The following is a 282,877-nucleotide window of genomic DNA, read 5'->3' as shown; positions in this document are numbered from 1 at the left end:
TGTAATTTTATTGACAGGTTAGGCAATAAGTGACCTCTGATTGTCACGGGTAAGAGGGCACAGTGAGTGTCAAACAGAATCTACTGTTCCAACAGCCAGACTGCTGCAGGGAACGGATGGGGAAAAACAGAGCTCACTGCAGCATCAAATCGACGTGGACTCATGTATATAAACATATTTGCTGATTATTTACAAAATAAATAAAAAATAAAGTGCTACAGGCAAACCAAACATGAAAAGGCTGCATCAATAACAAATATAACTGTAAAAAAAAAAAAAACAAGTTGTTAAGATTAATGCCAAAAGTGAAAATGAAAACATTAAGGGGGGGGGGTGTGTCTTCTCAATCTGCACTGCATAGATTAGCACTCTCATCCAGCCCCCTGCAAGCCTTACTTCAGGCATAAGCTAATTTTGTGTATTAAAGGAAATGATCAGTCTTACCACGAAGGGGGTAGGCACGTAAGTGGAGAACAGGAAGACCGGGACGTTTCTGGAAAGCAGAACTGCAGCAGCCAGCCTTGCGAGTCTGGTGAGCAGAGAGGACAGGAAGGGGAACCATGAGCCTGAGTGGCCGACCACAGATCAGGACCTCTCCTCCTTACCAAGCGGTTTTGTCGGCATACGGCAAGGTCACACGGGTCTGATACTCACAGACTCAACGTCACCACCAGGTTATTTTCTATTTCAATTCCATTTGGCAAAACCAACGGGGCCGATACCAGTGACACCGCACGTGAAGAGTATATATACACTGTACATCGCTACTCTGTACTATCACTTTCCATTTTATTATTCTGTTGCACAAAAGAAACTAAAACCATGTTCAGCACAAATACACCTTTACGAGGAACATTTTACTCTTAAATAATTAAATGTATACTCAATACAATGTTTTGAGTATACATTTTTACTTTACTTCAAAAAAGTTAATTCGAGGTAAAAGTGTGAATAAGATTATGATGCAAGGTTTTGACTGTGCGTAGCTGTTTTGACTTCTCCTGCCCTTCAGAATGTGTACAGAATGTGTCGGGTGCAGACCACACAAACCAGATTAGTGCTCAGCATTCCTTTCCTCACTGTAACTGAGAAACCGAGAAAGTTAGATAAAATATTATCAGAACGTTTGGAAGAATTTCATTCATCTTAACAGCACAAATTCAGCCATTTTAAATGCACCACACAGATCCACATTTAACTTATTCTATTTATATGTTACAGTTATTAAGTGCTGCTCAGGCAACATCTTACAGAGTAGTGAGAGTGAGAGTTTGCTTTGATACGGTTAAGCACAGTGGCAAAAGTGCAAGCGCAGTTTTGCATGCAATGGGAGCATTCTAAGCCCTCGGGTTTAGTGACCTGCAAAGGATTGTTTTAATCCATAAAATTAGATTTGTATCTAAGAATCACCATGTGAAGCTCATTGCTTGGTCTTTTGCATTTGTAGTGACGGGGTCAGGAGAGGTCGGTCAGAATTTGTGCTCATGAAGCCACTCCTCCATTAGAGAGGAGGCAAAAAAAGATGCTTGTATTGCTTCGCCCGCTGTGAAAGAGGCAAGCTGCAGTGCTGGATGAGGAGGAGGAGGAGGAGGGTGCTGTACCTCTCACTGCTGCAGTTGCTGGCCTCCTGGCCTCGAGTGTCGTAGCCAATCACAACCCCCCTCCTCCGCAGGTCAGGGAAGCTCTTCTCCAGGTACCTGTGCATCCCCTGGGGGCCACAGGAGACACGCGGTCACAAACTCGCCAACCGCCCACCAGAAAAAACAAAACTCAACAGATTCACCCGCAGAATTCATCATCCATTACACAAACTCAGTTCGCACCACACCAGGTACACCAGGGTATACCCGTCAGAACAAATTCAGAGCACTGTGCCAGGTACAGGCTGCAGAGGGCCCTGCGTTTCTGAAGCTCTGTTGCTACTTTTCCTTAAAATTTCTGTCCGTTAAGTGACACAGAGGAATAGAGCTGAGGGTAGCAGAAGGAAAGCCTGGAGTAAACTCCAGCTGGAGAACAAACAGTTATAACATTAGGAACAAAGAGTAATAATGTTTATTAATGTTTCATTAACTTGCTCCCTCGGCTTCTCCTGAGAAACTGAACCACGCTCAGATGTGCTGGATGGGTAAAGAATTTGGAGGATTTATTTTCTAGTGTGTAAAAAACCTAATAGCATTATTCTTGAGCTGCAAAAAAAAAAGAGAAAAGTTGCTTAGAAAAAACACGTGACGAATGTGGCACACAAACCTATTTGTTCCTCAGCCTTTTCCGTCCTTCAGCATACTTACACAAATAAGCGTGTGTAAGTGTGCCACACACCACCCTCTCCTCCTACCACACACACTGTATGGCACCAGAAGGAGCGCATTTTTATTAATATTAGAAGACCAAGCTTATTTCAGTGTTCAATCGGAGTTTGAAGGCCACAGCCGCCTTATCCTGGCAGGGCAGGAATTGAGGACTGTGAAACACACAGCTTTTGCTTGGCTCAAAACTCTCCAGCAGTTTACACTGGCGTGACACCGGTTCAGTAACAGTGGGTTTTCGCTTCACCTATGCTCTTGATCACCTAACTGGGCCAGTTTAACACATTTCGAAGGTTTTCAGCTGCTGAGGATAGAAAAGGAAACCGGAAACTTGCTGGATTCCGACCCTGGAGGACTGTACTAATGCAGCTATGAGCTATAAATCCAAACAAGGAAAAAAAAAGGGGGCTTCTAAGTGCTGCAGTGCATCTGCAGCAGAGCAGCGGGGCCAAAAATCCATCAGTCCCACAGGACAGCTCCTGAATTCGAGATGTACTGCAGTGCCACTCTGCCCTGGCTCAGAAACTGGCCGCTCACTGTAGCACAAGCCTGAGACCAGCAGCAATCTCCAGAACCTGAAGAAACCACATCAAGAACTATTATGTAACATATTATGTAGCTGTATCAAGATGCACAGAAGACCACATATACAAAAATGCGAACGATCTTTTTGAGATCAGCTTGTTTCTTCACAGCCTGGAAATACTGTTACTCAGCAGCAACAACAGGAAGACATCTGGCTCCGATAGAAAAAGTGGATCTGCCCACACAAAACCTGCTGTGTTTTTTTTCCTGTAATCCGTTTCTCCCTTTCATGTTCAGGAGCAGACAGGATATTGTTCGGAATTCAGCCCGACTCCCCAGGAACAGTACGTTGCCACGGCAACCTGACGGGTGCCAGACAGTCACGTGCAGACACCACCTGAGAGCTGGTTCGTTTAGAAATGAAAACCCACCGATTTCCGGGGGGGATTGGATGATTTTGCACATCGTCGTCTTCTCTTTCCTTGCTCGCTTGCGCATTTTCTTTATTTCTTCAGTCAGCCGAAATTCAGCCGACAGGGTTTACTTTCTAGCTTGTGACGATAACAATATTTCACATGACTCATCTTAGAGGAGGCTTTGTGTGACTCAGCAAGAGGAGTTCAAAACAAACAGTTTTATAATCTTCCACCAGGGAAGAAAGGAAACCAGTCATCTGCGCAACTTGCAGCCATGTACTATACAACCGCGAAGCCACAAAAGCTTCAGGATGAGGTTCCAAAGTCAAGAAGTGATGGCAGGGTCTCGCCTGCTGGAGACACGAGTTTGTGATTCCAGGGTGAGTCAAAGTGTCCATCTGGTGCAGGTTTAAGTACTGAATACCTCATGCCTGAAAACATAAATGCAGTAATCTGAAGACCCTGTGAGTCCCACACCTTTAGAGTCACCCGTGGAACTGACCTGTGTGGACTTGGTGACACTGACCTGGACTGGGTGACACACGGACACACTGACCTCTGTGGACGGGATGCCTCTCTCTGACACACAGACACACCCCCCTGTGCGGACCGGGTGACACACGGACACACTGACCTGTGTGGACTGGATGACCGTGAGGTCGTTGATGAGGGCGAAGCCGGCGCCCATGGGCGCGCGCAGTCCGGCCGTCCCGAACGTCATCCTGGAGCACAGGCGTTCCCGCAGCTCCTGCCTCTTCCCCTCCCTGGCCAGGCTCTCGATCTGAGCCCTCGTCTGCGGGTTCTGAAGGGGACAGCAAGAGGAACGCCCGTCAGCCCAGAATCACAGCATCGAGACATGGGTTTTCCAATGGAACACCATCCAGAACAGGGCAAGAAAATGTCAATCCATCAATCAGTCTTCACCCGTGTCCTGTTCATATACTGTGCACATTTAGACACCTACTGGATAATGGGTGCAATCCACCCATCCATTCTCCAACTGCATCCGGCAGGGTTCATTCAGGGTTGCAAGGGAGTCAGAGCCTATCCTGGCAAGCAACAGGCACAGAACGCCAGTCCATCTCAGGACAGACACGCGCACACACTTGCACTTGCCAAAAAGCCAATTAACCCACCAGTATGTCTTTGGACAGTGGGAAGATACCAGAGCACCCAGACAGTCATCCTGCGATATTAAATTCCTTTTACAGCCAAACATCTGAACTTTTTTTCTGCTCAAACAAAACAATGGCAAACAATCATCAAATCAGAAGAAGTTATACATCTCATATACCACTGCACACTTTTCTTACAGATGAAAGGTAAGAGTAGCATCAGAAATGCAATGGCAGGAGAGCTAGAACAATCTACAGTACATACTATACAAAAACAATGGGAAACATCTGAGAAAGATTAACATCTCTCTAATTTCAGACACTTACCCTCTTCAGTAGAAAGCCCTGACGGAGTGAAGTTAACTTGGAGATACACTGCTATTAGTGCTTAATAATAAAGAGTAAACTATACCCCCTAACAGGCTCTTGAATTCAATTACACATGAAAAGCGGCAGGGGACTGTCACTTCACCGACTCCTTGTGAACAGAGCGCTCCCCGCGGACTTTCCTGGGCTGGTGACACAGGATGAGGCCATATACAGGAAGCCATTCATACAGACAACACCTGACACCATGAGTGCCTTCAGTCTACTGCACAAAAGTACCGAGGGTCAGCATGTTTTGCACCTGAACCCTAACAGTAGACCTATGAGATGAGAAGATATTCTGTCTTCTGTGCCTTCACAGGCAAGATTATTTTAGCTGCAGTTGCAGTGTGCACTTCCCACCCACAGCTGGGATTCAATCAGCCACACAGCACTTATTCCCAAAGGCCAGCCGCCTACCGAAGAATAATTCAAGAATGCTGCAGTCTCAGGAGATTACTAGAACAGTCTCACATCTTCTCCGAGACCTGTCAGTTATAAACTATTAACAATACAACGTTAATGTAAAAATAGATATGCCGCATAGCACATCAGTCGCTACAGAATCTAAACGGGATCCATAACCATGCTCTTCAGATGGAAGTACAGTTCAGGCACATCCAAATTCCATACGGTGGGAAAAAAAAAAGGTGACATTGAGCATAACAATAATAAAGTCTACAATAAGACACTGGCACCTCAAGAGCTGTCCGAGTGTGGGCCTGCACGGACCTGGCTTGCTGGGGAGCACTAAGACGGAGCATGTTGAAGAAAGTCTGCTAGTTTCCCGATTAAAGATAACAGAAGCCTTTACTGTAAAAACTGCATTGAGCCGAACACGCAATTCAGTTCTCTCCTGCTCAGGACGTTCTCTCAATCAAAACACAAGACTGATAAAGGGAAAGAATCTGATTTAAAAAAAATGAGTTTTCTTTTTTTTTGCATGAGATGATGGACATGGAAACATTAAAATGCAAAGCCTGTGAAACTGAAGAGACGACTGTGGAGAGATATTCATCTGGACACAAAAGTAAAATGCTAGGCATTTGGTAACGCCCTCTTAAGCAAAAACTCCATTTTAGACTGCAAAGCCATTCTCTGGAAGATAGCAGAGCTGCAGCAAGTTAAAATTCTTACTTTACTGTTACTCTGCAGGATGATGATGTGTCCTCAGTGCCTCGCGGGTAAGGCCATTATGCGACTCTTCCAGTAAATAGAGAGGCTTTAGTAGCCTGCTGATAAGCACAGTGATTTAACAACATCCCAGATGGGACAGAAGCCCATAACAAAGAATCACTTTGGCTTCTGTGTTTGCAGGTGGGCTCTTGCTTCATCCTTCGGCACCCTTGATTATGATGGAAAGGACTGTGGGAAGCACAAATGGGGATTGAGAAAACCACTTCAAATGCAGTCACAGCCAGACCCCTACATGCTCCACTTTAAGCTGCATACAGTATGTCCATTAACGAGGATATGCAGAGCTTTTTGTTGGAAGGCTCTCTGTCATTTAAATGAAAGGTACTTCATTTTGTATTTATCCCTGAAGGACCATACATTTAAACAAATGCATTTTTAGAGCCCTGCGTTGCAGGAGGAAATTAACAACACATTTACCCTCCTTTAAGTAGCATTAATCTAGAAAAAAAATCTCACATTAGAAATAGCAGAAAAATCTAGCATTCCTAGCATGCAGCCTAGCTTCCACAACACCAGGACAGAGCAACCTAGAGAAAGGGGCAGAACTGTGGTATGGCGGAGACAGGGATTTTCTGATGGGGTTTTTTGTGGCCTCATCTCTAGTGATTCAGGTGGTGCTATCAAAGTCATTCTAAAGGCACTTGAGAGCCCAGCCTTGGGACTCTGAGACTGCCAGTCTGTGTCTTTAAGTCCTCGTATGATAAACGGTTTTGACATTTAGATACAAAAGGTCAGCAAGTGCCCCAGCCAAAACACCGGGGCACTCCTGAAACGTACTGCCAGAGAAGGCTGTCTGGAGAGGGAAAGATGAAACGGTGGTGTCTGCTATGTGGTGGGATCATGGGATTTCTTGAATGCCACAAGTCCACCAGCACTGAGTCTGGCAAAAGCCTGTTCTACAAGGCATATTGGTGTTACCATAACAAAGACTACTAAAAATAAAAAGCCTCACAAATTAAGATAAGATAAGGCAACCAGGAGATTTGGCTTTTCACTGGTGTATAAGACTGAGCACCTCAACACCATACTGACACAAAGAGAGCGTTCTCCTCCTTTTCCTAACCAAAGAAAAGTCCGTTATCACGCTTATTGTGAAGGGATAATGGTTATGCTAATGTAATTTACAGCAGTAGTACAGTATTAACTCACTGTGAAATCAGTGTGGTGTTCTTACTGAGGAGATTGTGCCATAGTCATTTTTACAGCAGACAAGAACATGGTTGCATATTTAATGTGACTGCCTTGGAAAGAGTGTATTAAGCTACCTCACCCCAGTTAGCATTCAGCAGCAACCAGCCATCTGGTCACTGGGCCGACAGATGATGGCAGCCAAGACGTACAGGTCTACTGCAGATGGCAGAGCGACTCTAGCCCGAGCTCACAGAGCAGCACACCTTCTAATAAACATCAGTTTAACTAATAATAATAATAATAATAAAAAACGTTATTTTATATAGCACCTTTAAAGGTGGCTTCTCAAAGCGCTTTACAGGATGACAATAACAATAAATAAGAAGACTACAACAATAAATAAGAAGATTTCACAAGATAGGACACAATTATAATTACAACAATAACAACAGAGGAGACCGTGGAAGGTGGTATTAAGAAGGGCAGAGGGGTGAAGAATGGAACCAGTTAAGTAAAGGCTTTTCTGAAGAAGAAGGTTTTGAGTCTGGATTTGAAGGAGTTTAGAGAAGGTGACTCTCTGATATCCTTGGGCAAAGAGCTCCAGAGCTTGGGGGCATAGCAGGAGAAGGCCCTGTTGCCCATACAATATAGACGGGCTTGGAGGACAGTAAGGAGGGCAGAATTTGAAGAGCGGAGGTTGCGAGGTGGGGAGTAGGGCGATAAAAGTTCAGACAGGTATTGAGGTGCCAAGCCATGTAAAGCCTTATAGGTGAGCATGAGAATTGTAAAGTCTACGCGGAATTTGACCGGAAGCCAGTGCAAGGACTCCAAGATAGGAGTTATGTGAACACTCGCACTAGACCTGGTCAGGATTCTGGCTGCTGAACTACTCTGAGAATGTGTGCCGTTCAGTTGGTGCGGCTTCGTATCAAATAAAAAGCCACTCCCCAGCCTTCACAAGTGACTCACATTCACCTGCAGACCTGAATCAATTTAATACTGTACCACTTTGAAAAGCACTACTTCCCCAGCACCCATACTTAGTGACATGGAGACATTTCGCTTAGCATGGATGAAGCAATGTCATTAGAATAAGCCTTGTTTACATTTTAGAAAAAAAAACACTATTTAAAATGGAACAGCACTTCTGTGTGAAGTCACATGTTGGCACGGAATCTTAACAAGTCTGCAGTAGGCCCTGTGCCACTCCATAGAAACAGTGCAGGCGAGCTGCTGTGCTGAAATGCACTGTACTCAAAGCATATTACTTCTCCTGCTTGTAACAAAACGTTATAAAAAAACATTTTTTAAAAACAATCTTAAAAAAGTGCTTCATACAAGACGTCTATTTCATAGCCTATAAATCTAGATCTTATTTGCAGAAGTATAAGGGCTGAGATAAACATGTCGTTAGCAGACAAGCTTCAATGATTATAGTTCATCTTGTCAGCTTAGACCTTGCTCTTCAAGGAGACCTGGGATGGAGTTTGATTGCAGTTTCATTTGTTATACTTTTAAAGTGTCATGTCTGCTTTCAGCTTTTTCCTTTGAAACAGAAGAGATTTGTTCCGATCCATAAAACACGTGGACCAAACTTTTAAATGCTTCCCAGGGAAGGACACCCAAGTCTTTTCAAAGGGCATGGTAACAATATCTGTAAAACACAAAGCCCTGCCATCCCTGAGGGATCCAAGAGATTTGCTGAAGTGCAGCTCGCACCTGGTGACACACAGTTGCTATTGTGTGCCAGCAGATCAGGTGAGATCAGCTTGCAAACTGAATTATGTTGGAACATGAGAGAGAACAGACTATGCAAATCCAGAATGGAATGTACCCTGACACCAGAGGTCACACCCTTTCTCTTACGAACAGTGCCCTGGGATCCCCAATCGACTAGCAGTGTGCACGTTGATTTTGGTTTAAGGATCACACCTCCTCCAGCACAGCAATCCCTGTCACTATACTGGTTGGGGAATGATCAGCCGGAGGAAAGAGCTCTACTTACTGTCCAAACAGCACAGATTACAGCAGCAAATCTCTCTCCCTGCCTTACTTAGATCCGTGATCTGACAAGATCGAGACAGTCGGCGTCTCAGATTCTCATCGATCAGACTGATGGAACTTAAGCAACACGCAGTAAGGGGGAAACCAGAAAACTGTTAATATACGTGATAGGATCCTAACCAAGTAAATAGTAAACAGCGCCACGTGATCACGTTTGTGTGTGTTGGGGGGGGGGGGGGGACATTTACTGTAAGTGTAAATCTGTATAAGGTGACAGCGCTTGAGATGAGGAAGTGAATTCACAGAGACAGCCAAATGCGCTGCGCTGAACTGTACGACGCGAGCGAAACCGTTAAGGAATCAGGTCTTCCTGTAAGCAACGTACATAGCAAAAAAAAATAATAATACAATGTATTAAGATTTACAATTTAAGATGAAGCGGCCATTTCTGAGCGCCAACGCCTCTCCAAACGACAGGGTTAAGCGTGAACTCGCCCGGGAGCCGGAGAGAGCACAGCGGCGACGCCCTCGGCATTTAACCCTGAAGGGCACCCACCTGGTCCCAGGTCATCCACTGGACCACCGCCTTGTCCAGCTGCGGGTCTCCGGTATCGGGACACAGCAGGTTAGCGTTGAGATCGCCTCCGTACTCTCCCATCGCTTCTCCCGATCTCCCCAGGTGATACAGTTCCTCCAGCTTGTCACCTTCGCCTGGCATGTACGGTACAGCACAGCAACCCCGTTAAACACGAAAAGCAGAAACCAAACCAAAAAACGGGAGAGGTAACTCTCTCGCTGCTAGGAGCCAAGTAGGTCAATTAAACGTGAGCCGATCAAAGCGAGAGTCGTCGCTGGTATGGAAATAACCCGGCATAACGGGATCCAGGTTACCTGCACTTACGCACTACCGGCGATCACTGACACATCGCTGGCATGCCGGGGGACCGAGCCCAGACGCAGCACAGACGCATTTCGTTTTGCACGGCTACTGTGTTACCTACCGAAAATGACAGTTAATTGTTACTACCGCACATGCCTCGGCGGAAAAAAAAACGCCAACACAAGGCGCTATTTAACTGACCGAGACACTGCTTTAGAGCAGCCTGTGACGCATTTTGCTTTCATGGACTTGAAAACAATCCACGCTTTAAACTTCGGTGTGAATTCCTGGCTCCCTACTACACCAACAGCCCCAGCGCTCCCACCTTTGTAGCGACTGCGCTCTGCCCGCAGTCTCCGGACGGCTTTTAAGCGCACCGTTTGCAGCGCGGGGCGGGTTGGGAATTGTAGTTCTCTCGGCGGCCGTTGTAATGCAAACTGAGCTGAAGAGAAGGGGAAAACTACAATCACCCCCACAATGCCCCACAACCGAACCGAACTTTCCTTAGCAACAAGAGTTCAGGAGTTGAGTAATAATAAATAATAAGAGATTCATTCGTTTTAGTAAAAATTTTGGTTACCAGTCCAATATCTCCAGACAAAAAGGCATGTAAATTTACAGTAATGGAAATTTGTTTTATTGATTTAAAGCTCTAATCTAACCTCTGAATATCACACAGACTTTTAAATTTTAAATCAATCATACATTATACTCGGATAAATCCCATGGATTTTTCCCTAACGTATGTGAAGTTTCCTTTCGTCTTCTACGTCCTAAAGCTTTGAAATGCAAAATTTATAAATCCATATAAATAAATCCAATGTTGCCGATAAAATGAAAAGACATGACAACTCAAATTTTACCACAAAACAGAATGGTCAGAAATACAAATTCCACGTGTTAAACAAAAAGCAGCAAGAGTTTTATTTTTACGGTGTCTTCTTCTTCACATTAACATTACAAACAGTGAAATACAGAGGCTACAGTACATTCATTAAAAAAATATAATTTTTCATCACCAGATGGCAGTACAGTATCTATATTCTAAAGTGATGTGTACTGAATGGAAAATGACAAAACAGAATCTGTGATTGATTATTTCAATGCTTTAAAATAAATAGAACATTAAGTGAAACCATTATATAAGCAAATAATTTCAATTTTGAAAACAGCCCGATTAAAAAAAGATTGACAAGACTGGAGTTAATTTTAGCGGGTAAAAATCTTGTCAAAATATAAGAATAAACTGAGATGTTCTCATTCTAGACTTTATGCCCTGAAATGTTTTAAACATTTTATGAAGGTGTGCATTGTGATATGAAAGAAGAAAACAGACAGTGCACACTCTTATACGTGTATTTTTTCACTTGGATGGCTTTTATGATCTCTTATGTTTTCCAGGGACAGAATGCAGTTGAACTCTTCTGCAAAGGCATCTAGAAAAGGCTGAATAGTCTCTGCTACTGTAACATCTCTTTTCAGTTCTCTGCTTAACGAGGTGACTCCTTTACCCACAATCCCACAGGGTACAATGTGCTCAAACCAGCTCATCTCAGTGTTGCAGTTCAGAGCCAAGCCATGAGAGGTGATGTATCTCCCACAATGGATGCCTGAAAAACATTTTGCCATTAGAGATGACAGAGCACATAACACATCGTTTTCACCACCAACACTTTATCGAAGAAGCATCTTGACCTCATAACTGGGTACTTCTGGTTAGGTTTCTCATTATCCCTCAACTCCTTCACTTATGATCTGACTCTGCTTGAAAAAGTAAGGGCTGAATTGATGCCCCTACTCATTTAAAAAAAAACAAGATCTAAGTCTGTCCTGCACACTAGCAGCTAATGCATGCATTCCCCTCACACTGCAACTGGAGTCGAGAAGGAAGGGCCGGAATTACCTATGGCACAAATCTTGTTGTCCCCCACCCACACGCCCGTGTCCGGAGACGTGGAGGCCGCGATCCCCAACTTCCCGCACAGACCGATGACCGTCCTTTCCAGCTGGCACACGTACCAGCGGACACTCTTCCGGAAGCAGCCCAGGTGGAGGATGGGGTAGCACACCAGCTGGCCGGGCCCGTGGAAGGTTATGAGCCCGCCCCGGTCCGTGCGGAAGAAGTCGGCTCCGTGGCCCTTCAGCCGCCACTCCTCCTGCGCGGGGTAGGGGCCCTGCCTGATGCCAGTGGTGTAGACCGGGGGGTGCTCGCACAGCAGGAGGGTGTTCGGCGGGGGGCCGGTGGACTGAGACAGGGCGTCCAGATGCTGGCGGACATGCTGTCGCTGCATCTCTAAGCCAAGCCCGTAGGGAATGCGGCCCAAGTTCACCACGCGGACGGCAGCTCTCCGCAGAGCCATGACTCGCGCTGGGACGTGTAGTTTTAACTCTGCATCTGGGCTGGCGGAGCGCTGTGAACAGTGCAGCAAAGCGTGGAACAAAGACTCACGTTCAAGGCTTGTTCCGAAGTTTCTAACGAACCTTTAAAATTAATATTTTTTTAATTGTCCCTTATTGTACCAGCAAACCTCAACATCCCCTGCGTACCATTAGGCCTCAGTCCGACGAGGAAAGCCTTGTGTGTACATGTCTTCGCCCTTGGTTGTTAAAGCCACGCTTTGGTCTCGCGTCATAGAAGTGTTCATGCGAGCACCACTCAATCCTGTTCACCGTGGCAACCCAATGGTACCAGACGATAAGCAAAAACAAAGCTGCCCCCAGACTGTTGACAAACACCCACAAGCCTTCAGCGTCACTCATAACCCGGACCTACAAAAGAAAGCATAATTTCAGCAGGTCAAAACACAAAAACACGCCGCTGTTTTCATAATACCATAACTCACACAAAGAAAAGGCTATAAGACAAAGACTCCAAATTTCATTACACAACTACATCTACATTAGATCGAATCGAATTTTATATCATTATAAAAAAAAAGTTCCAGTGTGTGATTTTATGCAAAGCACTGTCATTTGATAAAGTACATGGTATTTAATTTTAATAACCCTGACGACAGACCGGGAAAAGCAAGGTCTCAACCCCTGAGTTGGTAGAGATTGTTTATGGTTACTGTACCAGATCGGGCCTCGAAACCCGAGAAACTTATTTTCCTACTGGAAGTTGTTTTTTTTTTCTCTCCTCTTCGTCCACACAGTTAACAACATAGAAAACAGCTGACCGTTGAGAAGTAGGTTATATTCAATAAAAAAGTGATTAATCACAAGTGAAATATCAAGGCCCGTGTTATTACTTCGGCTCAGAATAAAACTTATGATGAACTATATTTATAAACATCACACACGCTGAGGTGTGTGTATAAATTGTCTTCTAAAGTAAAATTATATTATTTACACAAGACAAATCTAAGGCAAATTTGTTTTTAAAAACCGACAGCACAAGTAGACATTTAAAATATCAACTTAACAAAAAAAACCATGAATAAATTTAGATGAGTTAAATCAAAAAGAAACTTACCTACAGTATTTTTGCTCGGACAGACTTATCCGTCCTATGGATGCCGCCATACTCTGACAGCTGATCCTCTGAAATTATTAACTTTATTGACAAAACACAGTGTTTTGACACTACTGCTGCACAGCGGCAGGGGGTGGCGCTGTTGTGGTGACGTCAATGTAACTGGTCTTGTCCTGCTTATTTCAAGTTTTAGAAACATAGTATACATTAGTAGCTGTTTATTTCTAATTAAAAGTTTTTTAAGCTTTCGGGCTTTCCATGCAATTGTTTTGCCTGCATCGACACACGGTAGATCTGGGGGAATAGTTTAATCATATTTATTATATTTATTTATAATATTAATATCAATAAATTAAAGATTCAGAAAATCAGGAAAACGTTCAGAAAACGTAAAGGCTATTTTCTGTGTCAAATGGCCTAAGGCCAATGATCTCAAGTCTGCTAATCTCACTCTTAATCCGTTTACAGAAAGAGCCGTGTGAGAGTGGCGCTGTGGACCAGACACAGTGAGAGGTACCATGTGTTTGTCATCGGGTGAAACTTATTTTCTCCACATAGAGTCTTCTGTTCTCTAGAAACCAGTGTCCCATGACACTGTATAAGGACATGCTGCCAAGAACGCGCTTAGGAATGAAGGCCTTGTTCCTACCCCAAACCTAATTAGGAATGGCCTACAGTTATCACTCTTTCCATTAAACTACTGTACCTTTTGAAGGTTGCCCGTGGTTAACATAAATACTGACTTCTAACAAATTCGATTTACTCCTCCTTCCCTAGTACGTAACTTTTCTAAGGAGCTATAAAAGTTCTCAAACATTTTAGGACTTGTAGCAAAGCACTGAAGTGTCATCAAAAGCAGGCAGCCATGAACTGTCAGCGCTTGGTCCTTTTGGTGGTACTGGCATTTCTAACCATGACGCGTGAGTTCTTCTAACTATCGCTTATTGTGTTATTTGGGTTTTATATAAGAAAACTTTGGCGGAAGGAGAGAACTGTTGTCTGTAGCATTGATGATTGCAGCACAATATGTTAAGCATTTTCATGGCTTGAAAAGATCACAGGCTCAGCAGAAATGTTAAAAATATTGTAGTGCCGTGAAAATGTCCATGATCTGACTAGATTACTTACTGGATACGCTGCTATTCATTTCTTCCTTATAAAGTTCCCATTCAACCCCCACATGAAGTTTTGAAAGGTTTGAACACAAGCTAAACATTGACAATATATTGAGTGTTGTACCTGTAGTTACAGTACTATGTTAAATTTTGTTTTAAGACAAACGAATCTGAATCTTAAAAAACAATCTAATCCTCTTTTTCACCAGATGGGGCTGAGGTGGGATCCAGCTTTCCTTGGGGGTGCTCAAATTACAGCGGGGTCTGTCGTACTGCATGTCTGCCTCAGGAGTTACCCTTCGGACCTCTGGGCTGTGACAAAGGATTTGTGTGAGTGCAGGCGGCTCTTGTTGCGTTTCTTCATCTACAGCCACATGCGATAAACAGACCTGGCTTCAACGTGCTTGGACCCTCCAAAAATAATAGCTTTTAAAACAGGTTCTCCTCTCTTTAGCAAAAAGCAGCTCACCACTAAATTCTGTTCCTTCCAATCAAGTATATTTTAGCACAAGATCTCAGAAATGCTCTTTATGAAAAAGAGATGGCGCAAAATGAAGTATTCCAGTGTCTTAATGTGTTCGAATATCAAGTTTTGTGAACGGTGTTACTAATTGCGCCCCGTTCTCAGAGTACATGCCAGTTGTCATAGCCCTTACCTCTCTGGTATTGAATCAATGGACAAAACAATGTCAGAAGAGACCAGAACCCCCGTTTCAGTTCCAACCATGATCAAGTGCTGCTTAAAGTAGTTGTTGTACTTAGTGCTGTATTTTTTTTTTCAATTCAGATGCTGTGTGTCTCATATCTTCTGAGGACCAGAAGCTTCCATTTTCCAGCTGGCTTCTTATCGCTCAGGATTTCCAAAGTGAATCTTTAAATATTGAACATGGCTGTGTTCCTGCTTTGTTTTCAAGTCATTCACGATACTAGCAGTATTTCAAAAGATCCGGTGCAGATATTCCATTTTCCCATGTGTCTCATCCTGTCATTACCAGAGCATTTTCTTCCCCATGTTTTTCCTGTAACCAATACTGTAAAGTTGGGGGGCACCTCTGTTTACATGTTAGGACAATAGTAGTAATATACTGTCTCAGTGAAGCTTCTTGCTTGGAACATATGCAATGTTTGTTCATTACAAATCCCAACATAAAGAAAATAATGTCTAACATAGGTCAGACAAGATTTATTTGTTCATTTTCCAATGTACTTGTCTCTTTCTAAAGAAGGAAATCGCAGAGATCTGAATAAGTCATTTATTTTTGTGAGACATACGGTAACTTATACACCTTTACATATACCTTCGTAAAAGGGCCCAGTGCTTTAGACCATAAAGCTTGTAGTATTTATGTTTTTTAAAATACCATCTGAGCTGGGTTTGTGTGATTGCATTTATTAAAATGGCCACTTTCCATTTAGTAAATACTTAATGCTACAATAAAAATAATTTCCCTTTTTTTCTCTTTATTTGTCTCTCAAATTTCTTTCTCCACAATTGTGTAAAATTCCGTATACATTCACATTTATGTAAATGAATGGTTATTTTTTTGATGATTGAGTTATGCCACCATCAGGCCTCAGGTAATTCATTTGTTCACATTCAGTTTCTGCTTTGTTCATGCTTCAATCTGAAGAAATGTTTGGTAATGTGTAACAAATTGCTTAATTTTTTAACATTCTGGTCTGAAAAAAAAACTAGAATGGAAAAAGTATTGATATTAATAGAACTCTATGCTACATACTGTATATGCAAAATAATAATATTATTAATAATAATCATCATCTCAGTCCTTAATTACTTTTCTCTAAGAGGACTAGTAAAACCTGCTTTACATAATAAATAATATGTTAAAAGTTTTAGAGGTAATTAGAATGTTTCAGAAACTATTTGAGTGAAGAACTGCAGGCATCAACGTGAGAGCTGCACAGCTGAACTTGCAGAGGTCGTTGTCACACTGAAAAGTACAAGGAAACCGCGAAAGTTTCGACAGTGAAACCGGGTTAAAACGAAGAAGAAAAAGAAAATGCGTGTGGAAGATAAAAGGGGGGATACAGAGACGAAAAAGCAGGCAATGGATTTAATGGAAAGCTGCGATTCTCGGTAAAATGGAGTTCGCGGCAAGGCGAAGTGGGAAAGGTAATTTTGACCCAGGCGGGCCCCCGTATAGAAAGTTGTTTACCGTTTCTAAGGGAACGACCTCTTCACCTTTGAACTCCAGTCTCGCATGGGGACGCGATGAGGAAAAACAGAGCTTGAGAGTCTTTCCCGCCTGAAACAGGGAGCTCGGCTCGGCAGAGTAGGGGTGGTGCGAATACGACCCGGACAGACGACGGAGTGGGCGCTATGGATGACCTCTACTTAGACAACATTGATGAATTTATCCATGATCAAAACAAAATCGTGAGTACGGGTTTGTTAAGTGGATTCATTTTCCGCGCTCCCTTCAGAGCCTGAAGGTCGCTGTTCGTGCATTTTGCTAAACTGCCCACGATTCGCGGTGGTCGGGCGCATCTATCGACATAAATCAGCACCTACATCCTCAAGTTAATGGTAGTCGCTGGCGATGAATGAGGGAGACGTTTCTGTTTTCTACAACACGTAAACAAGCGTTATGCTACATCTACGAACAGCGGCAACGGCGTGAAACGGCCAGCAGGCTTTTCTGCGTTGTGTTACAAAGACGGAAGCGGTCTCCGAGAATTAGGTGCTGGTGTGTTCAGTGTTGGCTGTCGAAAACGGACACGTGGTTAAGCTGAAGTTTCAAACAACACTAACGATAGGGGAAGGACATCTGACATGAGTTTGTCTGAAAGCCTAGCGACCTGCGGCAAATGTCACGTACACCTATGTACCGAAAATACGTCAGACCTCACGGCTGGCATCGGCAGTATTTTGAGTTCAACAGAATAGCATGAGATCTGTAGTCCACTAATTTCAATACCTGAAGGGTGTTCTGTAGAGTTTTATTAATTGAATGCCATTTGTTCTATGTGTTGGTCAGAAATGATCGAGGGAAATGTTTATTGGACTGCACCTCGTCCTGGGCCACCCTTTCATGACTCTAAGCTTGTTAATGAGACTTTCTAAATTCTTGCTTATTTCAGACAGTCCCTCAGCTCTGAGTGAGGCACCCATTCAGATTTCATTAGTGGGTGATTCTTAAATGAATGCATGACAGCTACCTTGTACTGTTACAATATTCTTGACAGTGCTTTTTTCATTCAGGTTACCTACAAATGGCTTTCTCTCACCTTGGGAGTTCATGTCAACCAGGCAAAACAGTAAGTGACATCCCACCCTGTATCACTGTCACAATCTGAATACTTCCCTCCTTTCATTTTTAGTATATTGTGTTTATTCTGCTTGCATTTTGGAGATTGTCAGTGCAATTTGTGTATTCATCACTGAGCAAGTTAGTTTAGCAGGTATAATCAACGGACTGGGTGCATTTTTCTCGTTAGGTAACAACCTCCGCTTTTATAACAAGGTTAAGAAAAGTCATGTAATTATACTTCAGTTTGAAATCAGATGTTAGGGGCTGGAATCTGGTGTAATGCTTTTGTGCAGTGAGTTTTCTGTGGATAACAAATTCACATAAAAGCGCCTTTGCTGTGCTCCAGGTTTTTATGTAACTTATTCTCATAGAAATCCCAGTAATATGCAGCTATTGTATTTGTGTACTAATTCAATGTTCTTCATTTTAGAATGCTTTACCACTACTTAGACCAAAAGAGAAAGGAGAGCTCCGGGTCTCAGCTTCACGCCACTTACCTGGTGTCTGGTAAACTGACGGAGAATGGCAGCACGGTGAGCAGATCAAGGCATGGATTTGAGGAAGAAACACAACCGAGGAGATGATCTGTACAGGCTGCCGCAGGGCTACAGCGCCTCGAACGCCTTTGGTTTCCGTGACACAGCCTCATTCGCCGTACTGACTTTGGAAACACGAGCCTGGTCCTACACGTGTTTAATAAGAAAGTTTGCAAATAAGAGGAGGCTCTTAGTGGCTAATTGATCCTAGCATCTCACGCAGCCATTATTGGGAAGAAGCAGTGGGATGGGCTTTGACAGCGTGGCTCAGGTGCTTCCTGTTCTCCGGACCACAGGGTCAGAGCACATAGTCGCGAAGAGAGGAGTCTTGGTCAGGTTCGGTGGTATAATTCAGCACTAATTGATCTGAGAGGAATCTTTTTTTTTTTATCTTTGTCCTTCAGAATACCTATCAGTCTCTGAAAATTGTGGACTAAAAACTGTTTCTTTGCAGAGTCACAAGGTGGCAGTAGTGAGAGAAGATCAGCTCGAAGGCAAGTTGGAGAAACATTTGGTTTTATTTAACCTGGTTCCAGTTCTGACTCTTAATGTTTGTTACAACCTAGACCGGGTCAAATCTGTGGGGCCTACAAAGAAATCTGAGTTCCCCGCTCTTAAGATTTTATTCAAAAGCAACTGATGTTTCAGGTTAAAATCTCTTTCAGTACAAATGACAGGAATGCGTTTTGGTTTTGCCTGAGCTTTTCTTCCCTGGAGTCTTACAAATGTCCTTTTTTTAATTGACTCTTTACAGCTGTCAAGTCCAAGATGGTAGTGATTGCCAGTGTGCATGTGTACAGCATTCAGAAGGCGGTGCTGAAGGACAGTGGGCCTCTGTTTAACACAGATTACGATGCTGTAAAAGAAAATTTAAAGAATTGCAGCAAGTAAGTCCTGAATAAAGAATTAGAGTCGTGATCATCCTACACTGACAGACTGAAGGAGCTGAAGTTTTGGTTTTAGTCTTCGACAGAGAAGATTGCGGGGGGACCTGCTACATGACCTACATGGTCAAGCCAGTGGATTTCTTCAGAATGGACAGTGAAGAGCAAACCAGAGGGCTCCGAGTGTAGACTATGTGGAAATGCATTTAAAACCAAGAAGAGGAGACGCATCTTTAACCATAGGGTTACGGGGGAAAATAACCCAATCATGTTCTTTTAAGAAGCATGTCAACAGTTAATTTCTGAATACCTAATGCTTCTCTCGTTTGTAACATTTCTTATGTTCTTTATGATTCTAGTTTGACTTTATCTTACTGAAGGGCACAAAACAAGTTATATACTGTAGTGATGATCAGAAAAAGTATAGTGCAGTGTGGAGTGCCGTTGAGGGCTCTGGATTCACAGCTGGAAGATTACGTGTGCCGATGGCAGGTTTGGCTCTGCTGTTGTGCTTCACTCTGATTGTTTCAGTGGGACATCCGTCTTGACAATTGTAAGTTGAACACGGGTCGGACAGCTCACGAAAGTCTTTCTGTCCATTAGGCACAGTGCCATCCGATGTGCTGGTGCGGATCCTTTGTCCTCCGCGGAGATCTTGCGCATGGAGGAGATGGCGCAAGCGATGCCCCCAGCCTCCGAGGCGCAGCAGTCCGCCAGCAAGCCTGCGCTCAACGGGCACAGCACTCATGTGGCAAAACCAGCTGCTCAGCCGCCCAGAGGGATCATGGGAATGTTCAGTGCTAAAAGCACGTCCAAGTCTCAGGAGACGGACAAGGAAGTGAAGACCGAAGTGAAAGAAGATACTGCAGCTGTATGTGCGCTTTTGTTTGTGTGACATTGCAGTGGCTAGATTTAATCATTGTGGGCTATCACACCTTATGAACAATGAAATTAATAAAATTATCCAAATGTTTAGCCAATTTTAGGCCTGTTTGTGTTACAGGATTGCCGTACTACACTTAAATGAGCAAATCTTGTTTTATTGTTGACAGGCAGAGCCATCAAAAAGTAAGCCACCCAGCAAAGCTAGTGCCATGAATAACTTCTTCGGAAAGGCGACCACGAGTGAGTTTTTATTGGAGTGATTTTTTTCCCTTACCCACTAGCTCCATAGTGCCCTCTGTTCACAGGCTGCTGCTTGGCCGTCCTTACGGGGCTTTGTCTTCCCGTGCAGGTAAAGCCAAAACGCCCGCTGAGAAGGAAGTGAAAGTTATAAAGGAGGAAGCCGGCGCACCTGCGTCTTCACCGGCCCAGGAGGAGGAGCGGACTGCGAGTCCTGCTGCCCGGCCCGAGGTGGACATCAAGGAGGAGAAGCCCAGGAGCTCGGAGGCCCGGGGGAAGAGGCTGAAAGAGAGTAAAAGGTTGTGCAGAGAGCTGCGGCCGGGGCGAGTTTGCTGTCTTCAAGTGCTGTTTTCACGCACTTGAGCAGATCAGAATCCTATACCGTTGTGTCTGGGGGGGGGGACCTTGAGCATTGCAGAGTTTAAGCGCGGGATACAGGTTTATCGCACCTGGAAGACAGCTTCGGGGAAAAACAAATCTCCAGTGTTCAGCAGTGCCAGGTCATTAAATCTAGCTGGTCGTAAAAATGTTTTATAAGTGAGGACTTCATTTTTTCTTCTTAAATGCGCGACACTAATCAGTTTTAGGAGAGGCCTCTAGCATTACGACACTTTTCTGTTTCATCCCTTTCTCCCGTAGAACAAGTCCCCTAATATTTGTTTCTTTCACATTTTTTTTGTTTAGCATCCCTTCTAGCTGTAAGACAAAGCGGCTGGAAGTGTCGGACAGCGAGGATGAGAAGTTTGAGAGCCAGAAGAAGAAGAGACGCCGAATAAAGAAACCGCAGCCAGACAGCAGCGACGATGAGGGTAAGAGACGTCTCCCAGAAGCGGGGCTCCTTCACGCAGCTCTCTGAAGGACAGCTCTAGTGTTTATCTCTGCACTGCCACACTCCAGTGCTCCTGCTGGGGGCTCAGCCAGCTTGAAAGGTATTGTGTAAAAGTGCTTCAAACTAAACGCGGATTTCCTATCCTGATCAAATTCGGCATGAATTAAATCATAAGCACAAATGTTGCTCAAGAGATAAACAAGGATACAAATTGAAACTACAGGGTAGTGCTGTTACAGCAGAGGAAATTAGGCATATTGTACACAACTTGAATCCCCATTATCTTCAGCATTAAATACTAGTTGTATTTTCCCAAAATGTTTAGTAGAAATTATTTCTAAAGACAAATATGTAACTTTTTAAGTGTTATTAAAGTATTCAGTATTAATTGTGAGAATTTTATTTTTTATCCCTAAGAGAGGCATTGTAAGGAGCATGTTTTATATGCTTGCTTTTTGTAGAAGTGGAATACCAGCAACAAACATCAGTATTTGTAGGCGCTAATCATAAATCGGGCAGCTGTGTGCCTTCTGTTTGTCAAGTGGAAAATGGTGGAGAAGGCAGCAGGCGGGATGAGGTTTGTCTGTTGTTTCTGTGACAGTGATCCCAGACTCCCCTCCTTCACATCATGTGGCAACACCGTCGCCAAGCCCTGAAGCCCACGTCAAGAAGGAGCCCGACTCCCAGTCTGAGGCAAGCATGCTTTTTAAAAGCTTCCTGCTTTTTCGTTGCTGAATGTTGATCTGTTATGTCTTTGAATCCACTTGTCTTTTTTTTTCCCTGAATTGCATCCACAAGTGTGCAGGTCTTCTGAATCGTAAATGTCATGAGGTCCACATCCTGGGGAGTGAGGGAACAGGATGCTTCTTACTGACTGCAAATTGAACTGTTAGCTTTTCATTTACACGAGGCCCGGTAACCAGCTTGACAATGGTTTTGTGTTCTGCTCCATCTTTAGAGCTAGAAACACACAGGTATTTCGCAGGTGCTTGGCAGTCACACACCTGAAGGTACAGGTAAAAAGAGCCAATGAGCTGGGCAAGACTCATGATGCTCAGCTTCTCCCTCTATACTAAGCAAGGCCTGAATAGACACAGGTTTATCTCTTTGCCCTGTGGCCCGTGTCATGTCTTCCGAATGTTCAGGACCTTAAAGAGTAATGCAGATGTATAATTTGGTCCATCGTGTCTCTCACTAGCCTCCTGCTTTCTGGTGTCCCTGATTTTTGTATCAAGTCAGTCAATCACAATCTGCTTTCTTCTCTCAGTAATATGTAGTCGAATTTCATGGGTCATTTCATCCCTATCGTTTTATATCTAACTGTTTTTGCCTGATCACTTGAAGCCTTTAAAGTCAATGGGCGTCCAGCTACCGTTAGGGCTGTGTTTGTTGGAAGAATTGTAGGAGCAGAATCACATCCCAATAAAGGCATCTGTCTCCACCCCAGGGCACTTCGGGAGTCAGGAGAAGGAAGAGGAGAAGGGTGCTGAAGTCTCGTACCTTTCTGGACGATGAAGGCTGCATGGGTAAGGCAGATTTAAACTGAGAGTGTCGGTGTTAAGGAACTGGGGCCTCGGGCCTGCTCTGTAAATTGGACGTGCCAAATGCATGACTACAGAAACTTCGACAGAAGGAGTATGCTGGAAATTCATGGGCGTTGGCTGACTGCAAGATTGCAATCCTCACTGAGATGCATGTTTTTTCTATTTCGACATAGAGGGCTTTTTTTTCCTCTTTACAAATCTGATCTTGAATCAGGACAGATTTCCCCGATGGTGTATTTGGTTTCCTGCATGTTAGTGCTGTATTTCTTGTCATGAAGACAAATGTTCATGCTTGGCTCCATTGGTATTTGCTGTTTCTTTCCAAACCCACACAAAATCCTGTGAAATGCATTTATCCGCAAACACATCAGCTTTCTTTTCAACATCTTTTGTAAGTTTTCTTAATTCTTTCATTTTTTGGACCTGCACCAAAATTTTTTGAAAAGGCTATCAATTTGTTTGTGGTTTTGTTTGATTTCATTATAGAAGCCACAGCTTCAAGCCACTGTATAAACGCAGAACTAATTAAGAATAGTTCATTTAAGTTTTTTCCCCACTTTCTTATTTTTCAGTGTCATACACTCTTTTATTAAGACATTGATTTATTTTTTTCTCTCCAGAGTTTTTAAAGAGGTAATTAACTTTGAAAATTATGTGGAGTTGTCACAGTTTAAAATGCCATTTATTTTAAACTTGGCCTGTGCCCTGGAAATAGTCAAGAGAATGAACTAATCATGCAGCGCGCAGCTTGTGGCTCCAGGTCATACACGCGCCTCTCTGGTCAGCGTGCTCTTGTCGGCCAGAACCCCATCCTACAGCCACAAGATCAGCAACATTGCGTTCTTTCTATACAGATTTTTTACTCATATTTTGGAATAATTTCAATTTTCATTTCTTGGATCTATCTGTACTTTCACCAGACCCGTTTGCAGTGTTTTTTCGTCCAGTAAACTCCTTACTTACGCTTCGAGCGAAAAGGACTGGAGAATGCTTTTGTTTTTAACTTTTATGCATATGTGGTTTACAAAATCCTCGGGAGTATAGTACATAATGAAGTGTTTCAAATACAGATGCTGGCCTAAATAGCTTAATGTCTGAAGAATGTCATGTAGTTTCCCTAGAGGCTGAGCATCCACAACAGTGTTGTTCATTTCTTCTAGATACCCACAATCCTTTGTGTGTCTTCCTCATTCCCCTGAAGGGGTTGTATGATCGTCAAAGCTGTAAACACCACTGGCCCTGGATCCAACTGGCCTGCCCACTTCTGTCCATTCTGCTCAGTCAGGGTCACCTGTCCAGAATCCCTTCAAAATTGTCACCCATTGAGAGGTTGAGAAGGTCCTGGGCAGGTCAGCTTGAATTTAAGCTGGATGCGCAGGAATTAGTAGGGGTGTCATTGGAAAGTTTCAGCCCTGAATGTCTTAACACTCACTGAACAGTGGTTGCTTTTGTGCTCAGTGCAGATTAATGTCCTTTTATTCTTTCATGACCTCCTTTTCACTGTGTCACTAGCACCAGTGGTTTAATGCGGCTGGACTCTGCTTGTCTTCCAGTGACCGAGAAGGGTTACCAAAGTGAGTCCTGCACGGACAGTGAAGGGGACTCGGGCACGTCCAGTCACAAGCGGCCCGACCCGCCGGCTGCTTTGAAGCCCGCCACTGGGAAGAAAGAGGAGGACCGGAAGAGTCAGAAGAAGACCACAGCCACCGCCAACAAGGGAACTAAACAGGCCTCCATAATGGGGTTCTTCCAGAAGAAGTAACTGGGGGGGCGTGGAGCAGGACACGCCCCAGCTTGCAGGGATTGGTTTTGTACGTTATTCAGTGTCACTGACAGTTGCGACTTGAGGATGCAGTGGAATGCCTGGAGGAAGACATGGAAAGGAAGATGGGCCACACTGAAGTGAAGGACTCAGGGGACTGATCTCGGGTGGCTTTTCTCCTATCACAGCAAGGGGTTGCTCCGTGACAAGAGAGCTAGTCTGCAGTCAGCTAAAAGCTGTCCTAGAATTTGAAAAATGTGACTTTCTTTATCCCGGTTGTGTTTTCGTCACACTCATACTAGTCAAATAGTCTGCTACAGGGTCTGGTACAGTATGAGCCCACACAGATCATAAACAGCAGCTCTGGCAGGCTTTGAAAGCTGCTGGCCCAACTCCCAGGACTGATACGATATTGACGGTGATTATGGTTGTTGTGACATTGTGGGTGAAACTAACTTTCTAGTGCTGGTCAGCTTGTACAGATTCCATTGATGCACACAGTGTTTGCGTCACAGTGAATGCTGCCTTACCCTTAAAAAGGAAAAATGGATTTGAGTTCTAATTATAGAAGAACCCTGGAAATGTTCAGCCAAACTAAACAAGATATGAGCAAGGGCTTGGATTTATAGCAGGGGTTTGTCCGTGACATTGTTCAAATAGACTAAATATTGTTAGATAATAAACAGGTTAAATATCCTGTTCCTCTTCTGCTGTTAAAAGAGTAAATGATTGTTGCTTTTTTTCCTCAGATCAGTCTCATGGGAGTTGGGAATTCATAATTCATGAAGCTAGGAATGACAGATATTCTTTATTTTATACATTTAAAAGCTACCAAAAAATCTTTATGATATTGTTTTCCTACCCTAAAGAACAGTGAAATCCCTCAAACTGACCACTGTGATTCACAATTCTGTTCTGAATTCAGAAATGAACCCTGATATTTTCATATTTTACAGCAGCAGTGTGTGAGGTTATGGTTCTGGTGTTTTAAGGGGACATTTGGAGTCTAAAGAGTGGATTGTTTTCAGATATCAGTACCCAGAAGCAGAACTGATCCTTAGTAAAGTATGCTAAGTCAAAGGTAAAATAGGGTGTATATCCTTTCTATTTTGTTACTAGTGGTTGTGTTACTAAAAAATGGTATTTCTTTTTAACTGTTTTTTCTTGTTTTTAGCTGTGGGACCTTGTTTGAAATTGGAAGAATCTGCTTTACTAGTAAAATAAATGAATTAACTGTGTGTTACTGCTGTATTCAAAACATATTATCTTACCATTACATTCTTCCATTTAAAAATAATGTAGAGACACCTGGTGCGTAAGAGGTTCTAACACCCTCACATGTTTTTGCATAGAGGTGTTGCACCTGTAGATTGTATTAAATTTAAAAACTTCAACCTTTGGTCTGTTGAACGCTTCACTTGTGTTTTAGCTGCTGGATTTTCTCTCTGTTTTTTTTTGGTTTTGTGGATTGCAGGGATATCAATGAAGTATTTTTGGAACTTATGTTAATAGTAGTATTGTAGAGAATGCAGTTGTAGTGTACATGCAGAATCCTTTGCCAGCTGTAATTGCGTGTATCACACAAATAGTTTAGACCACATTTAAGCAGAATTATATGGACTTTTTTTAATACCATGAATAATTTTCTAATGCGGTTGAAGGTCATTTCCATAATGTAGGTCATGAAACGCATAGAACAGTTATTTTGCAGATTTTTCATTGTCTTAAAGGACTCCCTGTACCTTGAAGTCAGAGCTGCTTTATTACAGAGGGGATGGAAAATGTCTTCACTGTAGCTGGGGTTTTTTTTGTATTGCATCGTGGCACAAGAATCATCTCTGTTCACCACATTTTCAGTCACTCACAAACCCCTTTGTTTAAGAGCTCAGGATGTGAGAAATGAAACAAATATCCTCCCCGCAGATTGTTTTTAGGAAGAGGTGTTTATTTGATAAGATTGAATGCTATTTGCCTTTGGAGTTTTTGCATTTCAGCATGACATCATCCCTGGCCCTGGTATGGGGCCTCATCTCTCAGGCTTTGATTTATAAAAACAAAACGTTTTCCTCTTGGCAACAACCAAATGTGGCAGCACAGATCAGAACCAAATGAATTTTCTCTGATCGAGAGCCACTAACCTGAAGTGCCTAGCTTTGTTGCAAGCAAGGCTTTAAAAACACTTTGTTTTGAATTCCTTTACTTGGCATACTACACTGCACCCATTACCCAGCCCTTGTGTTGTAACCCCTTCTTCTGCGTAAGACACCGAAACGAACCACAAGAAATGTGGCTGAGTGAGACTTTGTGCTGATGATACTTTATTTCCATGCACTCTGATAAAACTGTGCTGTCATGAATTATGTGTCTTTCCAAGTAACATATTTCTTACCCTTTGAAAGCTGTTCCAGGGCTTGACACTCTCCCTGGAACTGTCAGGTTGCCAATGTAAGATTAGGCATTTGTAAGGCTAAAATAACATTACGGTTAAGACCGTATTAACATAAATGGGCTTTGCTAATTTAAAATGTGCTTTTCTGGCTGTTCATGATTTTACACGATTTGACATGTGTAAACCCAGCCTGTACCATGGAGTAAGCAGTTGAGAGGTCTCTCGTACATTTCAATGCAGTCAGCATTTAAAGAAAAAAACAAAGATGCCTTTTGAAGTTAGAAAGTTTTGTTGCTGTTTATTGTCTTAGGCTAGAGCGTCATTTGAGTGTTTCAGATTTAATTAGTTGACTGTTGCCAGAATAGGGATCTGTTCTTTCAGTGCAGAAGATTATCACTAGTTCTCTCCTAGATATAAGCTCTTTATTAGTGTTCAGCTGTTTATTATATATTATTACATATAAAACAATTAGAAAATCAAGTTTGAATGTCCATTTGGAAACCATATATCATGACCTGTATGAATTAAAAGGAGCAAAAAAGATAGGTGGAAGGTGGAAATTCCAGAAGATCAAGGTCTAAGTAATAAAGGCTTGTAAGGATTGCTGAGTTTAGAAGTAAGATATGTGAAATGCATTTGAAGCACTGTTAATTATGTCAGTATTTTAACCCTAGCCTCAGCTGAAGTGATGAAAATGTTGTATGCTCTTTTTGTTTTTGAATTATATTTTCAGATTGGCATTTTCACCGTATCCGCAAAAAAGGGTGCACTTCAGAATAAAATACTGAAGTGAAAACACATTTAAGATGAGCAAACTAAGAGGGTGATAGTTAACCAGTGAGCCTACTGTAAAGTTAAGTTATTATAAGACTATTAAAAAGCACACAAAGAAGACTAAAGGTAGACATAGTTGGAGACAGTTTCTCTTGTGTGCCACTTGGTGGCACTAGTGCTTTCTCTCTCGAACCAAGGAATCCCAATACAGGATAAAGAGCTTTTAGTGTATAAGGAAAAATTATCTTGTTTTCAGAATAAGATATATGATTAAAATAAAAAATGCAGTGACTCGGAAAGAATGGGCTCATTATTTCATCTTAAAACAACTTTTAACATGTTGCATGTCAGACAATATATTGTTCGGTTCTTGTAACTCTGCAGTAATACTTAAAGCTGGCCCTGTTAATAAATGTTCGAACTTCGAGTCAGGGAGAAGACAATCAACTCCATCAAATGTTTCCTCAATACTGGCAGATTCTTCAGAACACGAGAAAAAAAACACCTTTGTAAGGCAGAATTACTTGAGATGGAAAGAATCTCCCTTGATTTTGTTCTATGAATGAGTGAACACTGAGGTAAAGAGGGTGAAATGCAGGTTCACCCTCTTTTGTTGTCCTTTTAAGGTTTAAAGCCAAAGTTCAACAGGTATTACCACCTTATTACTAAGGACTCATTGCCTAAAGTACGCTTGATGTAATATTTTATTGACAGTGTGGTTTTGTTCTCGATCCTTTATGACACAGGTGACAAGAGCCAGTTGCACTGACCATCATCGCTGCCTGTTGACCGGGAGAGAGGTTCGTCCCCCCCAGGGACAAACCCCTCTGATCAGGGGCGCTGAGCTTGACAAATGGGTGTTTCCCCATATTGGGCGCCATGGAGTCTCCGAAGGAAGACAGAGTATATCTCACCGCGGTGGAAGAGGACAATGGAAAAGTAATCTGCGCAGTTCAAAGACGTGTTTCTATCTTTATGACTTGGCACCGGGAGCAGAGGCTCAGATAAATGGTTTCCAGCTTCTGCTTCAAAGGTGAGGGCTTGCGGGGGGGCTGCACCAGGCTCTGGGAGCATCTGGACTGGCATCTGTGCGTGTCTTGTGTGTGCGTGAGCTTCTCTTGTCCGTCGCCCTGCCGTGTGGTTGTGTCAAGGGAAGGCTTGGTGTGCGGAGCTCATCTGTGTATGTGATTGGAACTGTGCAGGAATCCCCGACACGGGCAGAGAAATCATAGCCTAAACACCTCCTTGAACCCCCTTTTTAGATTCTGACACTCCGCAACTTTGCAGCCGTTGTGATCGAGGTGAGAGAGAAAACACCTCTTTCCTGGACTCATCACCACTCTGCTGAGATATGAGCAGTCTGGCTCTCGTGCAGAGCTCTGCTGTAGCAGCTCATTTATCCTACTGCTAAATCTAGAGCCGACAATAACTGACTGAGAGAATTAATGCAGCCTTGAAAACTCCTTTGCTTCACGGAGATGTCAGATTACAGGATTCTCATTTTTCCAAAGAATGTCTAAGAAAGTGTTGGAATTTTGTTCAAGAACAGGGGACACCTGAACTGCCCTGGACATTTTTTGCCTCTTGTAGTAAGCATCTAATATGCCTTTCAGCTGAATGTATATGCTACCGTGTATGGTAAATGATAGACTCTAAAAAAAACAATAGCTTTCTGTGATTATTTTAAGCACTCTGGTAATTAGGTAGTATTTCACTGAGACCTCTAACTGAATGTGCATGCTATTTCTCTCTGTAATTACTCTACACTGTCTTTAAGAGGAAAGCAATCAGGAGTACATTAACGGACCCCCAGGAATTTTCAGTTGTAGTTGATTAATTTTTAAGTAATATTTTCATATAATTGTTATTTTTTCATATAATTATTAGCAAGTGGGAGCCAGGAAGCCCAAGTGTGAGTGGTTCCTGTCTCACTGCAGCCCAGCCAAGCCAACTTCCCAACTGGACATCAGACAAGCTCTCTACTTTGGGACATTAGGCACTGTCTGTCTGTGCAGATCCCTCAGTTTATTATTCTAAGTCTCAGTGCTCGCTCTGCTTTCCTACATGTGCAACACAAGTCTTTAGATTCCATCTATGCTCCATGACGCTGTTTCTAATTTCCTGTCGTCCTTTGTGCCAGCTATAGGATAGACTGAAATGGAAAACTGAATGCTTAGGTTCCTGGATTCCAGTATCCAAAATATGTTTTGTGTCATTAATGCACAGCCTGTATTAATTATGGTGCTGTTGTTTCTGTTTACTTATAATGATACCTGTAATTCACAATTAATTGAAGTTTTATATAGTGCTCTTCACAAGGGGATCTCACAGTACTTCAAATCATAAAACAAAGACTGCTGCAGTATAGCAATAAACTGTCAAATGTTTTATACACTGATAAAAGGTCTCTTTATTAACCCGATGTGAATTGGCCTCAGCTGAATCCGTTTCATTTTGTTTGTTTCCAGCCTCCGGTGCAAGGGACTAATGTGTTTTCTGAAGCTTACAAGATACGAACGGCCCGGGTCACTTTACTGCTGAAAGGGCAGCAACATTCCTTGATACTATTCAAGAAAGTGCAAGAGGCTGTGAGGCCAGAGTGACATTTCTGTTCATTTCTGGAACAGATCTCTCAGATGTCCATACCGCAATGAGAGAGGTGGCATAGTGCGTGGACCCTACATTGTCTCCTGTCTCCTAACTATTTCCTTCTGGGAGCTGGCCACAGGAATACACTTGTAATATAAGCTTAAGGCTTTAAAAGCATCCTGAAGGGAATCGGCTCTTTATTTGGCATTTTAGAAGTATTGAAAGATTGAAAAGGATTTGTCTTTGATGGAAGCATTTAAGGAATGTTAGAAGTAGATGTTATTTTTTTTTATTTCAGGGTTAGAAAGGATCAGCACTGACGAGTGCATTTCAAACCACAATAAAAGTCAGATGTACACAGAAACTTGTAAAGTCCAGTTTACATCACAAAGTAGACAACATTTCCAGGTATGTTCAGTGTCATATTCTGTAGCAACAAAACCTCTGGTGTGTTGAAGCGGCCCTGTTACGTTGTAAACAAGCCGGCTTGCGAATACGTCTCTTTTAATCCAATAGAAATATTGCTCTCAACTGCGAAGACTTCAAAACTTCAAAACTTCCCAACTTCATCTGCATGCAAATCACATTGTTAACTTTCTGAAAATATCTACTGCACAACATCGCATTACATTAGTCATCACGGTGACTAGCGACCAGGAAGGGCAGCATTTCGTCACACTTGTTGGGAGCTCTTGCTGTCGCCTGTGGTGAGACCAGGGGTTTGCGACGACATGGCGACTTACAGTACTGTCACAAAGGTCATGATTTTGTGGTTAATTTGAAATTTGTCAACTTTTATCTATACAATCAATGAGTTTATTTTGATTCAGAGATCTAATAGCCAGTCTGAGAAACTGGGACTGTAGCTCCCCTTTAATTAAACAATAGAGTAAACCAAGAGAAGTAAAAATGTACTAGTGTTTGGGTAGTGACGCACAAATCCATATCAAATCTATAATTTCTGTGTATAACCTTTAGAAAAACATGGAACAAAACCCTAGGTTTTATTATGCAACTGCTACTGTGATCTGTTAAATTTCATCGCTTCTGCATCTTAAAGTAGCACTGCAATGGACAGGCAAATCTTCAACAAAATATATTGGATTTCCAGGAAAAATAGAAATTAAGAGGTAACCCTATCGCCCAGAATATATCAACATGTCTGTTCTTTTTGAAAATACATCACCGCTCCAGAAGTCTCATTCCAGACTTGCTTTCTTTTCCATTTTGCGTTTACTTCCATCTCTCTCCGCTCTGTCAAGCGCCCACTTTTAATTAGACCCTACTTGAACAGCTGAGCAGATGTGGAATGTCTTTCTCAGCCCAGGTGGAATAAATCAATAGGCATTTAGAAGAATATATCAGATGAATCCATGTTATTAAATTTAAACTGGTCTGGAGCTTAACAATTATTTTGAAGAGCTCTAAATCCTTTTAATGTGAACTCCTGAGATGTCCAATAAACGGGATCTCGGTTTTTCAAGGTGTTTGCCTTGTCACAGTGCAGTAGTCCTAAAGATTTTTCATTTCTTTACCGTAATGATTGCGGTGTGGACACTTTTTTTCCTTCTCAGCAGCATTAGATACAGAACTGTCGGGAAGAAATAAAAGTGTCCCTTTGTGGAGCAGTTTAACCAAATAGCGTGAAAGTTTTTACTCCCGTGACCTGTCCTTTGCGATCTTGAAATATTTCAGTTCCTGGAAGCTCTTACCCAAAACAAAATTGTGGTAAATGTCATCATTGCTGGGAAAAACCCCACTTAGACATGTGGGCTTTGTTACAGATTTGAACAATAAGAAAATAAAACGACTTCCTTTATTGCCATTTTACATGAATGTTTAAATATTAGGTATTGAAAATATGTTTTATGACACTGCACCATTTAAAAACCATCTCTACGTTATGAATGACTGACTTATCCCTATAGAATGTCAAGTTCAGGAGGGAATATCACGATCTTCTTTTTGATGTTCTCTGTACTCTGCAGTCAACTAACGCAGACACACATTGCTGAAAACACTGCTTTAGACAAACAAAAATTAGTGGGAACAATGGATTGAATATTCCTACCCATTTGTATAAGCAGATGTGTTAGAATGAATTAAAATCCTTGGAGAACATCAACACAAGAAAGTTATATAGACTTCTGTAAACAATAGAATGATCTCAAGTATAATTACAGTGGTTTTGTGTTCTTCTTAAATGACACAAATATTTCAGCGATGTATATTTTTAATGTAAATGTCTGCTCAACACCAGTGGTCTCTTAATGATTATATTTGTTTACTTTTCACTCCATAAGGATATTGAGGTTTTTTTTTGTTTTCTGTTCTAACAAAGATCAAGAAATTCCTGAAGAGCTACTCAAATGTTTTCATGAGAAGCAATGTTAGAAAACGAAAAAAAAAAGAATAATGATATTATTTGTCCCTAAACAACCTCCTGATTAATTACACTGTTTCTTTGAAAAGCCAGTAGAAAGGCTATTGTAAACTTACAAACCCATCCAGTATTTGTATTTTTGTTTAGCATTTTTGCCTTGTGGATTAACTGCAACAAACACCATCAAAGGCTAATAATTTAAACATTCAGTTGTAATTTATTTTTATAATCCTTTTCACCCTCTTTATGATATACTGCTTCAGACTAAATCATCACATATTAATTGAAAGCAGATTTTTACACACACTGTTAGATCTTGAAAATATAATCATATTTGGCTGTAGCAGCAACTTCTATCCAATAAAAAATATGCAAGAGAGAGCTGTTTTTCTGCGGCGAGAATTGTGTCATGAAGCTTGCTCTATTAATATGGTACATTTCATCGTTGTTTTCCATCACTGGTGTATATCTCTCAAACATTATTTTCTATGACAGGGAACCTCTTAAATCGTGACAAAGAGACACGATGTGCGACCTTGTTTTATCTTTCGTCACAGAGAAACAGAGATCACCTGCCCCACATCAAAGTATTTAAATCCAGCAGTCAGAGCACACAGGGGCCCAAATCTGCTGCAGTCCAAGGCAAGAGTTTAGGTCATTCTGATGGGTCAGATGGGGTTCCAGCTGACTTTGACTGTGGGCATTAAGAGCCTGTTCACTGGGGCTCCTCATGCTCAGCAGAAGGATACAGGTGATTTCAGAGAGACGTGGTAGCAGGGACTAATCCACCCCCTGCAGACAAGTGGCAGGTTAGGATCTGGGTCCAATCAGCGCACTTGTTCTCATGAACAGCAGTGAGCATTCACAACCTGGGGGCTCTCCAAAGAGCAGAAGTATAAACCCCAAGTCATCTTTGCTAATGAAATTCAGGAACACACACGATATCAGAACATTTTCTAAGCTGGCTGCAATCAGCTCAGCCCTGTGCTGCGTTATTTGTCATCTGGTCTTGCCTGGTGAATGTAGTGTCCCCTACTGTATTGACGACACATCTTTATTTCTTCTTTAATGATAACGATCTGCAGTGTACCTGGCGAGTCACGATTGCAGCTGAAGACTCCCACACCCAGTACAGAGAGTCCAGGAGTTCCTCACAACAATGATTGTAGCCACACAGGATGTGTAGGCCTATAGACTAGTTCTGTCTTTCGGCTTCAGAAGAAAAACTCGAGAAAGCAGACTACCTGACAGATTCTTAGCGGTTAGAATAAAACTATTCATCCTTGTAATTGTGAGAGGTATTTATGTTACTGAAAAAGCTGCACATACTGCTGTATATGGGAAAGGAACAATAACACAGTGCTATCTATTGATTCTCCCTATTACTGGTTCAGGTTTTTACTTCTGAACTTAAAACAGCAGGGATCAGGAAAAAAGTGGAGTTGTTAATCATGAGAAACCCAGTATTATACATGTACTTTGGCACAGCACTGCTCATGAGCTGAAATGATCAGGGCCAAATTTATTAAGAGGGCTGTAAAAACAAAGCTTCCGAGATGGAGTTGGGAAGTATTTTGATTGACTCAGGGGTTATTTGAACACCTTAATCAACTATGAAAGCAAACACAACTTTCAGACTTAATTACCTTAAAACAATTGGGAACTCTTTGATTCAAAAGGCTGCCTGCTCAATTTTCAATGCTTGACTTCCTCCAATGCTCTGAATCTGTGAGGCACCAAATGGTGTAATAAGTCAGAGGCCTGTCCTTGTTTAACCAGGTCTTTCTGCTCCTGTTATTCAGCAGAAATTACTATGGATATGACAACTTTCAAACACACAATGTGGTTTTAACAGGCCATAGATTCCAACAATTTCTGTTTAAAAAGCGAGAGTATCTTTACATAAAATTAAAACAAACTATTTTTAATCAGCTTCAATCAGTGTCTCAATAACAGAAACCAAAATTGTTTCCTACAGTGTAACAGCCTTCCAAGGTTCACAACAACGTGATCCTCCTATTGGAATAAGCAGCAGATGTTTCTTTTGTTTTATTTAATTCAAGATGCAGAGGGAAGACTTTGGATATGGTGAGATCTCCGTGCCGCATCGTCAGAGCTGCATCTCCACCACAGGCTGCTGAGCACACCCTCTCACAGCCCACCCTTGCCGCTGGAACACCAAAGGCATCGTTTTTGTTCCCCTTCAAAATATAGAGCAGAGATCCAAGATCAGATGTGATTTATAACCACTGACTGCACCCAGCTGCTGGTGCTCCGAGCCAAGAGCGAGCCTTGCAGAAGCAGCCTTCTGTGGTTGAAGGTACTCTTTTTTTTTTTCAGAAAACAGATTCAAATTCACCAATTCTTTTTCAGGACATGCCCACCATTTGGAATCATACCCACCAAACCACCCATGAAGCCATTTAGGCCATGAGCACGGCAGCTACATACAGGAGGTTGGTTGGCTGGGAGACAGACATGTCCCTTAGCGATCTCACCTGAAGTCTGCTGCAGGTGCACAGAAAGGCACAAGTGCTTTGCATGGAGAGCTGCAAGCACAAGTTACGGCTGTTTTGTGTGGATCCAGAGTGGCCTGACTCTTCCCACTGGTGTGCTGCCACTCTGAGGAACCAGAGACACGACTGAGGCTTGAACTCACAATGTGTCGATCAAAGTGAAGTGAGTGCTCACCGCCTGCACCATTCGGCAGCTTTGGGAAATGCAATCTTACCTCCCCAACCTAGGATCACTTTTGTGAATCCCCACAGAAACACGAAACCAGTCACTGGAATACTAGCTAGCCAGTCACTCATATACACACGAATCCCAGCTTCTCCTCCATTTGGTGTTCTTGGCTGCAGAGCAACTGCGAGAAATCTGGACTCAGTCACTTTCCTCCCCGATTAGTGCCGCTCAGACAGAACAAAGTGCCAGAGATGACAACCCAAAGGCCAACGGAAATAATTTGCAGCTCCATTGTGTGACCAATAGTGCCCGCTTGTGTCTGAAAATGTTTTGTCAGGGCTGCAGTGAGACATGTGGACTCTTGTTTGGCGCTGTGTGTGAGGTCAACACAATAACTCATTGTTGCCCGAGGTCGGGGCGGGGGGGGGCAGGAAACCAGGCTGGTTTAGGGGGAACAGATAATAGTCAAGACTCTGGCGTTGACCTAACTCCACATTGTCTACCCAACAGAGCGCAGGTGACTTTCAAGACTTTCTTTGCCAGTTTAAGTGGTGGGCAGCGCTCATGCCAAGCAGGAGGAAAAGTAAGCATAAAGGGGAACATCACTGACAAATGGACCAGCTCTGCTACTGGGAGGCCGGACTGTCGGAATACAGTTGGGACCCTCAGATACATTCTGACTAGTCTTTTTCAGATAGCACCCTTACTTTGTTTAGCATAACTCTTGCTTTTATATTTGATTTAACAAATTTTTTAAAAAGATATAGGCTTCCTTTTTGGACGTATAAACAAACCTTTTCAAATTCAAATGCCACTGATGCTCTGAACTGGAGTAACTAAAGTTTTGCACGCACCCCGAAATCCCATCTGCGAATGGGTAGAATGCAATCCTTCATCTTGGGCTTTCATCTCCTCACATAGCTGAGCAGACATGACCTCAAAGTCGAGCTCAGTGGAAAAAACTCACAATGAAAATTCCGCTTTTGACAAGGGTAAAACATATCTACAGCTCAGATGATATTAATATGATCCCTATCTGGTCTGTTTGTTCTGTTTGATGCAGGAGGGAGGACTTGCAGTTCCTCTGAGTAAACTGGACATGTGGCCAGCAGTACCTTCCCAGCAGTACCTTCAGAGATGGTACTTTTCTGCAGTGTTCAGAAGTCGGACTCCTTAAAACAAAGACAAGCTGTCGACACAGCAGACAAACGAGATCCATTGTTTGTAATAACCTCAGTTATTGCATCTAAAATTCAGAAAGCAGAAGGTGAAGTTTTCCAGTGTTACAGGAGTGTTTAGTTTGCCTTTTTAAAGCGTTTTAGGCTTTTTCAAATGTCTTTCAGCTTCACAGGACTCTTCGGATCTGAGACTTGGCAAACTCTGAACTGAGTCCAACTCCTGACCTACATTTATATAAAATTAACAGTGCCCTTTTGTAAAGCCCATCAAGTTGAAATAACAAAGTGCTGTATTACGTCAACACTCAAATACAAATTATTGGCACCGATGGTGAGAAACTTTAGCAAACAAACAACCTTGGTTGCAACAGCGGCAGCCCTCAAATTTTCGAGAAAACAAGTGCTGTGTTTCTAAGAGCGCTTTCATCTAGGTATTGTGTTACCCTCTGAGAGTACAGTTTTGACTTCTGTGGTCTGGCTCTCCTCTCTGGAGTTCACTCACCCTGACAATGAAAACCTGTGTATTTATAGCAGGAAGCTGCATTTACCCCCGCGTGCTTTCTCTTCTTCTAATCTCGCCATCAAATGCATTAGAAAAACAGTTCACTCTGTTCCCATGATTTATCATTTATGGCTATCATTCTCATTTGCTCTTTCAACACCAAGCCTGGTACAGGTGACATCACCCCCTTGGAACCTGGATCATGCTGAATTATCCAATGGAGGGAGGCCTGGCCTTTTGGCATAGTGTAATTCTCCGCTGTCTAGCGGAATGGTGCCATGTGGCTCTGAAATCAGAAGGGCCTGTGAGTTTCCATGATCAAATGCTGGCGGGGACAAGAGCTCTACTTGTTCAGAATCCAGGACTGGGGGCAGCGTGGAGAAGTAATTGGGACTCTGGAGTCGTTACCATGTGGTTGAGGGTTCAGACCCCATGCAGAAAGTGCCACTCCTGCAGTTTGCTCAGCTGTACAAACAGGCACCAGAGCTGCTGGGGAGCTAACCTGTCCCACCAACCTGAAACAGGTGGGGACCCGAATTAACCACTGGTTCATGAAGGACTCCACCCACTTCTGACTATAATCCATGCAGAAACAGCATATGAATGGTAGGAGTTACAAGTTTAATAAAATGATGAAAAGAAATTGCTTATATTCTTGCAACTTCATTTCAATATTGTAAATAAAAAAGTGTAAAAGGGTCTCTGCTTTAAAACATATTTAATATCAAAATCCGATTAATAGTGCAAACGTACACACAATATTGTACAAACGAAAATCATGTTAACAGGCTCCTTCATTTTACAATGTGTTACTATATATTTACATTAAAGACTATTCTCCTTCCGTGGTGTATACTGCAAGCGTGCACTGATTCATATCTCAATGCTTAAGAAACGATATGAGAGAAGAGAGAATGGACTATAATAACATTATTAATATCTTTATATCTTTCACGTGTTACACTGTGGGGAACTGTAACACGTGTTCTTTCAGATACTGTTTCAAAACAGATGTGGCTCGCCAGGGCAAATTGAACTATTTAAAAATATATATACATATGGGTGTAAAAATTAAGGCCCACCATTTTAATGGGTTCAAATTTGAACACCCCAGCTCGCTGTCTCAGTTTTATTTTACTGATTGATCTAGGTGCTAAGTTACATGAGACTTCAAAATGCATATGAAAAAAAAAGAAATTCTTTAAGGAAAGAAATCAAAAGCAAGGAAATGCCACTTTATTTTGATTTATTTCTGAAGCAGAATCTGTTCCTCTCTGAACAGGAGCTGGAATCTGTAAAGTCCACACCTGGCTGCAAGGCAGAGACTGGGGCTGGCTAGAGAGCAGAGTACACCTCGAAAGGAGTGCCAGGGGTCCCAACTCTTCAGGCAGGTCCCTCTTGACATAAAAGCAGCAAATTAAAAAATAACAAGAAAACATCTGTAGAAATGGCGCCCTTTTTAATTGGTTACAGCTAGAGGAGGGGCTTACAGATGCTGCCGCGTCTCCTGCGATTTCTGCGAAGTGCATGAAGGAGCAGCAGGGTCCTCTCCAAACAGACGTTTTTAAGTTGACTATGCGAGCAGAAGAGCAAGTCCGCCTGGTGTCAGAGATGTTGTGCCTTTAGGAAAGTGACATTGCACACAGGCTGTCTAATTGTTCTGGGTATAAAAACTGAAGAACCTCCCTCATGCCATCATCACAGGTTCTGGTCTCTGGGTTTTCCTTTCTGTGGGCTTCCTGCTCCTTGAACTTCTTCCAGGTCTCTGAATGAACAGTGGGGGGAAATAATCATTTGAGCACCTCACCGATGTCATGCAAGAAACGTCAGGCAAACCCGAACACTTCCACAACAATATGGGGATGATCAAGCATATTCAGACGACCCAGACTCATCCGCTCAAGAGAGTAGCCAAAGAGGTCTGCCACGGACAAATCATCGGTCTCTTGGTAAACCAGTCTGCTGTGCTCTGGGGCAGTGCCCTGGCACTGGTTATTTGGAACCAGACAATCAGAATTTCTTACGAAATTCAATTCCCTTTGTCAGCATTATGCTTTTGTTCTGCCACAGGTGTTTATGTTTTTACCAGACCCGTAGATGAGTCATGTCTTCTGTTTGTTTTTCTAGAATTTCTAAAGAATCTCTCCCTGCTTAACAGGCCTGTGCCACATAGCTGCTTCACTCCACTGCCCACTGGCTCAGCAACTATAAAACTTCTCCTTGTTGGTGAGTAACCCTTTCCTGTACGCTGCAGTGTTCAGGGTCCTCTATTTTACATCTTCATTTAGTTAATTACTGTAAGAATCCGTACCAGATCTTGGCCCTCTCAAAGTTTTTTTTACATCAGTCTTAGCCCTGTCTAGTCTTGTTTAGGGTCCTTTTGGTTTTCTAGATCTCTTTTCGCTTCTTAGTTGCTACAGACTGTGATGGGGAAACATCACATACAGCCCATAGATCAGGCAATTACTTGAGGTAAGAAGCCAAGAGCAGAAATGAGATGAAAACCAGAACCTTCCTGTGGGTTTTGAGGACCGGCCAGTCAGGAATCAGTCACAGCTCTCTTCTGTGCCGATGAGCCTGTCAGTGACGGTCTCAATTTATCCTTCATCATCTGTCTGTTTCTGTTACCAAGTCTTTATAGCACTAGAGGATTCAAAACTGGACTATGGCCAGTGCTCATCGCTTGATTTCGGTTTCACCGAAAGCTTTCATTTCCAAATCTCATAGGAACCAAGCTGAAAAGATAATGATAATTTGCGTTCAGCTTGTCTCATAAAAACTAGCCATCTTTCCATCAGCGGCATCTGGAAGAGATACTTTCCATTTTCACTTCTGAGCAACGCGTACTCACTGATGCGACTGACAGGAGAGTTTAGCGCAGAGTGGAGAAGCAGCATGTACAGTACCTCACTGAACTAACTGGCAAGAGGATTTAACTTACAATGGAGGAAATGTATTACCCATGCTAAAGAAAGCCTGCAGGCACCTGGGAATCACAAAGGTTGCTGTATTTCATTGGACAAGAGAGACCTGGCCACCTAATTCCGGTGGTACCCAGGAGCTCACCTGGACACTGCCATAAGGGGGGAACCCAGAGAGAGCTGGGACTGCTGGCTAGAGACGTGATTCAGACCTGGCCTTGCTCACAGAGCCCTGGCTCACAGAGCCCATGCAGTGCTCAGAGGGAGGGCATTTACTGGGGGAGACAGGTCAGGTGCTGCATCTGCCAAAGCTTTCACAACATGAGAACGGACTGCCTGATTGGAGTTAAAACACACGCCTACCCTCATCAAGCCTGGTCAAAAAGACATAATTCTCTGGATCCTCCATCAGTGTTTCCCTCTGAAGCTCCTCTGTTTCCATAAAATGGAGAGATCCTGGAAGGAGGAATGGAAAGTCACTGATGACTCTTCAGTGCATCCTAAACCAAGGCCAGTGATATCAGCAGACAGTGATTGCAGCACGCAGATCATGAAAGCAGGCAACATGTTTGCTTTTCTGAAAAAAACTACCCAGCCAACTTGCTGAAACTGATTTGGATTGATTAGGAACGTACCAGCTGCTAAATAAGCAAGATGGGGACAAGTGGCCGCCTCATACTTTTTGATGTTCTTAAAAAATGATTTTCACACATTTCTATCCTTGTGAAAGCTTACAACCATAATAGGACATACATGTTGCACACTTTTTCCATGGCTCTAATCTTGACTTTCCTGGGCTTTACCATGACAAATACGACCTTCATGCTTTACCATTGCTCACACCCAGTTTCACGCATCTGTGCTTTCATGTCCTTTCACCCTGGTTTCTCTGGGCTTTGTGTGATACTCTACTCAGTTTTGAACAAATGCAAAGTGCAGAAAGGCAGTTCTCATGAAAGACACCAGTACCATACTTAAGGTGTACTGTCTGTGTGACATGCTCTTCGGCACAAATCCTGGCCTTTTTGCCATCTCCTTCCCAAGCTGTGGGAAAGAATGGGAATGCGACTTTCATCACCATGGCCAAGGGCTTTCCAGTAGCTAGCTGGCATCCATGCACATCTGACATGACAGAGAAAGCAGCCTGTGTGTTTCCCTAATCAGACATTCAGTGGACGCAGAAACCACTCTGTCCCACTTGCGGTGCAATTTCCACTCAGCATGTTTGGATCTACAGCCTGCAGCCTCACCTGACCTCACCACGCCTCCTCATGCAATCTCCACTTGCCTTCTACTGTCTTCCAGACGTGCACCTCAAGCTCGGCAGCTCCTTGTCTTTCAATGGCAATCTTTCGGACAGTACTGTCTGTGCCAGAGCCCACTTTGTAAACCAGAAATTCAGCGCTGTCTTTTCCCGGGGAGCACTGTGTCCTGTTCTGTTCCGTTTTTTGCTCTGCTGTGAGAGAGAGGAAAAATCTTTTTGTTTGTTTGCTAAAACAAAGCAATTCGATATACACTTTATTAACTTATATGTTAACTTGAACTGTATTAATGAAGAACCAAAAAAAAAGCTGCAGAAAACCTGCTGCTCTCCATTCGCTGTGTCTGTGTCCGTGAGGGAAAGCACGGACTGTCCAGGGATTCCCCAGAACGAGCAAGACATGAACCAGGGGACGCCAGTGGACACCACAGGGGTGCGCATTATAAATAGAGAACAGGAGGCACTTATTTACACTAGGGGTGGCGGGTGTCTGGAAGAAGCTACCGATATTCCTAATTGAAATAAACACGTGGGAGCGTGGAACAACTTGTCCGGCCATGTTATTGAAGCTGATACCCTGGCCTCTCTCAGGAAACGTCCCAGGGAGATCCTCCTCTCAGCTGGAGACTAAAACCCAGAAGGCCTCCCCTCACCTCCTGCTCCTGAGGTCTGGCACATCCTACCTGGGCATGTCTTGCAGCACTCGCCCTCAGTCTTCTCGGGGTGCTCGCAGGGATACTCCCTGGGGCAGGTGATGCGCTTACACTCCTGGACGCCGTCCTTGCACGTGCACAGGATGCACTCCAGGACCTTCCCCAGCTCCGGGTGCCACAAGTCCCCGTGAGAGTATGTCTTCCCGTTGTACACGCAAGCTGGGGGCGGGACAGCGGGGAAAACCTGGGTCACGCCGCACCTCTCCATCCAAAAAAAGCGCGTGTGCCGCTCATAAGAGAAACGTGATTTCTGACCGACTGCCTATCCCTGCCTGTGCTCCAGCCTGTGCAGAAGCTGCCCCCACCTCTCTTGTGTTTCCTCTGCAGGAGGATCTTTACGGTGGTGCCTGCAGCTCCTCCGTGCCGGAAGGCCGGGAGATTCAGGGCCCTGGATGAGCTCCTTATGGCCGATGGGGTCTCTCGTCCTGCCACATTTTCCCCTGGATCTCCAGAACACTGGTCTTTCGAGTGCCTCTTCCATTTCGAGGGAGAGACAGGGCAAAAGAGAGGAGATGTTTAAAAAGTTATGTACATTGCGCCAACTGGCATGTTGAACCTCACATATTTTACTTATGGGGCATCCAATTTGGAATAATCGATTGTTTCAGGACCCTACTCTCCAGCAGTGACTCTCCTGCTCCAGAGAGAAGGGGGGTGTGTGCACGTTCCCCCGACACGCCCACCTGCAGGGCCAATCCTTTGAAAGGCTGTGAGCTGCACCATGCCAGGCGGAGAGTTAGCGCTGATCGGAGGCGTGTGCCTTCTCTCAGCGATGTCACTGCAGGCCAGCAGGCAGGGTTTGTGTCTGAGCTGGAAGAACCCCGATTGTTAAAATCCAGTCCTTCCCCAGCAGAGCTCAGCCAATTGAGCAGCACTGCTAAGGTGATCATAGCCAGTACTTGGGAGATGTACCTATTTAAAGGCTTTTTAAAAATTGTGCTTTGATTGTGACTGTGATTGAGATTGTGCTTCTTATTAGACAAGTGCAGCAGTCACATTTTTAAACTTCCTTGGAAATCATCCTGTGTGCCAAGTATGGTACGCAGAGGAGTAATCATTTATTGGCAGAGCAAGAGTTGAGGGAACTATGGCCTGAGCACATTTCTCCCAAACCAAGTGTAACTGTCGATGTCTCTTTGACACACCACAGGGAGAGTCTGCATGGCGCACTGACAGAAACAGCTCACTGTCTGTACATCGCAAAGAAGAGGTGGGAATAGAAACATACAGCTCCTCGGTTTAGCTGCTGTCCACTGTCTTCTGTGGAAGCAGAGTTGATATTCACATCTTAAAAAAATAAGAGAGAAAATTAAAAACAAAACACAGAATATCTCATCTGCTCTGAAATGACTGTTGCCCTAGAGCTGTTAAGGAGGCTGTCTTGAGTTTTTGCCTAAGTGCTCAAAAACTCATTTCCAAAAGCCAGTGTGCAGGCTTGAGAGGGTTTTGGTGCAGTATAGTGGAGACAGCAGCAGGTTTGGCTCAGTGTCGATAAAATCAACTCAGAACTGAGAACACAGGAACCCAGAGCAGAGATTAGCCCTTTGCAATTAGCATCACAAACAAAAGCACCCAGCGACATGACATCAAGACTCAAGTGAAAGATGGATTTTAAGTCAAAAACCTTTGCAGAGTGGACAGCAACTGTCTTGCACAGACACGGGGGACGCACACGAGACCCTTGAACACGTCTTCAAGGCGCAGAAGATGTTCCCATTCTGAAACACACACAGAAAAAAAAAACACAAAGTCTAGGCCAGAGCAGGGGGAGGCAGGGAAAGCGAAGGTGTCTTGTAGGGCTGTGATGACTCTTTCTGTGGCACGTGAGACACGCCGGGTCAAGAGCACGCTCGGATCACATCCTGCCCAGTCAGGAAGGTGCAGAGGTGAGGGGGTGACCGGGGTGCGACTTACAGAGCAGCTGCACGTGACGCACTGATTGGGCAGCCGAGAGGGAAAGAGCTCGTCGTTGGAGAAGGTCTCCCCAGGCTGGTAGAGGATCCCGTTGTACTGGCAGGACTTCCCGAGGGTCCTCAGTCCCGCTGGGCTCCTTGACTCCTCGTCTGCAGCCGGATGGGGGGGGGGAAATACTTAGTTGAGAAGAATACAAGAGGTTACGGACCAGAGGAGACCATCCTGTCCTTCCAGCCTGTGTGCTAGCTCACCGATCCCAGGAGCACATCCAGCTGGCTCTCCAAGGACACCAGGGTATGGGCTTCAACAACACAAGGGTGGGCAGCTTGTTCCATGCCCCCCAAAGATGTATGTAGTTCCGAATATTTTAATTAGAAAAACAGAACAACATGGGATCAAGGCTAGGGGAGGAAACCCATCTAGGCTAAGAAATAAACTATTCCTCTGTGAGTATTTGTGCTCATCACAAGGCCACCACACTATTTGCAAGCCTTCCCGAAAGGAGGTCATGGAAGTACTTTGGGAATATCCCTGGCTTCTCTCTGACCGGCGTTGTGTGTCCGCAGAATATTTAGCAAATGCAAACGCAATAAATTATCCTAACCTGCACATCGAGGACAGCACTGCTGAGAGTCGGTCACCGGATTTTTACATCTTAGGACCGGACACTTGATGGCGTTGCAGTTCACATGGCCTGTCTGAGGAACAGAGCTCTTATGAGACACCCAGACACCCACTGCACACCCTCGGACACCCGTGGGCGCTGGCGAATTAAACAACGCAGAGCGTACATGACAATCACGGCATTTCCTTTAAAAAAAGTCAAGAAAACTAACAGCCCGTTTTACTTGTTGTATAGCAGAACAGCACCACCTCCTGGGAAAAGTAAAAAGCTTTTCAAAAGACTGCTTTAACAATCACTGTATATTTCAGACTCAGGTTTACGACGCGAGAGAATTGTCAATCTTAAAAAAAACAAACAGAAAAGGTTGGTTTCTCTTGTCTCACAGTGTAATCTATAAAGGAAATCGTTGTACTAACTTGCCAATGCAGATTTTATTTTTAAAAAGGGATATTGCCTTTACTCAAGTTAACCGATTTTTCTCCCTCAATGTGACAGGCTAACGTGAATTGGATAACGCTAACAATGCCAGAATCAGCGCCGTGCAGCTGCTGAAGGGATTTACGTTTTCATAGGAAAACTGACCCTCCGCCTCAAGCGGCAGGAGGTACCTGCGGCGGTGCGCTCGGTGCCCCTCCAGACTGACGTGCGGGGAAGAGGAAGACTGTACCTCGGCGCATGTGCATCGCATGCAGAGCACGAATCCGTAAGGCTCCAGATAAGGGTGCCAGCTGTCTCCTGGACTGTATCTCTTTTCTTTAAAAGTGCAAAACGTGCCAGGGACTGCAAAGAAAAACAACACGAAGTGCTCAGAGGGGGGAAGAAAGTCTAGCGTATTGAAACAAAGAGGACGGGGCCGATTCCACGCATTCCTGAAATGGTTGGCAGACGAAGCTTTAATTGCCTTAAAATACGGTTTACACTCTGGATCATTCCTACACGAGGGAGTGCGTCGTAAACAAAGCTTCATGCCAGAGCCTCGGGAACTCCAAGACGCCAGTGTGGTTGTACCAGCCCTCTCTGTCCCTTCACACAAGGCGCAGAAGTATGTCAACGTTATTTCCAATGGGAGTAGAATCCCATGGGAGTAAGCAAAAGGGATTCAAACTTTATAAATGGCCAAGAACGAAACGTTTTCTTTTCTTTACGGTTCGATTTGGGTGGTCGGGTTTCACCAGAAGAGCGAAGAATATGAACAAGACGCGCCGGGCGCACACATGACCCTCTATCAATTTCCCTCAAGTGATCAAGCCCAGGACCGAACCTACCTGATCTAGTCTGAGTCAAACCCCTCCAGGCCACTCATAGCGCATAGACATGAAAGGACATTACGTAAAGGAATCCTTTTAGCTGCCTGCAGAACACGCTATTTATTTTAAATGACAGGTGAATAATCCCTTCCTTTAAAATACTCTTTTCAACAGCCTCAGCCCCATCGTTAGCCGTCGTTATCGAATACGCAGAAGAGCTTGTTTGCAAAAAGTTCTATTTCATTTCAGCACTTTCATTCAGTTTATTACCAGGTACTGTACATTTTACCTGTTCAACCTGTTTATAAATTAGCTGATTAACAACGTGGTATCAATAGCAGCATATTGTATATTTTAGCACTTTGCAAAACGAGAAAGAAAGTTAAAGTCTTGTTTTGTTTTGTCAAATTATATATTAATGCTGGCGAAAAAAATTGCCCGAGCTTTGCGATTTCAAAGAACAAACACAAATAGTAACAGGAAAAAAAACTACTTCTAAGACGTTTCCGTAATACTAACAACAAAAGGAAAATAATTAGTAAAACTCATAAATTCTTCACCACGAGAATGTTTTCAAATTCATACGGAAATGCATCATTAAAATCGATCATCATTAGCTGATATCACTTTTAAATTAACATTAAAAACGCGATAACTTTAGCAGTCCTGAGGTTCTCCAGTTTTAAAGCGTACGCAACGTTTTTTCTTTCAAGTTCTAAACAATACTGCAAAATAATTATTCCTCTTGTATTATTCTGGTTAATTTTACTTACTTTTCCTCGTTCTTATTGCTTCTACATCAAGAATAATGTACAAAGCCAGACTGAAGAAGACGAATAGGTGCTTCATGCCGGAGACGATTTCTTCAAGAAATAAATAAAAATATAAATGTCGCCAGTGACTACAAATATATTTCTGAGGTTGCAACGCGACAGCAAACGACCACAAAACCAATGTGAAACTCCGCATCAAATCATAAATCTAGTCTCCAGATGTGTCGAAGATGCGCGCCTCCTACAGGACACCCTGAACATTTTCTGAAAAATAACTATCCCCCGGGTCTGGGTGGACGAATGTTGCGTGGATTCCCGAAATTTGACAAAACGATGAGTTATTTTATATGTTTGAAATTGCTGTTTTGCACAGTGTTAACGATATATTACCATGTTTCCTCTCACCCGCAATACAGACCCATAGATCGCATGAAAGAAAGGCAAGTGAACACGAAGTGACAGAAATAATTACCAGCGACTACTTAAACCTTTCCTTGTATAAATGGAAAATAACGGTTCTTTTTTTAAACTATATATTTTGTAAAAACATGTAAAATAATAAATGGTGCTTTCGAAGCCTCAACAGGAAGTTCAGCATCACTGCTTGTCTGATTCTTGTTCTTGTTTCACAGTTTTTTCCGTTTTTCACGCCTCTTATTTTTTTTTCTGTGCACGATCTGAGTGTCAGGGACCTATAAGTGGTGAAATTACTCCACTGTAATAACTATCCAAACATCATCATTGTTGAATCGGGTGTGTGAACACATTAATGGCACAGGATACAGAAGTCGTATTTAACCTGACATACAGCCCTGTGGACCGTGAGCTGTGAACGAGCAGGGTGGGTGCAAATTTGCCCCACGGGCAGCCGGCGAAATTCGTTACCCGCTGTACAAAAGTTGTGGTTGTTGGTTTTTGTGTGTGTGTGTATTTATATGCCTGAATTCAACTATGCTACAGAAATGACCAGTTTATATGGCTATGTTGTATGTGTATGTGGGTGTTGCATTTTTGAAAACCCTGGGATACTGCCCCAGACTCCGTGCATGTTTCTGTGAACCCAGTATCCACCCCCTGATTTCTGTTTTTATCACTTTTCCCGGTCAATAAAAGTATCCCCTGCCTGTAATTTCCCAGTCTCAGCGGGATTAATTTCTCCATTGCGCTGGATCCCTCTCTCTCTTGCGCCGCCTGGTGGCCGTGTGTGCGCCTGCTGCCGGCGAGACTGACCCGATCAATCCAAACGTTGTCAAGATGAAGGATTCAATCTTGTCTTAACCTCGGGCTTTAAGGACAAAATGACCGACTGAAATCAATAAAAGAGCGCCGAAACTGCAGAATCGGTGATTAAATCAGTGACAAGGGCTAAGGCTGAAGCTCTGTAGCTCCAACAACTGGTGTTAATTGCTACCCAAAGGAAAATAAAGGCTCCTGCACATTGCCTATTTTTAAAACACATTTTCTGATAAAAAAAAAAACTTACAGACAAGCGGTAGTTGAAACCTATCGGGGTTGCGATAAATAAAAGTAAAACCAGAAGGAGCTCAAGGATGGAAATGAAAGTGCTGCAGGCAGGTCACTGTGTTTCTGTTCACTGGGACTTTAACTGAAGTGTCAGAAAGTTGAAGAAGGTCGGGTCCCCCTTAGATCACGCCCCGACTCTCTCCTCTTGTCGGTTTTGTTTTGAATCACTGAAACAGGGCAGAGGATTGGGGATAATAACGAAATTAAGCAGCCAAGCTTGTAAACAATAAATCAACACACGTGAAGTGAGGGGGGGAAGGGTCTCTGGACTAGCAAATGTTTTCGGAAACAAACTTTCCTATTCAGCAATGTCCCTGTATTTCACTACATAATAAGTATAAGGCTCACACTTCATACAAAATCGCTATCACATAAGCTTCCCTAAATGCAATTCGCTAAGAACGAAAAACGACAACAACCGAAACAAAGCAAAAAAAAATATAACTTCGTTTCTGTTTCCGCAACTTCGCAGTGGAGGGAGAGAAAAAAAATCTGAGTCTTATATTCGCCGTTTTTTGCTGCTTGTGGTTATTTTTCCCTTCCGTACGTTATTCATATTTTATCACCCTACGTCTTCGCCAAAAAGGGCGGGGACTGCTTTCAAAAATTACAAGCAAGGAAAAAAAAACGCTTAAAAAAAAAAGGAAGATGGCGGCGCTGAGGTCCGCCGAGTACGCTAGCACCGGACCGGGGCCGCGGCCGAGGCCGGGGAAGAGGGACCGGAGAGGCAGGGTCCGGCCGGCCGGGGCCGAGGCGGGAGCCGGGGCGCCTCCGCGACAGCTGACGCTGGAGGAAGCGCGGTGCCCGGTCTGCCTGGAGATCCTGCTGCAGCCCGTCACCATGCCGTGCGGGCACTCGGTGTGTCTCCCCTGCTTCAGGCGGACCGTGGAGCTCTCCAGCCTGTGCTGCCCGCTGTGCCGGCTGCGGGTGTCCAGCTGGGCCCGCAGGCAGGCCCGGGAGAAGCGCCTGGTCGACGCCGAGCTGTGGGAGAGGGTCCGGCAGAGCTACCCCGAGAGATGTCGGCGGAGGATGGAGAGCAGTGGGGAGGCGGAGGCCTGCGTTGCAGACGGTAAATGACCCGGGCTTTTTTTTTTTAATTATTGGTCGCGTTGAAATAAGTTTTTGAAGACTGGCGGAAAACCTGCACCCTCCCCCCTCTCGCAGATTTGTATTGATGGGGGGGTCGATTCTGTTCAGCAACTCGCACTGTAACTGATGTTTTCAGTGTCGTTGTGCTGTATGCATAGCAAATCAAACTTTTTAGTGTGCGCATTAAGCCTTTTTTGCTTGTGATTTATCATCGGACATTAACACCCAGCTTAACTTCGCTGGAGATTTGTCTTGTTAGCTTTAGTGTTACATTTACTACTAATAATTGCTTACACTTATATAGCGCTTTTCTGGACACTCCACTCAAAGTGCTTTACAGGTAATGGGGATCCCCTCCACCACCACCAGTGTGCAGCATCCACCTCCGGCGAGTAGTTTAAATCAGTAGAAGCCGCAATATAATTATGTTTTAACTGATATTGTGGGGCTTTAGAAATTGCAATGCTGAAGTTCTCAAGGGGTGGGCGAGGTCAGGGTTACCTTAAGGTACAGGTACTAGATAGTTAAGATGCAACTTGTATAGTGGTCAGGATGTTTGATGGAGAGCTGTTGCCCACAGCTCTGTTCAGATGAATAGTTGCAATGCTGTTTTTGCCCCTTAATCGATAACATTTGACTTTCCGGACTTGAATATGCAAGCACGCTCTATGAAACCCCTCTATGACTTTCATTATTGGATCTACAGAGTTTGTGACATCAGGGCAAATCAAGACTGAAGTGCATCGGTTTTATAACATTAACAAGATAACAAACCACAGAGGGCCATTCGGTTTCTCAATGCAATGGATATTTACCGTTGTACCTGGTGCATTTCCTCCCTAATCTCTAACTAGAATAAGGGTCTCCTACCCAGGTCCCAGAGAGTCCCAATCTTGTTCCCCTATGGGACTACTTAACGAATTGATAATCTATACGAAGTGCTTTAATGGAAGTTTGTGGTGGTAAGTATATTAATAAATACTGCTTGGTGTTTGTGCATATTTCTTCCCATTTTGATTATCGTAGTATAATAATTGTACTCTAATAATTGCATTGAAGGGCTTCAGTTTCTTCTTTTAACAGTCCTGCCGTTGGCTGGTGCGGGGAAGTACACCTGGAGCAGACTCCTTGGTCTGCAGAGCCAAGACCGTTTCACTGCAGCTGTCCTGCCCAGCCGCTTGGGAGCTTATTTTCCAGCTGTAGATGTTTCTGTGTTCAGTCGGACGTGCGAAGTAGGACAGGATCGTTTTAATCTCTGCTCCTGAGATGGAAATGCTGGGATCGAATTTCACGAACAATAATTGTGGATTAAAGAAAAAGCTCATTTCCGGCTCTCCTAAAAGACGACTAATCGTCGGCGTGAGCCGTGTGTAATGACTTCGGAGAGCTGTCCAGACTGTAAACAAGATTCTTTTTTTTTTTAGGTGCTACTGAATGCATTAGCTGTCGAGCCTGTAGTTTTGCTGTAGACCCAGAAAAATCTCGTATTTGGCAGTCATGAATGTTAACAGACCACTTGTGCCTGCTCTGTGTGTTAAAACCAGGTAGGATTTAACGCGACATTGCATGCAGAGATAGTAGCTTGCAAGCAGCGAAGCAGATGAGCAGCTGTGCAGTTCGTGGAGTGTTTGTGGAGGCAGTGCTGGCCTCGGTAGGTGACTTGTCCCAACATGTTAGAGTTTGAAGAGGGAGGAGCTTGGATTCCGGGTTCCAGGCAGGGACACAGGGAGCTCAAGTCGCCCTTTTGAATCTTCAGACAGGGTGCTTGATGCATAAACCTTCAAATTTGGTTGCAGTTACCAAAGTCAGTCACCGAGTACCTCTGTATTTTTTTATCTATATTTGAAGCATGGAAAAAAGCAGTGCATTGTGTCAATCTGATAAAATAAGTCTTTCTTCCCATCTTAATTTGGGGAAAAAATGTACCTATATTTCCACATGTTAGTAAATGAAGATCGAGCGTTTTTTCACAGTTTGCTTGGTCTGTGGTGAAGAGTGTAAGCACCAGTTTTGTCTTTATTTGATTGCAGGGAATCAAATTAAGTGAACACTGAATTTGATTGCAGTGGGTTTTAATAGATTTGAAAAAGAAATGTTTGTGAAACCATTTTGGAATTTGGAGGCTGCATAATTCAACACAAGCCATTTTTTTAAATCGCTATTTAAGACGAAAGACAAGGCTCGGTGTGGTTTTTAACAGCCTTTTTTCTATTTATCCTAGGAATAATATTCTGTAAACCTCGCAAGATACAACAGGAGTACAAAAAACAAATGAAGAACAAGGTGAGGGCACATCGAGGTACCTGTGCTTACTGACCTCACACTTGTCGTCTTTCCTAACGTGCACAAGAGGTATCCTGCGATCGTGTGTGTGGAGGGAGGGATTTGGGGAGTTCAGTCACATGGGCTTTAGGATCATTTCACCATTGTTCCTGGGATTGTGTGCTGGCTTAGCTGGAGGACGAGGAAGGTGCCTCAGTGGAGATGAATCACAAGTCCCTGGAGGAGGACCAGCAGAGGCTGGAAAGCCCGAGGAAGACAAAGAGCTCCTGCAATCCCGATACAGTCTCCACAGTAAGTCCCCAGTCTGCCCCCTTACTTTGTACTGCCTTCCCCGTGTCCTCAGTTTTTTTTCCCCTGTTTCCTTAATAAGAAATTGCAAATAAAAAGATAGTCTTTTGGAATTGTTGCTGGTGGTGGGTCCTAGCATGAAGCAGGTTTACTCTTTTATTGCCTTTATTGCTACTGATTGACTGGATGTTCATTGGATCATTTTGAGGTGACGGGCAGTGTGGAGCACGAGGTGAAAAAGAAAGTACAGTCCCACTGGAAGAAAGATGAATGTGGAACGCTAAAGTGCTTTCAGGAACCTGTGAGTTTTCTTCTGCATGCTGTACTGCTACATGATTAAATATATATATTATCTCCAAATTAGGCTGCTCCCGTAGTTGTTCTTACTTGCAAAGAGATTTGCTAAGCTGCGGTCTGCAGGTGTTACATGTTCTCATGTATGACGTGTCCGCTCTGCAGTTCGCTGTGACCGTGTCAGACTCGGAGGATGAAGAAAAGAAGAAGCTGCGACTGCAGAGGAGGAGAGAGGGTCTGGGGTCCCTGCAGCTCTCCGAGGAGCCTGTAAGTAAGCCCCAGAGTGACCGAGAGAGACAGACCTCTTTCTTGGATTGCTAACAGGCTGATTTAGTATCAGACGGTACAAATCCGCTTGGTTGTCAGTTTAGTTTCACCTGTGAAGACCTGAAATGGAAATATGCTCCTATATGAGATCTCACTTATTTACTTGAATGAGTTTATTTTAGGGTTCGTAAAACATATTTTGTATTTTGGTTATTTTATCATTATTTATTTTTGCTTATCTTTGTACCGTATCCACCCATCAGATTTGGTGGATCTGATCAGAGGATGGGTGCCAGTGGCCACCTTGTATGGTCAGTTTCTCATGCAGCGCTGCTGCCTGAACAGATCCCCTCCTCCTTCAGACGCGGATAATACCAGCAAGTACGACAGTGTCCTGCTTGACTGCAGTCACGTGTTCAATTCAGGTCACTGAATGGTCCTGCTTCACTGGATGTGCCTCCAACCTGCCAGCTGATGTGGCTAAATGGTTGAAACAAGTCCCAGATAATCCCGTCATTATCTCTGCTGGCAGGGAGGCATCCAACAGGTTCGATGCCCACTTGGCCTTAGAGCTTCCTGATGCATTTCCTCTTCTGGCTGATTCCAGGGGCTTTGCTGTGCTCAGGATGCGGTTCTGTGACTTCAGCCTGCTGGTCGCGGCAGTAGTGCCCGTGGCAGATGTTTTCAGTCTGCTTCCGTTCTGCTTGCAAAAGTCCTCCCGGTGTGTCATGGAGTGATTCCAGCAGGCCACTTGCTCGCATTTTGTTTTCCTGGCATCCAGGGATGTATCTGAAGCTTCATGCGATAGTACTTCTTCACTCTGCCTTCCGTTTCCCCCTTGACCTTATTTTTTGTCCTAGCGGGCTGTGGTGTTATCCGACTCTGAGAATGAAGAACCGATGGGGGGCAGGACCAAGCACATGTCTGCATTTAAGAAAACCAGGAACTCGCCAGCGTGTAGCAAAAGGTATCTTTCCCTTTTTTAAAGAGCATTCTGCAGTGTTTGAGAGGTGTGCATTGGTTAGCAGAATCATAGTTTTCAACAAGCACATGTGAAAGTGCCACCCCTCTGATGGCACACCCAAAGATGCATTGTTCCCCTGTGGGCTTCACATTCATGTGTAAAGCACAGAAGTCCATTGAGCTTCACAGCACATGTGCCAGTTCATCGCTGGCTGCAAATGTGTAAATATAATAGCTGTCGTTGTCAAAGAAGTCAAGTTATTTTGAATATTCTTCATGTGCATCCCACCTGTACAGAGCTGAATAAAAGACGTAACGTTTAAGTAGATCCTTGATGGAAACAGTGCGTCTGTTACACAGCTGGGTCCTTGTTTCAGATTTTCATAGCTGGAACCCCACAGTGGAAAATGGACTGTTCAGTGGAGGTACATGTCCACAGTTTCTTTACCAGCAACATGCTTTAAAACTTAAAACGCGTCTCTTTCGAAAGCTGCATGCTCACAGGAGAAAAGCCCTTCAGCTCTTTCTCAGATGACAATCCCTGGCTGTCCCTGAGACTGTCCTTTGCTGAGTAGATACTGTAGACACTGTAACTCTCAGGGTATTTATTGTGCCGTAACTTGTATGCTTCGCAGCCTGGTGTTCTCATACCTTGTTAATGCGAGGGGATGAAGGATTTAAACACTTTTACAAACACTGCCCCCCCAGAGCCTCTTCAAGTGGATCTTTTGAGTCTTGAACCAAATGAAATATTCTGCAGTGTTTGTGTTGTTGATAATGTTTGTATTCTTTGTTAAATACTAGTCTTCTGTCCTGCAGTTGGCGCAGTGTAAATCTGGAAAAAACTGCAATGGTTGTCAATTAACTTCTGAACAAATGCCACCCCCTCCCGGCAGGGTGCAGACGCTTGTGAGGCAGAGGAGCAGGAGCTGCACAGATCCTGAAGAAGGCCAGCTGAAGAGCAGTTGCCTGTCGCACGTTGCTGCTATGGTCAAGGTACTGCTGCTACTGCTTGAGCAGTTATTCTCTACAGTCAACAAAAAGCTTAGCTGTAAGGTACATAAGAGTGTCAGTTTCATCAACAGAGCTGTTTTTATCGAGAAGGGCCTCGCTGAGGCTTCATTTCTCACCAGAGCTCCGTTTTACTTTGCAAATGTTTCAGACTTTCATACTCTTTGTTCATGCATTTTAAAGTATATATATATTTTGCAACAGGTGTAGTCTGCTCTTCCAAATTATTCTTCAGAGGTCCTTCTCTTGTCTTTTATTTTGCAGACGAATGTAACGTACAGTACCAATGCAGGAATCCTGCTGTCCTCCGAAAACAGCTGCTCTTTCTCGGCGCCGATCTTGACTCCCGACAAGAGGCAGAGTGGGCGCTCGGGAGCGGGGCCCCCCGCCCCACTTGCAGGCCCCCCATCCAAACCGGAGAGGTCCATCAGCCCCGAGAGCAACGACAGCATCTCTGAGGAGCTGAACCACTTCAAACCCATCGTCTGCTCGCCCTGCACCCCCCCCAAGAGGCTGCCGGACGGGCGAGTGGTGGAGGCCGCGATTGTCAAGTCCACCCCACGAAACATAAGTCGCAGCCTGCAGAAGCACACCAGCTACGAGGCCAGCCCCACCATCCTCCAGAAGTGGAAGCAAATCGAGATGGACCGCCAGAGCACAAAGGCAGCATCTAAAGGAACTATCACAAGCTCTCCTGCCGAGGAGTTCCCTCTCCGGCAGAGCCCAGAGGGTGTCGCTTGCCAGCCGGCGAGTGCCAAGAAGAAGACCCCATCGGGCCACGCTGCTTTGGCTAAGGAATCGCTGAACAGAAGTCTGCCTGCTGCTGTGCCCCAGGCTGATGGCTCGGGGCACGAGAAGGGGAAGGCCTCAGCGGGCAACAAACGAAGGCTGGTATTTGATCAGCCCGTGGAAGAAGGCGGCGGCAGTGGAAGCCAGCCGGATGACGTGCGCAGCCCCCACGTGGTCCATCCGGCTCGGGGGGATCCGAGCAGCGCCGCGGGTCAGAAGCCCGGCTCACAGGGACGAGGTGCTGATCCGGGGGAGCTGCAGCGTTGTGCGGCGAGCGGCGCCCCGGCGCCCGCGCAGGGGGAGCGGGAGAAGACGGCCGCCGCAGGGAGCGCCGCGTCAACGCCGTGCGGCCAGGAACGGGCGGCCGCGCAAGCCGCGCGCGGCAGGCTCAGTGCCGGGAGCAGGCCCGCCTCTCGGAGGGGCAGGAAACGGAGCCGGAAGACTAAGCACCTAGAAGAGGCTGGAAGGGCCAAGAGGCCGAGGCCGCGCAGCCGCGAGGAGAGCGCCGCCGGGCGCGAGGTGGACCGCTCGTCCAGCGAGCGGCGGCGGCAGGAGGAGGAGGACCACAGGCTTGCCGTGAAGCTGCAGAGGCGCCTCGACATGGAGCGCCGGACAGTGGACAGGGGAAAGGGCACCCCTGACAAGTACCTGCTGCGGTCGTGGTCCGCGGCCGCGGGCGCCCCGGACGGTCTCCGGAGAACGGCACGGATCGGGAAAAGAACGTGAGCACTTTGCCCACAGCTGCTAAGGGTGTCGTTTTTTTATTGTGAATGTTCTGTCGACCTGTTTTTTAATTCGTTGTGTTTTTCGTCACTTGCGTTTCCGACTTCCCCGAGCTCTAGATTTGAACGTTATGGGACAGCATTTTCTCCCCGGTCAACGGTTTTCAAGCTCTGTGGTGCTGCAAGTTATTTACATACAGATGCATGGTTTTCCTGAGGCTGACCCAGCCTAGTGCGTACCCACAGAAACGGTACACGTCGAAACTGTCGAGCTGCCACCAATGCAGACGTTGTTGTGGGAGCTGGGTGTTTTGATTTATTAGGTGCTGCAAAGGTTCAAGATTTTTAATCTTAAGATTCTACATTTATTTCAGCATCTGAGATGCTGAAAAAGGAGTAGATCTTTCCTTCACACAGAAAGTTTTGCAGTCAGTCATTAGGAACTGGGGTTCCGAAGACGTGAAAGATTTTCTTGACTAGAGGATGGCCGTCAGTGGCTTAGAATTTAAAACCGGCAGATAAACAGATCTGAAACCAGCTGCGGTTTATCTTGCAGTAGCCATTGTCTGAAAACCACCTGTACCTGTTTAAAGCAGAAGCTATTGCAACAGAAAATAATCAGACAGGTGAAATATATGCACAATTATTTTGGAGATATTTGCGCCAGCAGCCTTTGAAATTGCATCTCTGTTTCTCTGTATTCATGTTAACACCAGATGAATGTTTTCTCCGGGTTTCAAGGAAACTGATTGGGGTTCTGAATAGCAAATGGGTTTTTGGGTGTTTATGTTAAAATGTATTAAAATTATATTTTCGTAAATTTAAGAATGAGAAATTCCAGAACAATGAATTTTACATTTTTTTACTTTTTAAATATCGTTGTTCTCACCCCCTGTCCGTTCAGATTTAGGTAGTATTTTCATTCTAAAGCTTGAGTTGTCCATCTTTTATTGAGTGTATCCCTGCTTACACACCAGACACTACTGCTATGTTGACACGATGAAATGGCAACTTCAGACAGTTGCTGGAAATTTAAAAAACAATCCCATGGAATTACTCTGATACAAATTATCCATTACTATTTTTTTTGGGGGGGGATAGGTCCCATTGTACACTGATGTTCTGTTTTTAAATTTGCTGCTGCCCGTACGTTCTTGCTATAAATATACATATTATAAAAGTCAGTATTATTAAGGGCTTCATATTTGTTTCCCTCTTTTGTTCTTGGGGGGGGGGGGGGATTGCTGATTGTTTTGTAAATCTGTATTTTAAAAATTAGAATTTTAAAAATTTCTTTTTTTACCATTATCTGCCAAACAAGAGCTTTATAAATGTTACATATGTAAATACATATACTTATGTAAATATAATATATATATATTATTGTTGTTCTAAAGGGTAGAGGAAAAAGCTTTCTGATTAGTGCCAAAAGGCTTGATTCAGCTATTTGCATGTACTGGAGAGAGGCTTTCTTCCTCCCTGGTCCTCGTTATTTTGGTTTCTGTTGGTGATGGCAAACTTGCTTTTTCATCGATGCTGCAGACATGTTCAGGAATTCTCCACTCGTATAGAGGAATTAACCCTCAAAAATTGACAAAAATACAGAAGGTTAACCATGCAGACCTAGATATTGAAGTGCACTAATGTACAACAGCAGACACCATCTGTCATATCTTGTTGGTTTGAGTGTGGTCTCGCATTTTTACTTTTAAGTAAAAATCAGCTTCTGGACACAGATTCGATTTCCCTCAAATTGGCATTTCTATCTCATGGGCACAAAGCACAAACCTAATAAAATTAACCTCCACCGTCAGAAGTCTGTGCCCTTGCCTTCACATAGAAATCAAAATATTTTGTCATTTTGACTTTGAGAGAAGCATTCTTAAACAGTTCTGTTGTCTTCCACTTTTTGTTTTTCACACTAATTATGATTGTGGCCAGGGATTTAAATCTGATTTAGCCTTAATGTTTCTAAACTGACATAGCTTTAACTATGGGCTGCAATGTACATGAGATCTGTGTTTAACCAGCTAAAAATCATCTTGTACACCAGGAATGGTCTTTTTGATCCACCATTGGTGAATATAAAACAATTGATTTGAGGTTTGGTATTATTCACCTAATGTGCTAGAATATCAGAAATATGGTATAATAAGATTTAAATCAAAAGACTACAGTACGAGATACAAATTGTTTTATTCCCTATTCATTTTTGTCACATGTGGCATAAAGTTAGGTGGTATGAGGTTTGCAATGGAAATTCGTACCTTTTTGAAACTGCTTAAACGAATTAACAGCGCAAATTGTCTTAATTCTCCTCCCTTGTCAATATCAAATAAATTTTCCTACACATTCTGGAAAGTGTTTTCTTTGTTTTCAACACTACTGTTAACTTGTCATTATTTTCATTCAGATTTTATGAACAAACATAAAGCTTGCAAATGATAGACTATTTTATTTGTTTATTAGTAAGTTAATCCATGTATCTCATTCTTCTTTTAAGGCACTGGTTTTGAAGAGGTTTTTGACTTAAACAATATGACTGTTTAGCTTGTGCCAGACCCCGACAACACTTCGTGTAATTAAGTGCCTCTGTCATTCCTCTCACTTAATATAAAAATGTTTATGTGGTTGGTTATTCATATTTTTAAAAAGGAGATGTTTTTAACCATTTAAAAAAAAGCTCTCAATCTGTAATTTAGAATTTATGGTGTAGTAAGGTTCTGTCATCAAGAATAAAAATGCATCTTTGGTTCGACAGCTTTGTGCAGCACATGGCCTTTAAAGTGGCATTTTATACTGAAGACACTTTCCTTTCCTTTAAACTTATCTTTATTGCTACCAAAAGTGTCTTATACATTTACTGAAAAGAAAACACAGGGGGGAAAAAACCACCTGATACCACCTCAGAGTGGCTGTATTTCAGGAGGTTTTTCTTGTTTTGCATCCGGAACAGCCTCCAGCTGTGCTCTCTCGATCTGTGCTGCCTGCTCCACTGCTTTGGCCCGGACCATCTGGTATTGCCTCTTCATTTCTCTCAGCAAAATCAAAGCCTCTTCGTATTCCTTCTTGTAGGTGTCTTTATCCTGAAGAACGTTTGCTGTGAACGATACAAGACTATGCTAATCAGATATATCGTTCATACTGACCTCATTAATGCAATAGACTTCTCCTTAAAAAAGAAAAAAAAAAAAGCTCAGAATTCAGTACCTAATGGAATGTCGGTTATAGTTTTCCTGTTCTTTATTTTGGTTAGGAATTCTTCTACTCTCTCCCCTTTCGACTTCCTTGGTTTTGGAGGTGGTAGCTTTCTTAGCTGTCAGGAGAAATGAAAAATGTTACCAAAACCTAATTGTAATTATAAAGCTATCTGTACTCTTCATGCTGTACCATTTATGAGGAGCTGATTGTGTTTTTTAAATTAACAACGTTACAACGTAACAACGCCCGTCTATGATCTCATTCAGAAGTTTGTTGATAAAAGTCAAGGTTCCTCAAAAAAAGGTGACTAGCCTGTTGCAGATTCACAACCCTTTGTGTAGAAATGCCTCCTTTCTTAGAGTTTACCACTTAACTATAGCTGAAGTTTAAGCAAGTCTTTAAAAAAACAATCTTGGTTCGCAAGACATCTGACTGTAACGATGATTGTTACTCAGTCTCACCTTCCTCTCCTTTGGTATGTATGGTTTCTGAACACAGTCAAGTCTAGCTTTGGAATCCCTGTAAACCAGAAGGTGCTTCAGTGCATATTCCAGAGCTCTGACATTCTGCTGTATTCCTGGTTTGAAAGACACAAATGAAAAATACAGTCAACGTGTTCTGTTTTAAATATTTGTATTTTTGGGCTAACATGACTATTTCTTTCATTTTCAGCATGGATGCCATAAAGTTAATAATTTGGGATGGAGTGGGCAGATAACCAGCAAGGAACTAAAAGGACTACTGAGTCTCCCACCGCTGCTATCACTGAATGTGATCGACCAGTCCTTACCCATGGGCTCAGTCATATCGGGATCAGGTTTTGCATCCAGCAGTACTTCATATCCTCGATATCTGTCCGGAACCAACTCTTCTTTCAGGCTTTGTTCTGTCCCGTCAGTTGCTTCTTTCTCTTCCACTCTGACGTGCCATCTAGATTCTGGCAAATCGTTCACCTGCAAAGAAAGAACACCTCTGGTTTGTGGTGTGTTCTCTGCAGCTCTGGATTTTAAAAGCCTGCTGTAAGACCAGCTCACATTTCCGGTGTCAGAGGTGCGACAGAAGTTCCCATATTCTTGCATGCCTAAATTATATGAGTGGCATGACTTCACCTAAGATGTGTCTATGACATTCCCCAAACATCACTGCTATAAATTGCAAACAGTAGGTACATCAATAAGCTTAATTAGAAGTGTACAAAGTCCTTCTCACCTCAAAGTACCCCAGACCACATACTGTATAGGGGGGACCCTACTAGGGAGAAGGGCAGCAGCCATTCTGCACAGCAGGTCCAGGGAGGAGCGAGGGGGGGTGTAAGGGAAGACTGACTGTACAAGCTCAGAGAGGAATGTAGCCAGGACACTGGGGTTAACAGCCCTACTCTCACTAAAAGTACCTCGGAGGACATTTAATGAACATTTAATCAGGACATTAGTATAACAGCACATCTGGAGGATGGCACCTCCAGCAGCACAGTGCTTCAAAAAGAACAGTGCCACCTACTGGTCCACTAACGGTACGTACAGCTGCAACCTGGCTTTCCTTAGAAATCTCCCACCCCAGTACTGACCAAACTACGTGCGATCGAAATAACACCTTTAGAAAAGATTATGTAAAAAAGGACCAAAAAGAATATAATATTTCTGAACGTCTTCCTTCACCTTGTGCCAAGAACAATCTGCATTCTTCAACATCGCTTTTTTAAACAAGGTTTACAGTCACTGCATAATTTACCTGTGTCATAAAGAAGGTATCCTGATCCTTAGACATCCCTGATCCTTCATCCTTGTCATCCACTTCCGAATTGTCCTCTTCTCGATAGCACATTGCTGCTTCTCCCTCTCCGGGTTCCTTCTTGTCAGATGGAAAAGACGGGCGGATTGGGGGCAGAGGCTTGTACTCTGCTGGGCCTAGACTCCTCTGGGAGTCTGCTGCTTCCTGATTTTTCTTCAGAGCCGCAGGACTGGAAAGGAAAGAGCCAGGAGCAGACTCCAAAAACAGGGGCTGTCTGGGAACCTTAGGGATTTTAGTTTTCACCTGCAAGACAGAAACAACAAAACGGATTCCTAGGCTCTGTACACGCACTCAGTTTCAGCTGTCAATGATTTCCTTCTGCACATTTATATTTTTTTATATTTAAATAAAACTGAATTGGTTTAAGAACCTTGAGTTTTATATTTAATTTTGTCTTGTTGTACATGATGCTTCATAGCAAGAATGTAAGCATCTTCCACTCCAGATTGGTGCCTCATGGTATCGATGTGGCTCTGAAAGGAGTTCGGACTTCACCTTTCGTTTCGGATTAACTGGGACTACGAAGTGTGGCTTCACCAGTCCCACGGTCTCTTTCCTCTGTACTTTAATGCCCAGTCTGTTCTGAAGGAAACTAGTAAGGAGAGGTGGGTCACCTGCCAAAAAGTAATAGGACACGTGCCATGAAATGTTTATGGAATGAGCTTCCACTGAACCACCAGAAAATGCAGACAGAAGGAACTTTACTGAGAAGACCTGCAAGATTCTTTACTATTGTGAAAACAGAAAAAAATCTAATACAGATACGTTATTTTGCAATAGAGAGAAAAGGAAACATTGAGGAACTTTCAATCCTTCTGGGATCTTTTGCAGTTAATAAGGCTTTCATCAAACCATATGTATCACTTTAATGTGCCTCCTAAAGTTAAAGTCCTTGAACCATCAGAATTGTATGTACCTTTTACAACACGAGCCTTTGAAATTTGTAGCAAAAAAACGGTAAACTGACATTTTTAACCATGCAAACGACTATTTCATTAAATGGATAAAGCTAATGAAATAATCAGCAGTTATATTCCTGAAGTCGGTTAAAATGCATGTTAAGAAGATCAGTTAATGATGTAGCCATACCACTTCTTTGTGTGGTGAGGGGATTACTGTGTATCACCAGCTCGCTGAGTGACGGGAACAGAGCCACTGCTAACAAAACCTCTTCCTCTGTGATCTGAAGAAGGTAACCACAAATTAAGGTCAACTTTTACATTCCTTCTTGTCATCTTCTCCAGTTGAAAATACCATATACAGTGTATCCATCCATTCATCCACCATCACAAAGCCAATTATTCCTGTTAAGGGTTGCAGCAAGCAGGAGACGGTCCTGGCATCACAGGGCGTGACTACACCCTGTGATGCCCATCACAGGACACACAGACACATGCACACACAGAGGTGCACAATTTAGGACATCCAATTAACCAAGGTAGCGTGGCTGTAGTAGACGTTCCCAGAAACGCATCTAGAGTACCGTTAAAAGGAAACGAACACTCCGCCATCTGGATCCAAACCTTATTGCCAGCTAGGCTGAGGAATCGTAGCTCCGGAAGGGGTAAATCGAATTCCACAGGAGATTCCCTCAAGACCTCCGTTTGCAGGGCGACGGGAAGAGCTCTGTCTGCCTGCAAGCCTGTGAGCCCAGGCAGCTTCTTGGCATCTGAGCTCTGCTTGTGCTGCTGCAAGTATGGAACCTCGGTGATGCCATTTCTGTCCAGGTTTAAATGCTTAAGTCTGCCGGGAACACGAGAAGAGTTACAGAAGGGTAGGAGGCCAGTTGGCCCCCCTTGCTTGTCTGGTAGTTAGTAGTTAATTGATCTGAAGAGCTCATCCAGCCATTTCTTGAAAAATGGCTTCCACAGCAAAGCTGGGTAGCTTGTTCCAAAGCATGAATGACATCAATACTGCACAAAATATTCACAGTAAAGCTTAAAACATTTCAAATGAGTGCTTTTACAGTCTATAGAGCTAAAGTTGACACATAAGGTTTAATTTGACTAAAATAAGTTTCTTCTTTTTAGTTAAATACAGACACTATAAAGTGGTCTGGCATGCAGTAAGTGTATTTATTCACTTTTTGACTGTTATGAATACTGTATCCCTATGAATGACACATTTACCTTTTTAGATTAGCAAGGCTTGTAAATACTCCTGGGGAAGATAGTTTATTGTCATCTAGTATCAGGACCTCAAGGTTACAGAACCGGGTAGTCTGACAATAGGACCTGCTGGGGAAGACAAGAGTAATTACTGTATGGAGGTTTTTGTGTGAACTTGTAACTTTTACAGAATGTCCCTCATAAAGGAGCTTTATGAGGGATTCATGATGTATTTTGGCTAAAATATGAGAACAATGTTACAAGTGTACTTTTAAAGTTTTGATTATTGTTGTACTGGATTTAAAATGCTGGAAAATTCTTTTCTGCACAATGTCTGTATCTACATGCTCAACCGGTGTTGTTTAATTTCTAGAAAGGTAAAATATTAGGAAGGTAACAAAGGAAAGGAAGCCATTCAGCCCATTTAGCAATGACTTGAGAGCTATATGTGAACACATGCTCATGCTCACAGGGTCCTGCCACTTATGAATGTGATATTCCTATTCCTTAGTACTCTGAGTGCTACCAATAGATATTTACTTGCAAAATGGAATTACATCATAAATGTCTGCACATCCTTAATAACTATATGCCTTTCAGGAAACTGTACACAATCCCGTCTTAAAAATTAAGGCAGGAATGTCCTGCTTCAGTACTGGAGGGATATACATAGTTTAGCAGACATAAAATTGGTCTCTTTATATCACCATCACCCTAGAAGCTGGAAAAATCTATTAAGATTATCCATTTAAGCCAGTGATTACTACAATTCGGCCATTAAATGCTGGCCAGGAAAAAACAAACAAACAAACCTACAGACACACCAATCACGCAGGGCTGGAGCTGGGCAGCCCCAGAGTTCAGTGAACTGCCCTGCTGTACTGTTTCACATCAGGTCTCTATTTCTAGCCAAGACAGGGCTGTAGACCACAGTGCTTTACACAAAAGCCCCTATGAGGACAAGCAAGCAGTGCACTCACGGCGGTGCAGGGGCTGGGTATGGGCAGGCCATGTCCTCCGGCAGAGCGGGCAGCGCATTGCCCGTGAGATGCAGGACTCGCAGGCGTGGCAACAGGCCCAAGGCAAGGACGTCCTCACTGGACAGACTGTTGTACGAGAGATCCAGCGTCTGCCAGAGGGTTCAATCCAACTTTGAATGAATGAATGCAACATCCACTAAACGATGGCAAATGTCGTTAAAATAGGTCTGAGGCATGGCACCTTCCGGCACTGCTGTGTGCTAACAAGATGGCCGAATGACCCACCAACGAAAAGAGCCTTACCTCCAGATGGGGAAATTCTCCAGGACAGATCGTCAGGTTGCGCAGGCTGTTTACTGAGAGCTCCAGCTCTCTTAATATTGGAAACTTTCGAAAAGGCCCTGAAACAAGAGGGCATGTTGTTTGGTGTGGTAACTATTGCATGCGGGGCATTTAAATTCTGTATGGTGGCTTGGCATGGAAGGAAACAGAAACAAACGACTTCAATCACTCTGTCTTAAGAAGATAACAGGAAAGGCTATGAGACAACCAACTACCAAGAGGAGAGTGGGAGCTCAGCTGGAGTGATTTAGAAGAAGCACAAAGGGAGTACAGATACCCTTGTTAACCTCTACTGTTTTATAGCCAGGAAAAGCACAGTAAAATGCAGTGAAGCAGGACTGAGATCATGGTAAGATAATGGTCTTGTATGACAAAATCAAAGCAAGTGAGTACATTATATACAGTAAGCGTTGTGATGCCATAAGAAAGAATATGACAGTTTCAGAAACAACGTCCAACTATGAAATGCATGGACCCAGTACAGAGGCCCCCAAGATAAACATGATGCAGACAGAGCACACACGCGCCACAGCAGTAACCTACCCAGCGTCAAGAGATTGTTGGAAGCGTTAATATAGGCAACATTGTCAAATGCTTCGAAGTCCTCCTCTCTTGCCTGTTGATAAGAAAACAAAACCAGTCTGTTTTTAATCCTACTAGGATTTAGTGAAACTTTACCAATCATACCAGGGACGAGTCAAATCTAAAATGAAAAAATATATTAAAAATTAGATTATTCTCTATGAAAAGACTTAAGGTGTTTTACATAATACAAGAAATCTTTAATGATTGAATAAAACACCATCACTGATCACTTATTTTTACATTTACAGTAATGAAGAATTGTGAAATCTAGCATCTTTGGAAATCATAACTGCAGTCTTCGTTCCTCGTCAATATCCTGCTAATTGTGAGTCACTGAAACTCATCAATTGTATGTCATTGAAGCCAAGTCTTTTTAACCTATTTCTCTTCTTCAAATAATTATTTGAGCTTGAAAATATATGCAAACATCCTCTTTCAACTGACGAGGCTTGGACAGACACTGGTCTCTATCACACCGATTCTCACACCGAGCATACAGATATAGATTACTACTGTGTGTAACAACTTGTTCCTCTGTTGACAAACAACGCAAATCCTACCAGGGCGAGTTTCCTGTCACTGATGTCAACAGAGCACAGGTCAGACGGCTTCTCCACGTGATGTGTGGTCATCTGCAAGACAACACACAAGGGCTTTTATCATTATAAATCACAAATCCTTACGGATTCCTGCAAGTGTCCAACAGAGTTCCTTCAGGAATTCTGTAACACACCTGACTGGTACTTACTAAAAGAAATCCATCTAAGACTCTATCCGAAGGGCTGGACTTTAAAGAGCCATGGAGTTTTCTCCTGTGGAATACCACAGACTGGTCCAGGGACCCTCCCTCTGCTCTGAAGTGGTTCTCAAACTTGGAGTGCTGTACATGTCCGTACTTCTGCTGCTCGGCTGCTCTGTGGGCAACAAGCCAGTGTCCTGCCCCTGAAAGGATAATTACAATAGAGACAAATCAATCCAGCTGAGCAGTTTTCAGAAAACAGTTCTGTATTTCAGCATTTACTATCAGCAAATCCAATTTTGCAACGTTTTAGTAGAAATGCGCACACATATGCACTAGAATCAAGAAAAGCGATTTTCTTACATGACCTGTACATCCAATAACGTGCACACGATGGATTCACAAATTGACACAAACCCAATTAATTATCTGTACCATGGGTCAACGATGTATCAAAACACAAACTATTTCTGGCCTTCAGGTAACCTCACTACTACTATCTGTGAATCAGTTTTTAGAAGGAATGTTAACCCTTGCTAGCTCTACAGCCATACAGGGCTGACCACACAGCCTGACAACGGACAGTTACGTTTGGGAAATACATTTCTGCGCTCAGCAACCTAGAGCTCGTTCACGGGCACGGACGAAGCCGCCACAAAAATCCCGATAAACCACCTTCTTCACTTTGCCGATAGAAGGACCTGACAGGAAAGCAGTTCGTTGGGAAGTTTTCCCCATCGTCCAGCTTGTAGAGTCCAACCATAGACATCGCTGCTGGTGCCACTTCTCAGCAGAAGGGACCTCTTCAGAACGGGCCCGGGTTCTGGAAGGGACATGACCACATAGAAATATGGGAGGGCCCTGCCATGATTACTGCAAACATGAAATGCCCTTGGAGAAACACTGCAGATTCAGCTTATGCAGAAACCACCACGTTCCAAAGGAAAATAAGGCCTAGGTCCCTGCTCCCCAACACCTGCCTGCACTGTAGACTTCCCCACGTTCCCTGGGGAAAGAAGGTGAACTAGAATAAGGTAATACTATCACAGTGCTGTTCACTGGTTCTTCCCCTGGGACAACTCGCACATACGTTTGTCAACACCGTCCACGTAACTATCTAATCACTTTTATCTGGCCCATAGCATGACTAAAGCAATTGATCTCTTACATACATATTTTTGTTGACAGATGATATTACCTGCTCGTGTACCATCTCACTGTTTGTTTGTTATTTTGCTTTTTCGATTGATGATATCTGAGGGTATATTTCACATTGCGCCAACACCTGTCCGTCACCCAACGTTGCTCTGTGAAAACAGAGACTGTCAAGTACTGAAAGAGTCCGCGAAAGTTTTGAAAAGTTTTGCTCAAGCAGATACTTCAACTCACTCTGCACGAAAATGCTGCTGATAGACTTGCATTCCACACCAAGTGCACAAATATCATAGAAATTGTTTCACCATTTTTTTTTCTTTCTGCAATCGTCCAGTATCCTAGCGACGCTAGAGGACGCCTTGAAGTGGGATTTGGGAATTGTAGTTCGGCACCCCAACCTAGCGCAATCGGAAACTACAAATCCCACAACAGCCTACCACCGCCTTCTTCCGGCTCCGTCACGCCTTTTCACCCGGCCCCCTCGCAGAGGGCTGATTGGTCAGTTGGAACCAATCGCAACTTCCCAAGTCATTGAGAGAACAGGAAGAAAAGATGGCGGCGAGAAACGGCAAGAGTGGGATCCTAGAAAAAGTAAGAACGTGTATTTTTTTTTACGCGTTTCAGTCCTTCGCTTCGGTGCGACTTTTACATTTTGGGGACTGCAAGCGCGTTGCAGCTGGGCGAGGTTTCCGTCTGCTTGTGTTTGTTTCGGGGGGTTATTTGGCGCAGCGCTCCTGCTTGTTGTGCAGGGCAGGAGACCCCATAACCTGTCACCGCTCGTCCATTCGCTGCGGTCGGAGCGGAAACGTGAGGAAACAGTCGCGCCGCGATGCTTCTGACAGATGAGATGGATGTGCATCTTTAACCACCCGGCGTTTCGGGAGACTGGTCGATATGCACGGCCTGCAGTGCCGCTCCTTCTAGAAACGCTTGTGTCCCGCACAAAGCAGTGAAGCATATGGTCCATCTGACACAGAAGGTGATTTTCCGTACCTTGCTCTGTGGCTCACAAGGGGGGTCGCAGTTGTTCTGTGTAACAGTGTGGTGTTACGACTGACTATTGAGGCTCACGAAAAACCCCTTCCAAAAAAGCTCTGAAGCTACGCGGTAGTTGTCAGAGATGAGGCCGTCTGTGTGTGGAGAACTGTTGAGACGCGCAGAGGTAACGCTTGTAGACGTTAAGAGGAAATGCTTGCATCCCCTTTTGAAACTGAAGCTCGTCCAGTTCGCAGAGCGGCAGAATTTACTGGGGATGTTCTCTTTTGATTTTTTATTATTAAAAAAAAAAAATTCCACCACCGGGTCAGCGGTGGCTGAAATAAACACGTCGGTCATGCATTTGAAACGCCGCTATCTGATTGGGAGAGTGGGGAGTCTGTCATGATCAGTTATTTTTTTTAAATTGCTACCTCGCTGTAGTTATGGGATCATGAAGCTCGCCCATATAGTAAATAAATAAGAGAACTATAATTTACTTTACTACTGTCCAGAATGTGCCCTGTCTCTAAACGTCATTCCACCCGAAACTCCCGGATGATTTAATGATCATTGGTGATTCCCTGGCATGATGGCATACTTGTAGATGCCAGTACGTTTAGCACGGTATTTTAGCAAAACAAGTATTACATTTCTTCTCCTGTGCATAACCTCGCCATAGGAAACGAAACAACCCATTTTCTTTGGAGTTGACCCAGATCATGCGCTGATCTTCGCCATCGGATCCTGGAACGGTGTTCCTTGTACTTTAAAAGCCAATATCTGAATATTGATTAGGCACATCTGATCGATGGCGCCCGCCCGGTCACGGGGCGGTGTGGCCACGTCACTGACCCGTTGCTAAGCGACGGGAGCCGGTCCGAAGCCGGTAGCGATGGTCAGGTCGGTCAACCGAAAATCCCACAGACAGTCCAGGCCCCCTTCCCGAAGGAAAGCCGCTGTTAGCAAAGTAAAACCCCCAGCTCAGGTAAGGACATATACCCCCCCCAAGCACAGGAGCGCCCCCTCCCGCCGTTAAGTGATTTGTCCCTCTCCCGAAACAGACTGCGTCTAGTAACGTTACATGGTACCTGGCCGTGACTCGTCGTTTCCATGAAGAAGTAAAGCAGTTTTCGTAAAAGCACATTTTTAAGGAGAATAAACATCGAAACAACACACAGCCGACCACAGAGCCGTAAACTACTACATGCTTGAACAAAAACTAGTTTCACTCCCACCTGGGGTTATTTATAATATATAGATCGCATTATCCATTATTTATATATGCATTCTCTTAGATATTAAATCTAAGAACTGAAAGAGTTACGAGTAATGTTTTTCTTATACTTTTTGTGGCCCTGTAGGAACATATATGCTTTGGGTTTGAAGACCAAAAACGCACGTAGTGACATTTTTTATGTTAAAAACGACTCGGCTTTGTGAAACGTCATGATGACCTCTCTCTGGCCAGCAGGGGGCGACTCGAAACCGTCTTCCGCTTAAAAAAGCGCAGCCCAAGAACAGCCTGCTACTCTTGGCAGGCTGAAATTCGTCATGTTTTACACACTTCACGATGTTAATGTAACCTTGAAGTTCATGCTTTTCGGCTTTACGTTTCATGGGGGATATTGTGCACATTTGTTGTTTGTATCTGTGTTGTTTCAGTGGAGGATCGATGAAAAACCTGTGAAGATCGATAAGTGGGACGGAGCGGCTGTGAAGAATTCCCTGGATGATGCTGCCAAAAAGGTGGGAGTACAGAAGTGGAGGCTGGCAGGAGTCTTATGACTTAAATTCTGTAGAGTACTGGATAGGAAAACCCACTGCAAGGGATATACAGATCACTCTTTGAGGATCACAGACATCATTTTTAATCCCATGTTGCCAGAGTGTTCGCAAAGACACCAGCAGCCATGAAGAGGGTGTTTGGCTACAAGTGATTGTCAGGCTGTACTTGGGGCCCTAGAAAAGACGGCATTACCCATTGCCATCGTTGTCCCGAATCTGCCATTAAAAGGTTTTATCACTTACCCGCTGTCTGAAGAATGGGCAGCTGAGGTCACATTAATAGTACAGTTAGTGCTGTTCGGTACGGTCTCTGAGTGTTCATCACTGAGCTGCCAGTTTTGTCCCGCTCTGTGTGCAGGTGCTTCTGGACAAGTACGGCCACATCGAGAACTTCCGGCTCATCGATGGGCGGCTTCTTATTTGCACAGTGTCCTGCCTCTTTGCGATTGTGGCACTAGTATGGGACTACCTGCATCCTTTCCCTGAGTCCAAGCCCGTTTTGGCCTTCTGCGTTGTGTCATATCCTTTTGTTTCAGCAGCAGGCGGGGAACTGCTGTTTAATCGGTGGAAAGACGTTATTAATTTGCAGGGTAGGGAGTGTTGAGCACAGGAAGTGTTAGTGTGGGGCTTTCCTGCTGCCTTTTGCCTTCGCAGCAGTGCACTTCCTGTAAAAAAGTTGTTGTTCTCGTTCTGGTGTGTTAGTTTCGCTGCAAACAGCACTTTAAGATGCAGAAGTTTCATTTATGCAAATGCAGATGTAACATTTACATCTGAAAAGGGATTTCTTGTGATTAAATAATAAATTGGAAATAGTGGTAACTGAATAATAAAATGTGAAAGTAATTCAAAATTACAGTACAGTCTTCTAACTTTGGATTGGCAGAAAGATTACTTCATATACATAGGAAGGCAATCCAGCAGAATTGAGAAGGGTTTTAGGAACAGCACCTAAGAACATTTAATGTGTTTTTCCTTAATTGATGTTTACTTACTTTATAATGATGGGCATTCTTACCTTGTACACCTCCTACAAGGAGAAAAGCATTTTCTTGGTAGCTCTCCAGAAAGATCCAGCTGGGCTGGACCCTGACCATGTCTGGCAGCTTTCCTCAAGTCTAAAAAGGTAAAGCGTTGGTGGATTTCATTAATGTGCTATAATACTGTAATGTACTGAAATGTATTCTTCCTTTGTGTAATACATGGTGTGTCTATTACTTCTAAGGCAGGCATAATTCTGTATTATTATAACACAAAGGTTTATTCTAACTGAAAAGTAGAAAGAAAAAATGTAGTGTTTTGTCTGTTGAGTCTTCTTCAGGTGTGACACGCAAAAAGTTTTACTTTTTGTCATGGAGTTAACACTTGTTGTTTTGTAGACAATGCACGTGACACACCCCACTCGAACCTCTTGATACAACTCAATTCTAACTTCGTTATAGGTGGTGAATTTGCCTTTGGGTGGATATGATTGATTATACCATTCCATCTCAGTGGGGTGCCGTCATATATATAATTTGTGTTGTGAGGATTGTACTGCGTTAGTTTGTGCGTGTTTGTGTAGTCAGCAGTAACATGACAAGTTGCCTTATGTGCTCTGCAGATTTGATGACCATTACACTCTCAGGATGACCTTCATTGATGGGAAATCTAATCAGAAAAGGGAGACCGAGTTCACAAAATCTGTGGGGGCTTTCTTCGACGAAAATGGGACGTTGGTGATGGACCTGTATGAGAAGGATGTGTCCAGACTTCATGAAAGCCTGGCGATGGAAAAGAAATTTAAGTAATATAAAAGTATACACACCAGCCTCGTTATAACTCAGACTTGCAACATGAGAATCACACCAGAAGATACTTATGTTACGTAGCCTCCACTGCTTTCAGGTTATCTGTTGATCAGCATCAATTTTCATGTCTCGCTGGTAAAAAAAAATATTTTTGTGTTTGTTTTTAGATTTTGTTGACCATATTTATACTGGGAGGCATTACAAACATAAAAAACATGCTATTGGTTCCAATGCTCATTTTTGTGTTTTTAAAGCCTCTTAGTATCAGTGGTCCCAGGGCTACAGTTAGCTTTATTTTTGGTAATCAGCTTATCAGGTTTCTGAGATGTCTTGGAAAAAGTGGATCTTACAAAAACTCAGAATTGTTTTGTAACTTTGAACGGTTTTGGACAGCAACAAACTCACCAAGAAGTTAAAAGGACTTCAGACTTGTATTTAAAATTTGCATTGAATATTTCTTTTTGTAATTAGACTCTTCCTGTTAATTGTGAAACAGTACAGCACATCATAAACCTGGTGTATGTTGGATACTGATAAGGATTTCCCGTGAGAGTAGTGGCACTCTTGATTTTCTTTTGCCTTTAAATTTTAAATGGTGCTTCATTCTAAATTGGAAACAACAATGTGATAGTTATGCTGTGTATAAATGTATAGAAATATATGTTCACGTACATATGTATATATCATTCTTGGACCAAGATCAATTGAGTAAAGGTGAGAAAAGATTGCCACTATTTTTAAACTATCAAATTTACAATATGCCACGTATCTTGAGCTGTTAGTCACTGGGCCTTTATAATGAGAATGGAGTGTGACTCTTTTTCTTCTGCAGTTTGTATTTTTTAAAGTAGTGTTATTGCGTCTGTTTTGTCCAGAAAGCCTTACTTACGCAGTTTTGTTTATGTTCTTAAGACATTGGCACACCACCTACATCTACCTTTAAAGGTATAATTTGCATATTTTGTAGACGTGCAAAACGGGCTTTAAGGACAAAATGTTTAATATCCAAAAGGGACTGTATCCATGTTTATAGCCTCGTATTTCCCCCTCGCCTGCCTCTTTCATGACTTTTATGGAAAATTAAGAGGGTGAAGTTTTCCTTTATAATGCTATGTTTAGCAGTGATGGGTCTTGTCTTGTCAGTTTAAAATCCCATTTTAGCTCTAGTACTGTGAAGGTCTTTTTTACACATCGGAGATCCTCTTTCTAAAACTGCTTGTATACATTACTGATGTTCGAGCAGCATAATTGTGACATGGTGACGTAGCGTGGAGTCTGGTTCTGAGAACGATACTAACGGATACGGTTTCCTTTTGCATACTCTGTTCCAACAATAAACATTTAATTTTTGTATTTATTTCCAGTGAATTATACAGAAACGACTGTATGGGTTTGATGGTATAGTGATATGTTGCTTTGGCTTCCTGTAATGTTCATGACTGTACTTCACAGGCATTGTATAAATAAAATGACAATGGCATTTTTACACCTGTCTGTTTTCTTTAATGGTACACCCTGTATGTAGTTTTCATAGTGACTCCACTGTGTGTGGTTTTTTTGTAAATGTTCTAATCATTATTTGACATGGTGTTTTTCAGATAAAAGGATTGAACTACTTTTATGGCTCTAGGTGATTATAAAACTTAATTGTAGGGAAAATAAACTGAAGTAATGGATTTTAGAAAATAACTATTTGGACCAACTTTTTTTTTGTCCAAAATAGTTTAATTCAAAATGTAGTCATGATTTTGATCTGAATTAGTTATATACAGGACTGAAATGTTTTTAAAAAAACTCTTAATGGCAACAATTTCACACAGCCTCACTTAGATTGTATTGAACAAACCACACAGGTAAACTCATTATGCTAAATAATATGAGTGATTGAGGGGGAGGCTAATTGTTGCCACTGGTGGCGGCTCACATGTGAACTCCACATCTGTCCGCCAGGCTGCAGGTGCTGTGTTGTGGGGTTCTGTCCCGTTCCTTTCAAACAGCCTGAAGCGCAGTGTTCCTCTTCACATGCTACATACTGCCCCTGCTGCTGCCACAAAGTCTGCCTGGTGAGCAGGACAGCCATAGCATACCCGTTCAGGTTCCTGAGAAAGAAAAAAGACCGTTGTCACACGAGCCGCACGAGGACATTGTAGGTATGTTGTCCTGCTGCAATGCTGTCGTGTCCAGGTGAGCCGGAAGGAAGAGCCCGAGGGCTTGATCAGGGCAGCGCTGTGCAGTCAGGCTGTCCTCTGTATAAATGGAGCTCGGTGGGGACTTGATGGAGGTGCCCTGTCCATTGCATTTTGACTTCCCTATTCAAGATGAACGTCTCCTATTCAAAGATTTGCTTAATGCATGCTTCTTTTTTCCAAAGATGTGCCTGTGGATATTTATTCCTATTGTTATACGCAGGGTATAGAACACGCATGAATTCTACGGTACTCTGAATCATGCTTTTAAAAGAACTACGTTTCCCAGAAGTCCTTGCAGATGCCAGGCTATTGTCCCGAACCTTGTTTGTGCACAGCCGCCTCAGACAGATACGACGGAGCCCGGTGTGCTTCGGATAGTTTTGCTGTCGGTTACGAGAGCTAGCAGGAGAAACAGACATCGGCGGCGGGGTTATGTTGTGCACTGCAAGGTGAGTTAACGCAAACGTTAACAAAGGCTTTTCCATGTATGCGCTGGCGATAAATGTATGCAGAGTAAATTCATGACCGCGTGTTATTGTTTCCATAATACGCACTGTGAAAGTGTTCTGTTGGCTTATGCCGACTGGCGAACACGTGAACCAAAGAAAGAACTGATTGATTTATTGTTGCCTCCTGGCTGCGAAGCTTCCTGTCACGAGCAGGGACTGCTGTAACCAGTCCTGAATGACTGCAGTATGTTGAAGATTACGCCTCGTACGTCATGAACCCGCATAGTGACGTCGCCGCCTCTGACATAAAAGCGAGTGTGTCCGCTGCCCGCTGGACGTTCGTTTTGCGTCCCGTGTTGCAGGTCGTCTGTCACTTACAGAGCCGGTAACTGCAGTGTTATGAGCAATCTGGGAGCGGGTAAATTAAGAAAAAACAGCAGCAAAGGGAACCTTTCAAAAACTGGAAGGTGGTTTATTTCAAGAAAATAACTGTCGGCGCTTGTTTCGTAGGTTAGTTCGGACTCCCGCAGAGAGACTGCTGCACAACCGTCTTGGGCCAAACCCAGGATCAAGGGAGTGACAACGCTGTCATTGCGAGGCATTGATCTCATCTAAGCACCATTTGCTCAAGACGTCAGTAAGAAAAACGATTCAAACGCTCTAGCGTATCTCCAAACTGAAAAACGTGGTACAGGTATGATTTTTAAGTTTTTTTTTGAGAGAGGTGGATTTTGTTTCACGTTACTTAATGAATAAGTTTTATTATGCTGTTAATATCTTTTTTTTCTGGCCTGATCAACTTAAGAAACGACAGTAATAAAAGAGGTGAGCAATATCCTAAACATGACGATTGGATCCATAACTCAAACTACCTGCGATACGCAGACAGCAGAGCTGATAGTGACTTGTAAAGAGGATCCCCAAGAAACACTGAGAGAATCTGTCAGGCGTTGCAGTTGCAGTGAGACTGGCCCTCAGCCTGCTCTGTTCTGATCACAGCGCAGCAATGTGAACCGAAGGGCGGCACTGAAACAGAATAATGTAATGGCTAACGCCTGGTGTTCAAAGTTGCTGAAAGTAGGACTGGTACTGCTCAGTGCACATTACAGTGTTTCTTTGCACAGTACTGAAGAACAGCGCGATGCCGAGTGCTACAGCACTTTGTTCTCTCACTCACCCATGACGGGAGTGCAGGGCAATATATAGAAGAGGTGGAAGACTCGAGTATCACACTGCCTCATCCAATACACCGTCAAAGGGGAGCCAGAGCCTGTCTTGGGTAGCAACAGCTGCAAGATGGGTCACACCCTGGACAGGACACCGGTGCACTGCAGGGCACACAGAGCCACACACTCTCACACCAGGGCCAGTTTACCCAGTCTGTGTGAGGAAACAGGAGCACCCAGAGGAAATCCATGCAAACTCAGGGAGAACATACAGACTCCACACAGACAGTACCCCACGTCTTGAATTGAACCCGGGGCCCCCCCAGCGCTGTGAGGCAGCGATGCTGACCAGTTTTCCACTGTGCCGCCCTGAGTGATACTTGGCTGCCTGTAATTTCTCTAACAAGGAATAACCTGCCAGCACCAGTCAGGTGCTGATGCTACTGGAGTGCTGATGGGAGTGAGATGTCAGCTTGATCTGTGGTTTTAAGTTGCAGGAGAGGTCGTGTCAAAGGTGATGAAGCAGCAGTTTGTCAGTGTGTGCAATGTGATTGCTGTTTTTGAGGACCGATTAAAATGTTTCTTTTAATATAACCATTTTTTTTCCCCTTGTTGTGCGTGTACAGGTAGTTTGCCTTTAACCAGCGTCCAGAATGTCCGTCCCTGAAAAGACAACTGTGTTCAAGGAGGTGCCTGGAAATGAGACCTACAGAATCCCGTCCCTCCTCTACCTCGACGACGCGCAGACGTTCCTGGCCTTCGCCGAGAGCCGCTTGACGCGCAATGATACGGACGCGCGGTTTCTGGTGATGAGCAGAGGAAGGAGACAGCATGAAACTGTTGAGGTAATGGGGAAAAATATATTAAGTTCATCAGGTAGTATGAAAAATAAACCCTTATGGCTTGCTTCAATAGAGGAAAGTAATCAGCTCTAGGGCATTTCACACCCTGTGAAGCTTAAGAAGGAGCCTCCTGTTATTTCTTTTATCTTAACCAGTGTCTTATAGAACAGATGAGCTTGCTTTGGTCAATGAATAAGACTTGCTTCATGAAAAAACAATCACATTTCCTGAGGAAATTAAAAAAAAAAACATTTCCAACCAAGATTTTGTGCTGTTTCTTGTCAAATCTCTGCTGTGTGAGGTTGGCTTTTTAAAGCTGGCTTCGAGAATCAACATACCTGTACTTGTTTACACAGGGGTGTGTTTCTTAGATTTTAATTGAATGTATGAAAAGTTAAAAAGAAAGCAGTGGAAGTTTGAGAGCACTGAACAGAACTGTTTTATGTCCTTTGAATGAATAACAACAATAATAACAATAATAAAAAACTTTATTTTATATAGTGCCTTTAAAGGTCGATTCTCAAAGTGCTTTACAGAATTACAACAAAAATAAAATACACAAGTTATGCACAATGAAGATACACAATGAGAGGAGACAGTAGATGGTGGTACTGGATACAGCAGGAGCAAAGGGGTGAAGAAAGGAACCAGTTCAGTAAAGGCTCTTCTGAAGAAGAAGGTTCTGAGTCTGGATTTGAAGGAGTTTAGAGAAGTTGTCTCTCTGATATCATTAGGGATAGAGATCCAGGAACAGGAAAAGGCCCTGTCGCCCACAGAGTGTAGAGCGTCTTGGGGGACAGTTAGGAGACCACAATTAGAAGAGCGACGTTTGTGAGGTGGGGAGTAGGACAGCATGCTGTAGCTCAGACAGGTACTGAGGTGCCAAGCCATGCAGAGCCTTATAGGTGATCATGAGGAATGTGACGTCAACAGGAAAACTGACAGGAAGCCAGTGCAAGGACTCCGGGACAGGAGTAATGTGATCACTCGCACCAGACCGGGTCAGGATCCTGGTTGCCAAATTTTGGACATACTGGAGTTTGTTCAATGTGGATTTACAGAGCCCAGCGAGTAGAGCAATACAGTAGTCAATTCAGGAGAAGGCAAATGTGTCAATCAGCTTTTCAGCAGCAGTTAGCAATAACATAGGATGTAGTCTGGCAACATTTCTGAGGTTTAAGAATGTTTTGACAATATGCTGCACATCTGGGTCGATTGTCAAGCCTGAATCAAATATCACCCCCAGATTTTTCAATTTAGACTGCAGTTCAGATACAGTACCATCCACAGATAGGGTTCCAGCACTGGATTCACAAGTTGAATGAAATGACAATCGGCTGCCGCAAACCTTGTCACTGTCCAAAGCTGGGGTAACCCTGGGAAGTTCTGTTTTCAGTGGTCACTCCCTCAGGAGGTGACGTCCGCACGTCTGCCTGGCCATCGCAGCATGAACCCCTGCCCGGTGTACGAGCGGACCTCTCGCACCCTGTTCCTGTTCTTCATCTGCGTCAAAGGGAAAACTTCGGAGTGCAAACAAAAATTCTGGAGGAAAAATGCGGCCAGACTGTGCGTTGTCAGGAGCAAGACCCACGGGGAGACCTGGAGTGACGTCACAGACTTGACGGCGACGGTGATCGGCAGCGAGGAGAAGAACTGGGCGACTTTCGCTGTGGGGCCAGGTCACGGGGTTCAGATGGAGTGCGGGAGGCTGATTATTCCAGCCTACGTCTACTACATCCACAGAAGGTGCTTCGGCCTTCCTGTGGGCCTTCAGACTCACGCCCTGTCCTTCTACAGCGACGACGGCGGCGAGGCATGGCACAGGAGCGACATCCCCCGAAAGTCGGCTGTCGGGATGAGCGAGTGTGAAATGGCCGAGATCGGAGACCACGACGGCCGCAGCTACCTGTACTGCAATGCCCGTAGCACCTCCGGCTGCAGAGTGGAAGCCCTCAGCAAGACGAGGGGGCAGGAGTTTGACAGCCCCCACCAGGCGAAGAAGCTGGTGGAGACGGGTAAAGGCTGCCAGGGCAGCGTGGTCAGCTTCCCTGTGCCCCAGCGGTTCATGGAGAGCGCTGGCCCGCGCCGCGGCGTGACTGCGGGCAGGTGGCTGCTCTTCTCTCATCCCACCGACAGCAGAAACAGACGTAACCTGGGCGTCTACCTGAACCGTGACCCCTTGCACAGCTCCGGCTGGAAAAAGCCCTGGATTATTAGCCGAGGGCCTAGCGGCTACTCTGACCTGACCTACTGTCAGGAGGGCGAGCTCTTCGGCTGCCTCCTGGAGTGTGGGGCGGAAAGCGAGTGTGAAGAAATTGCATTTGCCACTTTCCATCTCAAGGATGTGATTGAAGCATCTGGAGAGGAGAAGACAGGAGGTTCAGTGTCTTCTGCACCTTAGCTTGAGTTTATGTATAAAAGAGGGAAATTGCCCTTAATCTTGATTTTCACATTTAACTCTCAGGGCTCTGACTTCCTTCCCATACGATGGATGTGGGTGTCGGCACCACTGAACAATGTTCCTCAGAGTTGAATACATCAATACCGCTTCCTAGCTAGATTGCAAGCTTTTTCTTAAAATGCTTTGAGTACACTGTGACCTGTTCTGAGCTGCATTGTATATGAGGTGCACGTCACTTGTTAGTTTCATTTATTCTAAGCTGTTTCTGTGAATGTTAATTTATCTATAAAATGAAGCAAAATGAAAGCAGTCCAACGATCCACAATAGCGTTCTTTGTTCCAGATATTAATTTACCAACTCAAAACACAGCTGTAGAAAAGCGGAATATCTGCCTGTGCTGAGCACACAGGTCCGGGAGGAAGCAGCTACAGTTCACTCTGCAGGTTTTAATGTATCCAGTGACACCGAACAGTTACTTCCTGCTTAGAGCGCAGTATGCTGTGTGTGCTTACTGTACAGATAGTGCCATCAAGGAAGTCTCAGTCCCCCCAGTATGAGTCACAGCTCCATCAGACTCCCACTGCTGCCAGACAGGTGAAGGCCCTGTGGATAACCTCCACAAGCTCCAGCTGAATGTACTGGTGCACGGCCAATTGTCCCAATAATCCTTCATGTCACTCACTTGCAAGAAAGAGTGCTCCAGGAAATGGATCCCCATTGAACCCAGGCTACAGTAGTGTCAAGAGGCAAATTTCCACAGTGCTGCTTTCTCCGCAACACGTCCTCAGCACAGAGCGAGGCGTTACTGCATCTCAAAGGGAAGGAGCTATTTTAATGGCCAAAAATAACCCGTGAAACTAGGCTTTGCTGAGTTAATTCACCAGCACATGACTGGAAAACTTAAAACAACACATGAGAAACTGGCAAAGACATTCAAGTAAGGTGTTGCATTACTCTTGTATACAGCATGAGTCTATGGTTTAAATTTCACTGCCATCATAAAAATGCTTTACTACTGCAAATATGAAATATGAGCTGTGCTGAATCAACAACTAGATTTCTTTTATGCAAGGTCTTGGGCATCAGATGCCTTCCAAACATTAAGTAATTCTTTGAGATTTCTATTGATTGTAAAGTTCAGTCCTTTCAGTAGATGTTCCATAAGAAACCATTCACTGAAAAAGGCTTTTAATAAAAATGTGCAAAATACAATGTGTTAATGTTTTTGTCTTTATACATAAAAAAGTATATTCAACTGGAGTCCTGATTACTTGGTCATTAAAGATCTCAACAGTTGGTCACAAGAGTAAGATCAATAGTCATTTTGCCTTTACAAAGTAAAGAGTCCATTACAGAAAATAGATACAAAATAGTGTATTTTGTACTTCTACTGATTTAAAGATGTTCTAGCAAAGGGTATTTAAGCAATTGCAAATTTGATTTTCTTTTAAAAATCTAATCATCACCTTCTTTCTTTGCAAGCAGACTAAGAAGTATAAATAACATCAATATTATGATACAAACCAGTAGTGAAGGCTTTGAATGAATTGTTGCATATAAAAGCCAATGATTCTCTTATGATCTTTCCATTAAAGGGATATATAAATTACACTTAACTTGGGAATAAGATATCTTGCTGATGAAAGACAGTATTGACAGTTTAAAGTATGAAACTTAATATTCTAACACAAAAAGCTGTGTACAAATTAAGTTTACTTCACTGCAGTAAAAGTTGTGAAAGATACTGAAACAATCCTAAGGACAAGCCATCCTTGTTTGAAGCTGTTGAAAGATGCTTTGTTAAATTACATAAAGAAAATTAAAACTGCAAGTCAGTATCCTGAAACAGAATTAGCCCAATTACCTGTAAAGCAGCCAGGTTAGGCATTACGTTAAAGGAACTAATAAGGTGTTGTGCATTACTATGTGTTAGGCTGCAGAAGGTTTTCTCATTAGAATTTTGATTAATCTCACAAGGAAAAAAATATGCTACTCCTTTCAGCAGCAGCAGAATTGAGGTTTATATATACAAAAAAAAATAGCTGTGAAAATCAAGTATACAGTAAATGATTCATTTGACTTTTTCCTGCAGTACCCAAAAAGAGCACAGGCTACAGTCATGCTGATAGCAGTCTTTGAGTGTACAGTTTTTTCCACAACCTTTAGAAACCTCATTGGACAAGATGCCCAGTTTCTTCACATTGGGGCAGGGGAAGTGTTCCACCGCCCCCCAATCCAAAGGCAGGTTCCTGTGAAATGCTCCGTTGCCTTTACCGGCCCCTGGCCTGGTTGTCGACCCAGTCCCAGACATGCAGAGACCCATTGGTGGCTGCAGACAGCACTGTCCTGGGTTTCCAGGGGTGCCAGACGTGTGTGGTGACCACAGCCGCGCCCCGGCCGCTCTCGGGCCCGTGCGACAGGCTGTGGCCCTTGTGAACAAACAGAGGCTCTGCTTCCGCGGCGTTCGGGCTCCAGGCCTTTGTTTCGTACACGCGCACAGCTCCGTCGAAACCTGACGGCCAGAGGGAGAAAAAAGCTCATTCTCTCGTTTCGAGCCATTCACACGGCTGTGGTGAAGCAAAAGATGGAGTGCGCAGAGAGAATGTCTTCCACTTCAGTGTTGTGAAAGCAGTAGATTGCAACCGCCTGAACTGCCACAAACCCACGTTTTTAAATGTATCTACAGTACCTTACTTGTCATAATGCACATATATTCACTTATCCCCCTACAGTACTGAAAAATCATGGACAAAGTGCGTCCACTATATTTTTGTAAGCAAACACTGCTGTGCATTGACTTGGCAGGCCCCCTCTTTCGACCTATAATCTTCCCAAGTCAAAGCAAGTGACTCTCTCCTGATTCTCACCTCTGAACATCAGTACAAGCACCTCTCCTTCGTGTACCAGCAGAAGGCCTCCTTCATGGCCGGATATTGGGATGATATTTTGAAGCCTCTGATTGTTTATCAGTAAAGTAACATTCTGAACAGCAGCCTGGTAGAGTTCACACTGGATGTCTGAATTTTGCACCAGGTTTCCAACCATTGCACCAAGTGGAACAGACTTCGAGGTCCTGCAGGCAGTAGGTGCTCTAGACCAGGAGACGTATAATGTTGCTTACCTGACACAGCCAGACAGTCGTCTAAAGCCGGAGCCCAGGTCACAGCCATAAAGTCAGCACTGGGGCTGTCGTGGTGAATATTCAGCCTGGCTTGGCACATGGGGCTTCTCGGACTCCGCAGATCTGTGACGAGGACCTGGCAGGAGGAGGACAGCCGCGCCACAGTGCCGGAGGCAGCCTCCACGTGGGAATGCCCCTTCTTTACCCCCATGCGCCAGCGCGGGCCCTGCCCCTCGGGGGTGGCTGTGGGCCGCAGACCGGCGGGGTCCCTCACGTCGCACAGCCACAGGCCCCCGCTGTCTGCGCAGACCAGGAACACGTCGGCGGCCAGGAACTCCAGGCCGCTCACCCTGTCCGCGCAGTCTGCAGCTGGGGAAATAAAAGCTTCCGTCACGAACTGACTCTGAAGCGATTTCACATGGAGGTGCATCGCTTACACAGCTCTGGCCACCCACCCACACCCACAAGTCCAATGCACAAGCTCTCAGTTACCCACTGAGTAGAGCACCCGTCGCGATTCCAGCTCGGTGATCTGCAGGTCTTTGATCCGAGAGGCATGAAGGACACAAGGCGTCCTGGAAACCCCGGAGGCAACCCTGCTCCCTGCCTTCACCCGGACCTCCGGTTCGATCACTCCGGCTCTTCTGATGACATCTACCACCCAGCAAGAGGTAAAACATAAGCAGAGCTGTGGATACTGGAGGTGCAGCACGCAGTGTCAAAAAAAGATCTACATGACATCTGAAATGTAAGCAATGCTTTGATATGAGTATTTCAAAGCTGATCCTTCCTACGTTCTTATGAAAGAAATACATGAAACATCCAATCAGGCCCCAAGAAGCAATGATTAATTTGTATAATAAATAAGTTATTCTCCTTTGTTTAGAAAAGATAGAAGACAATCTAGTACAGTAAAATAAAGAGATTAAACAGACTGTTAGTCATTCCAAGCACTTGGAATGAACAAGATCCTCACCGCTGTCTTCGTCTCCTATCTGCCAGATGTGCAGAGTGTTGTCTGAGGGACCACTGGACACCAGCGTCCTTAACACAGGAAAAGGAAAACAGGGAAGCTGTTCATGTAGAGGAAAGGTACATAGTTGTCTTGGTATCTGATCCTTTTAGTCCCATTAATGTAATCTGCATAGATTGTATTTCCTTTCATTTGACGCCACCCCCGTTTTAACTTGTATGGCTGAAAAAAAAGTGTTTTTTCTGTTTTTCCGTGCAAGAAGGTTTCGGTGCTCAGGCTGCTGCAGGTATGTTTTACAAACCTACCTTGTTCCAGAGACATGCTTCAGGCAATCGATGGGCGTGTCTGAGAAGCCACCGTGCTCCACCTTGAAGTCTCGTTCAGGGCACAGGCCCTGAGGAGAAACGGGACGAAGTGCTGTATTTTCCACAAAGTCGGACACCAGTGTTATTCACGTCCCTGATGAACTGCATCTAAAGGGTGGTCTGTTTCTAAACATCCGCTCTCTGCAGCTCATTCCACGAGTCTTCTACCAGACACAGTGACATTCACTCCTGCTCCTGGAGCCACACACTTCATGGGTACCTTATAATCCTTATTGGGTAGAGACCTGGAGGCACTGGTAATAGAGACCAATTAAGTGAACAACTTAAGTGTCCCAGAAGGACTGAAATCTAGAAGCCCTTCAGAGTGATCCGGGCGAGTGTGATGAACAAGCACGAACACAGACATGCTATCTTGACCTTCTGACCTTTCTGAAGCAGACTTTGCATTGTTAACCTGCTGTAAAGTCCACGTGTGACCAAGCTGGAAGGTCATGCTATAGGGCACACATTTTTGTGACAAAAATATTGTAGTAAACATAAGGTAGCATTACCACCTTGTCTGATCCTGTCACATCCCAGAAGTTCAGCAAGGCCTGGTCTGTCCCCAGAGGGATCTTTCGACAGAACTCAATCATTCTAACATGCTTTAAAAATCTGTTTCCTACCTCATGGATAAGCTGTGATTCAATATCTCTACGATAACAGGATCTTTAGTTATAAGACGCTCCATAAACTGTTACAGAACGTCACTATTGTATTTGCAAGGTGCCAACCGCCAGTCTTGTTTCTAACCGTAATCAGGGTATATTCATGGTGTTCTTTCCTAGCTCCAAATTACACTGGTGAAAACACTTCTGCCAGGCCGTAAGAGCACCATTACCGAGACAGTCTTTACCTGGTTTTCTTTCACGAAGAGTTTCTGAGGCAGTGCCAGCTGCAGGATTTCATTCCTTGTGCTACTAGCTCCATAGCCAGCTACACAGATACCTGCGGAGGACACAAATACACACACAGTAGCATCTCAGCAAACAGCATAATACTTGTCAAACCAGTGAAACTACAACCACTTCTAAAGAAATTTAAATGTTTCAGTCCATTTTACTTTTTCCTCCAGTCCATTCGATGACTCGTGTCGGATCTTGAAGTTCAAACAAATGGAGATCCCCATACCTGCGCAGAAGATTACAATGTCACTACGACGGTACTGCATTGCTCTAAAGGGGCTCTATTCTGTGTTGCAGCTGGACTGCACGATAGCATCATAGCCATACTGTAAACATTACACACTAATTTGCAATCGTAAGTGCATTGCTTTCCTGGTTTGTAAATCGGACGTCTCAATTCAGCTCGCATTTCATACAATACCTAATATAATTTGCACTATATGTCGCGTGGTGCTCTTTTCTTGGTTTGGTTATTAATAATGAAAAAAGAGAAAGTCACTGCAAGGAATACGTGCACACTAGAGGTTACAGCATGGCCATAACACTACATCAAGTACTGAGGCAACACGTTTCCTCGTTCGCTGTTTAATAATATGGTTTTCTCACAGATGTAAGGATTCGATAAACCAGTCATCAACCTCATCTTCATACACGGATGGCTCCATGGTGGCGAAGTAGGAAGTGCAAGCCTATGTTTCCACAACTGCTTCCGGGTCACGGAGAATCACGTGCTGCGAGACCTGCAAACTGTGAGATAGCTGAGGTATTGTGAGTCGTGTATTTAAAGCACACAGCTCACACACAATAGCACTCGTTTACAATTAATATGCAATCAACGGTCAGGTTTTAGTGAATTTCTTAAGGGGTCTATTTTTTCCCTATATGGACAGTATTCCCGTGTTTAATTGACATTTTTCCAAACTCAGATGTGCAGCCACTATCCAATGTCCATATTTTTTTAAGATGCACAAGTATAATAGTAGCTGCTTACAATACAGTTTATACTTCCAGTATGTGAAAAACTAAAATTCTTTGCATAAGTCAGTCTCTGCATAATTCGAAGTTTTAGTGATTTTAGCGATTTCATTCATGTGGTTTCTCATACGCGTTATTCTAAATCAAAGCTCATATTTAAAGATACAAATTAATTGCAATGTAAATATTTCCGAAACGCGCAGCACAGAATACAAATTATATTTGGATAAACAAACAGACCCCCCTTACACAGAATTACTAATGCAGTTCTTAGTTCAAACATTTTATTTGTATTTAAAGTAGGTTTCTGTTGTCACTGTGGGTTTTGAGTCTTTAGGTGTGAATGTAGTCGTGAGCACTGGGCATTGGGATTAACGATTAAATGTAGGACACATAGTTCCTTTTCTCAACAGCAAATAAAGAGTAGTGTCACCATAATTAAACCCCACCAGTCCATTGTGGTGTTCAGATCAATTGAGTGTCACCAGACCTATTTTAAATGTAAAAGCTAGGGGGGTTTAAACAGATTTAAAAATAAATCAGTTACCTAAGAATCCTTTGGAGATCAAAAGTTCATTCTTTTTTCCCTCCAAAATCCAACACTGGTTTGGACCAGATGGGGCTGTCTGTGGTCTGTGTTGATATTATTGTGTACAGAGAAAGCCTCATGTAAACAGATTTGCAGGGGGTTTGCGCTATTGTGGCTGTGTCACACTGTGCTGACTGAGTTACACAAGCACAAAGATTGAGTGATTACCCAGACGACAATGAGGTTGCACTGTGTAGCACATGTTTACAGATGCCAATCGGGAACTTTAACTACTACTGAGCCAGAGCTGTCCAATGCACACTATGTTGTCCCAGCTAGCTTGATTTCCTCTCGTATGAAAAATATCTCCCTATGCTTGTAAAATCATGGTCTTTTAAGATGTCAGTGAAATTGTGCAGTGGTTGATTTAATTTAATATTAATTGTGTGTGATTAATGTTACTTTTTCATGCTGTACAAATGCATCTTGTCATTTTTGAAGGTAAGGGCTTCAACGAAAAAATATTTAGTGTGAGAACATCTCAGAATTGCAAAGGCCATTGACGTTCAGTGCCATGATGAGAGAAATTTAAAAAATGTTGTTTCTTATGATAGTCAGCGAGTTGACTGCATTGTCTCATTAAAATCACCATTTCAAACATTTTCAAATACCAAATATCTTTACCAAAGATCTTTAAATATAAAAAGAGAATGGAGTATAAAAGCACTTATGTACTATTTTGTTTACCATATGAATTACATATTCTTTTGTTTTCTTTTAAGTTTTAAGTTGATTGTGGATTTCAATACTTTATACCTTAATAGGAGATTTATATACAGTACATTAGGTTTTATTCTTTAGAATTCTTCCAAAGTGTAGGATAAAAGACATTTAAATATCATCATTTACCATGATCTTCAAAAAATAGATGTGAAAGTCGTTCTAATTTACAACTCTCATTAAATCATTAAGATTTTCTCTGAATGGCATGATACTGTGTGAGCTGTCCATGCTGTTGGCCTCACGTAATTTAACCTTATAAAGAAGGCCTTCACCATGATTTTCTTTGTGTGTATATATATATATCCATCACTGGATACCCCAGGCAGCCTGACTTGATTTTAAAAGACTTTCGAAAGTCATTTAAGAAAAGTTTATGCAAAAAAGGCAGGCTGGGCTGTACAGCGTAGTAACAGAAAAACACCACCAGAGGCCGCCAAATATGGCTAGCTCTTGTAAACAAATTCACTGGGTGTTTATTAGCCACTGCTGGGATTAGTGATTGAATGGTTGAGTGAACATTCCCACATGTTGGCAATTCGTGGTGTTTGTGGATAATAAAGTGTTTTCATGGTGATAGGGTGGTTGTGCATGCATGAGTGTGTCCTAAACTCTTGAAATAAGGCCTCCTGCAACAAGAAGGCACTGTCAGCATGGGTTTTTACAGTATGTACACTACAATACATGGTCTCCAGTAGTCTGCTGTGTCTACTGCGTTCAGTTTTGATTCAAGTGGGGTCTTGGGAAAAATGTTACAGGCATCTGTTTTCATCAACACAAACTGTGTGTAAGTGAAAAAGGCGAACCCCTCAGGAAAATGTGCAGTGCGGGTGTGAAACATCTTGTTTATTTTAAGGCCTTCTCAGAGCATAAGACAGCCATTTCTTGGCGGAGACATGAATTTAACTAAGGAGTTTGAAATCCTCACATCAACTGTTTTGGACAAGGGATGAAATATAAATAGGATAACTACACCCATCAGGAGTGGCATCAGTAATGCATATTCAAGCAGCAGACAGGGGGATAAAAACTACTGTGTTTACAGGAAAAATCCTGACCTGCCAGCTGGCTCTGATATCGCTTCCTCTGTCCCCTGCCAGACTCTGTTCTTTACTCTGTGCCTCCCTACTGGTTCTGTCTCCTTTGTCTAGAAGAGTGTGGAATTCATTTATTGCTCAGATTGTAATTTTAGACATAAACATTATTTGCAATGCTCAAAAGAAATGTTATGTCCCATGAGAAATGCCATGGAATATCTATGAGCTTATGCAGTACGATTATGACTTGAACATTACTGTGTTGAGTGGAATTTATTTTAAGATAATGCTGAGAAAGTAGAAAACACACTTGTTTACACTTGGAAGGTTTTTATTTTAAAAACAAGCCAAACTACATCAGAACAATAATCTGTGACAATATGGCAGAGACTGGATGGCAACAAACAAGCAGAAATAAGTATAGAAACATAAAGAAGATATTTTAGCAACAAAAACAGCTAATGATGGTCTGCCTGCCAACACTACCTGGGATGCCAAAGTCGTTTGTTTTGGTAGCTGTGGCAGAAACCCAGGCAGTAAAAAAAATATATTTTGAGATTGTGTTCTAGAATTATTTATTTTCAATTATTGAAACCATAATCAAGGAACTAGAACGTCTGTCTGTGTAAACGTGTGTGAAAAACAGACATCTGTTGGTCTGGTCCTTTCACACTAAGGTGTCACCAAGCTGGACTGTTGCACCGCACTTCAGCTCATTGCGGATTCCTTCAAGAAATGGCTGGTTGGGATCTGCGGTTCAGTGAGTAACTAACTACCAAACAGGCTAGACGGCCCAAACACTCTTCACTCATCTGTGACCTCCTATGAGCCAACGTAATGTAGCATCTTTAGCTCTATCTGTCATGGCACCCAATAATAATATTGTTCAAGAAAGAGAACGTAGCTATTTCGCAAATACTGCATTCTGTGCACGCAGGACCTTTGAGATCACAGTCCTTTCAAAAAAAACCACAGCAGTGCGTCACGCTAAACTCGCAGCTCAGTGACAAAAAGATTCAGCAGCTCTGCTTCTGCTCCATATTTCTCTACCCACTCTCCCCAGCAGGCTTATTCAAAACTGTGAAAGTACATTAGCAAAATTGTTTTTGCTAATGTGGTCATCTGGGGTCGAGAGCGATTTTCCACGTCATTTAATGTTTTAGTGATTAGGCTTGGCTGCTATTTGTAGTTCAACTTTGCCACATGAGCAGATATTTGTTTTTCTTGAGCGTGATCTAAACTTTACCGGAGTTCATTTGTTTTAAATCAAAGCTAACGTACCTTATACAAGTCCATGGCACAGCACCTGATGTGGGGTGACCCACTGCCACAGGAAAGACCGTTTTTTATTATTTTTCTGAATTAAATTAAAAATATAAAATAAATATTACTGAATTTAAAATGACAAAATTGCATTTAAATGGGCAATTATTGTGTTTTAATTGTGTCTTAATAGTGCAATCTATTTTTATCGTGGAGCTGTTTTGGAAGCTTCACATACAGTAATTGGTACGGGTATTTTTCCAGATACAGTTTGCAAAATGAAATCATATCACATGTGGACTCTGCCTGGAGGCAGGATTGGCCCTCTTGCACCTTGATCTGTTTACAGCGGAGATCCTGTAGGAATGGTCAGTCTGATCACACGAGATATCCTGTGGGTTACGCTGATCTGAACAGCATTTCCTAATATCGCAAAGCACAGCATCTGGAAAAGATAAAAAAACATCACGATCAGCACTGCATTGCTGCATTTTAACATGCTTTTCACAAATTCTCAAAGATCAGTAGTAAACATTGTATAATACTGGGCATGGAGGCCAGTATGCTACAAAGCTAAAAATAATCCTGATTAAAGCATTTTTGTATTTATTTTTTGTGAGTGCATATGTAATAAATACAAACTTTAAGCAGTTCTCCTCTTGCTCTTGCTCATGTTGTCTCTTGGTCGTGTTTGAAACACACGAGAGGCATCGAACATGTACTAATTTATCTGACAAGAGAATGTTACATCACGGCAAGCACATTGCCTATCAGACTGTGTCGTCACTATGGCAACGGGTGAAAACATAAATGCCTGTAATACAGCAGATGCCGAAAATCCAGAACACCAAGAACATAGCAGCATGATTCCAGTACCTGTATCTGCGAGGACACCCATGGTGACCCACTGTGTATTCCTGGGCATAGCAGAACCGACGGCAGTACCTTCTGTAGCCACAGGACCAGAAATTCACCTCCACATCTTCATCTTTGCAAAGATAACGCAGGACAAACGATCACAAGAGAGGAGCACAGAATTAAATCACAGGGTAAGAATGGTGATTTCTCCCTCAGAATCAAACAGCTTCCTTGCCGAATTTCACCTTAGTCCTCCTCTGCAGAATTCGGCAGAAACAACCAGGTTACACTTTACTCCCAGAAACAGACACCCGAGGAAACACAGTCTCCAGAGCCCAGATGCTCACACCTCAGTAAAGGCTGGGTGAAGAAAGACAGGTCCTGAACACTCTTACCATGAATTAATCTTAACCATTAACAGATACAGCAGGTGTAGCATAGAAATCGTACATTTCTGGGTCTGAACATTCTTTGAATCTAAAAGAAAAGGACCTCGAGTGAGCAAGTATTAAGGAAAGCAAATAAAATTCTGCTAGTGTAGCTTTAGAATATCTTTAACCTACCTGTACCACATGCGGCTGCCAGCAGGAAAAGCACCAGAACTGCCAACGCCAGGGGCTTCATGGTGTTTCTGAGCAGGAAGGTCTCCAGCAGAGTGGCTGCCCCTCGGATTCCGGTTCCTGTATTTATATGACACCTCGTGAGACCCCAGGGGGGAGGAGCACCCTGTCGCCCGCTGGACCACGACACTAATCACCAGGGGCTGCAAGAGCCAGACTCCAGAGCGTCTGGGCAGCCAACCCAGAAACACACAGCTGCACACTCCAGTGCCCTGGAATGCAGTACCTTGGAACAGTGAGGAGAAACAGTGCGACCAAGAATCAGGGAAAATCTAAAAAGGCTACAGAATTGGGCAGGGAGGTCACACAGTGCAGTTGGGATTTAAAACTGAAAACTCACGCTTAAGAAAGTCAGAAATTATGCTTTTGTATATTGACTTCGTAGAGCCACCAAGCTATAGCTCTGTTTTTGTACAATAGCTTTAACTGAAAGAGAAACAATTCGGTGGAGACCTGCAAAGGCAAAGAAACAGAACAGCAGCCAGCGCTCATCCAGACATGTCATATTATACAAGCAGCACACTGAAGAACGTCTGTAATAATTCTTTAACATCCGACAATGTAAAAGAGCAATTATCTCCAATACAAACAAAATACAGAATGAACTGTATCATTTATGACACAATTATTTATACATCTACAGATTTTGTTTTTAATTAAGGACTTCACTTCTAAATACCCTTGTACAAACAATAGAAATGTTCATGCGGTTTTAATTCTAACTAGACAAATAATTATGTAATGAAACTACACTAAACCCACCGTAATCCCAAACTCTCAGTCTATGAGTCTGTGAGGATCTAAGATGCTTGATTCCATTTTACAGATCCAATTTTACACAAACTATACACAACCGAGAGTGGGGGCTCCGTTCTCTCTTAGGAACAGCGGCTTGTCATGAGATACTGCTGAGGTGGACAAAGTGCAGTTAGAGGGCTCCAAACACACAAACACAGGAAGCATTGTTCTGGATTTCACAGCGGCTGTCTCATCAATGGGCAAAATGCGGACACAGGCTTCATGCTGCTGCTGTGACCCCGACAGTCCTGTGAAAGGCTCTGTGAGACATCTTCAAGGCAGGCTGGAACTGGAGAGTCAGAGTGACTGGGCCGAGGGCGAGAGGTTCACCTGGCACAATCGTCTGGTGGGGGCTAAAGCACACTGCGGCGGACAGGCGTCCTGGCCAGGGTGTGCCGTGTGGCTAGGATAGACTCCAGCCCTCCCGCGACCCTGAACCGGATAAAGCTGTTGGGAATTAGATGGATGGATGGAACTAAAGCACAATTATACCATTCGTGTGGCACAGCTGCTCTTTCACTTCATCTCTTCTCATTCCTGGTTTTCTTGTTTGCTTTGTAGGACTCACCTATATGCATCACTTAGATTAAGTGATAAAAATATTTTGCACAATTAAAAAAAAATCTATGTTAAAATACTGTACATCTACTGTACATGTCTCTTGTGCCATTATTGCCTAATTTTAATGGTGTGAGTAACACCTTTATGAGTAACCACTGCAAGCACATACTGTATGTATTTTCATGTATCATGGAAGATGAGTACAAAAACACCAATTCATTATCTAGTAAACTGTTTAACTCCACATGTGCATCTGTAGCGTGTGCATTAAACTGGGGCATGTTTTTGCGAGTCCTTGCAGATTTCTACACTTGATCTATTTGCGCTGTGGAGGAATATGGTGCCATCAGCACATTTGGTTTTCGGATGCAATGGGAGTAACACTGGCACAAGTTATACCCTGTGGCTCCTGTGGCTGCTGTTGCCTGCCAGGTACCCAGACCTTTACCATCCAAAGAAAGACTTGCTTCGGTAATAAAGAAAGTGCTATAAAGGAAAAACATTAGGTCACTGTCTGCCCTTCTCTGGGACAGCACTGCTGCTCACAGTGATGGTGCCAGAGTCTGTCATGTGCCGAGTAGTGTGTAGTGGGCACTAAATGTACAGTACATTATATACAGTATATGTGATGCATATCATATTCACAAATCACGTATATTTGTATAATTATTGCTAGAATACTCAGATTTCCAGCACTAATGCTGAAACGTGTGCTAAAACTCTTTAATGACAAAAAAGAGATGTTGCAGCGTCTATAAACTCTGTCCCTTTTGGATACATTTTGACACTGCTCTTTTTTGACACTCTGTGTATCATAACCAACCACTTCCCTTTGTTGGAATCATTCCATGGGTGCAATGTGTGTGACTCGTTGGTAGGGACCAACGGAGAGCAGGACCGTGAGAAAAGCGGCTGCCCTTTATCGATCCAAACCAGACACTGCAGGGACTGAAGCTGCTGTTGCCATCTAGTGGTCAAATCGGGTCATGGCACCGTTTGCAAATGCTGCTTCTGAGAGCACTTGTGAGCAACGCTAGAACAGAAAGGAATTAAGGCCTGAGAAGTGAAATTCAACTTAGGGCCCACCGTGGACAGCACTAACCTTTCTGCAGGGCCCCTAAAATCTCTGAATACTGATGCTGAACTGCAGACATGATAGGATGCTAAAGATTGACCTTTCTTTTCCAGCAGGAGTAGAACAATGCATTGCGTCTACAGTGCCTTTTACCATCAAAAGCTCCTCAGAAAGTGTGCAACAGAATGGAGAGATGTCCTCCAATCCTACATCAGTTTCACTCAATCAATAAAAATGCATATGCTTAAGTTATTGTATGTTGTCTTCTTCTATCACTTGAAGTTAGACTAGTTGTATTGCAGGGGTCATTTGTATTATGTCAAGAACATCTTCAACCTATTTGTGAATGTTTCCATACAGTGTAAAATTTAATAGTTTTATGTTATGTAATGCAGTATCCTCCCTGCTGTGCACATTTACTGTGCTGCTAAAGAGAAGAATGTGAAAAACTCATCAAGTAAATACGTCTTTATGTAAGCATTAATCTTTCAATGTCGATTTGTTTGTATGGCAGGAGCTGCTGATTTTAATGCTGGAATGGGATAAAGCTATGAGAGATTTGGACTGAGATATTTTTAGTAATTTTAAAAAACATTCAGTTAGCAGCTAGTTGATAGCATGCAGTTAGTGCTTTTACAGTTCTGTAGATCCCAAAGCATTTTCTATGTAGGGAGACACTTCATCCAGCACTGGAGTGCAGCCCCAGCCTGAGAGACACTCAGCAGCCTCACTGCAGCAGACAGCAGTGGGAACCTGCTTCTCCAGCGGACTGAATGGAGAACATTAGGAAAAAGTAACAGGTTTATTCCATGCTGATAAAAGAAGAAAGAAAACACAACCTTCTTCAGGCTCCACGACCAAAATGTTGTGTTTTCTTTCTTCTCTTTTCAGCATGGAATAAACCTTTTACTTGATCCTTTGCAGCCTACGCATGCTGACGCAGCTGCCCAACTGAACGTTAGGGAGGCACAGATAGTGGGGAGGGTACGGCCTTGCTGGGGTTGGTACTGGAGTTTGACAAGCAGTGAAAAAATACACCCTGCACAAATAGCTGTTTTCAGATATCTAAAGAACATTATGTTTAAACAAAATATTTAGCTCCAAGCTTATTTCTTCCCCTACAACTATACTATATATGATGATAAAAACTCATCTTTACTAAAATATCACACAAATAGAGTATGTGAATCAAAAGAAACAAATATTTTTTTTTTTCAAATCTGATTTGTGGGTCTAGGCGTCAACGTGACTTAAATAGACTTCTCTCTTGCTGTTACATATGGTGACATTTTCCAAATTCCATAATTCGCATGGGCCTATCAGGTGACAAGTTTAATTAACGCTCATCTCAATGTCAGACTGGACACTGGGCAGCAAAAGGATTAGCAGTTCAGAATAATCTGTTTCTGTGCTTGAGGCGGAGACAGCTGTTCCCCGCCGCGGGCCGCTGGACGACTGTGTCTCCTGGTGTGTGCTCCAGCCCAGATCCTCATCATGGGATACCGATTTCAGTTTTCTGTCAAACGCGTTTTAAAATTTGTTTTCAGCTCTTGGATCGCGGAATGGGATTTGGAATTGGTGTTTACCCTCCACTCTGAAATGTAACCAACTGGTTTTCAGACGGAATAACAGTTCCTTGTTGCAGCATTTGGAACTTGGTCACACTCCCAACTGCGTTTGTTCGTGATGAACTGTTCAGTTATGAACAGGCGTTTGATCAGAAATAATCAGGACTGTTTGTCGAGGAGAAACCGCTTACAGGTCACTATGCTGACGCTTTGGAATAATGCGTCTGAAGTTGTATTTTGAAAGAATAGTTTTTCAGGACTTATTCCAGAAACAGTTAAATAAAAATGTAAGGGAACAAGCAGATCAAATAAAGGTCAATCTGTGCTGGTTATTTAGGGCGCAGATGAAAAAAAAAACAGCTGACATAGCGGTACAGTACCTCCACTTACAGCACTCTCTATTATGGGAGGATACAGTAACGCCAAGCAAAAAGCTAACGTCACGCTGCTTTGCACTGTCTTATTTTTTTCTGAATTATTTCACTACTATTCTCTGAAAAAAATGCTACTCTTGCAAAATTCAATGCGACTATTTTAAAGTCTTTATACAGGCCAGACGCGTTTTCCCGTCGTAACTATGAACATACACTAGCGTCACTTCCAAACGTCCAACACGATTTTGACTCTCACTGTGAAACCTCACACACACAAAACATTTCTATTAACAACTAAAGATACGTAAAAAAAAGTCATGAAAGTCTTAAAGTGCCGGAAAGAACTGCGGGTTTGGCGACTCTTTTGAAAAGGGTGGGTGGTCATTTTGCAGTTTGCTACGAGCTGACGGCCCAGTGCCGCTTCACAGAAGATGTGCAGATTTTAATTTATCAAGGGGGATTTCGGCTGGATGACCCGTTGCCTTAAGAACTATCTCACGCAGCCCTCCTCAACACACACGCACTTTTCTCCAAGACATGACCCCGCTGTGAACACCACTATTCTGACTGGGTGCAGCTCTAGGTATGATCTCGCCCATCTGAGCCTGGATTTGGGCTCCAGGAACGGGACGGCCCGGCGGCAGGTGAGCCCCCCCCTGCCCAGCGCTAGCAGCCCAGTCATCGGCCAGGATAGGCCTGACGTCACGGTATAAACCCCGCAGCAGGTTGTCCGCTTGTAAACAATAACACAGGCACTTCATGCGGGTTTGAGGAGAGAGACGGAGGAGTCACAGCCGATCCGCATCCCAGACCTGAGGCTATTCCCCGCAGAGAAATTCATCCGAAATCGCAGGGACCGCGGAAACGGCGCCCTCATGCACAAGCAGGCTGGAGCGCAATAAAACCGGGGCATCACCGATTTCACGAGTATCTAAGGAATGGCATGTCTGATGGCTGCCTTTTCAGTTAACAGCACAGCGGTCACGAACTCCATCATCATGGTGAGAATGAAGTTTACCTCATTTAATATTCCTCCGGTCGGCTGAGAGACAGGACCGTAGGTCTAATGCGTCTTCACTGCAGGTGCGAAAACAGTAAAATTGGCGATTGCCTTTCTCACAAAATCATCACCACCGGTTTAGGGCACTGTTTGCTGCGCTTTGTAAATGTCTGTATTTAGCAATGTTGGGCATCTTGCGAGTAATGACGTGCAAATAGAGTTTAATTCCTGTATTTATGAAGTTCGTATAAAAACGGAGCTGTATGTTCTGCGGCGATGCCTTAAATAGCTCACCTGTGCTGTAGCTGAAGTGGAAGAATGAACTCGAGTAACCCACCCTTTCGTCAGCCTTCCATGGCAAATATTTCTCTTTCGTTCATTTACTCAAAAATAATTTATTTTGATTTTACCCGGATTAATGCGTAATTCGGGCTAATCAAGGGGCTGTATTTTAAGAGTCCGATGGCATACTATTAAAACATCGCCATTGTTTAATATATATGTACTCGTGCACAAATTTATTCATCAATGCATTTGTTATTTTCATTTTGATCAGATTGACTGCACACGTAAAAGCGTTTGTCAGGCTGGGAACATGTATTTACCACACTGTATTACGTACAGTATGAACAGATCCCTACCGACACAGTGTATATAGTTCTATAACATCAGCTAGTCATCATCAGATGGTGACAAATCCTAAACTCGGGGTTTTATTTAGAAAAATCAGGAGAATGAGTTCTGTGCATTAAACGGATTCCGTGTCTTTGCGCAGGAGTAAACTCTGCCCGATAGTAACCCCTCGCCTTCTGCGGGTGCGAGGGGATTATTGCGCTCTTGTTTCTGAGCATGCACACTCCTGGGCTGCATCAGATAACACGGAGAGGTTTCATGGGAGAACCTCAAACGAAAATCACCCCTGTACCTCGAAGAAACCATAATCCGTCATGCCCAGGTGTAACACCCTGTCTGGAAGGAGCACTATACTGTCGTGGTTCATAGTGAACATACGCGGGTGATAAACCAGCACTGCTCAGTAGGCTACACATCGGTGTTCTGCTCGTTGTCAGGCAGTTACTGTACAGTGTCACTGTGGGTTAGTCTTGCCCTTCTCGTTTGCTCATCAGAACACCAGCGGCCCGCCCGATCTGATGCTGGACGCCAGGGCCGTGTGCGTGTCCGTGGACGAGGTGGTGTCGAACGGCTCGGGCAGCCAGCGAGCGCCCCTGCTTCACGGACACCTGAAGAAGGTAGACAACAGCCTGACCGAGGCGCAGCGCTTCTCTTACCTGCCGCGGAGGCCCGCGGTCAGCATCGAGTTCAAGGACCTGTCTTACTCTGTGTCCGAGGGGCAGTGGTGGAGGAAGAAAGGTAAATGCGCCGATCCGAGACCAGCAGCTCCTCCTGCCTGTCCCTGGACCTCATCCTGAATACCCGCCATTGTGCTAACGTGCGCTGCGAAACCTGGGCCCACACCGATTTGCACCATTAGCTTATTAGCTCACGTGTTGGAAAAGTAGTTATTGGCGGACTAAGACCAGAAAGCAAAAGCAGTATTAGTGAAAGAGAAATCATTCTATTGTAGCTAAACAAGGCATTTTTTATGTGTACTGCTTGATCAAAGTGTGTCAGCTCCTACAAAGCTACCAGAAGCACAATTTTTAGATTAATCGGCTTTAGAAATACCCAGTCTCATTAACGGGACACTGAGAAAGGAGCTGTTAATTCTCAACTAGTCCAGTGCTTGCACACAGAGTTTTTAAACCTCTTTGAGCACACAGAAGAAAGAATTATATCCAAGCCTTTTGACAAGTCTTGACAAGAACTATAGTTGGTTCTGTTGATTGTAAGTGAGCTAGTGTGTCTTAAGAAACTGAAATCAGCCCACTGAACAATAAGACCTGAGAGTGGCTTATGTAGCTTTTCTACATTCGCCTTTCAGCTGTTTGAAGATGTTTTGGTTTGATTTAACATGAAAGAATGCTAAACTGATTGGGTTGCAAAGGTATCCATTGTCAAGGTGTTTTGAACCTTTTAAAATATCCCCCAACTGAGGGAAAACAGAATGTTTCAAACCTGGTTTACAGAAAGAGATGTCTTGCCCTTTCAGCACCTCTATTGTCTATGTATGGTTTGCTGAAACAGCTTCAATGGATTGCGTTAGATTTCCATGTGCACTGAACATGATCACAAAAACATTATGCAATTGCAATTTGGAATTCAAAGCTAGTACGTGCATGTTAGATAATTCTGTCTGAAGAAGGATTTTAGGTTGTGCTGCAGAAATAGCTTTCAGCTAGATCCTGTTGTTTCTTATGTTTCATGTATTATGTCATGTGGAATTTAATATCTAATTGAGAGCAGGGGCACAGATTGTTAATATCTCAGCCTTTTAGGAAAGACAACAGCCTTAAAGATAGGCATATCCATTTCCCAGCTGGCCTCCAGAAACCTCTCCCATCTCACATCTGCAAGTCAGCTGTGGTTTGTAAAATATATCTTCATTAGACTGTTTTTTAAATCATAACCTTACAAAAGACATATTCCTCACATTCCTGCCTTGAAGATGTTTGTTGAATTCAGATAAGGTCTTTCAAGGGACTTGTGAACTAATGAAGATAATTGAAAGTTTGATGGAGTTAGGGTCACTTTTGACTGTGTTCAAAAGACAGGTTGGTCCCCTGTCATGCTGGTCATGTGTGAGATGTCCCATAAATACGAAAACTGTATTATGTAATGTTTTCCTTAGTTTCTCACTACTCACTGTTTAAGGCAAAGTCAAACTGATGACGTCTGGCACTGGTGCATTCATTCATTCACTTTCTGTTTAGCTCCTGTGCTTTTAACTCACATGATTTGTTTTAATACGTCACGTTTGGTACGTTTGCGTGTGCAATCTTAGTTTCTCATTATGTAGGACACGCGCTACCTGGAGCCGGGCCCTGTGAAAAGTACAATGTGTGAGCATCTACCTTCGTTTGGTGCAGATAGCGTTGTCTCTCTAGTATAGTGGAGAAAACACCCAATATATTGACATAACCGCACCGCTGCTGCTCTTCGTCTCTTTGCAGTGTGGCCTTTTCAGCGCGAACCTGCACACTTGGGTGCTGAGAAGCTCCTTACAGGGAGCTGGATGAGCTCAGCCAAGCAGATTTGCCAACAGGAATAATGCTCCTATTTAGCCAAGGAGTAATTCTCCTTCGAGTGACTTTGATTCTGAACTAGATCAGATTACCCAGACACTGTCACACTTGGTCCTGAACCCACAGATATTTTCCTGCACTTCTCTGATTTCACCAGCTTTGTGTGCCCCACTTGGTCTTGAGTGACATAATAACTTCTTTTGAGATGCCTGAGTGACAGAGGCGTCTTTACAGTTTCATCGCCCAATAGACTGAAGCCCCTTACTGTTCTGAGTGCACTGAGCCAAGCTCTCCAAATGATCACATCGGTGTAACAGATGCCTTGTAGCTCCACAGATTGAGCTTTGAGAGACATCGTGTTTATTTTTTTATTCATTCCATTTTTATCTTTACCCGTTTTTAATCACAGTGTTTACAATTGCAAGTAAACAATTTAATTGTAGGTTTACAGTAGACATGACACCTGATCAAATTTATAAATACAGGTGCTCTCCTAGCTGTGTCCTGTTATTATTTTGATATTGTTTTGAGGCATTTTGAATTAACTGAGTATTATCTCTGAACAGATTTTACTGCCATTGACATACTGGAGAAAAATGATGTTTGTGTGAAAAGGTTTTATTTCCGTTTTCATTACGTAACTCACTTCTTCGCAGTTCTCCAGTGCTGTTTTTCACAGTTTATAGTCACAGAGTGTTTTAAACTCTGGAGCGTTATAGCGTTATAACCCTGTTCACAGCCTCCCACAGATGTCGGGGGAAAAAAAATGAATTTCTAAAATCCAGTCAGAAGGAGGGTTTCTTGAGAATAAGTTACAAAGGGTTTTTGCTGATGGAGAGGTTGTGAGAGTTGTGACAGTATCCAGCTATTGGGGAATTTGCACTAAAACACAATTTCCTTCACGTGTAGTTCTTAAAGAACGGCTGAAGTGGACAACATGCAGTGGTGTGATGAGAAGCTCATGGGTATTTCCTGCTTCCTTTGCCGAAGTCAGCAGTGGGACCGGAGGCCAGCTGCCGGCCCTGGGTGAATGGGCTGTGCTGTCAAAGAGCTTCAGCTCATTTGAATCGTCTGAGTTCCCAATGGCTGGGTTCGGCGTAGTGTAGAGGAGTCTGAGATCGTTTTTCTTTGCTGCCAGCTGTGGTAACTCAATATTAATGAGTGTTGACAAGCCATCTCCATTACATCGACATGAAGGGCAGTGCCGGCGCCCATCCACTTGGGCGGCACTAAATAATGAAAGGAGTCAACCCAGTGCTGAACTGGCAGTGCCAGCCTCCACGCCACTGTGCCAGCACTTGTTCAGGGGCACTTGTTCATGTTGCTATATCAAAAGACTGAAATTAATGTTTCATAAATATCTTCCATGGAGATTCGTGGGAGCACTGCAAATTTCTGAACCTGGCGTCCAGTTGTCACTTTCTTGCGCCTTTCTATTCTGTCACCTAAGATAAACTCCATAAACATGCAGAAATGAACACGCAGAGCTTGGTTTCTCTTTCATTCTTTGTAATAATGCAGTTACAGATGCATTTTCATGAAGACCGGTTAGTTAAAATCATGCTTGATTTGGACAGAGAGGTGTACGACGTCCAGCCACTACGGCCCTGGGTGCTTCCCGGCCCGCTCCCTCTCCATTCTGGTGACCATTCACTGGGTCGAAAGGGACCTCTACAGCAGGTGAAAATGTGTAAACTGACTCTTCCTGAGAACACCGGCCGAGTGCTCCTTGTTCCTAAAGTCACCAAAACAATGATAAATAACCAATAGCAAACAGGATACTGAAACACTTTCCAGTGTGTACTCAGAGTATTTTCTGTTCCCGTTACACAACAGTTGAACTGGGTCAGAGCCTCGTTCTGCGTTCCGGGGTATTATCACCATGCTGATGTAGGAAGAGAGGATGGAGGATTGGCCAAACCGAATGAACCTAACCCTAACCCGAATGAAGACACTTCCCAGGCAATAAACAGTGAATTTTAAAAAGCAAAAATGCCCCCTTCCCCCTCCCCTCAGCCCCATTCTCCGACCTGTCCCAGCATGTCTTGTAACCCACAAGACAAAGCAGATGGAAAAGCTTCATCTCTTCAGAGCAGGTGTGCTGCTGCAAAGCACTGCATCAGCAGCTCCCAGCCGGTTACTGCCGGTCAACAAACTCTAGTAACCCCTTCACAGGCAGGCGGGGCCAGGAGAGACTCGGGTTCTGATTGGCTCTTTCGTTGCTAGGATACATGGGGGATGCTGAGAGGAGGAAAGATGGACCTGTGCAATGTTTCTTCTCTGTGTTATTTTACAGCATCACAAGGAAAGTAGGTCTCATAGCTCGTGGCTGTTTTTTTTTGTGTCCATTTTGTTTGTGCTTTGTTAGAAGCTTTGCATGCTGGGGCTGTTTCAGCAAGGACTTTTTGATGACACTTTCAATGCTGTGAGCTCATGCATAAACAAAAATGGTTATTTTTACATCTGTGCAAATGTTGAGAAACACTTTCTGTTTTCTGTGAAATAGAGAGCAGACTACAAGTGAGCAAATATTTTGTAAAACTAATAACACTCAAAGAAGAGATATGTACTTCTTTTTAATATTTTCTACAGACTTAACAAGAAACCCCACACAATATTTGAGCATTTTTGTTGTGGTGTGAATTTTTTCTGGCAGCTTCACCTAAAACAGTTCATAATTTTAAAATGCGGTTTTACGTAAGTGCTTTCAAAACATTATTTTTTTAAAGCAACATTTTGTGCTAAGCTGAATGGTTAGTAGCTATAGTAGACCCAGTTTTACATTCCAGTGTAGCTGCCTAGTTTTTAATAGATCTGTCCACTTATTTACTATTGCACAGTATGTTGTGCACATAATGGGCTACATAGATCTGTTAGGAGTATCTTCATCACCGCCTCTCTGATGGACTACAGCTGAGGAATGGAGGCCCATTCCAAATTCATGAGATTTGTGTGCTTTCACAGATCACAGCTGCTTCTTTTTAGTTCAGATCAAACAAGGGAAAAGAAAAGTGTCAGCTACTGTGAACACTGAACATAATGTGGATGGCAGGTGCTACTTTAGCAGAGTTATCATTTTCGAGAGAATTATTTCAGTGACTAGTGAGAGCTTCTGTCACTCTGCTTGAGGTGAGAAATGGCATGGCATTTAGAATAACACTTTGAATGCCTGTTGAAAGCATGAATTGGTTACTCCTGTACTATGCAGAGGAATCCTGGAAGGGGTGCTCACTCTTTCCTGCAGAGTTCCTTGCTGAAGTATTACCGGTGCTTTTAGTAAGCTGATATGGAAGTCGGGAAAGTTCACCGAGGCCACGTCAGTAAATGAGAAACACATGACTGCGATTGTGTCACCTTGCATAAACCCCAGGATTAATAACTAGCTCATTCTGTATAATGTTCCTAAGTGTTGCTTTTGAAGCGTGCCCCAAGCTTAATGCCCTGCGACTTAGGCCGGCCTAAGCTGCTCTTCTCCGCCATTGCTCAAAATAGCCTTTAGAAACTGTGTTGGGGTTTGCTGTTTGCCGTTAAATAACCCTTTGCCAAGCTATTGAAAGCAAAAACGTGGCACATTTTATCAGATGATGTGGGATCCTAGCTTTGGCAGGGGAGCAATCTGAGAGGTGCTAGGCTCCTGTAGTCGTTAACTGCAGCTCGGAGAGATGGACACCTTGCCAATTACAGACTAGTGGAAAGTAGCCAAGTGCAGAAAGCAAGGGCATTCCTTGCTTGGACATCTCCCAGCAGTCTTCTTTTAGCCAAAAAGACTGGGGTGATCTGCTACCAGCAACGATGTTGTAATGCTGTGAGCTGGAATCTCTACGTTGCTGTGTTTGTTAACTGAATACATGACATGGCCCGATGTCAAGCTCTCGGAAGACCCAGATGTTGTTACATCGTTAAATTAGTTTTAACGTCAGTGTTCTTGATATGAGAGGCTCAGACTAGGCAATCTGAGATCATGCAACAGTTATGAAGGAAACAAAAATGACGTGTTTTACAGTTTCGTTGGTGTCAACTGAGGAAGAACATCAGAATGGTTCCACCTGAAATGGTGCCATTTGGCCCATCTTGCCTGTTAGTTAGTAGTTATGAGTTAATTCTCATCTAGTATGTTTCTTCTAGCTGTTTCCTGAAAGAAGCCAGAGCATCAGCTTCATTAGCATGGCTGGGTAGTTCATTCTTGTCTCTTAAGCCTTACTGGTGCACATCTGCGCTACCTCATTTTTTTAATGTATGTTGTACGTAATAATAAACGTAATGCACTTGGGCAGCATGGTCGTTTTTGGTCATAATCGTGTAACTCTGTAATTTAAATGTGTTGGCATGTTTAAATACAATTCTTACGGCTTTCAACAACTGATGGCCTTCGACCACTCTGCTAGTGCGTCAGAGTGCATCTTTTCCAGAAGGGAGAAATGCTGTCTCTCAAAGTGACATGCCGGTTTGGGTCACACGGTCATTGAGCTGAACGATCGCTCCTGGGGGTGGCTACATTGCCACGCTGAAGCAGCAGCGAATGTCTCGGTGAAGAAATCCAGGAAGGCCTGAAACAAATTGAATTTATTTAAAATATTTTAAATTTGCCACAGCAGTGAGAGACTGGCACTCGCTGTCATTCTTCCCTTTGCAGTAAGTGGTACGGTCAAGGCTTTTCTCACTTGTTAAGCTGTGTTTCTTCACTGCCTTGTGCATTCTGTGCATTTTTCTGCAGTGCATTCAACAAATGAAAAGGACCTTACAGACGTGCACTGCCAGGGTCTTTGTGTTTTCTCTTTGGAGATGCGGTGTAAGAAAATGCAGACAGCCTAGGAAAGATTCATCCTGTGATCATTCTGTTTGCTTTTGCCTTTGCACATTGTACAATGTACATTGTTTGTACATTGTCTTGATGCACTGTTTGCACTTTGTTTTGTTTTTTACACTTGTTTTACAATCGAGAGACTTTCTGTAAGTAAGAATTCCATTGTACCAGTACCGGTTACATATGGCAATAAAGTTCAAGTTCAAGGGTCTGTTCTACAGCCAAACCAGTTGTGCCACCATCCGGAAATGACAGACTTGGCCCGGCCCACGTCTCCACCTTTTTGTCTTTTAGAAATCTGTTTCTATGAGTATCACCTCTGCTGTAGAGAACCACCCCTGGTAGTTCAAGGTTGTCCTGCTCAGGTTGGAGAAGGGTGAGAGAATGCTTGGCAAACAAGTACTGTATTGCCACAGGAACTACAGAGGCATCAATGAACAAAATCATTTGCTGGATTAAATAAATAGTTCTATTTAAAGAATGGCTAGCCAGAAGGCATTTTTGTAAAAAGGCTGCCAAATATGACAATGAGCAATTCTCGTTTCATAACCTTTGTGTATATTCTAAAAATCGCATCTTCCTGAAATGATCATTATTAATCCAGTTTCCCGGGAGAAAAAAATCCACTTAGCATAAAGGAGATGAGCTGTGCATTTCGACAGTCACTCATACAATAAAACATAAAACACGCTGGGGACGGACATAGCTTAATTGCATGAACTGGGGGTCAAACTGATCCTTGAAGATTAGCGCTAACATTGCATGACGGTACTGGAATTTGCGTGGTTTGCAGGTCTTTTGTTTCAACAGAGAGCAATATGATTTAGTGTGAGTGAAATGCACAACAGAAGCAGAGAATATAAATGATGTTAATATTGTAACGCATATGGCCGACAGGTACTGTGTAAGAGTTGGCTTACCAGAGCGGTGAGTCGCCGCCCTTCCCTGTGATAGCAGGACTACAGCCACTGGGCTGTAGAGAGATCTCTCTTTAGCTCACCGGGCTGGGTCCCTGTTGAGTGACGCGGGAGTCCCGGGTTCGAGCCCCCAACGGTGCGGGGCCGACCTAAGGCGGCAAGGGCGCCCACATGAACCCCCCGATGCATTACAATAATATGGAACAGTCTGCTTAGGATGTAGACATTCAAGATGTCAATAGAATTAAACAGGTCTTTGACATATTATGATGCACTATAGTCATTTATTTTGATCTGTTGCTTCTGTTGTCTATTGTGCAAATAATGATAGTAACATAGTTCCAAATGATTTCTAGTGGATCTGTATACACAGTATGCATTTGATTGACAGAGGATGTGCTTATCCTTTTCAGTAACACAACCTTAGTTTCCAGCTGTAGCAGTCAAATCTGCTGTTCTGGAAAAAACGTATTTCAAATGTCATGTTATTGCTGTGACCTTCATTGTTTGCCCCAGTGCATGGCCCCACTTGTCAGATAACCTGAGTTTGCCCTTTGCTTTTATGAAATAGTATGAAAAGGTCTTGAAATCTAGTCTTTAACAACCAGCTTTTCAGTCGTGAAGTTCATGTCATGCTGCCAAGAGTGGATGTTCCTGCAGAGCCAGGCTGAGTTGCATTTGTTTAAGCTAGTTAACTAATACAACAAATGCACCACTTCAGGAAGAACAAACTGTTTAATGATCAGAAAGCTGGTCAACTACCAAAAAAGCTTATGATTGTGTGCCACTTTTTGTAAAGATAAAATATTTTTTCTGTACAAGTTGTGTGTATATATAATGACATATACGGAAAGAAACCGCTTTCCAAAACCGTATCTACACATTTGTTATGCTCTTTTATTCCCTATATATTACATCTAATTAAAGAATGCTCCAAAATAATTGGATAAATTAATAACACTCTTCTCCTGGTCTGCGGGATGACTATTCCAAGCGCCCATGTTTGAGGTAGGTGTAAAAAACTACATTCCTCTATTTGAGTAGTTTCGGATCTCCGTCATTCACCAGTGCTGCCCTGCGCTGTCTGCTCTGCGGCTCACCTGTGGAGCAGGTGCTTTAATGGGCTGAGATGCTTCTTAGGTGTTCCCTGAGATAAGCCTGTGAGACCGCAGTGAGAACAAATCTCCATCGAAAAGGACAGGAGAGGTCGGAGGTATTTGTGTATCGCTCTGACAGATTATAGTGAAAATCCAATTAGGCTGGGAACTACTGCAGTCACCGGGATTAATGTTATGCAGCATGCATGAGTCAAATCGCAGGTTACTGTTGGTCATCTCAGCCTGCATCGGCCCTCTGCATGTGAAGGACACAAGCTTCCTTTTTTACAAAACGAACAGAGCTCTGCAAACTGTTCTGTCTGGGCCAGGGAGGTTTGGGATATCACTGCTGTTATTTTATCTGAAGATCAAACTATATGTATACTTAGTGGCTCTTGTGGAGCATGTTGTCGTGACTTTTATAATCTGCAAAGGAATTTAGCATGTTTAGATATAGACAACAGGAAGCATTTGCAATGTGCTGAATACACTAGTAGTTAATTAATTTGATGTCATATTCTGTGCATTTTATGTAATTTTGAGTGCAACCAAAATTTTGCTGTGTAGTTCACTAGATAAACAGCAGATTTAAGTGAATAGTAGTGTTCTGTGCAATGCGATCAATATGTCTATACAGACATTGCTGAAATAACCTTGCTGCTGTAATGCATTTTTCTTTCTGGCAGTTTGACCTCTTTTAGCTACAGTAAATCCAAAAGTAATGAGTAATTAAATAAATAAAATAAAATAAATATTGAATCTGGAAAAAATGTTGCACCGTTTGATGTATGCCCTCTGTACCAATGATGTTTATATTGTGTTTTTTAAAGGATGTTTTTGTTGTTCTCTTAAGCACAAAGCTGATTTTTCTGCAACTACAAACATGTCTTTCAGTCTAAATGTCGAAGTAAATTTGAGACTTCCTTGAGGTACATTTTTTCACGGTTGTATTGAAGGCAAATGTGGGAGATGAGGCCTGAATTAAAGAATCAATTTAAATTAGCTGACGGGCGAGTCCAAACGTGAACGTGAAGAGAAAGTGGGTTATCCAGAGGCTACAGAAACCACACAAGGCCTTTCACATGGTGTAGGTGTCGACAACAGATGCTCCATTTACTGGAACAAAGAGACAGTGTCATGGGACAGACACTCCAGCATGTACTGAGTGGATTTCGGTTCCCATTTCTGTTTAATAAAGGGCCGACTCTTCACTCCTGTTTCTGTTGTCTGTTTCAGGATATAAGACCCTGCTGAAAGGCATCTCTGGGAACTTCAGCAGCGGAGGCCTGGTGGCAATCATGGGGCCGTCAGGGGCCGGGAAGTCCACTCTCATGAACATCCTGGCTGGCTACAGGTCAGCACAGCAGACAGAAGAGGTCCAACTAGCCTCAATTGAGCATTTTCAATTGGATAAGTGCACACTGACAAAATAAGAATATGTAATATGTTCATAACATACAGCAAAGCGTAGACCAATCCTTGTCCTTCCATTCTCAACCCATGAATGTAGGCTTGTTGTTTGAATGCAAGAGATTGTTTCTGTTGTTGAAGTGGAAGGATATAAAGTATTTTAAGGACTAGCCTGACAGCTCCTTGTTGGTCCGATGTAAAGGAAGTGCTAGTTTCCGTGCCCGGCGGAGTCTTGAAGTGTCCCTCGAAAGCAGAGAGGTTTTCCTGATCTCTCCTCCGCCGTCCCGCAGGGAAACCGGGATGAAGGGCGAGATCCTGATCAACGGGCAGCCCCGTGACCTCCGATCCTTCCGGAAGGTGTCGTGCTACATCATGCAGGACGACATGCTGCTCCCACACCTGACTGTGCAGGAGGCCATGATGGTGAGCTGGCAGGGGGATGTGGGGGTCACCGGGGCTCACACCCCTCACACGCGTGTGCATGCTCACACACAGACATAGCGGAAGCTGTTACCCTGGTTTCCGTCTGGAAACAGCTGAGCTCTTCGCCACGTTTAGCTACCAGCTGGGCTAGATGGGCTGAATGGTCTCCTCTTGTTTGTAACTGTTCTTACCTTAAATTCTTTTGTTTGAGCTGTGGCTGATGTTATCTGTGCTTTAATTAGACACGTCGCTTTTTTACCATGATTTCCGCTAGGATTCACTCATACCTTGCTGATATGTTTTAAGTTTTTAAATACAAGGCATCATCATTTTGCACGTTGATTACTCTGTTTGAAGGGTTTAGGACGTGGTAACGACAATTGCAATTGTACTCTAAGGCTCCTGGAGCTGAGGGCTTCATTCACTTGGGAGAAATAAAGCGTTTTGTGTGCAAAACATCCCACACCCTGGGTTCATAACTGTTTTCATGCCCCGACCCTCCAGGTATCTGCTAACCTCAAACTTCAAGAGAAAGATGAAGGCCGAAGAGAGATGGTAAGAGCTCCTGTGTGGCTGAACATGACTTGACCGCAAAGTCCTTGACATGAAATCTTATAGAGTCGAGAAAGCTGGTGCACCACTCTTATAGATTTTCAATGCTAGTACCTGTACTAGTTTTCAATACCATTAGGGATCTGCCAAGCCTGTATTTGATATTAGACATTGACATTAATTAGTTTTGAATGTCCAAGTAAGCCCCTGGTCTTCGTCGGGCCTGTCACTGTGGACACAGAGCAGCAGGAGGTTCAGGACGCTGTTGACCTCGGCAGCTGTTTTTTGTTGACGGCAGGTGAAAGAGATCCTGACAGCTCTGGGTCTGCTTGAATGTGCCAAGACGCGGACGGCCAACCTGTCCGGAGGGCAGAGGAAGCGGCTGGCCATTGCCCTGGAGCTGATCAATAACCCACCAGTGATGTTCTTCGACGAGCCCACTAGGTCAGTTTGCTCTGCTCTTGAGCTCTTGGGAAACACTGGAAGATACATGGAAATAATAGGATAAAAACAAAAGTCCTTTATTAAGAACTGCATTTATGCTGCACAGTAGTGCATGTGGTTTATTTATATCAATTTTCATAAGAGTTATTAGAAGACAGAAACGTGTACCAATAAGAGGTACTTGTAAGGCCATCATGATGTCAGCTGGCTCTACCCTCCTGCTTCAACTGGAGCTCAGAAATGAAAGTTGAGGGGTACGTTGTACCCCAGATTGTGCAGCTCAATTAGCTTATGGGCCTCATATAAATACACAAAGATCATAAGACAGCTAAGTCTATACCATCACCTTCTGGAGTTTCAACAGGAGTGTCTCTGTTGTCCGTGGTTTGAAGAGGACTTTGTTGTCTAAAACAGCGATTCTAGAACCCCAGAGAGGGTCAGTTTTATCAGTAGATGAGTACTGGGCATTAACAGCGGATAGTGGCTTCATTGTGCTATGCAGGAAATGTGCTGTTTCATCTCACGAATACAAGAACATCTAACTGGTTCTGTGTAGCTGAATGCCATCAAATGATTCCAAGAATGTTCCTCTGTCTTCCCCCATGTCTGCAGCGGGCTGGACAGCTCCTCGTGTTTCCAGGTCGTCTCCCTCCTGAAAGCTCTGGCGCAGGGAGGCCGAACCATCATCTGTACCATCCACCAGCCCAGTGCCAAGCTCTTCGAGCTGTTCGACAAGGTATTGCAGCCACAGCTCTTCTGTATCCACTGTGATCACTGGAGCACCACTGGGTTTCAAGCAGGACTGCAGTCCAGATTTCTCAAACCAGTAATTAAATCTCAGTAACAAAATAATGTAGTTGAGGGTATCTCAAAATCGTGAACTGTGTGAAAGTACTTTAAGTCACTGCGTTGTCACAAACCCCTGGTCTCCCCACAGGCGAGAATTATTGCACATTGTGACATGAAGCAGCCCTTCCTGCTCAGTAGTTACTGTAATGACTGATGTAATATAACCTATGACCGAATAAGTACAGGTGGTGTAGCAGATGTTTCACTGCAGAAATGTTCCAACATGATGTGAATGCAGAGTTAACAAGTAGGTTGTATGTGTTGGCAAAACCATATCAAAATCAAGAACAATATTCCTATTGGATTAAAAGAGATGTATTCACAAGCCTGCTTGTTCACAGTGGCCCAGTTCATGTCACTGAAAGTTCTGATGGTTGAGATTCATTGTTCTGACAATATGGCGCTGTGTATACCTTGAAATTTAATCTATTTTGTGATGTAAATTGGAGGTTTTACATGTTACTGTGTACATTTTGCTTTTATTGTGGTTTGAAGTGCACTCATCAATGCCGATTCTTTCTAACCCAGAAATGTAAAAATAGCATTGCAGTTCCCTTTCAGTCATCCACAGTCAGGATGGTGTTATTCATTAATTCATCTGTCTGATCTCCAGCTATATGTCCTGAGCCATGGGCAATGCATTTACCAGGGAAAGGTGTCCAGTCTGGTCCCATACCTCAGGGAGCTTGGACTGAACTGCCCCACCTACCACAACCCTGCGGACTTCGGTAAGAAGTTCTCCGGTCTTTTATGTGCTGCAGGGCCTGTGATGTGTACTGTACGTTTCTTAAACCTTTTAAACCTTTCTAGGTAAAACAATGATGTGAAGCATATTCATAAAATAAAATAAACTTTTCAAGCATGTTTTTACTTTTTTCTGTAATTACTCATAAGTCTTTCAGGGAGCTTAAAGTATGGCCAGTTTTTTAAAAAACATTTATGTTAATTGTATTCAATTTGTTTGGAAAAAAACATCTATTAATTTTGTAAAAGTATTCATATCTTACATACAATTACATATAATTCATCATAAGACCATCATTAACTTGATAATGACCTGTGCCTTTAAACTCTGAATATACAATGCAGGCGGTCATGCTATTAAAGAAATAACAAATGGAAATAACGGGCACTGTCGTCTGCAATGTCAGGTACTGTTGGGTCCGTGCTGTTCTTTCACGTAATGCAAGACGGAGCAAACATCCATTCAAATCTTTCTTAAACCCCCTCTGCTTCCCAGACTGATGTGTTGGCCCCTTGTGTGACTCCAGCAGAGCCTCCTCCTTGTGACTGCTCTCTGTCTCTGTTGTGTGCAGTGATGGAGGTGGCGTCGGGAGAATACGGAGACCAGACATCTCGGCTGGTGAAGGCTGTGCAGGACAGGAAGTGTGAGAAGGACTACAAGGCTGAGCTCAGTGGGGACAGGTCTCTCCACCCCTTCCTCTGGCAGAAACCCTCTGAGGAGGTAACGGCCAGTGGGGAGGATGGGTGGAGGTGTCGGATTTTGTCCAAGACTTTTGTCCATGACACAAAAAGTATCATTTGAAGTTAAAAGGAAGCATGGCTGTTGTGAACTATGAGAAAGAGAACCTATCACTAACCAGAAGACCCATCTGGTATTCTGCCCACAAAAAACAACTTCTTTGCACCGATTTATTAATTGGTTGAATAAAGGGCTTTGCCATCATGATAAAGCTCAGGTAGAAAAATAACCAGCTGTCATGGGCCTGTTCTCTGCTTGATATTTTCTAATGTCCTTATGAGTGAGATCAGAGACTTTAATGCGGATGTTATCCAGTCTCAGGCTGGGTTTAGTTCAGCTTTACTGTCTTGTCCCCCCAGGATTCCTCCTCCACAGAGGGCTGCCACAGTTTCTCAGCCAGCTGTCTGACTCAGTTCTGCATCCTGTTCAAGAGGACCTTTCTGAGCATCATGAGAGACTCGGTAAGGAAGGAGCCATGTGCTGAGGGATTAGCAGATGCTCGGGTATATTCAGATGTCAGATGGCGTTTCCTAATGTCGGAGGTGTTTACCAAAGATAGCACGTGAAAGATAGATAAGACTTTATTAATCCCGTAGGGAAATTGATGAGGATGGGTGGGTTAAATTCTTCATTTCCAAAATTGATTCCGTATTAGGAGACTTTGTCCTTTAGTCAGTTTTACAGCTGGAGTTGTCTCCTTTTGTCTGTAGCCTTTGTAAATTCTCATCGAATATTTAAAATCTAAATAATAAGAACAAGGACGTCTTGAGAAGGACGTGCCATGTGGAGAAAAATGAAATAGAGGGACATTTCTTCTGTCCATCCCGAACAAGAACATTATAAGAAATCTCCAGAACTATCTCATTTCTCCATCTGGACTTACTTAACAGCTTCCCTCACAATCCAGTGTGGGTTCAGTCCCTCAAACCCCTCAATGGCTGACATGGATTTTGTCAATGCCAGTAGTTTGTCAGGGGTGTTGGACTGTCAATTTCAGTAAAAATGCAGAATGCAACACCAGCCTCTCTAATTAACATTCTTTGACTTGAAAAGGGCGTTGTATTCGCGAACCAGAAGGAACTCTGGAAGACCGTCTTGATGTGTGGATGTCCTCCACAATTTATTTCAACATATGCATGCAGTCATCCTCACTAATATATCCCTCAGTGTCAGAGCCCTTTGACGTCCAGAGAGGAGTCAAGCAATAATGTACCATCATTCCAAATCCCTTATCAATATTTTTTAGTACTGCAATGGTAATTACTTAACCTGCAGTGATTCAAGGATACCTAATGAATTTTACATTCATATTTTTTTACTTTAAATCCTATTACTTTCGATTGCCACTTCTTAGTAATAAGTAAAGAAGGTTTTCCTCTTGGGTAGACAGTGTAGCTCACTGAAATAAATGCCAGCTTTGTTGGAAAGAAAAAAAGGCTATGCATCATTTTCCCCCAAGGGTTGTTATTAAGCTGTTTCCTGCAGGTGTGGTAGAAGAAAGGATTCAGCTGAATTAGGTGATGTCTGAGCGAGTCACGTGTGGCGCGTCTCTCTGCTGACTGTCTCTTGGTGCGACTTGTGATGTCTGCCAGGTCCTGACGCACTTGCGCATCACGTCTCACATCGGCATTGGCATCCTCATTGGCCTGCTCTACCTGGGAATCGGCAACGAGGCCAAGAAAGTGCTGAGCAACTCGGGGTTCCTGTTCTTCTCGATGCTGTTCCTCATGTTCGCTGCACTCATGCCCACTGTGCTGACCTGTGAGTGCAACTGCAGGCTCTCCTCTACCTCGGTGCTCGGCGTTAACACAAGAGCTTCACACAGATTTAACACCAACCAAAGCAAAGACGGAGCAAAGATCGAGATCATTCATGCCAACTGAAGCCAGACGCATGAATTCAATCTCTTAATCAGCTTGAGCTGTGCATTTTTCATCTAATTAGGTGGAAATACTTGAGAATGCATTCGGACTCGGGGTAAAGTCCTTTCGATTCATTTCAGTTCAGACGAAGGTCACACATTCCTAAAACGCAAGTGTTGGAAGAGGCTTACAGCACGTGAACCATTTTTCATTCAATTAATTGGTAGCAGTGGTGAAGACAGAGAATAATAAAGCAAAAAATAGAAAATCCAATGTAATCCAATATATTTCAAAGCAATAGAAAGCAGCACCATTCCTTGTTTGATTGAAACACACTTTATTCTGTGCGCTATTGACTTTATCCTCCCTTTTGTCCGTTTCTTTATTTAGTTCCCTTGGAGATGGGGGTGTTTCTCAGAGAACACCTGAACTATTGGTACAGCCTTAAGGCCTACTATCTTGCTAAAACCATGGCTGACGTGCCCTTCCAGGTGAGCCTCGCCTTTCTCGCCCCGTCAGATTGTAACCATTTCCCAAAGGATGAGTACTGTTCCCGAAAACCTGTGACGGTGTGCTGTAGTATGTGTTTCATATGATTGCTATTCATAACATGAGATTATTACAGAAGATGTAAATACCCCCCACTCACCAAAAAACACAGGGAGATGGAAACATTATAAAGTGCTCGTAATTTCAAGTCCTCAAAATGTAGCTTTTGTCAAAAGAGGTGTTCGGTTTTGAACCGTGTAATATCAGGCTTTAAAAACTGTTCTCCCTGTACAGTCTGTGGTGCAACTTAGACTCAGTAATACAAACTGAAACTATTCATGATAAATCTTTTCTCCATTACAAAAGTTCAAGAAGTGCTAGTACCTACTTCTAGTACGTAGTACATACCTAGTACACACAGTAATATGTCAAAGAAAGTAGAAGCTCTTGTTGTTTTTCCTACTGGAGATCGCACCTTTCCTGAGAGCTGCGGGGAATGTCTTTCCTCTAGATAATATTTCCAGTGGCGTACTGCAGCATAGTGTACTGGATGACTTCACAGCCCTCCGACGCCCTTAGGTTTATCCTCTTCTCTGCACTGGGGACCATGACCTCACTGGTGGCGCAGTCTCTGGGGCTGCTGATAGGAGCTGCTTCTACGTCTCTGCAGGTAACCCGCCGCAGCGCGGGCTGTCGACCAGGCGAGGGCGAGGGCGCCGGGAGAGTGGTGTCCTGCTGATTCAGTCATTAGGAGCCCCGTTATTCAGGATTGTTCAGGACACTGTCAGGATCCTCAGTGGCGGCACAATATGGGCTTAACCTGTTGTATTTAAAATAAAAATGCAAAACGTTGTAGGGAGCAGTAGTTCAGGTGGGCAGCTGCGTCAGCATGCGTAGGCTGCAAAGGAACAAGTAATAGGTTTATTCCATGCTGAAAAAAAGGAGAAAGAAAACACAACATTTCGGCCGTGGAGCCTTCCTCAGGTGAAGAAGGCTCCACGGCCGGAACGCTGTATTTTCTTTCTTCTTTTTTTCAGCATGGAATAAACCTATTACCTGTCCCGTTGTAGGAAGTAGTTGAGTACTCCCCCCCGAAAAGGGAGGGAGTGTTTCGGCACCAGGGGTGGTAGTTCGACACAGAGCCTGTGCCAGCAGTGTCCTGCAGCTTGTGCAGCAGCAGTGAGGAACAGCTCACTGGCAGTTTTCATCCCCAGGACCAACGTCTTCCCCTTTTATTCCTGAAGGTGGCGACGTTCATTGGTCCAGTGACTGCCATCCCTGTACTCCTGTTCTCTGGATTCTTTGTGAGTTTCGACACTATTCCCAAATACCTCCAGTGGATGTCCTACATTTCCTATGTCAGGTGAGAGACCTGGTGTGAATTAAGGGTGGAAGTAGAGATGAATGTTTTAGCCTTGTCTGAACAGCTGTTACTCATTCTGTAATTCAGTTATGCTGGCCTATTCCTTACTCAAACTACTCAGTTTTTGAGATATGCTATGCCCATACTTTTCCCCTGCTCATAAAAAAAGCCATAAATGTCCAAGGCTTCACATAACATCAATCATTAAGTTGTCAAGTGAGTATCTGATCCTAAGCTTTGGTCCAGCAGTGCTGCTCTGCCTTCAGTTTTAGTCAATTGACAGTGGAGGAGTTGAAACATCAGGGAGGTCTAAGTTTGCTTTGTGCATCACGTCTATGTCTTCAGTTGTCTTCTGTCTTGCTTCCTGCTATCGGTCCAGCATTGCGCATCTTTTCTGTCAAAACAGTCCGCCCCCTTTGCTTTTCAATGGTGCACGTGCTGTAGTTGTCAAAAGCCCGAACCTGCCTGAGCCCTGTTCCCGTGCCTGTCGGTAACACAAGCCTGCCGTCCCGTGTCCTGCGTAGATACGGCTTCGAGGGGGTCATCTTATCTATCTACGGGCTGGACCGCGAGGACCTGCACTGCGACCAAGACGACACCTGCCACTTTCAGAAATCGGAGGCCATCCTCAAGGAGCTCGACGTGGAGAACGCCCAGCTGTACCTGGACTTCCTTGTGCTGGGGATCTTCTTCGTCTCCCTCCGCGTCATCGCCTACTTCGTGCTGCGCTACAAGATCAGCGCGGAGAGGTAGGGCGGGCGGGCCGAGGCGGGAGGAGGACTGGGGACAGCCGCCGTGCTGCAGCGAAGAGACGGACTGCTGTCACTGCGCTGAGGCGCAGAGCTGGGGGACAGGCGCTGGAGAGGCGTGTCTGTGTGTGAGGCCAGGTCGAGCACAGTCACGCTGGGGACAGCTGTGTGGGTGGGCTCTGTTCCAGGTGTTTGCAGAGCTCCCTCGCCAAGTGCCCCAGCTTCGCAGTCAAGTGGGAAACCTTTACATCCACAAGGGGTTTGTTTCACTCAGATAAAAAAAATATATATAGACATTGAAAACTAACATTTCAATTGCTGTTGCACCGTATTTATGTTAGATATTTTTCAATAATGTATTAAATTATCATTTTAAATATGTTTTTTTCTGATCAAAACTGCTTATTTCGAGTTTTCAAATTAATTTTGCTATAGGAAGAGTTATATGCCTCAGTCCTGGACCTTCATCAGTTACAAGCGCTGTTCACTTGAAGTAAAGACTATTTTAAATAGTCAGGCTACAACGATGGGCTGTAGTGGTGCTGTGGGCAACTTTTGTCTTCAATACATAAAATAAGAATGTGCAGTGTCCCAGTGGGTACTGGAGCTTCGTTACTGTTAAGCTCTTTTCGTTGATTCATTGTGCAGCATCTTATCAAGGAAGACAATGGTGTTTAAAAATCGGAGCTTTTCAAGAACTCTGAATTCAGTCATCAGCCAGTCTGTATTTCTGTTAACTGTACAGCCATCCTGCTGGAGATTTTCAGGTGACTTAAGGTTAACATGAGCTGAACTTTGACGGGAGCTGGTCTTCTTACTTCGGGATATTGCTAGGCAGACGTGTAGTAGAGTATCTTCAAGAACATACGTCTGCACTTGTTTTGTATGAGGTCTTATTTTTTCAATTAAAAAGAATTGTAAATTAAATTGATATTTAATAGCTAGGATGAGGTCTTGCTGTGGTACAGAGGAAAACATTCTCCCAGAGAAGTGCTCCAGCTCTGCTGCAGGAGGCCCAGGCTGGGGGAGCAGTGGGCCGGGAGTCGATTATATGCCCCCCTCTGCTGCCTGAACTCCCCCCCCAACTCTGTGCTGCACTGGGGGCTCCAGTCTTTCCTGGCTGGAGCCTAATGCTACTGTGGGCTGTGTCAGTGGGAGAGCAGGGGCTCAGCAGGCTGTGCTGCAGGTGAGACACTGACCTCCTGCACCTCCTGTTCTTCGAAGTTCTTGGCAGGTCGCCCGGTTCCTGTGAAAGTGAGCTGTGTGCAGGTTGACTTTCGTGGAGGAGTCTGTCAGAAACAGGGTTATGTGACTGAACAAAAAGTAAACTTTTCTTAAGGCTTCAGTTTCAGTATAATCAGACATCTACAATTATTTCGGGAAGGAGGGACAATGTACAGTATAGTTGTGATGATAAATAATTATTAAGGCCTGAGTGCTGTCTTCTCCTTCGTTCTCAGAGTCAGTCTCCTTTCTGAGGCACAGAAATGTACTGGGAGCGGACTGTCTCACTGGGCTGCTTGAGACTGGCGTCTAGGTTATACAGAACTGTTATGGTGTTTTAAAATTAATGCATGTTGATGCATTACATTCAATGATCTCCTTCCTCTGTATTGTATAAGCAAGGTCTTTTCGCAAGCAAAACAGCTAATAGTGGTCTCTTGATGAGTTTTCATTTCCCTTTAGAAAATGGTGAAGAATGATGCCATTTCATAATTGAACAGTGATAGAATATGTGGGTTATTCTAATTGCCTTTAATGACCGATAGTTTCCAGACCGGTAATTTTTTAAGTATATTTAATGTCAACACTTCATACCGATAAACTTCTGCTTTTAAAGTATTAATCTTGTACAAAGTAACTCAAACAGTAAACACACAGACACATTAATGGTCAGGAAGACTAAAATCACTTCAATCATCTCATCACAAATTTTTGTTTTTTGCAACACTATGAGGACAAAAGTGCCACATCTAAAACAATGAGAGATACAAATCAGTGATGAATATTATGCTAGACCTGTCCAAAAATGTATTTTCTCACTATAATAAGTCTGATGCTTGCCCACAATTAAAGACCAAGTTTTCAAATAATATTTTTGTAGGTTAAGATATATCCTGTTCTTTGAAAATTTGCTTTACAAGCTTCATGATCATGATTGATAGCTAAATATTCTTAGCAGTTATTGGAGTCATTTACTTTCCACTTACAGATCATCCTCATCCTCTGCTGAAATGGTGGCTTGAGTTGGATTAGTTTATGAAGGACAAAAGAAAAACATGTTTACACCAATACAATAAAGCAAAAGTCAATGCAAACCTGTTACTTTTTTAGATGAAATGTAATTGTTAATCAGTAACACTATACAGTATGTTTTTGCTCTTTCGATGTAATGCATTTTAAGTGATGAAAGATATGACCTTTTCATTTCTAGAATATTATACTTTATGCTCCTTGACTTGCACATGTGTCATTTTTACGTATCTGTAAATGCAATGTTAGCAGTTTAGGCTGTGTGCTTGTTAAGGAAGCACTTTTACAAGGACGTGAGGTCTTAATGGTGCGTCATTGCCCCTCCCCCCCAAAAAAAAAACATTTATACTGTATCAGTAATAACTTTTCCAGCTTTATAGATGTTGTCTGCTTCCAGATGATCACTTGTACCTCAGCTAAAGCGAAGGGGTTTCAGGTACTAAATTCTTGTTGTCTGTACAGTAGAGGATTGTATCAACATGCATTTGAATAAAGTTGCAGTATTTTCCATCTTCTGGTGTCTGAACTGTGTGTGTGGCTGGATGTGGGTTGAATTCAGGAAACAGATCAAACCAATCTGTGGACAGACTGATGCTGCCCTGGAAATTAAGTCATTCATACAGACAGATGAGTCATTAAAAGTGATCAAATCCAGACTCTTATGGCAATTGACCGTGGATGTGAAAATTATGCACTATTATTTTTTATCACTAAATATCTTTTTACAATGGGTGAAAATAACACCATTAAACTCTGTAACTTTATTTAAATTACTTTTATTTTTTTATGCAAGAAACATGAATGTTTCACAGTCATCTGCACACAGAGAGATTCACTTTTCTCTTCAGAGTGTCAGCCTGGATGCCTGAAAAAAAGAACAGAAAGTCTGGATTTCTTGGTGAAAGGTTATGAGCTGAACTGTTTTTTAAACACAGATAATTAAATTCCATTAAACAAGGGTGAAGCAAGTATTTTAATGTAGTTTGCAGAATGCAAACTAATTTTAACGTATAAAACACAGACATTTGCACTTTTTAAATGGATAAAACACTTCAGTGCCTCAGCTCCACAATTCTCAGCATGTTGGTTCTGAAAAAAACAAAAATAAAACAATTATCCACAAGGCGATCAGTCAGGTAAGGAAACTTCAATGCAGGAAATTTACAAGGCAATCAGTTTGATCAACCTGCTATTAGCACACAGCTGTTGTATACCTACTGTAGCAATAACCTGCAGAATCACTCATTTCCAAGGACAATCACTCCATGTACTTGACTGACAAGCCCTTCACTGATGCAGCAAAATGCCCGTGTGTCTTATTGAAATGCAGTTCATTTTCCGTTCAACTCTGGAACTCGCAGAGAGGAGGAATCTTCAAGAACGGAAGTACCTTTGCGAAAGAAACACCAGATGACCCCGCGGACAGAGGAGTTGAAGCAGCAGCCTCTGGAAATACATTCTGCTTCACTGATCCCAGCGTACCCACAGTTCTTCCTCTCCGCAGAGCCCACAGCACACACACTCTCTGAAGGCAGAACACAAACACGGAGGTCTAAGACTGGCGACCTGGCATTGTGGAGAAGATTCTATTATAATACAAAATGAGATATAAATTCAAATATTCCCCGGTAGCATGAAAATGTATTCTACTTTGATGCCCCATTAATCCTGCTCCCCCTTTCCTTTCACTGGAAATTAGATGGAGTAAGGAGCAGCTATTCATGCCTGCTGTTTTGTGGGTTTTTCTACGGTGCTTTGCTTCAGATTATCCTATTTTTAATTTGCCATTTAAGAGGTGTGAGGCAGTGCATACAGCTGCTGGCAGAGATGTGAGATTTTGTTGGATTATGTCCAAGTGTGTGTGTGTGGGACTCAGGGTTAACAATCAGTCACCATTTGGCTTGAAGCACCACTTCACATTAGGTATAGCTGAGCTGAAGCAGCATCCTCTGTTGTTGCATTCTTCAGCAGTGATCCCGGGATATCCACATTCCTCTCTTTCCTTGGGATTAACTGAGCACAACTGATCTGCAGGTGAGAGAGGAAAAGAGTGTTTGAAAAAAGTTTAGTGTTCATTGAACGGATTTCCTACCTGAAATGCGCTGCAGTTTGATAAAGAAAAGCTAAGTGACCCCACTTAATCCCCAGTAGATTAAAAACTTTCTTTCCCATTCTTCCCAAAAATCTGTAATATGGGATGTTTTGCCTTATGTTTTCGGGATGTCATTTTTCATCTTGTATTTTTTTACAGCATAAGTCAACAGATCAGCAGACCTTTCTGTTGTGGTACAGAGACTGCTCTCACAACAAGGACAACATGTGAGTCCTTCTTGTCTTTCTCTGATAAGTTTTACCACAAAAAAGGAGTCCCTCTCTCTCGGTTGACTGTTTCTTTTGTATCATCCAGTGCAACAGGGCTTCTATAGCCAGACACACACTGTGACTTCAAAACTCTATTTGACCTGTAGGAGTTTGTTAATGGGAGCAACACTGTTCCACCACACACACATATACAGTATAAATTGTACATTATTGTACTCACCATCTCCAAATGCCAGGAGGCCATTCAAGAGCAGAAACAGCAGCAGTGACAGATGCATGGTGGCTTTTTGGTACTGTGCTGCTTCAGTGGCTGAATTTTATTGTCTCTCTATCAATTGTGTCCTTTTGAATATTCATGATTACTCAGAAATTCTCTTCAGATATTTTTCTGTAGTTAAATGTTTGTTTTTCATCAAGCATTAAAATGGTGGAGCTCAAGAAATGCAAATACTTGACGATCAAATATTTGTTTTTCCAAAATTCAATATTTACAAAGCCAACTCAAATAAGGGCCAGACTAAAGACAGTTTGTGTGGTTTGTGGGCTCATGTGTTGTCTTAACTGTATAAAGGAGTATTTAACTGGTCAATAACCTCCAGTGATATTCTTCAGCATACCCATTTGGAGACATGAACACCAGACCCCAGAGCTGTGAAGCAGCAATGCCAACAGACCAAACTACCCGGATACTAACAAGAACATTTACATGTGCGGATCTCTAGTTCCTGTTTAATGCACAGCACAGAAGTGCTCATAAAACATCAGCACACAGTAAATCTGGGAGATTTTCAAAATCGGATGCTTGAGTTCCGTATGTATTGCAGGATGTGGCTGCTGGTGGATACATCAGAGGGAACAAGCCCAAGACAGAGTTGAGAACAATGAATGCACACCATAGTGTTCTGAAGAGCAGAATGCAAATGCTTGGAAGAAAATCTGTGAGAGCTGAAAAGAGTGCTCTCTGTAGAGCAACACAGCATGCCAGCATGGAAATAACTTCAGTAACAGAAACTAGGAAAACAGACAGGTGGGTGTGACACTGTGGATGGAAATGGCCCACACCTCTTCCACTGTGTGTCAACAGCAAGACAAATGTTCTGTATACTGTTAATATTGTACTTGGATGACATACTGCAAATATACACTGCTGTTGGACAGTATTTTTAATTACAAGTAATGCATATTATTTCTTTCAAGAGACCTGGAAATTAACCGGAAATATATCACATCTCTGCAACTGATTATCAACAAGCACGTAGATATTGCACCCGCAGGAAAAACAGCAGTCTCAGCACGAGTGACAGAGCAACCAGTCTAAGTCAATTCCGCACTGGAAAGTAAAAGGAAAAAAAAAGGAGAAGACAATTTATGTCACCTGTGACGCCTCTTTGAAGTGTGTGGTGGGCAGGGATGGGAAAATGAGGCGAAGGAGGGGAAGAGAAAGCGTAAAGACTTGGGAATCTGGGGAAGGCGTCCAGGGCTGTGCGGAAGGCAGGAGCAATCTAAAGTACAGGGGAAGTTCGAAACACATGAAGTATAAACCCTTTGCTTCCGATATATTTGTGGTATAGAAGTCTCTGAATCCCTCTGAAGCGACACAGAGAGAAAGGTTACACTCTCCCACATGGTCACTAGAAGTAAAAACAAAAACAGCAGCCAACTTTCGCTTATATCCGTCTTCCCAGTTAGCGTGATAGAACATCTACAGACTGCCTGGACCCGGCACAGTCGTCATACTTCCTCTAGAGGGCGCTTCTGCCCTTTTGTAATATGTTTAGTTTCAGTACCTTCACCTGTTTCTTGATCCCATTTTTGTTATGCGTCTCCGCAGTTCCGGACTCAGGTTTGGAAGACGGATGTCTGAAGGCCCGCCTATCCATCGGGATCATCATGAAACATTACTGTGATTGATTGCTTTTTAAACACTGATACTTTAATTTAAAAAAAAAAATTCAGGTAGTTTTAAAAAAAAAATGCACCCCTACTTTACAGGAATGCTGAGAAATGTGCATTTTTGTCAATTATAGAAAACAAGCGTCCAATATTAGGTGTTTCTTTTGTATCCTCCAGTGCAAACTGCAATAGTGCTTCTACAGCCAAACACAGTGAATTCAAAACAGTATATGACCTCTAGGGCTTATTTTGAGCAACAGTGTTCTACTAAACACCTATATCTCAGGTAGTTCGAGTAGAGAGCTGTGTCAGCATGTGTAGGCTGCAATGTAAAGGTTTATTCCATGCTGAAAAGAGAAGAAAGGAAACAACATTTCACCTGTGGAGACTTCTTCGGGTGTCACACATAACTTTTAAGACACTAGAAAATACAATGTCGTCCATCAATATTATGATCTTCCGTTTCCCACTGACAAATATTCTGAACTCATGAGCTCTATTTAACTAAATGAACAGGCGTCATTATCAGCCATCTCCTCGGGTCATTTGAACCCGATCTCTTGTTGCCACATGTAAATCAAGGACCTTCATCCATCATCTATTTTACATAAGAGCTTAGTCCAACACAGGGTTAGAGTGATCATGAAAGCAAACCAGTAAACAATGGACTCAAAACACCCTGGACAAGGAGATAAATATTTCATTTTCATAAAAAATGACAGGTGAGCTCAACACATGCAATCACTGGTAATATCAATTATGTTTTCAAAGTGAAACTGAAGTTCAGCCCGGTTAAAAACATTCCAGAGTGAAATCAGGCAGTTAACTGTTCTTTTTTTCCATGCTGATAATATTCAGCAAGAGAGTCACAGTGGTCTGAGTCAAACCTGGGCGAACGTGGACACAAAACAAGTTACACCTTGGACAAGATTCCAGTCAATCTCGGAGCACACATTTGTGGAACAATTTAGAGAAGCAAGTTGATCCGCACGGCGTGTGTCTGGAATTTGGGTAGAAACCAGAGCACCAGGAGAAACCACATGTGGTCACATTAGAGCATGAAAACACATACCAGTTGCACCTGGAAGGACCTGTACACAAGATCCAAGACCTATGAGGCGACAAGCTAAATGCTGCAACACCCTGCTTTCCTAATGGGATTTTTAGAGGTGGCACATGTCCAGTGATAGGTGCTGTTGTCTGTACATCAGGGAACCTCAGAAACATTGGCAAACAACAAATGTGGGGAATTTTTTAATTCTGGTGTTGACCTTGTGCTTAATATTTAGTGCAGCATGTGGCTCATAGGAGATTCATCACAGAGAAGAAGTACACAGAGCAGAGTTCATTGTTCTGAAGTATAATATTCAAACGCTGTGAGAGATGAAAGAGTGCACTCTTCAAAACAACACAGCATGCCAGCAAACTTCAAATAACAAAAACTGAGCAAAGGAATAGCTGGGTTTGAAGCAGTGGCTGAAAACAGACCACAGGTGAATCACTGTTCATATCATAGATCTTTCTATGACTGTCATATACTGTATCTGTGATCTCTAGGATTTGCCATAAAGTTACTATTGAGATCATGTCAGGACTTTTACTTGGCCACTTAAGTTCTGGACTAAAACCACTTTTATTACAACAGACAGAGACCATAACACTAATGTTGTGACTTTTCAAACAATTATTTTGCACCTGAACAAGGTGCAAAGAGGTGAGTTATTATACAACTGATAATGTTTCTACATTTCTGTGGAAATCAACTTACATTACATACTAATTACAGTTAGGTGTGAAAGGTATTACACAGATTTGTCTAGATCCCTCAAAGGAAAGATGAATGAGATACTTCTTCCCAAACTGGAGTTTCTGAAGTGCTTTTACCTCAATGGGCTGTTTATACGATTTAATGAACACGTGTTCTGAGTTGTTGAATGCAAAAGTTACCGTGACAGGGATGAGCAGAGTGTTCTCTTCAAATACAGCTCATTGTACCAACAAACTCCAACAAAGAATATACAGCTGTACACCAGAGTGTACAGCGCCCAAGATGGAAATAGCTTAAAAAACTAAACAAATGAGTTGCTTGGTGCGAAATAGTGGATGGAAAGGGAGGATAGATTTGTGTATCATCATGTTTGTACAGTGTGCATAAAGTATGTGTGATTATGTACTGAGGCACAGTACAGTTAAAAAACAAGTATTGCCTAATTCCACACAGGAAGAAAAGAAACAAATGTAATGAGTATTAAATAAATATTGAACACACTGGGTTAATACATTTAACTAAGATAATACTACATCAGCCTAGTGGGAGCCATCAACTCAGTAGGCTGGTAAAGATTCTATTGTATGCAGACAAAAAACACTTCCCTATGGATTCTTTCAGGGCAGACGGAACTGAAAACCAAGTGCACTTCTTTATAACAAACAGTGCAAGCAACACGAACCAGGAGTGCATTTAAAACCCAGAGCAGGAGACACTTCCCTACCCAAAAAGTTGTGGGAATATGAAACATTGATGGAGTCTTGCAATGCTCTTGAAGGGCTATTACTGCTGCGACTCACTTTCCTAAAACAGTCTTACCAGGCATCTTCCTTTCGTGCAGGTTAAATTCTGAAAAAAATAGACAGAAGCAAGACAAGCCTCATCTCCTTTGGTTTCTGGACAAGCCTCATCTCCTTTGGGTGCTTCTGGAATCTCTCTGTACTGCTGGATAAGTATCTGCAGGTCATGCAGTGGGTTCTGCAGTTGCCCAACGCACATACGGCACGCCGATGACTGTGTATTAACATTTCCTTTGTAGTGTTTTCCCTTGTTTTTGCACTTCACAGCCTCCGCAAAATGAATGTTTAGGTGTTTACAGGGGGTGTGGCTGTCAGCTTTGCTGCCTCACAGCTCTGGGGTCCTGGGTTCAGTTGTGAGCTGAATGCTTTCTGTATCAAGTTTGTTCCCCATGTCTGTGTGGGTTTTCTCTGGGTGCTCTGCTTTCCTCCATCCTTCCAAAGACAACTCTGTAGGTTAATATGTCTAAGTTATCCCTGTGCGTTTGTGTGCGTGCCCTGTGACCGGCGTGCTGTCCAGAGTGTGGCCCAGACTTGAGATCTGTTCTGCCTTAACTCCTACCAGAAATAAGCTTTCTGAGGATGGGTGGTTTTATTGATACTCCAGTAAGTACAGAAATGACACCAGGGAGAAAGTTAAGAAATGACGACTTTATTTTGTGTGTCTGTCAAAATCCTAATATCCTGGGGTGAAATTTTATTTCTCCTTTCTCATATGATTTTTGTCAATGAAAAAGAACAGAGATGTATTTTCCCAGTTCTGCGCAGCTTAAACTGTCCATGTCACACGTTGACGTCTGATTTTAAGTCTTGAGAAAACGATTAAGAATACAAGCAATTAAATTACATCTTTGACAGGAAACTTGTTCCAAACTACCCAGAAAAATGTATTGTTCAAAGACAATGTAAGATCTCACTACATTCTTGTTGTACTGTAGATGTTTCCATTTTGAAAAGTGCAGAATTAATCAAAGATATATAATTTCAGCCACCCAATATACTAAGTCAGACACATCCGTCCATTAGGTCAGGACTTAAGAAACAATTACTCAGACTTGTCTGTTCAATTTAGGGAAATCAGGTAAACTGACCCTGAGACTTGATCTTACCATTCATCTCGTTTAAAAAAACAGAAATTGAAATAGGATATATAACACTGAAAGTTGTTGATGACAGTTTTACAGCATGTTAAGCCCACTGGAATTTGACGGAACAATCAGAAAGACACTGGTTTGTTCTACAACGGCTGTGAGATTCTCTCTAAACCTCTTTCCCATGTAGTGAGTGAGAAGAACTGTAGGTTATCGGATGTGCTCGTTCCCTGTGATGTTTCCAGAAAAGCCATAGCCAGACTGTGTCATCAGTAGACAGCAGATGAAACTGCAGGGACAAGACACAAGTGCTGCATTAATGGAACAGGATTATACAGAAGGGAAAGGCAGAAGTCAAGAAAGCTTTGAAGCTCTCGTATGTACCCTTTAACACCACGACGTTTATAGGCCAGTGGTAGACAATGTATCTTCCTGTGAAAGCTCATACGATGGGAAAAAGTGCTCTTCTTGTTATAGCAATGCTTTGTCTGTAGATCAGGACAGCGTCTAGATCTGCACTCTAACAAAGTAGCGGTATTTTCTCAGACACTGCATGAGTTTGCATGGAAAAGGGAAGCAGGATGTTACTCAAAAAGACTTACAGGTACAGCTTTGGATACTAAACCATGCTGAGCTCCAGGGACGGGCCAGCCGAGATTTGTACATATAGACTCGTGCACTGTGTGCCATTTCCATATTATCGGAGGGAAATCTGCTTACAAAACCCTGCTGTCACCTGAAGTTTATTTCCTGGAAGGAAGACGAGCGGTATTCCGCCGCTGCTCCTCTAGGGGGCGCTGTACTCACGCGAGCTGCTGTTCAGCGTGGAGGACAGGAACCCGCTGCTGCTGCTGCCGGCGCCGCCGGCCATGCCCAGCCCGCTGCCCGACAGGCCCAGTCCCAGGCCGCCGCCGAGGCCGCCTCCGAGGCCGAGGCCCAGTCCCAGGCCCGCGCCAGACCCGAAGCCGAACCCAGAGCCGAGGCCGAGGCCGGCTCCTCCTCCCAGACCTGCCGCCCCTCCTCCCAGAGCAAAGCCTGCTCCGGCCCCGGCGCCTCCGCCTCCGCCTCCGCCCACCGCGGTCTTGGACATGTGCACGGTGATCCCTCCTCCCGACTTCAGCCTGGGGAGGCACGGACACCGCGACGGCTTTGTTTTTTTAAATACGTTTTTATTTAAACACCAGAAATACCACACACACACACAAAAAAGAGGAGGTAGAATATCGAAATAGATACAGAAATAGAAACTTCACAGCCAGAGGAATTCACAGTTGTAAAAACTAAAAATGATACTTTTTACATCATTCCACTGTAGGACCATTTCCATTGTGGTCCAAGCGTCATCACCGCCAAGGAGGAAAGCGGAGAACTTTTATTTTTTTACGTTTTTATTTGATCTTTTAATCTTTTAGATCTGCTCCACCCAAAAATAAATGTCAGAGAAATCGGAAGAAACTCTGTAAACAAGGTCGAAACTACCTCTCAACACGGTCAAGTCACTTTCTCAGGAATAGCATCAAAGACTATAGCATATTCATGGGGAGTGACAGGAGTCTTAATTTTTTCCAAAAATACTGCATATGTCAAGAGTCTGCCCTCTTCATTTAACAACTGGGCCTCTAGCCAGATTTAGTCATCATACCAAGTCGGAAAAAATATGCTTTCATGTTTATACCTTATATATTTATTATTCCAAATATAATATGTCTGTGGTGAAAAATTATGCTTATTTATATGTATATATGCTTATTTATTAAATTCCAACATAAATAACTATGAAAGTTAGATAATTTATGTTTAGGAATATAAATTGGAAATTAGCTTGGACAGTTGCTGATAGATACTGTCTTACAAATAAAGTTAAATCTCATTTAAATTCTTAGATTTCATCCTGTTAGACTGACACTTTCTAGATCTACAACACGAACAGGATGACTTGTGTGTACGTTTTTTCAGTAACGAGAAGGAACCCCTTTGTTTGTTAACGGCGTATAGGCCAAGAGGGCAAGGCGGATTTGGAAGCGCAATGGCGAGGGGGAAGGGATAGGGGCGTGGCGGAGAACCGGGAGCGAGGCAGGCCGTTGTGCTCACCTGTTCTCCTCGCTGTCCAGGAGCTTCTTGTAGGCGGTGATTTCCACATCCAGGGACATTTTGCTGGCGAGCAGATCTTGGTACTCTTGGCCATAGTGAGTGATTTGCTGGGAGAAAAAGAAAGTGAAACAATTGTTCTTTTGCAAAAAAAACATATATATATTGTTAAGTATTTATGCTGCATAGCAGTGGAAGCAGCTTCTTAATCTGAGAACCTCAGTCTTACATCCCTTGTTATGTCCACCCTTCCACCCGCTGAGAACACGCAAGTGAGATTTAAAAGTGCTTTGCAGACTTCAGACCTGAGGTTATCGACTCCCGGGACCCAAACAGGCTCGTGCAACAGAAAGCCTTCTTTCTAACACAGACTGCTTATTTTCCCATAAGCCGATTAACCTACCAATATGTCTTTGGGAGGAAACAGGTGGGAACCCAGAGGAAAACCCGTGCGAACTTGCGGAGAACTTGCAAACTCTACACAGATAGCACCCCAGGAACTGAACCCAAGGCCCCAGTGCTGCAAGGCAGCAAAGTACTAGTGCACCACTATGCCATCCCTGTTTCCATCATGTGGGGCATGGAAATGTACAGAGCAGAAGAGGTAACAGTGCCAGGAACTCTGCGTGGAGTAGCTCTTCAAGTGTTGTTTCCCCTGGAGATGGGGGGGCGGGGCTACCTTTCTGATGTCATCCAGCTGCGACTTCAGGGTGAGGACCTGCTCCTGGTACTGATCCGTGTGGCTGGAGACGTTGGCCTCGGCCTCTGCTACATGGGACTCCAGCTGCAGGTTCTGCGGAGAGGAGCACGACACAGCACTCACAACGCTTTACCACAAATCACATTAAGGCTGGATTGCGTGCTTCGCTAAAATCTTAAAAGTTTGGAGGGTCTCGAAACGATAAATTCTCACTATGCATTCTTCACTCAGAAGCGAATCAATGTGGGTTGGAGTGCAGACTAAGCTTTGCTTTATTCATGATGCTGTGTAGGATAACGTTTGCATCAGACACAGAGCATCTCAAGGGCATTCTTTGTGTTACACAGCCTCTTGAAAAGTTAGAAAAAAACATAAAACCCTAATGCCCTTCTACAGAGTGTCAGTCCTATCTGATCAGGCCTGAAATATGTCCTAGTATAGTTTTCTGAGCAGTTATTTTACTGATTTAACACTCAATATGTACAATATTTAAAGGCCAGGTCTGGCTCATTACATTCTTAGGTTTATGGCTCAGTCACCTCAGCTTTGCTTTCTCAGCCAGATGAATCAGCAGAACTGAGCACAGGATCCGACACACATAAGGACCGCAAACCTGTGTTTTCACTCTGTCGATTTCCCTCTGGATTGAGTCGATCTGGAGTTTGTAAAGCCGCAGCTCTTCTTTAGTGGTGGTGAGGGCCTGGATATTGGGCTGGGTAGAGCCAGACATCATGGAGATCTGTACACAAATTGAAAAGCCAGTTTGTTTGTTTGTCTCTGGAGTGGATCCTGATATTGGGATGTGTGGGTTGTCTCGGGGCTAGACAAAATAACCAACGTTGAAAGAAATCGATGAGATCTAATGAGAATGAAGGGCGATCCCAACATCCCACTGTTGTACCCCATCCAGAATGTTGATACTGTACGTGTTCCATGACTGCATTACTACAAGTCACCACTTGATGGAGCAAGAGGCGCACGTTCAAACAGTCCCTACCGTGTCCTGCACGGCGAGGAGGGAGTCCTGCTTGCTTCTCTGGGCCAGGGCTTCGTAATGGGTCTTCACGTCGCTCAAGGCTGTGGTCAGGTCATGCGCTTGGGCCGCGTTGTCCACGGAGATCGAGAAGGCGGATTTCATTCCACCGGTGACGACGTTCCTGACCTCCTTCACTTTCTGAAAACCGGGAAAAACGTTATTTCATTGAGTTTAAGGTGTCAGAAAGTTAAAAAAAAAAAGTGTACAAAGTGAAAGAGAAAAACTAAAACAGAAATCTGATATCCCAGCTAGCCTGACACTAGACCAAACATTTACTGTGCTTTGGTTTCCATGATTATGCAGTTCTTTTATTACAATACTTCTGCAATTTTCATCAAGGTAAAAGTTTCACATGTAAACTACTTCAGAATCCTTTTGGGTGAAAAGGGCAAGGAATTATTCTTATTCTTCTGTTGTGAAAATGGATCAATCAGCCTGTTTTCTCCAGCCCTTTTTTAGAATGAACATTACTGTTATGCTACAGAAACTAGCACAACTAAAAGCTAAGGCTTTTTTAGAAGAACCGGGTTCTTTGGGTAAAACAGAAATGAAAGAGAATGAAATCTGGTGGAAGCTGTGCGCTTTGCAAGAAAATAATTAACATTCTTCCCTTCAGCTGATACGTCTATATCAGATTTCCCAGTGCCTCCGTTCCATTAGGGTGGATTATAATGCTATTTGAATTTCACAAAACATTCACTGAAATGCAGGATGAAAAATACGCTTAAGTAGTCCTTAATATTCATTGCTGATCCCCTCATTAGAATTCTCTGTAGCTATCTGATTGATTTTAGCTGAACCAGGCAGAAGATAGCGCCTAGTAGCTTTCAGATCATTTGAATCCACCGTGATTGATGAAAGGACATTTTAATAGTATACAGAACATCAGCTTCACAAATCTCGAAGGGGCATATACAATGGGGCTCAGAGTCAACAAAAGCATATTATTTGTATTTTTCTTTCAAAGATGTTTGTGTTTTATCCATCGTTTCACCGTCTACTCTAGGGGTTCTTGAACAGATATCTCAACACTATAATCCATGCACACAAAAAGCAAATAATAAAATAATTATCAATTAAATTAATTAAACTGATTCATAATTAAATGAATGATGATAAATATTTGATAGAAATCACATTAAATCAACAAATCTCTTTTGAGATGCTTGCTAATGTATCACAGATATAACCTTGTTTGTGTAAAGTGTGTGCATGTGAGTACTTACAGCATCGTAAATCTGCTTGGAAAGGATAATCTGGTCTTCAAGTCCGGTGATGTTGGTTTGCAGCTCAAAAATGGTCAAATACAAATTGTCCACCTCCTGTGGGAACATGAGCATATTCTTCAGCTTCCAGACTGAATGTAATGGACTTTTTAAATCCCTTCAGAGCCAACTGCTTGTTGTAAATGTTGTAGTTGTGGGGCTGAGCAATTTGTAATTTTGCCTTGAGTAAACCCCTGGAGCACAGAGAGATTTATCTGAAGAGAAGACGACAGGACCTATTTTACTGAATCTTGCACAATTTATTTTAAAGAGAATGGAATCCAAATGACTTCTCAACACAAGTATGTGGTTTTTCTTAAAAAAAGGTCAATCTGGCACTTCTGGGAACTAAAAATGAAACAACAATTTGGTAAAACAAATACAAAAGTTCCAGATTGTCAACTAAGACAATTAAATTTCATATTCAGTAATTCACTTAATATTTAATTGGCATTGAAGAAAGTAATCATGCTTGAAATCTGATATCACTGAGTTAAGTAAAAATTCCAGGTAACACATTTGTAAAAATCGTCTTGTATTGTATGGTAGCCAAATCCATGGAAGTGTGTGTTAATTGTGCGGTGTTGGGTCAAGGGGTAGACACAGGCATGATTTGAGGCAGGCAGGCTATGCGCAGCAGCCTGAAAACCCAACTGATAATTATTTTACCAACCTCTTTCAATGTGGTCCATTCTACCTCCAGAGACTTTGTAACTGATGTCTCCTCATCGTACCTTAAGAGGAAAAGCAAAACACCATAGGTCACACAGGGGTCACACAGCTACATGTCTGAACTGCCTTTCTGGGTCGATCATCTGTTGCGCTCCAGTTAACCGACACGTTTTTTTTCCTGCATTTTTTGCCCCCCCCAAATCATAAGAAACATTGAAGCAGTTCAATAAGGAGGTACCGAGAACTTTAAAATGAGAACTTACTTAGCCTGGACATCATCAATGACCCCCTTGTAGTGTTCGATTTCGGCGATGATTGCCTCTTTGTTGGTGGCCAGGCTGTCGATCTGGGTCTTGTAAGCCCCGATGGCTGAGGTCAGGAGGACAGAGGTGCTAGCAGGGCCGTTCTGGTCTGGGTTTGTGAACATGCTGATCTTGGCTCTCAGAATGGCATTTTGCTGCTCTAAGTGTCTGACCTGCAACAGATAAGTCAGGTCGGCACCACCGACTGGATGGGATCCCTGGACCAATCACTAGCAACTAATCGAGCTAGGTGGGCCAGATGACCTCCTCTCATTTTTAACATTTCCCACGTTCTTCTGCTCTTAAAAGACAGGGCAAAGACACCCCTGTCCTTGACCAAATGTACTTTTGCTGCTTCATTTTTTAACCTTGCGACCTGCTCTTTCTGAATGCATAACGTACATTTAATGCATTATTTAATAGGTGTATTTTTAAATGTATTAATCCTTTAATCGGGACCCATGGAAGACAATCCTACAGAATCGTATAGCATATGCAGAGCAGCATGTATTTGCAGACAGATACACAGGGATTTATTGGGTTCTCTGTAAAATTATAGATTCGTTTTAGCTGGGCTTTCACAGTCAGTATTCACAGCTTAGCACATTAAGCGTCTGCTGTAAACTGGTAGTTCTATATCTGGCCTCTTTTAAGATTTATTACCAGTGTCGCTGAATCTCTTACAGTGTTTTATTAAATTCTCTCCTTGCGGCTGCAGTCCTATTTAACAGATACGTGGCTGGACTTATAAACATTTTTTGTATTGGTGTGATTTACACCTTTTGTTATAAATTAAAAAAAGTTTTTTTTCCAGGAAATCAGGGACTTCTGGCCTCTAACAATCTCATGCAACCTGCCAAAAGGACTTCTTTCTCATGATACATAGCGAGGACGAATTCTGTTATTACTGTGAAGCTCTGGAAGTATCATGGTTGGAAGTGATTTGCTGAAATGTATCTATATGGTTTTAAATTGTAATTAATGACAAAAGATTTGAGGCCAGCAAGAGTTCAAATGAATAAACCATTCAAAACGCTCATCATTTGAAGTAGTAATTGAGGTCACTTTGGTCATTAACACAATAATAGTGCAAATGATGTTCTGATTAATCCCAAAATTGCAGTAAAAGAAAATTGTAACAATAGGAGACCAACATAATTAAATTGTACTTTTAGATGAGGTGTCATATGAAAGATTAATTTACACTTACAGAGACTACAGCTAACATTCTCTGCAAAGTCAAAATCAAAACCCACACACAAGGACATTGAGACGAGCATTTAAGCTGAAATGTGCACATTTCATCATGGATTTAATTTTAAAAAGTTTGCTGATGCAACTCAGGTACTTATGAGAAAGTCACTCTTGTGAAAACAAGGTATTTGTGTTTGGAGAGAATTCCTATTAATTTAAAGTACTGGTTAAATGCAAGAAAAAAATCCAGCATGTTTTCTCTCAGTTTCTTAATTCAACAGCATTCAATTATCCTTTGTGTTCTGAATGCGTGTGAAAATTTTAAGTGACTGTGACAGGGCTGGAAAAGTTTATGCACAAAAAAGCAATAACAGTTAGGAGAAATAACAGCTAAAATTTTTTTGATAATTTCTTTATAAAACAACCAACTGTACCTTGTCAATGAAGGAGGCAAATTTGTCGTTCAGAACCTGCAGCTCCTCCTTCTCTTTCAGCCTGGTGACCTGCACTGTGTCGACGGAGGGCAGCGTGGGGTCGATGCTGGGCATCTGGCTGATCCCCGAGTCGACACTGGTGACAGTGCCGAGGAACGAAGGGTTGAAGCCATAGCCCCCGATTTTGAAGACGCGGCCCCCGAGCCGAGCTCTCAGGGGGGCGACGCCCGTCCTGAACCCGGCCATCCTGCTGCCCAGGCCCCCAGCAGAGCCCAGCGCGCCCAGACCGGCCCCCAGCCCGAATCCGCCCACACCCAGGCCTCCGCCGACGCCCAGCCCGGCCCCCAGCCCCAGCCCGCCTCCGATGCCCAGCCCGTAGGCGCTTCCCAGCCCCAGCCCAAGACCTCCTCTGAGGCCAAGTCCAGACCCCGCACCCCCTGCTACCCCCAGCGAGCGCGAGACGCCAAAGCTGGCACCTCCGCCACTCCTGCTGGCGCCAAAGAGCTTGTTGCCGCCATAAGTGGCACCAAACCTCACTGCTTGCCCGCTAATTCTGCTGCTAGTCTCTGTCATCTTGGCTCCGTGGCTCCGTAAAGGGGTATAGGTCTCTGACTTGAATCCTCCAGGTAGGCAAGTTCCCTCTGCCTCACCAGGGTGATTTATACCCCTCACTCCGGGCTGGGGGACGCACAAGCTAGGCATCTGATTTGTTGCCCCAGTGTCAACGTCATCTCGTGAAATCCAAGAGCTCTGGCTTCAGAAAGCAAGCGTCTGCCTCCGAGGCACTGAAAGGTCGGGATCAGGAGAAATAAAACGTGTTGGGAATGATCTGCACCTGTGGGGCGCGTGTGATTGACAATCTTATCAAAAGTCTCACTTCCACACCCTGCTCTTAACTCAGCGTTTGAAAGCTTAGCCTAAAAGGCTTTATTGTGCTGTTGCTGCTTTAGTTACTGACTCTTAAAAATGCCAACCAAGGAGAATTGGCCAGGTTCTAATCCGTCCTCTTTTGCACAAAGCATTCTCGAATCCTGCAATAATAATCTGAAGCGTGCATGCTTTGTGTCTCCCCTTGGCAAGAAGTATCCTGCTCAGGAATTGCTAGCTCTTAGCTGTTTCATAAAGGGGCAGGTGTAGTGCAATATAACACATTGCACTAGATCTGGTTAACCGTTGCCCCGGAGAAAGCAAAGCACATTCCTAAGAGTAATTTCTGGGAAAACACATGAGCTGGAGACTGAGTGAATGTGCTGAAATGGGGATCCACACGAAGTGCTCCAAGCTAGGATTTGGACAGTACGCTTGATGGATGGGATAGATAATAAATTTGCATTGCCTGGACTGGAGGTGCCATCGTCAGATGATGAAAAAAGTGGGAGAAAATGCAGAAGCCTGCACCGGACACCAGCTTTAGGGCACCAGCGGGACGCAATCGTGCTTTAACAAGCATGCACCCTGCACTGGGTCCCACTCTCTCATCTTCCTCACTCCCCTTCTGGCATACAAACACAGATTACACCAAGGCTGCATCTTCCATTTGCATCCATGAGCGCATTTATCAGTGCATTATAATCTTTTCAATTTTAAGCAGGCAGAGCCGTGTTACTGGTTACTACAGGGTAGGATTTAAAAGATGTGATAAAGAGCGTCTGCGAGGGATATGGGCTCTCTGAGACAATCAGAGACACACTTTCTTGGGATGATGCCAAGGCTGTTCTGGGGTTTGAAGATGCTATGGATTAACACAGCCTGCTGGCTGGCCACCTGAACTAGACTGGCACTGTTTGTACAGGACAGGTCCTCTCTCAGTGCAATACAGTATTGAATACAGAAGTTGCACAGATATGGAAAATAAATGAACAAGAAATGTCCTATTAAAACACAGGCACATGCCTTCTATAATATATTCAATATATTCAAACTAGTTTTGCTTAACCATCATGCTGACATCACATTGCTTCTTATTTGCTGCCACAGAAATACCTACTGAGTGCAAAAATGTAATATTTTGCAAAGAGCTAATGTGTTTTTCTGATGAAAAAGCAAGTTACAATGCGTTTTAAGAAGGTAAAAAAAATCAATTTTCCATGTCTCAGTGCAGAAGCTAATATACGAGGATGTTTCAAAATGCATACTGGCATGGTTACAGAATCACTTAGTGTGCAAAAAAATGGCAAGCTCTCATAGTCTTAATTACTTTGTTCCTATCGTAGAAATCTTCTTTTGTCCTCAGAATACAAAGGTTCAAGCTTTGCAGCCTTACAATACAAAAAATGAAACAGTTCATGAAAAATACATACACATGGAGCAGAAGTCCACTGAAAATGAGGAAATGTGCATTAAAAGGAGTGCTGCCACAGATGTTGCAAAGGTGCACATTTTCTTCATTAGTAAGTATTGTCCACCCAGGCGAGTTGCAGATCCAAACACACCTGAGGACAGAAACAGGCTGAATAATGGAGCCTGGAGTAAAGTGAAGGCCCTTACATAGGTGATAACTTCACATCTCAAGCAAGCCTCCGTGAACATCTCCGATGTTCATTTTCTTTCAAAATCTTCACAGTTTCCACAGAGGCTGTTATTGATCGCAGTAACAGTTATCTGCAAAGATGCATTTTGAAAGACTTTACTTTTCCCACTTTTATCAATAATAAATAGGTGGAAGACCGGGAGGCGGAGGAGAAACGAAGGAGCCAGCGGTGAAGGTTTATAATTGTCTCATTGTATTCCCTGCATTGAGAGAACTGGACTGGCTTTGGCCTTATGATCTGCACGCAGGGCCCTGCTGCCTTGAAGGCCTCCAGAAAGGACTGATCCCTTAACTTCCGACAGCTGAAAAGGAGCCGGTCAGAGACAGTCCCTGCTGCACACAGCTCTTTCACTCTCCCTGCGGATGAAGAAGTAATTATATGACAGTGTTGTGTCCAGGATTTAGTTATAGATTATGGTTGACGCTTTTGTAAACAGTGCCCAGAGGCTTTTTGGTCAAGAAAGGTGAAAAAGGAGGAGATCCTGCACACTGAAAAAGGCAAAGCTCCCATTTATTGTAGGAGGAAAAATGACCTTCATCAGGTCATTAAATTCACAAACTGCTAAATTAATTAGCCACTGAAAATGTGTACTTACATTATGTTATTTAGCAACACTGGTTCTAATTAGTCAATTAGCAACACAAAGATCCATCAGCATCTGAGAATAAATAATAGATATACAGCGTAAAGAAACATTAGTTTTTTTTTTCTTGATGTTAAAAAAAACTATAAACCTAAGCTTTTGTATAATATGTGTTCCTTGTAATACTGTGAGGAGTCTGAGGAACCCTGAAGCGATGAAGTCTGATTATGAATAGGGTTTTTATTGCCATCATGGAGCTTGACCTGATCCAGAAGGAAAAGCTGACAGCTGGAGGGTGCTTGTAAGGCAATGTAAGGCAATCAGAGGTGCAGGTGAGAACCCCATGAAGCTCAAGACAGAAGACGCTATCTCCTCTCTTGGGGTGAAACAGAAGACTTTAGGCTATTGGAATGAACAAATCACCAGACACTGAACTGGGCCTCGGGAAGCTGCAAGGTACCAGTTCCACTACAAATACAGCAGAGGCTGACCTGACATGTTCACAGTCAGGGCCGTGTGTCTTTAACACCTCTCCTCCTGTTGTGGCTGGCTGTGGAACTTGATTAGGCTTTCAGTAGTGGTTTTGGAACTGACTTTCAGATGTTTCTAAATCATAGCTGTTACATTTTCTGTTAGTTAGAGCCATCCGCCTATTAAACATAAAATATTGCCGTTATGAACAATAATAGGTCATTTGACTGATCTTGCCTTTTGGCAGTTAGGAGCTAATTGATCCCAGGATCTGATCCCGCTGTTTCTTGAAAGAAAGAGTCAGGATATCGGTTTCAACAGCATGGCTACCTAGCTTGATCCACTCTCCCACAATCCCTTTCATGAAGAAGAGCCTCGTGCTGTCATTGCAATGAGCAGAAGGAGTTCGGCGTCTGAGAGAATCACAGTGGTCCAGAACTGTGTGGTGCTCTATCCAGAATGTCTTATTTGATTTTTTTATTTTTTATTTCTGTAAATATCCCTGAGCCTCCTTTTGAAGCCCCATTGTTTTGTTTTTTTTCTTCCCTGCTGTCGATTTAATCAAAAGGATGGGAAAACAAGTACAGGTGAGTTATAACATTGTGTTGTAAATGATGGAATACGCAATGACTTACTTTTCGGAGACGAAAAGCACATGCCGGGATGCTGGCACCACTCCTGGAGTTTTGAATTTGAATTTATCTTGTGCCGCACGTCGTACAGCACTGCCCCTGAGCTGTGTTTGGGGAAAGCTCAAGTCAGGCGAGGAGAGAGACTCGTTTTTTTCACACTCGATTTTCATTGCAGCTCTGGTGAAAGTGCTATGAAAAATGTCATCTTACACTCCTACCAAATACGTAGATAAATAAAACATCTTCTTCAGCTCCGGAAAACATTGACCACATTGAATTTGTTTTAATTATTTTTCCGTCCTGGATTTTATTTTCAAATTTCAAATGCATTTCCTCTAGTCATGTTCTGTAGTGTTTAATATGGCTCCTTAGGAAATGTTCCGATCTCAGCTGCAGTTAGTTAAAATGCTTTTAAATTTTATGTACTGTAACTCTGAGTCAGTGCTATATACAGTAACACCACTCCTATTGGTCGCTTGGTTTAAAATATGGCACATGGTAAAATCTAAGCCTTTTAGTACACATGGAAGGCTGTAAGTCTTCCCCCTTAATATGAGTTATGAATGACTACTTAATCTTTATTCTGCAGTTTTTGGAGACAATATTCATGTAAATATAAAAAGCCAAACTAAACAATTCCCAATTACCTGCCTCAGTCAATAAAAAATACTTCAATAAAGTGTATTGCTGTTGCCATATCTTTCATTATGGGCTTCAGTCATTTTGAACAGTGTCATGTGGTGACAGCTGAGCCCTCTGACACATTTTGCTGTGATACTCCCACTGCCTGCCATACTGAAGATGAAATATTAACATCACTTGCATCCAGTCCATTGCTTCTGTCACAGAGGAAGGACTGTCTCAAGTGAAGTCCATTCATGAGATTCCTGTCCAGTTTTGGATAATAGAATAGTTCCAATATATAATTAATTCTACACTTTCCCCATACAGCCTTTAAATCCTAACTGATTTGTGGCAAACTCCAGGCTTACATTAATATCCACAGTCAGAGTTAGGGTTTCTGTAAAGCATTATAATTGGTGTTCTTTCTATGAAAACAAATTTAAAATAAAAACAATAGAACAGACTCTAGGGGTAATTGAATCAAAATGTGAATGTTTCACGCAGGCACATTCTGTGTGCAAATATTACAACCAGATGCACTACAATTCATCACAACTTACAATGGGAATCCACTTCGAGATCTTAAGTGTTCAGAGAATAATTTAATTTGTTCCCTGCAGAAGTTTACGGTCATATTCACTGAAAACCGGAGGACAATCTGGTTTGTGTACATTTCTGAAAAAGTGTGCTTTCAGGTTGATTCATAAAAAACACAGAAGAGCAGCACTGGGAGTCACTTGAAGAAATGTAAATTTTGAACTTATGAAAACAATTTTTATCCTTTCTTGAACCAGGAAAGTCAACTTAGAACAGGTGCTTATTTATAACAACAACACGGAGGGTTCCTGTTTACACAGCATGGAATTAACTAGACCAATCTGAACAAAGTTGTGTTGAAGCATTAAACAGCTGTGCCTCCTGTGAGCTTGAACCTGGGACCCTCTATTCTAGAGTCTGAACTCAACTCCACATTACTGCCACTCTCTCAAGCAGCTGCAGCCTGGCGTGTTGTTGTAACCCTCAATCTGAAACTAGAACCCATACCCAGCACTTCACCTTTGTGAGTTAATTGAGATTTCTGATGAATGTGAAATTCAAAAAGCACTCCTACAGTTACATTGTTTAAAACACTGACATTTTTTATGATGGCATACACCCCCTGCTAAAGTAGTAGAGGTCTTCATCTTGAATACTATTTTGGGTTTTAGTATTAAGCTGCACTAAAGACTTGTCTGTAAATGAGAATCCTATTAATCCCCATCTATGAACTGGCTTCATCACTCTGCTCTCCTCCCCAATGATAGCTGGTGTGTGGTGAGCGTTCTGGCGCACTATGGCTGCTGTCGCATCATCCAGGTGGATGTGCACACTGGTGGTGGTGTAGGGGATCCCCATTACCTGTAGAGCTTTGAGTGGAGTGTCCAGAAAAGCGCTATATAAGCAATGATTATTATTATTGCTTATTGCATATGGATGGAAACGTAGACTCTTTATCTTGTGCTCTTTCCTGAATAGTAATGTGAAGGATATTTTAATAATTTTGCACAGACTATTAAAGCTGTTGTCAGACAGAATAACTTTGACAAACACATGGACAAAAAGTCAGCACGATAGAAAGAAGATGACCTGTAACATCCTTTCAAACGAAAAAAATTAGATTTATAAACTAATATTTAGTCATTCTTTTACCCTGAAGATGACTCGTACTACAACAATAGTAGGGATTGGTGTGTATTATGCTTCTGTCCGTAAGCCTGTCGTTGATTGAAAAACAGTATCCCGGAAATAAATACAAAGGTCACGAAATAACCTTCAGTCTAGCCTCTGCGTTGTTATTTGCTGTGCATCTCTTCAAACGACACGAAGCAGAATTCTCTGGATGAACGTATATTGTTAGCCGTACCCAGTCACTGTCAAGGATTCTTAAGGACGTATGAAAGAATCAGTACAAGAAACAATACGATAAGGCAGTCCAGTCACAAACTCTTACTGAGATACATTAGCGTTAAAAAAAGTTTGGGTATGTCCACATATGAAGCACTGTGCACCTTTTCATGAAATGAAAATAAAACTATATTCATGTAGGTGCCTCAAGATAATATAGTCAAAATTTAGAAGTTCTTTGCAGTTCGTTTCTTTTAAAAAAAGACATAATACATTCTAATAACAGTCCTCCGGTCTTCTTTCATGTACAGTAACTTAGCTCGACTGACCATATATAATGAACTGTGTATGTCTGTGTGTAATTCCATGCTTAGGAATAACGGTAGTTTTGTAGGTGGATGGCCTGTAATGTTTGAACTTAACTTGAACAAAGAACTTGATGAAATCCAAGTGAGAGGTGAGACTTTTCAAATGATGCTTTTGTTTATTGTACATCAGATGTAACACTATAAATAGCATTTTAATATACAAAACGAATACCTTTGTGTGTATAGTCCGATGCAAGAAATATAACGTAAGTCAGAGTTATTGCACATCTTCGTAAAAAATTGAAGCGTAAGAACACGTACGTACACGTTTGTCATACAGCACCGCGGCCGTAAACTCAAATAAGCTGACTGTGTTGGCACTAGCAACAGCAATTGCACGTTAAGCTGTCTGGTAAATATTACAGCTGAGAATTAATGCTCCTTTTCCTTTTTCACACTCTCAAGACTCGTCCTAGTCTAACCAGGGCTGTGCCCCTGGACACGATTCGCACATCGCGCAATCTTTCTCCTGTTGTCTGCAATCTTGGGAGGTTAACACACTCCTAAGCGCATCGCACTCAGTTCCAAAATGAAAATAGAAAAAAGACCAAAATCCATATTATAGAATTTTAGGTGTCCTTTTCCCCAGATAAATACCTACATATATGTATATATGTATTGTGTACATGTTTCAATACACAAAAAATAAAATACAAGAACTGCAAGATGCAGTTCGACTGCGTTTCCTGGCTTTTCTGCTAATACGACTCCAGTCGCCCGCGTCGCTATTTCAGCACCGCAGCGAGAGGACAGCGCTCGAATTTCGGGAGAGCTACCGCACAACTAAGGTGCTCAACGTGCACTGCTTTGCCTTGTCTTTTCACACGTCGGGAGCTGAACCCTCACCGTCTCTCACACACACATACCACCGTAAAAAATGAAAGCCCATTGTCAGTGTGAGCCTGACAGTGGTTAGTTCGTCTGAACGCGTCCCCGCTGTTCTCTGTGAAGTGGATTCGTGTAGCCAAGTCTTTGACCCGTACGGCGTCGCTTCTGCAGGTATGCTGCATTATGTACAAAGACAGTAGGTGAGACCCAGATCCAGGGGCTTGTGGAATTGCAAATTCGTACTGTACAGTACACAACAGTGCCCTTCAAGGCCAGGGATATTAATTTTGTGCCACACTGCTTCTTGCGAGTAATCCTTGAAGCTGTACAGATTATAGTGACCTAACATGCGCTTAAGCAACGGGTTCTATATTTTCCTTATGTACTAAATTATACTATAAATATGTACAATGTTCTTCCTTTGCTATTTTGTATCAAGACAAAACTACAGTTTCCAGTAACTGGTCATCCCCCTGTTCGGGAAGTCTGGTGTCTGCTCTAGATCTGTTCTCTGCGATGGGAGGGACGCTTCGAGGTATCGCATTTCTTTCACATCTCTGGACTCCACCGGATGACCGAGGCGTCTGGTCTCTGTGTCCGGATCTCACCATGACACACTGCCTGTCCGTCTGCCCGCCTTTGGCCGTGTGGGGACTGCAGTTGTCTCGCTCGTACTCCTCCTGTGCCTTCTGTATTTTCCTCTTTTTCATCTTGCTCTTGTGAACGTGAGACGTGGCGAGAGAAACGAAGATGATGCCGACAATCACCGCGACCAGCACGACCAGCACCGCGGTGGAGGAGAAAGTCTGGAATAAGCGACCCACTTGCACGATGCACGTGTCGTTGTTCTGGTTGAGAGTCCCGTTGACGGAGCAGGGCGGGATTGGAAGCGCCAGCTCCGGGGATATCCTGGCACTCATCTAGCAGGTTTCGCAGGTAGGAGTCTGTACACTCGGATTTCTATTGAAAAAAGCTCCGTCGATACAGAACTCCTCTCCACCGTAACTCTCCCGAGCGGCTGTTGTTATGATTATAATTCCGTCGTAGTGAAACGCCTTGGTCTTCCCATAAGAATGACCTAGAAGTTGACCCAATACAGAAGAGTTAATTATTATTATTATTATTATTATTATTATTATTATTACCTCTGCAGATTTCCCACAATTAACAGTACAGTAAAAATAAAATCCCACTCCTCCAATTGAAGACGGCCTGAATTTATTGTGTCATATAGCCAGCTGCAAAGTCAATGATAAAGGGCGCAGCGATGTAGCTCTTGAACGTGCCTTACTCGTTCTTTATCGGATCTGGGTATTATTAACATTTCAAGTGTGTAAACCTTATTAGAGGCGCTGTCATTTTCATACGCCGTTTATCACAGCATCTTTTGTGGGAAGAAAAATACTAATTTCCCTCGCGAAATTCAAGCATTTAAAAATTTGTGTTAAACTAGAAGTTGTGGAATTAGAGAGAAGGGGGATACTCTTCTCTTATGTGGAGATATACCCACTATGGGGATATACCAACATAACTGAAGAGACGCAAGATAGAAAGAGTAACGCAAATACTGTAGTTTCCGCGAAAGCAGATGTTGATTAACTTATATCATTGGCCCCGAAAGGGATTTACAGTAAATGCAACTCTTAACATAAAAAGAACCCATACTCCTTCAAGACCTAATTCACTGGTGATTTTCACATAAAGAAATTCATTTGACAAAATCCCAAACGTTACACTAGCAAATAAATTAGTAATAGAAATTCGCGCGTGGGCGCCAATCCCAGCGCCATTGGGAGATCTGTCCTTCTTACCTGGGGAATCTTTGAGGCTCCTGCTGCTCCGGTGGCCGAGACCGGCTGAAGTGCCACAATTCTGAGGAAAAAAACGCAATTTGGGAAGAGCACAGCACTCGGCCAATCGGCACAGGTTGCAATGACGTATCCCGTTAGATTATTCAAAAGCATCACCGTCTCCAGCGCCTCCATTCATATAAATTTTCAAGCGACAGTCCTGGTTTTGTCATTCGAATACCCACCGCAAAGCAGTTCAGGAGAACTGATATTCAGTGTTTTTGTGTGTGTGTGCGCGCTGTATTTTTTAACAATACGCAGAGTTTAACTTAATTTCGGCTTCCAGCATTTATGTTTAGCCCAGCATTTCTCGCAACCAAATGTGAACTAAAAATAGACTATATCGGACTGCTCCCGAAAAAAATTCCGAATCAAAAGGCACTGCTTAATAATAGAAGTGTTGTAGTTTAAAAGCGGATCTCACTTGAAACGTATTTTTTCTTATGAATCAGAAATTCGTCACGAGCAAGCAACAAATCATTAGAGTGACTGTGTTTTTTCAGTACTATGAAAAATTGCTAGGGAATTCAATCAATACTTCGAAGTAAATGAGGCATTGCTTTTAAAGGGATAGACTCTAGCACCACTTTTAATTTCAGAAGCCGTTAGTGACGTAGTCGTACCGTACTTGTCTCCTGTAAAGCACCCTGAACTCAAATCATTAAGCTCTTAATTGTATTCTCACATTAGCATTCCACCTGATGAGTGACTTTGCAGTATTAACCACCGCCTACAACCCATTTAACTTAAAGTTTCAAGAGTGAGCCAGTTTATTAACTGCAACAATAATCTCTGGGAGTCTAACCTCATGAAATATCCCCTCCCTCCACTGAAAACGTTTGGAAGAGTTGGTACTGAGATGAATGACGATTAAAAACACTGATCTAAGGACCTCCTGGTCCTCTCTTTTCGCCGCCTCTTTCAGGTCAACGTGAACGGAACAAAATCTTTAAGGAGAAATATCAGCCAGCAAGGAAAGATCAATACCAAAGAATCCACGTCAGGAATACAGAACAGCAATTGATCACGTCTGACTTGTGCGGCCTTGCCTGTGTTGTTGATCAATAAGTGAAAGGGCTCTCCGTGGATATGGCACGTCAAGGAAATTGTGATTATTGTGATCATTTTTCCAGGGATGTCCAGCCTTGACCTTTCCAGCATTCGCTGGATTGGAACTGCTCGCTGTCGTGTTTTCTCTTTGCGTTCCGGTATGGTTTGAAGTTTGTAGGTTGTAGAGCTGTAACACGGGGGCGACCGCCAAGGGGAGCTGTCCAGTGCTGAAACAAACCAGCGTCTGGGCTCCGCGCTGCCTTGAGATTCTCACTCGGAGGATGTTTCGTACTACTACGCAGCCAAAATAAAATGTGTTTCTGTCAAGAATATAGTCTAAACCTTTTACGGGACCCTTCTCTTTAAAGATAAAATTAGTTATAATTTATGACTAAGAAGAGTCTTGGGAGTTTTTTAGTCTTTTACTACTTGTAGCCATGTTGTCATATTACATACAGTACGTACATATTGTCATGTTCTGTACCAATCGATTGAGTCTGATCGATTCGTTTCGCATTTATTAGACATTTAATGATTTCTTGGAGGTGATTTTGTGCTAAGGGTTTAAATTTTCTCGGCTTATAATTTTCTAATTGAAATAAAGCAGCTATTTTTATTTAATAAGACAGTTTATCCAGGTATTGGAAACGATCCTTCATCACACCGACAAACGCTTCCTGCTGCAAACGAGAATCTGTTCTGCTTTAATCATTATTTGCTAGACCCTATTTTATGCACGAGGGAAGGGCGTTAAGTGTTTAAATTTGTCCAAAGGTGTTTTGTTTTAACACGTAAAAAGAGATCATTCTAGATCAAACGGATATTGACAGATACGTTTGTAAGATACTTCTGTTTTTACCTGTATTTTCAGTATGCCCTTAAAGTAATGTACCTGCTGATGAACAATTCAATCTTTTCTGAAGTACTAGAAGAACTAAAGAAATCTATCTTTTCCAATCTTATTCTGAAGTACTTTATACTTCAATCTGTGAGCTACCTTTCGATCGAATTGTACTTTTATAATTTCATTTGTGATTCCAGCAAAATGTATTGACAAAAGAGAATGTTGATTTTATTCATGTTGTTCTTTTAAGACTAGCAGCATTCCACAACTCTGAAAACCATCTTACAAAACACCATTAACATTGAAACATGGTCTATAATTTGTACTGGCTCTATCCCTCCATCATTGTCAACATCAGTGGTGTTTTGTAGACATTAGTCTGGTAAAAGCTGAGCTGGGAATACAGTAACACCACACTGCATTGTATTACAGGCCTGACACCAGTAATTACCAGATCAAGCAGTTCTTTGACAAACAGCATAATGTCAATGTGGAGATGAAGACTGGAAATTAAGGGTGAAAATAAATCTAATTTCAAGCATTGCCTTCACACTTGTAAAATATAGGTAACAGTATGCAATCTCTCTTGACTTTATTAGATGAAGAACAACATCCAGTCTCTGGTGCTTCACTTCTGCTTTTAACCAGGTTACTAAATTGTTGCATTTATCAGAGTTTAAAGCCCAGTTTTCAGATGAAAACAAGGGAGGATACTATTAATTCTGCTCATGGCAGCAATGCTTTCAGGAGAATTAACCTGAAGTGCTGGCACTTCATTGAGGTGCAGGTTTATGGACTTGTTAGTTGCGTCTACTGGCTTTGTCATGTGTCATCAAGGCTAGAAGCCTTTGTGAGAGTAACTGTCAGATACAAATGACTTTGAAAGGTGGCCTGATGAGGATGCAAGTGCTCAGAGCCTAATTAATAAAGATGAATGTTCCCTTTTGCAGTCTCTCCTGCATGGGAATGAGTCTGATTGACTGACAGTGAGTAAGGCTGTGGACACCTGGGAAGAGACAAAATTTCAGCTGTACAGCTGGGTCATTTTATATATTTGAACAAACTTCCCTCTGAAACACAAAGGAAGAGAGAACTTCTACAGTGTGTCTATTTCGATCAGAAGTCACTGACCTTCTCCTTGGATTGCAGAAGTTTACCAAACACAACAGGACTTACAAAAGAGCTCATACAGTACATCCTTACAAATACATTCAGTTATCTTATGAAGCCTCCAGACACAACCCAAAGTGAGGCATTTAGTATCAGTAATTATATAGATTTATATAACATTTCCAAAGAATCCAAAAGCACTTTTCATATGGAAGGGCGCCGATTTCACCCACCTCTGAAGTGCAGCACACAGATGGTCTAACCTCCTGGTCTACCGATGCCACAAGCAGCAGCGAGCTGGATCTCATGGCCAGGCCAGCCTTGCGTAGCCTCTGAGTTCAGATGACTCCAGCCTATGTGAGAGGCCATGGACTCCCTCTCCTTCTTCAGGGAACAAAAAGTGACAACTCACCTCAGTAGGATACTGCATACCTGACCCCAAAGGCTGACTAAGCCCTCATGTCACTACTTCCTGTCTGTACTCCTTCACCCTGGAAGACATCCTAGCACTTAATGAGTCCTGCACCAACGCTTTTCTGTGGTTTTAGTGTTTTTTTATGCTGCTGTCATCTGCAGACACTGCATCTTGACTGGATGCCACTTTGGATAAAAGCATCTTCCAAATGAATCAAAGTAAAATGTAACATAAGATCATCGTGAGAAAATGCCCATGACACAATATGACTGCTCTCCTATTGCACAGTTCTTTGTCTACAACAAGTCTCCCATTAATCACATGTTCTAATTAACAATTTGAGAAAATCAGATCAAAGATGAAGAAGCAGCAGAAGAACCTTGAAGACTTTTAACATGTGGAATAGGCTAATAAATAACAGTGGGTGATACAGATGTCTTACTGAGTCCAATTCCTTGCCAGATTGCAGACTAACAGCTGGTAGTACTTATGATTAAAGAAGTGGATAATTAGACTGAAGAGTGCCTCTTTCACACAAAAACAATAAGAAGAGTGCTCATTGGCTTAGATAATAAATGTAGAGCCCCCTTTACAAAGTACCACTGCCAATGAACCTCAAAAGAAATACTTCAATCAAAGAATGCTTTGTTCAGACACATTGTGGCTGGTCCTATTCAAATAGCTGGACAGCAGGTTGACTATATGACAGAGATTGTTCAGTGACATGAATAATATCATCTTAGCTGTGCCAGCAGAAAATACTAGGTTTACTTATTTATTTCTTTTCAAGTAGATTGACAGCTTTCCCTCTATGCTATTTACAATTTGACTGTGAGAGGTTCCATATACTTCCATGTCCAAATGCCAGGTGATCTATCTATTAGTAATAGATAAGTCATGGAGTCTCCATTACAGAGTCTAGTTATCGAAGCAAACACCAATCAAGAGAACTAGTGTTTCAGCTGGTTCTGCTCACAGTAGCATGAGGAAGCCAAGTATTCATTAACTTTGTTACCATAATAGATGCAAATGCTATGAAGCGATCTAAGAGCCAATGTGCTTCTTAAAGGTACAGACACCTTGAATAGGATGAGGGACTTGCTGAACCTGCTACAGGATGCACTTCGGGGAAGGCAGTTCAATCTTGGAGTGATTGCAGACAGCAAGTCTTTGCAGTTTTTGACAAAAATGAAACATAGCACATATTGTTCTGGACAGCCTGTGCCACGCATCTTCACGTTGGCCACGTTAGGTTTCATTATGGAGAAAAGACTAAGAGTCTGCAATCACAGAAGAGCTCCTATCCTCACGGTGCTTCTCCAGGTTTGTGCCATTCAGATTCCTACAAACCAACAGCTCAAGAACTGGCTGTGTCTTCCTACAACCCACAAGACTATTGTCAGCTATGTCACAAACACTGTTTCAGAGCTGAGACCAGGAAGCCTGCAGCCTGCTTGACAATGTGCAATAAAAGAAGATTCCATGGTGTCAGAGCCGCTGATCGACAATGACCCTGGATCAACTTCTCCAATGCTGCAATATCACTTAATACCTTAGAGCAGGCGTTGGGTTTTGTTCCAGCCAAGTTGTCAGTTACTCCATTGAATATGTAATCGCCGTAATAACAGGGTTAATTTGAATAGTGTGACTGTTTTCAGATTTTAAACACACTGGAGGAAGCCTTTTAACTATTGCATTTCCTAATTAAATTCAAATCCCAAATCAGTCGAAACTTATTAATGCAATTAAGGCTTCAATTAAGTAATTAAGCTCAGCTGGAATCTAAAAAAAGAAACAGCAGGCGTGCGGGCTGGCAGGACCAGGACTGGAAACCCCTGCTTTAGGACATTTCCGTGCTCTGAATTTTGGGCACGAATAAAAAAAAAATGACTTAGGTAACACATATATCAAACATATTTAATAAGGCATGTTGAAAGTGGAGGAAAGAAATATAAAATACTTAACAAGAAGCCCCAGATTCATTACACTCTGTTCTACAAGGCAAGATTCCTTAACATTTCAATATCCTGCTCTCCCACGAGACAATGATTGGAACAGCAATAAAAGATATCTTAGAGCAAAAATGGTTTAATCGTATTTAATTCCTAAATTATGTCTGCTCCCTGGCACAAAACTGACAAATGTGTTTTTGAGCAGGGGCAGCCTTAGCAAACCTAAGGTGCAGAAAGATTTCAATTTAATTCGGCAGAAAATGAGGTTCATTTTGGGAAATTGGCCTTGTAATTTATCAAACCTCTTTACTTCTAAGAAACCATTCACTTAATGAAGAATTATATTTTTTTAACTTATTAGCAGAACAGTGAGAGCCAGTTCAGTCAAATGTTATAGCAGATTTTTCATTTCTGTGTTTATCAAAGCACCTCATCCACATCCTTATTATATTTCCCATAATGGCAGACAGTAAAACAGTGATTTCATTTCGCTCCGTTAATAGCTTTTCTGGAAAAAGAGATTCAAATAAGTTTGGGGATGAAAAATGTATACTAAAAATTGCCGTTTGGGTGAATGGCAGAAATAAGGGTCAAACCTATTTTCTTACCACAGGTTCTTTTGTGAAGAAGAAAGGTATACTACAGTAAAATGTATCAAATAAATATGCAGTCTTCTTTCTGCCAGACTTTATTTGAAATTATGATTCTGCGTGCAGGATATGTCTAGAACACACAATTTCACAACTGGGGAGCTTTCTCCCTGGTTAGTTTTCTAATAATGACACCGGGAGTGGAGGGGGTGGAAGGCGGAGGAGAGACAGTGATGATGAAAATTAAGTTGTTTGCAAGCAAAATTGTATGCCAAAGGACTGGAAATTAAAATCACATTGGAAGGCAGACAGGAAAAACATTCCACATCAACAACGTAGCTTTAGAAAATCATGGGCAGGAAGAAAGTTGCCTACTTTATTACATCTGGACTTCAAGAGCTCGCAGAAGTTAAGAGGTCTGTGTACTGCATGCAGCCCTTAGGTATTTATAGAGCAGTTAATTGCACAAATCAGACTTCAAAAATAGTTTCACGGCGGAAATTATATTGGAGAGGACTGATATGAAATTTCAGAATGCCTGCTGTCTGAAAGGAGCAGGTTTTCAGATGCAATACAATTCAATTTGAATAGCAATTAGAGAGTGAGGACCTTTAAGCACCAGTCAAGTTAAACTCCTTCTCAAGCTAGCTTGTCTGGTTATAAAAATAGAAAGAAATTTGAGTGTTTAATCTGTGTAGGACGTGAATGAAAACAGGGCTTGCTGTTTGTGGCCATACTGTCTTCAAACAGAATCTCAGCCAGCAGAAAGGGAATGTGCATTTTATCAAACCACGGCCTTCAAACAAAAGTGGGTCTCTAGACCATGGAGAATTTCAATTTTGCAAGTCAACATTAATTTTTCAAAAGCAGTTCATACAGTAAATGACAACCAGAGTCCCTCAAAGATGCTGGTAACATCTAAGAGATTTCATATTCAGAAACTCTGCATACCTATTGTATTAAGTGTGGGTTCTTAGTTTTTTTTTGCAGAAATCAGCTCTTTTTTGGCATGTGTTATTACAACACCTCTCGTGATAAACCTGGGCAGATAAATTATTGACAGCCGTTACTTGCCTGCATTGGATATTTGAATCCTTTGTTAAGACTGAGAGTGGCAAATCTTTTACTGTCCTAACATCCACTGGCACTACTGTGACTCACTGGATTGAGGCCTTCTTCAATTATTAAGGGAGACCAGGATGAGGCAAGATTGCACAGCCAATCTCAGATCATGACTGGCGGGTCAAAAGGTGAGAAACAACGTCAAGGTTGGTAACGGAACCAAGACCTGCGAGAAAATAAAAATGCTGTGAAGACAAGAGAAAGTGAAAGAGAGAAAAAGGGATTGAAAACCAATTAGCTAAGAAAGCGAGCTGTGGTTTTCCATACAAAGCGGATGATATAAATAAAAGCCACTAAACTGCTCTGACAGACAGTGAACAATCAAGTCATGTTTAAGGCTCCTGGGCAGAGGAAGAGTCCCTTGAGAAACTGTGAAACCTCTCTGGATATTCAGGAAGGGCTGCCCCTCTGAGAGATGAGTTTTAATCTCATGCCAGTCCAGGCCCATGTGCCAGCAGAAGCATTTCAGCCTGGGAGGGTATTTCACCCTATACATCCACAGCCCAGAACTCCAGCAACAGCAGGTGTGATTGTCTTTAGATTAGACAGGCTGGAGATTGCGGTCTGATTGTTTTTCTTTCCCCATGTTCAGAGCAGACAAAATCCAATTTTTATGCGGGCCTACCTGGTTGCTAAGAAACCCTTCACAGATGAGTGCCAAAATCCCCTGGAGGAGGATTGGAGGAGCGGGGAGCAGAGAGGTCAGCGAACTCGCGAATCCGGGACTTTTGGGCGCTTGTCTCAGATCACGAAAGATGAAGCCCTTTTTTAATGAGCAGGCTGATCAGGATCTTTTTGAAAGGAGTCCTACTGAGATCAGAAGGGTTACAATTGAGAGTGGGTCATTTATGTGCCTACTATACCTGTATGTAGAACATCCAGTCACTAGTAGCTAATTGATCCCACTCATTCTTTCAAAGAATTCCGGTTTTCTTTGTTCACAATATGGCTGAGCATCTTGTTTTTTTAATTTCACTAACCCCAACAGTGTGGAAAATATGCACTATACATAATGTAGTCTTAAACTGAACTGTTAATCAAATTAGAGTCTGGTCTCTTGCTTGCTAATTCCTTGTTCTCTGCTTCCTTCTTGTCCTCTTACAACTGAAATATACAGTTCCACACTGTGGCCGCTCTCCTAGTGCAAGGACACACATTTCCTTTGCTGCAATTCGTGAGCCTGTTTCTTAAAAGGAACATTGTCAAAACTTCCTGATAAAATAAAGATATCATAGTCTGCATTTTGCTTGTATCTGTTACTGTTGTTGCTTTTTTAAAGAATTCTAACATGCCAGATCAAGGAAGATCTAACTTTTCTAAAGCAGTGCTGTTCCCCAGAATGCTATTGCTATACAACTGGTCATCTAGTTTAGATCTAATTATCATAATTGATAAGAATAATTGAGTTAAAAGTGTTCCTCAAGGGGCCTACGCGCCCAAAGATGGAAATGGAAACATTGTGCAAATGTTTGTATAAAATTAATGTCTATTTGGCAAACTTAGCAATGTGCTACTTGCAGATCAGGTGGGACAGTAGTGCTATCTCCTTCTAATGCTTTAAACCCACAATCAATAGCACAGACCACTGGAGAAAAAGTGATAGAAAGCCATCTATTTTAATTAACCAGTCCACCGGTGAGAAACCCTTGACTTTGATGTTTGATTTCTTTCAACTCGTTAATCCTTCAGGTCAGTGAAGGGGCCTGAGCTCACAAACAGGAGACCAGGGACAGAATGTTAATTTATTGGTAGAGTTAGTGATGTAAAATACAAAAGAAAATTAAAAAGAAACTGGCTCTGAAGTGTGACTTTTCCCACACACAAGTGTGCACCAACAAGGAAGAAGCTAAGAAATGGGAAAGGGGAGAGAAAATGACAAACTGCAGTACGGCCAAAAAGATCAGACCTGTCCTTGTTATCTCGGTAAGTGCAATGAAGAAATTATGTGGTAAAAACAAGGTAGAGTAATTAAGTAGCAATAAAATAATGCAGGAGCATTTGTGCTTGTTGCCATTGATGATGATAACAACAACAATGATGATGATGATAATAATCATCATCATCATCATCATCTTGGGTTTTTCAGAACCGCAAACCACAAAATTACTGCGAAGTTCATTTTAATCATTTCTTAGAAAGCTACAAAACAGTCATTGGTACAGTCCCACACTTTTCAGTCACTAAGTGGCCTCTTCATCAAAAGGTCTTCAATCAATGGACTTTTCAACAAAGATGAGCAGCTCAATAAACTGTAACTGTGGAAGAACAAACAAAGAAGGGTCAGATGCAGTAAGTGATGAAGTGGGATGGTCTTCATAATCTTGTGCTTGTGAAAAACAGCAATTTATGCAGTACAATGTGTACTGACTTGGCATAAGCACGCCACAGTTGTTGTCACAAAGGTAAAGGCTAAGAAGTCCATGTATATTGAACATCAAAAGAAATGCGTCACTTATAACTACAACAAATATACTAAACTGTAGTTGTTAGAATCCAAACAGGAAGGCACAGACTTGGGAAAGGGAGTTCAACAGAGCCACAGTGAGACAGTCCACTGTCTCACCACCAATTCCCAAAATTCAAACACAGATGCAGCTACTTAAGGACACCTTTTTGTGTGTCACATAAGGCCATCTATGAAAGAACGAAGGTTGTTTATCCAAACAGCTCTGTTTCTCACAAACCGTTCCCCTTATCTCTAGAACCCAGTCGAACGCATCCTGTTCCCTGCCTCACTGTGCCACTGCCTTGCTCCCCTCTTTCCTCTGCTCGTCTTCTGCGCTCTGCTAGAGAAACTTCTCGTTATGGGTAGTGCGCTAAGCTTCTGTGAGTCCAGGGTCCGGTGCTCGGTCTGCGCAGCACGATCCTTTCGTCATAATCTTCCTGATACAATACTTTTACAGACAAGACCTAGATAAATTTACTATCAGTCATCATCAACAGGGCTGGTCAGTGGGGGATCTGCTGCAAAAGCCCCAGGCTAGTAGTATGCATGGCCACTGCTGAAAGCCATACAAGCTGTACATCAGCAATGCTGGACTTGCGCCAGGCTGCGGATGCTGTCCTGTGGGATTCTGCTCTGTTCCTCAGAGCACCTGGATAAAGGCCAGCCGGTGCAGGTGTCTCAGAGTCCTGCTCGCCACACCTCACCTTAGCTCATCCAAGACATGTGTCACACTCTCACACTGCAGCGAGTCGGTGTGGCAGGAGTGGCACGTGGATGGGAGACGTGCTGCTGTAACATTGCCGTGCCCAGCTGAGGCTGTAGAAAGAGAAGCAGATGAGGTCCTTGGACTTGATGAATGCAGTCAGGTGGCCATCAGTGACTCACACTCCTGCCCAGACCACCAAACCTGGAGCTCCCCCTCAATGGAGTATCCTTCTGCTCATCCCCTCCACCTCCTGATGGCCATCAGGGTGGTCGATACCACACTTTGACTCATCACTAAAGAGCACCTGGTTCAAGTGCCGACTTCAAGTCTGGCCTCCAACATAACCAATAGCATTAAGGCACTGTGCTGTTCATACATCGGGTCCTTACTTTCTCCTTTATGTGTTCTTCTGTCTTGACGTTCCCAAAGCTCATCATTCAACAGGTTAAACTGCCTCAACACCTGCATCCAATCGACTCTAATTCTAGTGAGGTGATTTAGCGCTTATGCAACAGTCAGACTCACTTGGGTGCATCACCTTCAATCAGGAATGATTAAAAAGCTTAAATTAAAGATATTGAGCAAGTTATAGTTATGAACAGCAGTCAACACTGCTGGAAATTGTATTAAGAATACAATACATTACATATTACAATAATAATGTAATACGAATTTGCCGGAATCTTTCAATTGAATAAACAAGTATTATTGTGAAATACTGTTATAGAAAATGCTTTCTTCGGGGCACTACTTCCTTAGGCCTCTTTGAATCACACTTACAAGATTGCCCGTCATCCTGGTAAAGAATGGAAGCTTTGCAGTAGGTAACCAGGAATAGTGCAGTCAGAAAGAGATAAATTCTAAAGCACTGCAGGAGGATACTCTTAGATTTCTTTCAAAGGAACAGGGAGCTGCATTTAAACCAAGCTACAGCCGTCATCAGTCACAAGAAGAAACATGCCACTGTCTTTTTAGTACATGCAGTATCAGAAAATACACAGCTCCTGGAAAATTTTGTGTTCGGAATTTCAAAGCTTTGCTTAAAAAAACATGAAAGTTCCACAGTATGTTAATATATGAACGCAGAGACAGGCGAACACACTTCCATGTGCTCGCGTGCGGGCAGGATATGACAGATGAACACCGTGAAACCGGAGTAAAAGATGTATGTGACACTCTCGTCAGACCACCTGCAGGTCTGCTTCCCAGAGCAGCTCAGCACCATGGTCACCCTTCCTTTCCAGACCCGCTCTTGAGAGCACCCTGTGAGAGGACCGGTCAGCGGGGTGCCCGCAAACCACCACACCACACTGAAGGCTCCAACAGCAAGAGCTTCAACTGAAAAGAAACGCCTTCTTTGACTAAGAGTTTTACTGCCCCAAAAACTCTTACTTGGAATAAGGTAGCATAGAAAGTCAATACCTTCTGAGATTAAAATAAATAAAAGTTACATGGCAAGGGTGTAAAAAAAGGCTACAAAAGCAGTCTAATGTCTAAGGTTTCGTCACAAACCCCAAGTAATCGGTCCACAGGACAAATCCCAGCAGGGAGCTGCCTGCTCAGCAGGACTGCTCTGAAGAAGAACCGAGAGGATGAGGTGCCCAGTCACAGTGGAGCACAACCATCAGTGCACACTGCATTGGTCGAAGAAGTGAAACACATTTCATGCATTTGGAATAACAAATGTATCTTCTTTAAGACTCTACAGGGTCAGGATGGACTCAGAAATTCCAATTCTGGAGCTACCCTCATCTCTTGGTTTGCGTAAATGCATTCACCGTTTTGAACTCTGCACAATAATTCTTCAGCATTCATACAGGACCATGGGCAGTCATCTGCTTAATGTATTGGGTTGCAGGTACATAAATCACAACCGTCTGGACACACAAGGGAAAGGGCAGGCAGAGGATTAGAGGCAGCAGTATGCTAATCTGTCTTTAGGTTCTGTCCTTGATCAGCATCAAAACTAGCAAAAGACAAGAAGGTTATGTGCAATACACCACCATGATCTTGTAGCAAAAGAAAATCATTTTCTTTATCGCTGCCGTAGGATATATTCCAATATGTGAACTACGGGGGTAAATACCTGTGAACTGTCATCATATCTGCAAGCACTTCAAATTACTGTCAGTGCAGTCAAGTAAGTGCTGTAACCATGCATAAGATTAACAAATGAATAAAAGCGCTAGGACATTTCTAAACTGTTCAATTTAATCTTTCCTATTTGCACGGTAACTTTTCTCAGTTGGTTACTAGATTAGCAGGTATGAGATGTACTAAAAGAGGCTTCCCACAAGACAGAAGCGCTCCTGAAAATGGAGCATTTTGAAAGAAGCCAGAACAAAGCAGATGTGGGAATCATCCATCTAGTTTCTGAACACAATGAAGAAAACAAAATGGCATTTCCCCATGTCTGCTTTGTGCATTGTTAGAACATCACTGAAATCACGACAGTGTAATGATCCTCTTTATAAAAGCACACTTTCTGACAGAACGGAGTCAGTCAAGAGGGGTGTACTGTAAATGGTTACTTTGCTTATGCCAATGGCGCATTGAAGAAAGAATTCTTTAAAAATGGAAAAAGACAAATAAGGGGTTTAAGAGAGAATAGAGGAGCCTTAGTCTTGGAACGCTTAGACTCCTGATAATTCCACAAAAGCAGCAGAGATGCTCATTTCACAGTAGTGCTTCACTGAGGATGAAATGTACTTGTTAGCCTAATTGTAGCAGTTGTAAGCTGTTCCCAGTTGTGTTCAATTGGAAATGTTGATGCCTACACCGCACCTAATCACTTCTGAACAAGGGAGACCAAAAAGCCAAACCATTAGGAAAAATGCTCTGTGAGATGCCAGCACATAAGCTAATTCGAAGCATTTGAGCATAACAAACTCCCTCCCAGGACACACCTACTCTGCTATATTTTCATTTGAAGCTGAAGAGAGTGCTCTTCCTTGGGTGTGCCTCATTTCTCCCCATGTCATTTAGATCGCTGGCTGAATACAGATGCTGAAAACCACATGAACACTCAACTCTGAGATGGTGTTACTGTTACAGTATGCATTGATACCTGCTGTTGAAAGCAAATTGGATTGCTTGACCTCCGAGTGCACCGGCACAGAGACCAACACAGTAATTTAATGTCAGAGCAGAAAATAATTGCATGAAATTGAAGGCTTTGATCTGGGAAGACCTCCAGAGCTTTTATTTGTTAAAAAAGCCATTGTTATCCACTGTTTAAATCCTATGAGGTATATGGAATAATACAAGATGAAAATGCCCTGTCCCTCCCCTTACACGAGACAGAAACTCAAACAGCACCAAGAACATACTGGTTGTTCGTCTACACAGCCTTCATCTCACGCTCTCCAGTGAATCAACATTTCAAACCCATTCTTCAGAACTGCACTGGGTCTGTTAAGAACTGTTTGTACATGCCCATTCTACACTTGTCACATTTTAAATAAAAACAAGATTTGGCAAGACACTTAAATTATTTTAGAGGTTCTTATAATCTTCTCATTGACCTAGTTCCCAACATTTTGGTGCTAGACTATAGACGGAATACATTGATTTTTAAAAAAGGCTACACATTCAAGACAACTGGAAATGCCTGCACATCTTTGTTATTCAGGTTCAACTAACATGTGGCTTATCTCTTTGTACTCTACTCGTGTGTCCCAGTGGCCCTCAGGGCTACATCACCTCATCCGCAGTCTCGAACCCCTGGCAACAGAACAAGCCTGAAGGAGGCGCCAGACAAACTGTAGCAGGATAGCTGTCTGTCCCCTTGGAAGTCCCTTGCCTGACTCCAGATGTTCACCTTGTCAGGAACATGGGATTGCTGAGTAGGTACCCGTGTTCACCTGCCCCCCATGTGCTCCCCAATAATCCAATGTGCTTTACTGAGATGCCATAAAGCTGCATGTTGGAGCTACAGTTAAAGCCAAAGCAACTTACATTTGTTGCTATTTAGACAGCTGGATTTTCTTACTGGAATAGTTGAGGTGAATCACATTGCTCAAGGGCACAACAGCAGCGTCTCACCTGGGATTTCAATGCACAACCTTCCAGTTACAAGTCCAGAGCCCTGACCGCTGCTCTGACCATGAAAATGTGGTTTTAAAAACCTTTTTATTTTTTAATGATGATCTTTTAAACATAAATTGATATGTCCGAAGTCATGTTTCAGGTTGTACAAAGCACATCCACGCTGCTTGTACCAGACAGCACTATTGACTGGTTTTTGTCAGACTGGAAGGCTTTTTGCTAATTTTGCCAATGGCACAGAAATGGCCATCTATAATACTGTAGGTGTTAGAGTGAGTTTAAGAAATTGAACCTGTCTTATGGTGAGCCAAAATAAAGAACTATGAAAAGAAACAGCTTTCTACATCTGCCTGCAAGATCAAAAAGATAGATGGGCATGTCAAGAAAATCAGGCATAAAAAAAATGCAAGAACATTTTCTCAAGTGTCAACAGAGATTCAGAGGTACAGCTTTAGCAATGCAGGGGGACAACAAAGGCAAGGGGAAGAGAAAGAGCCAAAAAAGTAAGAGCCAGTAAGAGCCAAAAAAACAGCACCATAATTAAACAAGAGCAAGTCCTGAAAGTACAGTACTGAAACCCTCTACAAGCAGGATGCCAAGCCAACGTAACAAAAACAAGATATGATATGCATCACACCAACCAGATCACATTCTTCCAAACTGATGTTTGAACTTTCCCCTCCCATGACAGTCAACCTTTCAAAAACCAAGCGTACAGCATCTCTCAAAGACAAAAAGACACAAACACACACATACACATAGCTCTCGCATGAAAAAATAAGTCTGGATCAGCTATGGCAAGATTTAAGTCATTAATTGGCCCAAATTTAACAAAAGTCTCCAGAAGCCCTTTTCACGTCTCAATGAAACATAACTCCTGAGTTTGCAATGCACATAATTAGGACTATCTTCCCAGATGGGGAAAAAAAAGCCGTAACATTAAACGTTTAAAAAGATTTAAGAGGGGACATACCGGAACAGATGCTAGAAATATTTTATCATCATTATTATTCTATTTTTTCAGCAAGAGAGTTTTGCTCATTTTTATTACTATGTGAAACTGGGTTTTAAAAGTCCTCTGAGGTGGCTGTATGCCAAATGCAGACGCAGGTATCCAAGCCGGGCTCCTGCAGGGATGCAGAACAAAGGACCTTTTGGCTCCCCTGGGCCAGGAGACCCGTATTTCTGCATAATGCACATCTGTCAGCCTGTCAGCCCTTCACCCCAGTGTCCTATTATAAACCGCACTGCCGAACTCAGAAGGTCTCCTTAATTTGCTTACACGAATATTCTTTTCTTTTCCATTTTGCAGCATTGGAAATTGAGCTGCTTGCAAACGACATAAAAAAAAAAGAAATGAGCTCATGAAATAAGTCCGCTTTGCCTGGGAGATGTTAGAGGAGTGGAAATTAAAGCAACACGAGTTATTTTTCTGATTTTAAAAACTTGTTTATGTCTCAGGCTTGGTGATTAATCTGAAATCTCAATTAATAATTCGGTTCTAAGATCATCTAGTGAGGTACAGTGAGGTACTTCTAAACTAAAAGACGTCTGTCTTAAATACTCCCATTCACAGAAGTTTACACTGAGTTCACCAGTCTAACCCACTGTTGAAAAGCACAGTCAGAGAATTGGCTCTTGTTCCCAATGAATGAGTCTGTAACCGATAAACTCATAAAACACACTTTCCAGGAATCCTTAACTGATTCAGTATGCAATATTCGTTAAATAAATAGGCAGAGACAGAGATGGCACTGCAGTTTTTTTATCACAGAGCAAAACAAGGCATTAAAAAGGCTTTGCAAACCTTTTGCCTACAGCCTGTGAAAAACATACAGTGCACAAAACGATCAACTGCAAAATCCACAAAGCATGTAGAAGACGACACAGAATTTTCAAACTCTCACAAGAAACTTAATACAGGCAGAAGATTATTGTACATTTTTATTGATGAGAATGATACCTGACATACAAAGAACGATGTACTATAAAAATTTAATCTGAGAAATGAACCATTCCAAATACATATTTTGTCATTCTTTTTCTTTTCCACTTTAATAACTTTCTGTTGCTTTTCTCAGAGTTTGGGAAGTATTGTTTTTATTGCAGTGTTGCACTGTTTCTCAAAACAGACAGGGACAGCCTGGCTGGATGACAGAACAATGTTCTGCAACTCCAGGACCACCCAGCCGTGTCTAATGGGACAGACTACAGGTTTCTGAATAATAGGCTGGATATTTCTTAAGTTTTACTAAATGGGCACATAAAAAAGCTCATTTCTAAAGAGATGCACCATTTGGTGTTATCTGTCTTTTAAACCCGAGGCTGCAGAAAGCAGAATCAGATTGGAAGGAGACAGATCTCGAGATGAGACTTCATCTGTTTCCGGCTTCTGCCAACTTTGTGTGTACGCATAACTGCTGCCCTCGCTCTGCAGTACAAAAAAAAACGGCCTCAAGTTAACCACAACTCTTAAAGGATTTTTTTTTACCAAAAAAGGATAACAGACTGCAAAAACAAACACTGTGTATCCTTATCTGTGCATTTTGAAGCTGGTTTGAGTGCTATATGGGATATGATGGGATAGCAAACTTTTTTCCAGCAGCCTGGCAGTCTCCAGCCATCCTGAGAGGACCCCAGCAGAGCTCTCCTCTCCTGCTGTCAAGCCAACGTTGATCCAAATACTTGCAACAGATACCGCGAGTGACCCAGCAGGCAGCCCTGGGAGCCGGCGATTAGCTACGGCTGCTCAGCAAGTGGAGCACCAGCTGCTCGTCCTCCCCCAGGGTCAGGCCGGTGTCCAGCGGCTTCAGCACACCCAGGTCACCACGGCTCTTGGGCTTCTTCCAGCCCAGCCGGGCTTCACCCCCGCCAGCTTCGCTGCTGCTGCTGCTGCACTTTCTCTTCTGCGGCCTCTTCCTGGCTGGTGTTCTGCTGGGGAAAGAAAACAATCCCCCCAAAAAATCATGATTGTGTTTAACAAGGCTGGTCATACGTGGGGTCTTTCCTGTCTGAGGCGAATGATTTGAATTGAAGTGAAGTTATGGCTCAGTTTTAGCCCTCAAATTAGACGGTGCAGTTAAGGGACACCCTATGACCTGCTAACTGCAGATCAATTATTTGCACTCTTCTGCTGACCAATTAATGGCCTAGCAGATGTACTGGGTCCTCATATGATGCGCAGTCAATCCCAGACACTTCAGTCTGCTCATCCTCACACCTCATAAAGTGTGGCAGCAGTGCAGTTCGTCTGTGAAAATGCAACAATCACGGAGGAGGGTTTACAGGCCATACAGAGAAAATTACCACCACACTGCCATTCCAGGTCATTCACATCTCGAATAGCCTCCACTCTTTCATCGATCAGCTCGTCGGACAAGGCAGTCTTACTGCGGGATTTGCAAACAATTGTTCACATTGCTTTCAAATTCTACTGTTGCTGGGCTTTTTGCGTCAGCAGTCAGAAAAAGAAATGGCTTCAATATGAACAGGAGCAGCACAAAGCCTTAAATCACAGAGCCTCGTTTTGAGTTTGTGAGCCTTGTTGGGACTCTGCTAGAATTTATACGCCCAGTGACAGGACACAGAAACTAAAAAACATGACCTGCTTCACAAACAGCCTAAGAGAACTGAATATACTGTATGCCTCCAACCTTGCAGTGTTTTCATATTCATGCAACAGTACAAGACCAGAGGAGTAAGACACTGAAGTGAAATTCGTACATGTGGTGATTTAAAAGTAATTAAAAAGCCAGCTAAGCTCGTATTCCCTAGACAAAGATTGATTGGTTTAAGGTTTGTTTTCTAAGCAAGCAATTTAGGGATTTAGAGAACCTGTGCTTTCTCTCTCTGCTGAAGGAGACACAAGTGGAAAATTACACAGCTGCAAGGTGACTGAGATCCGAGGTTCAGCAAAAAGACAGCAGGAAATGCAAAACACATACTGCACAGGTGGAAAGAGTGAACCTTTTTACCAATTCTTGTGGGTCAGACCGATGTGCTCCAAGGGTGGTGTCCTTCATGCTCTTAACAAAAAAATCTCTTGCACTCCACTATCATGAATATTGTGACACCAATACAGCTAGTTCTGCTTACTTCACAATCATTATTAAAATCTCTAGACTGACAAAACAGCAGAACAGTCCAAGAACTCACCTTGCCAAAAAGCCCCAGAACAATGCTCACCATGATAAACAGCCTGCAATCGCAACAAAGCTGAGCACGAGAGGGCTTATAATTTCCTTCAACTTAAATCAGCGGAAAATCCCTTTTAGGATTCTAAGATTTTCTAAGTGAAAATGGAATGCAACTTAATTTCACATTAAGGTCAAAATAACCTGAGGGTATCAAAGCAACAATGAGGATCTGCCTGGAGTAATTCAATTATTCATGACAATAAGAAAAATAAACTGGCATCAATCAGATTTGTGTAATACCAGAATTATCGTGAACATACTAGAATTCAAGGACCAGAATACATTTGATAAAGCATGTTCATTAATCGTGAAAAATGTCCCTTAGGTATCTAATTCAGAGAGGGCCATAAAAACACAAATCAATGCATTAAACAGGGAAGGAGAAAGAACCGGTAAACACAGTAAAAGGACACTCATATTGAAACACTTTACTTCTGAAACACTATGCAACCCAAAACATTTTGTTGGATACGGCAAGGAGGTTCAGAAAAAGAAGCTCTGGTAATTCACTCGTAATGGACACATCCCCTGTCACATGCATTAATTCATTTACAACTGGAGGGCTTGATCCAAATTCACACACTGGAGTCTGGGTAGCGAATGAATTAAACATGCCTAGTCTATGGTTCGCTATTAACTCCTGCTGTTAATCCAGTCAAACAAAAATAACATGGAGGCAAACTGTTGGGCCATAAAGGATACAGAACAAAGTGCTGAGGGCGAACAGGTCCCTACGCAACTGCATGCAGGAGAGACACAGCTTTTCTCAGGGCTCTGCTGCTCATTAAGGCCAGAAGACCCTTGAGGCAGCTCTGAACAGCAGACTCAACAGTGTCTTCTCCCTGTAGCACAATCCTGTACCCACTGATTCAGCGACAGCTGCAGCAGTATGAAAGTACCAGTAAGAGCTCTAGTGTTTAAAATACATTCTGTGCAGCAGAGGTCAAACTCTGAACTCCAGCTGTCTTTGACATTGTGTGCAGTTGAGGCAGCTCATTAAAGTGAAATGATCCTTACCGGCTACGTGGAGAATACAAACCCCTTATGCAATTCACCAAGATTTTTTTTTGCCTTTTCAAGGATCATTAAAACATCATTAAAATGGGATTGCGAATCAAACTTACTTTCATTCAAGCAGGTACAGTAGAAACACTCTGCTATACAAATGCAAAGTTTCTGGAGAATCATTCCACCTCATGACTAAATGGATGGAGGCAGACGTTCAGTTTAATAAGACAAGATCTGTTGAGATAAGGGTTACATCCACAATCTGGCTTTAGATTTCCAGATATGAGTGAGTGGAAGGCATACAGACGTTAACTAGCAGACAATTACAAGAGGCAGCAAACATTGTACTTTTCAAACGCTGCTGAGATTTCTTTTCTCAGTGGCCTCAAGTCCAATTATTTGTTTACAGCACCACTTTGTCTCTTTACAACAGCTTGATAGCTGCCTTACTGAGGGAGACAGACCTTATCCTCTGCCTGGTATTTCAAGAATCATGAGATTCATTATTTCTCCTTTCAGAAAAAAACTGCAGACTTTAAATAAGCAAGACCAAAGACAGCTTCTGAGGAGAGACAAAGCTTTCAGATTTGTGCGCAATACTTCCCTCCTCGATAAAACTTTTCGTGGAACATGCAGAAAGAAACACCACTGTTATGTTAGCACACCTTATCCAGGATGGATTTGTTTTGTTTCTGCAAGTTCTGTGCCAGTGTGGCGGCGCATAACAGAACGATCTCTTACCACCACAGTACTCTTTTTTTTTCTACTATGCAGAAAGACAGAAGCACCAGGGTGACACGGGCACCATCACTCCCCCTGCGACAGTCACTGCACGGCTCAACTCTGTCATCTGTGGAGTCTTTTCTAAGGTGTTAAGACAACCAATCCCAGCGCGGATCCTCTGTCTTCCTGTTTCTGGCCACCAAAGAGGAAGGAGCCACATGTGACTGGCGGCCGTGAGGAGCAGAGCAACACACATCAGTAACACCTGGCCATGGGAGTACATTAACAACGGGCAAACCCCCTTCCAAACACTAGGGCTGGACACAGACAACGAGACAGTTTGGCCAAACACAGAGCAATTCAAATGCAAGGCAAATGGGAGAGAAGATATCCTTGCCTGCTGGGAAATACACCCGATACCTAGCGTCAGCTTGCCAGTATATATTGGTGATCCTGTTTTCATCAAACTGGAAGTGTGTGGGTGGTCCAAATTTATCTTTGTTCCAACAGGGACCTGTAAATCTTGAGTAGGATGTCTCAGTTCTTGACATGAAAGAAATGTTTTAATCTTCGTCATCAGTGCAAAGTACCACACTCTTATTCGTTATGGCTCCTCAGTTTATTTCTTTAGAGACAGGTTAACAGTATGTTACCCTGATGATCTGAGAAGCTCCACCCATCTGATAAATTTGAATTATATGACATTTGGGATGTTAAATGGATTAAGATCATCTAGCCTGTGTTTTAAAACAGCTAACTGAAGCAGGTGATGCTTTTAATTTGCATACCTGGAATACAATTGCAAGCTTTTGTTGGCCGATAATACTCGTTGAACTATGCAGTTTTATAGCCAGTTAATTATAAAAACAACAAACAAGTAGGGGATCTCCCTCTACTTCCTTCCTACTCTGATCTTTCTTTTTTTTCAATTTTAATCTTTCTCACAGGCACTTTTGTTAAATGTTTGAAAACCGTCATCTGTCTGGAAACTACAGCTCCCTGCAGAGCACCTCTGCATTTAATCCCGTTAGGAAAAACTAAACCAATGGTTGAATAAAAAACAAGTCACACAGCAGGGAGGTCCTGGAGGGCATATGTGTCTGGAGGGTTTCCTTCCAGCTCAGCTCTTCATGACCTTAGTCAGCCCATCACGGGCCTAACTGGACCAGTCTCATGTTTCTCCCAGCCCATCATGTGCTGCTGCTTGAAAAAGGCCTGGAAAACCTGCTCTCCAGAACCAGAACAGGACACCCCAGTTTTAGAGCAACAAATCCTGTCTGAACCTCTGGAACATCTCCTTCCACATGTACCCTGTGTGTGCACACACCTGGACGGGTTCATAGCAGCACATTTGACATCATCATTGAGAAAATCAATACTTATCAATTTTTATCTTGTATAGTGATTTGTAACTGCAAAGTGCTGCGGCTTTGACAAAGAAGAATGTTTGTTTCGAATTCAGTCCAAAAGTTTAAAACCCACACAATTTACCAGTCATGGCCGATGGTCTGTTTAAACAAAAGACATTGAAGAACATTTCACCTTTTCTCAAGTTCATATGTGACTCTTGCTTCAATGCAGTCTCATTTATAGGCTCATTGAGACTCAAAACAGACTAATTAACTGGCTGTATAATTAGTTTCAGCCAAGCAATTAAGTGACAAATTATTTGCTGCAGTAATTATTTTTTCACACTGTGTGAGAAGTGCTGTCTATAACCGAAAGTTCTGGTAACAAAAGCAAAGAGTCTGGGATGGGACACACGAACTCTGCATGGCTCTGTAACTGGTATCTGCATCACGTACTGGAAAACAGCCACAGAAAAACAACATTTCAATGATGTCTGATCTACTAGCACAGGACTGGAAGCCAGAGAGAAAATAAAGGGATGTTAAAGATACAAAAGAGGAAACTGTAGTACAGTGTGTCATGTACACGTGACAAGGAGAGAACTCTCACTGCTCACATATCACGAAGTTGTTAAATATGCTGCAGACGACAATCGCGACAGGGCTGTTCAGTAACTGGACCTGCCTCAAATTTACGGCAAGCTCTCCAGATACTGCAACACAGCAGCATGCCTGCTCTTGCAGCAAGGAGGGAACCAGCTATAAATCACCAGGACTGCTCTCCAAGCCCATTTTGGCACAAGCGCCCCCAGCTCTGCCTGCAGGAAGGCCCTGGGACAGTGAGCTGGTGAGGCTGCATGTCAGGAGGGAGGGGCCCAGGAGAATCGGAACAGTAACTGCATTAAAGCCATTTCACGTACGTGCTTCTTTTCTCAGCGAGTGCAGCCTAAGATCGAAAAACAGATCTAAATATTAAAAGCTGCAATCCCGATCCAAACCTCTGCTCTGGTTCGGAGGCGCTGTCCTGCTCCAGCTCGGAATCCCTGCTTCTGTCCGGGTCAGGCAGGGTGCCGGGGTCGAACTCCTCCTCCTCGCTCTCGCCAGACTCCAGGCAGGCCACCACCTCCTCTTCCGGCCCCTGAAACAGGATCGAGACAAGGGGAAGGAGATTACTGGAAGGAACAGCTGGCCCTCGTGCAGAAAGCACACTGCAAAAGAGGGTTCATGAGAGCAGAGAGTTTTTTTTGCTACCAGGCAGGAACCCTGGAGTTGTCAGTCAACGGGAAGCTGGGTGCTCCCCAGATTCTTCATCACCTACCACCAACTCCGCAGTGTGAAGGGCAACAGAGCACGGCGCTGAAGAGAAATAACGGCATTCCCCCAGCAACGCAGACTTGCAACATGGCTTACAGTCCCCAGCAAGTCCTTCTCTACGGCAGGAATGAAAATCACCTAATGACGCCACTATCAAGGGTCTTCTGAATGAATGGAAACCTACTGCTATGCACAAAGTTATTCTGTGAAGTAAAAAGAAAGAGGAGAGTTTCTCCACTGATGACCGGTATGTTACAGCGGCCACAGGGGTATTCCCCAGTAGTACTCTGCAAAACCCCACGCAAAGAAAGGGCCCACGTGTATTCACACGCCACACATTAGGAAGTAAAAACGAGATTCTGCAAAACGGCTCTCAAACCGCTGTGCTGCTGCCTGACTGCCACGTGTTCACTCACACAAGCGTGGGGCAAGATTTATCCGCCTTAAACGAGAAGACGTTTTTTTTTCCTCCCCAAATCTTTGATTACTTTCATGGAACCTATTTCCTTCTTCACTGAAGTATAATTTGATTCAAGGGAAATAAAAAAAAAAACTTGAATAAAACGGCCAAGCCAGCGACAAAACTAATCCGCCCCATCTCAAAACTGGAGTGTTTTTGAATGGCAAGGTAATAAGTTTCAAAATGTAAAACATAATGGTTTTAAATATGAGCTGCTTTTTAATAAAAACACATATTAAAAAATCATGCACTGAGTGGGCTGAAATAAATGCATTTCATTTTATTTCCATTTGGACCGAAAAATTAAGAAACTTAAAAACAATAAGAAATTTTGAGTTGCACATAGTAACAATTCATTTAAATTCACTTTAGGTTGACAAACAGAGATTATACTTGCAGAGTACCACAGCACTACTTTACACATGACAGATTGCAAAAAAAAGAGAAGAGTGACCATAATCTGTTTTCAATACATATTCTCATACTGATTTTGATTAAAATCTTGGGGTTCGCATTAAGCACTAAAAGCGAGGAGTTCCCCTACGGCTGTAGCAGAGGCACTTGCTTTCACTGTAAGCTGAGCTCTGTTGACCCCACACTGACAGAATCGGCAACGAACGCTTGCATTGTTCTTGTTGCTCCTGCTCAGGGCTGGGAAAATTAAACTCAAAATCGCAACGTATCAGTTATTTAACAAATCAGTAACATCCAGAATTTAACTCATTCCATGGGAGGCAAATCTGCATAAAATTACATGTCAGCTGACTTATGAAACTGACCACTGAGCACGACACGTCTATTAAGGAATATAAATTAAACTAACTTTAATGATGACTACAGATATGAAATAACTAAAATTAAATGACATTTTATTTTTTCCCCCTTGTAAAAGAGACTAAGTCAAAATGTAAAAATAATGGGGATGGAAGACATTTGTGGAAATGAAGGTTACTTCTGCAATTGGTGTTGCTCGACCAGTAGGGGGCGCTCCTCATTCTTGACCCATTTTTCCCAAACTACTGCCACAGTATAGTGAGTAGGTATATTGTGCTGTAGGAGATGCGATCCTTTAGATGAGATGTAAATGAATTATAACAACCAAATAAGGACTATTTGGTCATTAAAGGACAGATAGCACCTTTCTTAAGAGCAGTGGTGTTAACCTCATAAGGCTAAATTCCTCTCCGGTCCTGTCTAATCTAACCTCCCTAATGTTCTCCCTAAATTCGAAAGCAGTGCAGTGGGGCTACTGGTGCTCAATGGCTGCTGAATAATGCAATGAATTTGCAACAATAAATGCATTCATTATGAAGCTAGTTTTGTTAAGCAAGTTTTGTTAGTATTGAGTAGATGTGCAGAACCAGGAAGCACATTATCAGAACAAATGTATCCATAGATACTGTTGCTATGAGACTGTCTTCTGATATGAGGGTATCGTTCTGATAAAATCGGCAATAACTGATGCCTTCCTGGTTGATTCACACTGATCCTCTACACAGTGAAATCCTTCCATCCATCCAACCAGCATCAGAACGTGGCACATTCCTGGCAAACGTCATGGCAACTGAGATGGGATGCCAGTCTGTCTGAGGTCTTGCACACGCAAGCAACAGAATGTTACTTAATGCAGATGATTAAAGAAAAAAAAAGTGAACAGTGAACAGTTACAGTGCTATCATCAAATTGATGTAATGCTGCAATATTTTTTGATAGTTTTTCATTTTATTTTCACTGCCATCACAGGACAGGGGCCAACATCGGGGGTAAAAGAGAATCCCACTGTGACAACTCGCCGAGACCCAGTGAGAGGAGAGCAGCACCTAGACAGCAGGGACAATCTGGAACAGGTTATTTGGTTAGAATCCCCCTGCCTCAGGATCAGAGCTGCATGCAGAGAAAAACCTTTGGGATAATCCTGCACGGGTCAGCTCCGCGATATCCAGAAGACACAGAGATGGGGAACCCAGAAAACCTGAGGCTCAGAAGCAGCCTGCAGAGAGGCAGACGAGGCAGTGTTCACCTTCCTCTGTGACACCAATCAGGAGGGATTCCTTGAACAGGCTGTTCTGCCAGAGTGTTTCCACTATTGTGCATCAAACTCGATCAAAATCATGACACACCAGCAGCTGCTGTAACCCAAGGGGCCCAGGGTAGTTGAACTTGAACATTTAGCCAACAGGGCAAATAATTCCTCCAGAAGGTCTCTATGAACAGGTGTAGCAAGGACCTCGTGTACAGCAGAAAAATAAGAAAAGCGATAGGAGTTTGTATGTCAGGAGCTACTACTGTGACCTACTACAGATCATTTCTAAATTCTTTAAAAACCCAGCTAAAAGCCACTAGGAGATAATAAGGTAACTATACAGTTACTACATGTGCTCCTGAACATGTGCTAGCTGAATCAGTGTAAATGCAGAAGTTCCAAGAGTTCAGCACATTTCATTCACAGTATGGGTGGGAATGAGAATTGATGGAACTTGCCCAGTATAGAAACCAACAAAAAACATTACTGATAACAACACACATTACTATTACGTTTTTGTCTTCAATTTGTAATCACCGAATACTTTGCTCTTTTCTTAAGCTCAAATCATTGCAAAGTGAGTTCTATGTGGAAACGCCCATAAAGTTTATTTCTCAAGCACAACGCAAAATCAGCTGACAAAACGTAAACTTGAAAGAGCTGATCAAAACCAGAAAGAAGGTCATGTTTGACAGTAGGTCCCGCAGTAAAAAGGGAAGCTAATTATTTTTCTTCTGAGACCCTGTAGGTCATGAACATCCATCACACTAAAGAACGGAGGTTTAGGTCTTTTTATCCTTCATCAATCCCGGATTAAAGTGCTCCGAAATTCATTCAGGTATCACACCTGTGGCAGTTCTTGTCTGTCTTCTGAGAGGAGAGGCACCTTTAACTTTATAGCCGAGAAGGGCCGTCACACGCTCGACCGTACGAGTGTCTGACACTTACTGTACACTGAAAAAGAAATGACTGCCGCTACTTTTCACAGCAGTCCTGGGTACTCTTTGATAAAATGACACATGGCCAGAAAAAAAAAACTGTCCCTTCACCATTCTCTTATCACCGTGCCTAAAGGCTACCTCACACTACTCTATAACGCAAAGCAGAACGAGCCGTGTAATCTGAGTGAATTAGATGGCGCACTAGCGAAACGGGCAGAAGCAGGGATAAGGAACATGAAGAGGCTACCGGCCATGAGAACAATCTGCAGGTGGAGTCCCTCCCCGGCCTGCTGGACTGCACTGCTAATCCAAGGGATGTGGGGAGTCTCCTGTCAATGCCATTGCAGCAGAAACATGCAAGCCGATACAACGAGAAACTATCAAGGGAATAACAGATGAGGAAGACTTTGCCCCTGCTTCAGGACCGGAAGTAGAGCTGTTCCATTTGTGGCCGTTTCAGACCTGTTCCGCAGCAGGACAACCAGCTGTTCCCTTGTGACATTATGACAAAGGCTCATGGGGACAGGTTTTTAAGAACATCAAGCACACAAATACCCCCAGGGCACTGTGGGACCGAAGGACCATTCCAACAGAGCTGGAGGCTCAAGCCCAGACTATGATCACTAGTGTGCAACCCAATGAGATTCTCAAGCGAGCTGGGCCATTTCCGACAAACTGAGCAACCCGTGTTGTCTTTCTGAGCATTCTCTTCGGGAACTGCACTGTGTACTCTACTTGCACGCTTCGCCTTGTTCTGAATTTTATAAAACTCTCTGGCATGTGTGTGCTAAGTGTTGCTCAGATTTTACTGTGGCTCACCCCTCTCCAGGGGACCCAGATGTCTTGCAGTGACACCGAGCTGAACTATGAAACTTCGCCCCACTACACTAACTAGAGAATGGTCCACAAATGCTTCCTCATTATGGGCATAATTTGTCATTAGCCAGCAGATGATGTGTTGATTATTTGGCAATTTCCTTCTGATGACACTCATCACACAAGCCCGACTGATGAGTTTTGGGACAGCAAAACAGGTTAGTCAATTTACTGTGAATCTCCTGTGCCTTTTGCAAGTCCCTGTCTAGAGAATTAACACCTAAATAGTCAAATCAGCCCAAGCTGTTTACAATTTAATGTATTCATTTTTTTTACTAATACCAATATCTACATTTCTTTTCACCAGTGCAATGGCTTCATGTCTTTAAAAGCCGACGCGCTTTGTGTTTCCATTTCTGGGCTGTCAAACCAGCTGTCAATGTCCCACAAGCGTCTAATCAAGAAAGGCAGGATGGATTTAGAGACGATTTCTCACACTGAAGGTTGGCGTCCCAGAAAAACATTCAATTTCCATGCTGAATTTGTGTTTACCACAATTACCACAGGATATTATTATCGCAACCTTCTAAATCATCCCCACCACGCTGTCAATGAACTTTCTCATTGAAAAAGACGGAGCTCCCATGATGCTGCCTGTAACCTAACCTCTTATGTTATGTTTATGTTTTCAAAGGCACACCAGAAAGATGAGGAAAAAGGCCAGAAAGGAACAAGTCCTCTCCTCCACCACATTTCTCGTCTGCTTCAGGAAAAAACGCTGTTCCTCAGGTGCGTGTAATTCAGGTCTTTGGCTTAATGGGGCTGGCTCAGGGGTGCATATCTGCAGTGTAACCGTACTCAGAACTCAGAGACTTTCCCTTAGAAGATTAGTGATACTCTCTGTTTGGGAAAAAAGGACCTTTAGCATGCAGGGGATTAAAAGAAAGTGAAGTCTGTGACTGACTCGTTGCAGGGTTATCCCCAGAAGAGCTGGAACCCACTTCAACACAGGGGTTGGCTGGAGCAGTCAGGGTATACAGCTGTGCTGCCAAGTCGCATCAGGATGACTCAGCCCTGTGCCCATACAGCTGTGCTGCCAGGTCTCACCAGGATGACTCAGCCCAGTGTCCATACAGCTGTGCTGCCAGGTCTCATCAGGATGACTCAGCCCTGTGCCCATACAGCTGTGCTGCCAGTCAAAATCAAAATGAGTGACACTGTATTAGTGAAAAGTGGGACAACATTCTCACCACAGATGGAAATAACAGGATTTTCTTTCTTAGAGAAATATAAGATTTGAAGACACTGCTGAAAATTATTTTTCCACAAAGCTTTCAAAGGGCTTAAAAGGACAAAAAAGAGCTTCAAATCATTGTCTCACTGCATCTTCTGGATTTTGCCAGAAATCTAAGTGATGTGTTAGCAAGTTCCAAATGGCAAAAACAAATGAGATACGGTATTTATACCTGAATTACAGTCAATGAACACAGAGTAATTCAAATTATTCTAATCATTTTCAGAACGTAGTATTTCCGTGGTATTTTCACTTGCAGAACGCCCTACTCCAGGTAAGGCTCCGTCTCACCCTGCTTCAGAAGACGAGCAGGTGTTTGTTGATTTCTTCACCGGTCACGATGTCGGATACGTCTAGAGAGCCAGCGCTTACCCAGCCCAGCTGAACAATGTGGCGTCTGGACTAATTTTCCATGACAATTACTGGAAATTGTGAAGTCTGCAGTCTCAATACCATTCAGCCAGAGCAGCTGTGGTATCATTAACAATGCTCCAGATTATTTGTGGATATCTGATTAAGCAAGGTCAGAAGAATTCAAGAGCTCCCAACAGCTTAATTTACAAGTTAATTAGAAACAAAATACTTTCAAGCTTTCAGATTTACATTAGTTCTACTCAGCATGTTTAACTCTGTCTACATTCAGCCAAGAACTAATAAATTTAACTATCGGTGAATATTTACTACCTCACACTACTATAACACTTAGTTTTGCAAAGCAAATGCACATTCTCTGTGACAGAGCAACAAAGGAAACTCTTCTGAGACTGCAATCTTTCATTAATAATAGCGATAGGATGAAATCTGGTGTTTTGGGTTTAATAAACTTTCACCCAGATAAACTTGCCATAAGACTGCAGTATGGTGCGGACTCGAGTCTGTGGAGGGAAGAAGGAGCCTTCAAACAGGAGAGGTTCTGTGATGAAGGAAGGAATTCAAAGGAAGCAAAAGACCTCTTGTGGTGAGCGTGAGTCAATGTGAACTGCGCCTACGGAGAAAGTAAGGAACCTTTCTTACAGTATGTCCTTAAGTAAAACTCTCTCTGGAAGAAGGCAAGGCTCCCGTTAGTCTCTCTGCGTTGCTGTATTAGTGACGTCATGCCGGAGGAAGGAGGCTGGAGATTTTCTAACTCGTGTTTGTTTGGCCCGGGGAGGTCGGTGCTCCGCGTGAGGGTGAAGACACAGGACACTCGCGTCCCTGTGCGCCCCCCCCACGACACAACCGGTCCCAGTTAGCAACGCTGGCAAAGCCCCAGCGCTCACTGCCACGGTCATCACGCCAGCGACACGCTGGTTCTCCAATCGGGATCTGCGCCGACGTCATCCCCCTCCTGCTGAGGGACGAGACGTCTGCCTGCTCGACACCCGGCCCGCAGAGGAAGAGCACATCTGCCAGCATGGCGGCTCCAAGCTGCTTCAGCTCTGCAACATCTGCAGCAGCACCTCTGTTGCTCGCAGGACAGGGGGGAATAGACTTGTGATGTATTGGCATCAGGACGGCCCGCGCCCATCAATCAGTGTCAGTCAGGGCTCCAGCCCCTGAAAACAACTTCATGGCAACTGCCAAGTATATAAATCACTGGACCCACAAAGAGGCAAAAACATCGAGAAGAGACATTCCATCTGAATGCAAGAGCGGTAACTTAAATGACTTAAGAGGTGGCAGGGAAAAGGAAGATAAGTTCCGCCTGAATAAATAAATGAGGGTGATCTCATTGTACCTGAACATGTTTTCAGGATCTTTCCTTCTGGACTTCATATATTTTAATAATAAAAACAAGGTTGTAAAAAAAACAAACAGATATCTGTTCCCTCAGCGTTGCTACAGAAAAAAAGTTTCTAGTTTACTTGAGAGGGTTGATTGAGAGCCATGTCATCCTTTTTTTGTTAACCCTCTGCATCTGTAACAGCTTCCTTCTCAGAAATGAAAAATACCTTTGTGAAATAAAGTCATGATGAAGAATCACCCAGACAGGCTTCCAGGCTTAAATGACTTTCTGAAGAAATACATCAGCAATTTGCTGTTGACAACAGCTTCTCTCTACAGCACAGGCCGTATGTAGAGAAAGCTACCTGGAGTCGAAGAAATAAACGGTGTGGCATTTGCTGGCAAGTCAGACACCATTCTGAACACCTTCTGTCACTGAAATCCACCTGCCTGTCCACAACACTGCAACTCCCCCCAAAATGATGACAGAAACTGCAGGAGCGCAAAATTGCCGGCTGACATTTAAAGTCAATGTGACAACTCAGAGGTTGGGTCCGAAGAAGAGTTCTGTTTAGAAGTCCTGCATGCTAACGAGAAAGGAAGCTTTCACCCACCAATTTGACAGCAACACACACATCAGTGTTTTTTATAAAAGAGCGATTAACCATACTTTGCCAGAAAAATAACGGTAGTACATTTTCAGAATAAATGTCCTAATTAGCGTCCTGCCCTAGACAGGCACACTCCCTAGGCAGGATGCCAGTCTTTCGCACATATGCACACAATTTAGAGAACTAAGCCTGCGTGTCTTTGAAGGTGGAAGTAAGCCAGATCACCCAAAAAAAACACACACAGACTCAGAGAACATGCAAACTCTACACAGAAGGTCCCTGCTCCTGGAATCTAGTCCAGCATTCAGGAGCTGTGATGCAACACTGGTAACCACCCTGCCTCGGTGCTTTTGATTTATGAAGCCCAGCAAAAAAGCTTAGTGCATTCTAGAAATCTGGCAGTATTATTTGCTCACACTGATCATGCTGATGAATGGGCCAGGGCATTTCAGCAGGTATTCTGGTGCATTTTCCACTGGTAAGAGTAAAAGCAGTAGCTCTATCTTAAATGCCTTTCAGCCTACTGCTTAACAAATGCCCTCTACTGTTCTGTGAGACACAAAATCCATTATACATATTGGAATATACAACTGGGAATTTTTACCAGGAAATCTAATGTCTCTAATGCACTTACACCACATAAAGCTGTGCTCACCACACACTAATGATTATGCAGTTCAATGCTTACAGCCACCCTGGGCCCGGTATGGTTCTACAGTACCAAGACACACTGTTGGTCCGGTAAAGTATAGTACCTAGACCCACTGTCGGCCTAGTACGGTACTGTACAGTACCTAAACCCCCTCTGGGCTCAGTCCAGTGAAGTGTAGTACCTAGACCCACTTTGGGCCCGGTCTGGTGCAGTACCGTACCTAGAGCCACTCTAGGCTCAGTCCGGTGCATTTAAAGATGATATTTCACACACATATCATATCTCATTATGCACAAGGCCAGGAGCAATTGCTGTTTTCATGCTCAAAGCCATTTGATTATTATTACACACACGCCCATATAGAAACCATGCAGGTTTGTTAAGAGACTGACCCTAATGAGAAAGCAAATCGGAAGTCAGAGCTCTGAAATTCCCTCCCAACTGTGATGGATCATCAGATCATAAGAAAAGTGTAACTGGATCAGATTTGTCTTGACGTGATGTAAAAAAAAACAACAAAGCAAACTCTTACATCCTTTAGCAATTAAGACAGCAGAAAGAAAATAGATTTACAGGTTTCAGTATTCAAAAAGCCATTAATGGTAGTTCTTTCCCAACAACAGCTCCATCCCAACCACGTGGTTTATTTTTATCAAGATGAAATCCCCCTACAGCGATGCTTCAGCAGTTCACCACCCTAGGATACCGATGCAACACAAAGGAATGCTTTATACAAAGTGAGTATTTCTGAAAACATTCACCTGCCTCATAAAACCAAGGACTTATTAAACGCTTGACAGATCACAGAGCTATAACTAATCTGAAAAAGAACAAGGAGACCTTTTTCACGATGACTTAAGTCTCCGAAAGAAAGCCCGAAGATGCTTTTTCTGATAACTCACAATGGCCTACGACGCTGGAACTATAGAATTTATTTTAATGACATTTCATCATTCTAAAACACGGCTTTCAAGAAAGGGTTGAGGGCTGTGTGCTGCACAAGTCTTATCAGGACGAACACATGAGCAAAGCGGTATTCAGGACAACTCTGAAGCTCCAGTAAACATCCCAACTCTCCCGGCCTCTGGGAGCCCTTGTAACCTCTCTTCAGTTAACGGACTGAGATTGATCCAACGGCTGACTAATTGCTTGGAGAGAAAATTTAATACTTAAAAAAAGGCTATCCATTTGAAATTGGCTTTAAAAGAAAAGCCTTCTAAACATGCAAAATGTAACCGTGAAATCAATTTTTTTGTTGTTGAAAAAAATGAACTTGGTAAGAACCCCAAAACAAAAGTTGAATATCTTCACGTTTGCACACATGAGATAGATTGGACATTGCTTTGGCGTTTCTCTCCGATACAATGCGCCACTAAAACCGTCTGAGCCCCGAGATCTCCGGGCCGCCATAACCAAGTTCACTGCTCCACATTCAACGTCACGTCAACAGTAATTCCTTTCACCTAGAGAGTACTTCCACTTTCCAGCTGCCTTAATTAATATGTAATGTTCTCCACAGAGAGGAATTCTATAAATAGAGCCTCAAATTAGTTGTTTGGAAGACCAGCTTTTTTTTCTGCCTCACCAGAACATGAAACTCCTCTATGTGAGCCAAAGAGGTTTGAATAAGATGTTAGCTTCCCGATTTATCACGTGAAATTCTCGTCTTCCCTACTAAAAGGTTCTTGGTCAATGCCCTCGCTGAGGCAAAGCCCAACCACACATCACTTGGAATAATGATGGATGTGGAGTGAGATGGTAAACACTGAACAACAGCTGGGAAGCTCCGGAGCACCACAACCATTCCTGAGCGAAGGGAGATTTGGGGATATGGCAACATCAAGGCATGCTAAAATTAAATGGTTACATGTACAACACACACCCTTTTTTATTTTTTCAGCTTACCATGCATTTAACTTTTCATTTGTTTGCCTTTTCTGACAAAAAAAGGAACACATTCCTACAGGCATTCAGGAATAAAAGGAATATATCTGTTTGCAAATGCAATTTACATTGTGTGTGAACAGAACATTTGGCTTAGAAATCTGTTTGAACTGCCTGTACGTGCTGCCAGATTTTTATCGCCTGATTGGTGCAGGTGTTGTCCTCCCTGTTGACGGTCTTTCTATCAAGAGAAATCCATGTCACAGTTAAGAAAACAGATGATTTCAGTTGCCAAGGCAAAATAGAGACACCTGATCCTACCTTTCCTCCCAGGTCAAAGAAAAAACATGATTTCTATTGTGCACCATAGAAAACGTACATCTACAGAGCTAAAAATGGCCCACCCTTTCCAAAAGGAGCTGCTGTGACACTCATGAGGTTTGATGGCAACAGACTGTTTACAGTACACAGCACATTTTTGAACGTACTAATCAAACTAAAGGGGCAAGTAGGTGCACCGTGCAAGCCTGCAGCCTACTGCAGCAGTGCTCTGTCAGTATGTGGTTAGCAGTACAGCGATGAAAGTCATTCAGACAGAATTCACAGGTAGCAATCCGAAACCAGAGCAAGTGAGCATTTCAAGTGAGGAGTTGGAAGACGTCGGCTATTAAATTAGCAGAAACTGTCAAAGATGCTTTAAGAAATACCTGCAAAAGCGTACAGAGAGTGTGCATACATACTGTAAAAAAAACAGAAACAAACCCACTCAGGCTGTTTGGCTACGCTATACTGCTGAGCCCCAGTTAAGGCCAACAATGGTCTGAAAAAAATTGAGCATCTATCTTCTGAAAAATATAACAACCACTTTTGTGGCTTCAATTGTCTTTCAACTCAACTGATTCAGAATTATTCCATTTGGGGCTTCATCATTATATAGGTATTTGTAAAGATAAAGATTTCATAGAGATTCGGTATTTTGTTAGTTAATAACCTGTAAAAAGAAATATATTTTATTAGTTTTTGTGCAGTTACGTTTTTAAAAAAGAGTCATTGTTCCGTCACTATGATTGATCAGTAGTTTAGACAGCAGACGGCTGTAGGAGGGAAAATCATCTCTCTCTCATAATGAGTTTCAAGACATCAGAAATCCGAAAAACCTTTTCTGATGTTTTTTTTTTGTCAGCTTCTACCTCTGAAATATGATGCGGCTATTCTTATGTGACAGAAACAGGACTGGACTTTTTTTTCTTGCACCTCACAAACAGGGCTATGAGCTTTTTTTTCTTTTTTTTTCTGCACGTCAGTCCGTTTCCCTGTTCCTGGGCTCCGTCTGGCATAAACGGAATTTCATAAAGAACATTCAGGAAAGCAGACAACGACGTGGTCATGTCTGGTCACTTCCTGTCCAGGTACGGAGGTGAGCAATCTGCCCTCAGCTTCTAGTGTTTTTGCTCTCTAGCCTTCCTCCTCCTCTCCATCAGCTTGCACCCAAGCCTGTCATTGCCCAAAGAGACGCGGAATATGGGAAACACACTCTTGGTACACCCCATCATTACCTCCACTGCAAGACATCTTTTCCCGAACACCACAAATTTCTTATTAGCTGTTCTGGTTTCTTTGTCCCTTCGGTTCCTCAGAGCAGACTCTTGCTGGGCTGACGTTTGGTTGCATTCCAGGTTCACAACCATGTCCGCGGACTTCACAACCAGGTGTGGAAACCAAAGCCCCCCCTGCTGTTTTGACTTTCCCCCTCCTGTCTTGCAGGGTGAGGTGCCATTGGTCCTCTGGACGACAGCACACTTCCCACTGCGCACACTCGGCTTTGCAAAGCCAAGGGAACGAACAGCTTAAGGGAACTGCTTGACTGCGATGTAAAACTCCCACATCTGTTTAGAAATTATTACAGCGCAGATTATGCACATCAAAGTTCAAGCCTTTATGTTAACCGTGCTGCCAAAAAGGACAATGCCCTAAACTGCTTCATAGCATGAGGATCGCCAAGCGTGATCTGATAACAGTATCAAACATTGTTCTCATAGTGCAGGCTCTGTCTGTTTTTTTTTTTTTCAGCAGGCAGAGGCTGGGCTACGGCATATTGTATTAGTGCAGGTCCCCCTGGATCTTCCTGGTCATCTTGTATCAGCACTAGTGCCTCATTAACCCCGTGGACAGGACTCACACCCTCAAAGGTTTAAAGGCCTGACAAAGCCAGTCTTGACTAAATACTCAAGGATGCGAGAATGGTGTAATGCTGAGGTGCCACCGCTCAAGGTGGCTAAAAATGTCCTGGGTTTTATAGGGCCTCTGGGGCCAGTGACATTTTTTGCAAAAAGCATTCTCTTTATGTGCACGATACCAGAACATAAGAACACTAGGTTTTTTTGTCCCTGCTGAACATCCTAAGCTTCTGATGGGTGCAGGGTTTTTATGGGCTAATGGCAATTGAAATTGCTTCGGTTGCAAAATGTGCCTATTACAGAAAGGAAGCAGTCAATGATGGCATCTTCCGGGGCTTTTGTGTTTACTCATAAGTAATTAGAAGGCATTGGCCTCATTGTTAAGAAAGACTTTTTCATATGTAATAAGGGCTTAATGGTAAATCAATTATGGTAAATTAAGGTGATTTCAGCTTTAATCAAGTGCCAATCAATGCTGTACTGCCATATTAATGTGTTGACCTGGAGACTTTGTATTTAAGCTATGACTCCTGAAAAGAGTCTCCCTGAGGAAAAGCATATTCTCAGCGCTGGTTATTCAGCAATTATGCTCTGCATGGTCACAGCTGAAGCAGATCACACTGTCAAACACAACTTAAATGATTTACTATATTCCTGGCCACCGTAAACAGAACAACTGAAAAGTATGTCTTTGTGTTTCACTTGAAGACACAAAGTACAGAGAGGCATAATGTGGCATGCTGCAAAAACACTTCTAAATGCATATTATTCTCAACAAAACATACAAGATCATTTGTACACTGAATAACACTGCTAAATACTTATGATTTACATATTAGCATTTGAGCCTCATCTGTATTATTTTGTACTAAAATCAGTCAATTTACAGTCACTAAAACGTGGATACATTGAGGACAAACTCAGTCACCACCTAGAAACATTGGTAAGTTGTGCTCAGTGTTCTTTGGATTGTCAATGTCACTTAATGTGTTTCAGTAAAAATACCCACTGTCATTCAGTAATGCCAGGCGAGTCCTCACTGAATCATACATTTTCAACAATTCCTTCATTGGCTTGCACAAACAGCTGGATTTTACTGAATGCACAAAAATAACTTTGGATTTTACTGTTGAAGCAATAAGATCTTTAAAAAATAATTAAAAATAACTTGAGGCGTTACGTATCACTGCTCTGTAATGACTATAGTAAGACACAAAATGACAAGGTCAATAACCCCCTGAGAGACTTTTCCATTGCTCATATTGATAAAAATCCTATTAATCGTTGAATCCATCCAATGGCATTTCAATTTCTGTTAGAAATAATTCAATGACCTTTTTGTGGTGCTAAAAATTATGCTGTGTGTGCAAAATTCAGGCTTTCAGCTGTGAAAGCGAAGTGGCTTTGTACATCTCTGCTCTACATATCTAGGATCCCATTAAAGTTCTCCCCACTATTACACTGAGGCTAAATAAAGAAACTCCTTTATTACCAAACCTCCTTCTTCAGTCCCTGCAATGGCTCGATCATCATTTTTAATCATCAGCTAGTTTTGCAAGTCCATACTACTTCTCACATTTCTTTCCTGAGTATTCTATAATCCCAGACTCAGTTTAGGAACAAAACGTGTGAGATTCTTGTCAAACCTTCTCAGTATTTTCACAGCTTAACTCTTTAATCAAACGATCCACAACTACAAACACTGTTTTACAGTTTCTGAAGACTGCCTGGATTCTGGAATTTACTGTGAAAATTCAGTCTGATAAAGCTGCCGTGTTTTCTCTCTTGTCCCTGTCAAGAGGCAATCTCTGCTTCACAGAAAAAGGAGAATTGTTTCTTCGCAATGTAATCTCGGAGAGCTGGGACACCTCCCTTGTGAGACAAATGTGAGATTCTACACTTCAGAAAAAAAAACCCCGAACATAGGCACATACCACAGGCATATCAATAAAAGCTAAAACACACTTCTTTTCAAACCATTTGCTGAGAGCACTATTAATTGCATTATGCAATTACCTGAAAAGCAAACACTCTTTTATAATGCAATGAAAAAAGCAATATGGGCAGGTGTCAGTCTTGATATTTTCGTTTTTGGGTTAGATCACGTCAGGCAACACCCAGATCAGAGCAGCACAACGCACTGCTGGGCTGCTCCTCCTACTCAACCGGGCCTCGGCTGGTCTCCCTTGACCTCAATGCAACCACACCCACTGAGAGCTGGTGAGTTGAGCCTGCGAGAGCAGGAGAGAAGAGGCCCCTTCAGTTCGGTCCATTTCGGCTGCATCGCACTCGGCGCCACCGGCCTGTGTTAATATCCTCCTGCAGAAGTCACAACACAGGCCAGAGACACTAGCAACACCCTTACGTACCAACTTACCCACCACATACGCATCAATGCTTTCTTCCTTTTTCCACAGGATATAGTGATAAAAGCTCAGATTAAGTTCTTGCAAATCACATAAACACACATTTTGATTTCAACATAATTACACAGACTCTTCTCTGAAGTGTCAATCAAACCCTTTCATCGTATTGTTCGGTAACAAGGGTTGGTGCTTTGGTCTTGTGGATAAGTCAGCGACAAGTGAAAAAGAGAAAGAGGAAACTTTATTTCAGTCTAACGATCAAACATCACTGTGAACTGTGAAAAGAGAAAATACCTTTACCTAGATGCCCTGTGGCAAAACAATCAGTGCCAAAGCACCACAGCAGTCACAGGCATGTGAGCAGGCAGGACTCATAACTCAAGCAAGCGTCTGCCCAGGGGCTGAGCTGACCAGGAACAGCAGGCGCTGACTTGCTGGCATGTCTCTAGTGATGGTGCCATCACTCTGAAGACAGAAGGGGGGATATAACAGGAATTATACTCCCTAGCATATCCCCAAGCTCAGTTCATTACCCTGCTGGGAGCCAAGGGAACACAAGAAGATGACAAAAGTGTTTAAGAACATTAGCAGCTGTTTCAAAAGCTTAATAGTCTTCTTGTTAAATCACACACAGCTACAACACGTACAGCATTACACCAGCACCTGACACAGTGTCTAGGGTCAGATGTTTTACATTTGTCCTGAACTTCACACGTTCAAAAATATGTTAATGATAAGAGACACTGTCATGTCTTTTATTACCCATTTTCTGCTGCCACTGCACTTCATCGAAAACCCTGAATCAATTAATCAATTAATCAATTAATCAATGCACAAGACTAAACACAGACAGAAATGAAAAGAAGAGCCCCGGTGCCTGTGTATACACCTGATCAACAATGACTTCGCCCAATACAGGAAGGTACAGTACTAGTCCTTTATCTATACGACACTCCAGATCATTCCTTTTGCTCCTTGACAAATCTGACAGACATGACACTAAGTCCCTGTTCAAAGGACACAGGGACACGTACGCTCAGAATTATTCTGCACATGATTATTCATTAATCACCACAGTATGGGCTTTATTATAGGCCATGGGATGACCACAGAGCTAAAGGCACATTGCAGTGACAGAAAGTGCCATTTCTAACTGCATTACATCTCCCTTTTTAACTGGCAGCAACGTTGCTGTGGCTGTAGCTGGGAGAAGGAAATCCATACACGAGAGCGAGAGCACGGCTGTAATTAGACCAGCTCTGCCAGGACCCTGCAAAGTAGCAATTATTTCAAATTTGCATCCGTTTCTGCCAACAAAGACCTAATGCATGTTTTTTTTTACCAACAGGCTTACACATCTGTGGTAACTGCTCTTGGGAAAAAAAAAACATTCGGCCCGTTTACTAGATCAGGTTTCTTTCTAAATCCAATACCTGGAGCGGAGTCTCCAATGTTTAGACTTCGGAAAACGTTTCTGTACAAACAACATGCACCTCAGACATCAGATAGAATCATTTCTCAGTCGATATGCTTTGAATTTGTTCTTGGCTTTAACGTACCCCAAGAACACACGACAGACCACTTCCTAAGTTAGGACGCCACTAGGTCTTTCTTTAACCCGCCTGCGCGCGGACAACAGGTCACCCCCGCAGACAGCTCGGTTGAGGGTCGGGATGAATAAAGTCGCTTGGGTGACGCTCAGAAAGCTGGGCAGTCTCCGTTTTCCGTGTTCTTCCAGTCATCGACCGTCTTCAATCATCTCGCGCTGCTTAAGTTTCACAAAACAACCTGTTTTGTAACACGACCAATGAGACTAAAATAAATCACTAGGAGCAGAAGGACTGAACACAGCTGTGGGCACATGGCTCCTGCACGTCCCTCACTGGTCTCCACCCACCACCGACACGTAGTCCCTCACATCTACATGGCCTTGATGGCCGTAATCACTCAGCTTAAAGAGGACTTTTAGTACAACTAAACATTTTACATAAATGATACTAAGTGGAATTCCCTCATTTCTTTGCCCACTGGGATTTCTGTGTGTAAAATACAGAGTCAACGAATAAAATGAATTTCCATTCTTCCTCCCAAGGGCAAGAGCTAAAATATTGTGTTGTGCTCATTTTTAGAATTGTTTTCATCATTCTAGGGAATTCACGTTTTTAGGATATTTTCTGTACCAATAAACAGTTACCTAGAGGGACCAACTCCGAGTTTTAACCCACACAGCCTACAAGATTCTTCACTTTAAAAGAAAAAGGTGAATTATTGCAGCATCACTAGGCACTGGTGCCCTTTTTAACTTGCTTCCTTCTGGATTATGAGCTGCAATGGGTGTTTTTCATTTTCTGAAAGGAGAAGAGGAGGCCGAGTTCTCTGGAGGAGGAGGAAAGCTGGAGGGGGGTTGAGATTATCTACCCAGTGGCTGGGACCTGTCACAAGAATTTATGGAGAGAGAGAAGTTCCATCTTATTTTACGCTCCTGACAAAACATGCTGTGGTCAATAAATTAATGATATCTTCTTAGGATTATTGAACATCTGTGAGGGTAACAGAAATGAGCTGAACTACATTGCCACCATTTTCACCTCACCCTCACAAACTCATGCGGGAGAATAAAACTGACACGAGTAAAAATTAATATTTATGTTTTACGGCTATGTCTCCAGTGATCACCAGAAGGTGTATGCATTTTTAATCCTTTTTTATATTACATAAAAAACATCAGCCGTCAGTAAATGGGTTATGCAATCTCTTGTACTGACCTCTTTGGCTGCTTTATTGGATGAAAGATAAAAATGTCTTATTGAAACCTTACATGGGCGCTAGCAGTATTCCAGCTGCCTAATGCACGCAAAGGCACATGTTTCTACAAAGTCTGAGTATATTGCTTTTTACCAACACTGTGCAACAGATATTTACACACACAGCACATATGGACAACTGGGACAGCACTGCACTCATAACACCCAGGGTACAGGGTTGAGCAGAGATACAGGGTGGAGCCCCACTGATCTCCATGTCATCAACTTGCCTGCCTAGTCCCTCATTGAAGAGAGACCTTCGGCCAGCTCCAGGGAGGACCCAAGAAGGGTCATAAACAAGAGAAAACCCATCGAGCCTGTTAGGCAGTCAGGAGCTAAAGGTATGAGCTCTGACAACATGGCCGAGCAACCCCAAACTCCCACGATCCCTTGTGTGAAGAAGGTAGAGTATCGGAAATTCTGTTAGCACGATACCCTGATACCTGATACCCTGATGTAGTGGATGCCTAGCCACGAACCACAGAATGCAGGCCCGAGTCGGCGTATCACCTTAGCACCTGTGCACCTGATTGTGGTTCGTCACTCTTGTGGTCGGAAGTCACGTCATTTGGTGTAAGTAGTGGGATTCAAAACCATGCCTCCAAAAGAGACTGCAAGCCTGGTAAAACACAGGAGCCGAATGTCTACAGCTACCCTATCTAGACACTCGACGTTAATTCTAATTAATCTCTAAGTTCCCAGTCTCTTCCAGTGCTGCGGGAGCTTAGATGCAGCCCCCTAGGCCTTGTCCTCCTGGCTGCTAATATACACTAGTTCTTAATCCACAGGAGTGGCCAATTGCCAACAGAGCAAATCATACAGTATATGTTTTTTTCCACCCGTGGAATGTCACACTGGCTGCCAAATAATCCATTTAGGCAGGCGTGTTCAATTTTCATTCCAATAAGTGCCTTTAAACAAAGTCCCTACATTCACATCGTTACACCTGGCTTCTTGCAAGAAGATGTTGGATGAGTTCCACTTAGCAATTGGCTTAGAGCAACCAAACGAGATGTTGCTAGATGCTAAGCCCTAAAGAGGTGAAGTGGTCTTGTTTGCAATCTTTCTCGGGTTAAAAAGGAGAAAGTCTTATTTTAGTATAATACTCAGAGGCCAATGGTGGAGAAAATGAGATAAGAAACCCAAGGTTCAAATATTAATTGGAACTCTCCCCCTCCTCCACAAAAAACACACTTATCTTCCTCACTGACATACAGTCACAATAACACTCTGAGGAAGACTGACAAGCCTTCAGATGGGGCTAGAGAAGGCCAGCACTGTGCCAGATTTCTGCGTGCAAATTACAACTGCTTAATTAACTCTGGGACATTATAAACCTGTCACGTCCAAGGCTGTAAGGAATTCTTTGTATTTTCGTACAGAGGATATCACACTGGGTTAAGTGCTAGAGCACAATGCCTTGGTTATTAAACTGCCTCACAAAAAGCTCTGTTTCTTCTCTGCCTGAGCACAAGCCCAGACGCAGAATTCTTACGGGGAAGCAGTCAAGCCGGGTTATCAGCAGAGCTGCAGCAGCAAAACCTCCTTTCCATTATTCATAAACACCACGGCGCGGGCCTTGTTTGTGTGACTGTCTGTTTCTTCAGGCCCACCACCTTGTGCTAGAAAGGAGAAAGAGTAAGGAAAAGATGCCCAAATCCTCCTCTAGCAGCGAACATTATTCGTACACATATGGAACTGTTTTTTAAATATATTTGCCGATAACGAATAATCGGCGATGCTCTGAAAATGTAGAGCTGGAAAAACTGCAGGTGAGCAAAGGAGACACAGAGAGAACCACCCTGTCACTGTCCACAATAATAAATGCGGAGAGTGTTGCGATACACAGGAACAGATATTCAATTAAAAATAAGCTTAGCTGCACAACGTGCAAGTACGAGGCAGAGCCATCTTCTACGACACAGTAAAGACATGTTTGCAGGAAGATTTAATTTTTTTTCTCTATATGTCACCAGGATTCTAAATTTAAAAGAAGAGCTAACGCAACAAGAACAGTTTCGCTTTCTTGTCACTAAACGCACACACTCGCAGCCTGAGCTGCAGTCAACATGTAAGAACAGAGCTTGCCAAGTTGGCAGTCCTGATTACTTTAAAACCGTGAGTCTGAAGCCCCTGGGTGTGTTGACAAGCTGGAATGAGGAGGTCTGCCGCCACACAGCATAAATTCACAATCTCCCCCCTGCTCATTGGGCACTGATGGAAGACGGGGCTATTTTAAGCCTCTCTCTCTCTCCCCTCTTCTCATGTTGAAAGAGGTTCACCTCGGAAGCAGGGATGTTGAAATACATGTCTGACTGCTGCGCCTGCACAGAACAAAACTTGTATTTGCCCGTAAAGAACACCGCCTGCCAGTTCAAGGAAAATCCTCAGCTTCCAGAGGGCTCGCGTTCTGCTTGGCGTTGTAGGACTGCTGTAGCAGATTAGTCTGACATATGCAGGCGAGGCAGGAATAACAGTACTGCCGTAATGCAGATGACTAGGTCAAGCAAGGGGGAGATGAATGCCAAAAGAACAGCTGGGAAAAGGGATTAAGGAAAAGTGAAGGTCACTCCTTGAATTCTGGAGTGCTTTCATTTTATACAGAATGCTACAAACACATTACAGATTCACAGCCTACTTACCTGTATGATAAACTACTTCAACACGACGTTTTCTGATATGACTTTAGTACCAAACAAAACATTGAATTCTCCAAAAAAAACAAGACATCAGCCCGCTCAACAGGCATTAATTCATCCAAAAATGTCAGGGAGGAATGATTTCATAGGTTGATTGTCGGCAGGATTTGCGAAAAGGTTTTAAGAGGGGTCCGTTCTGTCATCGCACAAGGACATTTGTAAATGACCCTTGCTTCTCAGGTAGTGATGGAAATGGTGAAACGGGCGCATCATCGCAAAGGTCATTCTGTTTTTCCAACTGTCTAGATTGGGATCCATGCTGTATACCTGCTGTGAGCCCTGAAGATACTGCAGGGAAGTCACGCATGTGGCACTGTCTCAGTGGGGATTACTACAGCTGTAGGAAGTACTTAATTGATTGCTAATTCCTTTGGGACCAATTAGGTGGATCTCATTCATAATTTCTAACAGTTAAATCCAATAAAACCATAAAATCATTAATAATGGAGGTCTGGAAAGGAGTACATTATTTAAAGAGGATGAAATGATGACAAAGTCCCTTTTGCATAAACGGAAATCTGCCATTTGTGAAAACAAAGCTTTAAAATAGGTTTATCATATGACTTTTTCTCAGCTAAAAAAATAACTTTTTTCTATGGAACAAAGAAAACTAAAGTGGTTAAGGAAACCTACGAATGATTAACAGTATGATTAGCACTCATACAATATGCAGGTACAAATGTACTCAGAAACCCTTAATTTAAATCATCTTTATCAAATATCAGCTAGGATGTAAGGTTACCATTTCCTGGTGCCACAGCAAAGACAGTAAATTAAAATACCAATCAAGTAAAAAATGCTGAAAATGCTGAGCACCTTAATCATGATAAACTTATATAGGGAACAAAAGAACAAGCTGAAAAGAGAAGAAAAGAAACAACTTCTTAGGGTGTCAAGAAGAAGGCTCCACAGCCAAAACGTTTTTCTTTTCTTTCTATAGGGAACACCCCAAGCACACTGACAGAGAACCCTCAAATCAAACTCACAGAAAGAAGCTGAGCTGTACAGATCCTGTGTGCACCCGAACAGATGCTAAAAGCCTATACAGCACCCTGCAATACTACAGACAGCACAGCAGGACTGGAGAGAGGAGCATATCCTGCTCAGACAGTCTTGTGAAGACCAACGGCAGGTGCAGAAGGGCGTCTCCACCCAGAATTGCAGATTCCCAGGAAACCTGAAAACATACAGTTCAGCTGGGCTCCACAGAATGGAACTGAATTAGAACAGACAAGCAGGAAAACCAATTCATGCTAGTGTGGCAACGACAGAAATCCTGCCTCGACAGATGCATCACCGCATGGTAGGCTGGTCCTATTAGTAAAGGAAGTGTGATGCCAACAGCTCTCCTCTTGGTACTGGTTACTCTCTGGTTTACAGCACCAAAGGCACCATGCTTACTCTATATCAGTATTCAGCTCACAGACGGATTCACCCATCATGCAATTTTAAACTGTCTCACGACCCACAAGGGTGGAGATGGAGGGCATTTTCCCAAAGCTCATGCACGTCCTGAAACATAACTGCTTTTGTACGCTTTCTCCCACAGCAGGAATGTCTCTTCCTTCCAATGCTCAGCTGCCTGGTAATTTCCTCTCCCACCAACAGAGCTGGGAGCTCTCCACCGGAGACCAGACCTCACCCCACAACGCTGCAGAGGAGGCGGCTTTTTCTGGGAGAGTTGGTTTTGTATACTTCTGTTTCTGTATGAAACAGAGCGGCAACTAGCTACGTCCCAAGGCCAGTCTCCATGAATGATCAGTTTCTGTAAATGGTCCAGGAAAGCTGCATTACGGCTGGCAGAGTGTTGGCATTCCCTGGAGCCATCCAGACCATCCAAATGCCCTGTGGGGAATGTGGGCATGGAAGCCCGCAGGGAAAGGGTTGTGGACTGGTCACCTACGGCCAGGAGTGGAGTTAACAACAACGTCTGCAGGACATACCGAATCAGAACTTTGGTGCACCAGCCAACTGACCCTCGAAAGGCCTTTCCTGTCCAGCAGAGGCAGCTCTCATGTGTCCTGTGGTAAACTGTCATCTGTTACTGTGGCTGCACTCTCCAGCTGAGCCAGGCACTTGCGGTTGAGGCTGATCCCTGGAGCCGTGCAGACGCCGACGTCTCTGGAAAGTGCGCGGAGTGGAACGACAAGAGCCAGTGCTCACATATCGTCCTTACAGGGGAGCATTAATAAGCCAGAGTTTTTACAAACATTTAAATACGAAATAACTATTCTTCTATCTCAAGCATTAGACGTGAGACAGATGGCACCCATGAAAACAATTGATTTTCCCGCTGGGCCGCAGGATAACATTTTTGCAGACATGACAAGGATTTAACAGCTTTGACTTCCCCGGATTTTAGACACGAAGGGCTGCATTCGGGACTGGGTCTGTTTGTGATGATTCATGCAGAAGCAGCTATTGTAGTGTTAAGAAGCTCTCCATTTTAACGAGGCAAAGGCGATCACAGCAAGCTAAATCGGTTTCAGTTCTCAACTGAGACATAATTCAAAAAGGTCGTCATAATTTTGCATGCCCCTTATCGAAAGACAAGGCTTTACATAAAGAGAGATCCTTCAGTGCTTGTGAACAATGCTTGCAGAATTATTGGCGGAAGATTAAAAACAAGGTTTAAAAGTAACAAAAGATTTTGTTCCATATTTCACTGCTGATTGTACCAAAAAATAATACTGGGTTTTGAGACTGTACGTTCAAAGCCAAATGATAATGTAGCTCGACTGTGCTTAATATGTTTGAAATCTCGATTGCATGTCCAAATGGAATAAACACAACTTTCCACTAAGCTGAAAAAAACTGGGTTGGTCTTTAGGGATTTGACAGTAGAACTTCCCAAATTTCAAAAATAAATTGCTCAAAACTAGACATTTATTTGCTTAGTGGACCCCTTGAGCCATGGTGCAAAAGACTAGTTCACAATTTACCTTCTCCGGCAGGAATTTATCAAGAAGAGGACATTATGTTGCCTGAGAGCTTACACAGCAAAGACTGTGCCCTTTGACATTTAAAACGGTATAAACTCTTGTTTCTCTAACAACTGCCATCCCAGGAGTACTACATCAACCACATCATCATCTTCCAAGAACAGCCTCAGAGGAAAGAGACTTCTCACTACAGACCAAAGTCAACTTGTCTTTCAGCCAATAAACATGCTTTAAACAGGTCAGAGTACATTACTGATTACTATTAATTTGAGAGAAGAAGATGGAATTCTGAAAGATTAACATAAAAAACTAACATCTCTGTTTTTTTTTTTAACAAGTAGCATTCTCATTTAAGAACGAGAATAGATGAACCAGCAAAACAGTCCATCTTTTCATTGACATGAGACAGAAACAGGTTTGCTTTCTACTTCAAGCTTCTATCATCTGGTTCAATCAATGAAGCTATTTATATGTAAGCACCTAATGTGAAATACTCTTAATTGTTTGTGGGCATAATTATGTATATTTAAAAAACTCATTTACGACAAAGACACGAAAGATGGACAGGGGCTCAAGTCTCACAGAAACAGTCGACCCTGGATTATTGAAGGAACAACTCTTTCAGAACCTTAATTTCCCACATTATGGCAAAGAAACCTGCTGAGTTAGTGAAGATCAGACTAGATACTGCAGCATGCTGCACGGTCTGGTGACAAGACAGAGACAAAACAAATGTCTTGTTTGCAGACCAGGCTCTGCCAGAGGAGTCAGTGACAGACTGCTGAAGGTTGTGGTATTGAAAAACAGTGCGGCAAGGCCAGAACTCAAAACACAGCAGTGACACAAAGGGCAGCCTGCTTAGTCCCTGCTACCCTGCCCTGTCGTCTTTCCTGAGCAACGTGGCTCGTTTCCTGTCTCTTCTGTCCTCTCAGGTTCACCTCATAGCCTGCGCTCACAAAATCTACCAAGTTCACTTGAGCTCAAAACGTTTGCGAACCTTTCTGAAGTCCACCCATCTGCTACCATACATAAACACGGGTACGAAAATTAAACTAATTCAACTTCAACGCTACAAGATTATTTCAAAAATTATAAAACTACATAATAAGCAACTCATTTTGCTCTAGGTTTTGGACAGAGCAGCTTCTCTCAGGTTCAGCTGCTGTATTTAGAAAATGACAACTAGAAAGGTAAGACATCGATATTTTGTGTTAAAATTGAGCATTATTTTGTAACATTTTTTGGGCCCAGGATTGGTTCTCCCACTGTGTTGCTTGGACTACACTGTAAAGCTTTAAATAAAAGAAGATATTCTGCAAGTACTCATTATCACTAAAAAAAATGCTCTCCTTGCTCCCTCACACCTCTGGCAAATGTTTCAGTGACAGATCGCAGAGATCACATTCATATGCAGGAGCATATTAAGTTGAGATGATTTATGACACGTCAATCTTCAAACAAAAATGTGCTTGTAGTACTAGAGATACATTTTCAACACAGATTCACGGGTCATTTGTTAGCACAGCAAGTATTTTCTTCATCTGTTTGCTCACGCTCATGGAACTGCAGCTCAAGAAGGAAAATCATAACGGCAGGAGTCTCATTGTTTTAACAGCTTATTTTAGTGCTTTCCACCCATCTTCATGACACCATCACTTGTGGTGACATCTTAGAAAAACATGATTCTAAAAACAAAAACACTGGGAAACGTTTATACAATAGTAACCAAACTAACAGTGTCAGAAAGGTGGAGAATTAAATTTGGAAGACAGAGGCTTCAAACCCTTTGACCGCAAAGTGTTTTTGGGATGCCAGATCCCAGCCAAGGACAACAATACAGAGGGACACAGCAGGACCCTTTGGACCCAGTGTCAGGCTCTGCCAGACCAGAGGTAAGAAGATGTTGAGAATGTCTGACTAAAGTAGTCAATCTTGGGACCTTACCCTCACAGGGTGAGTCCTGTACCTTCTGCAAGAGACAACATCGCCCTCACAGGGTGAGTCCTGTACCTTCTGCAGGAGACAACATCGCCCTCACAGGGTGAGTCCTGTACCTTCTGCAGGAGACAACATCGCCCTCACAGGGTGAGACCTGTGTCTTTTGGGGATTCCTGTATCTCCTGCAGGAGGTGACTCTCTGCCCATTTCACTAACCCCACTGGATGCTTTGATGGAATTTTTCCTCATTTTGTTTAAAGGCTTCTGAGGTATTCTTTTTATATAGAACAGCTGATGATATGTAACGTTAAAGTTTTTTCAGAAGGTGTAATGACTAACCATCTTAACTTGAAATTTTAAAGCAATCTTTTTCATTTAATGAAAGGACATTTGCCAATATTTTCCAAAGGGATTAGCTGGCTATATTGCTGGATATAATAATTATTCATCATACTTATCTTCCTGCCATCACACTGCAACCTTTCTGTGCACTTGCCCATTATAGGAATTCAATTACAAACAAACCATTTGTGAAAATTGGTTGTAGACATTAACAACAGATGTCTGGAGAGATAAATGCAATTTTCAAAGATAAATTTTTCCTAATGGTCTCGATGATCATTAAACATGACTGTTAAGAAAAAAAAAGGCATTCAAAAAATCTTGAGCAAACCACCAGACTGAAAAAGAAAACAAATTAAAGGGTACAGACATCTTCTTTACATAAATTAACGTAATGAGGCTCTCCCGCTGGTGCTGATACTTCTCAGGGTTTGGTATCCTCTGTCGATAACCGTAAAAAGGAATGTAAGGGAGTCAGCATTAGTTCCACCTCATGACATTTCCTTGTTAATGAAACAAAACTATGGTTCATAAGAGGTGATGCTCTAGCTCTGTTATGTAAGGAGCCCCACACACCACTACGTAAGCTGAAATCGGAAAAGAAGCGAATTGTATTCTCCAAGTGGAGGCACTCTAGCTCAGCACATGGGGACTAGGGACACATCCCAAAATCCTAGGAAAAACACTCCTTGGGGAAGATCAAGATCTAACTGGGGGTGCTTCACGGACATGTGTGATCCCTGGATGTGATGAGCAGAAGAACTGGCTTATTTTCCAGAGACATGAAGGAATGTCTGCCGCGGGATTTTTACAAGCTGCCCAAAGTTTGTTTCCTGTATTGTTACACCTTAACGAAACAGCTGTCGCGCCTTTCTCCTTTTCACAGATGAAGACATCTTTGAAGACTGTGGAGCATGTAGTCTATCAAGCACACCACAGCACCACTATTCTACATACACAAAAAGAAAGGACTGGGAAATGGTAGCCTGATATTGCAGAAAAACAACGATCTCTCTGCAAGCCTTAAACTTAAGAACGTTGAAAAGACCTTACATTTCCTTCCAGGATTGTCAGATGTTTTCCACTACAACCCATGAGTTAAACACTTTGATTGGAAAGACACTATGCTTATAACATCAGTGCAATTTCACACACGGGTGCCAATATACAGCACTAGAGAAAAGTAAAAGTATTCAGAGCAGTGAGGTTATCTCTCAGAAACGAGGTCCATGTTATTGAATGGCTTGAAAATTGCAGGTCGGGTTGCTGATGGTTGGCTTACAGCACCGCTGGCAGGAGTTCCAAGGACACAGGGTTCACAGGAGGAAGAGGGCGAGCTGAACACACTCAATTAATCTAGGCCACATTTTAATAAACATTTATCTCCATCTACAACTTAATTAGCACAAAACATGCTTTGTCCTCTGCATGGCCTAGAAAACTCAAATCCCTACTAGTCTCTTACAGATATGTCATATATAGATTTGTTAGCAAGTGCATGTGCATGCTGCTGGTAGATGACCACAAGTCTATTGCTCATCCATCCCAATACCACTAAAGCTTTCTGCGCATCACATACCTTCCAGGTCACCAAAACAACAGTAACAATAAGGCAGAAACACACACAGAAGCAACATCGATCGTGCTGCTTTAGGTTAAACTATGAGTCAATTCTTGTAATTCTTGTAAATAAGATTTACCAACGTGGCAAACAGAGAGACACAAAATCATTATGCATGTGCATGTAGTTAGTGCTCGGGACATTTCGCACAAGAATCTCAAGCCCTCACAAAGCCTCCAGGCAGACCGCGTGAGCACACTGCCCACTAGCTTTTAATGCCAATAATCATTCCATCCACAAGCCACCTAAACGCAGGCAGTGACCCCAATTCATAAGGTCACCTCAAAAAACTGTGGACTTGCTAAGCTATCACTTGATTGTCAATAGACAAGATGCCATCAAACCAGTGTGAGCTTTGATCTTAAAACTCCAAATCTGGATACCCCTGGCGACCTTTCCTCAGTGAGCAGGAGAACAAAGCCTCTGCAAACAGCAATTAATGGAATTAGTGATGTGTGGTTCAGGGTTTTTATTTCACCAAGGCTAAAGGCTCTGAAAAGACTGATCCTGTATGTCAACACTGACTTAGATAAACAAGAATGATTAAAAAAAGAGTCATGTCAAAAAAGAGTTTCTCAGAGGGCTTTGAAAACATCCACAGGCCAATAAAAGTTGTTAAAACAGCATACTGATATTGTTGTCTTGTCTAAACACCCGCTGAAAACTTGAAAAACAAGATGTCATCCTTCTGTATGAGATCATTTTCATCGCCAATACTGCACTTTACATGTTAATCCGCAGGACAAGGCTGGATGCCCTTTTCAGGCTTCGACAGCTTTCTCTTCTTAAAGACAGGATAGTTTTAACATACCGATACTCTGCTTCCTGAAACACAACATCTACGAATCCACAGTGACGCAACACCCAACCAAACCCTGTCTGACCCATTAAGAAACGCAGGTGTTATCATCTGTGCCAGCAGTGGCACCAAGAAAGGAGATTTAATAATAATAATAATTAATTAATAATTGCTTACACTTGTATAGCGCTTTTCTGGACACTCCACTCAAAGCGCTTTACAGGTAATGGGGACTCCCCTCCACCAATGTGCAGCCCCACCTGGATGATGCGACGGCAGCCATAGTGCGCCAGAACGTTCACCACACATCAGCTCTCAGTGGGGAGGAGAGCAGAGTAATGAAGCCAATTCAGAGACGGGGATTTGATCAAGGACTCCTCTTGCCACTTGCATTTAGCAATGTATTTGACCAGCATATTCAAGACTGATTTATCTTTATAACTGGTACATGGAAAATGATGTCCACGTTTTATTTCAGACACATGAGAGAAACAAAACAGACATCAGTTGACTGATTGTAAGTTGTGTAAATCACATGGCTGCTTGTGGGCAGCCAGGAGAGCTGCAGAGCTGTATTCTGCTTTCTTCCTGTGAGTAGGACAGCCTGTGTGCGCCCGCTGGATCGCCAGCGCAGACTGCAGCACGTGTCTGACTGGTGCCCAGGATCAGCCCTGAGATGTCTTTCTCGACAGCCTGGAAAAGCAGGAAAGGCACATCTTAACTCACCTCCTTCTGTCGCTTGCTGGCCTCTCGTTTGGCTGCCTTTTCTTTGAGCCTTTTCTCCTGTTAAAAAAAACAAAAGTCCATTAGCACTGTAACAAGAACAAGAACGAGAACAATGTCCCCTGGCACACAGCCACCATTTTCAACAATCCCCCAGCAATTTGTGTTCTTTTGTCCTGTGCAGACTGAGCTACTTAAGGATGAGCCCAAGGACAGGCCATTTCTGCACTTTGCAACAGGCTTGTCCAAATACCAGCTCCGGTTAATGGGGAGGGAAATTCACGAAAGGCGAAGTTTCTGGGGAGGTCAGCCAGAAATCAATGACAAATGCTCCACATTTCAAATAATGATTTTTTATCTAACAGGCTCTCTCCTTTCCAGAAAATGCCTCTTTTCCCTTCAGAACAAGCAAAGAAGGATTGAACAAGAGGTTCAAATCGTAATGTTTCCAAAAAAATAAAAAGGACGGCATAAAAAACAAAACCAGTGATGCACTTAATGTGTCAAACAGCCAATAAACCAAAATATGAGTGCAAATCCCTCCATAGATTGTTAAAACCCGATCAATCCTTTCATCTCTAAGGCTCAGAAAGGCAGGCACTTGCCCTTCTCTGTCCGCCAAATCTTTCTCACCTCTGTCCCTTCCGGAACGACAAAGGGAGAAAATGTTTTTCAAAGGCAAAGCCGAAGTCTCGCGGGGCTACCCAGAAACATTTGCACTGTTGGCTAAAAGCAGTCAACCATAAAACAATAAAAGTATGCAAATTCATCAGCGAGTCCAGACAGCCCAGGATTAACCCAGAGCCTGCTAGGAGACATCAGCAGGACTCTGGAGGGATCAGACTGGTGCAGAAAGTCAGCTGTGCACTGCGCCTGATTTACTAATAGACCACAGAAATGCAGATTAATGTTTAAAATCTAGGTCTGACTTTACAAGTAAATCCTCCAGAGAGCTATAGACTTATTGACTTAGTGTTTGAGACAATTTTTCCCTATCACAGATGTCTGCGGAGCCAAATGTGAATATGAGGTCTGCAATTAGGACTCTCCATGCACTGTCATTTTTCATCAAGTCAAGGACACTGCAGTTTTTAGTCCAGTATAATTGTGTAATTCAACATTTACAGATCAAACTGATAATTAAAAGGATTTGCATGTGTTTCAGGGTGAAGTTCACTCAAACGCTCACAATCATTTTGCATAATTCTCTCCTCTATACAACCACGCAAATGTAACACTACTTGTCATAGTAAACACTTAAGGTGCTATTTTCACATAGATCAGTACAATTCAGACTTGATTAAATCACTCTTGGGTGCAACTAATTTCTAACATCTCTCGCAATACAACTCATCTCAATTAATTACACACAAGGGAATTCAACACATTTTAAACTGGCGTCTTCATGTAAAAAAATCTCATTATATGGATTTCGACTTTAAAAGGATCTGCTGGCGTTTCTATAATTGTATTCTCTGGATGTCAATTACAAAGCTTTACAGCCTGCACTGGAATCTATAACACTCCACCAACAGAGCAAATAAATCACTCGGACAAGACAATAACCGAAGTATAACTCCCAGTGCCGAGCATCAGACCCAGTGACTGTCAAACCGTGGCCTCTCTCTCGAAGTGCAGAAGGCAAAGGCACCCCTATCTGCCTAGCTGCCAGCTGGTTTTGTGGTGTGGGTCAATAATGACTGAGTATTAAGATGAGACCCCCCGCTAGCCCCTGCAGTTGAAGGGAGCTGTTAGAATGCAGTCATGCAAAGAGAACAGACTCCTGAAGTTACTCCTGCTTAACTTAGAGAAGGGCATTTAACACTTACAACATACAGTAGGTGAAGTTTTCACTACAATTAGTTCAGAAGGTAAGGGAAGAGTACAACAAGAGTCTTGGACACTAAGATCCTCCCCACCACCACCAACCTCATTTCATTATTTACAACATTTAAGTTGAGGCCTCACCAAAAGCCAGTCCATCCGCATAATAAATGCCAAGAAACTGATCCTACATTTCTAGGAATCCTCGTTGCCTCGCTGGAACATTAGAAAGTGAACGGGTAATTTTGTCATTAGTTATGCCTCCTGCTTCTGTTAGCCTTCAGACTATGCGCATGCATGAATATCCCTTTTAGTGGAAATAAATCGGTATTGAAAGGGATTTATTTTATCACTTAAACCAGCAGCTTTAACTAAAATATGAATTATACATCGGCATTGCTCCCAAGAGTCTCTAACGGAACCAGCAATTTAGGGCTAAGATCCTCAGCTTTCGTACAAACTTCTTGCTTCACGATTTGCATTTTGCTCACAGTCTGCTAAACAGGATGGACATGAAAACAAAGTGCAGGGCAGGGACGTTTGGGCTTGGCCCGTTTCTTCAGACGCGGGTTCGGCTCCAGTGTGGACCACGGCTTGGGGGTGCCGGTACCAACTGGGCCTGCCAGGCACCAGGGTCTACCCCCAGAAAACGGGCAGCTCTGGAACCCCTCCACAGCCGGCCAGCCAGCAAGAGAATGAATTTGTTCTTGTTTTGTATCTTTGTGTCCAGTTTTAGACCTGCCAAAAGGCTGCCAAGGAACCGTTGTTCATCTATCCATTTATTCAAACTCTCAAGCTTGTCATTCGAAGCCTCGAGTGTATCAGATGAAGACGCCAGTCTTGCCCAAGGGTTTGTTGATCAACGCAGCTGAGCTGGCTCAAGCGCAGTCCTGCTGCGGGCTGGGTCCCGGGTTCAATCCCAGCCTGGCCCCACTGGGGTCCAGAGAGCAGGGTCTCCGCCACTTCAATTTCACCAGCAGAGAAGAGTATTTCTGCAAAGGACACAATGCAACCTTCTGGAGACTTAAGGCCATCTCGGGAGACGATGTCTTACAAAAGACACAGTGCGTCTTAAAGGACAGATGCGGGCTGGACTGCGCACAAGAATATCCTGCATGTTCACTCCAACGTGTTATCAGTACAAAAGCAGTTAATCTCTCCTGTCTGAAACGTTTTCCATTTAAGTGTAAAGCACAGTGCACAGTGTAAATGGTTTCTGTACACTTCAGATCTGCACACAGGACGTCTGTGATATTTAGCAGTGCGGCGAAGCGGGAATGATTAATGTGCAAATACACAGTATTAATTGATTTCTGTGCCTCTCTCTCAAACAACTGTCAACACCAGCATACAATGCAAATTAAAATAAATTAGAAATGGCTTTATGTGTAACCCACAATGACACAATGCCTTCAGCTGCAATCACACAATGCAGTGGCTGTGTAGCTACAGAAACGCACTAAGACTCACAACACAGCTGCTGGTCTGTTCTTGTCAGAGTGCATAGACACATTTGAATGCCACACAATCTTTTTTTTTAATTAGGGCCATTTGCATAAAGATAATCCTATAAACCTGAGCTGTTCCCACGTAGATCAAACTGACAAAACGGTCATCGGAATACCTGGAAAGTCTGATTCCCAGTCAACATTAGCTGAAAAGAGGTCAAGTAAAAGGACATTCAGCTGGTGGATTTAAAACAATCTTTGCCATTGACAGAGCCTGGTGAAAACCCTGCCCAGGGGCTGTTTTTGTTTAAACACCCTGTAACCCTATAACACCCTGTCCACTGGGCGTGCAGGAGCAGGCAGTGGAGGCTGTGCTTAACAGCTCCAGTCCCATTCTGAAGAGCAGCCTGGCCAGGGGATGACAGGCTGAGCCTGGAGCCCTCTGCTGTGACATTCTTCTCCATTTAGTTGCTCAATGTCTCTTTTTTTAAGCAAATGCCTGCAAAAGAAAAAAACTGCAGCTTCGCTAAATATAGCTGCATCACAGCTTAAGGCTTTCACAGAATCAGTCATTTGAAATTCAGTGTTTACTCATGACATTACTTTAGCCTTCTTTTCTCAGCCTTTTCTTTTTACTATGCGTGCTATCTGGGTTAGTGTTATGCATCACATATCGTGCAACACATATCGTCCGGTCCTCCAGGGCTGCTGACCAGCTGGCTGTCTCGGTCTCTTTAAGTCTCCAGCTTCTCAAGAACGAGGAAAGGCTTCAGCTTGTCCAATCAAGCCATTAATGAGTTGAATTAGGTAATTAAGGGCTCAGGTGGAAGGAAAACAAGATGCCTTCTGGCCCTGCAGGACTGGAGTTCTGCCGCCCTGCTGTAACATATATGTATGTTTTGTCTTAACGGGCTGATGAGAGATGGATATCCACCCTGACTGCAGCACCAATCACATCACTGCATGTAAACTGAGAGCACCTCTGCAACAAAAACAAAAAACCCCAAAAAGTAATTAACAGCTCAAAGCACTGCGATGTAAACGGCACTGAAGCACAGCTGAGACCAACATATCTAACCAATTAGGTGCCTGTGTTTTAGACCTGTGGTCTGTAAAGATACAGCAATAATTCACACAGACACTGAGGATGGAAGGTGCACGTGTGATGCTCCTGAGCACAACGCCAGCAGTACCTTCCTAGTGAGCCTCTTCAAAACAATAGTTTCTGAAACTTATCAGACTGAAACTCCATCTAAACCAAAACGATGCCAACTCTGCAGTGGCTTTGAACCAACCTGAACACAGAGGGGAGGCAGTTCAAACAGCAGGAACGGTTCTTGAGTCTTGCTGTCGTTACAAAAATTCCTCACCTCTGATGACAATTACAAAGCTCTTCAAAGAGGAATCAGAACGTCATTTCAAAATTAACATCTCAGGAGAGGATGTCTTACAAAAAGTGATATCCCACGCTGTGCCTTTCAAGGAATATGTTGCAAAGAACGTCGGGGAATGCAATGAGAGACTATTGCCATAGCAAAATTTCCACAGAATAAAAGAAAGGCGGTTACAAATTAAATTTTAGTTATCTCCGCTCTGAAGCATTGTGATTTTTTTTCCCCTCGAGAGACACTTATGAATACAAAATGGAAACACGCAAAGCTTTATCATAATAAAGGAAAAAGTTAAACCAAAACAAAGTCTTTTTTCTTCCTCATTTTACTGTATGCTTTCCTCCTTGTACTAGAACCGTTTTCTCCAACTCAGCATGAGACACGTCTTCCATTCTCTTCCAGTGCTCTTGTAACTGGAGTGTGGGAGCCCGGCTGTGAGGGTCAGGCTTTGAAGGCCTGGCACAAGAAATAACTAGCATCTCAACCGCACCATTTCCAGCAAGTCAGTATATCATGCTCCACTGGGCTTATAAATTAAAAGACACCCGATTCTGCCACTTCAGGAAGTGGATCAACCCCTTCAGGAGTCACAGTGCACGGTTTAGAGCAGGTATTCAAACTGCTGTACCGCTGTGTCCTGTGATACGGTTACAATGCAAGTAACCAGTATAATTACAATCAGACAATGCCTGGGCTATGGCATTTTAATCAAAATGATCCTTCAAGCTGTCAACTTCTGGCACTTCTGCAAAATATTTGGGATTTTTATGAAGACTTAAGAGGCTTGGACCCTAAGGAGGGCTCCTTGCTTGGGCAACAGTTACCAGTTTCAACTTGAAACTCTATAAATATATATGCTGCTGAAAGGACATGTTCAGTACTTTTGCTTTTTCCACAGTAATGAATAATGAACAAACCACTAATCCTCTCTCCTAATTAAGCAGTTTTAAAAATTTTGTTTGGATTTACTACAGAGATTATCAGAAATAAAGCTTTTCATCCTGTAGATCAGAATGGCAACCAAATGCTAATTAGTGGTGAACTCGAGAACGGACTTATTCAAGCATCCTTGTTACTATACTTCAGGTTTGATACTGGATTAGTGTTATTACAGTGGATGTTTAACATGACTGCAAATGCATTTTAACAAAACAATCACGTTTCTTCACGAGCAGACTCACACGAAGACACACACAATGTCTTTCAATGGTGTAGAACACAAGGCCATTATCAGGGATGATAATTTATGATGCTCAGGTCAAAAATAGAGGCACCTTTTACAGAACAGTCAGAGAAAGTACACTGTAGTTCATTTCAGAACAGGCTGCTGAATCCCAACACTGAGGTATAGGATCATGGTTATGAATGTAAATGTGTTTTTCGTGACAAATGCAAACTATTCAAAACATCACTGTAACTGCTCTGGCAATTAATTTCAGTATTTAGCAAAATCGTAGTTACGTTTTTTTTATGAAATACTATGAGCACAAGCACTTAGAGTTCCCCTCTCAAATTCGAGGGTGGCAGTTGTTACAGCATGTTCTGTTTAATCATTGTTTGTTATTTTTCTGTGAACGTGATGAATTGTTTAGGTTATGCCCAACTGAATTTATACATTTCCTAAGGAATTAACACAGCAACTTGGAAAACACAGGTGAAAAAAGACAACACAAAGACATCTACAGGTATACATAACTAAAAATGGCCGACAGGTTAACAAAATACATGCCTACATTTAAAAAATAAATCATACTGCAGTCTGTCAGCAGGACTGATTAAGAGCAGAATTGTTGCTGACTCACCTTGTGTTTCTCCTTTACTTTTCTCCTGTATTCTTCTTTGTCCAGTTTATCCTCTTCAAGCAGCCTCTGCCTGGCCTTGTCCACATTGATGCCCAGAGTCTCATCGTCCTCATCGTCGTGCGGCACTGCCGTCTTCTGCGCAGGAGGCCACTGCTGCACCACCTGAAGGACAGCACACCCTGCTCAGGAGAGTTCAGATGAAAGACTGCACACCCTGCCCAGGAGAGTTCAGGCGAAAGACTGCACACCCTGCTCAGGAGAGTTCAGTGAAAGACTGCACACCCTGCTCAGGAGAGTTCAGGCGAAAGACTGCACTCTCTGCTCAGGAGAGTTCAGGCGAAAGACTGCACACCCTGCTCAGGAGAGTTCAGGCGAAAGACTGCACACCCTGCTCAGGAGAGTTCAGGTGAAAGACTGCACACCCTGCTCAGGAGAGTTCGGGCGAAAGACTGCACACCCTGCTCAGGAGACTTCAGGCGAAAGACTGCACAACCTGATCAGGAGAGTTCAGTGAAAGACTGCACATTCTAGTTAAGAGAGTTTCAACATATCCTGTTTGCCAGCTTTGCCTATCCAGGTTAATTAATATTTATTAAGACATATTGGAAATGCCCCAAAATAAAAGCAACTTGGAAATATGTGGGGATACTGTTGGCTGCATTAGGGTCTATTTTTCCCCAAACCCCATTAAGTTCTGTCATAATCTGATGTATCTCAGCTGCAATAATAAATACAAACTAGTATTCTTACCAGGGATGATTGCCGCAAAGAAGACAGAGATGGACAGAGTCTGCTACTTTGTTTTTCTTGAGTTTGGTTTGGATATTTACATGATATTGTGGACCGAGAAAGGTCCTCAGCTCAGCACACTCAGCCTCTTATCACTATGTTGGGAGCTGGGGACACTGAACTGATAAAGTAATTTAGATGACGTGAAGGTACTTGCCCCCTTGTCTATGTATGTTTCTTGCTCTTTTTTCTTTCTTTCTTAAATAAAACACTACAATGTAATTGTGCATCTCTGGAAGAAGTCAACATGGCCTGATTTGTTCCATGATTGCTTCTGCGTTTCCTGACCCACAGGGTTGGGGTTTCAAGAAAAAAAAAAGGACAAGACACAAGTCTGAGGCTGACAGGCAGCCCCACAGGAAAGGGACAGGGGTCATTTAAGCCAAATGCCACACAGACTTTCTATGCTCTGCTTGTACAGCAAACAATCAATCTCTAATTATTTCCTGATTATAAAAACGAAATGCTCTAAAAGAAATGAGAAAAGGGTGTGGCTTTAATAGGACTTCAAAATGGACATTTAACTTCCGCATCATGTCGAGCAGCTGTTCCTTCGAAGATATCATGAAAATGAAGCAGAATTGATCAGAATTGTTGTCCTATTGCAAGTCGGCTTGCAGCATAACTCAATATTCCCCCAGCAGCATCCCTAAGGACGGACACTAGTCAAAACTGGGGGTGGGGGTTAATAAATCACTGGATGTGGCGTCTTATCTGGACAATCCAGGAGATACCCTGGGGGAGGGGCATGTATGGATTAATATTCATGTGGGGAATACCCTGAAACAGACTCTTTCATGCCAGATATCATGCTGAGTATTCAGACTCTGTGCTATAACCCCAACACTTCTGCCTGCACACAGGATAGAGGTGAAGAACCGTCAGCAAAGGGGTGAGGCAACAGTTCCTCCTGCCATACTAATACAGGAGCTCTGCAGCACTTCAGGCCCCTCTGACAAATGGGAGGTGGGGGGAGTTTGCAGCTGCTGGTGTTCTTATAAAGAAAAGCACAATAAGCAAACCAGACCTGGGGTGATCAATGCCTCTCCCAGAGGGAGGAACGTAATGTTTCCCTTGACCACTGCTGCGCTATTTCAGGAAGTATGCATCAGCAGCATCGGCGCTGCCTTGTGTCCTGTGTCCCAGTCAGCACAACAGACTGACTAGAGCTCACACAAGCAGGTCCGGTGGTTTGCAGTGTCCGAGACAGTGACTTGGCTTGGCCTCTGCATGCAGATATTAAAAACAAGGTATTAACTAAAACATGGGAAACATCGGGCTAGGAGAGGCTACTTATGAAAAAGTGGTCAAGTCGACTCATGACCTTCCAGACAGTGTGGGGAAGAAAGTAAAAAGGCAAATGAAACGTTAGGATATACAGTTACAACCATTAAACTTACTTCAAAGGAGTCTAAATTCAAATTGTACAATGCACCAGCAAGGCCTCATTTAGCACATTGTGTATCATTTTTGTCATCACGTTATAGACTAGATACAGCTGCTCTGGACTCAGAATGTAACTCTCAAAAGAAGAGTGACCACATTCTGGGGCTTAAAGAATGTTCTACACTAACAGGCTGAGGGAACACAATGTTTTTAGACTGGAACAAAGAACACAACAAGTGGATCAGATACTAGTATTCAAAATCCTAGTATTCTAGTAATACTAGTATTCAAGACCCTGACAAAGTCAACAGAGGATTTCCTCAGAATGAGCAGTGTAACACACTTGGTGTCAGTCTGTGTGCGCTCTGCTGGCCCCTATTGAGCTACGCTTCTTCTGTGTGCCAGAAAATGCTGAAAATAAGATTTTTTAGAATGCAATATGTGGCAGCCAATATTGTAATATTAGTAATATCGGTATATTGTAATAGGTAATATTGTTCCTAAGCCCAACCTGCAACAAACAGAACTTATACCTGAAAGATTCCTGTAGTTATAAATTGAAGCCAACAGTAATAAAGACATGAAAAAGCTCCAAAGACAAACCTCTCCATCTTCAGTAAAAGTCTTCTTTGTGTTGATTCTGAAGTTTCTCTTCAAGACCTTTTTGGCTTCTTTGAACTTGGTTTCTTTCTCTGTTTTTTTCTTTGGTGGTTTTTTGCTGAGGTCTTCCTGAAATTCAAAGTAAAAAACAATGTGTTTACTTAAGGACGGTCATCAATGCTCTGCATGACAAAGCACAATACATTCGTGCATAAGGCTGCAGGAAGTTCAAAATTCTACAACCAACAGAGCTATGACGCAAATCACATCACCACAGATATTTAATATTTAAACATGTAAATTACACAACATTTTAAATTGCAATGTTCTGTTCTCATAAGCCTGACTCCACCATAATGTACTAATTTTTCTTTCTTTTAGATTTTGCTGTATAACTGAATGAGCTTAGAGAACACTGGACTTGAACGCAAAAGTCTTAAGATGCAGGTCATTCTGAATACAGTCACATGATAAAGGAACAAACGGTCACATAACAGAAACTACTAAAAATGCTAAATTCATGAGAACCCAGCTGCGAAACAGAGCAAGTCCCTGGGCCAGATCTGCATCTTTGCCACATGCTGATACACACAATCAGAGAGATAAAAGCTCTCGTTACAGAAGGAATCTTGAATGTGCACAGTCACTGCCGATGGCAATGACACTGCAACAGCAAGGTGCCATCAGTTACCTTTAAGCATCTGACTACCTGAGCAAACAGCTGCCCGTGGATCTCCAAACACTTCTCCTTTCCATCTTAACACTGATTTAGTAACAAACACTAAGAAATACCCAGCAGACTATAGCCCACTGGCTGCAAACGTCATGCATGAAATGAAAGAAGAAAAATGCCAAATTAAAACTGAGAATGTGATTATTAAACTGTGGTGTTTTACTGGAAGGAAATAGGAAAGTGCAGTGACTGTTGCTGCCTTATGCAGTTAGATGCGTCTTCGAAGAGGCCACCCTCCTGCGTTCTTCAGCAGCACTAGGAAAACATCACAGAGGCGTGCAGTACCGCCCGCCGGGGTTCACAGCACACACGGACACAGGGGGCCTGTGCAGATGATGGCGAGACTTAACCCCAAAACACAAACAAAGCAACTTTTTAAGGCTCAGCTACGCCCTACATTACTGTTCAGAATCTGCACTCCCAGGCAAGTCTGTTAGCTAGTGAGAAGCTAATGGATCCAAGGACCTCACCCAGCTGTTTCTTGAAGGAGGCCAGGATATCACCATCAACTTCATGGCGGAGTAGATTGTTCCACACCCCCACAACCCACGTCTGCTTATTTCATTAGCATTTAGACTTCTGCATGTCTCCAAGGACTGAAATTACTAAACTGTGTTCAATTATGGGATGTTATTACTTCCTAATATGAAATTTGAGTAAATCTCACAAGTAATCATTGAAGCTTTGCACAGCTCCGTAGGGGACTAACCACCTCCTTTCAGGGAGCTAGTGACTGCACAAAGATTTTAAAAATACCTGCAGAGGCCTGTTCACTCTAGTGGAATTTCAGCATGGTGAGCAATTAATCCATTAAAAAAAATGTGAAAAAAATATGTGATCATTATATCTACATCTTAAGAAAAATATTGCATTTCCAAAAATAATTTAAAAAAAAAGAAATCACAGCTTGGCACAACATCCACACATAACGGATAACAACCAAGCGTAAAAGCATAAAATCTATTGTGGAAAAAGGCCTTGAAAACAAGTTCTCGAAGTGTCATCGGCGCCTGTCTAACACATTTAGACAGACGTGGTGCTGCACACAGTACGTGCCTGTCACCCCTATGATGTCTTTGTGCCGCTCTCACATGATATCTCTGTGTGGAAGAAATGACGACAACGTTTAGCATAAATAGCAAAACGTTTAGCAAAAGGCAGGTGTATTTTCCCTCAAATAGGTGCCACCGTGATTTCAGGGTGAAAATGAAGCCCAGGACTTCATTTTTCATGGTTATATTACAACGCACGGGAATTTTCCATGCAAGGTAAAGCGAGGAAAATTCACATGCATGATATAACACAACTGCGCAGTGAGACATGGTCAGATAGGGGAAAGCTCCTGCACATTTCATTAAAAGGGCAAGAGCATGCTACTCACAAGGCCCGATATGTCACACCCTAAATAAACAAGGGTCACCCTAGTGCTTGCTGACAATGACTGAGGACAGAAGAGGATTGGTAAAAGCAGCTTGAGTCCGTACTGCAGAAGCGCACCAACGTAGACCAAGGAATCTGGTTCTAAACAGGCTCAGGGAAAAAAAGCACTCAGCTCCCTTAAAACACAAGCAAAAAGGACTTATTTCTAGCGCCTTTATTGTGAGAAGTACTGAACTCGAGACGGTCCGCTCAGCGCAGATTCCAAAAAAGCACTGCTTGCAAAGCTGTCAATGCTGATCCAAGGGGACCCTCTGTCTTGTTTTACACAATCCAGAATCGTAATTAGAACACTAGCTCCGCAGAAAAAAATAAATCACCCCGCCTGGATTAATGCACCTCTCCAGCTGTAAAAGGCCGCTGTTTCCTTCCCTCCTCCTCAGACGCATGTTCCCAGGAATAATTCCGACACCATTAAGGTGGAAGCACCAACAAGGGGATTCACATCTCCCACTGAGTCCCTGCGCTGTTCCACACAGGCAACACACATGCCTTGCTTCCAACACAGCCCTTTATGCATCAGCTCTAAGGGCCAAACATGAACATTGCAGCCTTTTTAGACCCGAAATAAACTACAGCAGCGCGTTTTCATGTCTGCAGGCACAGTGCAGGGCTTTGTGACTTCTTAATGTCACTTTTCATGGAAAAGACAGGGCTCATGTTTCCATATTATTCATGACAGCAAGCCCCCCCCCATCAGTTAAATTAAACAAGACCTTGAAATATGACATTAGTTAAACCAACAGGGTCTGCTGAATCATCATCCGGTAAAAAGCCATCAATACTGCATGTCAGGTTATTGTGCTGCTCATTCTCATTTTCAAATTACTCAGGACTGAGCACAACACTTCTGAAATGGACTGCAGGCCTGTTCACACTCTCAGTGATGCAGGAGCAGCAGAGCACTGAGCACGGGCAGCTCACTGGGACTACCGGCTGTAACACTGCTCACCAGCAGTCACGGGCTGAGGAGAAGTCCTCCACCACAGTTAAAACAGCCTCAGTAAGCTCTCCTTACATGGGTTAACTGGCGGATGAAGGTCTTGTCTGAACAACGAAGTTGAGGATGTCACCCATTCTTTAAATTTTGCAGACCTATTTACATCAGAGTTTAATGTTGTTTGACAGGTAAACCAGAAACTTCTGCCACCCCTGTCAACGAGGCACGAAGGAGATGACAGCCATCTGAAGAGCCTGGTGTCCGTGTTCTCTTGTCTTGGGTGGTACCTGCTGTTCACCACCTACATTGTGGAAAACGTGGATCCACAGGAGCAGCTAGCTTTTGCCCCCGAGTAGATTAAGTCGGTCACAATCGACAATTTATCTTGCAAAAGGACCTTGGACAGGAAAGCCTTCCAGTCACTATGATAGAGCTGACCATACCGCAGTTTTCAGAGATTTAACTCTCAGCTGCGTTTTGATTTCAATATAAAGTGTTTACATTTACAGCATCCGCACCCTATAAATAGCATGCAATCCTATGGCACACCATAAGAAACTCCTGAACATCCCTGGCCTCTATGACAACAAGAACGGAGAATAATGTACCATCTGTGTACATTACGTGCATCTGATGTACAGCAGAAATGCTCCTTTTAGAAAGTAAAAGGGTACATTTTCAAATACAAATATTACTTTGAAAGGTGATGCAGTAGGAGGAATGAATTCTGACAGCGTGCACTAGAGAAATCAGTATTGTTCTCAGAACAATTGATTTTTATTTCTTATATTTGTTTGCCAAAACTCTAGTCTGTGCCTGCCTACAGTAAGCATTAAAATTAACTGTTTCTGAAAGTTTTTTTCATTAAAAAAATCTGTTCTCATTACCGGTGCATATTTTTAAATTGGCTCCGAATCTCAACTTTAATGGCAGAATTACTTCTGTAATTCTAAACTCATTAAAGCGAAAGCTCCATCCACAGATAAGTGCCTTTCTTCTGCTTTGATACTTTATGTGCAGACAAAGACCCTGAAAGATGACCAGTGAGGAAAGAATTCACAGAAACAATACACAGTATGTTTCAACATTGCATCTAAATCACATAATGCCGCACAGCACCAGACTGCAAGGTTATCCATGAACCCTCAAGCCCATATCTCACTGTATTTCTGCATGGAAACCATAGAAATTGATTTTCCAGCTACGCTCTCTCTCGCGCCGTCTCTCTCTTATTCACTCTCTTCCCTTCAGCTAAATTAAGAAGCAAATTGTATTCCGCCTCAGGAATTCAATTCCTTAGCCTCCTGTGTTTAATGAATACATTATACATTAAGAAAAGCGACAGTCTGAAGTGGTTAGAAAGGAACTGAAAAATTATCTCCTTGGGAATTATCACTTTACATTTTTAATATTGAATCATCGCACGAAATCTGATCCCCGGGCTCGTTTGCCAACCCTCACTTCCGAACCCCGGATGAGTTATTTGACCACTCGCGCTGGTCTCTTTAAAAGATTAACACGAGCGCCAGTTCATTCTCGCGGCTCGTGAGCCACCACCTCCCTCCCCCGACAGCCAGCCAGCCAGCCAGCACGCGCTTGTCTCCTCTTCATCGCGAGGCTCATCCGGGTCTCTCCGTGAATGGTACCCCCCCCGTTTGGAATATCCAGAAAGTTAGAGGGCTGTGGGTTCGAGCCCCCCAGTGCAGTCTGCATCCTCAACAGCTACCTGCGGGGCCTAAATACACGTCTGCACTACGCAATGTTTGCTTGGTCTACCGTGGGTTTGCTTTGGTCTCAATTCTACATATTTACTTTTCCACCACACGTTTACTGTTCCTGTTGTCTGCCCTGCGTGGTGTTGTCTGCTGTACTGTGTCTGTGTCCCGAGAGATCGGCGCGATTAGCCGTCCCCATGGATGTGTGCGTATGGCAATAATCTCCTCCGCTTAGTTATGTGGCCGGGAGGCTCTTGGATGAGGTGTTTTGCCTCAGTTCTCCAGTTTGCCCGGCTGTATCATGGACTGCCAGCGCCACAGGGAGGCATACTCTCCGAAGGACTCACGCGTCACTCAGGATCATTTCGGGGGGGGATGGGGGGGCAAGGAAACGGACTGAGATCGGGGGCGAGTTCAGACCATGCCGCACCTGCGGATTAAGGAGCTACCGGGGTGGGCATGGCGCAAGACCACCCCTGATCTCAGCTCATGGGCACGGGGTGAAAAGAGTCTTCATGCTGTCCCTCGGCTCAAGGCCAGCCCAGGAAAGCCACAACGCTGCCCGCCCGCCGGCTCCCGATCGAGCCGTACGAGCTCCGGACTCTGGCCCCAATTCTCCCTCCTCGCCCTGACCAGCACCACCGATTCCCACAAGTCAAAGCCAGTTAACAGTGGAGCGTCATGTGCCTTCATGGAAAAAAAAAATCAGACACCTCAGCACACTTCGCACATTGCCAACTAATTTATTCAAGGCTTTCACTGTTTTTTTATTTCCCATTTTCCGTTCTCCCTCAACACAGGGCCACAGATTTTCAATTAGACTTTAACTCGGGCCTCTTTATAGCGAGTGGAAATGGATTGCAGAGCTCCCTCTTTATTCATCGATTTTTTCCCCCACAAAGAGGGGAGTGGGTATGTGTTAAATGAGGTTTTTATGTCTGCCTCAACAGTCTTCTCATTGATTTAGTTGCACATTTCAAATGTCCAGATTTACAAATGAGCCAAAAATATATGCATACAAAAAAAGCAGCAGACAGGAGATGTAACGTACTCTCTGCTCTGTGAGTCCCAGCAGTGGATGCAGCCCTGTGCTCCTAATACTTGATATTTATGGAGAAATCTCCCCGCAAATTATTTCAGCAAGTTTTTGCTTAAGATCACAATTATTTAAAAGACTGATCTATGTATATAAAATACACTGATGCAAGTGGAAAGGTTACACTGATGTTAAAATGTGGTCAGAAGACAGGGCTTGTCTTTCTTAGCATGAAGCATAGTTGGCTACATTTTAGTTCCAGCACCTCTCTCTAACAGAAACAGCTGTTTCATGAACCATCACATTAAATCTCTCAAGTAAACGCTACACAGAATATTTTACTATCCACTGAGACTCTAAGCTGTTGGGGGAAAAAATCTATGAGGGAAAAACCAGAGAGATGTCAGATGGGCTAAGTCTAAACCAAGATGAGATAAACCCTAAGTAATGCGCAGTCAGGCACCTGTGTTAGATAAGAGCTTTTCTTGCCAGCTTGTTAACATGCAGTCCTGCGTTTCCACTGTTCCTCTTGACTTCACAGACCCACTGGCAGAGCCTGCAGGGGTCAGACCACATTTCCATGGAAGCCTTGCATTGCAGTCATTTACTGCCTCTGCTTTACAAATGAGTCTTCATCTTATGCAAAAGACCTCACATCACCAAACCACACTACTCTCCTGCCCATGAACAAACGGTTCTTGGCGACTCCCTCAATAAAGGAAGGGAAACTCCATATCCTGGCATGTAGTATGTGCTTGGGGAGGAGAATATTTATATTCAAACATCCCTGCTTCCTCGTGGGACTGTCAGTCTGAAGCCCCAGCGCCAGACGAAGACGAGCCTGATCCCCTCGCAGGGGCAGTAAAGGAAGAGAACTTGTCGCACATTTGCATCTCATTTTTCGCATCAGTGCTCCCGATGCAGGAAGAGAAAGGAAAACGGGCGGGGTGGAAATGAGGTGCATGTACACTCGCTCGTCGGAGACGCAGAGTAAATGCGGTCACCTGCATCGCTGGGAAGAGAGTCTGACTGCCTCTCGCTGGTCAGCCATGCAGAGCGGGCTAGACAGAACAAGCACACGGTGGAGATGAAGAACCGGCGTTTTAGTCTCCGCGAAACCCAGCCTGCTGAGGTAAGCGCTGCAAAACTGCCGCGCAGCTTGGTAGGCATCTGAAGAACGTGCCGCAGGGGCAGCGGTCTGGTGAAGTCTGGGAAAATAGTGGGGATTACGTGAAACCAGCAAAGCGATGGAAGCATCCCAGCTGATCTTTTTGGTTCCTGTTAATGCCGGAATCCCAGAGAGGGGGGTCTATCTAATCTTCATTCACCTGGGACCAAGCAGGACTGGAAATGCTATGAATATGCAAGTGTGTACAGGCCACACTAAAGAGTTCATGGACCTTATTAAGCTGCTGGGGTGGTGTTGCAAATAAGTGGTACTCAGCAGTGTCCTCAGCACCCCAGTCCCATTAATCCGATGTTTAATAAAGACAGTTGTCAGCTAATTTCCTCTATGTGAACAATGCACTGACCCAAATCCCCTCCCACAGAATAGTCTCCTCTTGCTCACCTAACGCTTAAGGCCTAAGGCCCAGGGGCAGTATATACCCCCTGAAACAAAGAGATGACCCTCCAGACACCTGCGGCCTCGCCTTGTCACTCAAACACGTTGCACACCCCGCAGGGCTAGAGGGACTTTAGCCACTGGAGATCCTGAACACAACCTGCGGAAGCAGACATGCAAAAAGACCAGATCTGACAGGGCAGACAAGACTCACAGCGTTGAAGTAGTTCCAGTAGGTAGTTGCATCAGTATGCGTAGGCTACAAAGGAAAAAGTACAGGTTTATTCCACGCTGAAAAGAAAAGAAACAAGTGTTGGCTGTGGTCCCTTCTTCAGGAGTGGCTCCCCAACCGATACATTGTATCGCTTTTCTTTTCAGCATGGAATAAACCTTTACTCGTTCCTTTGAAGTCTCACAGCGTGACACACTGCCACATTATCCACTATGCAAAATGCTAGGCTAACACCAACTGGCTCACCCTATCGACAGGCCTGCAAGGATATGGTCTGTGTTTCTTACATAGCTGATCAATGGTTTCATACACGGGTTTGTATTATGACCACAGTTTACATTCTGCTGAGGTTCAGCATTTTAACTTTTCATCATCAGCTCCCAAAAGGACAGGAGCGAAATGTCATTTTAGCCCCTTACAAGACACAAGACAAGTCAAGATGCACGAAATCGGTGCACTCAGCCACAGCGCGGTTCTTCAGCCATATCCTCTCAGACTTCCTCCCTGGGTCTTTACTGTCAGGATAGAAGAGCCGTGGCAAAGTGCTCTTGTTTGATGAGCACTGATGAGTGACGGATGATTCGAAAGTTTGATGAGTGACTTTCAAATCAAGACAGGGGTGCACGTCTTTCTTAAGGCATCTTCGAAAAAAACTTTCAAGATATAGAGACACAGCCTGCTGGTGATGACTACAAAAAGAGCAAACTAAGAAACAGACAGAGAAAAAGCAAAGGAAACAAATCAAAAAGACTATCCCCAGTAAAAAAGCAGAAATCCTGGGCACTGTTGAGGCTCCACAGATATGCCTTATGCCTTGCAGGCAGACTGTGATTTCAGCAGCAGAGCGAGGAAGATTCAGCAAGAATATTTCATTGCAATAGCTCTATGAAAGCAGGAACATGTATACTTCATAGTAAACTTCATCACACAGTTTACTTCTTACAGGGAACTGTAAAAACAATTTCCAGCAATGACAGCACATTTCTATAGCTATGCTATACCTAGAAGCCTGCTTAAGTTTGGAACTTGGGTTTGGGTTGAGGTTAGTGATGCATAAATGGTTAGGAGAGCAGCTCAAGGTCAAGGTTCATGGAAAGGATGAAGGGAGAGCTACTCCGAGAGTAACTAATGCAAATCCTAACTTTAATCCTCACCCTAACCACTAACCCGGCGCAATCCCCAACATTGATTCCAGCCTTAACTTTACCTTCTGTAGGAATGGCATTTCCTCCTTAAATACAAAGGGGTCTGAAAACAATTACAAGTCTGAACCAATATACAAGTTATTTTTCAAGGGCAAATGCACGATACATTTTCTTTCTATTTAGCAGTCCTCCCGCAGAATGATGACTGAGATAATTTATAGCCATATCTATTTGCTTGGCTGTTTTTATTATAAATGGGTTCCAGTGTTTAGTCTGGCCTGTCGTAACACGAACAGCTGAGGGCAAAATAATGAGCCAGCCATGGTACTTTAATGCACAATGATCAATGTTTTAACCAAAACGGAACGAGCTATAAATTCAGCTGTCAAGTTCGAAACCTAAATGGAGAGCCCGAAGGGTTTCTTTTCTGAAGCAAGCTTCTTCGGGCTTGTGGAAAGAGTTAAATGAACACCTAAACACATCACCGCCCAAAAGAGCGCATCTCCCTAAATTAAATCACTGTGGAACCTCCACGCTGGCAAATGAAGATTTATGAACATTCCCTGCAAGCTTTCATTTGAGAAGACCGCAAACACACACATTGGCCCTCTGCAGCACATACTGTCAGGGGAACGTACATACAGAAGCCTAGAGGTACAACAAAAAACTATAACTAGCCACCCCTGATGAAACCGTTTAAGGAACAAAACAAAAACCATCAACCAGCTACTAACTACCGAACAGCTTAGACAGGTTACAAACAAGAACAGGTAATTTGTTCCTTCTTATACTCTTAATGTGCAAGAGATGATATTTTGCACATGCCTATATTTAATAGCAACATTATAATTTATTTCTAGGTCTTCGTCTGCTGTTATCATTAATAGTCTTAGATTGCTCTAAATGTATGCCTTAAATATTGGCACCTGATTTCTCAAACATAATAAAAGCCCTTGCAATTGCGTAGTGTGTCGCACACAGGAGGGGGCCCACTTCCCCTGCCTCTATAGTACAGCCCCCTACACAGCAAATCAGGGGGAGAAGGGACCGGGCTTGTAAGGGAAGACAGAGTGTACAAGCTCAGAGAGGAAGGCAGGCAGGACACTCGGGTTAACACACTTACTCTCACTAACAGTACCTCAGAGAATCTGTAATAATTATTTAATTGCGACCTCTGCTTAACAGCACAGCAAGAGGTATGGCGCCAGTGTTCCTCGTTACCATACAGAGGCGCTGATTTGGAAACTGCGAAGCTGTGAAGCAGTGAATCAGTTACTACTGGTGATAAGTGGGTCTAGCGGAGTAGAAGATAGTGTGGTCAGCACAGAAGATGATATGGGTACTGCTGCAACACTGTAAATACAGAGGGAGAAAAGAGCAGGGCCCTAGGAAAGGGCCTTATGGGACGCCCATAGCAACTTGAAGAGGTCACAAAACCAAGCTGTGACATTTCACGGACTGCAATTGATTTGCAGGTAAATCTGAAACCGCTGAGTGAGTTTATCTCAAGACTAAAAAAAGGTTTTCATAAGACCATAGCCATTCACAGCATCAAAAATGAACTATAAAGAAAACTGCATAAGTGTAATTTTTGTTAAGAGCCATTACGTTTTCTCTGACAAATTTCAAGATTCCTGGGACACACCCATGCCCAAGATGAAAACCCAGCTGTGCATCTCATAAAATGTAACTGCGGTCTAAAAAAAGAGCTTAGCACCTTGGCAACTTTTTTGAAAGGGGAGACAAAATGAATACAGGTCTATAGCTGATAGAGTTCTGTCTCATCCACCTCTTTGAGACACCAGAAAAGGGACAAGCTTCCAGTACAGTCAGACACAGTGATACCAGTGTTATAAAAGGGAGAATAAATACATGGGGACTGTGGAACAGATATTAAATTAGCTGCAGGTTTTATTAAAAAAAAACTGCCTCAATACCTCCATGATTGGTGTGCTCATGACTACCAGTTGTACACAGGAGAGCTAGGACTTCACATTCAGTCATGGGAAATACGCCAAGAGGGAAGGCACTCTGGACTGTACTGACAATCAAACACACAGCAAACATGTAGAAAAGGCCGAGTAGTCAAATTACTCAAACAATAGTTTTTCTTACCCATCACAAGAATACTTTCATAACTGAAACAAGTCATTGAGATGGTAACGACTAGTTCAGCATACATTTTACTTCCAAAATGTCTTTGTATTTGGCAGCTTGAGAATCGACGGTTGTGCTCAATTTCAAGCTTCTAACGGCCTGTGAGTATTTATTTCTAATTTGTCTAAAGGAAAGCCAATCAGATGGCTTTCTATAGGCCCCAGAAGCTCGCCAAGCTAGATTCTTATTAAAGATGACAGTTGAAGGCTAAGCTGAGGTCTGCTGCGATTTTTAACTCTAAACCTCATAATTGGTGCTTGCTTGTTGACAATGGTGCCAAAACAATCCTTAAACAGATCCAAGCATCGTCAACAGATGGAATGAGAGACATTCTGCTCTCGCTCGTTAAAGCCAGACTGAATACCTCTGTGGAGTGTTTTTACACTCTCAGCCTGGTTTCCCTCCTGAAAATGTTTGCCAACTGACTAATTAAGGGGAACATATCCCCCCCCCCACACACACACACCACAACAAAGTGTCAAGTTTAAATCTGCTATTGTGATTTGCCAAGTACAAGCCCAACACCACGCTGGAGTGCTGGGTACCATCCTGGAGGGGAGCTGTCGGCTGCCATGACGATGAGTTGGTGCTCCATCCCCTCTCCTTGGTCACAGTATCCATGGCAGGGCTGGTGGCGGGGCAGCCTGACATGCCACCTGGCGCAAGTGGACACAATCCTCTTCAAGCCTGCACAGTCTCCTCTTGTTACAGATGTCTGAATTACATGCTTGGGAGAAACTGGGCAAAATCGGTAGAGTCCCTGGACTCACTGCCTTTCGGGAAGCACAGACGGCACCAGTTAAACAGGTTAAAGTCGCATTTATCAGTGTCCCCTCAAGGACACACACTTTCTTTCTTCCTGCACGGAGACAGCAGCAGGTAGAGTCTGGCTTCTTCCTGCTTCCACTGTGCTAACTGGCCTCTCTCTCCACACTATTCAGGGTCAAAGCCAGTAATTAGGTTTTGCAGCACATGGTGAAACAGCAGGGAAAGCACTTTTTAAATTGCTGCTGAGCTTTTTTGAAATTCATGGAGCACTTACAGCCTCATTAAAAAAAGAAAAACAGGATTATGTTTTAAATGTCCATTTGAGTTTCACGGCTATTTTTATGATTTATTTAAACTTATTTTATTGCTTTTGTTTCCATCTATGGTAAAACATTGCACCTAATGATAATAGGAAATGGCTATGTCAATTGCTCTGTGAACTAAGCACGGCACTGGTACCATTCTTGTACCGCAAATAGGTTTGGGGAGCAATTACTTAAACTGTTAATAATTAAAAAGCTAACAGTTTAAGAAAAACTGAAAGATTCATATACCGTATAATAAAAACACATCCTTTTTTCCAATTTTTAAGTCTCACAACTTGTTTTAATTTAAACATGCATCTTTCTTCAGTCGGATCTATGACAGCTGTACAAATGAACAAAATGTGTGAAAGTTGACCTTCTCCATTAACTATAAGTGCACGCCTTCTAAAGGTGAAGCTGTACATCACGATTAAGATGTGGTATGACCTCTGGCTCCACCAGCATGTTATAAGCTGCTGCTGGTGGGTTCTTGAGGGCTTCTGGAATCTTGCAGATGAAACAGAGCTGCTTGGCAAGAAGCACACTGAGCTCAGAAGGGGCCAAAGACAACGGAGTACTAGTCAAGGGAGCAGGACAGCAGACATGGTGATGCTGGGAGACCATTCGTCTCTCCTTGGTCAAGTGTTCGGAAACGCAGAGGAACCTTTTCTCCAGGCAGTGTAAAAAAAGTGACACCTTCCAATAATGTTTTCGCCTTCCGGGCGCCGTGATCAGGAAGGAGCAAAGACAGCATTCTTCACGTTAACAACGGGACCATAATGCTCAGCTGAGAGACACCAACTACACGCGCCACTCAGACCCGCCCAGGGCTCGCTGCTGAAGGGTGAGGGCATTTAAAGTTACCATGGGCAGGACAGGAAGACACACTTACAAATGCTTTCGCTTCAGAGACCGCTGCCTCTCCTGTTGACACTATGGATGTCAAGGACATTACAATCCAATGGGAAACAGGGGAAAACACTATATTGTGCCGATTCCTGCAGATAAAAAACATCTATTGTAGGAGCTTTTCCTTTTAAAAGGAAATAATTTATTTATTAACACACTACACAAAAGCACGGATGAATTAGCAAGGTGAAATGTCTGAAAGTATAATAAAACTTTCGTCATTTATAAATTCCTGCTGGAAAGGGAATCATTGTTACGCTCTAGGCCCATCTGCATCACGCAACAATATCTTCAAACGCAGGTGGGATCTGCAGCTGGAGCACAGCTCCCTCGCGGGGCCAGGACACCCTTAATAAATGTTAAGGTTACCCTTGAACTTCACCGACAAGTTGGGCCTCTGAAGCAGAACAAGTAACATCGAAGCTCTCAGAAGTTTGTAATAAACCGATGACTATGGAGGACACTCTTCACTCTTGGAACTGTCCTGCTGTTACTTCAGGATACAGAACATCAGGGCTGAGAGGACAATACCGACCTACAGTAACTGAAATCATATGCCATCCTGAAAGGTGTTTTTTATTATTATTTGTGCCAATCTATTGCTTAATGAACCGTACTTAAAGGGAATATTAAGTCCAGAACAGAAATGAAGTGCAGGCCATACCAAACTGCAGCGCCCAACACGTCTGGTCACTGTTTAATAACCAGATGCTGCAAAACACCCCTGCTGTAGAGCCACACCGCCAAGCTAAAAAATCAGGGCACTTAATACAGCCTGCTGAACCAGAAAGGAGCTAAAACATTGGTGGGCTCTGGGCTGTGAACATCACAGGGCAAAACAGGCAGCAATAGCCCACATTCATCGGTTTAATCTACAGGTACACCACAGTACGATCATGTTACATGAAATGCAGACATGCTGGCTAAAGCATGTCTTCTGAACATTGAAATGATGAAGCATCCATAATTAGGAAGTGTAGCCACAAGGACTGCAGTAACTCCCTACAAATAAAAAACGGCACTGTTCACTCAGACTCCAGATGATGATGATGACGAGGAGGGGCTGTTACTGAAGGCATTTTCTCCTTCAGGCAATAATTTATGATTTAGTGATTGCAGATTGACATGTAACATTTTATTGAAGGAACTGTTGAAAAATCCACATAAGGTGAAATATACATTAGATCGGAGTCACTCCAAAAGCACATTAAACATTGTTCTGTAAGTAAAGCTATAAATTAGACAGAAAAGACCCAAATACATTAAATGATATTATAACAGCCAGAGTTTGAGAGACTCTAAAAGGACTCAACACACCAAGTACAATATTCTCATATCCCCCAGCTCTGGTTACTGAACAATTCTGGTTGTTAAACAATTCAAAATCCAGAGGTTTCCAACAACATGGAAGGAATTAGCATGGGTTCATTTTGAGATTGGGAGCTTATCATCAATTATTGATCAACTTTTATGTCCTAGATGATAATCAGGGTTAAAATGTTAAGCACGGTTACTACTACAGTTACAACTGTGCATATACCGTAAACGCAGCACAAAACTGTAATTGAAGCAACTGCATTTTTATAATGTATGCAGCACACTACTTCATGCTGTAAAATAAAACCACGAAATGTTATTTGCTTTCTGATGTGTGGCAATTAATTGCAATTTGGTTTCTTTCTGAGCTCCTAGCAATAATCATACTGTGTAATGCGCTGTTTTAATTAGCGACCATTGTTATTCTCATCTGCTTTATTTGCTCTTTATTAAACCCATATGGCACGATGTTCATTAACCCCTTACCTAAAGGAAGCGACACAGTATTTAATAATCAAGGATCTAAGGTAAAATGTTAGACAGGGTAAAAACATAGTATTCAGCAACAATCCAAGTGTTGGAGATTTTATCATAATAAAATAATTTAATGTGTGAATAGAATTATATCATATTTAATTATGTTGTATATTATATATTTAATTTATTAATATAATAAAATCAGACACTGCAGTTTTCAATCATGATTGAAATCATGATTTATTGTTTTGAAATCTATTTTCCCTTTAAGATCTGCCGCGAGGGCGAGCTGGGTAGTGGACATATTAATAACAAACAGTGCTGTCACTTCTTTCACAGCCGAACAGGACGGTGAACAAGCTGTGGAGGTTTTATTAGTCCAGTATTGATTCCCGTGGTCTTTATCAGAATCGACCGGCTACACCCAGTGTTCCAGCTCTTGCTCTTTCAATCCAAAAGCTCAAGAGCTTAACAGCAAACCTGACAGAGTCAAAGTTTTAAAAAAAAACTGATTCCAGCTCAGAAGGAAAAAGAATCACAGCTCTCAGACCTGCAGTGGAAGGTCCCTAAAAAAAGTACTCTGAAAAAGATAACACCAAAAATTCATACAACAACTCAGTGGAAGGCTCAATAGTTGGCCTAGAGGAATAAATGTCTTGTGGTGCAAATAAAAATAAAAAACGGATTATGAGGAACATTAAGGGGCTCCTGAGTGGCTCAAGTGGTTCAGGTGAATGCCCAGGTTTGAGTCTAGGTAGGACTACTAGCAGACTGGTAACAGGGCTCCCCCAGCAGTAGAGTAAACTGGGATTAGTCGACAGGATACTCTCGGCCTCTGTATCTCCTGGGTACTTGCAGAAACAGCCTCTCCTCCTCCAGAATCTTCCTGTGTGTGCATTTGTTAAAAGACCATTAGCTGAAACACAGGCATCTTGGAGGGGTGGCTCAACGCCAGGTGGGTGTAGAGCAGTAGCTCGGAAATGGGCCGGGTAGCAGTGTGTGTATCTGGAGGAGAGGCAGAATGGTGGGCAGGGGAGGTGAATAGCAAACAAATGTGGGCGTGTCTGGGGGAGTGGCTAAACAGATATGGGCATGTCTGGGGGAGTGGCTAAACAGATATGGGCATGTCTGGGGCAGTGGCTAAACATATGGCCAAGTGAGATTGTTAAAACAGATAGACAGGTCTTGGGGGAGTGGCTCTAAAGTGGGTGTGTCTGGTGGGAGTGACTAAATACATCGGTGGGTCTGTAGGGAGTGGCTAAATACAAGGGTGGGTGGGGTAGGGGATTCTTCTGAATTCTGCTTCTGAATCCCACTCCAATGTGCAGTCACAGCGTTCATAGCCACAAATTAAGAGTTAAAAAACACATAACTGGCAATTAATGATCTGGTGGGAATAACAAATATAACTGGCAATTCTAAATAAGAAAGTAAATAAGTACTGGCATATACCTAAGTCTCACAACAAAGAAAAAAAAACAGCTTTGGAATGAATGCAATTTAATCTCTGGATCCTAGCTCACTGAAACATGACAAAGACAGAGCAGCACATCAAATCAGCTTTCAAAGAGATGTGACAGGACCCATCAGGCCACTCCAAATCCTCACCCCTCCGTGCAACTTCTGTAGCGCGCTGGCTGACGACAAGGGAAGAGCTCAGTTCCCAGGGGGTCTCCTGGGAAAATCCACAGGACCACGGGAGGCTGGACTGGGTTAGATATCAAGATCACTCCTGTTCACTGCCTTGAAAACCTGGAACAGCACAGCCTGTCCTCTTGTTCAGCGTAATCAATACCCTGGGGCCCATCTTTGAGCCCACAAAGTTCTGGGAGTTATAAAGGGTACATTTATTTATATATGATCCTAATGCCGATGCTCCAATTTAAAGTAAGGAAACATGGAAGTAAGGGGTCAGTCTCTCACTGTACTAACCTACAATTTGGCGGGGAAAAAAGCCAACGCTAGTAAAAGCATTGAACAGAATATCAAACAGCACGGCCCTTTGGATCAGAGACACCGCAAGGGCAAGCTAGAATATGCCAGGTTTCTGAGGACAGTAACAAATATTTAATCTGTAAGACCTCCAGCAATGTTGTCGCAATGATACCAATTAAACCACTGCACGATCAAACTGAATGGGATAACACGCAAGGAAAGCAAATCTGAATTAACCTAGAAGGCAGGAATTATTAATGGTAATGCGTACTCATCTAACACAGAAGAGGGATTAGAAATACTGCTGTATGCATGCACACATGCTCCTTCATTCAGCCGAGTAGCCTGCAGGACAGTAAACGCAGCAGGTGGCATGGTTATTGCTATTATTCAGAGATGGGGGGGTGTTCATAAAGGTACAGAAGCTGAGTCGAACTTTCGTCTTTAGAAGTTAAGGAGATCTCCCAGGCGTTCTCACTGTCAGGTTATTACAGGTTTCTACATGCAGCTGTCCCGAACTAAAGAAGACCAAATCAGAAACACCTCATGAAACAGCTTGCCATTCAGCTAGCGGCACACTCCTGGCAGAGCCTGCCGAGACCCCCTGACAGCCTCACTAAGTCCCAGGCACTTCTCACTCCCCCTGTCCCCAAGAGGAAAATGGGTATAGCGCTTTCCCGACTGCACTGTGAAAACTGAGCTCTGCAGAGTGCAGACAGGTCCTCAGGCTGTGCAGTTGTCAGAGCTCTTCCACACTACACTACCGCTGAAAGGCGAAGTGGCTGTTCTTTAGCACCCTGAGATCTAACGGATTGGCCTCTTGTTCAATTCCCCTCAGGGTAATCGCACGCGAACTGCAGGCCATTTAAAACAAAGGCCACTTCCAAGCGGCTGAAATGTCTCCACGCGCTGACCGAACCAGCCTGAGCAACACGATTCGCTCTCCTGCTTCTCCCTAGGGCCTTTCAAAGCAGGGCGAGCAGAGGGGAAGGCCACTGTGGCATGAGCAGATCTGCTCTCTTCCACTGAACGTCAGCAGCAAGACCCTGGGAGAGCCTCCTGCTGGAAGCGCTCGGTCCCCAGGGGGCCCGCGGGACACACGCAGGCCGGGGGCTCTTGGCCCGCAGCAGGCGTCCCCCCCTCGTGCGCACAGGGAAGAGGCAGCTGGCCGCTAAACCAAGCCCCTAGCAAATCTGCAATGAAACCACGCTGCTGACATCAGGAATATTGGGCCCATTTACTCGGACGAGGCCCTGCAGACGAATGCCACCTTGCACTTCCTCCGACGCGCCGGACTGTTAACCCCCTGCTCCGACGCGCCGGGCTGAGACTGGATTCCAATTAAATTCCGGCACTAAGTGACAGGTGGAAAGAGCCCGCTGCAGCCAATAAGTTCATTAGGATGCGGCTCCAGTACATCCTCGTCCACCTAATAGGATTTTTCCCAGAGCTGAAGAAATAAAGTTGTACTTTATTAACTGGCAGTGCTAATAAATACAAAGATTAATCTCGGCATTTGAGCATGCAGCGCTCCCCTTACACTCAAAATCACGAACCTGTAGTTATTGGAGGGCGAGACAAATCACAACTAAAAAACGCACGTGTGGTGTAGTTATCAGACATAGGTTCCAGAGGACTGGAAGATTAAAACTCTAAGATGTAAACCCCATTATGAAAATGTATTTCCAAAGTATGTTGTAGTCTTTCATTATAAAACTTTTTTTGGAAACTTTGACTGGGCATTTTTTCCCAGCACCAACCAACACAGTGGCACAGCCAGACCACATCAAAAAAAGTGCTCAAGCCTGTGTTGTTAAACACTCACTATGGCTCCACTTGGTGAGAAATGTTTTCTTTAGAAGGGTTTACAATAAAGATTATTAAAAGTTTTTTTTGCACTGTACTGCAATTAAAGCAATCCTGTTCTGTAAAGATCAAAATTTGGTTATTTTGAAACAGAACTAACAAGCCTCTCCAAGACAGGAGCACAGGGAGGATTGTGGGACTCAATAGGAGTTCAGTTATCCAAGACAAACACCCAGTATCCCTGCATGCTGGAAGAGAAAATGGAGTATAGAACTTGTATATGTACAAGACAAGTATAGTGTGCACAGTACTTCCTGACTGCAGAAAGCGAATGGTTTGGGAAGGTTTGGTTTTTAATCAGAAATAAAGAGACTTTGAGTTCAACCAATTTCACTGCCAATTTCCTTTGGTCTCTTCGCTACACAGGACTCTCTGAACACTCATCTCAGCTCTGGCCTTCCCAGCCAGCTTCTCACAGACTGAAAGCATTAAGAATGACCGGGAGAAACTCTCGTCTTCACACAGAACACAATGAACACGAGTGAGGCAAACGAAACAGAGTTTGAATTCATGGGTACATTCAATATTTCTCACAAGACAGCTCTAAAAGACCTAATCATCATAAACTTGAATTCCTATATGGAATGAAACAGACAGGGAGAGCTGCCTCTCAAACCTAGTGCACTCGCACTTTCACCAGCTGGTAAGCAAAGAGAAAATTGTGTCTCTTTGCAAAACTGTTTTTTTTTTGGGGGGGGGGGGGGATTTCACGGCCAAAACAGATGCCGGTTGATCAACCAGTCATCCAATGCCGGCCTTGCAGGTGAGCTCTTCAAAAGACGCGTGCAGGCCTCTGGGGTACTTCCTCCAGACGTTTGAGCCTTTTGGCCATGAGACTCGGTGAGCAGGCTGGATCAGGAAGAAGAGGCAGAGCAGAGAGACTTGGGGGCCTGTGGGGGGCTGTTGCCAATGATGGAACCACACAGAAAACGGCCTTTCCTTTATTGCCTAGGGAGACAGAATCCCAATTGGTAAGAGCTGACTGGCCAATCGACAATATGTATTAATAGTAGTAAGGATGCTGTCTCATCTATGGCTTTCATTGGCTGCTTAGTTGATCAGGGAAAGCAATCACCCAGACTTTAGAGGAACACGTAGGGCTGTCGTCCCCTCAAGATGGCACATGGATCCAGTCCAGCAGGAGTGTCAACTCTGAGAAAGTTCAGCTCAAAGGCAGTAAAACAAATGTTTTGCACCTGTTCACAGTTCTGTGCTGTCCCCGTAGTCTCTTCTTTCTGAGCAGCTCACATACTCTGATAGAGCTCTGGAAAGAAAGGACCATGTCGTGGCAATCACTGTTGCACAGAGGCTAAAACAAATGCAGGACAATGTTTCGCATTTAGCAAGTGTGTAAACACTCTCGGGGAAAAAAAAGGAATCATCTTGTCAATTGCTAGTGCATCCTATATGATAATTACTACAGTGTGCGTTGGAAAGTCACACAAGTGCTTGGCAACCACTTGCCAACCAAGAAAACAATTAACGACATTTCAAAACGCCTCTAAACTCTCGGTTCAGCATCACAAAGATAAAAAAGGAAAAGAAACAGGAGTGTGGAGGCGTCCGTTCTATAACGGCCAATTATTAAGGTAATGGAGCCGAACGCAGGCAGGTGGTCCAATTAGGTGAAGCCGGCTGCTGAGGGTTAGAACATCTGTGTCATCTGTAGCTCAGAATTTCTACCTAAAGAACAGCTAACGGCACTGACTGCACGTCAGCGTGGGTGACAGTGTGATGTCTTCGTTACCAGCCCAGGTGTCAAAGCTCTAGGATCTCGTGGGAGGCACCCTAGTGTAACGGATGGGCACAAGAAGGAGGATATTTACCCACTGCGAGCCGCAAGAGCACACAGCAGGTGCCACACAGGAGCAAATAAATCACATTTGCCCCTGTGTAGCACCTCGAATGCAGGGATCAATGATGCACAAGAGACCACTCTGATCAGGAGCAATATTCAGTCGCAAGATACTTAGTTGTAAATCACATAAGCACATGGGGTCCAACACAAGACATCCCAGTAGTTCAGGAACCTACACAGGGCATCCCTCACAGAGCCCCTCTTCTCCAGACAGCTGCCCACCTGCCCTGACAGGTAAGGCTCCCTGGCTCAGGTGCCATCTGGTAACAGTAATTACAACACCGATTGTGAGTGGTCTCTTAATTATTGCAACAACGTGCTCAGCCACCCGAAGAAGGCTCGGCGGCTTTTGTGCTTTTTTATTTCTACTTTTCCTCATTGAATTAACACTTTTATTGTTATAACCACTATAATAATCATTATCGTCATCGGCAGCAATCAGTGATGCACAAGAGACCACACTGATCAGAGCCAATATTCCTTCATGGTCGCACAGCAATTCATTTCCTTTTTTAAAAAAAGGCCTGGATCAATCAATTAATTTCTGAAATCAAACAACCACAACAAAATATTTTAAAACAATTAGGAGTAAACATTAAGTCTATGTTGCATACAGTATTTAAACATGGCAGAGAACCAACTTTATCCCTGAAACCTAGCGCAGATGCAGGGGTTTGTTAAGAACATTATGCACACGCTGCTGATACAAGTTTAACAACTTCTCATCAGCCGTTTAATTTAATTTCCTGGGTGTACGTACAGCACACACAAAGCTGACAGGGCAACCACAGAGGGAACGGTTGACGTCTGCAAAGCAGACAGAAAATTAAAACATGGTGTCTCTGCCCCGTTTCGCTAATGTACAGAAAGGCCTGTAGTTGTGAAGCAACATGTACAAAGCTCATTTTCAAATAACAACATGCAGCAGAGCAGCCAGGTCAATGTCTCTGAGATGATACATCCACAGCGAGAACAAATCCAATTGCTGCCTTCTGAAGCTGAAAATCTGAAAGCCTGCCAGGGTCACCTGTGAATCGATAGCAATTCTTGGCCTGGAGCCTTAACATCGCCAGACCCTCGCTGACTGATCTTTCAGAGAGATGAAGCCAGCGCTCCGTCACGCCTGATCAGGCACTGCTCAGACACACACCTGAAACCAGATTCTGGGCCACCTCAACGGGCCACGGAGATTGTTCAGGCAGGAGCATGTTGTGCAAAGAGACCCTTTACATACAGACTAGAGAAGCGGTAGTAAACTGCCCGTCTCAAAATACAGAAGACAGGAGTTCAGAACAATGTCCCTTACGATGCCGTCCATACGTTGAACACTGTGATGCAATGCTCTCTGGTCTTGACGCTTATTAACCAAACAGTCTTTAAAGAATCCAGAGTCTCACAAACACACGTGCATATGGCCTTTTTTCAATATCATTATACATTCTGGTTAGAGTTCCAGAGAACTCCTGTCAGACTTTGGAATCAAACTGCTGGCTTTTTGCTCACTGCCCATGAGGATCCTCATCAGGCTTGAATTCTTTCATTTCCACAACCAGCTGCTACCCTTGGTTGTTGCTCAGTCCTTACGACCAAAAATATGCATCATTTGGTCCACAGAAGTCTGCTCTGACCATTCTGTAAGCCTTGGCCAGAAAGTTCTACATTTTGAATTCAAAGGGAAATTGCATACTGGGAAGAAGCGCCGGGTGTCTGTAGGAAAGCTACCTGGACTGCTGCTATAGCCTGTATAAAAATAAAACCTACAGTGTCCGTATTGAACAGAAAAGCTTGTGTATCCCTAACCTGACATTTAATATTGATTTCAGAATTTAGAATATTTTAGAGTCAGTACATTAAATACCGATTCATTTGTCTGATGCTCTCATTTCCAAAGCAAGTTATATTTACACTCATTAATACAGCCGGACGTATTAATGGGGGAACTGGGGCAACGTGAGTGAGGAACCCTTGAGCAAGGTACAAAAGCAGCTCATCCCCAGGGATTTGAACCCACGACCTTCTAGTTACACGTCCAGAACCCTGACTGCTGTGCAGCCTCCACTCTGCACCACAAGAAGAACTTCAGGAGTAAATTATAGGAATCAATAGTCTGGTGGTTTTTCTGGTCCACCCCCAATTAGCAACACAGCACTGTTACTCTGTTACATATGATAAATTCAGCAGCTCAGCTTGCAGTATCACTGATGGACTGCATCCATTTGGCATGAAGACCTCGCAGCACAGAGAAATAGGCTTCTTTTACTGCAAAGAAACAAACTGCGTTACTAATAAGGCTTGACTGCGTCCCGCATCAGTGACTCTTGCTAAAATACTACCATGGCACACAGTCGTATCCAATTAATATGAATACCACCGAATTACAGCCGGCATGGTGACCTTCAGATCTGAATTCCCAGCAGGAGAAAAAGCCATTAGACTACATAGAGAGTCTGCATCTCTGAAGTTTGTTTTCTGGTGCGTACCTTAGCAAGACTGATCAGGGACAGGCTCCTCCGCAACTCAATGATGCCTGCGAGCCGATATAACCCTAATGTCAGATCGGCACTGCAGAATGTACACTTTCTCAGCTGATATGACCATAATTCCTCAGGTTTTCCGCTGCACCAGAAGTTTAGGCACTATATATCCAACTGTAACCGTACCGGCGAGAGGCAGTGTTAGTGTCTGTGGTTACATGCTCATGCCCTGGACTGTCCACACCAGAAGCACTTTCACATCTGCGAGTTCTCTTCCTCCTGCCTCCTCGCTCCTCGACAAGCACGCCCTGTGCCATTTTTCTCAGCGCACATCGTGCACAGGGAACGCTCACCCCAGTGAAGCCATAACATGCTTCTGCCAAAACAGCCGGAAACAGCACGCCCAAGCAGAACGCCAAGATCCGCTTGGAAAAAAAACTTTCTGCACGAGCAGCGGACAGTTTTAACAACGAGGAGTCGCCACAGATTTTGGATCACTGGTAAAACGTGATCAGGAGGGCTCAGTTAAAAAGTAATAAGTAGTGCTTTGAAAAGGGAGAATTGGTGGTACTTCTTTATGCAAAGGAATGAAGGTGTATGGAGCAAGTCAGCCAGCCATGTTCATAAAGCTGAAACCTTGGCTTCTTTCAAGGAATGAGATCCTTGATCAATTAACTATTAACCACCAAACGAGCTGGATGCAATGAAGGGTCTACTCCAGGGTATAACTTATAGTATGTTCTCAAGACTCTTTTTTAACCTTTTGACCACTTTTCAAAGACAGGTGTTATATCAGCAGTCCTTAATATGGTGTTTTAAGTACCTTTTTTTGTTTTGACTGCTGTAGTGTATTGCATTTTGAAGCACATTTGTAGATAATTAAGACACTCTGGAAGAAGAAGAATTAAATTCTACCTTCACTTGATTCTGACTGTATAGGCAATTTACATGGATTTGTAGGACTGATTCCAGATCATTTTCCATCCAATTAAGTAGAATACAGGACACATGGTACAAGATTCCTTTTATTTTGTTATTCGTCTTGAAAACTAGTGCCTATAATGAATATGTGGGACTTGATCTTAAGAACTAATAAGGTGTCATTTTGGCTCATCTTCTCATCTCATGATCAGAGAAGTAGTGAAGAACTGACCAATGAAAACTTTCGGAAAAGTTATAATTAACTCTTCCACTGCGTCTCATCACCACCCTTGACCACCGGCGGTGCAGTGGCTCTGTGGGTCAGGATCTGCACCTCTGGCTGGAAGGTTGCCGGTTCAAATCCCGCGGCCGGCAGAGGAATTCTACTTCGCTGGGCCCCTGAGCAAGGCCCTTAACCCCAACTGCTCCAGGGGCGCCGTATAAATGACTGATCCTGCACTCTGACCCCCAGCTTCTCTCTGACTGTTTGTCTCATGGAGAGCAAGCTGGGGTAAGTGAAAAGACAAATTCCCAATACAAGAAATTGAATATGGCTAAAAAAGTAACATATATATATACTTCTTTTATTTTAACTATGTTTTCAGCCTTGGAAATGATTTAAAATTTTAAACACCTCAGGCATTCGAAGGAGAAAATCTCCTCACTGCTCCTCAGGAAAACACGGCCAACTTTTTCACTTAATTACCACAATAACAGTCGCCAGCTGAAGTCGATTTTACCCAGCTGGCTGCAGTGTCGGTCACGGCGGTCCTCTGCCAGGCAGAGAGCACGGTCACTCCATTCTCAGCCCGGGAGTCGAGGAATGGAAGGTCAACCTACTGCGTCCACTGCGATTGCAGTTTCCCTTGTTAGTAATAACCAATACGCCGTCCCTCAAGTATATGCCATCGCACTACTGCAATACAGCCAGAGCCTTAGATTCCAAACCACCTCTTTAACTATCTATTAACGGCTAATGACTAACGGCTGCAGCAGCACTCTGCAGTGGAGTGCACTTGGAGAGCAGCAGTTTGAGAATCTGTGCTGTGGTGGACACTGGCCTCCACTGTGCAGCCACAAACCTGGAAATATTTCAGTTTGTTCTGCTTAAATCTAGATTGCACTTGCTGTCCCCTCACTCTCCACAACGCCATAAGGTTAAGTGAACAGTGGGAGCTTGTGAGGATAGATACAGCATCACATTTCTGCTGTCAGAGGGTCCATGCAGCCAGCTGGCTCAGGATCTGCACACATTAATGGACCACACAGCTTGCATGATGAACAACATACGGGTGTTTACATGTTAATAAAGTACAAATTAACAACTGCCGAAGTTTCAAAGGAAAGCATATCCCTGTACACTCTTCTCTCCTGTGGCAACCCCTTACATACAAGTTTTATCACGAAGCTATAAAACTTCGTTCCTTTGCAAAATAAAATTGACTGTAAGAGCATCATAGGGCAGCTAGAATTTCTAGTGCGATAAATGCAAATTCTGTGTGTGCCATACAAGCACAATCAGTCCCACCCCTGTGGATTATGAAGTTGCTTTCAGGCTGAGCAAGCTGCTTGTACAGTACGTGCAGAGAGAACCACACTGATGTTGCCCTACAAATCCATGAAAATTGCCTATATAGTCAGTATCCTTTTCCGCCCTCTTACAAAATGCAGGACTGGGCCTAAATAAAGGTGGTCTTCACAGGACCTGGCGGACAGCAGATCCAGCAGACAGCAGACTTGTGCAGAAGTGGAGTTAAAGGCCCCTGCAGCTCCTCAGAGCACATCCAGTCCCTTCCCCTTTCAGTCTCCATGGTGACACTAATAAAATCAGAGGCATTCAGTTCACCAACACACCACCTCGCTAATATTAAGGTGAAATCTTTGAGCGCTGCTGCTGAGAGTCAATAACAACATGCGACGCACAGGCAGGGGTAAATCCCCTGGTTTTGACACCTCCGTTGGCCAAGACAAGAGATCACTTCGGAATCGCCTCTGGGCTACCAGTGTTTACACTTCAGGTTCAGCAAAGCGGCTGTCAACTTTTTTATGAAGTGGCCTCCTGCTTCAAGTCCCCTCTAACACTCCAGTTCTTACAAATTAACTGCACAGACTGGATAACCATCCGCTCTGCTCTCCCTTGACAGGACAACGCTGGACAAGTTTGCCCCAGTGGCACATCAGCAAGTCTAAAGCTGCTCATCTTTCCAGCACTGAGGACTGTCCCCTTCCAGGATCTTGAAATGACCGAGTGAGACTCCACATTCCTGGCCTCTGTAATTCACGGATCAGGAGGAAGAGGCGGCTCCGGGGGCACAGCGCAGATCAGGGTCGGGGGGAGGCCGGTGTGTGAAGCCTGCCCTCTCTCCCACAAAGCTTTTCTGAAAACAGCGAGCTGAAAGCACAAGAGCTGCACTCTGGGAATCGCCGCGCTGTGGGCGACGGATTTCCATGTGGCACCAGGCTTCGGTTTTCCGCCCTCCCTTAATTGCTCCGAGGGCGTTAACTAGCGAAGAGATCTGCTGGCCTCCCACTCAGCCACCCTCCTCGGTCTGCACTGCATGTGCATTATTCCCCGCGTGTGGGATGAAATATGTTTCACTTGAAACCCACATCTCAGCTGACAACATGTGAGCTACAACCTCAGCCACCTCAAGTATATTCTTAGCTCACTGCAGAGGAGTTAATAAAGCACTTGCTGCAGGCGATGTTCGCTCTCACCTCTGCAGCTCCTCATGAAGCTGAGGGCTTTGATGCAACGCAAAGCTCCACGCCTCAACACCCACAGCACCCATCCCCCCCCAACACAGTACGGTCATGCTCTTCTCCCTGACAGAGTGCCAGGACCCTGTCCTTAGCCGTGTGGCTCCCAGCGTCCTGGAGAGCGCTTCCGAAACAAGGAGACGGAAAGAATATCAAACGAAATGTCACACTGGAAAATCAATGTGCAAGTCAATACAAGTTAGGTGGACCAATGTTTGAGCACCTGCCGAAACACAAGCTGTGCAAATGCCACCTGAGAGCACGTCAACACATGCCTACCCTCCGATTACCATTACCATCACTGCAATGAAATTTTCAGCTTCTTTACCGTCTGTTGATTAAGGGCTGTTCATTTGTTAATTCGTTATTCTGGGTTCGCACTGGAGAGCACAGACACTGACGGGCACACTGTGCCCCGAATCCCAGAAAGCAGACTTCTGTGCCAGTGGAAGGAGGCAGGACAGCCATTGACTTCCATAGACGTGCGCTCTCTGACCCGGCTCAGCCCAGAGATCAAGCCTGCAGAGGGAGCAACATGCAGACACACGTACAGGAAGGGGACAAATGCACTGCCTGGGTGGACAGCAGTGCATTTCGTGGCAGAGGGAAGAAGAGCGTCTTTTGATGCACATTAGGAAAGACGTGGACTTTTGATCTGACAGAAATTGATCAGAACAATCATTTATTCCTTCCATATTAAGTGGTTGCCGGTATCCAAGTCTTGTTTTGTATGCAAAAGGAGGTGTCTGAGGTGTCCTATCAAGAGCACTTCAGATTTTCAGCACAAGGCCTTCCTTGTTGATGATGACAGGTGGAAATTGATAGATGCAGCTTACAGCTTTCATCAAGACACCACAATCTGCACCGACAAAAAACAGGCTGGAGTGATGTGGAGGAGACACTGCGGGCTCTTCTTCCATTTTAAAAGCTACTTTCCTCTTTCAGATTGAGCTAAAATTACAGCCATGGCTTTCACAAATACCAATTTTTGACTGTTGGCTGTTTTGCTTGTTTGTCAGCATTCAAGTAAGCTGACAACACTCACAAATAATAACCTTCCTAGGTACCAGGACAAGGCTAGTGACATCTTCTCTTCTTTCTCAAGTGTCACTTTAGACAGCAACAAATAATCGCACTCAGGCTGCTCATAAAAAGATTTACCCGAGAGGGCAAAAGTAATTTTAAATGTCTGATCTTTATGTGTAATTTCATAGACTCGAATTCTCCAGCCTTCGGTTACTTAGCAATGTGCAAACAGACCATGATGTAATGCAGTTATCACTCGCATGCTCTGCAGATGACTTCAACTACAATGAAATTCTCTTCTTGTACGAACACAACACACCTGCAATCTTCCACTTCCAACACCAGCGTGCACACAGTTAAAAAGGCACATGGTGGCACAGGCATTTAACAATGCATCGGGCTGGCTGCCAGCAGAATTACAGATTGCCTTTTTTTAATTACAGCACAAAATTGCCTGTCACACGCATCAGAACTCAGTTTAGAAATCTAAGGTTGTGCTTCAAATCCTTGAGGTGTCCCTGGAGGCCAAGTTTTGTTGCTTGCCCCACTTCATAAAATATGCTCTTGTTTGAAGAGCGAGATGTTAACGCTTAATGGGCTTTGGGAGGCATTCCACTGCAAGTTACTTCTTGGTCGATGGAAAAAAAAAAATCAGAGTTTAACCCCCCAGTCAGCTATGAAAACAGCGCATCTACCTTTCACTGCGCCATTACTGCTGGAAAGAACCGAATTAAAGCTTCTGAGGGGAGAAGCAGATGCTCTTCACAGGCTGTTCAAACTGATTTATGAGCTGCCAGTGTCGGAGAGAGAAACCTTTAACCAAAGGGGATTCTAATGAGAATGTTTACGATCAGAGGAAGAGAGAGTGAGACAGACGCACGGCGGGCACGCCATGCTCTTTCTGCCAAACGCTTTTTTTATTTTATTTTCAGAGCTGTTGAGGAATTTTACAAATAGGATACGTACTTTCCATTCCCGAGAAACACGACAGTTTACAGAGATGATTTCTAAACTTTATAAAAGCACTCTGGATTAAGTACTGAACTGTCTGAAAGCGCCAAAGGTTTATACAGGGGATGATCGATTCCTAACAGAAAGCAATGCAAGCAGAGCATTGGAGTTTCTCACATAAAATGAGCTAAACTCCTGGCAGCTGGAAGACTTGAGAAAACAGGACATGAAATGTGAAGGGTTTCAAGACTTTGCACCAGCATCCATCAGGCCTGTTTTCCCATTATTTCAGCTCTGCAGAAAGACCCAGCTGCACACAGAATCGAAGCAGAAATGCTGACGGGTTCTTTCACTGGGGAGTCCCTTGTCAGAACCTCAAGTGAACAGATGGGAGAGGATACGGAGTCATGTCTTCATGACCACCCTGGGAGCCGTCTGACTGCCTCTAATACATTTTAATGGCCTCCCAGGCACGATCCTCACTTCGCTACGAATCACTTTCGTCAGACGTGAAGACTCAACACGGATTAATCTCTCGTGATTCCTCTGGGAGAATAGGATTACTGCGGGCACTGTCGAGGCGAGATAGCGGCAAGCTGCAAGTCGAGGAGAAATGCAGAGGCTTTATCGTCGAAAAGGAAAACAATTATCGCAGTGGCGATAAGAAAACATGGCAGGATTTGTGCACTGGGACACTGGGGGTGGAGTTACAGCACAAGCGGTACCTGTTCACAAGGCAGATGAGCCGACTTGTGAGGCCAGGAGAGCAGCTTTCACACTGCAAACCTGCTGGCTCCTGTACAGGACAAGTAGGCCTCGACAGAGGAAGAGATCAATTCCTTTCGCCGATATAGCATTTTTCACCCCGGCGTGCTCCAAATACAGGCAGAAGAACACACACGATGTGCAAGTATCGGGGCACGATACCACACCCAAGTCCAGCAGCACTCGTCCAGTTGTGAAACCACATGGAAGGAAACCTGGGATTGTTATTTCTCATTGAGAGAAATGTCCCAGAAACTTCACAAACTGGCCAAGGAGCAGGAGGACATGTCCCGTGTAGATGTGCGAACAGTCTCCCCAGCCTTGCGTCGGGAAGAGGCCCCTACGCTTTGCAAGGCCTCCCTGACCAGCGCCCTCACATGAGGCACCTCAGCTGTGGGACACAGCACATTTCATGAGCGCCTCCGGGTCAGCACACTGGAAAACCGCACCTTTCTGTCCAGTACAGTCCCACTGGGAACTGTGCCAGCATGCCAGAGAATTCCCGATGAGATTTAAAAAAAAAAATGAACGACTACAATTAGTGGTTTATTTTCTAATGAAAAGGAGGCGCGGTAGGAAAAAAAAACACTGCACGTGCTTGAAGAGCATTGGACACTCTCCTTCGGCGTGGTCCACAGTCCGGGCTCCACACGCGTGGAGCAGAGGACTGCCTGCGTGCCCAGTCTGCAAAACGAGCATCACTGCCTTAGAAGCCCAAGCGCGTACCATCTGTAGAACTAGTCTGGAAGAAGGTAAACTAATAACAGGCTACCAACACGTACCCAGCTTTGAACTATTCAAGAGTCAGGCACTGTTTTCACACCTTACCAGCTGCTCCTTAACGTCTGGCTAAGACTCCCATAATCAAATCAACATTTTAGAAGACCTGGGCACCTTTAACAGGACGCCTTCAGTCAGAACCAACAAGCACAAGCTGAAGCACAGAAACACCTGGCAGCCAGTTTGCACTTGCACAGCACACCACAGCTGGGTAACAGCAGGAACAGCTGGAAAAGGAGGCAAGACGACCTTCCCCCTCCCCCCCCCCCCCCAAATAGAGAACGGCGTGCTCGAGCAACTTTCGGAGGAGTGGAACTGAAAACCTGCTCAAACGCCCGAGACTTCAGGAGCCTCTTGTAACGCACCTCTGCAACTCCTCTCTGAGGCACAACTCGTGTGGTAGGCCTGCTGTGGAACCAGACAGGTGCTTCTGTATTTAAGTGCTGTGACCCTTGAATATGCGCTGAGCTCTGCTCTGGCGCCACGGGGAGAGAGAATGTGTTCAGCTGGGCCGACCGCTGCGCTATTCTTCCCTCTTGGACTGGGGCCCCGTCTGTGCACTACAGCATATAGGCAACATCAAAAAAGAAGGAAAAACAGCTCAGCCCTTCTGCAGCATTCATTCTTAACTCCGCTTGCACACACAAGCAAACAAGACGGTGTGAGCAAAGGGCCTTTCGTCATGCGGCCCTCTTTCTCCCTCGCTCCGCTTACCTCAAGCGTCAGACAAGGCGCGGTCATGAGAAACGCGCAGAAAGGCAGTGAGCCCGAAGGTTCACCGCAACGCCAGCGAGCATCTCTCCTCAAGGCTGGTTGCTCATTTCTGACCATATATAGGCCCCTTACAGAGACTAGAAGGCAGGGCTGGTTTCTGCCAAACTCCAGTGGTCATCCACCAGGAGCCACAAGCGTGGATTCATGGTACATTTAACCACGAGCGTTAGACAGATTACCCATGTCTACAGTTAATCTATAAACAAGCCCCTGCCAACACTCCTGAGGAACAGCACAGTAAATCTGATTAACGTTACGATTATGAACGACTCTCTCCCCTTTTTATGGAAGATTGCAAATAACTGAATTACACAATTGAAATTCCAGCAGTGATGTATGTGAGCTAGATGAATCCTCATTACACGTTGCATAAAGAAAATTAAGACGCATAATTTTGTATACAAAGGCTGTCTGAAAGTCAGCCAGGCAAGAATTCAGCTATCTTTATTCCACAACGCAGAATCAATCTGCATCAAGAAGCAGAAGCCAAATACGCAGTGAGCTCCTGTCTCATAACAAAAAATGTAATCGGATTTATGAGTTTTCTGGCATACAACGAACTTCAGAAAATGCATCCAGAAAACAAAGTGCCTTGGAACTTAAGATGCTTTTCCAATGTACCATGATGGTTGAAGACATTCCCACTCCAAGAATAGTGACGATCCATCTGTTTCTACAGCTGCATCAGAAGAGGCTACCTCTTCCGGACTAATACCCCGTTACATAAAGATTAAACTGTCCCACACTGTTATTTTTTAGATAAACCTTGCAATGCGGCCTTTTCATGTGCTTTTCCTAAAAGCAGCTCAGAAGCCTTTAAAACGTATTCATAAAGTCTTGAATGTTTCACTAACCTTGTGAATACTAGATTTCCAGCAGCACTCCTGTCATCATGGAAGTGATTTACTGTAACAGCAGCTGGGTAGGTGTATTAATGGAATCATACACTAAAGCACACAAGTTTCCTGAAGTACCAGCTAGTCAGCGTGTTTGCCTGTGAACAGACTTGTTTATTAACAGCGACAATCCTAAATCCTTAAAAAAAACATTTGTTTTCTTCAAAACGTTAACAGTCAGACAGAGGGTGGGGTTCTCAAAGGTAATGTGCTATAAAGCACATCAGGGCAATCGTCTCAAGCTACCTGTTTCCTTCATCCTGCACATCACAGTCCTTATTGCTCGTGGCAGAGGACAGCGGTACAGGTGCATCACTCAAATCAAGAAGCAGCTAACAAGCGCAGACTGGACGCAGAATCCCAACTTTGTTTTCTGCAGGCCCTGCATTAACCTCCCTGCAAGCCCTAACAAGGACAGCTGTACGTTCGAGCCTTGCTCCAGAAGGCTCTAACCCAGTGCCTCCAAATTGCTGCCAACAAATTTAAAGATGAAACCAGCCGAAGCATTTGTCAGCCCGTCCGGGACAGCACTTAAATCCAGTTCACACCCATGATTTCGAACTTAAAAGAAAAAGGCCAAGACCTGAAAGGTGTTAGACCTACCTCCTGTGTGTCAGCTTCCAAAGCAAAAACGTCCTTCCTTTTAACGGTGAGCAAGTCCAGGTCTCTCAGATCGTCTTCCTCGTCCGCATCTGCCGAGAACATCAGCTCCGAGGCCTCGGCGGTCTCACCCTGCTCCGTATCTGCAGAGTCTTCCTCCCCCTGTCCACGCGGCCCTCCAGCAGGACCGGGCACTGTGTGTTGGGAGACCCCTCCCCTGGCTGAGGGCACCCCACGGTCACCTGTGGGACTCTGCCCTCTAAGTTGAGCTCTGAAGCTCTCCAGCTCTTCCTCGGTGCTGGACTCGTCTTCCTCCCTGCTGTTCGGGTGGGTGGACAGTCCGGCCAAGTCTCCTTCTCTATCCTTCTTGGCTTTGTTAAGGAATCGGACTCGAGGAGCCACAGCCAGGCCTAAGGAGCTGCGGACGGGAAGAGTGGGAAAAACAGTGTGAGTGCTTCTCCAATGCTTCACCCTGTGTTCCAGCTACTGAAACGAGCACAGGCCTGTGACCGGGTCTCAGAGACGCAACATGTCCACATGTCCAGACACATCTAGGAGTGGCAGACAGTCTTCCACAGGGGTACAGTCACACTGAGCTTTCACAATGAACATAAGTCACTTGAAAAAAGGCAGAGAAACATGGATTTAAATGCTCAAACAAGCATTCAAAACTGCTCCAATAGTCACCTAGCAACACAAAGGCTGGCTTTAAGAAAACAGAAACCGAAGCCACCAAAATATTTTATACTTCTTCACAGCAGTGGGATTTGTTCGTGTAAAGTGATTTGATACCCAATTAAGCTAAAGCATTCTTCGCTATCCCTGGGAAAACTGCATCAGCTAGTGGTGATGAGGTCTCTAACAGTTAATGGCCTTCCGCAGCTCGTATACGAAAGAAAAGCAGAGATACTTGTATATTAAATCACAAGCCATAACAACCCCATGGAGTTCTTTAAGAGGGTCCTGTATTAACCAGAAAAAAATGACCAAATGTGACAAGTGCAATGGCAGCAACAGAAGCTATTTTCAGTTTAAGCTAAAAATAGAATGTGCTTCAGGTATTAGAACTTTATACCCAACATCCCCAGATCATTTTCAAAATATAAAAAGAGAGTAGTCAACTTATGTGAAAACCCCTTAAATGCAGAAAAAGATAGTTTCAGGTTTCTCACATTTAGTGAAAGCATTTCCTATGTTTACAGCAGAGAACGGTCCGCAGGTCCATTTGGAAGAGTGATGCCCTTTCACACCAGGGCATCGGGCAGCCTATTGCACCCCAGCTCCCCTGACGCGGGCCAGTCTCCACCCCTCCGGGCAACCCCTGCTTCACTCGCAGGACCTAGGATCTTCCCAAGGAGCGAAGGTGGTCTCCGGAGACAGGCGGGGGAGGGAGGAGGAACTGGAACGCCTCCGTCAGTCCAGCTCAGGACAGTTCGGCCAGACCTGGCCCACAGGTGCACTGTAGCTAGGGGCGAGTCTGAACAGAGCGACCAATGTCCAGCAGCCCTGGCTGTCCACCAGGGAGTCCAGCTCATCTCCCAGCTTTTGCAAGAGCGAACACTGGTTTTAAACCTTGTATCTTCAGATACAACCTAGTGGATGACTTACTACTCTTATATTAGGAGGAATCTCCAAGAGCTATTATATTTGTTTGTTTGCCTTGTGTGACTATAATTTAAGCGGTTTTGTTTTGTAACACATACTGAGCATGCAATTGGCAGAGGCATGATTCTCTCTCAGCACCTACGCATTGGAATTCTCCCACACTGCAAAGTCAGGACGCTTGAAACATCTCTAGTAACACAGCCACCACAGATACAAACAGTACCGAGTATCACTGACCACGGTAAATGCACCGAGTTACAGATTTCTTAACAAAGAAGTCACTCCATCGATGAAAACAGATCCCTTTACTTGTAGCAGATAAATATGTAAGTGCCTCAGGGACCATGTATTTTTAGAAGTCTGAATAAGTGGTGGAGATGCAGTGGTAAAGGACTCCCCTGCCTGTCTGAAGGATGCCATGGGAGCTGTCACACTGCAGTACAAACACAGCCACTGAGTGGGCAGAATCGGCTCCCCCACTCCACACGACAGCTACTTCTCCTTAAACCCAGAGCTCGCTCATGCCGCCCCAGCTCTTCCAGAGACCATTCTGACCTGCCGAGCACTGAAACGATTCAGAACACTGTCTCTCACCGATTCAGCAGCAGGTCCCAGAGGGATATACTTACAGAGCGTATTCGGACAACTGCAGCGCGAACACGTCGAAGACGTCCTTGTTCTTCATCAGGTAAATGGAGCGGAGGTAGGAAACAAAGCACTGAAATCAAAAACCAACTTAATGTGAGTTACTGACCCCTCCCTTTTGTGACAGGACTGTGTAGCGTCTTTTCAGGAGACCCACAAAGTACTCAGACTGGATATTCATTACTTCAGTGTGACAGTGTTTTGATGGCCTTGTTACAAACATGCTGTTCAATTTTCCTCTCTGTTATTTGCCAGGCAGCTTCACCTGCTCCCAGCTTCTATTTTGAGGCTTACGGTCTGTCAGCCAATACTGCACGAGAGCACGGGAGGCCTTTAAGTCTCAATAAAACATGACCGGGAATCTCAAGTGGGCCTGGGAGATTTTTTCGTTATGTACAGACACAAAAATGCTTTCGAAAGCCCTTGTATTTTAAAAAGGCAGTGTCAGGTGAGACTGAGCGAGCTCTGGGTCACTGGCTTTACAGCATCCACAGCTCAGGGTTAAGACCGCAATGATCCCCCCCAGAAAATATACAGCAGCTGATCAAACTAAGGTGGGGGTCGGTTTTTTCCGAGGCAGGAAAACCCACAGTTTGGAAAAACGAAACCCCACAGCAGCTTATTTTAAGGCGTCTGCTGCAGAACAGGTCACAAGACTTTTAAGGAGGCCGATGTTTTTCAAGAAAGAAGGAATTCGGTGACCATCGAAAGCTCATACACGCAGAGATGTCTTGGCTGCTGGTTTATCGGGCTATACTGGACAGGCAGCCGGCTGTCCAAGCCGTACTCAGAAAGGACAGTCTGCAGCGTCGGTCAGGCCTGAGCTGTGACGGGGCTCCCCACTTAGTACTGACAGCCTGCAGCCGTGGGACGTGTCCATGTGGTGACACCTCAGGGCAATGAGCGCTTATCTTCACGCCATCGCCCAGTAGCAAACTCTGTGCCAGGGGTCTCAGAGACCATACGATAACCAAGTGAGTTCTGCTTCCACCTCTAAAAAATGATTTGGAAAAAGTCCTCAATTAACTATTACACTGCACCTAATTGTTTAGCCTCAAGGCAGAATTTGTTCAAACCGGAATTCGATTTGACTCTGCCCTAAATGAGAGAGAGAATTAATAGTGTTAATTAAGCATTGTAACGGCACACAGAGGGATCATTAGCTGAGAGATAATTGCCTGCGGTGAGTGTTAAGTGTCCTACAGCTAAAGTAAGAGCAGCCCATGAAAAGACGAGGTCAGCCTGTCTAGCAGGTGACACTCACTGGAACTGAATGAAAATACCACACCTACAAATATTAGCATTATTTTTACTCACTCAAACAGGAAATCTGCAAGCCTTGCCAGAAAAAGGAGTCCGGGTGGAAATACTTGGCACTAAGTCCTCTATCAAGGACTTTAAAAAAATAAAACCTCAGAAGACATTTTTATTGTTGAACAACTGCAGTGTAAAATCCAGCATAATAAGCTGTAGAAACCATTAAAGAATCCGTTTGACTATTTGGCTCGACTTCTGCAGAAATAAAGTTTGGCAATGCCTTAATTTAATTTCTTGTTGCTATTATTTAAAATAGAATTTTAAAGACGCAATTAATATTATTCATGTTATGAACACAGGATGATTACAGAGGTTTAACAAACAGATTACGGAGGTGTTACTAAATTGCATACTTGTATGTACACACAGCTGGGTTACAGGACGTTTCTTACAGCCGCAGCAAAGATGTCAAAACACTCAGCATGGAAAAAGAGCTGCACCTTTCACAGCCAAGAAAGGTGTTTCCCTGGCGTACCCTTCTCAGGTGTGGATTTCTAGGCTTTAGAGGAGGGCCAGGGGAATTGCTTGCCAGTTTCGCTGGGCTAGACTGCCTGATCCAAGAGACAGAAAAGACAGCCGGTGCTTGGGGGGGCCTAGAGAGGCTCAGCTGCGCTCCAGAGGAGGCCGGGCGCTGGGGGAGAGCCGTCGCCCCCTGCAGCCCGGGCCGTGCACACGACGGTGAGCCCTGAGCGGTAAGAGGAGGTGGGGGGGACTACAGCCTCTGGAGAACGTTGGCTCCTCCGGCGGTAAGCGGCTCACCCTTTGCGCTCTTTCCTTCTGCTCCGTCTCCTGCGCCAGGAAAGCCTGCAGTTTCTGCTGCACGTTGATCAGCTTCTCCGGGTTAACCCTGGAACGGACAACCATGGCACCCTGTCAGGTCCACAGGCCTAACCCAGCTCGCACATGATAACACAAGCGGATCTGGATGAAGACAGACGATGAAGACAACCTTTGCCTTAAAACAATGAGAAGACTTTCTAAAAATAGTACAACAATCAAGAGACAAACTTTTTTTTAAAGCTGCCTTCTTTCCAGCTGGAATCTGAGGGAGTTCTGCAGTAAAAAAAAAAAGTCAGTGAAGCACAATAGCAATGCTCCAGAAAATTGACATTTCGTGTGCTATCAGGCCATTAACATTTGAATAAGTGGGACTTTTAAAACCCCTTTACAGAAATGTTGCTAACTTAATGAACATGCATGCCAAGGCACAGGAAATGCCTGCCTTCGACATCTTTTGTTCCTAAGGCAGAACTAATTATGGGTTTGTGCCAGTGTGGCACTGAGGAGACAGCCGCAGAAGCACGTCTCACCCAGGAGGGGTTCTCCGCTGTGTGCGGGCTGATTGGGACCGAGACCGAACTGGCAGAAAGGGCAGAGAGCAGTCCCAGGCCCAGCGACCGCCTGCAACACTGTTGTGCAACAACCCAGCCCATACAACCTGCTGGTAAAGTAAGGGCTAGACCTGAAGCACGACCAGCCGAGACGCCCGATGCAGAAAGACGGCAGACAACGTCTGCGAGGCCCTCGGGCTCTCCACAGACACCCTCCCCCCCTCTCCGAAACGCACGGGGAGTCCGTGGTGTGGGGGTGCCAGCGATCCGCATAAGTCCACCACCCTCTGAGAGGCAGCGGGAGGGCCACGCCTGCACTGGTTTACTGCTGGGAGTCCGCTGTCTGGGGAGCGGAGCTGTGCTCCCGGGACCGAACCCAGCACAGGCAGGGAGGCGGGCACTCGCCTCCCCCTCGAGTCCCACTCCATCTGAACACACAGCTGGGACCCCAGCACCTCTGGCTCCACACACTACCTGCTTTCAGTATATGGTCTATATGCTATCCTAGCATTGACTATAGCAGGCGTTATAACACAAATGATCATTCGTCCTGATAGTATTTGATATACTGCATAGTTTTTTTTTTCAAACACAAAGTACATGCAGAATGTGAAGTCTCCAGATGTTTATACGGTTTTAACCCTCCGTTTAAGACGGTTAAATTTATCTTCCTAAGAGTTCCCACTCGAAGAGTTGACCTGGCACAGGATTTTTATTTTGTAATGATTTCTGCTTCTCTATATTCCTCTGGCACTCCGCCTACAAGCTGCTTTATCTGTTTTGTCGGGAAGCCAGATCTAAGGAGCGATCACCCTTCTGGGCACCAGCAGGGCAGGAGGAAGCCCACGAGGGAGGAAAGCGTGTTGCTGTGGATCACTGTGCAGAGATTAAGACGGGGAGATAGATGTGAAAGGTCAGCTAATTTTGCTGTCGGGATGCACCGGCATTTGAAGGCAGAGAGGTAATTTCTCTGACAAAACAAAGCCAGAGAAAGAAAAGGCCATTTCGAAACGAAGAGTTCAAGAGCTGAGTAATACAACATTTATTCTTGTGCTAAGAATGCACTGCAGAAATTGAGGCTTTGAAGGCTTGATGCTGTTGCCGTTCAAGCTACTTGTGCAATAACGTTTATCACAAATAACAGTGCCCAACACTAAAAGAACTAGGTCAGCATCATACGACTGCTATCCGCCGTGTTGTTAAGAACAAAAAGTCACCTTGTCAGCTTCAATAGAAACTGATCATCACCTTTTTCTACCATCCTTACAGAATCAGGAAGTCAGCCACCTTCGACATTTTAGTGCACTGCTAATACATTACTCAGGTGACAGACACCTAAACTGATCTCATCAAAGCCTGGTTTCCAGAAATCAAATCTGTCTGCAAATTTTCCTGAACGTACAGGTTTCAGCTACTACAAGAAGGTTATCTTTTTAAACCCTATTATTTGTGCTGAAAACAGTGGGCAGGTTGCACATGGAAACAGATAGATACGAGCAGAGCTAAAACAATAAAGGTATTAAAGCAATTCTCGGTGGTTCATTAGCAGCACACTAATTTACTCACATTTTTCACAACATTAGTTATGTGATAGTTCCCCCAGGATTTCCCCCGTCACACTTCTCTCTAAAGTCATTAACGGCCCCCAGGCTCTGCCCTAATCGAAGTAGTTTTCCCTAAATGTAAGTTTTCTAATGACATCACCAACATCAATTCAGGCCACATGAACTGAATGAGGCACACCCACAAGGCCTTAATAAAAGAAAAAAACTAATTAAGAAGAAACATCAGCAAAAGTCAATGAAGTGGAGACTTTGAATGGCTCCAGTTAAACAGGACCTGTCAACACTGGGTTAAATGAGTATCACAGGCTTGACGTTAAGAGAAATCTTAGTATTGGTTTTATTTTACACAGTTTTCTAATTTTTTTTATGAAACTGCTATACGAGACTGAAAGCAGACCCCAGGCCAGGCAGTGATGGTCTTCAGAAAGACGATCGGATCATAAAAGAATTTTACCTGCTAATGAAGACAAAGTTGTGATATGAATTAAGAAAGGAGCTGCGACACTGAACTCAGGGAGCAAGAAAAAATATTTGGAGTAATATTTCCCCAAACCCGATGATGCGCCGACTCCGTTCTTATTGAACTTCCCACAAAGGAACAGCAGAACTCGCGTGTGCCCTGGGCTCTCTTCGGTTACTGAACATGAGAGCACCACAACCTACAGCCCAGTATCATTTTTTTTTAATCAATTCACACTCTTAACCCGCTCCAGTCCTGGGGGGGGTGGGGGGTGGGGGGTGGGTGGGGGGAGACCGCTCTTTGTTAAAGGCAAACTAACCCAATCGCAGCACCTCGATGACATCACAGCGGCGTGAAACCGACAGCTCCATGGCGCTGCAGCACGGGGCAAGGCAGGCTGGTCCCCAGGGAGGGCTGATGAAAGAGTCACGCACAAGAGACGCAGCATAATCTAACTTGGCTAGGCACAGTCATCCATCACTAGACCCTGCATCTTCAGACCTAATAATCTGTGTGGAATCTGCTTACAAAGGGATCGGAGCACCAAGGCATGCACGTCTGCAAAGCACGGGCACACGTCCAATCACGTCACAGACCAGCAGTTCATCACCAGATCGCTCTCTTCCTGATGGGGGCCACAGCAAGCCAGTCTGGCCTGGAAGCAACGGGCACAAGGTGGCACTGAGCGCTCTCCCCCTGGATGACAAGCTCGTCCACATTAGCATACTCCTGCATGCAAATTGGAAATGTAATTTGCTAGTCTGGAGAAAATGCTTGTACACATTAAAAATCCACCTCAGTCTTGCAGCACATTTTTGAGTCTAGTCACAGCTTCAGTCTAGTGTGCAGAGTGCAGACATCCTTGAATTGCAGTCTAGTCTGCTGATAAAGTGCTTCAGAGCCCAGAGGGTAGTCTGTGAGTTTTAATGGTATAACATGGGAAATGTGCTTTACCAGATATTTACAGTTTCCCTGTGCATATACAGCACACACAGGTCAAACAGCCATCTATCTTTAACTTGAGGACTGCAAAGCAGACTGAGCATGTAGACTGCAGTGTATCTGCAGCCCTGTGCACCGAAAAGCAAGCCTTTTAAATGCTTCCAGCCTCAGGAACTAAAGCCTTTTTCCAGCTGTGAATTTCAAAGACGCTTTCAAAGTTCAACTTCATTCCCACTGTTATTTAGTAAAGATATCACAAAGCACAGGGAAACTACTTCAAAGAATTATTGATGCATTATCTTAAACAAGGTAACTACAAGCAATTCATTTGTAATGAAGTCGGGAAGTTTAATTTTCACTGGTACTGGCCTGGGGCGGCACAGTGTCACAGCAGACTGCACTGCTGCCTTGGGGACCAGGGCTCTTGAGTTCGATTCCTGGGGTGCTGTCGGGGTGGGGCTTGTTGATTCCTGTGTGCTTGCGTGGGTCTCCCGCGCCCCATCCAGGGTGTACCCCACCTTGTGCTCACTACTTGCCAGAATAGGCTCCAGCTCCCCGCAGCCCTGAACTGGGAGAAGCAGTCAGAAAACAGGCGGATGGAGCCAGCAGTGACAAACAAGGCTGCTGGAGAGTCAGGACTTTCACAGGCCTCACGCAGCCTGACTGGTCCGCAACATGACTCTGAGCTGTGTCTTGAGTGACAAATCTAGCTTTGAAAAATGAAAAAGGGCCTCATTCACATTGTATGAGATCTAAATCTTGCCCGTAATAATATCGCTTTATTTCACATACCTACACCATTACTGGCTAGGTGTCTACTTGATGCATGTTTAATGCCAAGTTATCCATCACTTCTCTCAGCAACTACGTAATATTAAAGGGTATAATTTTGTGATGTGCATTCTGAAATTTACAGAAGCAGGTGGGGATTTGAAACTGTTTTGCACTGCAGATAATTTACTTTGTCACTTTCAACTGAAAAAACCCTTTACAAAAAACGTCTTTACAAAGTGTTTTAGCATTCAAAGTCATTATTGGCAAAGTCCACAGTACACTATTTATCAAATAAGAGAAAGCCATTCGTTTGGTAGTTAGGAGTTAAGTGACACACAGTAGGCTTCAGTTTGATTGGGTACCGTGTCTTTGACATTATCAAAGTCTCTACAAGGAGATCTAATGCAAATATTTAAAATATCCTTAGTCTTCTCTGCTCAAGATAAAAGATATTAATTTCCTTTGGCCTACCAGAGGAGGACACTCCCTAAAGCCTGAGAATGTGCTGGCTTGCTTTTCTCTGGACTGCTTCCAGAACAACATCATCTTTGTAATGTGGTAACTCAAACTGTACATGGGAAATGCTTATAACTTAGACAAAAATCCTGATAAATTCGTAGTTCTTATTTTTCATGTGAGTCTTTCTAAAAACCCTGCACTTAATGAATTCTATGTTCCTTGAAACCTTTGCTTGAATACTCAGAACAACTTTACTATAACCAATATGAAGCACTTCTTTGTTTAGAAACCACACCATATACTAGTTTGCTATATAAAATCACTCCAACATTCTGGGAGCAGCAGTGAGTAATGAGTGGAGACTGCTGCGATGTGGAAGAAAAATAGTTCAGATCTAACATTTTATCTTCTGCAGTGTGTTTAAAGCTACATATTAGCAGCCCTGGGGACAGCGCGACTGTATCACTACAGTCTCTTACACTGCAGTGGAGAGGACGCTAAGCCCATCAGGTCTTATCAAGATGAGACACTGTGCTCTGGGGTCACTCCGCAGCTGCAGTCTGCTTATCTCCAGAGTGGGCCGTCCAGTCGGAGAACATCTGCCAATCCTGCTGGAGGTCTCCCAGCGGCACGTGACTCTTTAAAGACCGATCCGGCATCCTGCAACACTTTGGTGCTGAAAAGTGAAAACCTTCGCAGACACGACACGGAGCTCTAGTCTTTTTTACTCCGGCTCCACTGCTTTCAGATACATTTTGTTTTTTTCCCTAAGACTTCCCAAGGGAAGTGTTTTGGGGTAACAGCATGACATCCTCTGAAGAAATGAAAACCTTTAAGAAACACGGACAGGAGCCTCCTGCACAATCACTTCAGGTCCATCTCCCTGTTCATCCAGCCATATGCGGCACTCCTGCTTGTACAGGCTGAATGCTGCCCAGCCCACTGAAGGAACTATTTCAGCCCTGCTCGGGCTGCACGGGGCTGGCTCTCGCATCTCACGGCGGAGATGGGCAGCCAGATCAAACCAGGCAGCACCCAGCCCCCCTCCCCCCTCAACATTTTAAAACGGATATGAACGGCATGACTTTCCTTCCATCCATCATCGGAAAGCCGCCGGCCCCAGCAGGGACTGTGGAAACCCGGAGCCTGTCCCTGCGCATGGCTGCTCCCCGCCTTTCTCCGGGTGGCCGAGCGCCATAAATCCACATTATTCGATTACGACAGGCTGCTCCAGGCACTTCCTTCTGCGTATATCAGGATACGGAAGTAAATCCGAATGGCAGACGGGGCCTGTCGGATAAGGAGCAGTGCCGAGACCCTCGGCTCAGCGGGTTTTAACTCCACCCCAGGTCTCTGAAGGGTGGCCAAGGAGGGACGAGGGGTCGGAACGCCAAAAAGGAACTAAACGTCAAAAGAAGACGGCACTTACTGGATCTGGTTAATGGGGACTTTTCGTTCCTGAAGCTGCTGTATCATTCCCGGCTCCTCTGAAGGCAAGAGGACCAGCAGGGCCTCCCCATCCTCCTTGTACCTGTCGGCGCAGCAAAAAGACATCTTTCAGCCTTTCGCGGGAAAGGACAGGGACGGGGCAAAGTCCTGAAGACAGGCTACAAGAAATGACCCCCCCACACACAGGCATCTCAACACCCATTTCCTTGCAAATGACAAAAAAAAAAGTGTTGGGGGACTGAAGTCAATGAGTGCACAACACATTTAAATTGAGACACTGCCTACAGCAGAGCAGAGAAACAAGAGTGCAAGGGGTGTTTGTTTTTTAAAAAGACAGCTGTATGACAAGCTAGGCAGGCTGAATGGCCTCCTCTCGTCTGCAACGTCCCTCATTAATTGTGACCGACAAACCCCCTGCATCATCCCAGCGGCTGCTGCAGTCGTGCCGCCGGTCCACTGTGCGGGCTCTCCGCGCGCTCCGGTCGCCGCGGCCACCGCCACAAGCGGCGGGCGGACTTTAAAGGCTGCACTGCGACTGGGGCCTGGCGGCGCAGGGGGTGACTGGCAGGCCGGCTAGGGAATAACGCTCCACGGGAGACTGGAGTCAGGAGTGCCCCCTGCCGTCGCCGGAGCGCCTGGCTGCCTGGCGCCCAGCACAGAATAGCACACACACCGCTGCTCCGCCACACACGCACCCTCCCCCCACACAGGCGTGTGCCGCACACAGCTTCCCCGTCAACACTCGGAATCTCAACCACACAACATCTGGCAGGCCTGATCCGCAGGGGGCCCACGGCCATACGGCTAAAAACCCACATTTCTCAGCAGTTAACCGTTGCCGAACAGCTCCTTGAAGAGTCCGTAAGCGGCTTTTTCAAAGTAAATATGGTGAAAACACTGCCCACCTCGTTTTTGGCTATTTTCCCAGAACATACAGGTAGAGGAGCAGAGCAGGCAGCACTTCCTCTTCTTGTATTAGAGGTTTTGCTGCCACAGGACCATGTTTTAGTCCGAAAGAATGGCACGCAAGCCTACACTGTACACCGAGATGGCACCTGCTGTTAGTCGACTCCCATAACACAAAGGAAACTGCATGTGGTCCACGAGTTAGCAGCCCTGACAGAATATTCCAGATCCCATCTAACACCAATAGGTAATAAATGCAATCAATAGTATTATTTATCATTTATATATAATTACATAAAATTATTATATTATAATGTATACCATGTCTTTCAAATTAACATTGAACACTGTTATACACGATGAAGGTCAAATGTCAGCAAACATCTGCAAAGAATCTATAAAAAGTTAAATTTACCGATATGCATATTGGGTATTGAGACCCCCAAAACAATACTTAGTGAAGCAATTACTGCCTTCAGCCTTTTGGAAAGACCTTGACCAGACTGCACACTGGTGGGATAGTCGTTTCTGCCCATTCCTCCTGACAACATTTTCTCAGTTCTGATTAGTTTGCTGGGGATCACTGATGGACTGCAATTTTCAAGACTGGCCACAAATTAACAAGTAGAGTTACATCCAGTCTTTGAACAGGCTGCTCAAGGACCTTAATTGTCTTGCTGAGGTCCTTGGGTAATTCGAGCAGCGTTCCTTGAGGACGCGCCTGTACTCTGCCCCAGCAGTCCGTGCTGATGAGAGGTCGTCACCAGTATGGTTTGCCAGTACGGACGGTGCTGACTGGGTGATGTGATGGGCTCCCACCAAAGGTCACACTTTGCATTGAGAGCAAAAACTCTTTTCTTGTCTGAACATGAAAAACCTCTGCTGCCAGCCTGCAGTAAATCTCGTGCAAGAGTTAAAGACAGGTTGGTAATGGCTGATGTCTTTCCACTCACTCATACTGGCCAGCTTTGTATCGGATATTGTCGATGAAGCAACAGTGGCTCAAATTTCAAGCACAGAATTTTGCAGATCTTTCAAAGTTACTGTCGGCTTCACAACAGCACCTAGAACCACTATACTGCTTGCTCCTCTTTCTTCGTTTTTAAAGGAGCCTGATCTAGATGGTATGACACAAACTCCACTTTTAAATGGGTGACTTCACCTTGCTCAAAGGAATAAGAAACCTTTTTCTGATCCATGCCTGCCTCCTACTTCACCCTGGCTCGTTTCGAAAGCTGCTTTCAGAGATGGCAATTTGTCTTCATGGGCAATTTGTTGCAGGAAGTGTTTGAATTGCGGCCTGAAACTCAATATCTTTCCAGGGGAACTGACAGAGACAGACGCATTTAATCTGAGTTAAAGTCAAGTTAACTGTTATTTGAGTCCCGTTAAACCGCTTTCATTACACCCATACACCATTACACTAATTTTGTGACCTTTCAAACTATTCATGCGGGCCTGAACAGATTGATGGTTTCTAGAGCAAAGGGACTGAATATTCACTCAAGCAATCTTCCATTTGCTTCCAAAATCTAATTTCCATGCTCTCTGCATTTTTTTAGCTTTATCAGTCTGGAGTGGATTGTGAAGATTCTAAATATAAACTCCTATTTGAACGTGGGAAGACAGCAAGCTCACATGGCCAGAGACGGTGGTAAATTTGAAGGGGTGAATAATATCGCAAGGCGTGGTAAACTAGCTGTCACTTAAAAAAGGTTACAGTGACTTCACAGCCACGTGGAAGGCACGCCCAGCCCACACCACAGTTTTCACAGACTGAGAATACCTCTGCTGGAAAATTGAAAGTTTCACGGAAATACAAATAACTCGACCAGTACTCAGTGGAATTTCAAGTGGGCAAAGGGGACTGAAACAAAGCAGGTGTGCCAGCAGACCTACAGAACTGTGGCCCTTTGCAACAGCCCCACAGCCTCTCGTCTCCAGCGCCAACAGCGGCTTCTCCCTGCTCTCACGGCTGGCACTGGGAGGAACGACACGGCCCCCGAGCGCTGGCGTGAAATCACATGAACACGTGCTGCTCAAGACAGCAGATTCCCGAGGTCAGAGCTGGACTCACGGGCACACAAAGCAAGACCAGTGGTCTGAGCAGGGGCCTGGGCCTGAGCCGGGCCTGGAGGAGAGCGCGGGATTCGGGTGTCTGCGTGTCGGGTCTGCACACCGCTCCCACACTGCTGGGATAGAACAGCGCCGGGCGGACCGGAGAGCACAGAGCGCCACGAGTCTATCAGACGGAGGTCAATCTCGGAACAGGAGAACCACAGGACCCTGCCCCAGGGGGCCAGGAGTTCAGGCTCTTTTCACTCCCCAGGTCTGGTTTATGTCTCCATATGACAGCTTTAAAATAATGGATCTTCTTTTCCCGCCACCATCTTTTGATCCGTAATAACTGAGCAGTCCGACCCCCAGATAGATTCAAGTATTTCAGGGTAGACAGACAAAGCCAAATTAGTACAGAAGAAATGAAACCAAAATGCTATTCAGCAAAAGATACACAGCTGGTGGTGCAGTCAGCAATAGATACCACATGCACACTGTCACTCCAAATAAAGAAAAAAAGTATTTATTATTGGCACAAAGCATGTATTTTAGATGTCAGAAGAACTTTATGCTTTTTAGAGTTTTTTACAGTTATAAAAACACTGCTGCAACCTTCCAGATGTTAGAAGGCAGTTAAGGTACAACACATTTTAAGCTTGAATATGTGGATTTCTCTTTATCCCTGACAAGTGTGCAGGTCTGGCAGTGCTGTGCATATTAGCGGAACAAACGTCGGCTTTGTCCATCAAACAAGCGAGGACTCGGTGAATCCCAAAATACTTCTGCTGTACATTCGCACCTGCGCCCGACTTAAGACCGTTGCTTTACTGATAATGAAGCACTGAACTGCAGCTCTGATCTCAAGATAGGTATTTCACATTCTCTGAGCGAATCTTGTTTGTCACATACAGAAGAGGAACAAAGCAGCTTTGCAAGGAAATATTACTGAAACTCTGTATTAATAACCACTGGAGGATATGGAGGACCCATGCAACAGCTATTAGACTTCAGAGGAGTTCAGAATACTTTTGCGTCAATAATGTAGCCAGCCAGTAAAAGACACTAGCAATGAGCACATGCTGAGCCTTGAGAGAAAATGCAATGGAAGTTGGCGAGCACACTGCCCCCGCTGTGTCGGTCAACAGCTTCAGATCGATGCCATCTTTGTGGTTTTGACAAGTCCATTAGCACCCACAGGAAGGGCCTCACACACTACACCACAGTGTCACTTCAATTATTTCACCAAAGAACGCAGACAAATCCAATCGAGAGAGGCTGGTGGCCTCCTAAAAGCTCATACAAGGCTATTTGGTTTCTAGGCTCCAGTTTCCAGAACCCGGCCTGTGTCTTCAGGACCCAGAAAATATACAGGACTGTTCTAGAGAAGGCAACACAGAGACAAAGGCCAGACCAGCAGACAAGGAAGGGTCTTCGGCTTCCAAAGCACTCACGCTTTACAGTCTAGAGGATACAACAAGCTGCTGTCACATCATCCAGGGGGGGCTATACTGGTGCTGGTGGAGGGGAGTCCCCCTTACCTGTAAAGCGCTTTGAGTGGAGTGTCCATAAAAGCACTATACAAGTGTAAGGAATTATTGTTGTTAAGCATCCAAACAAAATAAGAGTCATTACAAACATAGTAAGTCCATATGACAAAATCGGTCATTCAGCTTATTTGGCTTTAAGCAACCAGACAATCCGAAGATCTTGCCCAGCTGGTTCACTGAAAGCAGGGGTATTGGTTTCAACAACATGGCCGATTACCTCGTTCCAGACTCCCACAACCATCGAGGTGAACAAGCACCTCCTCCTCTCGGCTTAAATGCTCTTCCATATTCAGTAGCTTCGCCTTGTGTCTCCTGGTTCGTGTTTCATGGTTGACTGTGAAGAAGTCCGCTGGGTGGAGTTGCCTACTCAGAGCCGAACCGAATCAAGGCCCTTCACCGCCATCCCCGTCCAACGTCAAACATATTCCATTTCTCAGTGCAGGGCACCCCTCTGAGCCCAGGCATGTGTCAGGCTGCTCTGCGCTGGACTGATTCCAGAGCAGCAGGACTTCTTGCATTTGACATCAGTTTTCAGGGACGCAGCTGAACTGTCAGGCGTTTTCTCATGCTGCACAGGTTACCCAAGACGGGCTCCATAGTCTTCATCGGCTCCTCACTGGTGGCTGACCACCGAATGCATTGTTTATCCGATTTCTAAAACTGCCTCTCGTAAACGTAAATCTCGATCTATGACTCAGCCGCCATTGCCCTAGATTTAGACCAGACTTCTCCATTAAGAATTCAAAGATGGCTCAGGTTTTGGTGATGGAAAACTGCATTGCTGTTAGTTTGGACGCTGAAAGCATTGTGCTAGCAATATGACTCTCACACATGAAAATGCATAAACGGTGGCGTAACAAACTAGTCTAAGCAGCTAGAGAACCCAAGAACGCTTAACTGAAGAGCAGAAAGAGCCTGACACACGGCGCAAAGTAGCTCATTCTCTCTCTGTACAGGAGTCACGTTTCTTATGTTCCAAAAGCACAAACATACATCTCTACACAATGGGGGGGGGAGTCTGACTATTAGAATGGAGAATGGCACCTCACTGACTACCGGGGTCTGTACACGCTCATGTGTATTCAGATGCATTTTCAGACTCTCGCCATCAAGGAGAGGACAACTGCTGCTCAGCTCAGAATACAAACAGCCAACCTTGGGCCTGGAGGCAGCAGTTACCAGACCCACTCCAGGATGGAGTGGACACTCAGGAAGGCTCATACAAAAACGCAGCCTCACTCACAGCCCTGTTTCCTCAGCCCTCCTCCTTTCTCTACCCTCAAAGATCCTTTAACAGCTACGAAACTGCAGTACTGCCTTAGATCTGTGAAGCTGTCGTATACATCCAATTAATTAATGCCACTTGAACACAATGTGTCTGCAGCAAACCGGGATGTGGAAAGCTCAAAGAGCTTTCTAATTTCCCTTCAGTGCCGGGATTATTAAGATCTGTGGAAGGAGAAAAGCAGATTCAGGCTCTATTCCAAAACGTAAGGCTTAAGAAAATGCAGGTAGATAAAATAACTCATTAAGAAGAGACTTCAGTCCCTGCACAGAAAAGATTTATGAAACCTGAAGAAAAGAAATTACTAATTGCCTTTAAAATATTTCTAGAATAGAAAGTGTGCTCCAGAGTTGGGAAGGAAGTAGCACGTTAATTATCTCGGCCCCTGTGAGAGGCTGAGTGTGTAGGGGAAAGGGATCACAAATGAAACTATACACACACAGACCATGTGTTAACAGCCTAGTGCGGGTACTCCAGGGTCAGAGCCCTAGAGGCTGTGGTTTACACTTCACAACAGCCCAGCCACTAAACTCCTAGACTAAAAAGCCCAGAACCAGAACTGTGATTCCACGCAGAGATCCAGGGGAGAACGCCGGCCCACTGCGCTTCACAACAGAGTGAAGACAGAGACCCAGGAAGGACGTCTCTACTTCGGGTAGCCACACCTTGTGCATGCATGGGGAAATAAGTGCTCTCCCACAGACTAGAAGAAAACTGGAAGTGAACTTCCGATGAGCTCGTTTGACAGTCCAGTCCACAAACCACTCTCACAAGCAGAGCCGGGCAGTGGCAGGTCCAGCCGCCAGTGGCAGGTTCAACACATCCATGCGTGCGAACAGTGGATCATCACAGAAGAAGAGCATTTCAGAACAAAAGAAGGCCGTTCAGGCTAGCGAGCTCATTGTTACTGGCCGATTCACCCTCTTGAGAGAAGCCAGGGTATCAGCACCTGCCGTGTTCTACCCTCCCACAACCATCAGGGGGCGGTGTGGTTGCTCTGTGGCTGTGGCACACTGTTGATGCCCTTGAGGATCTTAGGTCTTCTCTATTCTATCAATGTACTCTACTCTATCAGTGTAGGACATTCTTTTACACCCAGATATACATGCATGCATGTCTAGTTGCTGTTCTCTGGACTGATCCCCTGATGTAGGCTGACATCTATATTGCAACATTTTGACCTAAACTCTAAATGAGGTCCATTGTACAACTTTAACATAACATCCCTTGATTTAAAATCTACAATTTTCAATGTAAACTGTAGAAGATGAGCTTTCAGCAGTTTCAAAAGAGCAAGCACATACTACACCACAATCTGTTATTTCATCGATTGAGACTGGAGACCAACCCACCACAAAGCGTCTGTTCATTTTGTGTGAACTACTGTGCAATGAAAAGCTGTTCGTAATTTGCCAGTCTCAGCAAGACACCACTATCCCATTTCAATGTAATGATCTCAAAAGAGTCATGGAGTTAATCTGGGGACCAAATCCACAATTCTCCACACAAAATCAAAATCAAACCCAGGATGGGTTTCACCCCAACATTTATCTCAGTATAAATGAACTGCATTTTTATTCCCCAGACTCACAGCAGTGAAAAATGACACAACTGTCCTCGGCCCTGACAATTAAACCGTGTGCAAGCTGGCACACTAAATGAGGGTCAGACCGACACCGAAGCACCTCCCTTCATGAATTTCTTTAATGAAAATAACCAGGTCAAGGGCATTCCAGCAGCCAACCCCACCAGCAGGCCGCCACGCACTTTCATTTGAACTATCAATGAATAATGCAAAAGGTAAACCTGAATGTTCATTACTTAACACAGCCATGAGAACAGAAGCACCTACATGTTCCATGTGGTGTCAAAGAGCGAGTTCATCGCAATCCCCATTATTTGCAATCCATCACTCCATCAATCAATCCCGGTTAGAGCATGTGCGCATTCGGTATATTTTAATTGTAAAACACTGTAGGAGGACCACATTATTCATGAAGGAACCTCACAGTATTTCATTGTCTCAAGGTCAACGCACAGCCCCGGGAAAGCCTGACATCATGCCACCGCTGCTCAGTCCTGGTACAGGACCCGACGCTGGGGCGATGAGAGCCATGGAAAGCGAGGGCACCTCCACAGCACACCTGCTCAACCTCTGGACAGCTTGAGGAACTTCACCCGAGCTACCCTGTGCTGGAGGCATGTCGGGGACTGTGCATCTTCCAAAGGAAAAAAGCTAACCAAAGAATTTCATTACAGCATTACCCACATCAGGAGGACCTCTTCAAAAGCTTTTAGAGCCAATCAATCTAAATTTGTTTTAAAAGCGAGATTCTAAATCAGTAAATGTCCCCCAGACAGTGTCATTAACTGTCTTCATCAGTTTGAAAATGCCCTTGGTATCCGTTTTGCAGACCAGAGGAAGAGGAGAATTTGGCTGAACTCTGTCCCCACCTAGTGGTGGTGTCTGGTGCCCGACACTGTGGGCAAAGCTCAGTTTCCCAATTTTTCTTTCAGAGGGAGAACAGGGAGGTGATCGCTCCTTCACACCCACACAGGTTCAAAAGAAGACAATGTGATAATAAAAGGACCGTTCTTAGGACCTGCCTTCATGATACTCGATCACAGAAAATTGGTATATCCCACCTTTAGCCTTCCAGCGATATAATCCTACTTTACACTTTCTCAGGGAGAAGACTTCCATTGTTGCTTGAACCAGAGCAGCAGTGGGGCAGCCACTGGTTTCTGTCCTCATTCAGTCTGCAGTCCTCGAGGGACAACGCAATGCAAAGCTACACACAATAACAATCACTCCCTCACTTGTCCTCATTAACAAAGACCACTAAGAGATCATCAGGCAGGCAGTACCTGGCCGTTCTGCCCACTCGGTGGATGTAGGTGTTGGCATCCTCCGGACAGTCGAACTGCAGCACCCAGTTGACGGCAGGGAAATCTGTGGAGCAAGAGGACCTTTCAGAACGTGCCTTCAAGAGCAAACGGTCCCTGAGACACAGTTTCAACGGTCCCTGTGCGTGTACTGGCAGCGCCCCTCAGCCCACCTGACACACCACGTGGTGCCGAGCCAGCACAGCAGGGCAACATGAAACAGAGACGAGGGGGTAAATACGATGTTCTAGAACAACTCTGGAGTAAAATTAATTCTTCACCCACTTTATGAGACAACACAACAGAAACATAGTGTTTATAGGAGGGTAACACAATAGAGGACGTACAGAAGACACCCTGGGCAGACAAAGTAAATTCTGGAGTGTGAAAAGGGAAGGCAAGCATCACTGGTAAGGATATGCTATACACGCAGACCTGCGAAGTACACGGACATCAAAGGGCAGGCATAAGCCTTTCTAAAACAACACCAAAACTATTTCAACCTGCCTGCAGCTTCAATTCTCAAGAGCAGAAGGAACAGGCGTGTGGAGCTCGGGAGGGGAATGAAGCAGAGCTGCGGCCGCGTGGCTTCGGAGGCGGCCGGGACTCACCGAGGCCTCGCGCGGCGATGTCCGTGGCGAAGAGGACGGCGGACCTCTTGCGGATGAAGTCGTTGTAAACCTCCATCCTCTTCATCTGCTGCTGCTTGCCGTGCAGGGCCAGCACCGGGATCCCCGGGCGCAGCCGGCAGAACACCCGGAACAGGTACTGCACCTGGGACACAAGCGCAGGGCTGAGCGCCGAGGGAGGAAACTGCAGTGCTCAAGATTTAAACACACAAGGCCACCGCCGACAGACACAACGGCTAGTTAGAGCACAGCACAGCCGAGTTTAAAATGCATGAAGAAAAGCTCATAGTTCCGACTCCTGGAATCTGATGCAAGCTTTTCACATCTAAAGTTTTGCTTCTTTGATTTCTCCAAAGACCACCACCGTTTCACTTGATTTCCCCAGACCAAATTGTTTAGGCAAATACCAAGTCAAACAGGAGCAGGAGTGTTTTTGATTTCCTTTCCCCAAAGGCAATAATGACCCCCACCTCCTTGCAGCAGGCAAAAAAGACGATGATCTTCTTGCTCAGGTGGCTCTTCAGGAAGGAGAAGAGCATGTTGACTTTCTGGTGCAGCTCACAGACGACGTAATTCTGCTCCAGTGTCGCGGGAGTGCTGTGAATGAAGACGCACATATAAATGACCTTCCCTTTTACAACATTACTACCTGGGTAATAGCATATACTTTGTCTCGATGTTTGAGGATTATAAACATTAATTTAGAAGTTTAACTTCATGGTCACAGCTTGAGTTGTGAGTGGCTTAAGGGACAACACAAATTGCACGGTACACGGCACAGCCAGGGTTAATTTTAGTTATTATTCAGGGTAATGCCTGCCTTCCAGACTTGGGCATCTCAGAAAGGACAAGTGGCATGGGTGAGGAAGTGAGCCGCTCTACAGAGCAAATAAAACACCAGCAGAAAGAAACTCTCTTAAGCAAGACTCAAACCAGACACTCCTGCTTCCTGTGGTAACTGAAGATCAGGCTATTGATAAAACTCAAGTATGAACAGAATTTATGATGAACTGGCTGGGGTATGGTAGACTGGTCAAGTTGTGCCTACTTCAGTCAATCTCCAATTGTTGTCTTAATCCTGTTGTTGGACATTCTTGTGCTACAGCTACAGAAAGGCCGGAGCTCTTGTTACAAGACCGTGAATTGTTGCACATGCTGTACTTTGCTCTAGAGAGACAAAGGTGTTTATTACACGGCTGCTCTGCACACAAACGCTCAGAGATTTTAAAAACCTGGATATTCTTAAATTTTGTGAATAGAACGGATGTCCTCCTCCTTCTTCACTGAAAACTGAGTAACTGTTTCTGATCTAAAAAAATGTAATTCCTAGGAAATGTTCTGAACTGTAAACAGGAGCAATGCAGCAATGACAGGGAGTGAAGAACAATCACTTCACAAACCAGGAGAAGGGGGATTTCCAATCAATCCCCAATAAGCACATGTCCTGCACAGCCCAGGAAAGAGCAGCTGAAGGAGGAAGCAGGGAATCCAAATGGTATTACTGTGAAAAACCCCGGCATCCATAATCACCTGTCAAACGCTGTTGTCAAGCCAGTCAAGCATACTCCCAGCACATCTTAACACCAGCTGCAAAGGCAGCAACTGCTTTAAACATGTGGCAGAGACCCATGCTGAGACACTCAGGACTCCTACAGCTGCGAAGCAGGCAGCACCTTTACCGACAACATCCTACCCCACGGGGGCTTGAGCCCGTCTACGATCCAACAGGCAGGAGATTCAGACAGAGCCGAGGGCCTGTCAGACCTGCAGCTGTACCAGAGGCACAGCTTCTCAAGAGCACAGGCTCTGGCCGGATTATGGAAGTGCTGCTCAAACTGCCAAATTCTGAATACCAAGTAGCACCGAGGGTCCCTTCAGCGTCCTGGGCCTCTGCGTGCTGCTCGGAAAAACAGAGGGAACCAATTAAGGCTGGGTTCTGCTCACAGCGCCGGGCCTTCCTGTGCACCACCAGAGGCGTGGAAAACCAGCAAGATGCCCCAGGCCTCAGGTAGCACTGCACAGGGGGGCCCTCTAGTCTGTTCGCCAGGCGGGACCGCACAATAGACTGATGGCTCACGGTGCAACAGGGACCCCACAACTTGCGGGGAACCTGTGAGCTCGAGGCGCCCAGGTGTCACCCAGTCACTGATGCAGTCTTAATTGAAAACAGGCACTGTGGGACGTGCAGTGAAAGTAACCAGCAGACAGAGCACATCTCCGTACACGGTTGCAGGTTCAAATCCAGGGGGGGCGGGGGTCACAGCTCTTGCTGTGTAACATGCTTCACTCAGATAGTTCCAGTAAAATGTCCAGCACTATAAACGTAAGTCATATTGATGAACCAACCAACCATAACCTAGAAAAGCAAGGAATTGCAATTTGTGACTTCCTCAGGGAATGCAAGATAACAAGAGAGAAGAGGAGAAAATTCTTGAAACATTCTGGAAGGCTGGAGTGGAATTTTACATTTGTCATGGTAAGCACGTTTCTCTATTTGTATTTCACATATCTGTTTATTTATTAGATTATTTACCTATTTTCATCTTAGAACTGGAGAAAAGAAGCTCATTTCTGGTATAAATTAAGATTCCTCAGCTCCAAAGCCCAGATGTGCACCATGTCAAATTATCTTTGAAGCATGATGAGCTGTATATTAATAACTTGGCTCCACTGCCCTGAAGGCTCAGTGCACAAAGCACTAGGGTCCAAAGCAGTGATCTTAATATAGGAACATGAGATATCTTAGAACTGTGCACTGAAAAAACACAAACTTAAAAGATCTGAAGCTAAAAAAGTTAATTAGCTGAAATGGACATTTGCTGAGTGCGACAAGCTTCAAATTAAAAGTCTCCAGAAGAAAAAAAACATTCTGACTCATATAATGAGCACTGTTAACCTTTATGACCTCCAATTTAACCACAAATTTACCAAAAACACAACTTGCATTAAACTTTAAAAGACTATGATTTCCATTATAACAAAGCAGTGGCTCCCAACCTTAGTCACACCTCAGCCAAGTTCTATTTAATTTCACTTTTTATTTAAGACATGCCTATAAATTTGCTTTCATCTTTTAAAAAGTCAAATGGCATCGTAATTGGCATAAACCCTTTACCAGCTGCTGGGTTTCAGACCTGTTGTCATTCATGTGTGTTGCCTGAAATAGAACCTTTTGGGCTTCTGCAGAAGGCAAAACCTGCGGGCGTGTCCAACAGTGTGACCCCCGCTGTGGGTGTGCCCAGGACAGAGTCCCTCCTACCTGAACTGCCCGTTCATCATAAATTGTACAACTAATAAGAACTCTTTAGTCAGAAGTAACAGCCAGCAGATTTCTGTTGTGTTCAGTTCCATGTGCTTAAGGATCCTTGAAAGTGGGTATTTCTGACACGCAGGAAGGGCAAAAAACCAAGCTCTCAACTTGTAGTCTCAACAAAGCAAGCAATTTTGTCATCAATCAGCACTGAAGATACAAATCCCCACTGGAAGGAAAACCAGCAGAGCCAGTGTTCCTCCCGGACCAAGGCTGGGGAACCACGGCTCTAGATACACTCACAGGACAAAGTATTTAAACACCTCTCCATTCCAGAAGCATGAAAATGATCTGCTTCACCTTACTGGACCAGAACAAGGAATCCCCCGACAATCCTCTGCACAGGCAGCACATCATAGCGGCTGCGTCTCTGGACTCGGAACTGGAGGGTTGTGTGTTCAAGTCCCTCCTACTGAGGCTGCTGGATCAAGGTACTTTACCCCAGTTGCTCCAGTCCACACTGGGAACAGGCACCGAGATAGACTGCTGTGCAGAAGGGCAGGGCACTTGGTTCACTTAACACCAGGAGGAGCTCAGATGCAGGGATCTGTTACCTGGCCAGTGAGCATCCGATCGGTTCAAGCCCAGAAAGTCTACATGCTGGGGACCCCTGCTTGGAGTGCCTACCTGAATTTGGCCTTCTCATGCACCCACACGTACTGTGGGTCTCTGAGGCTGAGCCGGGCCAGGTCTTTCACAGACTTGGTCTGCGTGGCAGAGAAGAGCAGGGTCTGCCGGGTCTGAGGGAGGTTCTCCACGATGGCATTCAACGTGTCAGCAAATCCCATGTCCAGGATCCGATCGGCTTCATCCAAAACTGCAGGGAGGGAAGATAAGACGGCTCACAAAGGGATTTTCCCTCATCAACAGCGTCCCGATGCCTAAATCCGAAGGCGACTCGCCCCGGAGAAGCGGAGCCGGATGAAAAGGTGCCCGCATGTGACTGAGGACGGTCAAGGAGGTGTGGGAGGAAGAAGAGGGGGGCTAGGAGGCGAGGCAGCAGACAGGGCTGAAAGACCCAGCTGAGAGGCTGATTACTGTCCCCCAGCAGAAGGGGAGAAACAGGAACACAAAGCTGGCTGCCAGTTGTGAAATAAGCAACTGCCAGGCAGAGAGAAGCGGGGTACCCAGGATCTGCAGGCTGGAAGCGTGGAAGGCCGTGGTTTCGTCCATGTGCTGCAGCAGGCGCCCTGGGGTGCAGACGATAATGTTGGTGCGATGGATCCTCTCGGACTCGTGCTTCAGGTCCTGGAGAACATCGAATCGACAGCAGGAGCACAATCAAGAACAGCGCCACCCAGGCCTCACATCTGCACACAACCCGTTTCTATTTGCAACCCCAGTAATTCATCTCTTCCACTGTGAAGCTGTGCTGGTCTAATATCAATGTAGGGCAACCAACTAGTAACAGTACAGCACAGCTTCTAAAGCCCTCTGGAGAGAGCTTGATCCTTTCCCTTCTCATTTGGGGAAAGGGGCATCTCTGATACGTCTTAAAAGTCTTTGGATTGCTTTACTCTAATCACCTGCCTCCAGTTACATGTAAAACATAGACGTAGAGCATTTAAATACTGTTCTAAGCACAAAAAACAAAACAAATACACAAAATCCCAAAACTGCCCACCCCCCGGGATTTAAGCATAAATAAACCAGAACTCGTTCTGCATATCAACAACGTATTGACAAAACTTCCACTGCAGAGCGAACTGACTGATTTCAAGGGCTCTAGGAGACGCAGGCAGGCCAAGCGCGAGGCAGCCTGTGCATAATCCACAGCAGAGCGAACCTGGCGTGCACCCCGGAACATTCCCAGCTTTACATGAACTCACATGCATTAAAAGCCTATTCCATCGCAGAGAGGGGATGCAAGGTCACAGTCCAGTTGCTAAATAAGCAGAGATGGGGGGTCTCGATTCATTCCAGCACCGGAGTGGTGCAGTACACAGCACAGTGAACATGCAATTTTAACAAGGCAGTGGAACGAACCTTTCCTCCAATAATGAGCCCCGCTGAAAACTCATGGTTCTTCCCCACTTTGCGCAGGACCTCAAAGGTCTGGTAGGCCAGCTCTCTGGTGGGGGAGATGATGAGGGCGCCCAGCCCGTCCTCCGCTGTCCACTGCTGGCGGAACAAGCACTCCAGCACCTGCGGGACAGGAAAACATTCATCCCGTGCCAGCAAACCACAGCACGGGTTGGGAACTGAAGCACTGAAATGGTTCTTCCTCAAGGAGACATTTGAGGAATCTGGACATTTTTACTTGAGAAAGCCGGGAAAGTCGTCTATATTGAACTAAGTAACAAGTAATAGGTTTATTCCATGCTGAAAAGAGAAGAGAGAAAATACAAGTTTTGGCTGTGAAGCCTTCTTCAGGTGTGAGCTGTCTTCTCTTTTCAGCATGGAATAAACGTATTACTTGTTCCTTTGCAGGCTACGCATTCTGAGCAGCTACCCACCTGATCTATATTGAACTAATCCAATTGAAATATCAGCGCAACACCTGCAGGGCCTGGATATGAGCTGATGTCTGGAAATCAATCCAGCCTCATAAGAGTCACAGAAAATCCTGGGCTAAAAAAAGTGTTCAGCACCTTAACACAGGTCTACAAGTACTGATAAGAAGTTAAGGAGCTGGCAGTGTGTTCACAGCACAGGGTTATCTGATCAGATGGACTTGTGCAGGTTTATATCTGACCACAATCTAATTTACCAACATAATCTACTCTTTGGTGCATTTATGATCCAGCATGGATGCTAGATATAATAGATATAATAAGTAAATGGGCTCTAAAACTCATTCTAAATAAAAAACAGTAGTCTTTACATATACTGTAGTTAACATACAAATATAATATTTAATAAATTCTTGTTTCTTAAGCTATTTATTTATCCACCACTAAACAGTTCATAGAGAATGACTGATGCAATGGGACCTGGCACAGTGCTCCCTGACTCCTGAGGGACTTTCACAATTTAAGCTGGTGTCAGGACTAATTCTGAACCTCGATTAGTTACTAAACACCCTCTGAATCATAATGTTCATTTCGGTGCATCTCCGACCGTGATGCCTGTATCATCAGCAATGAGCCACTCACGGGGATGAGGAAGGCCAGAGTTTTGCCAGAGCCCGTCTTTGCTGCGCCCAGCACGTCTCTTCCTTGCAGCGCCAAGCCAATGGTTTGTCTCTGAATTTCCGTGGGCAGCCGATACTGAGCTTCTAACAGACCTGGAACACAAAGACAGAGCTGAACACCCGTGGGGCACGACTGCGCACTCAATAAATTACAGCCGCCCCTCAATTTAATTTGTTCCATGAAAACTGTTTGCAAGGTGTAGATCAAAAATGAATTCCCTCAAGATTATACCTAAATTCCTCCGACTGCTTCCATAATCCCAGAAAAATCACACAATAAATATCAAATTTAAATATAAATATGATTTAAATAAATATTTGCTTCATTATTATAAAGTCAGAAATAAATGTATCTACTCTTTTTTAACTCTTGGAGTATGCTGCCTTCTTGTGGCCATTGCTCAAGAGATCCAATAAAAATGATTAAGATCAGCGGATTTGGGAATAGAAATGACTGGCTGGACAAGCACACTGATTAAGGCTAGAAATGAAACGAGCATCAGTCCTTCACATTTAATAACCATATTAAAATGAACTAGAACACTTAAAATTTATTTTTTATTTATGAGCATCCACAGAAAAAATAAAGACATCATTACAACCAACAGCGTTAGACGAGTACTTCACACACAGAAAGGCTGAAAGGGCTAAATCTCTTTAATTTGGGATGAAAATGGAATTTCGATTCAGGTACTCAAATTCGATTAATAGAATCGACACGATTGAAGTGAAAGTATATTTAGGATTGAAAGACGACAGGAGTACGAAAAGAGCTTCAAGGTAGTAGAAACAACCTGCAAAAAAACAATTTGCTCTGCCTCCTTATAAACGCTGCCTTCCTGTATTTATAAAGTCTGACCATTCCACACTCCACTAAGTACAGCAACTCTTCTTACTGTAAACCGGTGTGTTCCGTAACCTCCTGTAATAGTCTCTAATTAAATCACTATGACCTCTGAATACCTTTCACGGTCTTCTTTGACAGAGGGAAATCTGAAAATTTCACAGCCTCTTTGGGATTGATCTGGAACACAAAAAAAATGCAAAAATAATTGACGTGAAGGTAAAACGTTTGTAACAACACAATGAAGTGGGATTTGGGGGTCTGCTGAACAGCAGCTGAAAGCCGGCTGTGTGTACTGAACAGGGAACATACATTTAAAATATTATTTTGAATTCGAACGTGTTTCACGTGTCCGAAGCCTGCGAAAGGAATGTAACAAAGTTCCGAAACAAAACGTCGTCCTTTAGAAACATATTTAAGAATCGTAATAATTCTGGTGAGGCGGTGCTATGTGTGCATTACCTCTTCGTACTTTTTAACCAGTTTATTGATGTGCTCTCTCTCAATCTGCCACTCCGGTTTCTTGGGTCTCTTATCCCGTTTAATGCGACTTTTCTTCCTGTCATATTTCTTCTTCCACCGCTCGAAGTTCTTCACGGGATCCTGCGTGTCCTTGTTTTTACCCCCCTTTGCCTTCACTTTGGGAGCAGCCGGTTGTTTCCCCTGAGTTTCCCCGGCCATGTCGTCGCTGTTTGCAGTGAAGCACAATCCAGCATGGGAGCCGCAGGATTCAGCGTGACTTCCCACCACAACACTGTCGGTCGCACCGAAGTGACGTCACACCCACACTTCCGTTTGCGCTTCCAGCAATGGGCTGTACTGTACAAAAAATAACTTTTATTAAGTGTATTAAGACCGTTAATACTTGTTGGTTTAATATAGTTCCATAGTTAATGAGAGATAGTAACGCCTTAGCTGTTATCTGTCTTTAATGTCAGAGAACACCATTTTGTAAAAGTGTAAATTCACCATTAATTGCTATTTTGTATGTGATATTCCTGGCACAAAATGTTATTCATATTAACTTTATTTAATATTGTGTTCAACTGTCTGCCTTCTTGGATTGTTCTTTTTTTAGTTTTTGTCTACTATGATGTCTTCGTTTGCTGTGAAAGTTTTTTTTACTATCCAGGGCCAAGATGATGTTCTCATGTCCAACAGAAGGTGGCGCCCTTTCGCCAAGGAAAATGAGCTGCACTTCTAAACGGATGTTGGTGGAAAGTACTGTAACTGAGCTTAGGTTAGCGCACAACGTTTTTACTTTTTCCATATTATAAGATTATGTAACACTTTTATAATTTATCTTAAAGTTCAAATTCTTACTAGTATCTCTTATTGTCATGTTTGTTCCCGATCGATATCTCGTTGATATATAATGACAATTCCAAACACAATCAGCATTCTCTTTGATTCGCACAATCTCATTTCACTCAAGGTTAATAACCGACAGTAAAGCTGATCTTTTAAAACGACCCCTTTGAAGTGCAGGGAACGTGCAGTCACTTTCTCTGACGTACAGATCTTGGCTGATAATCGGCAAATAGAAAAGGATACGGAGGCGGTACACCCATGTTTGCACATTGAATGCTCCGAAGCAGAAGTTAGGGAGAGAAATTATTTTTTAACTGACTGTACTTTGCAGGAGTTTACTCGGAAAACACTACAGCCCAGGGAGAAGTGTTAGTGTAAGTCCCGTGAGTCTGAAGTCTCGACCGACCTCGCTGTTCTGCGAGGTGGAGTGCTTTGATTTAAAGATATTGATTTAATAAATATTAAATATCATCCAGGTGGATACTGCACATCGGTGGTGGTGGAGGTGAGTCTCCAGTACCTGTAAAGCGCTTTGAGTGGAGTGTCCAGAAAAGCGCTATATAAGTGTAAGCAATTACTAATTATAATTATTATATTGAAGTCAAAGACCCCTTTGGAAAGCGAGAGTCACTTATCACCCTGTCGACCATTGATTTAAAAATATAAATGCCTCGGTTTATTTCGAATTTGATACCGAATTCTACGCGCTGTTAACTTCCAACGCATTTCCACTCACCTTGCGTGCTTTGTGTTTGTTTTATTAAGGTCTAAGAAGGGTAGGGACTTAATGGGTGACTTAAATATGAAGATGATGATGATGATGTTGATTAGAGCCGAAACCCAAGACTGGAAAGTCTTTCCGCATTTGCCTTAGAAATAAAAAAAAAAAACAGAGACAACCGATCATGCATATACTAGAGCATGCCACTTTCCTTCTTGCCTATAAATAATAACCAGGGGCGCAATGGACCTGCAAGGGGACGGGGGGTTAACAGCGCCCCCCCCTCACCTAGCGGCGGCCGGCCGTCATTGCTGGCGCTGCTCCCGGACACGCCTGCGCTGAGGTGAGCCCCGGAGCGCTTGGGCGAGCGGCTCGGCAGACGCGCAGCGTTCCTGCTTGTGCAAGGAATGGGGTTCGCCCTCAATTTCAAACCACATTTTTTGGAGCCAGCTTTTTTTTTTCTTTTTTGTCTTTGTTGTTGTTGCTGCTGGCAGCCCGTCTGTGAGAAAATGCTCTGGAGCGTCAGGAGTTAACTGCGAAGGCGAGAACAAGACCAGCCAGGTATAATGACAGCAGCGGGCGGCAGTGTGGATGTCAGTTGCCTGAGCAAGGACGAGGTGCGCCAGATCCTGGGAGTGCTGGAGAGAGACGAGCGCCTGAAGGAGACCGACAAGCAGAGGATCAGGTCGGGCAGCAGTTTGTCAGTGTTTCTCGCAACCCTTCACTGCTAGCTTGCATGAGGCAAGAAAAAAGGCAAATCTGAAACCATTTTGTGTGCCACTGTATGGGATCGAGCGTTGCAACCATTCACAAACATGTTTTTAATAATAATAATTTGCACTAACTATAGTCAATTTCGATAGTGCAACAGCTGATTTTGAAACTTTTTTTACGATTCTTAAAACTTGATATACATTTTGACGCGCATGTCACGACGTCTGGTTTAAACAGGCGTTTTAAAGTTCTTCGCAGGGTGTTTTGGAAAGTTTTCAAAAATGTGTTTTGAATCGACGTCTGCCGTGGTCCAGCTGTCGCGAAGCGACACCACGACAGCGCTTTCGGCTCTGCAACGCGCTGCCTCTTTATTGATGCGAGGGCTAAACTGTGCTCCTACGGTCCTCTCTCTGTGGTATACAGTGTGCTTAACAAAGATTGTTTTTTTGCTGACCTATTAAATAGGCTGATATAGCTCGAGCCCTGAGCAGTACTACAGTAATTCCCAAGTTGAATGTTTAGCAATGTCCAGTTCTGTGTCACACACTTCCAGCACACCCACGCCCACTGTGGGCTTTTCTTACCTGTTTACAGACGGGTGGTGTGCTTTGGCACGGTTCAGTCACCCACAGGAGGCCTGCAGTCCTTATCTGACACTTATCTCCCGACTCTCAGTGATGCCAGTATGATCACCGGCGCTCACGGAACGCAACACAAGATTTAACTTGCTTTCGCAGGACTTACTTTTTGTCGTTTTACAAAAATAAAAAAATAATCAAGGGTATAAAGTTACCAGGGTTAAAATAGAAGTTTCCTGGATTCAGACTGTTTGTATGAGACCAATGGAAAGGCACAAACCAACCTTTTCAACCAAGGATGGCTTGATGCACCTTTTATTAAAACTGTGTGAATTTAGGACATTTTTGAATTGCTTTAGGTGGATTTACAACATCTAGTTTCAACAGTTTGAGATGTATGACTGACAAAACAACTGTTGTGTTTTTAATGTGGCGCTAATAGAATGCCACTGTTCTAAATTCCACTCTTGAGAAAAAGATTAATTTGCAAACAGTAGAATTGTTGAAGGAATTGTGAAAACCTTTCTACAGTATTTGTATTGGTAAAGTGCTGTATTGGTATATGGCAGTATTTTAATGTTGTTTAAAATGTGTAATAAAGTTCATTTCCAGTGTGCAGCACAGTAAAATCTAAGCTGCGCTCTAAATGACAGAAGCCCAAAGGTGGGTAGATCCCTACAGTCCCTGTTGGCCTTTCTCCCTGAGTCGTGCCAGACAAGCGCAGTAGATTCACTGCCTGATTGCCTTTCCCATTCTGATCTTATGTTGTTAGTATCAATTTTGTTTTGTGCTGACAAGTACTGTATAAATGAATAAGACATCACCTGTTGATTATATCACTCTCTTTTGGGTACAAGCTTTAACTGATCCCTGGAAACAGGTTCTAAGATTGCCATAATTAAAGTGATTTACTTTGTTCTCTGACATGAAAACATCTGGCACTAGATCAACATCAGAGTGAACGTGAAAACAGATAAACCGAAACACGAATCGACAACAGGATTTAAAGCATTGCTTTACTGTATATAGCTGAACCTTTTCAAGTCATTTCTATGGCCATCGCCCCACGTTTCTTCTCCTTTTTCCACGTTTCTCCTCGTTTCTCCTGATTTTTGATTGGCAGGATGAAAGGCTGTTTGAAATAGGAGATAAAAGCAGAGTTCTCCAGGGAAGTTTGACTTGGCATAAATGACTGTCGGAGGGGTATTTTTAAGTTGATTTTTTTGCAGATCTGCCTGTTGCATTTTGTCCCTGCCAGCTCCGGCTTCTGGAGAGTATATCCCCGAAGTAACCAGTTTGACACCCTCTGTAATTGCAGCATGGGTGTAGTATCATGAGACAACCTCATGCTGGGGCACCTGGCAGTGATCAAAGGTCTTGACAGTCGCTTAGACCTGTGCTTTTATACCTTAGCAAAGATTGTGTTTCGCTGCTGGTATTGATCTACCTGTTTGGCTGTACATACATGTGTTTGTGTTTTTATTACAGTAGTCCTCCTTGCTGGAATTATCTTACAGTTTTGCTTTTTCATGCTGCCATTGGTCTTGCCAGGTGTATAAAAAAAATACATTCTCAAATCTAAGAGATCTACAGCAGTTGTGATGTCGTGTGATTAGAGCTAACATGTGCGCTACAGTATGTCACAGACAGTTCTGTTAATTGCTGCTTTGTGTTGTTTTTTTGCAGCCAACTCGAGCACACGAGGAGAGATCTGAGGTGGCTGAGAGGTGTGACTGGACAGTGGTTTGAGGAAATTAAGAAAGCTAAGTACAAGAATGAGTCCAACGTGAACAACCTGCTGCAGCAATCTCTTCGGGTTAAGGACAGGAAGAAGCTAAGAGCAGGTGAGTCTCCTCACAGCAGGGAGAGTGTACCAGCTCCTCTAGAAGCATGGACGGTCCTCAGGGCAGCCTTGGGTTTCTTAAAAGAAGAATCAGAAAGCAAAGCCCACAGTGCCTGCTGCAGCTGTGTCAGGAGAAGCAAGACCAATCTCACAGGAGATGCGCAGCACCAGGTGAAGATGAGGCTTTGCAGTAAACTGACGCTAGACTGAAAAATGGGTGTGGTGACTATTTTACTAAACATTTGGGACAGTTTTGTTGGGGGGGTTTTCAACGCAAAACCATGTTTTTCAAAACAGACAAAAAGCCACAAAATACAAGAGGTATAAAAGAGAAACACGCCCAAAGAATGGAATTCAACCACTAAAAAACCAGGGGGAAATTACATCAGCTCTGGAGACAAAGCCTCTGGCCAGGCTGTCAGTGCTTTAACGCTAACTAAGTGTAAAATGACAACGTAACGCACATCTTTCCAATATTGAGAACAGTGTCTGCAACCCAGTGCAACTGGGGGTGTCTTGGGGCAATACCTGAATATACCCCCCCGGGCTCACAAGACAGGTCTTTTCACCACAGCTAAACCCCTTAGCAGAAGAGGGTTATGGTTGATCTGCAGGGACTATTAACCACATCTGGATGTGTTATTTTAAACAAAAGTATGGATATATCCAGCCTGGCCAAATTGGCAAGTGGTGGTATTAAGACAGCCTTGAATAATTATTTTTCAGAAATACTTGTTTGTCACACCCAGTTTCCACAGCATGATATACAACAGAACACAGAACATGCGGTTAAAGGATTATCCTGTGGTTTTCTCTCCTGGATATGCGCAGTTTTTGCTGTCTGTGGATTAATGGCCTTTTGATATAATTAAGTATCGGATCATTTCATTTTAGAATTTCACTTTATTGGGGTTGCTCACAGGCCAGCGGTTGTAACACTGACCAGCCACAGAAACAGTAACTACATAGAAGGACAACTTTACACGGAGGAAAGGCTAATGAATTATGCAACATGACACATACCCCAGGACCTGAAATATGTGAACAGTCTTCAAAAGCTTGTGTAAGAATATAATGTTCCCACGAGCCAACAGCAGGCAGAAATGTTCTCTGAGGAGTCACAGAGTGTTGTATTATAAGAATTCTCTCCTGATATTAAAATACCTAGAAGATATATAAATCTCTGTGTGTGTGTTCTTGGCAGTGCAATCATGAGAAGATAAACTGGCCATCTCTCTGGAAGGAGTGATGATAACCAGTATACATGGCCAAAACAATATCCATAAAAAGCTGTTTGCTTCAGTGTGAAAAGTCTGTTTTTGGTATTTATTGTGTTTGAGTGTGGAGCCTGTTGGTATAATCATACAAGACGTTTTGTGTCTTTTAATGCTGGCAGAACTACTGTTAGTGCTCTGTAGAAACTCAGAAAAGGCGGCTGTTTCCTCAGTCAGATACTCCAGCCATTAAGGTTTCTGTTTTTCCTCTAGTCATGACCTGTACGCAAAAAAACCTTGGATGGGATTTAATCCAAATTTTTCCTTTCAATAATAGTGAAGTGCTTTGTGAGTGTGTCTTTCTGGTGTCTCACTTTAACACAAGGACACCTAAGAGGAGTTTAAGTGAGAGAACCTCACCCACCACGATTTCTGCTGAGTTCATTCTGGAATGAGCATGTGATCCGAAGGCCTCAGTCAGTATTCCCTGTGCTCCTCAGGAACAAGGGCTTATCCAGGCTGGGGCAGGATGTTTGAGTACATCATTCAGGTGGGGGCAGTCCCAGAGCAACAAGAGTTTCTGTGAAATAAGTAAAATAAGAAAAATCATTGTTGTGGCTCCTTTCAGGGTCTATTGGTGTTTCTTCTAAAGATAAAAGATTTGAAATCTGAGAGCACATGTAGAATATTGAGTTTGGTGGATCTGTCTACCTGCCTGAATGAATTACGTCAGAATTACCTGTTTTAATTAGCTTTCAGAGGCTGTCAAAAGAATGCAAGATCTTGCATTTTACAGAAACACCCTGATGGACTGTGTTTATCACAAATTTTGGAAAACTCAATATCTTGTTTATATGTGCTGCACTGGTAAAAGCCTTTTCCAGAAAAAAAAGGGGTAAAAAAGGTGTCATCGTATATTCATTCTTTTCAGACGGTAAGAAAAGCCCCTTTAAAGCAGGTCTCCCGTGTGTTGCACTACCCTGCTACATTAGCTTGAGTCAGACGATTGAAGACCATTAAACTTTTGTAATTAATTAAGAAAGAAGAAGCATTCCTGGCCAAATCAGGTTTATGGGTCACCAATAACCACATCAAGGAAAGGAGAGAGACTTCCAGACCAACTCATGGAATTTTCAATGCAGTGAATTTCTGCAATAAGAGTAAGATAAGATCACTTTATTGGCCATATACAATTTCTTGGATTAGGAATGTGTCTTTTCGCAGACCCCAGCTTGCTCTCCATGAGACACACAGACGGGGAGAGAAGCTGGGGGTCAGAGCGCAGGATCAGCCATCTATACGGCGCCCCTGGAGCAGTTGGGGTGAAGGGCCTTGCTCAGATGCCCAAGAGAGTAGGATTCCTCTGCTGGCCGTGGGATTTGAACTGGCAACCTTCCAACCACAGGCGCAGATCCTGAGCCACAGAGCCACTGTGAAATGGATGAGAAATGAGAAATGGATAAAATAATTCCCCTCTGGTGGAATCTAAAATAATAGATCAATAATGGAGTAGATTTAAATTCTACTGGAGCAGGACATACAGACTTCTAATTTTCAGTAATAAACTTGATACCTGTTGAAATAGTGCAGCCCTGTGTTTTGATAGTTTCCTACATTCCTAAAAAGGCATTGTCCAGCGCTTCTAGAGCTAATCAGTTAATAACTGTCTATATATCCAGTTTTTTCAATGCAGAAGCATGTCAACCATAAACCTTCTATCTGCTCTCTGGTAGCAGATAGATAGAAACTCCCAGCCCAGTGCTTCACTACCCTTCACCCAAAGGGAAGACACAGGTTTGAATTAACCCAGGACACAGGACACAGGACACTGCAGTGGCTTCACAATGTGGAATGGCAGATGAGGATGGCAATGGAAGCTGCTTCTGCAGTCCCGAAAGCACACAAATATCCCTTTTGGCACCATGAATGGGCTTCTTGGACTAGAAATAGGCATTGAAATGTGTTCTCAAAAGAGGTCTTGAAAATAAAAGATGGGTTTTTCTTTTTGACTTAAGATCCAGTCATGTTTATTGTTCCTGTCTTCCAGAGCTTAAAGTGGGGAAGACGAGAGCTGTGGGAGACTGCAGCGATGACATGACTGCAGGCGCCGTCTTGAATGGCAGCCCCTACCGAAATCGATTAGCCTCTTTCTTCACCTTAAGGAAAAGGCACAGGTAAAGAGCCCAGTCATGGCCTTCACCGTATGATTTTGTGCTCATGCTCGTTTAAAAAATAAACCAGATGATTGCCTGACATGATGCATCCAAGAAATCAGTGCTCAGACCAGCCATGCTGTTATCATCCTCAAAGTGAATCATTAACTGGGAGGCCCTGTGGAGCTGCCCTTTGCCCTCTGAGTCTGCTGAATTGTTCCTGATTTGCAGGTGCTTTCTGCCTCTTGGGATGTACCAGTAGGGTGTGTTGCATCAGCTACCTTTTCCCTTTAGAAAGCAAGATAACTTGCCATGAGTGACAGTGGTTAGAGCCAGGTAAGACTATTCCCAGCTGTCCCTTGCCTAAGGTAGCACAGTCCCCAGGGAGGCTGCCATAGCGATCTTTGTGGTTTGTTGTTTCTATCAGCCCATTTCTGCTTCGTCATGCCTGAAGAATGATTACACAACAGGGGACTACAGCTGACAATAGAAGGGCAATTTCACACTCAGTGTAAGACCAACACCTTCCCTTTATTGGTTACTGCAATTACAGTTTAAACACATTACATTATCTCTTCGAAGAGCAGCCTGACATGAGGATAAATCTGAAAAGAAAGCAGGGTAAAGCTAGAAAGCAGGCTGGGGAATTAGGTGTTTGGTGGATTCTGTCATAACCTTATTATATCTATTGAAAGGTTAATATTCCGGATAAGCATGGGATCTCATCTCCAGGGATGTTACAGTTGTTTCCATAATGTGAGATGTGTAGTACGGCTTGCTTTGTTTTGTTTTGCTCTTTAATCCTGGCGGATGATAACTCTTAGCCCTGCTTGTCATCGGAAGCCGTGGTGTGTAAAAATAGGAAGGACCCGTGTGTTGGAATGCTGCCTAGCTTGTAACGCTGGGGAGCCTGGGCGGTCTCTGCCGTTTGGGGTGATGGGCTGAGTGTGATGACGGGCTCAGCTTCCTTATTAAAGAGCCTTCAATAAATACACAAGACCTGTAACTAAAGTCAGGGATACCCAGAACATTAATGCTCTTTGACGCTGCTCGAATTAGAGGATGGGGGGCCTGGCTGGTCCTTGTGCTGTGTCAGTACTCAAGCACTGCAGGATGGATAAGGAAGGCAAACCGAAAGGTGTCCCTGCTTTACAGATTGCAAGACTGTCAGTGAAAAACTGTTTCTGGTCATTATTTTAAACATAGCATAGAGGCATAAGCATTAAGACAGTTGGAATTATTTTGTTAAATTTTCATTCCAGCCTCCACATTCGGATTTGCATTTCAGGTCTGTGTGGTTTTGTAAAGTACAAAAAAAAAGGCGAGATGTGAGAATTCATTTTTTTAACTTGTAATTGTTCTTACAATGTTTTTTTCTTCTCGGTAGCACGTACCAGGACGCAGTAAGGAAGCGACTGGGAGAGGAAGCAGAGGTGAGCACCTGGGGGCAGACTGGGAAGAATGTGAAGTGTTTGAGTTGGGCTGTTTCATCTTTTTTTTTTGCTGCCGTTAAAACAAATCAGGGCTGTAATTGATTTAGACAGACGCATAAACTACTTGTGAAACCCTTCAAACAGCCCGTGTGGGGGTGAGAGGGCAGACTTTGCCTCACAGCGGGGATGAAGTAACCCTGTTCTGGTTTTTGGCGGAGGGGCAGATGTTGTTTACCACACCCAGCTGTTTTGGTTTTGAGAAACACATCAGGGGGGATGAATCACTTTGTCTAATGTGGCAGTTGCTAGACAAGGAAGGCCTTTCAGTTAAACACAACTGCAGCTTTAACCCACAGTCAACCCAAACGGTTTATGTTTTACCCTTCTGCCAGTTTTGCACTCCTACACAGATAACATGTTACTGCTCCCACATCAACAACAAAATGGTTGTGCCTCCAATCCCAAGTGAAACGAAAGTGTGACTGAGTTCTTGCCCTTTTCACTCCCAGTATGGTTCCTGTAAGAGACTGCCAAGACAAGAACTGCAAGAATTCCCACATGAAGCAGCTTTACCTATAAGATCAAGTTTCATTTGAAAGTTAAGGACCACATCGCACATCAGCAGGGATGTGCTTGCTGTGAGTGTGTATATACATACACACACGTGTGTGCGCGCACACACACACTTACACAGAGGGCCTGTCAGGATAGCAGCGTAGCTCAAAAATTTGTACCAGAGCTCTTAATGCAATTAAATATTTTGTACATATTTCACGCACTAACATGGAGTGAAAAATCCAAAATTTATTTTAAAACGTTTAGAAACAGAGGTGGATGTTTTTATTTTTTCTCTTTTGCTAATTAGGATTTGGAGACAGATACCAATGACCCATGGCAAGGCAGGGCAGCAATCATTTCTGACTTCAGCTTTAATTGCAGAAGAAAGCAGAGGCTCAGAATGCTCAAGTTAAAAAAAATGAAGTTGATAAAGCGAAGGAATCCATGTCGTCCTCAGATTCCCACCTCAGGCGAAACTATTTTCAGAGCCAGCGTGAGGAGTGTTGGCAGACACAGAGCCCAGGTGCTTCTCTGCTGCTCCTCAGTTCTGCCGTCACTCGGGTCAGGCTGCAGATGGGGAGATTTGGGACGGGGGACAGCTGCGCACGCCCCTGCCACTGTCCCCCGTGAGCAGGTGGCAGCACGGTGAGAGGAAATGACCGCGATTCCCTGTGTTTGCAGCCGGACCGGGCGGACACCGGAGCCTCGCACGATGAGCAGGACAAACAGGCCGCGGAAGGAGACTCTCCCCACCAGACCAGCCGCCCGGACAGACAGCTGGAAAAGGAGGTCTTCACTGGTGAGTGGTGGCTCCGGTGCTGCTGTCGTTATCAAGCACCTGGGATCCAGAACCGGAGCGGTAGTTCAGCTGGGATTTCCAACATGCATTTCTTCTCCCGGATTCGTTTGTGCAGATGAAGGGAGTCCTGGTGCGGCAGTGGAGAGGTGGCAGTCGTGTGAGAAAGCGTGCTCGCGGTGGCAGGGGGCCTGTGTGTTCAGCAGGACCATGTGCTGGCTCAGCCTGGCAGCTTTTCTCCATTTCCCCGTGTGGCCTTCTTAAAGCACCTTAGTCTGTCGAAAAATGAGTCATGACGCGTGACTGACACACTGTTCAGTGCTGTCTTGGCACTGCACTTACTAAAAAAAGACATTTCCTACAGACAGAAAACTGTCACACTCTGCACATAGGTACATTCATAAAGTTTTTTCAGCGTCGAGTGTTTCCCTTAGCATCATATTCGTTATAACAGGGCTCAGTTCTGGTACAGGATAATGCTTTTTCTTTAATACTGTTTGATCCTTTGGCTTGATCTTCGATGAAGAAGCCAAGGCTGTGATTATTTCCTCATTTTGTGCATTCAGATATTGAACATGCAACCCTCAGTCCTCACTGTACACTGTGCCCATCTCCTCAAAGACTCGGCTCCCCTAAGTGACTATTGTTGTTATAGTAATTATCTACACTTCCTGGCACAATTCCTAGAAACAGACCACTGTACAGTACAAGACAGTACTATACTCTCCGGGTTACAAAACACTCAACTTGAGTAAAATATCAGTGAATTACCAAACAGTCTGTTCAATTCCTGAATGTTTTTCTTTTTATTTTATTGCAGAATACAGTGAGATGTATACAATATACTGATATATTATTACATGTGGGCTATGCAGTGCATAGAAAAAAATAGGAACCTAGTTCAAACAAAGTATGAAATGGTAAACGTGCACACAGCTCAAGAGTGGAATCAGACTGGTGTAAAATTCGACTTACGGAATGGCTGATGTGAACTTTTGTAGAAATCAAAGACTGTCTTGTATGGTAGCTACAGCAAGTCACTTGACATTCCAGGGGAGGAACCGGGAGAAGGAGAGTTTGAGAATGTTTTGTTCACTTTCCATTGTGACGAAGACTAATCCACATTTCTCACGCTGGGTGTGCCTGTATTGCATGTCCAAGAGAGACACAAGCCTCTACTCGACAGTAATCCTTTGTTTTCCTTTAAAGTCTTAGGTGACCTCGACAGCAGACTCACTGAACCGGATCAGGAAATTCTTGGGAACCCGGGTCCCAACTGGGCTGAATTAGAACAGAAGGAAGAGCTCAAGCAAGAGGAAGCAGCTGGATTGGCGCTGCAGGACAGAGACGAGTCGACAGCGTGGCTGTTGCAGGAGGAGCAGAGCCAGCAGTTGACCAAGGAAACCGGTCATCCGCGCCTGACAGTAACAGCACAACATGGCACGGCGAAGGGACCAAGAGGCACAGCTGTCACTGACACTGAAGGGAAGGACAGAGTGACACAGGGTCCAGCAGCAGACCTGCAGACGCCGGTGGCTGAGGAACGCCAGGCCGATTCCGCAGGGAGCAGTGAACAGTGGCCTGTGATCGACTTGTCTGCGCTGAGGAGGTGCCAGTCACTGACTTCTCTGAGTTCGCAACGTCAAGAAAACGAGAACTTCGATTCGATGTCTGGATTTATCCCGTTAACCTGTCCAATCTCCTCCGTTATGGCTTCGGATACCATGAGACTGTTGGCAGGAGACGTGACTCGGCAGAAAAGAGACTTTGCGGATTCATACAAACTAGAATGCAGGGTGGGAGCAATGGAAAGAGACGCTTTCAAATGGAATCGCGCTGTCAGCGTGGACTGCGCTGCCCCACTTACTCGCAGGCATGCTATTTCTCAACCTCTTTTCACCCTGAAGAGACAAACGAAAACTGAAAGAGATGTATTTTGTGAAACCAACAACCGCCAAGGGAGAAACCTCTCTCCCCACTCTCCAGTTCTTGTAGTGTCCACTGGGAGCAGACATAGAGAAGGAGCCTGTTGGCTTGTGGGTAGTGACCCTCTGAGCAGTAAAACAGTCGAGAGCCCCGTTTTTGACTCCTTCTCAACTGTCAGGAAAATGGGATGTTTTCGAAATGCAGGAGACAGTAAAGTCAGTTCACCACAAGGAAAGCATCAGTCTGAGCGTCCTACACAAGACACTCTCAGCCACGGGGGGTTTTCACAGACCAGTCTCTGTAAAGCACACCGCCCCGTGTATCAGGGGCAGCAGGTCACCGGCCCAGGGTTTCCTCTGAGGAGATATAATTCTGGACTCCTCAGGAGGACCAGCAGCGTTCCTTTTGATCCCAGCGAGCACTCTCTGCACTCTCCCCCCTGTACCACTCCCTTCACGAGCACTCCCAAAAACAGCCCTGGGGAGCAAGGCAGAGCAACCCAAGATTCCTACAAGGCACTGACCCTCAGCGCCGATGGGAAACCACCGCCTTCTCCCCTGAGATACAGCAGGGCCGGCCTGGGTGAGGACTACGGAGAGAATGTAGGATGTAGGAGGCAGTTCTCAAGAGCAGAGTCTCTGCTGTGTCTGTCAGGCGCTGGCTTGAGCCCCCCGCCGCTCGGTCGTGCCTCTGCGGACAGTGGGGCCCAGTGGGGCCCAGCGCATCACGCGCAAGATGACGTGGGCTCTCAAGGCCTCGCTCGCCAGCCGTCCCCGGTCGAACGGGACACACAGCGGGATTCTATCCAGGAGAAATCTACCCGAAATCCCGTCAACAGTTTTCCCAGCAGAGACAGGAACGCGAGTGATGGCGAAACCAGCTCAGCGCCACAGCCAAGCCCCGCAGACACTTATTCTCTTCCTTCCCAAAGAAACAAGTACAAAAGCTCCCCAGGTCCAGGTCTATCCAGCAGCCCTGCCTCACCGTCCAGATCCCCCCAGAGTGAAGACGGATCAAAGGCTTGTTTATCCCCACAGCATCACAGCCCCAGCTGTGGGTCCTTGTCCCCAGCAAGGCGTTCGTCTGACCAGGAGATGCAGTGCGACAGCCACTCTTCCCCTGCCACCCCAGGGGGTGACAGCAGGGCCTTTCCTTACTGGAGGAGTGTTTCTCGGGGGCGTCCCGGCTCACACTTTGTCTTTGATCTTTACGAAGGAACAACTGACGGCGGCTCGCCCAGAGGTGAGCTTCAGAGCCGCTGCCGAGATGTGGTTCCTGACCTTTCACCACAATCCCTCCTTCCTGTGCCCACCAGCAGGTACGGGAGCAGACTGAGCAGTTCCTCCACAAGCAGCTCGGCTCGGGCCTCGCCCAGCAGCACCTCCGAGCAGCTGTCACCTCTTCCTGCCCATCACAGGAGGGCAAAGTCATATGACTTGTACAGGGATGGCAGCGCCTCGCCGGAAACGGAAGATGACAGCCCACACGGTGATGCCCGCTGGCCCCTCGCGGATATGAGATCTGCGTCTGAGAGGATACACCGCATAGCGATGCAGTATAATTTGTCTCCCCCACCCCAGGCCGCAAAACAAAATGACAAGGAGAGTCGTGTCAAAAGGGATGGGTCTGGCACAAGGTGGGCCACTCTGCCCAAAGAATCTGCTCCATTCAAGTCAGATTTGCCGGGCCTGATTTCAGACAGTCCACCTGGGAAAACAACAGGTGTGGAGCGGTGCTCCCCCAGTTACAGAAAATATGCCTCGCTGCCCCTGACGACTGAAAGCATTCAAGTTCCTCCCAGACCTCCCACACATAACACACTTACTGGAAATGACAGTTACATCCATGCTCATGTGGACAGCAGAGTCCTCGTGCCTGAGGGAAATGGGGAAGCCAATCCAATTAAAAACACAAATGGACAGAATGATGCAGGAGCTCCTCCCCTGATGAAGCCATGCGGTCTGACAGATGAAGGGCGTACTGTAGCTAAGCCCCTCTGGTCTGATCCCGCAGCTTCAGTAAGGACTCCGGAAAGCAGTCCATTGGAACAGCCTCTCAAGAAGCGCGTCCTGAACGGAAGCCTCTCGCCGACAGGGAGCAGACAAGACCAGAGAGGTCCACCCGATGTGGGAGGGGAGCCGTCTTCCACTGTCGGAGCAAACGGCACTGCCCCGTTAGTCAAAGATAGAAAAGTTGAACAGGTCCTAAATCGCACAAAGATGACCTTCAGTGCCAGGTGGCGTGAGGAGGAGGTACTTAGATCAAGGAAAAAGAGCAAGAAGATGGTGGAGGTCTCGTCGACAAGACCTGAAAGCCCCAGAGAAGTGGACCGGCATGAAGAGATAATCAGGGTGTATTTAAAGCCTTTGAACAATAATAACAAGCTGGTAAATGATAATTACCACCTGCAGTATTCAAGCGTCCAGCAGACGCGTGGACTAAGAAAGGGCAGCGTACCCAAGGACATGCAGGCCAGTAGTTATGAAAACCTGAGCAGTCCAGAAAGCATAAAAGATATGAAGGTGAACAGAAACCACTGGCCTTCCAAGGATTATGGACCAGTCAAAAATCAATGCTTTTCTCCTACGGGTTACGGCACAATCCCCGGGAGGAGGTCATCTGCCAGCCCGAGGCTCAGCTGTGACAGAACTGACTTTCTCCTGGAAGATGTGGAAAACGCGAACGTGGTATTCCACAGCAGGTCTGCTCGGAAAGACAGCACCTCCCTACACGGAGGCGACTCGCATCGTGATGCGGGGGAACATCCTGCAAACTCAAAAGGTCTGAAAAACCCACGCAGCCCCACCGAGCATCTCTCAGCAGCAGAAGCACGGCCGAGGCAGGGCCGGTCCTACTCGGTGAGCAGCGTCCACGTCAGCCGGCCGTCTGGGTACGACCAGATATCCACAGCCGCAAAACTCACAAGCGAGAAAAGTCTGCATGCTTTCTCCCGAGCACGGTCCTATGCCTTCTCCTATGACCCGGACAAAAACTCGGAGTGTGACAAGACGGGCAGGACTCTTCTTCGCACGAGAAGAGGGTACAAAGTCAAGCCCCCAGAGATTCCCATATACAGCGCAGAGCAGCAGGCTCAGTACCTGGGCCAGATTAAGAAATCCCTGACCGTGGGACGGATCTGGAAGCCGGGCTGCTTTGAGAACCCTACATCACTGAAGGATGAAGTCTCTCCCTCCTCCTCCTCCTCCTCCCCAAGATCAAGGCTGTGGAGCTCTTCCTCCGCCAGCAGCTTCACGTCCCAGGACAGCCCGTCTCCCCAGGGCCTGATGCCCTGGAGGGGGAGCTACAGGAGCACCCCCTCTGCCTTCGAGGGGTCTGACTCTGACACCACCACCGACGATGAATACTACCTGGACGCGGACGAGCGGGACAGAGAATCAGAACTCTGAAGCCCCGGACCACATGGGGATTCTCGTTTTTTACAGACTTTCCCTTCTGTAAAGAGAGGGGTAAAATTGGCTTGTGGTTGTAGTAATTGTTCCAGCTTGTTTCTCTTTATGTTTACTCACTCTTTGATTTCTTATTTTCTGCCATTCAAACCACACTCCAGCTTTAGGCTGTTTTTTTTTTTTCCAGTGTGATGTTATCGCCCAGAAAATCTCATTATGACGTCCCAGTGTTCGTTTTTAAGGGTGACAGCAGGTATTGTTTCAGTTACAGCTTGTATCTTTTAGCATCACTGCTGCCAATATTCTGTCTGGCTACGACAAAGAGAGCCAAAGATAATTCTGTGCTAAGTCTTAGAGTAAAGGTTGCTGTAAATGCTTGTTCGAAGCTTGAAGTACACTTAGAAAATTGCACAATATAAAAAATACTTACTGCCAAAGAGTTTAGAGCACTTGACCATATTTCCAAATTCTACAGCAGATTTCTCCATTGAATTCCCTCAGTTGTAAGAGTAGAAACCAGTTTCACAGTTTAATTTAATTGTTTGCGTGATTACTTTGAAAACAAATATTTTTGACTAATTCATGTTCTTATTCACCAAACATAGTAAACCACCAGTGCGTTAAGATACGTAGCTGCTGTATAATTAGACATTTCAATCAAGGTGAACCATTTTTATAGTCAGACAGTTGTTTTCTTCTTGTACGATGCACAACAATTTAGAAAACGCCTTTGAAAATGAATCGTGCATCTTCTCAGAATAGCACTTCTACATGTGGATCTCAACAAAACAAAGGCACTTTAGTGGACTTTCGAATTATATATTATATATATTTGTATTTGACAGGCTTCTGTTATGGCAGACTGCACCAGCTGTATTTACCAGCAAATTAAAAATGATGATGTGTTTTTAGTTTAACCATCATGAAACTCCTTTGGTATTTGTTCTAAAATGCCTTGCGCTTGTATGGTACGTCTCATCCCAAAGGATCCCAGAGCACTTCACATGCAGCCCTTCAACTACCCCTGAAGTGCTGAAGCCCCCTATGAGAGAACAGTACAGCCGTCTCTGTGCCATTTAGGGAGGCCAGACTGTACAAGCCCAGAGTGGGATCTATCCAGGACGCCAGGGTTAACACCCTGCGGATACAAACAGTGCCTTGGGAACTTAAATGACCAGAAGCGGTCCGGACATCTGTTTTAACATGCTGTCATTCAAAGGAGAAAACACCATACAGTAGTGACTCCTGTCGTCACCCTGGCTTGGAGGTGAGGGGGAAGAGCACCACCTACTGGTCCACCAACACCCCTTATAGCAGCAGCCTGCTCTTCCTTATAGCAGGGCGGGCGGTTATGGCCCTGGGGGCTCCTGTGTCTGCACATTTCCTGGGCCTTTTCAAAGCCGAAGCACATTAAGGACAAGGGGAAGTCGTTAAATTGGTGCAGCTGGGGCAGTCCAGACAGCCTTGGTGAGCTCAGGGTACAGGCTGCTGCTGCTGCTCCCCAGTCTAAATCACAGAGCTTGTGTTTCATTTTACATGCTCTGGTGAACAACAACCAGAAGGCACATGAAATGTGGGGGAGGGGGCATGGGGGGTGAAAAAGCTTGTTACTATTCCTGCTTCTGGTACTAGGGTGGATTTTTCAAATTGTGTGCATACATAGTTATTTTGAAAAAAACTTTAAGGGTATACATTTCTTTAAAAATATTTTAAATGAAACGGTTCACAGCTGAATCTTTATATCACACTTTTGGTCTGTACAACTAAAATATCTGAATCTCATTTGAAATTGTGAACATTTACAAAATGTACAGAATTGCATATATATATTTAAGATGACAGCTAGCGGGTTATCATATTGAATGTGTCCATTATGTTGTACATGTATATTTTTAATAATGTCTTATTTAAATGTTTTGTGGACAACTGAATGTATTTGTTTTTTTTTACTGTTTTAAGTAAGAATGTAAATATGTTAATGTAAAATAAAGTAATAGCTATAAATTACAGTTTAAGATTATTTTGATAAAGGGATAAGCTACAGAGAAATTGCATATATTTATATAAATAAACTGTTTAATTTCCTTGTCTGTTGAAATTAAAGGAATGATCTTAAATTGTTTATTTTGCTACAGTTTTATTTGTTTATTTGTTATATAGTGATGCTTTATTTTGGTTTGAAAAAAGTGTGCTTGACTGTTTCACAGGAGTGAGAAAATACTTTTTTTAAATAAGTAAAGTTTTAAAATGTGAGTTTAAGCTTTGTTGTCTGGATCCTTCTTCATTTTGGTGTTTCAAATATGATTCGCTGATCTGTAAAATTCTTTTGTGTAAAGGTTGTGAATGGTTTTGCAGCTTTGAAAATGTGGCTGTTAAGAAGAACTGGGGAAAATGCCCTCTAGTACAAGATGTTTTGTTTTAGTAATGCTGTGCATGAAACAGAAACCATTTGTATTTTATTTTATCAAAGGGAGCTTGTAACTTAATTTGTTTTTATGTTACATATAATGGCATGAATTAAGAGCAGGCAGTAGTTCCTAATGTAAATTACTGAATCACTTTTCTGGAGATGAGCCACTTATTAAAACAGCACTGTTTGAATAATAAATACCATTTAGGTTAGGGTTGTTTGAGTTCAGAACAAAATACCCAGCCATGTGACTGAAGCCAACACTCTGGCTTCTCTCAATAAAAAGTTGGATGAGAAGAATGACAAAATGGGCCTGCTATCATTTGTAATTGTTCTTATTTCCTGAACACTGCTAGTGGTGACCAAAGACTTTGTTCACGTAAAGAGTAGCTGTGGTTGTGATTTTTAAACGTACACAGGAGACAGAAATCCTAGCAGGCAGAATAAGCATGTGAATGTACTGTAGTTTCAATTTTATAGATCATCATGTAGATAAAAGTATACCCTTTATAGTAACTGATAACCATGGGTGTGAAAATGCACTGTGTTTAAGAGTTCTGCACTGCCCAGAATCTTTTTTAATTAACACTTGTTTACATTTGAGTGTGAGACTATTCATTTAACCTTTAAGAGCTCAGATAACAAATACCACCAGACCACGTCAAAACACGTTAAATATAGGCTATCTTTCAGTTCACTAAAGTTTTTATTTATAAGTTATACTTTGCAAAACAAAGTGTTTAAAATGTCAGAACATAAGGGCCATATTTAATTTTTGCAGGTAATTAAGGTCATTGGTAAATGAGGCAATAATGTCTCTGAGCAATAAATCAAGGAGAGTACCACCAACTACCAAAATGAAAATGTTTTAATGTTTTTTTAATTATTTTTAGTGTTTACCGATAGTGGTAGACGCGGCATTGTTGAGGTGATGATGGGAAGAATTTACAGAATAAGTGAATGGGTTGCAAAAGCCATTGTGAAGGATCCTGTCAGCTTGACTTAGGGGTTGTTTAGGTACTGCTTGGCTTTAATAATTGAAACTAACAAAACACGCCCTATGTTCCACCTCAAAGTGTTCTCTCACCCAAAGCATTTTTATCACCATTATTATTATTATTATTATTATAATAACAGTTAGACCTGTTGTCTGTCAGGTCCTGACAGAGACCAGCACGCCCTGCAGTCATCACAAAGCAGAACTGCTGGTTTAACACCCATTGTACTGTACCTCTCGACATTCGGCTCTTGTGAAAGACAGGGATTGTTCGTTCGTCATTGCAA

At 43.8% G+C, this 282,877-nt stretch overlaps 16 protein-coding genes and 1 long non-coding RNA gene across 40 annotated transcripts in view; 8 read left to right on the top strand and 9 right to left on the bottom strand.

The window, feature by feature from the left end:
* pgm2l1 (phosphoglucomutase 2-like 1) overlaps positions 1-10,352 on the bottom strand; it is a 22,385-nt gene extending 12,033 nt beyond the window's left edge. The window contains exons 1-5 of one of the 7 annotated variants that reach the window (XM_015341689.2): positions 10,266-10,352; positions 9,617-9,771; positions 3,882-4,049; positions 1,602-1,708; positions 445-529 (exon numbers count right to left, since the gene is read on the bottom strand). In XM_015341689.2, coding sequence (XP_015197175.2) covers positions 445-529; positions 1,602-1,708; positions 3,882-4,049; positions 9,617-9,718 — 462 coding nt within the window. In that variant the 5' untranslated portion in view covers positions 9,719-9,771; positions 10,266-10,352. The other 6 variants (XM_015341686.2, XM_015341687.2, XM_015341688.2 and 3 more) reach the window with 6 other exon arrangements.
* Positions 10,353-11,208: 856 nt separating this feature from the next.
* lipt2 (lipoyl(octanoyl) transferase 2) lies at positions 11,209-13,480 on the bottom strand. 2 transcript variants are annotated; one of them, XM_015341692.2, is made up of 3 exons: positions 13,416-13,480; positions 11,844-12,709; positions 11,209-11,550 (listed from the first exon to the last, which is right to left on the bottom strand). In XM_015341692.2, exons 2-3 carry the CDS (start codon positions 12,298-12,300, stop codon positions 11,288-11,290), a joined length of 720 nt encoding a protein of 239 aa, XP_015197178.2. In that variant the 5' UTR covers positions 12,301-12,709; positions 13,416-13,480; the 3' UTR covers positions 11,209-11,287. The 2 variants fall into 2 exon arrangements, with proteins under 2 accessions (XP_015197178.2, XP_069045944.1); XM_069189843.1 differs by having other exon boundaries at positions 13,420-13,473.
* Positions 13,481-14,061: 581 nt separating this feature from the next.
* Positions 14,062-15,994, top strand: defbl1 (defensin, beta-like 1). Its single transcript, XM_069189844.1, has 3 exons — positions 14,062-14,335; positions 14,740-14,860; positions 15,318-15,994. The coding sequence occupies exons 1-3, from the start codon at positions 14,281-14,283 to the stop codon at positions 15,340-15,342; spliced, it is 201 nt and encodes a 66-aa protein (XP_069045945.1). The 5' UTR covers positions 14,062-14,280; the 3' UTR covers positions 15,343-15,994.
* A 740-nt stretch (positions 15,995-16,734) lies between these two features.
* pold3 (polymerase (DNA-directed), delta 3, accessory subunit) lies at positions 16,735-25,878 on the top strand. Its single transcript, XM_015341796.2, has 12 exons — positions 16,735-16,928; positions 17,754-17,809; positions 18,233-18,335; positions 18,793-18,832; positions 19,093-19,225; positions 19,826-20,093; positions 20,275-20,347; positions 20,457-20,643; positions 21,029-21,153; positions 21,775-21,866; positions 22,621-22,699; positions 24,271-25,878. Exons 1-12 carry the CDS (start codon positions 16,872-16,874, stop codon positions 24,477-24,479), a joined length of 1,422 nt encoding a protein of 473 aa, XP_015197282.2. The 5' UTR covers positions 16,735-16,871; the 3' UTR covers positions 24,480-25,878.
* A 2,566-nt stretch (positions 25,879-28,444) lies between these two features.
* LOC138239103 (uncharacterized) lies at positions 28,445-30,595 on the top strand. Its single transcript, XR_011189546.1, has 2 exons — positions 28,445-29,231; positions 30,111-30,595. It is a non-coding gene; the product is annotated as an uncharacterized lncRNA (long non-coding RNA).
* A 7,085-nt stretch (positions 30,596-37,680) lies between these two features.
* Positions 37,681-48,181, bottom strand: chrdl2 (chordin-like 2). 7 transcript variants are annotated; one of them, XM_069189839.1, is made up of 11 exons: positions 47,917-48,181; positions 45,022-45,193; positions 44,393-44,486; positions 43,789-43,964; positions 43,499-43,592; positions 43,103-43,161; positions 42,180-42,348; positions 41,845-42,033; positions 41,189-41,356; positions 40,264-40,356; positions 37,681-38,744 (listed from the first exon to the last, which is right to left on the bottom strand). In XM_069189839.1, exons 2-11 carry the CDS (start codon positions 45,094-45,096, stop codon positions 38,602-38,604), a joined length of 1,260 nt encoding a protein of 419 aa, XP_069045940.1. In that variant the 5' UTR covers positions 45,097-45,193; positions 47,917-48,181; the 3' UTR covers positions 37,681-38,601. The 7 variants fall into 7 exon arrangements, with proteins under 7 accessions (XP_069045940.1, XP_069045938.1, XP_069045939.1 ...); XM_069189837.1 differs by lacking the exon at positions 47,917-48,181 and adding an exon at positions 46,434-46,644 and having other exon boundaries at positions 41,189-41,353; positions 45,081-45,193; XM_069189838.1 differs by lacking the exon at positions 47,917-48,181 and adding an exon at positions 46,434-46,643.
* A 63-nt stretch (positions 48,182-48,244) lies between these two features.
* Positions 48,245-58,018, top strand: rnf169 (ring finger protein 169). Its single transcript, XM_069189834.1, has 8 exons — positions 48,245-49,026; positions 51,268-51,329; positions 51,501-51,620; positions 51,826-51,918; positions 52,077-52,178; positions 53,039-53,145; positions 54,038-54,137; positions 54,417-58,018. The coding sequence occupies exons 1-8, from the start codon at positions 48,606-48,608 to the stop codon at positions 55,665-55,667; spliced, it is 2,256 nt and encodes a 751-aa protein (XP_069045935.1). The 5' UTR covers positions 48,245-48,605; the 3' UTR covers positions 55,668-58,018.
* On the bottom strand, positions 57,843-69,687 carry xrra1 (X-ray radiation resistance associated 1). Of its 6 annotated transcripts, none has more exons than XM_015341508.2 (17): positions 66,799-67,026; positions 66,608-66,716; positions 66,085-66,232; positions 65,419-65,612; positions 65,231-65,302; positions 64,629-64,701; positions 64,047-64,144; positions 63,744-63,892; positions 62,785-62,892; positions 62,179-62,398; positions 61,745-61,838; positions 61,151-61,269; positions 60,596-60,898; positions 59,655-59,817; positions 59,326-59,441; positions 58,874-58,979; positions 57,843-58,763 (listed from the first exon to the last, which is right to left on the bottom strand). In XM_015341508.2, the coding sequence occupies exons 3-17, from the start codon at positions 66,176-66,178 to the stop codon at positions 58,570-58,572; spliced, it is 2,103 nt and encodes a 700-aa protein (XP_015196994.2). In that variant the 5' UTR covers positions 66,179-66,232; positions 66,608-66,716; positions 66,799-67,026; the 3' UTR covers positions 57,843-58,569. The 6 variants fall into 6 exon arrangements, with proteins under 6 accessions (XP_015196994.2, XP_015196999.2, XP_015196998.2 ...); XM_015341513.2 differs by having other exon boundaries at positions 62,785-62,889; positions 66,799-67,021; XM_015341512.2 differs by lacking the exons at positions 66,608-66,716; positions 66,799-67,026 and adding an exon at positions 69,571-69,687.
* Positions 67,047-72,600, top strand: spcs2 (signal peptidase complex subunit 2). 2 transcript variants are annotated; one of them, XM_006627895.3, is made up of 5 exons: positions 67,047-67,155; positions 69,205-69,288; positions 69,686-69,846; positions 70,316-70,450; positions 70,928-72,600. In XM_006627895.3, exons 1-5 carry the CDS (start codon positions 67,117-67,119, stop codon positions 71,112-71,114), a joined length of 606 nt encoding a protein of 201 aa, XP_006627958.2. In that variant the 5' UTR covers positions 67,047-67,116; the 3' UTR covers positions 71,115-72,600. The 2 variants fall into 2 exon arrangements, with proteins under 2 accessions (XP_006627958.2, XP_015197002.2); XM_015341516.2 differs by lacking the exon at positions 67,047-67,155 and adding an exon at positions 67,182-68,527.
* A 650-nt stretch (positions 72,601-73,250) lies between these two features.
* Positions 73,251-78,471, top strand: LOC102692266 (sialidase-3). 4 transcript variants are annotated; one of them, XM_006627894.3, is made up of 4 exons: positions 73,251-73,752; positions 74,263-74,446; positions 75,545-75,763; positions 77,157-78,471. In XM_006627894.3, the coding sequence occupies exons 3-4, from the start codon at positions 75,572-75,574 to the stop codon at positions 78,159-78,161; spliced, it is 1,197 nt and encodes a 398-aa protein (XP_006627957.2). In that variant the 5' UTR covers positions 73,251-73,752; positions 74,263-74,446; positions 75,545-75,571; the 3' UTR covers positions 78,162-78,471. The 4 variants fall into 4 exon arrangements, with proteins under 4 accessions (XP_006627957.2, XP_015197001.2, XP_069045942.1 ...); XM_015341515.2 differs by lacking the exon at positions 73,251-73,752 and adding an exon at positions 74,041-74,137; XM_069189841.1 differs by lacking the exon at positions 73,251-73,752 and having other exon boundaries at positions 74,146-74,446.
* Positions 78,472-79,333: 862 nt separating this feature from the next.
* wdr73 (WD repeat domain 73) lies at positions 79,334-84,238 on the bottom strand. The gene is made up of 8 exons (XM_006627893.3): positions 84,133-84,238; positions 83,685-83,752; positions 83,478-83,569; positions 82,562-82,650; positions 82,260-82,327; positions 81,776-81,937; positions 81,284-81,652; positions 79,334-80,674 (listed from the first exon to the last, which is right to left on the bottom strand). The coding sequence occupies exons 1-8, from the start codon at positions 84,189-84,191 to the stop codon at positions 80,433-80,435; spliced, it is 1,149 nt and encodes a 382-aa protein (XP_006627956.2). The 5' UTR covers positions 84,192-84,238; the 3' UTR covers positions 79,334-80,432.
* Positions 84,239-87,167: 2,929 nt separating this feature from the next.
* defbl3 (defensin, beta-like 3) lies at positions 87,168-89,781 on the bottom strand. Its single transcript, XM_069189833.1, has 3 exons — positions 89,532-89,781; positions 88,987-89,098; positions 87,168-88,555 (listed from the first exon to the last, which is right to left on the bottom strand). Exons 1-3 carry the CDS (start codon positions 89,590-89,592, stop codon positions 88,534-88,536), a joined length of 195 nt encoding a protein of 64 aa, XP_069045934.1. The 5' UTR covers positions 89,593-89,781; the 3' UTR covers positions 87,168-88,533.
* A 4,894-nt stretch (positions 89,782-94,675) lies between these two features.
* On the top strand, positions 94,676-117,312 carry abcg1 (ATP-binding cassette, sub-family G (WHITE), member 1). Its single transcript, XM_006627731.3, has 15 exons — positions 94,676-94,965; positions 96,092-96,335; positions 106,162-106,279; positions 106,626-106,758; positions 107,263-107,313; positions 107,609-107,754; positions 108,367-108,490; positions 109,217-109,331; positions 109,920-110,068; positions 110,446-110,547; positions 111,679-111,847; positions 112,339-112,439; positions 112,949-113,107; positions 113,682-113,800; positions 114,325-117,312. The coding sequence occupies exons 1-15, from the start codon at positions 94,903-94,905 to the stop codon at positions 114,551-114,553; spliced, it is 2,022 nt and encodes a 673-aa protein (XP_006627794.2). The 5' UTR covers positions 94,676-94,902; the 3' UTR covers positions 114,554-117,312.
* Positions 117,313-117,562: 250 nt separating this feature from the next.
* On the bottom strand, positions 117,563-119,452 carry LOC102691864 (trefoil factor 2-like). Its single transcript, XM_069189734.1, has 4 exons — positions 119,345-119,452; positions 118,696-118,830; positions 118,193-118,327; positions 117,563-117,891 (listed from the first exon to the last, which is right to left on the bottom strand). Exons 1-4 carry the CDS (start codon positions 119,400-119,402, stop codon positions 117,878-117,880), a joined length of 342 nt encoding a protein of 113 aa, XP_069045835.1. The 5' UTR covers positions 119,403-119,452; the 3' UTR covers positions 117,563-117,877.
* Positions 119,453-124,213: 4,761 nt separating this feature from the next.
* LOC102691666 (thread biopolymer filament subunit alpha) lies at positions 124,214-133,006 on the bottom strand. Its single transcript, XM_006627891.3, has 10 exons — positions 132,365-133,006; positions 130,698-130,909; positions 130,436-130,496; positions 129,724-129,819; positions 128,459-128,635; positions 128,075-128,200; positions 127,441-127,554; positions 126,765-126,871; positions 125,481-125,794; positions 124,214-124,962 (listed from the first exon to the last, which is right to left on the bottom strand). The coding sequence occupies exons 1-10, from the start codon at positions 132,935-132,937 to the stop codon at positions 124,943-124,945; spliced, it is 1,800 nt and encodes a 599-aa protein (XP_006627954.3). The 5' UTR covers positions 132,938-133,006; the 3' UTR covers positions 124,214-124,942.
* A 25,337-nt stretch (positions 133,007-158,343) lies between these two features.
* ddx10 (DEAD (Asp-Glu-Ala-Asp) box polypeptide 10) lies at positions 158,344-263,288 on the bottom strand. 2 transcript variants are annotated; one of them, XM_069189831.1, is made up of 18 exons: positions 262,992-263,288; positions 262,649-262,709; positions 261,648-261,778; positions 260,539-260,697; positions 259,680-259,800; positions 259,180-259,369; positions 255,713-255,839; positions 255,225-255,387; positions 254,596-254,680; positions 245,912-246,013; positions 239,711-239,798; positions 237,619-237,707; positions 235,388-235,802; positions 203,047-203,172; positions 200,269-200,430; positions 193,807-193,863; positions 164,692-164,831; positions 158,344-159,351 (listed from the first exon to the last, which is right to left on the bottom strand). In XM_069189831.1, exons 1-18 carry the CDS (start codon positions 263,208-263,210, stop codon positions 159,153-159,155), a joined length of 2,634 nt encoding a protein of 877 aa, XP_069045932.1. In that variant the 5' UTR covers positions 263,211-263,288; the 3' UTR covers positions 158,344-159,152. The 2 variants fall into 2 exon arrangements, with proteins under 2 accessions (XP_069045932.1, XP_069045933.1); XM_069189832.1 differs by having other exon boundaries at positions 158,344-159,348.
* Positions 263,289-264,900: 1,612 nt separating this feature from the next.
* LOC107076665 (uncharacterized) lies at positions 264,901-281,901 on the top strand. The gene is made up of 6 exons (XM_015341117.2): positions 264,901-265,246; positions 267,540-267,697; positions 270,958-271,084; positions 272,451-272,496; positions 273,736-273,853; positions 275,060-281,901. The coding sequence occupies exons 1-6, from the start codon at positions 265,128-265,130 to the stop codon at positions 279,181-279,183; spliced, it is 4,692 nt and encodes a 1,563-aa protein (XP_015196603.2). The 5' UTR covers positions 264,901-265,127; the 3' UTR covers positions 279,184-281,901.
* The last annotated feature ends 976 nt before the right edge of the window (positions 281,902-282,877 follow it).

This window comes from Lepisosteus oculatus, chromosome 5, assembly GCF_040954835.1.
Source record: "Lepisosteus oculatus isolate fLepOcu1 chromosome 5, fLepOcu1.hap2, whole genome shotgun sequence".
Lineage (NCBI taxonomy): Eukaryota > Metazoa > Chordata > Actinopteri > Semionotiformes > Lepisosteidae > Lepisosteus > Lepisosteus oculatus.
This window is presented reverse-complemented; position numbering and strand designations above follow the sequence as displayed.

What these genes read in the sequence shown, in the direction of transcription:
- lipt2 (XM_015341692.2), bottom strand. Translation starts at nt 12,300, where the DNA reads ATGGCTCTGCGGAGAGCTGCCGTCCGCGTGGTGAACTTGGGCCGCATT. An exon ending in CAACAAGATTTGTGCCATAG is followed by an intron (nt 11,551 to 11,843) that starts GTAATTCCGGCC and finishes AATGTTTTTCAG; the next exon opens with GCATCCATTGTGGGAGATAC.
- defbl1 (XM_069189844.1), top strand. Translation starts at nt 14,281, where the DNA reads ATGAACTGTCAGCGCTTGGTCCTTTTGGTGGTACTGGCATTTCTAACC. An exon ending in GGCATTTCTAACCATGACGC is followed by an intron (nt 14,336 to 14,739) that starts GTGAGTTCTTCT and finishes CTTTTTCACCAG; the next exon opens with ATGGGGCTGAGGTGGGATCC. An exon ending in GGCTGTGACAAAGGATTTGT is followed by an intron (nt 14,861 to 15,317) that starts GTGAGTGCAGGC and finishes TTTTCAATTCAG; the next exon opens with ATGCTGTGTGTCTCATATCT.
- pold3 (XM_015341796.2), top strand. Translation starts at nt 16,872, where the DNA reads ATGGATGACCTCTACTTAGACAACATTGATGAATTTATCCATGATCAA. An exon ending in TGAAAGAAGATACTGCAGCT is followed by an intron (nt 20,094 to 20,274) that starts GTATGTGCGCTT and finishes TATTGTTGACAG; the next exon opens with GCAGAGCCATCAAAAAGTAA. An exon ending in AGACAGCAGCGACGATGAGG is followed by an intron (nt 21,154 to 21,774) that starts GTAAGAGACGTC and finishes TTTCTGTGACAG; the next exon opens with TGATCCCAGACTCCCCTCCT.
- chrdl2 (XM_069189836.1), bottom strand. Translation starts at nt 46,629, where the DNA reads ATGCGGAGTTTCACATTGGTTTTGTGGTCGTTTGCTGTCGCGTTGCAA. An exon ending in AGCAATAAGAACGAGGAAAA is followed by an intron (nt 45,194 to 46,433) that starts GTAAGTAAAATT and finishes TTTTCTTTGCAG; the next exon opens with TCCCTGGCACGTTTTGCACT. An exon ending in GCAGAGGAAACACAAGAGAG is followed by an intron (nt 42,034 to 42,179) that starts GTGGGGGCAGCT and finishes TCCCGCCCCCAG; the next exon opens with CTTGCGTGTACAACGGGAAG.
- rnf169 (XM_069189834.1), top strand. Translation starts at nt 48,606, where the DNA reads ATGGCGGCGCTGAGGTCCGCCGAGTACGCTAGCACCGGACCGGGGCCG. An exon ending in TAAAGTGCTTTCAGGAACCT is followed by an intron (nt 51,919 to 52,076) that starts GTGAGTTTTCTT and finishes TCCGCTCTGCAG; the next exon opens with TTCGCTGTGACCGTGTCAGA. An exon ending in TCGCCAGCGTGTAGCAAAAG is followed by an intron (nt 53,146 to 54,037) that starts GTATCTTTCCCT and finishes CCCTCCCGGCAG; the next exon opens with GGTGCAGACGCTTGTGAGGC.
- xrra1 (XM_015341512.2), bottom strand. Translation starts at nt 66,178, where the DNA reads ATGTCTATGGTTGGACTCTACAAGCTGGACGATGGGGAAAACTTCCCA. An exon ending in TCTTAGATGGATTTCTTTTA is followed by an intron (nt 65,303 to 65,418) that starts GTAAGTACCAGT and finishes GTTGTCTTGCAG; the next exon opens with ATGACCACACATCACGTGGA. An exon ending in TACCCAGCCCCTGCACCGCC is followed by an intron (nt 62,893 to 63,743) that starts GTGAGTGCACTG and finishes TGTCTTCCCCAG; the next exon opens with CAGGTCCTATTGTCAGACTA.
- spcs2 (XM_015341516.2), top strand. Translation starts at nt 68,435, where the DNA reads ATGGTCAGGTCGGTCAACCGAAAATCCCACAGACAGTCCAGGCCCCCT. An exon ending in TTGGCCTTCTGCGTTGTGTC is followed by an intron (nt 69,847 to 70,315) that starts ATATCCTTTTGT and finishes ATTGATGTTTAC; the next exon opens with TTACTTTATAATGATGGGCA. An exon ending in CTTTCCTCAAGTCTAAAAAG is followed by an intron (nt 70,451 to 70,927) that starts GTAAAGCGTTGG and finishes TGTGCTCTGCAG; the next exon opens with ATTTGATGACCATTACACTC.
- LOC102692266 (XM_006627894.3), top strand. Translation starts at nt 75,572, where the DNA reads ATGTCCGTCCCTGAAAAGACAACTGTGTTCAAGGAGGTGCCTGGAAAT. An exon ending in GACAGCATGAAACTGTTGAG is followed by an intron (nt 75,764 to 77,156) that starts GTAATGGGGAAA and finishes TTCTGTTTTCAG; the next exon opens with TGGTCACTCCCTCAGGAGGT.
- wdr73 (XM_006627893.3), bottom strand. Translation starts at nt 84,191, where the DNA reads ATGGAGCCATCCGTGTATGAAGATGAGGTTGATGACTGGTTTATCGAA. An exon ending in CGAATGGACTGGAGGAAAAA is followed by an intron (nt 83,570 to 83,684) that starts GTAAAATGGACT and finishes TGTCCTCCGCAG; the next exon opens with GTATCTGTGTAGCTGGCTAT. An exon ending in CGACTGTCTGGCTGTGTCAG is followed by an intron (nt 80,675 to 81,283) that starts GTAAGCAACATT and finishes TCTGGCCGTCAG; the next exon opens with GTTTCGACGGAGCTGTGCGC.
- defbl3 (XM_069189833.1), bottom strand. Translation starts at nt 89,592, where the DNA reads ATGAAGCCCCTGGCGTTGGCAGTTCTGGTGCTTTTCCTGCTGGCAGCC. An exon ending in GGCAGCCGCATGTGGTACAG is followed by an intron (nt 89,099 to 89,531) that starts GTAGGTTAAAGA and finishes ATCTTTGCAAAG; the next exon opens with ATGAAGATGTGGAGGTGAAT. An exon ending in GGGTGTCCTCGCAGATACAG is followed by an intron (nt 88,556 to 88,986) that starts GTACTGGAATCA and finishes TATCTTTTCCAG; the next exon opens with ATGCTGTGCTTTGCGATATT.
- abcg1 (XM_006627731.3), top strand. Translation starts at nt 94,903, where the DNA reads ATGGCATGTCTGATGGCTGCCTTTTCAGTTAACAGCACAGCGGTCACG. An exon ending in AACATCCTGGCTGGCTACAG is followed by an intron (nt 106,280 to 106,625) that starts GTCAGCACAGCA and finishes GCCGTCCCGCAG; the next exon opens with GGAAACCGGGATGAAGGGCG. An exon ending in TCCTACATTTCCTATGTCAG is followed by an intron (nt 113,801 to 114,324) that starts GTGAGAGACCTG and finishes TGTCCTGCGTAG; the next exon opens with ATACGGCTTCGAGGGGGTCA.
- LOC102691864 (XM_069189734.1), bottom strand. Translation starts at nt 119,402, where the DNA reads ATGCATCTGTCACTGCTGCTGTTTCTGCTCTTGAATGGCCTCCTGGCA. An exon ending in CCTCCTGGCATTTGGAGATG is followed by an intron (nt 118,831 to 119,344) that starts GTGAGTACAATA and finishes TCTCACCTGCAG; the next exon opens with ATCAGTTGTGCTCAGTTAAT. An exon ending in GTGGTGCTTCAAGCCAAATG is followed by an intron (nt 118,328 to 118,695) that starts GTGACTGATTGT and finishes TTCTGCCTTCAG; the next exon opens with AGAGTGTGTGTGCTGTGGGC.
- LOC102691666 (XM_006627891.3), bottom strand. Translation starts at nt 132,937, where the DNA reads ATGACAGAGACTAGCAGCAGAATTAGCGGGCAAGCAGTGAGGTTTGGT. An exon ending in AATGGACCACATTGAAAGAG is followed by an intron (nt 129,820 to 130,435) that starts GTTGGTAAAATA and finishes ATGTTCCCACAG; the next exon opens with GAGGTGGACAATTTGTATTT. An exon ending in TCCTCGCCGTGCAGGACACG is followed by an intron (nt 128,201 to 128,458) that starts GTAGGGACTGTT and finishes ATTTGTGTACAG; the next exon opens with ATCTCCATGATGTCTGGCTC.
- ddx10 (XM_069189831.1), bottom strand. Translation starts at nt 263,210, where the DNA reads ATGGCCGGGGAAACTCAGGGGAAACAACCGGCTGCTCCCAAAGTGAAG. An exon ending in GGCTCATTATTGGAGGAAAG is followed by an intron (nt 259,801 to 260,538) that starts GTTCGTTCCACT and finishes GATGTTCTCCAG; the next exon opens with GACCTGAAGCACGAGTCCGA. An exon ending in TGGAAGCTGACACACAGGAG is followed by an intron (nt 203,173 to 235,387) that starts GTAGGTCTAACA and finishes TTTGAATTTCAG; the next exon opens with GAAGACCTCAGCAAAAAACC.
- LOC107076665 (XM_015341117.2), top strand. Translation starts at nt 265,128, where the DNA reads ATGACAGCAGCGGGCGGCAGTGTGGATGTCAGTTGCCTGAGCAAGGAC. An exon ending in ACCGACAAGCAGAGGATCAG is followed by an intron (nt 265,247 to 267,539) that starts GTCGGGCAGCAG and finishes GTTTTTTTGCAG; the next exon opens with CCAACTCGAGCACACGAGGA. An exon ending in GGAAAAGGAGGTCTTCACTG is followed by an intron (nt 273,854 to 275,059) that starts GTGAGTGGTGGC and finishes TTTCCTTTAAAG; the next exon opens with TCTTAGGTGACCTCGACAGC.